The 285891-nt window shown below is 46.9% G+C and overlaps 6 protein-coding genes, 2 long non-coding RNA genes and 2 other non-coding genes across 13 annotated transcripts in view; 7 read left to right on the forward strand and 3 right to left on the reverse strand.

The window, feature by feature from the left end:
* Nucleotides 1-5766: 5766 nt before the first annotated feature.
* Nucleotides 5767-32796, forward strand: ABHD17C (abhydrolase domain containing 17C, depalmitoylase). Its single transcript, XM_053272937.1, has 3 exons — nt 5767-7347; nt 27340-27519; nt 31254-32796. Exons 1-3 carry the CDS (start codon nt 6830-6832, stop codon nt 31471-31473), a joined length of 918 nt encoding a protein of 305 aa, XP_053128912.1. The 5' UTR covers nt 5767-6829; the 3' UTR covers nt 31474-32796.
* Nucleotides 32797-40116: 7320 nt separating this feature from the next.
* Nucleotides 40117-205455, forward strand: CEMIP (cell migration inducing hyaluronidase 1). Of its 3 annotated transcripts, none has more exons than XM_053272858.1 (29): nt 40117-40303; nt 144675-144778; nt 147114-147266; nt 150557-150695; nt 152934-153170; nt 155314-155493; nt 157838-157908; nt 158707-158802; nt 160068-160186; nt 162920-163061; nt 164998-165189; nt 175217-175392; nt 176067-176276; nt 180964-181169; nt 181743-181812; nt 183905-184033; nt 185448-185533; nt 188555-188686; nt 191372-191407; nt 191517-191672; nt 192528-192708; nt 193270-193485; nt 194819-195030; nt 195660-195845; nt 197938-198142; nt 199712-199798; nt 200140-200297; nt 201890-201990; nt 203125-205455. In XM_053272858.1, the coding sequence occupies exons 1-29, from the start codon at nt 40239-40241 to the stop codon at nt 203250-203252; spliced, it is 4173 nt and encodes a 1390-aa protein (XP_053128833.1). In that variant the 5' UTR covers nt 40117-40238; the 3' UTR covers nt 203253-205455. The 3 variants fall into 3 exon arrangements, with proteins under 3 accessions (XP_053128833.1, XP_053128834.1, XP_053128835.1); XM_053272859.1 differs by lacking the exon at nt 40117-40303 and adding an exon at nt 51170-51447; XM_053272860.1 differs by lacking the exon at nt 40117-40303 and adding an exon at nt 133510-133598.
* LOC128335069 (cell surface hyaluronidase-like) lies at nt 51990-128542 on the forward strand. The gene is made up of 23 exons (XM_053272861.1): nt 51990-52194; nt 52358-52498; nt 53056-53614; nt 57576-57745; nt 59208-59396; nt 59687-59856; nt 61243-61452; nt 64742-64947; nt 68638-68707; nt 69165-69293; nt 70343-70428; nt 71381-71512; nt 71615-71650; nt 73972-74124; nt 78159-78336; nt 81925-82140; nt 91422-91630; nt 107811-107993; nt 113070-113295; nt 118023-118124; nt 119423-119583; nt 121741-121841; nt 128201-128542. Exons 1-23 carry the CDS (start codon nt 52164-52166, stop codon nt 128353-128355), a joined length of 3813 nt encoding a protein of 1270 aa, XP_053128836.1. The 5' UTR covers nt 51990-52163; the 3' UTR covers nt 128356-128542.
* On the reverse strand, nt 104261-104332 carry TRNAA-AGC (transfer RNA alanine (anticodon AGC)). The gene has a single exon. It is a non-coding gene; the product is annotated as a tRNA-Ala (tRNA).
* On the forward strand, nt 132031-132108 carry TRNAA-GGC (transfer RNA alanine (anticodon GGC)). The gene has a single exon. It is a non-coding gene; the product is annotated as a tRNA-Ala (tRNA).
* A 3539-nt stretch (nt 205456-208994) lies between the features above and the next one.
* On the reverse strand, nt 208995-217372 carry MESD (mesoderm development LRP chaperone). Its single transcript, XM_053272868.1, has 3 exons — nt 217077-217372; nt 212944-213176; nt 208995-210749 (listed from the first exon to the last, which is right to left on the reverse strand). Exons 1-3 carry the CDS (start codon nt 217308-217310, stop codon nt 210485-210487), a joined length of 732 nt encoding a protein of 243 aa, XP_053128843.1. The 5' UTR covers nt 217311-217372; the 3' UTR covers nt 208995-210484.
* A 1235-nt stretch (nt 217373-218607) lies between these two features.
* On the forward strand, nt 218608-221604 carry TLNRD1 (talin rod domain containing 1). Its single transcript, XM_053272865.1, has one exon. The coding sequence runs from the start codon at nt 219715-219717 to the stop codon at nt 220771-220773; it is 1059 nt and encodes a 352-aa protein (XP_053128840.1). The 5' UTR covers nt 218608-219714; the 3' UTR covers nt 220774-221604.
* A 15558-nt stretch (nt 221605-237162) lies between these two features.
* Nucleotides 237163-241039, forward strand: LOC128335077 (uncharacterized). Its single transcript, XR_008311500.1, has 2 exons — nt 237163-237707; nt 238069-241039. It is a non-coding gene; the product is annotated as an uncharacterized LOC128335077 (long non-coding RNA).
* An 18752-nt stretch (nt 241040-259791) lies between these two features.
* LOC128335075 (uncharacterized) overlaps nt 259792-285891 on the reverse strand; it is a 53007-nt gene continuing 26907 nt past the window's right edge. The window contains exon 3 of one of the 2 annotated variants that reach the window (XR_008311498.1): nt 259792-260336. This is a non-coding gene — a long non-coding RNA (uncharacterized LOC128335075). Of the gene's footprint in view, nt 260337-268746; nt 268850-285891 lie in introns of those variants that run through there. The other variant, XR_008311497.1, reaches the window with a different exon arrangement.
* Nucleotides 262052-271432, forward strand: CFAP161 (cilia and flagella associated protein 161). The gene is made up of 7 exons (XM_053272867.1): nt 262052-262290; nt 263592-263681; nt 264576-264814; nt 267480-267564; nt 268693-268851; nt 269686-269759; nt 270964-271432. The coding sequence occupies exons 1-7, from the start codon at nt 262201-262203 to the stop codon at nt 271163-271165; spliced, it is 939 nt and encodes a 312-aa protein (XP_053128842.1). The 5' UTR covers nt 262052-262200; the 3' UTR covers nt 271166-271432.

Here is a 285891-nt window from a genome sequence, read left to right on the forward strand (position 1 = left end):
TGCAAGCGCTGTCTGGGGAATGGGGCCACAGCTCAGTGTTAGAGCATCTACTTCGCCTGCAGAAGGGCCCAGGTTCAATCTCTGGCAGCATCTCCAGGTAGGGCTGGGAAAGAGCCCTGCCCGGAACCTGAGAGAGCCGTTGCCAGTCGGTGTAGACAATACTGAGCTAGAAAGACCAATGGTCTGATTCAGTAGAAGGCAGCTTCCTATGTTCCAGTATTTGGTTCAGAAAACTCTTTCGGTTATCCTGCCTGCCACACAGGCATGAGTAAATGTGATGGGGGAAATGAAAAAGGAAGTGGTCCAAAGCCCTCCTCTAGGCTTGTTGAATAAAAGGAAGCTTCCACCGGGGAAAAGAAAAGGACTCTGCCTTCCACCCATCCTTTGCTCCCTGCTTCCCTGACCTCTATTTCCCGTTTGCTCCAAATGCTGATGCTACCCGCGACGCATGAGCATCATAAAGGGATCGGTGTGATTGCACCTATCAAAACATGTTCGCCACGAGTGGCAACCCACCGTGCTTCAGCCTGCCAAAACTGGCTCAGAGGGGACAGATGTGTAATAAAACACAACTGACCTACTGACCAAGGCCCAGCCCAGGGCAGTCCTATTGACAATATTCTTGAGGGAAATCTGGGAAGCCTTCCTTTCTCTCCAAGTTACAGAACACGGATGAGTCATATCCTTGCGTTGTGACGTCGGGGCCCTTTCTTCCTACGGCCCTGTTTGTTTAGCTGACTAGGCCCGCCATGGATAGTGCGTCAGCTCATCCCTTCCTTTGTAAGCTGTGGTTTTTGTGCCCAGCTATAAATCCAGTTTCCAGGAGAACTGGGGAAGCCAACACCCTCGGCATTACGCAAGAGATCCCCTCGGTTTCCTGTCCGTTTGGAGGCCTCTATTGCTAATAACTAAATTATAGCCAAAAGCATCAATGCTCTCAGTGGAGACTTTTGCAACACAGAAGTCCCCCAAAGAGCCTTGTGGGGGGGAGGGGAGGTTGTTGGGTTTTTATAAATTTATTGAGAACTGGATTATGACAATGAATTTTTGTAAATAGGTTCAGGCTGCCAGGATGCAGCTGCCAGGTGATGCAATCCCCCGACACTTACAAAAGTTTCATGGCCGGCATTTTCATTAGTCCTCCTGCAGTGATCACTGATCTGCTGTTTGGTTTAAGGTAGGGCTGCTCAACTTCGGCCCTTCTGCAGTTGTTGGCCTACAATTCCCATAATCCCTGGCTAGTGACTGCCGTGGCTGGGGATTATGGGAGTTGTCTGAGTTGAACAGTGCTGGTTTAAGGCATTGTGTTCCATGGGGGGGGAGGGGGGAGAAGGGGAGTTCCATCTCAAAAATGGAATTGGGATTAGAGCCACAGCATGGGAAGGAAGGAGTCTGACCCTTTTGCCCATGCACCGATTCCAGGGGCAACTCTTGAACCATTTGTTTGGAGGAGGTGGCAAAAAACGTTATCAGGAGAGTAAAGATGTTGCTATACGAATACGACAAATATTTATATTCTGCTTTTCAACAAAAAGTTCCCAAAGCAGTTTACATAGATATAAATAAATGAATGAAATGGCTCCCTTCCAGAACCGAACTTTGCAAGCTTTGGAAGTGGTGGGGAGGAGGGGAGGTTACTATCAGCCTCTTCTTCTCTCCTCATGCTCCTTTCAGGCTTTGCAAGGAGGAGTGTGAGGAGAGAGACTCCTTGCAAAGTTTGCAAGGGTCAGAGCAGTCCAAAAGAGCTGCTTTGATGGCGGCAGAGAGGTGGTGGAGGGGTCTTGCCGCCCTGCTGCTGCCCCAATAATCCGCCACCTGAGGTGACTGTCTCACCTTGCCCCATGAAAGGACTGCCTCAAGGCAATACAGTTACCTCCTTAGGACAGTCTAAACCAAAAGCAATGTACTTCATTACTCTGCAGCCACCTATAGGATTTCTGCACTGAGGCCGCTGGCCTTCAAACTCACAATCAGCTGGATTTGATCTGCTGGTACAAGCCCCTCATATTTTCTCAGCAAATAAGCTGCTTGGTTTCATCAGCAACTCGAGGCTTATGTTAAGCCTCAGGGCTAAAAGCACTGATGGCCAGTATCTGTGCAGAAATACTTTCCGTCAATATTATTAAGCCGGCAGGTGCATTATCGATACAGTTTTGATTTGCCAGGTCTATCAGTGCTATGTTCTTAATGATGAGATAATTGCAAATCTGATTGTGGCCTACCTGATGTATATTTATCTCAAAGATACAGCAACGGCTCTCTGATAAACCCCAGCTGGCGCAAAGCAACAGAACTGCCTTTAATCTGCTCTGCATCTGTTTCCTCTTTCATTCACCGGGATGCATATGGTGTAGTGAGCTTCAATCTGCCATCTCTCTCCTGCCCGTCCCAACTGCACAGGTGCAGCTCTAACTGAACTGGGGGAGGGGCACTGGCTGCGGGAACAGCTCACTCCTCACTCTCCCCTCCCAACTCCCTGACTCACTAGCAAGCTGCTGGCTCCTGATCAGAGCTTGCGGAGTGTGTGATGATATTGGCATAGGAGTGAAAGGAAGGGAAGACTGAGAATTTCCAGTTTCTCACCACGTCCATATGGTTGTTCTGCAGCAAAGACCAAGGCAGGTTGGGAGAAGGCAGCGGCCAGGGGCCCCGGGGTCCATTGTCACTTCTTGTCCCAGAAAGTGGGTCTTGTAGTGGCAAGCATGAATTTTGCTAAGCAGGGACCACCCTGGTTTGCATTTGGATGGGAGAGTACATGTGAGCACTGTAAGATCATTCATTCATTCATTCGATTCCCTTCCAAAAATGGCTCAGGGCAGTTTACACAGAGAAAGAACAAATAAATAAGATGGTACTCTTGCTCTCGCTTTTCCAACCCACTCCATCCATCGCTTGTTGGTCCATCACTGTCACATGCATCTCACCTGGTCTCAAGTGGCCAAGTCCATGAAGCTGCTGCTGCTCGTCAGCACAACAGGCCAAGAGTTCTTCATGGCTTCTGCTGATGCTGCAGGATTTCCCTACTCTGGGGAGCAGCAAAACAACCCTCGCAGGCCAGATCTAGACCCTGGGCCTTGTTGTGCAGACCTGCTCTAGCCCAAGAGAGAGTGCTTCTTCTCCTAAGACAGTGCCTAGTTTGGTATGCATCTTGTCGGAAAACAGATGAAGAATCCTATTTTCCTACAACATTGCTGTTCACTTTGGGGCACATGTAATTGATACATGGCTTCCTGTTGTGAGTTTTGTTGATATACTGACTAAAGGTTTTTTAACCGAGCAATAGCCTATAGTGTGTATTTTGTAAATCACCTCAGACACATTTTTAGTTAGTGAAGAGATGAGATGCAAATACCAGAAAGGATTAATTTCAAAATTTCCTGCAAGAAGCTGCTTTAGATTGTGTATTGTGCCTTCCTGAATGTTTTAGTACTTATAATTATGAGTAATTACTTTGCAATTATTATCTCAAAGTCCTCCGTTGCCAGGGAGACCATTAGAATGGTATACAGCCTTCCTGATTATAGATGCACAGCCCTATGCAATAGAGACGTTTCCAAAGTTTACAGGTTTAGCTGTTAAAATTCATAACACTGAATTGTTTGGGGGTGTTGGTTGCTTTTTGACCATTTAATCTTTGTCAGTTGTGCTCAATGCAATTAGGTTTTAATTGTCCACCTACAATTAGGTGTATTTTTGAAAATTACTTATTATGTTTATTTATTTTCCATGGGGCTTTTCATCTCTTTTCATGTTTGTAAAATGAAGGTCTGTTGACCATTATGGAACGTGATTCTTTGTTTAGTATTTTATTTGAACGCTGCTTCTTTTAGTTAAACTTGTAAGCCACCATAGCCCCATTCTCGCCTTAGGTCCATTGTTTGCAAAAGGAGTGTGCAGTGTACACTGGTACAGATCTGTACACAGGTACAATTATTCACACATTATGTTGAACAAAGATACAACACGACACTTCCTTTCTGTATCCTGCGTTTGAGGGGGCCTGTACCCAGTTTTCCTTTTAAAATGAATGCAGGTAGTTCTTCACACAAAAACATGTACATGTGTACAGACATCTGTACAGTCATACAACATACAGTGGCACACCCAGGCAAACTAGGCACCCAGACTACCCGTGACCCCCTGCCCACAGGCTTGCGACGCTGTATTCGAACTGCGCAGGCGTACCGGAGGGTCAACAGTTCCCATTCCGCCCGCCACCACCGCGGGCAGGGGAGAGGCCTGCTTGCCTCACCCTGACCCCCCGGGGGTCTGTGGCTGGCATATCAGGTTGATGTACCATCCCAAGTATGGTTCTTTTCTGGGTCAGCGAGCCAAAGACTTCCCAGACGAGAAAAGTTTTTTTAAAAGCTTTTTTAATTTGCTCCATGGTAAGCAAAGGTTCTGGTCTGCTCACGCTCAAACTCCAGAACGCTTGCCCTGTGACGCGGCAGCGTATTTCTACAGCGAAGATATGAAATAACTTTAGATTCTCAAGGAAAGATGAGCTCAGTGTCAGTTTTCCAACAGGATAGAATAGCTTTCATATCCCCCTCCTCAACCGCCCCCACCCCACCTTCACAGTCAGTAGTCCTCCACTATCCATCTTAAGCGCATGCCCAAGCCTTATTATGCTTGTTCCCTACGTGCATGGCAGTTACAGCAAAGATAGATAACAGCACCTAATAAAATAATACTCCACAGCCCCGCCCCGCTCTTTGTGTGCTTGCATGCATGATCCTAAAAGCAAAAGGCGTTACTGTGCTTCAGGCTATACATCAGGGCCGGCGGCTGGCATATCGGGGTGGCTGGCACATGGGTGGCTGGCATGTCGGGGAGGAAGTCTCGTGGCGGGAGATGCTTGCAGCAGTGCCCCCCCCCCGCCTTGGAGGCCACGGGCCAGGTCCCCAAAGTCCGCGGGTTAGATTGCCTCTGACAACGTCTCTCAACAGGGCTCTCACAAGACCTTTGGCCTGGAAAGAAGGGCATCAAATATTTTACATACATAAATTATATTTCACACACACACACATACACTGTATTTGTACACACGTGTATATACATGCATAGGATTACACACACACAAACACACACACAATTTTATTCACACACATATTTTGTGCACACACACATTTTATTCACCTCTCAAGCTATTTCCATGTGCCTCTGCACATGTCTCTGTGGGGCCACCGTGTTTGCAAAAAGAGAGCGCTTTTAATATGGCGAGAAGGAAGGGAAGCGCTTGTCAAGAGGAAGCTCCAGGTGATGAGCTAACTACAGCCACTCCAGCACTGGGCAGGCGAGGGCAGAGCTAGAGAGCCAGCGCGACTCTCGCCTCACAGTGCACATGCGCACTGCGCGCCCTGAGGCGAGGGCAGCGACGGGGACACGCTCCCTGGCCTGATTACGTCAGCGCCGCCAAGAAGCCAGTGATTGGCCCGCTCTGCCAAGAAGCCGTGACGCCCACTCCTCCCGTCCATGCACCCGCCGCAGGGCCCGCGCGTGCGCGCTCAAGGCGGCGTCCTCAGTTTACACCTGCGCTGATCTAGGGCGGCGGGGGAGAGCGTGTCCGTTGAACTCTATGGTCAGGCAAGGAAGCAGGTGCTGTTGGCTATGTGACACCACCCGGACAGCCTTTTCTTCTCAATTCTTATTTTCCTTCCCTTCGCCCGTAGTGGAAATAATTGTCGCAGAGATAGGGGAAAAAAGGGAAGAAAGAAAGAAAATCACAGGTCTGTGAAGGGAACGGAAGTGGAGTCTAAAGTGGAAGGGCGGCCCTTAACCCGGAAGTGGTTCCTCGCGCGTCGTCGAGAGCCGTGCTGAGGCGGCGGGAGGGGGAGGCTGAAGCGGCGAGGAGGATGGCGCTGATGGCCGCCGCCGGCTGGATCAAGAGTCCCCGCAGCAGCGGCACCCTGGACTGAGCTCTGGCCCCGCGGGCCCTCGCTTCCCTCGCCATGGACCTGCTGAGCGCCGCCGCATTGGCTGAGAAGGACTGAGGGAGCCTGCCTGCCGGATAGGCTCGACCTCCTTTCCCTGAGAGAAGGAAAGGGAGCTCCGTGGGAGGCCCCCTGGGCTAGAGAGCGGGGTTAAAGGGAGCTTCCTGGGAGGCCCCCCCTTTGGTCCGGGCTGTGCGGGGAGGAGAGTGGGGCTGGGGAGGACGGGCCTCAGCCCTGCCTAGCTCAGCACGTCCAGGGGGAGCGGGGGAGGAGGGCTGGGGAGATCTTTAGGAGCAGGGAAGGAAGCTTTGGGGGGCGGGCACGGGGTGCAGAGGTGTAGTGGGTTGTGGGGCAGTAGGGGCCCGGGAGGTGCTGCCAGGCTAGAAGGAAGGCCCGGTGGGCGGTTTGCTTGGGGTCAGCGAGCCTTGGGCTCCAGGGAAGGGGCCTTTGCCTACCCACGTGGTCACGTTGGCCTGTACCATTAGGTCAGGGTTTCCCTGGTGCTGGTGGGGGGCTTCTGTTGAGGTCATGCAGGGTTTTTGACTCTGGATGGGATCATGGAAGCCTGAAGCTGAAGGGTGGGAGCGTCTTGCAGCGTGTCGGGTTGGGAGACAAAGCTCCTGTGGGTGCAGGCAGTTGTTGGGGGATAAAGCCCTGGTTTGGGTGAAGGGTGCTTCTTAAGGGCTAATAGCGAATGGGTTCTGGGAGACGCCTTGGGTTTTCCCTGTAGGTCAGGAGCTTGTTAGGTGTGGAGGTCCAGATTCTAGTCTGCAGTTGGTGACACGGGTGGTGCAGGCAGGTGGCCTAGCTTGAGGTGAAGCGTCTCATCCGGCGTTGGCTGTGAGTTGTTTTCCCCCCCATCTCTCCGTGGTGCGGTTTCCCGTCAAGTGTTTCTGATGCCAGAACAAGGCCCCAGAATGAACGGTTTCTCTCTGGGCGAGCTATGTTGGCTCTTCTGCTGCCCGCCTTGCCCCAGCCGCATAGCTGCCAAGCTGGCTTTTCTGCCCCCAGAGCCCACGTACACTGTGATGCAGCCGGAGCAGCAGGAAGGTGGAGCTGCCGCGGGGACGCCGACTGGGAGCTGCAGCTTGCACTTGACTGAGCGGGCAGACTGGCAGTATTCCCAGAGGGAGCTGGATGCGGTGGAAGTCTTCTTCTCGCGCACAGCCCGGGATAACCGTCTAGGATGCATGTTCGTACGCTGTGCTCCTTCCAGTCGGTATACACTACTTTTTTCCCATGGCAATGCTGTTGACCTGGGCCAGATGTGCAGCTTTTATATCGGCCTAGGCTCCCGCATCAACTGTAACGTCTTCTCTTACGACTACTCTGGTTATGGAGTGAGCACTGGTAAACCTTCTGAAAAGAACCTCTATGCGGACATTGATGCAGCTTGGCAGGCCCTCAGAACAAGGTAAATGGGGGTTGGATCAAGGTGCCTGTGAAAATGGTGGAGGGTGCTTCTAGTTGCACTTCTTGGACTGCTTGCTTAACATCCCTTCTCTCCCTTTCAGCAGGATGGAAGTAAACTGCACTGTCTTGATGTACTTGTGTTGCTCAGTCACTCTTTGTGGTGGTGCTGGTGGTTGCCACCCTGCCCTGGATGAGGAATGAGAGCCAATCTTGTGGTGGCAAGCATGAATTGTTGCCTTTGCTAAGCAGGATCAGTCTTGATTCGCATTGGGATGGGAAGACTACATGTGAGTGCTGTAAGATATTCCCCTTAAGGGATGAGGCCATAGTTCATTGGAAGAGCATCTGCATGCTTGCATGCAGAAGGTCCCAGGTTCACTCTGTGACATCTCCAGGTAGGGCTGGGACTCGGGACTCCTGCCTGAAAGCTTGGAGAGCTGCTGCCAGTCAGTGTAGACCAGAGCAGCACAAGTTCAGCTTTCCAGCTGTTTTTAGACTACTGCTCCCATCGTTCCCAGCCACAGTGGCCAATAGTCAAGGATTATGGCAGATGTCCAACATCTGCAGGAGGGCAAAGTAGTGCAGCTGTGGTGAAGACAATACTGAGCTAGGTGGACCAGTAGTGTGACTCGGGATTGCTTGCTATGATCTTGTGAATCTGGAAAATGGTTCACACATCTCTTGCAGGTCAAGAAGCTTGTGTACCTTGCACTGAAGCTCCTGTGCTGCATGGAAAACTCTTAAATCTGAGAGTGGCTGTGGAGTGTCAGGGCTGTCGTTGAAAGGAAGAAGACCAGAATCCTTCTAGATATGTGCAAGCCTTTAGCTTTGCCTAAAATGATGATGGGCGTTGTCAACAACATCTGGGAATCCCTGTTACAAAGAATGCTGTTTACTGTGGTAGCTTAAGAGTGGTGCTATTGCCTGGGATGAGTTGAAGTGCCAGTTGCCATGCCAGGACACCATCGCAACACATTATTATTTTGATTCAGTGTCGAGGCAGGTACCAGGCTTGGTGTATTAGACTCTACAGCGGGGCTGCACTGATTCTGGAATACAACCTCCATCATCTCCAGCGGTCAGGAATGATGTAACAACAGCTGAAGGGCCACCATTGTGCAGCTCTGCTCCACAGCATCCTTAATCTAAACTGTGGGTTGTTTTTTTAAAGAACCATTCCCTCTTGTGTTTCTTTCAGAGGAAGCTGCCATATACTGAGTCAGACCATAGGTCCATCTTGCTCAATATTGTCTACCCAGACTGGCAGCAGCTTCTCCAAGGTTGCAGGCAGGAATCTCTCTCAACCCTATCTTGGAGATGCTGCCAGGGAGGGAACTTGGGACCTTCTGCTCTTCCCAGAGCAGCTTCATCCCCTAAGGGGAATATCTTACAGTGCTCACACTTCTAGTCTCCCATTCATAAGCAACCAGGGTGGACCCTACTTAGCTAAGGGAACAAGTCATGCTTGCTACCACAAGACCAGCTCTTCTCTTGAGAGGTTCAAAGTTCAGCTACATTTTTTATTGAACAGAGCTAAAAAAAGAATTTTATTACTGAGTCAGTGTTTGCTTCTTGGGCTTTGCCTTCACTTGACAGCTAGCTGGTGATGTAACTTGACTTTGTACTCCCAAGAAACTCATCTGATATTTCCTTGGAGGCAGCTTGTGCTCCAGTGTCTGAATAGGAGCTTGTGCCAAGTACGTGCAGTCTTGAGTGCAAGTGATGGGAGATGGTTCAGGTTTGTGCTGACTAAAAAGGCCTGTTGGCTTTAAGGCTGGAGTGTTCCCTTGTAGTTTCTCAGTATAAAGAGCTTCCACTTTCAACTAGGAAACAATATATATAGCATTTTGTTGGCTTAATCTTATCCTCTGTGAGAAGAGTAGATGTTTTGGATTCTACTTTGTCTGCTTTTCTGAGAACCCAGTGTTTTTATCAGTGGGTTCTTGAGAACATAAGCCGACATGCAGTCTGATCTCCATTGTTGGGGTGCTTCTAGATCAGTCACTGCATATGGAAGTTAGGGGATAGTTATGACTAAGAATGTGGTCCTTCTCCGCTTATCCTGGTGAGAAGGCTGTCATTTTGAATGCAGACTTATTAATTTAAGTTTTTGCAATCTTGAGGCCTTGCTTGTAAAGAGGCTTTGGAGACAGTGTTCAGAATGCTGGTGGTGGTTCAGAATGTGGTCACTGCCCTGTCCACAAGAGTGTGTGGACTGTGTGCATTATACTTGGATTTGCCTTCATATACCTTCTCTGTAAGGAAAGGCTAAAGTGTTTAGGGCTCCTTAGTTTGATGGTGGTGGGGTTGCTAAGGAGAGGACTTAAGTGTATAAAACTATGCAGTGTGGATGAAAAGAAGTATGTCTCCCCCTCATAATACCAGAATTCCAGGTCATCCTATGAAATTGGCTGGAGCTTCAGGACAGACTGGAAGTACTTCTTAACACAATGCATGATTAATTGATGGAGTTTACTGTTGTGGGATATGGTGATGACCACTGCCTTTGGATAGCTTATTTAAAAGGGGATTCAACACATTCATGGCGAGGTCTGTCCCTGGCTATGTCATGATGGCTATCTGGGACCTGTGTGTTTCAGAGGCAAGTGTGCTTCTGAAAACCCGTAGCTTGCTGGGCGACAAGCAACATCAGAAGATTGCTGTTGTCTTCATGTCCTGATTGTGGGCTCATCAGTGGTATCTAGTTGCCACTGCGGGGAACAGAATGCCACTCTTGATGGACCTTCTGTTCTCTCCAACAGGGCTGCTCTTGTGGAGTGCAGGGCCTGCAGTAATCTCTCTAGTCTTTGGGGTAAAATCTGATTTAGGAACATAGGAAGCTGCCATATACTGAGTCAGACCATTGGTCTATCTAGCTCAGTATTGTCTTCACAGACTGGCAGTGGCTTCTCCAAGGGTTGCAGGCAGGACTGTCTCTCAGCCCTATCTTGGAGATGCCAGAGAGGGAACTTAAAATCTTCTGCTCTTCCCAGAGCGGCTCTATCCCCTGGGGGGAATATCTTACAGTGCTCACACTTCTAGTCTTCCATTCATTTGATCTTTGCTTTTATTTTAGGAATTAATGTTCTCCAATCTAGAAAGCTTCATTCTGCATATCCACTATAGCTGAATAATCAGTTATGTCAGTGTGAAATGTTATGCAGTGTCTAATCCTATGTTATACAGAATTGCTTATTCCATACAGGTTTTTTTTGGGGGGGGGGGGGTGATACCTGAGCCAGCTTAATCCATGTTAGGCAAGACCTTCATTGCAAATTAAAGTTCAGGTGGGAGAGGAGCAAGGATAAAAACTATACATTGTTACCGGGCAGCAAGTAGATGCGGGATTTGGGACTTGACCCCTGGGAAAGGGATATCTGGCCACTAGAAGGCTTGCTACACTGTTTAGTTTCAGTCTTCAGTCAACACCACCTTTACATTTTTCAAGCATGTTAGCTCCATGTTACCTATAACGCTGTTTATTTTAAAGGAAAGTGGTGATTCTTTGGCATCTGACGGAATGTCCTGTTGCAAACCAAATTCTGTGCTTCAGTAAACTAGGGTCCTTACCGTTGAAATTATCTGCCTTAGATCTTGTGATCCTTCTTGGCACTTACTTTGGGGATCTTGAGTGAATTGGATGGATCTGCCTTCAGGTCATTGGCCTCAAATCTCTGATCTGGTGGATTAAAATGTCTGCTTCCTGCTGTGTTTGCCAATTGCTTTCCAGACAGATGGATATTATACTCCATTTATGATTTATAATTCTAAAACTGTACAATTGCAGGTTGAGTTGTACAAATAGTGAAAAACGGTTTTAGCTGATGGACACCCCCCACCCCACCAACCATCCAACACTCTTAACTGATGTGGTTTTAAAGGCTTAATTTTATTTAGGTCACTTTATCTTATTTTGAAAAAGAATACTTATTCAAACATGAGTTTGAATAATATGTTCTGACTGTGTGAGGAATTGTTTGGTGTAGATTAATTTTAGAATAAAATTCCCTACACTACAAAATTGTTTGGTAATTTTATTGTATAATTTCATACAGCCTCTTAATGACTTTGTATAAAAGTTTAGAGCGGTTCAGCCTGACCTCGAGAAAATTAAATCGGGCTTCCGGCTAAAGTGTGCAGCTAACTACAATCTGCTTAGGATTCTTGCATTACATTCTTGAATGTACTTACATTCTTCAGGACATTCACAATTGCCTCTTTCTTACTATTGTAGAATACAAAATGGCTTATTTTCTGTTCCCTGAGATTGTGATGTTTAATAGCTTGATTAAACTCTGCGCCTGCTTTTCAGTGAGTGAAAATGATTTGGATAAAAATGTAAATACATCTCAGGCTGGTCTTATGTTCTTGGGCATAAATGATGGATAAACTTGAGCTTGTAGCTGATCTCCCTCACCCCCCACTTTAAGGTTATGCTAGAACACAATCTTAGGGAATTAGTAAGAAAAAATAACTTTTATATATTGCCCAAACAATACATTTCATGTGCTAGGCTAAGCTTACAGAAGTTCATTATGATTGTTTAGCAGTGAAATATATAATCATGTAATCTGGGTCTCCTAAGCATAATCATAATAAATATATATTAAGGGAGGGGAGAAGAGTGAAGGTAACTGCAACAAAAATAGAGGTCAGTCATTCACAGCTGATTTCTGAGGGAAAGAGACACATTGAATAAACGTGACTTTTCTTTTAATGGAACAGCTTCTAAGATCTTGTTTTTCCTTTTGAGGTGTATAATTTTATTTTGGTTTTTTGCCACCCAATTCAGAACAACTCAGGGCAGTTCACAATCAAACTCATAAACCTCGTATTTCCATGGGGAACATGTTCCATAACCTAAAGAGTGGCCCCTGAGAAGGCCCAACCCCAAGTCACTGCCCGATAAATTAGCAGTGGACATCTCCTGATAATCTTAGTGAGCAACAGGAATCTTCCCAGGTAAAGTATACTTAAGCTATGGGTTAGTGTGGGGGAGATGCCCAGGTGGAGCATAAATCTTTAGTTTTCATTTATCTTAGTATTCTTTGGGTAGCTTTTTGTTTCCATAGACCGTTTGAAGTGTTACTATGCTGCCATTATTTTCAGAGCAGGTTTGCAAGTACCCAAACAGTTGCAAGCAACCAAGCAGGGAAAAGTCAGTAAGAGTTGGTTCTTTTCATCCATTAAGCCGTCACTGTGCCACAGATTATTAATATAGGTATGTGTGGGCAGCTGGTCTAGTAAACCTGTCTAGACTTCTGTATGGGCGTGCTTCATATGAGTGCTGGTAGCCATTAACATGGTGAAGGCTTTGTGCAGACCGAAGTGGGAGTGGATGGGTGGACTTATTTATTTCACCACTTTATTGTCTAGCCTGCCTTTGACCAGTTTGCTAACTAAAATATCATGTGGAACATTGTCAAATGCATTGCTGAAATCAATCCACTATACTAAGTTGCTAGTCCAACTTTAAAAAAGAGAGATTAGTCTAGCAGGATTTATTCCTGCTAGAAAGTAAAGTTCTGCCATCAAGTCGGTGTCGACTCCTGGCGACTATAGAGCTCTGTGGTTTTCTTTGGTAGAATACAGGAGGGGTTTGCCATGGCCATCTCCTGTGCAGTGTGAGATGATGCCTTTCAGCATCATCCTATGAGCGCTACTATATAGAAGCTTCTACTAATTACTTCATTGATCTGAGCTGTCGGTGACTGACCAGGAGAGGGATCTTGGTGGACAGCTCGTTTTAAGTGTCGACTCAATGAGCGGCAGCTATGAAAAAGGCCAATTCCATTCTAGGGATCATTAGGAAGGGGATTAAAAATAAAACTGCTAATATCATTTTTCACACAAATGAAAAAAAAAATAGGGGGAACTCTGCTCTCCTATCCAAACTGGGTGTGGCCCTGTTTAGGGTCATGTGAACAAGCCTAGGTTCTGAGAGAACAAGTTTTTAGTACTCCTGGATGCAGTTAATCTAATCCTGAAAACTCTGACTCCTTTAAAGTCGATAGGTGTCTCCTGATCAGCTGCTTCTCAGTCTTGAACTTCAGTCCTGACCATTCGTGCTGGTTTTCTTAGGTTACCCACAGTTCCTCTCTTGGGAGAAGTCAAAGCCAAAACAGGAGTTTAGCAGTTGCAAGTGCTTAGCTTTTAAAGGAGTTTGAGCTTGAGGTCAGGAGCTCTGTTGCAAACCCTGCTTAGTGCAGTGCAGATACAGCATACCTTGGTGGGCAGTAAAATGCTGACCAGAGAGTTGGGCGAGCGGAGGCGGCATCCCAAGGCATGATCCCAGTTTGCCTAACTGTGGTTAAACAAATCAATCCGCCATTTTCACCGGAGGCATAGATGACCAGGCTCAAACTATCATACTTTGGACACATTATGCGAAGACCCAGCTCCCTTGAGAAGTCCATGATGCTGGGAAAAGTTGAAGGAAAGAGAAGAAGAGGACGACCAGCAGCAAGGTGGGTGGACTAGATTATGACAGCAATGAATGCACCGCTGAGAGACCTCAAAGGCCAAGTTGAAGACAGATCATCCTGGAGAGAATCTCTTTATGTGGTCGCTAAGAGTTGGCACTGATTTGACGGCACTTAATCAGTCAAACCTTGCCTAAAGTGAAACCCAGTAGAGTAGCACTTGCCACTGTCAACATGATTATACTATCAAAATCTCCAACAGAAAAACTTGTTTACATGGTAATTTAGTGGAAAGGCTAATCCCTATGGTCTTCTAATAACAGATTTGTGCTGTATCATGTTAAGCTTCCACATGCCAAGAGAGCACCAGCCGCAGCACTTGAAGTTGTATCACAAGAATGCAGCTGATGGCGGCTGTCGAATAACCGCTCTTCCAAATAGTCCTGGATGAAATGATGGTGCTTAGGATTGCGAAGACAAATAACTTTGCCGGGGAAACTGGGTGTCTGCTCTGAATGCGTCGTTGTGATCCTGATGTTGTTGTGCTGGAAGATCTCCATGTTATGTGTATTTCACATCTGACTTTGGTTTTAAATCCTACCCAGGAGTTAAATCTTTTTAGTGTCAAGAAGTTGTTAGTAACCAGGCTAGGGGGGAAATGTGCTCTGAAATATGTGTGTGTATTTTTAATGTCTCAGAATTGGGGTTCAGCTACTGTTACCAGTGTTCCTGTAGTAGGGATACTTGGATGCTGTTGACTGCAATTCCCATAATCCCCAGCCAAATGCCACTGCAGCTGAGGACGAAGGGATTTGTAGACAACATCATCTGGGAATCTTTGTTACCAGTGTCCCACTGGCTGTCACCCCGTCAACTCAAGCAATTGGCTTTCCATGACCATAGTATGGTGGTCAGACTGTATTCCTCTTCACACATAAGTGGCAGGAGGAAGGTTAGGATGCTCTTCCAGCTAGCCTGACTGTGGTCCAGCCGCACTATCTTGGTATTTGGAGCGATGCCGCTGGATTGAATTTATTGATAAATAGGGTAGGCTGTGCACATTGGCATAGCCAGCCCCATTTTCAGAAAGAGGCATGTCCCATGCAGCATGATATGATGCCACTACAGAGCTGTGCAAGTCCCACCCCTTTTAAAGGTGACTGTTTGCTTTTATAAATTAATTACTGTCATATTTACCCAAATAGAAGATGACTTTGAATTTAAGACAACCCCTATAAAGATAGAGGTAAAATACAGGTTATACCTGTATTTACCCAGAAGGATCAGGACTCTGAATTTAATACACACATCCACACCCCGATTTCTGACATCCATGAACTTGGCTGTGGGGTGGGATTGGATTTGGGTAAATACAGTAGTTTTCCTTGCAAGCTAGTCTTTCAAGTAGTTTTTCCCTCTCATGGAATGGACTGGTTCTGCCTTGTGAAGTGCTGGTTCCACAGGCTGGTCTTTAGGTATCTCTAGCTAGAAGATGCTTTTACAAGCTTATGGTGTGACTAGTTTATAGCTTTTTCCTTGTGAAGAGCCTGGAGTTACCTTTGTTTCCTCTTACTGCTTTGTGGAATGGATGGACACTTGCACTTCTGTCTCACACTTTCAAATTCCAATTTTTATGATGTCTAATCCAACATGTGCTTCCCAAAGAACTGCACTTTATGTACAATAGCACACGCGAAACTTGTAGCAACCGTATTGCTGCAAGCTGTAGGAGACTTGTGTACTGAGTGGTCTCATTCCTCAGACATTCAGGTTGCCTAGTTACAAGCTTCCGAAAGTCCAGCAGTTTGCTGGAGTGGATAACTTGGTGATCTCTGCATCCGGTTTCCAGTGCCTAAATAACCCTCAGCCCGTAATTTCAGATTGCCGCCAGATTGACTTGACAGCACTGTGTTTTTTGAGGACAGCTTGAACGGAGCCCAGTGTGGCTTAATACATTCTCCAGCTGTGAGTGGTGTAAATACCTCTGCTTGTCACAGGCTGTTGCCAACCACTTAAAGAAAGTGGAAGAACGTCAGAAATTTCTAGGAGAGGCCGTACTAATTGCACCCCTAAAGGCACATCTTTCTTGGCAGGTAGAGAGAGAGAGTAGGAATGGCCCTTTAATCTATAGGGGAGGCCTGCACAACAAGCCAAACGCAGACCATGACTGCTCCACCAGAGCGGCATTGGACCTCCTTGTTTTTCTTGCTTTGGGGGTCTGCTGGAACAGACAGGTTCCTAAGCCCCTGTATGAGGCTGGTAGGCAGTGTTTGGTGGAGTATGAGTTGTGGAAGTCTGTTAGAGCATATGTAAAACACTCTAATACTTGTAAGGCATCCCGAATCCCTTGTGCAAGACATACCCTGTTTAGACCACGTGCATGGTGGAAATCTAAATTTAACTGTGCAGGATGCCAGAGTAGTTCATCCTGGGCCCATTGGGAAGGGCAGGCTGGAAATCCAAATAAATAGGAAAATGAGACTGCGTTGTGCGGTTCAGGAGTCGGATTATCCAGACGGCTATTACACAAGCTTGGTTACTTGTATAGCAGCGACTTGGGGGTGATACTCTGCTCAGGAATGTTTATGTGATTGAGCACCATAAGAGTTAGTCACAGCAATTACTGCTGAGGGAACTTGTTTCCGTGAACAAGGAACTTGCATGCAGAAGTTCCGAGGTTCAATCCCTGGCATTTCCAGGTAGGGCTGGGAGAGACGCCTGCCTCAAACCTTGGAGAGCCTCTGCCATTCAGAGTGGACAGTACGGAGCTGCATGGACGGATGGCATGACTCGACAGAAGGCAGCTCCATGTGTCCATTCATGGCTCAGTGGTAGAGCACCTGCTTTGTATCCAGAAGGTCCCAGGTTCAATCCCTGGGGCATTACTCTCTCCCCCAGGCTGGGAAAGGCCCCTGCCTGAAACCTCAGAGAACCACTGCCAGTCATTGTAGACCAGGGATTCTCAACGTTGGGTCCCCAGATGTTATTGGACTTCAGCGCCCATCATCCCCAGTGGCCTTTGGCTGGGGATTATGGGAGTTGAAGTCCAATTACATCTGGGGACCCAATGTTGAGAATCCCTGGTGTAGACAATACTAAGCTCGATGGACCGATGGTACAAGGCAGCTTCCTATATTCTGAAGTTGATCCAAAGGTTTTATGTGTCAACAGTGGCTGGAGAATAACGCTATAACTGCAGTCGACTACCATAGGTGTGATATGTCACCCCCTGTCTACAGCTACACCAAGTGTACCTGGCTGTCAGCAGTGGTAGCTCACCTGTAGTGAACCTGCCACTATCTGTGGGACTGTTAGAACTTTCTGCAAGTATGTTTCACAACCAGTGAAAGGGTTTGCTGGGTGACCTTGTGGGGAGTCACTGTCCCTCAGCCTAAAACCCACTGCACAGTATTGCAAGGATAAAATGAACTGCTTGCTCTGAACTCCTTAGAGGTGTAGAATAAAACAAAATCTGAATGACAAAATTGTAGAGGCTTCCGAAGAGTTCCCTAAAGTCTCAAATTCCAAGTCCCTCAGGGCAAGGACCTCTTTAGCAGGCATTAGCAGGAGAGTGGCAACCTTTCAGAAGTGGAGTGCCCAGTCTTAATTGATTCACTCTAAGCTGTGTGCCAGTAATATATGTTAACGTACAAAGTCTCTCTCAACTATTGTTGTATATAAAGTAAATAGTGTTTTTAAAGTGCTTAATAAGCTAAATTTAAAATAAATTAAAATGCAGATCTCTCCAATTTAGTGTGACCCTGTGACATCCCCTGGTATGTTTCAGTTGTGTGACTTGTATCTTGTGGGAGTTCACCAAAATAAAATAAAAACTCAGTCTAAGCTTTGTTCCGGGACAAACAGAATTTCTGAGCAACTCCCACTGATGATGCCCATCCCTAAATATAGATGTGAAGAAATTCCAGTGTCCCTTTCTGGACATGGGGCAAAAGACAGCCTAGCACAGAAGAGTGGCTCCTGCTAAATTCAGTGGTGCAACCTCCTCTCAGGAGTCAGTGTGCGTGCCACTCAGAATCATTCCGTGTGCTGCGTGCCTACCCATGCATTAGTTTATAAAGTACTTTGTAGAGTTTCCTCTCATTGCTTTGTGAGATGAATGGATATTTGCAGTTCTAGTCTGTACCTGCAAATTCCAATTACAAGTTTTTCTGGAAGGTAATCCAACTCGAGCCCCTAATGGTGCAGCGGGGAAATAACTTGTCTAGCGAGCAAGAGGTTGCTGGTTTGAATCCCCGCTGGTACCTATATTGGGCAGCAGCAATATAGCAACATGCTGAAAGGCATCGTCTCGTACTGCGTGGGAGGAGGCAATGGTAAACCCTTCCTGTATTCTACCAAAGAAAACCACAGGGCTCTGTGGTCGCCAGGAGTTTACACCGACTTGATGGTGCAACTTTACCTTAAACTCAACTCGTACTGCTCAAAGAACTGTACGCTATACAGCGGTGATGCACGCTTTACAGTGGTGGTGTGACATTAGGGATAAAGACAGCCTTGCAAATAAGTTAGATGTTCACAGGATATTTTACTAGCCTGACCACACCCGCCTGTGCAAGTTACATTTGTGTTATAGACTGCTTGAAAGAGAGAAATTCCAGACTTCCTTCCAACTTGCAACAAGCCCTACCACTTCCTGGTCAGAGGCACTTCCTGTTCACCAGAGGCAACTGGCCATTGGCAAGCCAGAATAAGTATATTTATACAAACCCCAGATGGAGAAACCATTTAGAAAAAACGTTTTTCTTGTTCCTGAAAGCATGAATTCCGAAGAACAAGGAAGATGGCGGCCTTTGTTGTCCATTGCAGAAATGAGAGGAGAGCTGGTCTTGTGGTAGCAAGCATGACTTGTCGCCTTAGCTAAGCAGGGTCTGCCCTGGTTGCATCTGAATGGGAGACTTGATATGTGAGCACTGGAAGAGATTCCCCTCAGGGGATGGAGCCGCTCTGGGAAGAGCAGAAGGTTCCAAGTCCCCTCCCTGGCACCATCTCCAAGATAGGGCTGAGAGAGACTCCTGCCTTGGAGAATTTGCTGCCAGTCAGTGTAGACAATACTGAGCTAGGTGGTCCTATGGCTTGACTCAGTATATGGCAGTTTCCTATGTCCTCCAGAGATGGGCTTTGTATGGATTTTGTATGCCAGCCTAGTAAAAAGTATATAATGGAAGGTAACTCTGCTCTTCTGAATTATTGACATGTTTGGTCGATGAAGAGAGCCCTCTGTGGCCAGCAAACACTTCCTCCCTTCGATAAGTAAGCGTTTAGATTGCTAATGTTCCTTTGCTATGGAGCATTTTTAATTAATTGCAGCTAACCCGGTTAAAATAACTTTAGTGCTCCCTGTGTGGTTTTCCAAACACAACTTGTACACTAAAATGATAATTTGCTTGTATTTCTCTCCTTGCTGGGCCTCTGTAAATGGTGCGAGTTGACACTCAAGACCTATACACTGCAAAATTGACAGGAAGGGATGTGATTTTAAACCCAGTACCATTCTTGCAGAGAGAAGAGTTAACATCCAAGTGGGGTAGGGGCAGGAATGTGGACTTCTCCTGGAGCAGTCCTGCAAAAATGGATCCTCAGAATTTATACAGGAGTGGTTTTTTGTTTTTTTTTAATGTCTTCCCAGTGCATCATCCCAGTGGTCCTTACAACAACCCAATCATGTTGGCCACCATACACCTACAATTTAATTTTAAAAAATAAAATAAAACCCACCCATGCTTGGCCAGACTATGCGTTTAGTGTTGCATGCAGTTTGTCCCTTAGTCAGATCAGTGCAGTGTGAGAGACCAGTGGGTTGCCTGAGACCGAGCCTTAAGCGGCAGAGTTCCCAGTTCAGAGTTAGGAGCCTTAGGCAAGGTGCTTTGGTCTCGGCCTCAGTCCTCTGCCTACAATTATGGGGCTGATGGTGCCGATGGTGCCCTATCTTGTGTCACCTGTGGTGTTCTGGGACTAATAGTGTGATTTCCCCCCGCCCCATTGCTGGTCATGATCACTTGGGAAAGGGTTAAATACCCTCTGACTGTGGGCCATCTTTATGCCTCTCAAGACCAGTTGCAGGAGAGCAGCAGCAGGAGAGGGGGCATGCAAATACCTCTTGCCTGTGGGCTCCCCAGAGGCATCTGGTGGGCCACTGTGTGAATCAGGATGCTGGACTAGATGAGCCTTGGGCCTGATTCAGCAGGGCTCTTCTTAGATTCTTATGTACCCTTCCTCAGACATCACAGTCCCCGTTCTGATCTTCCCACCTCCACCCTCTGTTATTGTTCTGGCTTACAAAAAAACAAACATTCCAAACTACTACTAGGAATATTTATATACTGCTTTTTAACAAACGTTCTCAAAGTGGTTTACATAGAAAATAAAATAAGATGGTCCCCTGTCCCCAAAGGGTTCAAAATATAAAAAGAAACATAAGCTGGACACCAGCGATAACCACTAGAGGGATGCTGTGCTGAGGTTGGATAGAGACAGTTGTTCTCCCCCTGTTAAAGATAGGAGAATCAACATTTTAAAGGTGGCTCTTTGCTCAGCAGGGGTAAAACTGCATTTAAAATATGTAGCTTGGCCCTGACGTGGTAGGGCTTAGTAGCTGTCCTATGGGGGAGGAGAGCTGATTTTGTGGTGGCTGGCATGAAGTGTCCCCTTTGCTAAGCAGGGTCTGCCCTGTTTTGTATTTGAATGGGACACTACATGTGAACACTGCAAACTATTCCCTTTAGGGGATGGGGCTCTTCTGGAAGAAGCATCTGCATGCAGAAGGTTCCCAGTTCCCTCCCTGGCCTCTCCAGATAGGGCTGAGAGAGACTTGGAGAAGCCACTGCCAGCCAGAATAGAGAAAACTGAGCTAGACGGGCCACTGGTCTGCTTTGGTATCGGGCAGCTTCTTGTGCCCCTAGCCTGTCCATTGCTTTGCTTGCCTGTACTACTGTTCCTTCCCTGCCATTGCTGTGCCATGGTCAGCACCTCAGTTTCTCTCCTGGCTTTAAAGTACCAAAATTGGTGGGGTGCATTTTCCACACAAAGGGCAAGAGTTGGATGGTAAGGGAGTACGATGAGCAGGCCGAACTATCACATGGTTATTTCTCTGACCCTGAGTATCATCAAGAAGAAAAACCTCTGGCAATCTTTCCACTAGTCTCCCCATAGAGAAGAATCGATAGGCTTTTGGTGCCTCAGTAATCTCAGCTCAGCAGGTTACCTGCGGCACCCATGTGGATATTTTCTTTGAAACACACAAGTAAATATGTGTACTTGTATGCCCAAAGAACTCCTCCTCCTTGTACCTTTTTTAAAGCCCTGCCATTGTGGCAGTCAAGCCACTATGCTCTGCATTTCCGTCCTAAATAAGCAGCTGCTGTCGGTGTGTATGTTATGCTAACTACCATGAAGCAAATAGGTAGGCATTGAAAACAGTTCGCCGAATTCCGTCTCGAGGTGGCATTGCACAAGCATCCAGTTTGCAGACTTGTGGTTCCTGTCAGCTCTTGCTAGCTGGAATCGGCAGATTTATGCTGGGCTTTCGTTCCTTGTCTAGTCATAATTCTTTAGTGGGGAGAAAGTCACGGGTTCTTCCAGATTTCTCCCAGAGGAGGTTCTTCCACGTCTGTCCCAAGTCAGTTTGCAGTTGCCTTCTGGCCCAGAGCTGTAAATTTCTGCTGAGGCCACACACTTTTCTGTGTCTATGCCAGTGCTCTTCATGGTAAGGTCTGGGGGCCAGAGGTAGCCTCCACCAACCCTAAGGTCAGCCCTCTGACTAATTGCGTGTTGAGCTTGTGTGAAGCTTTAGCCAAAGCTGAATCCTCTGCACAGTCCCTCTGGCACCATGCAGAGGTGGTCATTCCCACCGTGCAGCACCGTGCTTTGCCCAGCGCCAGGAGTGGGCAGGGGAGGTCTGGCCTTGTGGTAGCAAGCATGGATTGTCCCCTTTGCTAAGCAGGGTCCACCCTGGTCCCCCTTTGAATGGGAGGCGACATGCGTGAGCACTGGAAGAGGCCTCCCTGGGAAGAGCACCTGCCTGCTTGCATGTGGAAGGTTCCTGGTCCCCTTCCTGGCATCTCCGAGATAGGGCTCAGAGAGACTCCTGCCTGCAACCTGGGAGAAGCCACTGCCAGTCTGTGGAGACAATACTGAACTAGATGGCCCAAGGGTCTGGCTCGGTAGAAGGCGGCTCCCTGTGGGAAAGGGGCCTCCTTTAAGGGAAACAGAGCTATCTTGGAAGGTGTGCACAGAGTGCTGGGTAGTGTAGTGCTTCCCAGTGTGTTTTCCATCGAACTCTTAAGAGAGGGCTCAGTTTCTTTTAAGGCCCTGCACTGAGATGAGCACAGTGCTGTGCGGAGGTCAGCATCATGAGAAATGACTCCCACATGGAAGGTTGTTTGCCAGAGTGATCCCTCCTTGAAAAATAGCAGAGGTCACTGGTCTGTGTCATTAACCAGCCCCCCTCCACAAAGTGTGTGGGTTGCTGCGGTGTCTCTTGGCAGCACTGTCCCCTCTAACAGGGATTCCCAGATTTTGTTGACTACAACTCCCAGCATCCCCAGCTGCAGTGGCCTGTGGCTAGGAATTCTGGGAGTTGTAGTGAACAACGTCTGGGAATCCCTGTTAGAGGGAACACTGCTTGGCAACTGCTTGGACTTCATGGTAGGGAGTAGGGATGTGCACAAACTGGTTCGACTTGGGGGGGCACCTTTAAGGGGCAGGGAGGGTGCAATTACCAGCCCCGCTGCTTTCCCCCCGCAGGCACTGTGCCCAAAACTGTTGCCATGGGGCTGCAGCATACCTCCCTGCAGCCTCGGTATGCATCCTACCAGAAGTGGCCAACATGTGCCGCAGCCCCACAGCAGTGGTTTTGGGCACAGCACTGGTGGGGGGTGGGGAGCGGCGGGGCCTGCAAGAGCACCCTCCCTGCCCCTTGAAGGCCCTCCTCTGCCTCCAGGGAGTATATGAACCTGTTTGTGCACATCCTTGGTAGGCAGTAGTCAAGAGGGCTCAACACTAGCACAGCCAAGGGAGAGATTTTCAGGCATATATGGGCCTGCATCTTCTCCCCCTGCCCCATAACAGGTTCACTACTAGCATAACTTAAGCTGCTAAACCGTTCTGACACTCCTGCTTGAGTGGGGCCAGCCAAGGTGAGACTTCTTAGCAATAGTTATAGCTAGTATTCTTCTGTATTGGTCACATGGATGCATAGAGATCTGGCTTTAGTACTTTAAAATTGTCCAATACTGCAACTCTGTATTCTACAAAATTACAAAATGAGTCTTTAGTACTACATAGATAGGACTGCATGCATTAAATGTTATAGATAATATATACACATACATCTAAGACAGCAGCAAGAAAATCTTAATAACACCAAGGTATTATAAACAGTGGAAATAAATATAAAACTATAAGATTTAAGACAGTGCCCCCTCTCCCGCAAAAGCCTTAAAATTAATTTCCATCAAGTCGTGCTTGCTCGTATAAAAAATAAGTGGGGCCTCCATCCTTTTCAAGAGAGTCACATTGTTGTTTACCATCTCATAGATGACTATGGCCATCAAAACCAAGTCTTCTGAAGCCACTTGCTCACCACTGATTTAGTTTTGTTCTAGGATGGTATAGATGAGTCATAAGTCTTTGCAAGATTTGCTCCCCTTCCAATAGAAAAGAGTTTTTAAGAAAATCTTAGTCAGAGCTGTACATTGGCTCTATTCAGTCCTTTTTCTTCACCCTTCCCAGTGCTTCTGCTGTGATGGCTCCTAGGAAGATGCTTGATTGTGGTTTGCTACTTGGGGCCGGTGGAGCTAAGCCAAAGCATCTGATTCTTCACTATGAAGAAAAGACATATTATGGCAACAGAAGGAATTTTTTTGCCTATCTGACCTCTCTGTTTATACTGTCTCAGGGACCAGTATGGGTCATCAAAAAATTCAAGCCACTTTCAGGCCTAATAAACATTCTGTTTCTGTGAACCCATGGAACAAGTCTGCTTTGAAAACATACAGTAAATTCAACCACTAACAATCCCAAGTCTAAATCTGGCCCACCGAGGAGAGCTGCCCAGTTCCCCTAGCCAAACCAGAGGCAAGAGGGCATTTCATAGGGTGTGGCTATAGAGCTAGCTCTGAGTTGGAGCCTGAGCCTACCACCCCCTTCTCAGTGGCCCTCCAGTTGTCGTCCAGGGTATATTGCGCAGAAATATTGCTTTCCAAGAGGAAAATGTGACTAAAGGCTATTCAGTGTTGAAATAAGCTGTTGCTATTTTGGAAGACTAGCATATAACTTCCAAAGTCTGTTGCCTCTTAAGCACAGTTGACCGCCTCGGCAAAACGCATGGGGATGTGGTTGGAGGCTTCAAACTGAATGGGATTGTGCTACTCCATGTGCACATCAAACTCCCGACAGAAGCACCCCTCAGTCTGGAGTCTGTAACTTCTGCAGGACCTGTGTGAAGGCAGGTTCTCAACCTTGGGTCCCCAGATGCTGCTGGGCAACACCCCCCATCATCTCCAGTCACAAAGGCCATTGTGCCTGGGAATGATGCGAGTTGTAGTCCAGCACCTGGGGACCCTATCTTAAGATGTGGGTAAACATCCAGGCCGAAATCGTAAGCAGACTTACTAGAAAGCAAGCCCAGTTGAACTTGTTTCCTTGGAAGCAGGAAATCAAACTTCCTTGGAAGCAAACCCCTCACTCTTTCTGGCTGCAGTAGAAGTGTGGTGCTTACATGCCCTTTTGTAGGCTGGCTTGCACAAGCTGCTAATTGGCACTGAGAAGCATTGCTTTTAAGAGAATGTGGAGAATTCTTGACGCAGAAGTTGTGCTCAGAGTGGCAGTGACTGAAGAGATGGGCATGCTTGCTTGAACCAGCTCTTTCCTACTGTTGAATCGTGCACCTAGCAGACCGGTGCCTAGCTTTTCAGAATGAAAGGAATGTGTTCAGATGTAGAAAAAGAATGTGGCACTGACCACTTTATTGCAGTGGGAGCCATAAAGTGAGCATCAGCCATGAGCCATCTTCCCTCATTGGAGCCGTGCTATATTTAAAATGGCTCAATGCTGGGGGACCCAGCTTTTGCCCCCCTCTGGTGGAACCATTCTGAAACGCTTGCCATCTTTCGCCGCCTTCAGCATGGTTTGGGGCTACTACTGTTTACTCTTCCTGTTTTTGTATCTTTCCACACTTTCTCCCCCCACTCTCTAAGCATGCTCTCCATCCTGTTGTTTTTGGGACTCTTCTGGGGAGATGATCTTTGCAGGAGCAACTCGGTTGCATACCCATAAATTTTAACCTAGACTTTCCTTGCAGTCACATGGTGTCCTGTTTTCTCGGAGACAAAAACGCTTTTGATTCAAGGCCGGTATTTTTAGGAGCGCCTCCATAACTTGCCTTGACAACTCAGCACACACAGCTAAGGCAGACCACCTGGGAACTGGCTGGGACAGTCTGCTTCAGGCAGATAGTTATACTGTGGATCCAATGTGTAGATTAAAGCAGTGCTTCAAACTTTCCTTGTTGGGCATTATAAAATATTTAGGAAGCCACCTTCCACACTGCCCCCACCCTGGTCCTGCATTATTAATATATATACTGGCAACCTGTTCTGCCACAGCTGTTGACAGTTGCTGCAGAGCACACAGAGCTTCACAAATATTGCCTTCATAACAACCTTATGAAATGGATGGTTGTCCCCATTATACAAGCAGGAAAACAGAGCCAGGAATAGTCGCTTGCCTGGAGCTACCCAGCAAGGAGCTCCAAACATTGCTTTGCAACCATAAGCATTAATAGAAGAGCTGAAATCTGTATTATTGAAAGTTGTAGGAAGCAACTGTGTGAGTATTAACCCCATGTACACATCTACATCTACTCACCTTAAGTGGCGCAGCGGGGAAATGCTTGACTAACAAGCAGAAGGTTGCCGGTTCGAATCCCCACTGGCACTATATCAGACAGCAGCGATATAGGAAGGTGCTGAAAGGCATCATGTTATACTGCGCAAGAGATGGCAATGGTAAACCCCTCCTGTATTCTACCAAACACAACCACAGGGCTCTGTGGGCGCCAGGAGTCGACACCAACTCGATGGCACACTCTACTACACATCTACTTAGCCACCAAATGGCACAGCAGGGAAATGACTTGACTAGTAAGCCAGAGGTTGCCGGTTTGAATCCCCGCTGGTATGTTTCCCAGACTATGGGAAACAGCTATATTGGGCAGTAGCGATATAGGAAGGTGCTGAAAGGCATCATCTCATACTGCACGGGAGGAGGCAATGGTAAGCTCCTCCTGTATTCTACCAAAGACAACCACAAGGCTATGTGTTCTCTAGGAGTTGACACCGACTCGACGGCACACTTTACCTTACACATCTACTTGCCAGATCTCTCCCCCCCCGCCCCCTTTTCATCTTACACTTCACAAGCTTGGCTCACTGTCAGTGTTTTCCTCCTACTTTTATGTTTTTATTGGGTGTTGGTTTGTTTTTACATTTATATCCCGCTCTTCCTCCAACGAGCCCAGAGCGGGGTACATGGTTATGTTTCTCCTCACAACAACCCTGTGAGGTAGGTTAGGCTAAGAGATACGTGACTGACCCAGAGTCATCCGATGAGCTTCATGGCTGAAAGGGGATTTGAACTTGGGTCATCCTAGTCCAACACTCTAACCACTACGCTGTGCTGGCTCTCTCTTGTTTTCCCACCATGTAGACTTCTCCTTTGCATGCCCAGCTTGTAGGCGTTGTGGACGGGATGGGGTCATAGCTCAGTGGCAGAGCATCTGCTTTTGCAGCTTCCTGTGTTCCCTCTGGATATTTCGCCTGTACGGCACACAGAGTAACGGGACCCAGAGTAAGGGACACAGATGCTGGGCAAATTTGCCTCTTAAAGACTGCCCAGGTTTTTCTGCATATGGTGGAAAAGATTCCAACTGCTATGGTGTTGGCTATGTGGAACCTCTACAGTTGGCTGAATTCCAAAAGCAGGGTGCTTATAACTGGCCCTGAATGTGTGTTTAGGAAGATGGGTGCATTTTTAAATCTGTTGGTGCAACAAAACAAGCTATGGTGGAGTTAACTGACTGAGGCCAAAATGGCAGAGGCCATGTCATCCTTTATCTTCTCATCCTTTTTATTTGCCTCAGACTTCCTATTTCCTTGTCCCAGGTAGGCCAGTAAGTTTTTACTTTTGAGCTCTTATGCAGAAGTGTTCAAAATAGGTGGAGACCAGAGCACTTAAGGATCTTCAGAATTAACAATTTAACTGCTGCCTTCAAAATTTTAATGTGTTTTTATTTATTGAGATTTTATCTGTTTTATGAATTTTAACTGTTTTATATTACATTTTAATTTGTATACCACCTGGAGATTTCTACAGCAGATGGTATAGAAGTACACAATAAATAAATAATAAAATGCACTGATAATTTGGCAATATTTTAACACATTTGAAGTTGTGTTTAGAGAATAAAACCTTCTGTATCTCTTCCTAAACTATCCTGAATATATTTCACAAGAGATGCTTTTATTCCCCCCCCCCCCCCCGTTGCCTTTCAGGTATGGGGTCAGTCCTGAGAACATCATTCTCTATGGGCAGAGTATTGGAACCGTTCCCACTGTGGACCTGGCGTCTCGGTATGAGTGTGCAGCTGTAATCCTTCATTCACCGTTGATGTCTGGGTTACGGGTAGCTTTCCCGGAAACTAGGAAAACATACTGCTTTGATGCTTTCCCAAGGTATGTGCAGAATTTGCTTGGAGGGAGGCAGTTTTCATTGATGGTGCTTAAATGGGATGTGTACCTCATTTAAAAACAAAACAAAACAAGAGGTCATGGTTATGTTTACTTAACCAAGAGTAGCTGGTAGCCTCAGGAGGGAGCTGTGTATCAGGCTGCTGTGTGAAACTTCCACCACTCTCTCCATTGGATATCTTTAACAATTACCCTGAAGTATACGTTTCAAAGGGGAGCATGCACAGCTCAGCAGGGCAATTCCAGGGATAACAGAATCAGGCATGTGGCCACTTATAATATAATAAACCTGAAAATTTGCATATGGCTACAATCATTGGGAAAGTGGTGATGTGCCTGATTCCGTTACCCTTGGAATTGCCCAATGGCAGAACACAGGCTTTGTACACAGAAGGGTTCTAGCGTCAGTTATGTGGATCTCCAATTAAAGGGGTGTCAAGATGCTAGAGTTCTTGGCCAGATGGACCAACACCACTGAACTCTGCAAGTCAGGTGTTCCCACAATAGAGTTTTTTATTTGCTGTTTTGTGCTATAGCTTTTTCAGTATTGTAGGACACGAGTCTACCTGCAGCTATCAAATATCTTTTAAATAATTGCCCTGTGCTGTTCAACATTTTCATAAATAACTTGGAGACGGCAGTACAGGGGATACTTATCAAACTGGTAGATGACAATGAAGCTGTCGGGGGAACAGACCTTAGAAAACAGGCTTAAGAGTGTGCCTGATCAGGGCAGGCTTGAACTCTGTACCAAAAGAAACCAACAAGATATGAAGGTCAGCAGAGGGAAAACTCCAATTCCTACATTTGCGTAAGAGAAGTCAAATGTACAAGTATTTATTTATTTTATTTATCATATTTTTATACTGCCTGATATGTACATCTCTAGGCGGTGTACAAGAATGTACAGCATGGGGAAGACCTGGCTTGGCAGTAAGGGACCTAGGTGTCATTGTGGACAACCAATTGGACATGAGCCAGCAATGTGACGAACTGCTAAAAAGGCTAATAGAATCTTAGGCTTCATTAACAAGTACAGAGTATTCTTCCACTGTATTCTGTACTGAACAGACCTCACTTGGAATACTGTGTCCAGTTCTAGGCCTCACATTTTAAGAAGAACATGGATAAACTGGAACAGGTTCCGAGGAGGGCAGCAGAGATGGCTGTAGCATAGTGTATCTCCACCTCTTCCCTTTGGTGGAAGAACATGATGAAGGAAAGGGTTGGTTACAAACTTGTTGTACTGACTTCTTGAAAAACGGTGTGATCAACACTGTAATCACAGTTTATAGCAGTGGTTGATTATTAGTTCCTGGGTTGGGTGCCTGAAATTAACTCCCTAGCAAGTATCCACTTGTGTATGAATACGCCAGTTATTGCCTGCAAAATATGCCAAGCTGTTTAGAAGAACTGTTATATTTTGCCAAATATAACAATTATATATCTTGCAAGATATGTAATTATTATATCTTGATCTTAGGAAAGGCACATTCCAACCATGGTTGCTATTAGCAAGTGCAAAAGCATTGTCTCAGGAGACTTCCTAGCCCAGGACTTGAAGCATCTGCTGATTCAGTGGAGCTTGTACCAGGCCTTGGAGTGCTTTGAGGATCAGAACTGTGGTTATGGAGAAAATGATAACTTACTATGCAGCTAAGCCATTCAGAGGCACATTTCTGGCAGGGTGAACTGGAGTTAATGTTGGGCTGTCACAATTCGGTGTCATTCTCTTTCTCCCCACCCTTTGCCCCCAGGCTCTTAAAAATTACAAATATTTACAGTATGACACACTTTTTTTCTTTTCTTTTTGAGCATCCAAATTATTCACAAGGTTTGGAACAGAGCTAGGATGAAGTGGGCCAAGTCAAATAGCAGGTGAAAAACACTGGAAGTGGGGATCGGCTTAACAGCAGAGGCAGTAGATCTCTTTCCCCCGTCCTGTCTGCATTCTAGAGAGCTGTTCTTTGCCGACAGTCTGAATTCACTTTGTATGTTAAACACCCTGATACTTGTGTGAATGCCTGCCTGCCTTGTAAAGGAGAAAATCATTCACTGCGGGTTACACCGAAATCTTGTTCTTGCTGGTGCCAGGTCTCCATCAGCATGTAGCCTCTGTAGATTTTTCTAGCTGCAGAGTGGTATGGTTAGGAATACCAAGTAAGGCTAATGTGTTCTTTGAATGCTGCCTTCCCTGAGCTAGCTGTGGGATGCCTTCCAGTGTCTTTGCAGGCTTCAGATCTTGTTTTGCTGAAATGCCGGACCAGAAACAAATGACACTAATTATGCAGATGCCCAATGGAGAGCCTTCCGCTCAGATCCCCAAAAGTGGGGACAGCAGTCTAGCTACTACGAATATATAAAAGGTCTCTGCATGCTTAACTTCATCTAACTGGAATGTCTCTTTTGGGTGTCCCCTAATGGAAGGCAGGTAGCTGGTAAAAATCAGCTACTTGGTCTTGGCTTGTATGTGGGAGATGGTAGCTGGGTTGCATAAGGGGGGGAGACCTCCAAAACAGCTTCTGGTGCTCTGTGCTCTGGGAAAGAAGTGGGCAGAGAGCCTTGAGTGTGTCCCACAGCTCCTATGGGAGTGAGTCAGTGCACAAAGCGACTACTCCTGGCGTTTCACCCTTGGCTCAATTCAAAGTATGGCCCTGTTTCAAAGATGACAACTAAGGACACAAATCCTCCTATATTGTGCTGCCTGAGAAGTCATGAAGTAATAATTTATTCTTCATCAAGGCAGACTTGGGGAGGGAGAGGGCCCAAGAGGCCCTTGCATGTCCCATAGCAACTGTCTAGGCTTGCTCAAGGAGATGTCTTGAAGTCTGACAAACATGAGTCTCTAATGACCTCCCCGTATTGATCGCAAGTCTATAGAATCGACCTCGGGCCACTTCTCAGGAAGAGCAGAGGTACTCTGCATACAAGACCCTTTGGACAGTGCTGACAGAAATATGAAAGAACATGAGGCCAGTTTAATTGCATTACACAGTTATTATCACTAATATTTATATATCAGTTTTCCATACACGAAAGAAGTTCAGAAAGTGTTTTACACAGAAAAAGAAACAAAATGACTCCCTGTCCCAAAGGGGCTCGCAGTCTAAAAAGAAACACCCGATGGGGAGACCACAGTCACTGGGAGGGACGCTATGCTGGGCTGAATAGGGACAGTTGTTCTCTCCTTGCTAAAAACAAAAGAGTTACCCTTTTAAAAGGTGCCTCTTTCCTTAGCTAGCAGGGGTGCACCACCACCTCCTTGTGCCTTTTGGAAGCGACTTGGGCAAACAGGCCAGTACCTCTCGGTTTCTTGCCTGCCTCTGCCTCTCATTACGATACACTAGCCAAATTTATCCCTGTGGCTTTTTAACCAGCTTGTAGGAACCATTATCGGGTTGACATGAATGCCCCAGAACCCCTGTGCTTTGCAGAGGCTTCTGGGGCATGTACCTGGGTTCATGCTTGGCTCCTGCAGGATTGCAGGTGAGCCTGTTGGGACTTTCTCTTGCACCCCCCACCCACACACCGGGTGTCTTGTTTCTTGCTGGGAAAGTAGTGGGTAGGAGAGAGAGCTCTCTTGCAGGAATCTGGCCTACTTTTGCCGATTATGCTACTGGGAAATCCCAGTGTTCTCTTAAAACCGTTTGAAGACGACTTATCTCTCCAATAAGAGCTACTCTGTAATGGCTTCTTGGTTTTCTCTCTTCCTCCTTCAGCATTGACAAGATTTCTAAAGTAACCTCTCCTGTCTTGGTGATTCACGGTACTGAAGACGAAGTGATAGATTTCTCCCACGGCCTGGCCATGTACGAGCGGTGTCCTCGGGCCGTGGAGCCCCTCTGGGTCGAGGGGGCCGGCCACAACGACATAGAGCTTTATGCACAGTACCTAGAGCGACTAAAACAGTTCATATCTCACGAACTCCCTAACTCCTGAAGAAACCTACTTGATCTCTTTTTTTTCTCTTTTTCTTTTTACCTCAGTTAACTGTGAATGGAAGAATTTACCTGTTTTTTGCACATGCATTAACTGGATTAGCTGTAATAGCTTTATACTATGAAGAAAATGCCCTCTTGTTAGGGTGGATCCAATCAAGTCTGTCTCTTTTTATATTGGGAAGCTATTCTAACGATCACTACTGTAATCCTTAATATTTTTTACCTGTATTACCCTAGAAGAGTGGAATTGCAGAGAGGGGAACTAGTTGATCATGAAGATACTAAATCTAGCGCATATATATATTTCCTTCCCCCTACTCCAATTGCTTATGTCCTATATATGTATTTTTTAATCTTCCCACACTCTGGAATGCAAGCAATCAGGGCTCCAGCTTCTTAAAACTGACTCACAGATTCCGTTTAAAACGTCCTCCATGTAAAATTTCTAGCTGTGCTATTGGCTATTGTAACTGGAAAGTTTGTGTGCTGTTTTCTCATTGTGGGCTTTTTTCTTTTACTTTTTTTACTTTACTTTTTTTTTTGTTTTGGGCTGCTTTACCTTCCAGAGTTAAACTAATGTAAACTTCCTGGGGGGGACACAATTTCTAAATGGGGCTAATTCATCTATTGACAAATGGAAATATTCTTAAAGGAACACTGACAATATGGAGAAATAATTCTTTTTACTCTGTTTGGTCTGGTGACCGTAAATAAAATTACAATTACAATACAATTCTTTTTACTTAAAAATAAATGTGTAAATTTACTAACCTTGTTGTTCAGATGTCTGAATGACCAACATTTACTTGTGTAAAGCTTTCCTTCTAGAGGTTTTTAAAAGATTGTATATAAATGAATTTACATTATGCATAACTCCTGATTAGTAGTTAAATTTTAAGTCTAATTAACAAATTCTGGTTTGTATATGATTGAATACATTTTGTTATAAGTTTTTATCCCTGCATTATTTTGCTATTAAAAGTTTTATAAGATTTCCAGGACAACTAAAAAAAGAGAGAGAGAAATTTACACATTTGTTTTTGATGAATTTAATGTAAAACTTTCATTGAAACGGATCCTTTTTTGTTTAGGGAAACGTTTTCATTCTTGGACACTGGAATCGCACAGAATATGCAAGACACATAAAAATTGTTATACCCTAAGAGGCCTGAGGGTTTTTTCTCAAACTGAACGGCCTTAAATGTACTGTAAGCCTCTGATTGTTGTAAAAATGGATCGCGATTGATTATGGTTTATGTATTTGTTGCCTGACTGCAACAACAGTGGTTGTAATGGAATAAAGGATGCATGGAATAGAGAATATTGGATTGGGGCCTCACTTTGTCCTATTGCTGGTTTGCGCCAAAGGTCATCAATCTGTATTGCTGTATATGCAATAACACTTTCATACCGGCATTAAAGGGGTGAGGAGACAGCCTTGCATTTGGGTGCTATAGCACTGCAACCTGGAGCTGTCTAGTGCAGTGTAGTGCTGCACATGGAACACAGCAGTCTTGTGTTCAAATCTCCCCTCCCCATTGGGGAAAGCGCATGGTTTGCATGCAGAATATCCTGTTGCAGACCTTGGCATCTCTAGTGCTTCCAGTTACCAGTGCTGGACTTCAGCTGGCAGCTCTGGACTTGATGACCCAATAGTCACCCTTGATAAAAGGCAGCTTCATTTGTTAAGCTCAGGTTGGATGAGTTGTCATTCTAGCCCAGTGGCTTGAAAGTGTGCATTTCCGGGAAATCCACATCAACTGGGTTGCCAAGGATCCCTTTTGTGCCTGCCGTGAAATCCTAGCACATTGCACAGGATGGCGGGTTGTCTTCCAGGCTGCCTATTCATTAGAGAGCTGGCCTTGTGGTAGCAAGCATGACTTGTCCCCTTAGCTAAGCAGGGTCTACCCTGGTTGCTTATGAATGGGAGACTAGAAGTGTGAGCACTGTAAGATATTGCCCTTAGGGGATGGAGCCGCTCTGGGAAGAGCAGAAGGTTCCAAGTTCCCTCCCTGGCAGCATCTCCAAGATAGGGCTGAGAGAGATTCCTGCCTGCAACCTTGGAGAAGCTGCTGCCCGTCTGTGAAGACAATACTGAGCTAGATACTCCAATGGTCTGACTCAGTATATGGCAGTTTCCTATGTTCCACTCTGTGCTGCAGGGAAGATGAGGACTGGTGAGCTCTCTTTCAGGGAAGCTTGTCTACCAATACTGATCATTGAATACGGCTATGCCTGATCTACCTCCCACAGGGCTATTGTGAGAAACAGAAGATCCTGCCACCCACCACCCTGATGCAAAAGGCTGGGACAGAATTTGCAGTGCACAGAAGCCTGCCTTGGTGCTTGAGTGGCACAACCTCACACTAGTGGTATTTGCAGCTCACAGCGGAATGTGTGCATTTTGGAGAACACATCCTGGTTCTTGTGGGGCAAGGGATGGAGTTCACTACTGCAAGGATGTATGCTCTTCTAAGACAGCAGAGTGAGCCAGACGTGTGGGTGGGGTCACAGCTCAGCCGTAGAACGTCTGCTCTGCCTGCAGATGGTCCCAAGTTCAATTCCTGGCAACATTTCCAGGTAGGGCTGGGAAAAATCCCTGCCTGCCACCTTGGAGAAGTAGTTGCTGCAGATCATTAGACAATACTGGGCCACATGGCCCAGAGGTCACGGGCAGTGTTTCTAACACATTGACACATAACTGCAATACTTGGAACGTAACCATGAAAATGTCCATTGTATTGGCTGGGCACTCTCTCTAGAGCATTTCTTTGAAACGCGAACCTGGGTACAGGCCCCTCGAGTGCAGGGTGTGGCTAGGAAGTGTGCTGCTGTATGTGTGTTGCACATGGCCCTATTCAGACATGTATGTACGATGAGTGTACACAGTTACAGGTTACACTGAACCTGGTTGCAGCAGTACACTTCCTATCCGTACCATGCATTGGAAGGCAACCTGTTGTTTCTTGCACTCAGTGGTTCTTGACGTGGGGTCTGCCAGATGTTGCTGAACTACAACTCCCGCATTGTGGGCTGGGGATGTTGGGAGTTGTAGTGCAGAAACACCAGACCCTATGGTCAGAGGTGCTCTTACCCTTGGACTTCGGGGTGAAGTCCAGGGCCACCACAGCCCCTCTTTAGCCTGTCCTGGGTGGTGCGGTCACCTGGTGGAGCATTGATTGATTGATTAAGTGCCGTCAAGTCGGTGTTGACTCTTAACGGCCACATAGAGAGAGTCTCTCCAGGATGATCTGTCTTCAACTTGGCCTTTAAGGCCTCTCAGTGGTGCATTAATTGCTGCCGCAATCGAGTCCATCCATCCACCTTGCTGTTGGTTGTCCTCTTCATCTCTTGCCTTCAACTTCCCCCAGCTTGGTGGACTGACTTCTCAAGGGAGCTGGTGGAACATCATTATTATTATTTTTATTTTATTTTACATATATCTCCCGCTCTTCCTCCAAGGAGCCCAGAGTGGTGTACTACATACTTGAGTTTCTCTTTCACAACAACCCTGTGAAGTAGGTTAGGCTGAGAGAGAAGTGACTGGCCCAGAGTCACCCGGCTAGTCTCATGGCTGAATGGGGATTTGAACTCAGGTCTCCCCGGTCCTAATCCAGCACTCTAACCACTACACCACGCTGGCTCTCTTAATTAATTATGCTTAATTGGGGGGGCGCGCGGTGGCTCCAAAATTCCCGAGGTGCACCCCTGCCTAGTTAAGAGCACCGCAACTCGAGCCTGCTCTTGATGCTGCTCCCCCCCGTTTCCAACCGAGGGGAGGACACACCTGGCCACTAATTGCCACCACCTGGCCGCCGCCGCGCCTCCTCACGCGACCCAGCCCGCTGGAGAGGCCAAAGCAAGCGGAGCGGAGCGCGCGCGCGCCCTTCGGAGCCGGTGCGCCCACAGCCCGGGCTGCGAAGAGGTGAGCGCGGCTTGTGCGTCCAAGGCGCGTGTTGACCTCGAAGCGTCTTCGGCCCGCCTCGAGGGCTCTCTGGGGAGGCTCAGGGCGGGACGGGCGGCGGCGGGGGAAGAAAGCAAATAAGAGCCCGAGAGGGTTGCTGAGGCGGCTCGTCTCTCTTCCCCTCTCTCCGGGGCGTCGTGCTGCTTGTGCCCGCGCTGAGGAGGAGCCCGAGCCCCCTGCCCTGCTCGGGTCCCTTCTATTTAAAAAATAAAAGAAAGCGCACGCACTTAAAGCCCCGCAGCCGCTCCAAGCGCGGCGCAGGGGAGGCTTTCTGGTTTGCTCTGCTGCAGCAGCAGCAGCAGCAGGAGCCCGACCCGGCGGGAATGAGGACGCCGCCGCCCCCGCCCTCTCCGGCTCGCTGCAAGATGCTGCGACCCGAGCCAGGTGAGGCGGGGCCGGTGGGAGGACGGACTCTAGGGTCGGGAAAGGGGGCGGCTACTGCCAGGCTCCGCCCTCGCGGCTACCTGCTGAGCCCAGGGGGCGGGAGGGGAGGGAAGAGTGGATTCCACCAGCTCTTCCTCGTCTCCTTGCGGGAGGGTCGCAGGCTAAGAGTGTGTGTGGCGTGCTTGCTTCCGTGCGGGGAAGCCCGAGGCGGTGCTCAGTGGGGCGGAGGAGAGCTGGCCTTGTGGCAGCAAGCATGGCTTGTCCCCTTTGCTAAGCAGAGTCCACCCTGGTTTGCATTTGAATGGGAGACTCCATGTGTGAGCCCTGGAAGATATACTCTCCTAGGGATGGGGCTGCTCTGGGGAGAGCAGCTGCAAGCTTCCAAGCAGAAGGTTCCAAGTTCCTTTTCTGACATCTCCAAGATAGGGCTGATAGAGACTCCTGCCTATAACCTTGGAAAAGCCGCTGCCAGTCTGTGAAGACAATACTGAGCTAGGCAGACCAATGATCTGATTCAGTATAAGGCAGCTTCCTATGTTCCTAAAGTGCCTGCATGCAAAGGTCCCTCCTAGCAGATCTTGGTGGGTGGGATAGCACTGGGGAGGAACTATGCTTCTCCCCCAAAAAGAGTTAAGCTGCTCATTCTACTGCAGTCATATTGATCTGCCCTCTTCCACAGCTGTTTTTTTTAAATTATTATTTAAAAGAAAGATTGAAAAGGGGCAAAGGTGTATTTACATCAGCACATGTAGTCTGATTGGGCCCCTGAGGTTTGAGCAATGCTCACATCAGTGTGAGATGCTTGGGCTAGAAAGGTGCGCAGGTGTGTGCCTAGGAGCCGACTCTCGGTCAAGACCACGGTGACGACTTCTGCCTGCTCTTTTTGCATTTGGAAAACTTGTTCCAATAACTGTGATTCAAGTCTAAGGGGAAATACTGCTAGCTGCCGTATATGGAGCAAAAAATAATGAAGCAACCATTTGAACACTGGAGTGGAGAGAGCTTGTCTGTCTGTTTCTTGCAGGCCTCCGTGGGCGTTTGTTCTCCCCGCTCCCTCCCTCTAAGCTGCTCCACGCAGTCCCAGCAGCCTCCAGCTTGTTGCCTGGAGCACTTTCAAGGTCACCCTCCCTCCGGCAAGGAAGAGGATCAGAGAGCTGGCAGGGGCGATGCCCTCTGCCTCACCTGAAGCATCCAGCCTGTCTCCGTGTGCCCCTCTCCGCGGCTCTGGCTGTTGCCAGCCTCCTGCTCCTCCTGCCAGCTTGCAATCCAGGTCCTGACATAACAATGTGTAAACGTTTGGTACAAATAATATTGGTACAGATACAATACAATACTGGTACAAATATTTGGTACAAATACGATACTGCATCTTGAAACAAAACACACGTGGAGCGACTCATAGGCACCCAGGATCTTCTCCTCCACCTGTGTGTGCCATGGCAGGAAATATGAAAGCTCATGTTGTGTTGCTAATAATTCCTTCATTTTCCAAGCCTCTTCTCCACCTGTATCTTACTCAAGCAAGGCCTGGGTGTTTGGTACACAGGGCTTGTAGCTTGCATCTCCTCCGGAATGGAGGCCGTGCGTTCACAATATATTGGCCAGAATTACCCCGAAGTCCTGGCAAGCTATCGGGGAGCACTTCACACACGATTCAGGTTTTTCATTGCGTGTTGAGTGTAGCGCGATTTATATCCAGGGGTTTAAAAAAATCCACTTTTTGCATTGGTTTTGGGGGGCAACTTTGAACTCGCAGCCAACTTGCAGTAAAGGCGCTTTTTGCATTGAGTTGCAATACAGGCACAATTTCCTAGATATGTCACTGCATGGGAACAACATCGCAACTCAGAGCTGAGCTGATGAAACAGCCCTTGGCCCTGATCCTACGCATGTTTTCCCTTGCACAGGAAAACAGGAAACTGCCTGTACTGAGTCAGAACATTTAGTCCATGAACCAGGCTCAGAAATGGTGGCCATTGGTACCATCCTAGGGGACAAATGCTCACTGTGATTTTTGGCCATGTCTCCCCAACAAGAGATGGAAAATAGGTGATAGCATGGTTCCATTGGCAGCTTTATCCCTATTCCTGGATGATTCGGGTAAAATGACCGTCATTTTTGCACAAAGGGTCAGGGTAACCATGGCCAAATTGTTGCACTTTCTCCATGGAGTAATCTTTGGAGGACATCCCTGCCCATTTTCGTTTTCGTTTTCATTTTCATCCCTCTGACGTGGATAAAATTTTACAGTAGTTTTTGTGTTTTTGAAACGTCTAAAGGATTTGGAAACACCCTTGCAATAAAAGCATGATAACACATGGGAAGATGGAAGTATTGCAACACGATAACCTATTTTCTCTCTTTCGGGGTTGTCAACAATCACAATGAACATTTCTTTCCTACCTGGAAATGCCAAGGACTGAACCTAGGACTGCATCTGTGCAAAAGATGTGCTGTATTACTGAGCTGTTATGAGTTATGTGGTGTCGGGCAAAGGCTCCGTGCAGACATAACAGAGAACCATGAAGGGCCTGTAAGGAATTGAGTTTTCATCTTTAGTTTGAAAAAACCACAGTTAAAACTCTCCATGGCAGGAGAGCTGGTCTTGTGGTAGCAATCATTACTTGTCCCCTTTGTTAAGCAGGGTCTGCCCTGATTTTCATTTGCATGAGAGACTACATGTGTGAGAACTGAAAGATATTCCCTTTAGAGCAGGCCTGCTCAGCTTCAGCCCCCCAGCTGTTTTTGAACTACAGCTCCCATAATCCCCAGACACAATGGCCAGTATCCAGGGATTATGGGAGTTGTAGGCCAACATCTGCAGGAGGGCCAAAGTTGAGCAGCCCTGCCTTAGAGGATGGGGCTGTTCTGGGAAAAGCACCTGCCTGTTTGCATGCAGTTGGTTCCAAGTTCCCTCTCTGGCATCTACAGATAGGGCTAAGAGAGACTCTTGTCTGCAGCCTGGGAGAAGCCACTGCCAGTCTGTGTAGACAATACTAAGCTAGATGAACCAATGGTCTGACTCAGTATATGGCAGCTTCCTATGTTCCTAAAACTAACCACAGTTCCCCGAATTTGAGTGAGACACAGAGCTAAGCTCCACACATTACGTTCAATGCACATATACTCTGGGGTTCAGTGTATGCACATACAGATCTGTGCACACAAACCATCATTCAAATTTTATATTTAACACATGTACACTTCCTTTTTCTATCCTGCATTTCCAAGGACCCATATCCAGTTTCACTTTTAAAATACACACAAACATATGCATGTGTCGAGACACCTGAGTGCCTGTACAACATAATGTCTGAATAGAGCTCTCGTGTTTAAAGCTAGACCAGGGGGACCTGAGTTCAAATCCTGATCAGTTGCAGGGCTTCCTACATTGGGCTAGTAGCACTGGTTGAGCTTACTTTGGGTTAGTCACCATCTCTTGGCCTAACCTACCATACAGGATGGTTGTTAGGATAAGAGAGGGGCTACTTACACCCCCTTGAACTCCTGGGAGGAAGGCTGAAAGAAACATGTAATTAAGGATCGAAACACAAGTTATGTAAAGCAATTGCATGCTTGTACCCCACCTAGACAGTAGCTGTGGTCTGATTCAGATCACGATAAGGGGAAGAGGGCTTTCAACGGTGACTCCAGGTGGGGAAGGGGAGCAAGCATCCTCTCAAAAATGGGTGTTTGCTCCCCCACCCAGCTGTCCCCATTTCTGTTTCAGAAATCTAACATGTGGGACACAACTTGCCCACCCAACAATGTATTTTGCCCCTTCTGTGCCCCCCCCATTTTTTTCATGGGGGAGCTTTAACCCTCCCCCCTCCATGATATCAGTTCCCTTTGCAGCTGCAATTTAGGGGAGAGAGAAAATGAAGCACACAATTGCCAAGCATATTTTTTATTGTATGTTTGTGGTTTGACCCTAATAAGAACAACAGTTAGGAGTACATTGTTCTTGAACCAGGGGGGGTGCTTACTATATTTATGACTGTTTCAGAAATTGGTCTGAATCCCAACACTTCTTTATGGGACAAGGATTACAAGGAGTTTTTTCGGAGGATTCTGCCAGAGGCCACCGAGTTTCATGAACTCATCCGCCCATGGAGAAATGACAGCCTTTTAAGCCGTGAGAGCCAGAAGCAACTGAAGACGGGGAATGAACCTGTATCCTGTGACTTGCTCAAGGAGTTCTCCGGATTTGTCCTGATGAGAGCTTTTGGGCCTCGCTTGGCCTCCAATATGGTCCAGATCCATCCCTGCGACCGGCCAGATGAGCCTCCCCGGGTCTATCTTCATGCACACGAGCTGTTGCATTCTGGCGTGAAACCGTGGTTCTTAAACTGGGTTCTTCAGCTTCTCAGGAACATTGGAGTGCCAGTGGATGTGAAGCCATCTCGGACGTCTTCATGGCAAAGGAACTGGACGCTCGAAACAAGGAAAGTGCTGCCGAAAACGGAGGCGCAACAAAACGGTAGGTTACAGAGAGGCTGCACATATTCAGAATGTCTCTTTTATAAGGCTGGATTGGCTATTACGACTACGAGTATTTATAGACCGCTTTTCAACAAAAGTCCCCAAAGTGGTTTACATAAAGAAATAAAAATAAATAGATAAGGATGGAGCCCTGCCCCCAAAGGGCTCACAATCTAAAAAGAAACATAAGATAAGACACCAGCAACAGCCCCTGGAGGAATGTTGTTCTGGGGATGGATAGGGCCATTTGCTCTCCCCCTGCTCAATACAGGAGCCAGTGTGGTGTAGTGGTTAGAGTGCTGGACTAGGACCGGGGAGACCCGAGTTCAAATCCCCATTCAGCCATGAAACTAGCTGGGTGACTCTGGGCCAGTCACTCTCTCTCAGCCTAACCTGCTTCACAGGGTTGTTGTTGTGAGGAGAAACCTAAGTATGTGGTACACCGCTCTGGGCTCCTTGGAGGAAGAGCAGGATATAAAATGTAAAATAAATAAATAAAGAGAAGCACCCACTTCAAAAAGGTTTCTCTTTGCTCAGTTAGCAGGGGTATAATTTCCCCATGGGGGACGGGAATTGGAAGTCACAGTCAGCATTCCTTGTAACAGGGATTCTCAGATGGTGCTGACTACAACTCCCATCATCCCTAGCCAAAGGCCATTTCAGCTGGGGATGATGGGAGTTGTAGTCAGCACCACTTGAGAATCCCTGTTGCAGGGAACACTATACCTTTTGAGGGCCGGGGCAAAACGTTACAAGTCGTAAGCAAGCACTCTAGATTCAGGAAACCCTTTCAATAACTTTGAAATGCTTTGAGACTACCATATTTCTGTAACAGAATTATTTCGAATTTAAGTATCGCTCTCAAAGCGTGGGCAAGCTACTTTAAGTACAGTATTTTGAGCTCTTGTACAAGACTGCCCGTATTTCCTTAGGAGCCTACAATAGTGCAACAGCTCAGAATCACTGGCGTTACTGTATGTGGGCCATTCTTAATATGCATGCATTCTTCTCCTCTCCTCTCCCTCTCCTCGAATCATCTCAGTATAAATTGACACTTATAGCACAGATCTTAGCATTGATGTGTTATTAATTCACTGTACGGGAAATAACCACATGGATGGGGTGTGTGTCTATCGCCCATGGGAAAAGCTCCAGTGAGATCAACAGAACTGCATTAGCTGCCAAGGATGTGGAAAGGGGACCCCTATTGGTAGAAATGAGACATCTCAGTTACTAATACAGTATAGAGACTATTAGCCGCATGTAAGGGAAGGTCAGACGCTGTACCTTTTACATATGAGATAGAACTGTAGTCTTCAGCCATTTCATACCCGGTAAATGGCCTCTTTTCACCCCAACCCTGAGAAGCAGGGCCCTCTTCTTTTCCGGTTTAACTGCATATGTTCATCTGATTCCCGCCTCTTTCAGATTTCTTCTCCTTTCTTCTTCTTCTCCTGTCTCTTTCTCTCTCTGCTCTCCTGCTTCTCTTAAAGACCCAAAAGCAAGACAATGCTGCTGTAATTGGCTGTTGGAGGAGGTATGATCCCCATATGGGCCTTGATCCTCCAACTGAGGATCAGTGGTGATGGAGAGGGAATTTTTGTTCAGTTTCTCTCTCTCGTTCATTTGTGCAAAGCTCCGTCAGATAAAATTCCTGCTTTGACCCAAGGATTCAGTTGACTTCCTTGCATCTGACGCTCCTAACTGCAGCCCCCCCTTCACTGGGAGCCCCCCCCCAGGAGGCCTCTGCTTGTGGGCTCCTTGTGGGCCCCCTGACCCTCCGGCCCCGGGGACATTTGTCCTCTCTTGTCCAATGGACCCTACACCTGTGGCTAGAGAGCCAAAACTGTGCATCTTTGATCGACACTGACTGGCAGCAGTTGTTCAACAGGGCTGTGCGCAGGAGGACGCTCTGCTCCCGATGAATCTGCAGCACCACCACACACCCCTGGTGTTGCCTGGAGCCACTACCTCCCAGGGAGGCCATCTCTGTGCAGTTCCCCACATTTCCTGTGCTAAGGGTGGCCTACTGGAACTCCATGGGGCCAGCTTATTATTATATAATCATCAATACAAGGTTAATTATTATTATCACTTGGAAGGAAGGAAGGAAGGAACTGGGATGGGGCTTTGGCTCAGTGGTAGAGCAACTGCTTTGCATGCCAAGGGCCCCAGGTTCAATCCCAGGCTGGCAGCATTTCCAGGTAGGGCTGGAAAATACTGAAGCCCTAGAGAGTTGCTGCCAGTCAGAAAAGACAGTCCTGAGCTGATGAACCAATGGTCTGACTCGGTAGAAGGCAGATTCCTATGCTCCCATGATCTTGCCGTTTTAGTGCAAATCAATGTTGATTCCGCAAGTCTCCAATGTTCCTAACGGGGGCATATTATTTTTACATGGGGAGTGGGGAGAAGAGAGGGAAGGGGGTCACTATTTGGTGCTCTGTTGCAGGCAGCAAAATGTCACGGGTGGCACTCAATCTACTTGCCTGTGATTGGTTTCAAGAGGGATTTGGAGACATCTTCTTGTCGTCCTGTGTGCCAGGATTTCTTTGGGCTCACCTGTGGAACAGTTGCTTGGTGCTGGGCCAAGAAATTAAATTAATAGCACAAGTTTATATTTTCCCCCCTCCAAAATAAGTCCCATGGAATTCACCCTCAGGCTGCTACGTGGGGCACAGTTGCTTGAGATAAAGTCCCTTTGAGTTCAGTGGGCTCTTTTGCAAGGAGAGGACTGGATTGCCAGGGCGGCCCTTTCATGGGGCATAGTGGGGCAGTCACCTCAAGTGGCAGATTATTGGGGCAGCACGATTCCCCCAGACAGCACTATCAGAGCAGCTCTTTGGGACTGACCCACCTGATCCTTGCAAACATTTCAAGGAGCGCCTGTCCTCACGCTCCTGGCAAAGCTTGCAAGAAGGACAAGGAGAGAAGAGGAGGCTGATGGCAACCTTCTTTCCTCCCTGCCCCCTCCACCACTTCCAGTGCTTGCAGTGGTCCGTTTTGAAAGGGGGTTGCCCCCCACTAGGGCCACAGTACCTTCGGCCACCCTGCGGATCGCACATCTAGAAGGGGGTAGGGGGGTACTAAATGAGGCTATTCACATGAGCATTCAAAAGTAGGCTAAGGGAGCCCATCCTGGTTTTGTGCACTCATGTGAACCACCGGAATCGGGCCTGATCCCAGCAGCTACACAGCAGCAAACTCGCCTAAGTACCCAGGTTAAATGCGGTTAAGGGAGCAAGTGTGTGGCTGGCACACTTGGAGGGGGGGGGTTTCCCCATCATGCACCACACACTTGTCTGGTGCATTATCGGAGCTCCGGGGGATGGCGTGACACACAGTGGCGCAGCTCAGCACCCCAACTCCCGGAGCTGCTGGGAGTGCAGACAGTTGGCGATCCACCCGCCCAGGGAAGAGAGCTTGGTTATCTGCAAGGAGGGTGAGTCAAACCCGCTCTCCCCACAGACCTCCCCGGAGCCCTTCTCACTGATCATGAGAAGAATTCCACTGCCAACAAGTGCCTGAGAACTTAGGGAGGTTCCTAATCTGCCTTAATGCTGTGAATGTCTTAGTCCTCCTGGATGCAAAGTGACTGATTCTTCCTTCCTCCATCTGGGCAGAAAGGAGGAAACGGGAAGCCAGTCAGAAGGGAGTGGACCAGAGAGGAAAGTGTTTCTAAGGAAGGTTTCACTCCTCTACTTCCTGTGTGAATTGTTCAGCTTTTGCAAGAGGAAGGTTTGTGAGGCGTTGCAGGGAGGAAATCGGGAGTTTGGTTTTCCATAGTGTTATGCAACTTGGGAGGGTTCTCGCGAAGAGACTCACTTGCTAGAAACCCTGCTGCTTGAATCATCTGTGAATTCTGAATATTTTGATTTATGGGCTGCTTTCTTGTAGGCATAAAACATGTTCAATACCAAACTTAGAACACAGAGTGTAAAGCATAAGACATAGGGACTAATCAGACTTAGTTGCAGAGGAGAGCTGGTCTTGCGGTAGCAAGTGTGAATCCCCCTTTGCTAAGCAGGGTCTGCCTTGGTTTGCATTTGGATGGGTGACTATATGTTAGCACTGCTATAAGATATTCCCCTTAGGGGATGGGGCCATAGATCAGTGGTAGAGCATCAGCTTTGCATGCAGATGGTCCCAGGTTCAGTCCCTGGCAGCATCTCCAGGTAGGGCTGGGAGAAGCTTCTGCTTGAAACCTTGGAGGTGTTGCTGCCAGTCAGTGTAGACAATACTGAACTAGATGGGCCAAGGGTCTGACTAAGGCAGCTTTCCGTGTTCCTATACTCTGAAACAGTAGATAAACTAATCCTTGATCACTGTAAAGTTAATTCAGAAGAACAGCAAAGAACTTATAACGGCCAATATTTGTCTGAATGGAGCTCGTGAACGCTTTATAGATTGTTTTACTGGGTATTTGTTAGTTAGACTCAACCTCATTATTTGCAGGCACAAATATTTTGCCTATCCGTGGTTCCTGGGTGGCTGGAAATGACCTCTGAGGTCATTTCATTTTGCTGAAAGAAAGACCATTTTGTGGCACTCAGTTAAAAATAAATAAATCCCTTCTATTTTTTGTGGAAAATCAGTGGAATTAGGGGTTTGGGGAGGGGCATTGCAGGACAGCTGGGGAGGATGGCATGGTGCCTTATTCTACTTGTTTCTGCCTTTTAATTGCATTTGTGTCTTCTTCTTTTCTAACCTCCAGGAACCTAGCCCCCCAATACCCATTGAGTTAAGGTTTTGTTATCTGTGGTTATAGCCGAGAATGGAACCCCCGTGGATAACGAGCGTTACCTGCACATAACAAAATAGGAACATAGGGACACATGAATACAGGAAACTGCCTTATACTGAATCAGACTGTTGGTCCATCTAGCTCAGTATTGTTGACACAGACTGACAGCGGCTTCTCTAGATTTCCAGGCAGAAATCTCTCTCAGCCCTATCTTGCAGATTCCGGAAGGGAGCAGGAACCTGGGACCTCAGATGCTCTTCCCAGAGCAGTCCCATCCCCTAAGTGGATGATCTTACAGTGCCCATGTCACATGCAGTCTCCCATTCATGCTTGTTTCCGTAAGACCAGCTCTCCTTCCAAACTCCTCCCTAAACTTGCAAGATGGGCATATGGTGAAACAAACCAGGTCTAAGACGGCAATCCTCTGTATTCTTGCTTGAGAGCAAACCCATAAGAACAGCCCTGCTGGATCAGGCCAAAGGCTTATCTAGTCCAGCATCCTGTTTCACAGAGTGGCCCACCAGACGCCACAACCAGGGGGGCATGCCCCCTCTCCCGCTGTTACTCCCCTGTGATTGGTATTCATCTGAGTCTGGAGGTAGCCTATAGCCATCAAGACTAGCAGCCTGCTGATAGACCCTGAAATCAGTGATATTTACTTCTGAGTAAAACCTCATGGCTTGAACCATCACAATTTCAAAGGCGCTAGAGGCATTCCCCCCAGATTTCAGGAAAGATGCATTTTTAAAAGCATCAACCTATATTCCTAGTTTCCATGTTTAAAACCACCATAAGATTCAGTATGGAAGTTGGCTGTGAAAGAATTCACTTTAATTAGCCAGCAAGCATAGATCAAGTTTGGTTATGAAGCCAGCTTGGGTGTTTCCCCCAAGAAGCTCTTCGGGGAGAAGACCAAAGCAATATCATCCCATGATGTTGGACGATGGGACGAGGAATTGGCTGACTTTGCATTAAGTGCCAGATCTTTTACAGGCCAAAAAATGCAGAGTGAGCTCATGAATTCTAACGTTTGGAAAGTCCCTTGGTCAGCTATAGGATGTGTGCCATTCTTGAAAATAGCTGCTGTCATGTTAACCTCCTCTCTAAAGTGCAGCTTTCTTCATTGTAGGGCCCCCGTCACCCAAAGTGCAGCCCCCTGACAAATTGTTTAGTGGGAGGCTTTGGCCAAAGGTGAATCCTCTGCACTCTCCCCCATGGAGACAATCGTTTCCACCATGCAGTGCTGTGCTTTGCCCAGCGCCAGAGGGCAGACTCCTTTAAGGGAAACAGAGCCCTCTTGAGTCCCTGAACCATCTTAGAAGGCATGCACAGAATCCTAAGAAGTCTAGTCCCTAACCCACAATTCTCTTTAGTCTGTCCTGGGTGGTGTTGTCGCTGCTGGCCCACACTGTACTGGGTGGCCGAGTGTGATTGTGACCTGTGCCGGGTGCTTTAGAGACAGAGGGGGAAGGGGGGCAAGAAATATGTGGGTTGGGACTATGTTAAGTTGCATGTTGAAATGTTTATGCGAAGGCATATTTGCATAAATATCCCTCTTTTGTATCCTTACATTCTTGTGAGTTCAGTTGCTGTTTGTGCCCTCAAGAACCCATGTGTTGAAAATACTGTGTTTGTCACGGTGTAAGGTTGGGGGATGATGCTTAACTTGTGGGGGGGGGCACACACCTCCAAAGGCCTTTAGGTCCAGGCTCCAAAATTATGTAGGTGCACCTCTGTATGAGTGTGCAGATATTTGTGTATGTGCGAATGGCTGCCCCCTCAAATGTATGGTAAGAACTTAAGAATAGCCCTGCTGGATCAGGCCCAAGGCCCATCTAGTCCAGCATCCTGTTTCGCACAGTGGCCCACCAGATGCCTCTGGGGAGCCCACAGGCAAGAGGTATGGGCATGCCCTCTCTCCTGCTGTTACTCCCCTGTAACTGGTACTCAGAGGCATCCTGCCTTGGAGGCTGGAGATGGCCTACAGCCCTCCAACTAGTAGCTGTTGATAGAGCTCTCCTCCATGAAGTTATCCAAGCCCCTCCTAAAGCCATCCAGGTTGTTGGCTGTCACCACATCTTGTGGTACAGCTAGGAAGCAGCGTTCCCTCTAAGAGGGATTCCCAGATGTGATTGACTACAACTCCCAGAATCCCCAGCTGCAATGGCTTTCGCTTGGGCATTGTGGGAGTGGGAGTCCACAACATCTGGGTATCCTTGTTAGAGGGGACACTGCTAGGACGTGTATTGGTTTTTGTATTCCATGTAGTGTGTGCATTACTGTACCTGTGTCCACTGTACACTCACTGTACAGGGAGGAGAGCTGATCTTGAGGTAGCAAGCATGAACGGTCCCTCTTACTAAGCAGGGCTCACCTTGGTTTGCATTGGGACCGATGACTCCTTGTGAGCACTGTCTGCTGCAGGCTGTTCCCCTTAGGGGCTGGGGCAAAAGAACAACATGTCTCTGCAGAAATTTCCATCACTTATGTCTCGTTACACTGCAGTCTTCCCATTGCCAAACCAAGTTGCATCTTCACTGGATGCCTTTTTTTTTCTTTTTTTCTTCAAAGAACAGGTTGCATAAACATTGGGAAGGGATGGTATGTCCTGTCTCGCTGCGGAGGGATAGTACATCCTGTCTGGTTGCTGAGGGTGCTAGCACTGGGAAAGGTACAGGAAAGAGTAACTCAGAATGATCAAGGTGGGGGGGTTGGTGCACCTCTGCTAGGAAAGGCAAGTGCATTTGATTGTGCAGTGCAATCCTTGGAATCCTGGGACAGGAATTCCCAGATGGTAGCTGACTACAACTCCTATCATCCCCAGCCAAAGGCTATTGAGCCTGGGGGTGATGGAAGTAGTAGTCCACAATATCTGGGCATCCTGGTCAATGACAGGGACTCCTGCTTGGAAGTAGGTCCTGCACTGTTCAATGGGGCTTACTCCCAAATAATCACACATAGGATTGCCCTGTAAGTGCATGATGGGAATTTATGATGTTAAGAATGGTGTGGAGCAGAACTTTAACCCTAACCTGCAGCCAACTTTAGACAACCTTAACCCAAACCTGCAGCATGGAACACACTTTTTAATTTTTTTAAATTAAAGTAGAGGCTAGAACTTAGATTACCACTTTAAGTGGCACAGTGGGGAAATGCTTGTCTAACAAGCAGAAGGTTGCCGGTTCGAATCCCTGCTGGTACTATATTGGGCAGCAGATATATAGGAAGATGCTGAAAGGCATAATCTCATACTGCACGGGAGGAGGCAATGGTAAACTCCTCTTGTGTTTTACCAAAAGAAAACCACAAGGCTCTGTGGGCGCCAGGAGTCGAAATCGACTTGATGGAACACTTTACCTTTAGAGCTTGGATTATTATTTTTGAATTCTGGTTTAAGCTGGTTTTTCATCCCATTGGTTTAGCTCCACTTGTGCTAAAGGACATCTATCACTCAAGGTGGGGGAAAGGGGTGCAGGAAAGGCTATATCATTGTGGTTTTTCTCCCACCACATTGCTAACCTTGGGTTATGAAAGCGCCAGAGTCAAAATAAGGGAACAAGTTTACGATATGGAGCGGCAAATTGATCAGGGCTCCATTCTGGTTGGTGTCTTTTTGGGCAATCAACTTTTGAGCTTTACCTCTGCCAACTATTTAAATCAGTTAACAGTCCCAAAGTACCACGGAGCCCTGACATTCTTGGACCTTCTCTCTTTGTGCTTCCAATAGCCCTCTTTTTTTGTTGTCCCTCTTTTTATAAAAACCCTGAAGAAAGCTTCTGTGGTGGTGGTGGTCCCAAGACCCAATTGAGGCACCAACCTGTCTGGGAGACCCTGACACACCAGCTGAAGGCCAATTGCATAGAGAGAGTGGTTACGGAAACACACTCTCTCTCTCTCTCTCTCTCTCTCTCTCTCTCTCTCTCTCTCTCTCTCTCTCTCTCTCTCTGAAGGCTAAAAATCGAGGTTGGCCAATGAAACTGGTCAGCAGAAGGCTACGGAGTTCAGGGCAGACCCCAAAAGTAGCTTTCCACATGATGCCTAGTTAAGTTTGTTGCCACAGGACATGGTGGCCACTGTTTAGGCATATTGAGAGCTGCAACTGAGGGACACCCTTGGTCCCTCTAGCTCAGTTGTGCCTAATCTGATGGCCACTGTGTGGCTGGCTCTCCAGGGATTTTTCTCAGCCCTACCTGGAGATGCTGGAAATGCCCGGGATTGAACCTGGAGCTTTCTCGGCGTGTAGCTATAATTGAGTGGATGGGTTCAAAGAACCCCGGGGGGCCCCAGCTCCACCCATCCCTATTTTCTTAATTATCTCCCTCACTCTGAGGGTCTGTTAGGGAGAAGGATGAGCATGCCCACCCCTTCCCTAGCTATGCCCCCTTCTGCATGCTAAAGGTAAAATGTGCCATCAAGTTGATTTTGACTCCTGGCGCCCACAGAGCCCTGTGGTTTTCTCTGGTAGAATACAGGAGGGGTTTACCATTGCCTCCTCCCGCGCACTATGAGAGGATGCCTTTCAGCATCTTCCTATATCGCTGCTGCCCGATAGAGGTGTTTCCCATAGTCTGGGGATTCAAACCAGCAACCTCTGGCTTGATAATCAAGTCATTTCCCTGTATGCCATTAGGTGCATGCTACTGTCTGTGTTATTGATTGACAGTGGCTCTCCAGGGTTTCAGGCACGAGGCTTTCTTAGTCAGACACTGAAAATAAGCTTTAAAAATAAATAAATGAATTTTTGCTGCTTCACTCAAGGGGAAATTGCATCTATAGGGTAGCCTGCTTGGATTCAGGACTACAGCAGAGGGAAAGGGTAAAGCCCCCCACCCCACTGCACTCCTGCTATGGTCCCCATCCAGACCTCCCCTGCAACTAATATTTAAAAGAAGCTAAGTGCGGCTCGGAGCCCCCTAATGGCACAGCGGAGAAGTGACTTGCCTGACTGGTATGTTTCCCCGACTATGGGAAACTCCTAGAAGGTGGTGAAAGGCATCATCTCAGACTTCGCGGGAGATGGCCATGGTCAACCCCTCCTGTATTCTGCCAAAGACAACCACAGGGCTCTGTGGGCGCCAGGAGTCGACACCGACTCCACGGCAGGATCTTTCCTTTCCTAAGTGCCACGCACAAGGGTCAAATAATGCATTTAATATAACATGTCGTTGGTCTTAAGTGTGTATACATGCTATAGGACTGGCGCCTGAGAGTTCAGCTGGAGCCTGAGTAACTGTGCATAGGGTTGCAGCCTTACAGCCCAGTTCCACGGCTGACTTCAGGCTGCGCACTTGCTTGCGAGTAAGCTCTGCCCGGCCCTCAGTGGGGCTTACTTTTGAGTAAGAATGCGTAGAATTGCGCGTCCCTATCCGTTCACTAGCAAAGGAAATGTGTGTGTGGGGGGGTTGCCCCCACAAGAGACCAAAGCCACACGGGCCCCGTTCCAAGTGCCCGTGGTTGCGGCGCACGTGTGAAAACCACACGCGCGTGCGTTGAAAGGTGTTTGCCCCTGGTTTCTCAGCCCACTCGCGGCCACACGCGTGAGGAAGCAGGCTCTCTCCCAGCGCTTCGCCTCCTTTCGGTGCGGCTTTGGGAATGCGCCCCAGGGCAGGGTCTGCTTCGGTTCTCCGAGCGCACGTGCGCTCAGACTCGCTCTGTCCCCTTCAGCCAGCAGCCCACCCCGTCGGGGGGCAGCGGCAGCAGCAAGACACCCACCCCCCTATCGTCGCCAAAGCGCCTTCCGACGCGCATCCTGGCCTGGACCACTTCGCTTCCCATTCTCGATGACTTTAGCCCAGGGGACACGGAGTGAGTAGGCGCGCTCCGGATGCCAAAGCGTTGCAGGAGGAATTTAGCAATCGCGCAGCGAGGGAGGGAAGGAAGCGGAGAGAGCGCGATCGGCGCGTGTTTGGGTCTTCCCCCCACCCTTCTTGTTTTCGGGGGTCGTTGCTCCCCCCCTTCTTTTCTTTTGCAATTCGGCGCCAGCAGCCGCGCGGTATGTCCAGAATGCGGGCGGGCCGCGTCACAGGCCGGGGAGGAGCCGAGCGCTCAGCTGGTGTAAACAGCGCGGCTCCGAGATCGCCTATAAATAGGGAGGCTGGTGGCCCGGCGAGAAAAAGCCGGGCACGGAGCGCTCCAAGGAGAGGTTTTGGCCTCAGCTTTTCCGAAGCCCTTGCAAAGACGGGGGAGAAAGCAAAGCAGCCCACGGCAAACATTGTTTATCCACCAAAACTGTGCCAGCCGCTTTCTCTTTGCGCTCCGGGGAAGGGGACCTTTAGGGGATCGCCAACAAGGGAACAAGCACAGCCCCTTTAAGTGGAGTGAAGGAGGGCACCTCACAGGAAAAGCGCCTTCTGGTTTAAGAGAATAAAAAACGTGCGCCTCTTTGGTCTAGACTCGGCTAGGTAAGCGCTATGTGTACAGCCCGGCTCGGAGCGAGGCGCCGCCGCCGCCGCCAGGAGGCGCTGTGTTGCTGGTGGGGATGGCGTGGACCGGGCTGGAGTCAGAGACGGCTGCGGGGAGCTGGGGAGGTTTCTTGTCCGCTGGGGTGTCGTTAACAAAAAGTAATAAAACGGGGAGACTGAAACTCCAAGCCCTGTGTGTGCGTGTGTGCAGAATCCGGCTGCTCCGGCCGCGTGTATCTGGGTGAAAACAGGAGATGTTCTCAAGTGTGCATGATGATGATGATTGATGAGCGCTCTTGCAGAGAGTCTTGGACGGCCACCCCAGGTAAGCCACAGGCTGCGTCGGGTCGCTTTGAGGCGCCGCCGCCGCAGCCGCCAGGTGTTCCTCGCCCAGCCTTCGCCAGCGACCCGCGGTGTGCAGGATCGGAAAGTCCGCTCCGCGCTCGTCCCTCCACGACCCCCAGGAATGCTGCCTCGACGGTCGCGTAAGAGAAGCGCGCTCGTCCTGCTCCTGTCGCTCCAGGTGGTCCCCTCGACAGCGGGGCCGCGGCGCGCGCCTGCCAAACGCCGCCTGCCCGCCAGCGGTCGCGGGGGCAAGGGTGGCTTGCTCGCAGCAGGCTGCCCGGGCGTCGCTGCTGCTGCTGCTGTAGCTCCTCTTAGGAGGCTGCAGGAGGTGGCTTCGGGTCGCCGCCGCTGCCCTTCTCTCCGCGTCCGGGATGCTCGGAGCGGCTCCGCGGCCGCAGTCAGGTGGGTACCCCTGCGCGCTCCCCTCTCCAGCCCCGCATCCCTCCACGGGCTCCTCGGGAGGTGAGCCCTGCTCTCTCCTCCACGGGGAGGCGGGCGGGCTTACCCCCTGGGAAGCTGTGCCTCTAGACAGGCTTGCCACAACCAACCTTTTGTCTCTTGGCAGGGGGCTGCCCGGATCCTCTCGCGCCTCTCCAGCCTTGGCGGCCGGGGCACAGCAGCAGCCGCGCCGCCGTCATCGGCCGAGGAACGGCCCTGCGCTTGGAGAGCTCCGCCACTTTCCACTCGCTGCTTATCCACGACGGAGGTAAGGAAGGGGTCGTGGCTGCTGCTTTCGGGTGGCGGTTTTGCCGCCGCTGCCACGCTTGATCACGCTGTAACCTCGGACTTACCCCCCTTTGTGGGGGGAGGTGAGGTTGTGAGGTCTCGGGTGCGTCCTAGGCTGGGGGTGCTCAGGCTTGGGTCTCTCCGTGTCTCCCTTTCCCCAGAGAGTTTCCAGGGAGATCTCCTTGACTTTGCCTACTAAGCCAGGGATTCCCAACCTTGGGCTGCCAGATGTTGTGGGACTACCACTCCCATCACCCCCAGCTACAGTGGCCAAAGGCTGGTGAAGATGGGGGTCCAACAACATCTGGGGGGCTAAGTTTGGGAATCCCTAGGCAGTGTTTGAATTAAGCAGCAGGGGATGAAGAGACCCTTAGCTACTGGGCAGCATCCAGAGGAAGTTATCATTATGGCTGAATCCCACTGAAATTAATTGGATTTGAGTTAGTCATCACTGTCTTCTTGGTGCATGGATTTTGGTGGCACTTAGAAAGCCACTTTCTATGTTCGGATTGTTGTATCTCTCTGCTTCTGCTCCAGGGGTCTTGGTCTTTGCGGATAATCCAGAGCATCCCATTACCGTAAGGGCCCGCAGCATCCTCCTGGAGAATGGTGGGGCTCTCCACGTGGGCTCTGCTCAGTGCCCTTACCGCTCCAAGGCCACCATTTCCCTGTACGGCAAAGCCACCGAAGGAGCCGACGTAGAAGGCTATGGCAAGAAATTCCTGGGTGTGGGCAGAGGCGGGATTCTGGAGCTGCATGGCAGGAGGCCTCGGTCATGGACACTTCTGGATAGGACTCTGTACCCAGGGGGTCTCCGGTATGGCCCATACTCCTCCAAAAAGCACTGGAGCAGCCGTGGCCTCAACATCCGGATCATCGATGCAGACACGGCCCAGGTGGTGGCGTCTGATCGCTTTGACACCCACCTCCTTGTCGATGAAAGCCAGAGAGTAAGGGCTTTTCTTGCCCGCCAGACCCCGGGCAAAGTGGTCGCCATCGCGGTGGGAGATTCTGCAGCCAAGAGCTTAACCCTGGAGACCCGCCTGTTTCTCAGCAACTTGCTGCATAGTGAATTCATCCTGCATCTGGGATACAGGTAATCTTTTTTTTTTTTTTTTAATAAAAGTCTAGGCTTTTTTTGCATGCATGTGCTTCTGCCAACGTAATAATACTTAGTGTTTTCATACTGCTTTTTGAGAGTTTGAAATACTTGAATGAATAAAATTGTTTGTAATCCTTACAACAACCCTGTGAGGCAGGGCTGTGCCATTTTGGCCTTCCAGCTGCTGTTGGACTACAAGTCCTATCCACCCCAGCCATAATGGCCAGTGGGGATGATGGGAGTTGTAGTCCAACAAGAGATTGTGCAGCTCGGCGGTAAGCTAAGCTAGTCTAATTATCCCCCATCTTGCAAATGAGGTTGAGAGGGAGTGACTTGCCTAGCAAGCTGAGATTTGAATCGGGAACATTCTGATCTTGTAACCATTACTGTAAAGGTAAAGTGTGCTGTCAAGCCGGTGTTGACTCCTGGCGCCCACAGAGCTCTGTGGTTTTCTTTGGTAGAATAAAGGAGGAGTTTACCATTGCCTCCTCCCACACAGTATGTGATGATGCCTTTACCTCCTTAACTTATAGGCTTATTAGATCAGAGATGGCTTTCTCCATTGCAGGAATATCTATGTATTATTAAGGATATTAGGGATCACGATGGCCTTCTTTGCAATATGTTGCTGACATGTATATTTCAGACAGTCACATTTTGTGTTGGGTACCAAACTGTAGCTGGTGTGTGCAGCACCAATTCAGTATCTTTGGTCAGAGTCTATTACTTTCCAGTTTGTAAGTTCCCTTGAAAAATCTTGAAATGTGGACTTAGGAAAAATAATAGAAGGTTTTTTTTGTTTGTTTTTAAAAAGTGTGACTTAAAGCAGAGGTTCTCAACCTTGGGTTGGGGTGTGCAGAACCGGTTCTCAGTCGAATCAGTCCACCGCAAACTGGGCTGGTTCAAGTGGTTTGATTGTGAACCGCTTCGAGCTGGTCTGTCGGTTCTCCAAGACAGTCAGTTAGACCAAACCGCTCTACACAGTGGCAGTTCAGTCCCAATTTGGACCGAACTGCCACAAATGGTCCGTGCACACCCCTAATTCTGGGTCCCTAGATGTTGTTGTATTACAATTCCCATCATCCTTAGCCACAATGGTCATCATTCAATGCTATTTATGTGTTGAACTTAAGGTGTTAATAACAGTACGTGCATATAGAACCGTGCCTATGTATACGGCACACAGATTATATGTGTATTAAATATAACATGTGAATAGGACTTGGGTCAACAGGCAGTTAAACTATTTGCCTTGATTTGCTGGCCCTTTAGAATTGTCTTTCCTCCTAGAGATGCTGAAGATTTTGGTTTGTTAAATCTAGATCAATGACCCCTTTGCTTGGTGTCTGTAGTGCTCACTAGGTTTAATGAAAAATATTTGGCCTCCTTTATACTCTTGGCTCTTGATCATTCATGCTTGAATTGCTAAGAAGGGTCTTTGGAGGGGTGACTACATGTGAGATGGGTGACTACATGTGAGTTTAAGATATTCCCCTTAGGGGATAGGGCCGTAACTCAGTGGAAGAGTATCCGCATGCTTGCATGCAGAAGGACCCAGGTTCACTCCCTGGAATCTCCAGGTAGGACTGGAAGAGACTTCTGCCTGTAACCTTGGAGAGCTGCTGCCAGTCAGTGTAGACAATTCTGAGCTAGACAGACCAAGCGCCTGACTCAGTAAACAGCAGCTTCCTATGTTCTATTAGCTCCAGGGATGAGGTTTTGGACTGTCGTAAGCAAGAGGCTCTAGCCGCAGTTCTCAAACATGGGTCCCCAGATGTCATTGGAGGACAACTCCCATCATCCCCAGCTACAGCATGGCAGAGGATGATGGAAGCTGTAGTCCAATGACATCTGAGGACCCACATTTGAGAGCTCCAGGGCAATAAAGATACCTAGTTCTAACAGCATTAATACTTCTACAGCAAGCTGTTTCAGGACCGTAAATCTGTGTTACTCGATACTAGAGCTTATATGTTCAAGACTCAGCATTTGCCCTCATCAGTGTAGCAGTAACTCCCAAACTGCGTGGCTGAAAACCAGTCAGGCCACCATGGACAGCTCCCAGGCTCTCTTCCGAACAGTTGTACCGCAGTCCATGCCAAGATTTTTATAGCAACTGGATACCATGCAGAGAGGCTTTTCACTTTCACATGCCTCAGAATTTTGTACCAAACCCGGATGACATCAAAGCTGAAACTCATACTTGCACTGCAGACAGGATGTAAAATATGATTGTGCAGCACTCCAACCAAGAGGCTTTCGGGGAAAAGTATTTCAAGACAGGAGAGCCTGTCGTGCGTTTTCATAATAATGGTGCAGTGAAATTATCTCTCAGTCCCTTACCATTTCCCCATTAAGTGTTTTGGGGCATAACCTTCTAGGAACTTTGTCTAGGTTAGCCTGACGGTGCTGAAAGATGCAATATTTAGGGCAGGAGGCATCTGCTGCTTGTTACACTGGCTGTGTTTCATGTATAAGACTGCAGAACTCCAGGCCAACAGGTTTCAGGCAAGAACGTCGTGTTTCCTTGGTGTTTGGGGGCTGGGTGCTTTTGTGCAGAATTGGAAGCACCCATCTGTCTGTCCAGCGTAGCAATGAGAGCAAGTCAGTTACGTTCTCTGATATGCTTCCCAGGTTGAAAGTGTGTAAATTGGCCATGTCTGTGAGTATTTTTCTTTTAAAACAGTAGCCATAAGCCAGAGGAGGGACCTGACTGGGACATAGGAAACACAGGAAGCTACCGAGTCAAACTGTTAGTTCATTTAGCTCAGTGTTGTCTACACACTGACTGGCAGCGTCTCTCCAAGGTTTCAGCCTTTCCCACTCCTACCTGGAGATGCTGCCAGGGATTGAACCTGGGGCCTTCTGCATGCAAAGCAGATGCTCTACCCGTGAGCTACAGCCCCATCTCCTAGATATTTGTAGAAACATAGGAAGCTGCCGTATACTGAGTCAGTTCATTGGTCCATCTAGCTCAGTTTTGTCCACACTGACTGGCAGCAGCTCTCCTAGATTTCTGGTGAGGGTTTCCCCCCACCCTGCCTGGAGATGCTGCCAGAGATTGAACCTGGGGCCTTCTGCATGCAAAGCAGGTGCTCCTCCACTGAGTGGGGGCCCCATCCCTCACGATGCATCCCTTTGCCCTGTGCCCCAGTCCTGATGAAATCCTCCCCTCCCAATGGCAGCTTCCATTCTGGGGGAAATAGTTTAGAACAGGAGTGACCAACCTGGGGCTCTTCCATTGTTGTTGGACTACAGTGCCCATCACCCTCTGTTGCAATTTGTGGCTGGGGGTTATGGGAGTTGTAGGGCAGGACTAGCTGGGGGAGCCTCTGGCTGACCACCCCAGCTTAGAATTTATTCACCCAGGCCTTTAATTGATGTGTATATCATCTGTCATTGTTTTAAACAGTTTTTAATGTTTTAGCGCTGTTCTTAATCTGTTTTACTGTAAACTGCCCAGAGATGTGAGTTTGGGGCGGTACACAAATATGCTAAATAAATAAATAAAACCAATAATAGAAGACAACAGGGGTCCATAGGAGAAGCACAGGTGTTCATGCCAAGTATGCATAGTTAGGCTTAATTGCAGTAGGTTGTGTCAAAGGCTTCACAGGAAAGTGGGGGCAGGAGACAAATGCCTGTCCTGGTGTAATGTTTCTAGCTCACCTTAAAGAAAAAAACCAGAACAGTTGTAATATATATACACAAACATGGTTCCTTTCTGCTTACGTACATTTGATGTTACTACGGAAAGTGAACGCTGTTGTCTCTGAAAAGAATCAGCAAAACCGGTATATATACCTGATTCCCCTGCCTTTCCAGGGTAGTTAACTTTGGCGGGGGGGGGGGATCAGCCTTTAAGCCCCAACATACAAGTGCAAATGCAGCCAAGAATGCTTGAACAGTTGGGTGTTACCTTTGGCATGACAGTCCTGTTTTTATCACCTTCCAGACAGCCCTGGGCTCTGGTTGGGATCCTTGGAGGAGATCCATCTTCCACCGCAGAAGATGCAAATTGGCCTCAAGGGAATGGAACAGTGAGGTTGGCAGTAGCAGCAAAAGACTTTCAGACCTATGAAGGCATTGGTTTTACAGTCACGGCATTCAGTGGATGGATCAAAGGTTAAAATCTTCTTCTAACCTTGACGACGATGAAGTATTCAGTTGTATTTGCCATGCAAGAGCACTTGGTTTATTGCGGGTCCAGCTCCCATGGTTTCACGTACCCACAGTTGGGTAATGGACACCTGACCTTGGTATTCATGGAAAAAAAAATCAGTTGGAAAAGGGTTAAACTTGCGTATCTGTGGCTTGGGGGTGGCCGGAAATGACCTTGGAGATCATTTCCAGACACCATTTTGAGCTGGGCTCTTTTTTAAAAAATGGAGGGACCAGCGGTTTTCAGCCAATTTTCAGTGAGTTTTTGCTCTTGGAGGTCTATCATCGGCCACCTCCAGCCTCCAAGGCAGGATGCCTCTGAGTACCAGTTGCAGGGGAGTAACAGCTGGAGAGATGGCTTGCCCTCAACTCCTGCCTGTAGGCTTCCAGCAGCATCTGGTGGTGGGCCACTGTGTGAAGCAGGATGCTGGACTAGAAGGACTTCCTTGGGCCTGAACCAGCAGGGCTTTTCTTATGAGGCAAGTTTTCTACTACTCAGCGGTGGCTCTTCCTGATATGTGGAGCTGTGTTCTGGCAAGTTAGACTTTTGGTCCATCTAGCTCAGGGCCGTCTACACTGATCTATAGCAGGATTTCAGACTGGGTTGGGGAGGGGAGGTCTTTCCCATCCTTACCTGGAGAGGCCAAGAATTAGAAACATAGGAAGCTGCCGTATACCGAGTCAGACCATTGGTCTATCTAGCTCAGTATTGTCTTCACAGACTGGCAGCGCCTTCTCCAAGGTTGCAGGCAGGAATCTCTCTCAGCCCTATCTTGGAGAAGCCAGGGAGGGAACTTGAAACCTCCTGCTCTTTCCAGAGCGGTTTCATCCCCTGAGGGGAATATCTTGCAGTGCTCACACATCAGGTCTCCCATTCATATGCAACCAGGGCAGACCCTGCTTAGCTATGGGGACAAGTCATGCTTGCTACCACAAGACCAGCTCTCCTCTCCCAATTGAACCTCTCTGCATGAAAATGACATGCTCTACCACGGCACTGGCCTGTGAAATATGCCATCCACTCATCAATTCAAGAGTGAAGCTCAATGCACACATGCTCATTTAATTCAGGGACAAGCATCCCTTAGCTTGCACTGTTACCATGATGATATAGTTCAACTGGGTTTTTGTAATGTGGCATCTCTCCTGGTTACTGTCCTATAGAATAGGGCTGCTCATACAACTGTCAGTTGGGTAGTACAAGTGTCCTCTCCAGCTTTGGGAGCTGTGCATGCTCCTGATTTTTGATGGTGTGCAAAAAACCCCAAAAAAACCCTAGGTAGGGAGTGTGGGCAGGGGTTTTGGCCATTGTGGCCATTAGGACTGATGGGTGTCCAACAACATATGGGGACCCAGGTTTGAGTAAGACAGTTTCTTGGCAGCTCTACAGCTCGCAAAGATGACGTGATTGACCTGTTTCTCCCAGGAGTGCCCCACCATGGCTTTAAGGTTGAAGTGTCCAAAGGCATCATCTTGGATTTGATGGACGAAGTGACTAGTTGGCTCCCTGGAGACCGGATTGTTATTGCAAGCACCGACTACTCCATGCACCAGGCTGAAGAGTTTAATCTGCTGCCTTGCCCTGAATGTCAGAGTAACCAGGTGAAGATCGATGGTATGACCAAACTTGCCTCTATAAAGTGTCTTCATAGAGACAATTAGACTGGTGTGTTTTTTTTAACCCACTGTATCTCAATTTCTCAGCCTTTTCAGTAGCAAGTACCCTCTAACTTGTGGGGAAAAACTATATATACTTACTGTGTTGCAACAAACCAAGATGGGAAGAGGTGGGAAACAGGGAAGGTGGTCAAGTAGATTTGACGTTTTGATGTTTGTTGATGTTTTGCAATGTTCTTATTGATAAGCAGTTAATGAGGGAGGGAATTCCATTCTGCCTTTGGTCAGGAAGCCCACTCTACCTTCACATGGGTGAAATTGTGGATGGCGTAGATATGAAAGCGGAGGTTGGTCTCCTGACTCGAAACATAGTTGTTCAAGGAGAGATGGAAGATGAGTGCTACGGGCCAAACCATTGCCAGTTTTTCAGCTATGACACGTTCGGAGGGCAGATTAAAGTAAGTACATTTCAGCGGTGATTGATGAAACCCAGTCCAAAGATTCCAGAATATGGATTCCTCAAGACCTACTCCAAAAGAGAATTTCAGCCAAGTGCATGCAATATTGCTTGTCTATCACTATAGTGATATATCAGACAATTATTTTTCTACCAGTTAGTTCTGGTTCTTCATTGTTGAAAGGCAAAAAAAGTCAGCTCCCCTTTTCTCTCAAACTCACTCACTCCATATCTCTCTCACTCGCACTCTCCACAACTACAGGTACTGCTGTACCCTGCCACTGAATTTGGTCAGCTCCAGCATTGGACAGAATTGCTTTGCTTTTTCCTTCCTCGAGTGAGAAGGAAAATTCTCTAAAATGGTTCCAGTTTCATAGAACAGTCAGTAAGGATTATGAGGCACAAGATTCAATGTTGCAATATTGATGCTTCCAGATCCCAGTTAACCGCTAGAATAAAATAGAACAAGGTACGAATACGACAAATATTTATATACTGCTTTTCAACAAAAGCTCCCAAAGCGTTTTACATCAATATAAATAAATAAATAAAATAATGTGGCTCCCCTGTCCCCAAATGGCTCACAATCTAAAAAAGAAACATAAGATAGACACCAGCAGCAGCCACTGGAGGGATCCTGTGCTGGGGATGGATAAGGCCAGTTGCTCAACCCCTGCTCAGTAAAGAGAACCACCACTTTACAAAGGTGCCTCTTGGCTCAGTTGGCAGGAGACTGAGGCAGAGTAGAAGTTGAGTAGCGTGCCTCTTCTGTTGTGCATTAGGTTGCTTAACAGAGTTCGGATGGAAACAGGATGTTTGTGGTAAGGTTCCTAAATGGCCGTTCCGTCTCATGCAAGGTGCCAGTGCCCTGGACAGTCATTGTGGCTGGGGATGATGGGAATTGTAGTCCAGTAACTCAAGACTAACGTATGGTTGGGTCAGGCTGCGTTCTACTCATTCACATGGGACTATTCTAACCTGCGGCAATTGGTACTTGTAGCCGTTGCTAGCACAGCCGCTTTGCCCTCTATGGCTGCACTGATGCTATAACCTGGATCTCTTTGCGGTCCCATGTAATGCTGCTATTTCGTATTGGTGCAGCAGCCCCGTGCCTTACCCCGTGCCCTGTTTTGCTGGTGCAGCAGCCTGCAGGATGAGGCCATCAATGCAGTTTAGACTATCTGCTCTGTGTGGCACTAGCCAGATAGGCATTCCTCACCAGACATCCATCTGTCATAAGCTACCGTTGCGTAAGAGGCTTCTGAGCAAAGTTATTTGCATGATGGAAACCGTGTTTGTCTGGATATTATTTATGTTGCTATTCCCCCCACCCAACCCAGCCTTTCTGCTGCCAATTCTTCCCTTGGACATCTGTTTTTCTCAATAGATTCAAAAGAATTTTACCTCCGTCCATCTGGCGGGTGTAGAGCTGAAAAACATGGGCCAGCAGATCTTGGGGAGTTATCCCGTGCACTTCCACCTGACTGGAGATGTGGATGAGAGAGGAGGCTACGACCCGCCATCTTACCTGGACAATCTGGCCATCCATCACTGCTTCTCGCGGTGCGTTGCCATCCATGGAGCTCATGGCCTTTTGGTAGGCAATTTTATTTCATAGCGATACTAAGGTGTTCTTATTTATAAAGTGGCTACTCTTTTCTAGATCGTATAGATGAAACAGGAAATTGTAAGCCGTGCTAATTGGAGCCTGCTTTCTATGAACATCGAAGAGCATTGCAACAGGTCCAAGTTTCATGACAAAGGGCTCAGGTAGAAAAGTCACTGTAGGCTGGTAGAACTTTGGCCTTACAGCAGTTGTTGGACTACAACTCCCATAATTCCCAACCCTGGTGACCAGTAGTCAGGGATTGTGGGAGTTTTAGTCCCAAAATCTGCAGGAGGGCTGAAGTTGTGCAGCCTTGCTGTAGGCACATGAGTTCTAAAGGGATGGAGGCAGCCATTTTGTTTCAAGATGGCCAATTGGTATAAAAGCGAACCCTTCAGGCTCTCCTAAGTGAGGGCTGCACAACTTCAGCCCTCCATGGACTACAATTCCTGTCATTCCCAGCCACAGTGGCCAATAGTCAGGGATGTTGGGAGTTGTAGTCCAGCATCTGCAGGAGAACCAAAGTTCAGCAGCCTTGTCCTACCTAGACTTTCCCCCAGTGTACCATAAGTTTGGCTTGTACTGGACTGTAAGCTCATGAGTTCTAAAGGGCTGGTGCTTATAATTTGAGTAGCCTCCATCTTGTTTCAAGATGGTGGATTGCAATAAAAATATCCCTTTTAGGTTTTGTATTGTATTGTATCATCTGTATTGGCCTGTAAATACAGAAGTTATTAGGGATATGCGCACGCACACACACACATCTCTGAAGTAGGCTAAAATGACTCAAAATATGTCACTGAGTGTCTTGCAACTCTCAGGGACATTTTTTAGAAGGCATAGACAGCTGCAGAGGGACCGTGAAAAACTGCCTTTCCCCCTCCATGTGTGCACAGAAACATTATCTGTGTGCAGCTTAGTTTGGATGTCGGCCAGTATTTATATACCACATTTAAATATATTGCATGTGAACTAATTAAATAGGTCCATTTTGTGCATAAACTGGCTTCCCCCCCTCAAGGGGTGTACTCCAGATAAAATGAAGCACCAAAGTCCTACTGACTTGCATTTCTAAAGAATGTAGCATCATACGAAAACTGTGCATATGCTTTGCAGTATGTGTGCCTTCCTTATGTGGAGAAAGTGGAAGGTTAGAACTCAGAGGCCTAAACAAGAATAATTGTCGGGCTGATTATCTCAGAGTTCACATTCCTGCTTCACATATTTGATTGAAAGGTCTTGGAAAGGGAAAGTGACCCAGGATAAAGCATTGCTCTAGGGGAGAGACTTTGTCTATCTACAGCCCTCCTGGGCTTTTAAATCCGAGATGATCTGGGATGCTTCCAAATACCAGATTTATATATAGCTCAGCAATACAAAGAGTGACCTTGGTGCTCTCTCACAATCTGCATTGATGACTATTCCGCGGTCTTCAATCATGTGTAACTTTGGCACCCAACCCACCATACAACATGAGGCTGAAACAATCTGGCCTGAATACTTTTGGAATGTATCATCCAGACCCTTTGCCAGAAGTAATCTCTGTGAACGTGGGGAGTCTTAACGGTACATGGTAGGAGGGAATATGAGTCTGTGCACAGCAAAACTCTTAACACAGCTCTAACATGTTTAAAGCTTCACGTTAAATCTAACATTGAGAAATAAATGCCAAATGCTTGTTGGTTCTTCAGTGGGATTGAGAGAGGTGTTGTGGGTTGAGCATTTGACTTTGATCTGGGAGAACAGGGTTCGACTCCCACTTCAGCCTGATGGTCTACTTAATCCAGTTGCCATATTTCAGCCTCACCAACACAGGGGTGTTGTGGGGATAATGTGGGTTGATTCCATGTACATCACCCTGAAATCCTTAGATGCAAAGGAAGATACAGATGTGATTGTTAGATTCCAGTCTGGTTACTTTCATAGGAAGCTGCCTTCTGTTGAGTCAGAGCACTGATCCATCTAGCTCAATATTGTCTACTCGGGTTGACAGTGGCTCTCCAGGGTTTCAGACAGGAGTTTCCCCCAGCCATATCTGGACATGCCTGGGATTGAACCTGGGGCCTGCTGCATGCTAAGCAGATACTCTCTCACTGCGCTACAGCCCCATCCCCATAAGCTACGTAGGCAGCTGTCTTATACATTGGCGTGGCTCTGAAAACAGTGGTACACCAGCTGGTAACCAACAGGTTTCTGCTGCAATGTGCTCTATGCAGGACTGCCTTTGTACGTGGTTCGGAAACTTCAGTTAGTCCAAAATACGGCAGCCAGATTGGAATTGGGGATATCCTGGAGAGACCACATTATGCCTGTTCTTAACCACTTGCACTGGCTGCCAATGTGTTTCTGGGCAAAGTACAAAGTGCTGGTTATTACCTTCTAAAAGCCCTGAATGGCTTAAGATCTGGTCATCTGAGAAGAGTGCCTTTCTCTACAAGATCCTCACTTCTCATCAGGAGGGGTCTGTCTTTGGATGCTACCTGTTCATCTGGTGACAACCTGGGATCAGGCCTTCTCAGCTGCCACCCCTAGGTTGTGGAATACACTCCCCATGGACATGAGATGATTGCTCTGCTAACTGGGCAAAGAGGCTCCTTTTGAACATGGTGATTCTCTTTATTTAGCAGGGGGAGAGTAACTGGCTCTATCCACCCCCAGCACAGTCCCTCCAGTGACGGTTGCTGGTGTCTATCCATTGTTTCTTTTTAGATTGTGAGCCCTTTGGGGACAGGGAGCCATCTTATTTGTTTGTTATTTCTCTATGTTTCTCTGGAAACTTTTGTTGAAAAGCGGTATATAAATATTTGTTGTTTTTGTTGATTCCTTGGAGGCCTTTAAGAGAGCCTGAAAGACCCATCCTTTTAGCCTGGCTTTTAATGGTATCTAGTTTTAGTTTTGATTTTAATCTGGTAATGGTTCTTTTAAATTTTGTTTTATTATGTGTATTTGATTTTAATGTAAACCACCCTGAGCCACTTTAGGAGGGGCGGTATATAAATCGAATACATAAATTTAAAAAATAATAAAATTGGTCCATCTAGTTCAGTATTGTCTATACTGAGTTTTTCCCGATCAACCTAGAGATGCTGGGGATTGAACCTGGGGCTTTTTGTATGCAAAGCAGATGATGGCTGAGCTGCAGTCCAAGTTCTGAATAAAAGCTGAGCATTTAGGGAGGGGCCCTGGGACATTTCTGAGGGCCCAAAGTCCCAACTGCAGCCCTCAAATGAAGAAGAATTTAACCATCACCCCATTTTTCTCCCATGTGTGATTCATTCAGGTCAAAGACACTGTTGGTTATGACACTCTGGGACATTGCTTTTTCCTTGAAGATGGAAATGAACAGCGGAACACATTTTATCACAATCTGGGTCTTCTTACCAAGGCGGGGACCATCTTGCCAACGGACCGCAATGAAGCGATGTGTCTCGCCATGCGAAATAACGTATATGGGAATTATGTTCCTGTGCCCAGCATGGATTGTATGTAAGTATAACTCTACGAGACCAGGTCATGGATTCTCAACCTTGAGTCCCCAGATGTTGCACCACAATTCTCAACAGTAGTCCAACAACATCTGGGCACCCAAGGTAGTGAACATCTGGGCTAGGGAGCTGAACCAGAACTGATGTGTGTATCTGTGGGGTGGGGGTGTTTTGGGTTAATCCATTCCTTGATCCAGGCCAGCTTTTGAATGGGGCTTTAGTTACTTATATTTCTGTCCTGGAGTAGAGGCGGGGCTACAAATAAAGCAGCCAGTGGCAACAGCACTGAAAAGCAGTCTGTATTTGTCTCTCTGTACATAATATCTTTTTCATTAAACTGTTAATATTCCTGATTCAACTCCACGGCCTTCCCTTGGATTCTACACAGGGTAATCGAAGCAAGTTTTCTAATTGTATTTTTATCCTGCGTTTCAGCCACAAAGGCAACTCACTGCACGTAAAAACACATTAAAATGGGACACCCAAAATGCTATTCAGGTTCTAAGCAGGACTGGAGCCCCATGTAGATTTTACATTAAATGTGCGTGTGGATGCTTGCACACATGTACATGGCTGTGTGTGAATGACTATACATGTGTTCATTTTCAAAGCAAACCTGGGCACAGGCCTCTCAGATTCATATAGGAAGTGTACTACTGCACATGTGTTGAACATACTACCCGAATAAGGCTTATGCTCAACATGCGTACAAGCAGTGTATAGTTAATGCTTGTGCAGATCTGTGTGTAATACAATTATTCATATATTATGTCCAACACACGTAAGATAATACACCTCCTAACTGTACCCTGAATTTGTGGAGGTGTGCACCCAGGATTTGCTTTTAAAACAAATTAATATACAGTCATTCACACACAAACACATACATGTGTACAGACACCTGTGCACACATACAATGTAATGCCCAAATAAGGCTACAACAGGTGAATAACTGTACATGCATATATTATGCATAGGTGGTATATGTGTCAAATGAAACATATACATAGGGCTCATACTGTTGATTCCAGCAAGAGAAAGGAGAAAAATTGTACCACTGTATGCACATGCAGTGTGATGTTTGAGAAGATCTAGGTCATCCATCGCTTGCATCTATCTTAACAGGTTCATCTTGTGGCGTAGTCCCCTTGTGGGAGCTGGTCTTGTGGGAGCAAGCATGCATTATCCCCTTTGCTAAGCGGGGCCCACCCTGGTTGCATACATGTGAGCACTGTAAAATATTCCCCTTAGGGGATGGGGCCGCTCTGGGAAGAGCATCTAGGTACCAGGCTCCCTCCCTGCCAGCATCTCCAGATAAGGCTGAGAGAGACTCCTGCCTGCCACCTTGGAGAAGCCGCTGCCAGTCTGTGAAGACAATACTGAGCTAGATGGACCAAGGATCTGACTTGGTAGAAGGCAGCTTCCTGTGTTCCTATGCTGATGTGTTCTTAGCCTCCAAAGATTGGGGAGGAAGCACAGTCCAGTGGCACAGCATCACTTTGCATGCTGAAGGTCCCCAGTTCAATCCCGGGACACTTGTCAGTTGCAAGATTTTGCAAAGCAGAGCTGTAAACACCTCTGCCGAAGCACTTGCATCAGAAACATAGGAAGCTGCCTTATGCCAAGTCAGACCATTGGCCCATCTAGCTCGGTAGTGTCTACACAGACTGGCAGCGGCTTCTCCAAGGTGGCAGGCAGGAGTCTCTCCCAGCCCTGTCTGGAGATGCTGCCAGGGAGGGAACTTGGAACATTCTGCAGGCAGATGCTCTTCCCAGAGCACCTCCATCCCCTAAGGGGAATCTCTTACAGTGCTCAGACATGTATTCGAATGCAAACCACAGTGGACCCTGCTTAGCAAAGGGGACAATTCATGCCTGCTCCCTCAAGACTAGCTCTCCTTCTCTGCTACCAGGCAGGGTATAAGGCAGCTTCCTATGCCAAGAGCCCTACCCTGCCTTGGAATGCAAGCATACCTGAGGCCTCTAGAGCATCTCTTTGCTTTCTTTGGCTCCAGCGTCCCCCTTGAAAAGTAGTTGGAAGTGTTTTCCACCAAGCTGGTCGATTCTTGCTACTGTCTGCATCTCTTTGGCTGTACCTCCAGGCATGCTTATTTGTTTTGTTTCCTTTGTCTTGCTCTGCCCTGAATCCTCCCTGGGCGGCTTTGACTGTATCTTGCCTGGTTGCCTCTACCTCAGAGGTGACCCTAGCATGAGCTGATATGTCTGCTTTACCTCAGGGCCAAACTGTACATTGCATTGAGACCGCCATTAAAGGAAGGCCTTGAGGAAGTAAACAAGAAGTAAACCTCCTTGTTTACAATCAAAAACTGTGTTCTACCCGGGTTTGGGAGCTGTGTATTCTCCAAATTTTCGGTTGTGTGGAAGCAAGGTAGGAGGGAAACCTGGGTAGTTTTTCTTCCTCCCTTGCTTCCACACAATCACTGCTATCCAGGTTTTCCTCCTACCTTGCTTCCACTCAACTGAAAATTGGGAGCACACACAGATCCTAAGTCTGGGTAGAAGGCCTCAGGAAATGCCTCTTTTGTTGTTGTTAATAAAAAGCAGCCAGGGTTCATAATCCAGATTGGGACCACCTCATGTGGGGGTGTTTAATGCTCCACCCTGCACTGTTCCCCCCCTGTCAAAAATTGCTCCCGAACATCTGCTTATCCCCAAAGTGGGTCTTTCCAGCAAACTGGGGGAGAGCTTTCAGTGGGAAAATGGCTCAGAGGGATTGTCTTAATTTCTATTCCCTCACTCCTAATCTGGAGATTTTTTGACAAAAGAGGCCTTTCAGGTTTCCAAGACCACCTTTTGTGCTTGACTTAATGGTTGACATATTTAGGCAAATCACTCAAAGTATCCCCATCGAAACTGAAAAGACAAGAAATTCTTCACTTGTCCTTTTAATTTCACTGGGGATAAATTAAGAATTTCTTAACTTGTCTTTTCAGTTTTGATGGGGATACTTTGAGTGCATTTTCCTCAGTATTCCTCAGGCACTGTAATGTATATCCTGGCACTCATATTTTGGGTTTTGTAATGGTGGCAGAGGGAACCCAGAGTACTCAATGAGCCAGGAATCGGATTTCATGGGGGCCTGTACAAGAGAACTCACATTTTGCCCCCTGTCAGTAAATGCGTAGGGCAGGGGTTCTCAAACTTGGGACCCCAGATGTTGTTGGATTACAACCCCCATCATCCCCAACCTTCTTGTGCCTGGGGATGATGGGAGTTGTAGTCCAGCAGCATCTAGGGACCCAAGTTTGAGAACCCCTGGGGTAAGGGAAACCATTTGAATGTTCTTCCTTATGCCAGCACTGCTTGGATTTCCCCTGGCCTTGTTCTGCTACTGTGTCTCATGAACTAGCCCATCCAATTAGGCTCCAAGATTTGAAGTGCTGGACAGCAGGATTCAGTTTCTGAGAACTTTGCATTTTGGATGGCCCAGCTCTCATGCTTATGGTTTCTTCTCGTAATTTACAGCATGTGCTGTGCAAGGCACCGTGAAACATCTGACATCACACAGGGCATTTAATTTCTCTCAAAGGATTTATTTATTGCATTGAGTGGGATTTTTAAACTTCACAGCAGTATTGTGGCTAACCTCCAGCAGTGCAATGCTCTGAACATTTTTACTACTTCCTGCATAGTGAGTTTAAAATAAATCCAGAATTTATCTCCTTTTTCAGGGCTGTCAGCTCCTTCTGGATTGCGAACCCAAACAATCATCTGATACAGAACTCAGCTGCTGGTGCTCAGGTAACCCTGATCTTGAATGGTGTGGCCCATTTTTGAAAGGAAGCCTCTTGAGGGGTTGCATCTGTATTAAAATCTTAAATGGTTTTTAATTTTTAAGCTGGTTGCGCTGTCCTGTTTCCCCTTGGGGAACAGGATACGTATGTCCAGATGTGTGTTACAGTTTGTATGTGGTGGTGGTGGTAGTGGTGTGTGTGTGTTTATAAAAGTTACCTTATGAATTTGAATTCTGCCATGTTTTTAAATTAGATTTGCATTTTTATATTCTAGCTTAGTATCTTAATTGTGTGATTTTTATAGTCTTGTTTTAACTTTTGTGTGAACCGCCTTGAGATTGTTTTAATGAAAGGTGGCATAGAAATTCAACAATCAATCAATATAAATAAAATATTTACTTCAGCAAGCAGAATGTGGCATAAACAGGATCTGAGAATTCTTCTGCCTCATCTACTTTTTTCAGGACGTTGGAATATGGTACATTTTTCACCGGGTTCCTACTGGGCATTCTGAGGGAGAATATCCAGCCGGGCAGTCTGAACTGACTCCTTTGGGGACATTTTACAACAACCGAGTTCATTCCAACTTTAAGGTACGTGGACACTTTCTATAAGGAGAGGAGAGCTGGCCTTGTGGTAGCAAGCATGACTTGTCCCCATAGCTAAGCAGGGTCTGCCCTGGTTGCATATGAAAGGGAAACTACAAGTGTGAGCACTGTAAGATATTCCCCTCAGGGAATGGGGCCACTCTGGGAAGAGCATCTAGGCTCCAAGTTCCCTCCCAGGCAGCATCTCCAAGATAGGGCTGAGAGAGACTCCTGCCTGCAACTTTGGAGAAGCCGCTGCCAGTCTGTGTAGACAATACTGGGCTAGATGGACCAATGGTCTGACTTGGTAAAAGGCATCTTCTTGTGTTCCTAAGCCACCATAGTTCCTAAGCAGAGTCAGATCATTGGTCTACCTAGCTCAGTGTTATCTACACTGAGTGGCAGCGACTTCTCCAAGGTTACAGGCAGGAGTCTCTCTCAGCCCTACCAGAAGATGCCAGGGAGGGAACCTGGGATTTTCTGCATGCAAGCAGGCAGGTGCTCCTCCACTGAGCTACAGCCCCATCTCCTAAGGGGAAGATCTTACAGTGCTCACCCATCCAAATGCAAACCATGGTGGACTCTGCTTAGCAAGGGTGACAGTTCATGCTCACTACCACAAGACCAGCTCTTATAGCTCCGTATTGTACTGGGTCAGATCATTGGTCCATGTAGCTGAACATTTTCTCTTTTAATTGGCCATAGTCTTTCTCAGCATCTGCTACCATCTTTCTAACAGAATATGTCAAGGATTGAACCTGGTGTCTCAGGATCCTCTAATGAAAAGCATGTGCTCTACCATTGTGCTAACCCATCCCATTGCGGGGTGAGGGGGCATTCCCACATGTGCATAGCTATTGCTGATTCAGGGTGACAAAAACCCTACTGGAAACCACCTAGTATGCCCACTGTTTGCAGTGCCAATGACTGTTCGTGCTTTCTAAACTTTTCCCTTGAAAGGACTTCAGGTCTTTACCAATTACGGTGTAGTTTGCCTGTTTGAAAATAATTGAACTCATATGGTGGATCTATTTTTACAAGATATATTTTTCCAGGCTGGCTTATTTATTGGGAAAGGAGTCAAGACGACGAAAGCCAGTGCTGAAAATCCTCGAGAATATCTGACAGTGGATAATGCCAGGTGTGTAAACAGAATGTCACCAGGCCTTTTGCAGTGTGTTTAGTTTAAGTTGATCACTTTAGGGGCTTTCCAGGCTGTTCAGTGCTTCTGCCGACATGTTTTGAAGCATGGGGAGGTATGAAAGTCTGTTTAACTCAATCTGATGGGTGGTGTGTGTGTGTGCGCACGTGCGTGTGTGTGCGTGTGAACATACACAGAGGGATAGCTTGTCAGTTGCAAAGGTCCATTGGGTGTGCAACGTGTGTCTGGGTTTGGGGATACATTGCATAACCCCATGGGCTCCTGATGAGGGTCAAACTACCCATGTTGAGGGCAAAGAGTAGGACTATTCTCACGGTCCTCAATAGGGTAGGAGATTATTATTATTATTTTACATTTATATCCCGCTCTTCCTCCAAGGAGCCCAGAGTATTGTGGCTGGGGATAATGGGAGTTGTAGCTCAGCAACAGCTGGCGTGTCAAGGTTGCCTACCCCTGGTGCAAAGGAACCCGGTAGTTAGTGTGTGTGTGTGTGTGTGTGTGTGTGTGTGTGTGTGTGTGTGTGTGAACCTGTCCAGGGTTTGGAGCATTTTAGGAACCACAGACCAGATTTGGGGATCGGGGAAGGAAGAGGAGTGGGAGAGCTGAGTTGCAGAGAGGGATTCCTGGGACATCTTCCAGGACTATAAACCATCTCCATTCCTTACGGCGGACAGTCCAGAGGTTTCTACTGTACTCTTCCAGGCTTGCTATATTTATCCATGCAGTACAACGTGCAGTAACATAAACCAAGCTCACATTTTTGAATGCCTTCCAGCCTGCATGGACGTGGCCCAAAATACAAATGCTGGGCCTTCGTTTCAGCTTGGTATTTTTGGGAGCATGGTTAGCTTTGATTGATGGGGCCCCCTGTCTCGAAGTCTGTTTTCTCTTCTGCTGGGGTCGCAGTTTTTAACTTGGTTCTTTGCTCCAGGTTCCGCCCACACCAGGATGCTGACCCCGAGAAGCCACGGGTTCCTGCTGTCATTGATGGCCTCGTTGCTTTTAAAAATAATGACCATGGAGCCTGGGCCAGAGGAGGTGACATTGTCTTCCGCAATTGCGGGTAGGTGACCAAAGAAACAGCCATTTCTTTCTGCTGGCTTCTGTCCCATGCATTTCTCACAATTTATACTCTTCTTGTGTGTGTCTGTTTCTTTCTTCCTAGTTTCGCGGACAATGGGATTGGGCTAACTCTAGCTAGGTAAGTTGTCCTTTCCCCAGTAGAACCTATTTTGCAGGAAACTTTGCAGTGAACTAGTCTCCTGCTAGCTTACCTTTTTCCTCCTGAGCCGCACAAAGACAAACCTACAGGGCTTTTATTCTGCTTCAGGGTGAAGATTAGTTTTTCTTCTCTGTGTTCTCAAGAAAGAGAGAATAGCCACAGAAGAGTCTCAGAGTAAGGCAATGCTTGTGAAGTAGACAGTGCTGAGCATATGATATATGATGTAAACAGTGCTGAGCTAGAGAGACCAGTGTAGAGATGATAAAGCAGCTTCCTATATTGTTACACTCCTCCATCTAGGCTAGTGTTCTTTTTCAGCAAAGGCCAATCAGATAGAGATGTGCACAAAATGAATTTTTCAATTCATTTTGAATTCTGAAAATTCATTTTGAATTCAAATCTGGTTTGAAAATTCAATTTGAATTCAAATCGATTTGACTCTGTTTTGGCACATGTTAAAACCAATCAGAGGGCCCTAATGGTTTTTAAAAGCTGCCATATGGCTCTCGAATCAAATTAAAATTGATTTGAGCTGAATTTTGAAAATTCGATTAGAATTTGTATTGAATTGCCATTTTAAGGGGTGATTCGATTTAGATCACCCAGATTCGAGTCGAATCCATCTGAATCTGAATTAATTTGCACATCCCTACAACCAGATGCTTCTAGAAGCTCTCGGGATGGTCACCCAGTGTTTTCATCCCAACATTTGGCATTAAGCGGTAACCCCATTTTCCTGGTTGTATGTCTGCCGCAGCTGCTTGCAGCCACAGTGGGCACACTCGGGGGGGGGGGATTCCAAAAATGCACCGCACACTAACACAGTACATTACTGGGGCTCTGGGGGTGGGGTGCCGTGCGGTGGTGCTTCCCTTCGCCCGACCCCTGGAGAGCCCGAGTAAGCCGCAGCTGGGTGCCGGAGCACTGGAGGAAAGCTGCTGCACATCTGGGAGTGCAATCAGCCCACCCAGGAAGAAGATGTCAATCATCTGTGGGGAGGTAAGCACTTTCAGGCTTCCTTCCCACAAAACAGGGTATCCCTTCCCACTTGATCGTGGGAAGAGCTTCAATGACTGTCCCAGTATAATTCACAACATCAAGCCATTAAAATCTCCAGAGTGGCTTTGAATAGTGACTTGGGGATTGGTGCTGCTTCCTGGATGATGGGAATTGTCATCCGACAGCATCCAGGGATTTCCAGGCTAATCCTGAACGTTAGGCCATACTATAGTAAAATAAACTTTCTAAAATATAAAGCCCCAATTTGTTCCCTGCAAAGGGTTAGATTCTCAGCCAGGGACATCCGGGATCCAAGTTGGAGAACTGTTGATTTATAGTCCCCAGACATCCAGGACTGTTAAGCCATTGTGGCAGGGGATGATGGGAGTTGTTGTCTAACAACATTTGGGGATCCACACTGGAGAACCCCTGCCATAAAGAAACATAAGCATTGGATGAAGAAATGCTGCTTCTGTCCTTGAACCGGTTGGTGCTGGGGGTGCCCAGTCACTCTAGCCTTAATGGTTGCTGCCTTGGAGTGTTTGAATTGGCTCCCTCTGCTGCTTGTGTGACCTTTTAAAAGTTTTTTTACATTTGTGATTTTGCTGTACAGATTGATTAACTGTTCCAAATATGGTGGTGTAGAAAAGCAAAAGAGGAGCCTTCATTTGGTAATAAAATAGGCTTGCCAACTCTGACTGAAGCTGTTCTTTGTGATTTCCCTCCCCCACACCCCTTTGTCTTATTGACAGTATCAAGGCATTAAAATCTCCAGGGTTGCTTTTAATAGTTCCTTGGAGATTGTTGCTGTTTCCTGGAGACTCCAGGCCAACCCTATAATACAATAAACTTTCTAAAATATTAAGCCTAAGTGCCTTTCCACAAAGGGTTAGGTGTCTCAGCCCCTTGATGGATTTTGGTTGCCCATTTTTCTGAAATATCTGATAGGGTCAAATTCAGAGAAGAGACTTTCAACTGTCAGAACAGCTGTGAACTGCACCACATATTTATTAGGAATGTGCAACAAACTTGACATTCTATTTGAATTCGAATCAATTCAACTCAAAACTGCATGCACAGAATGGGATTCATTTGAATCGATTTGAATATGGGTGAATTTGAATCAAAATCACATCAAATTCGAGCAAATTCGATTCAAGTTCAGGTGAATTTGAATCATTTCGAATGAAGCCCATTCTGTACAAGCAGCTTTGAGTCAATTTGAATCAAATTCGAATTGATTCGGTTGAATTTTTTGCACATCCCTAATATTTATGGGCTGATTTCTTCTTCTTCTTCAGTGATGGAACCTTCCCCATAGACGAAGGCTGCAGCTTAGAAGTGACTCATTCTATTTTTGTTGGGGAAAGCAGCAACGTCGGTTCCCGGGGAGGACAAAACCGCTACTGGGGAAGGGGAGCCAACGGAGAATATCGAACGCTGCCCCGAAACAAGTAAGACCTCTCATGGATTATGGCGTCCCTTTGAAATGACTATGGGGCAAAATACAGTAGGATTAGAGCTCCTGGAAACAAGACAGCATCTTTAAGGTTACCATTCTAAACATGCTTAAGCCAGGTTAATACACAATGCAGAACCTAAGGTTCCTCTAGGGACATTGGAAGCTGTCTTCTACCGAGTCAGACCATAGGTCCATCTAGCTTAGTATTGTCTACCCAGACTGGCAGTGGCTTCTCCAAGGTTGCAGGCAGGAATCTCTCTCTCTCAGCTCTATCTTGGAGATGCCAGGGAGGGAACTTGAGTCTTTCTGCAAACAAGCATTCTCTTCCCAGAGCAGCCCTTTTCCTTAAGGATGCAGCATCTCTAAGATAGGGCTGAGAGAGACTCCTGCCTGCCACCTTGGAGAAGCCGCTGCCAGTCTGTGTAGAAAATACTGAGCGAGATGGACCAAGGGTCTGACTCGGTAGGAGGCAGCTTCCTATGTTCCTCCTTCTAAAAGGCCAAAGAAATTCAATGCATTCCATGGCCATCTGGAGGGAACCAGGGCTTTTCAGTGGGCATTCCCTGTCATTCATTTTAGTTACTCATTTAGTAACGCTTGCATGACAAAGGTTCTAGGTTCCCTCCCTGGCAGCATAGGGGTCTATCTCCAGATAGGAGTGAGAGAGACTCCTGCCTGCAACCTTGGAGAAGCAGCTGCCAGTCTGTGTAGACAATACTGAGCTAGATGGACCGAGGATCTGACTCAGTATATGACAGTTTCCTATGCTCCTAGAGTTGGACAAGACCTCAGAGGTCTTCCAGTACAATGGCCTGCTCAGTGCAGGAATCTGCCACCTAATGCGCATGTGTGCCAGAGGGCCAGATGCACCACCGCATGAGGCAGACTGTTCCACTGTCAAACAGCTCTTACAGTGAGGAAATGCTTCCTCATATCCAGCCTGAGTCTGCTTCCTTGTAATTGCAAGCCTTGGTTCTAGTGCTGCTCTCAGGAGGCTGTGTGACAGCCTTTCAGAGCCAGCTTGGTGTAGTGGTTAGAGTGTTGGCCTAGGACTGGGGAGACCCAGGTTCAAATCCCTGCTCAGGCATGAAACTCACTGGGTAACTGTGGGCCAGTCACTTTTCTCTTGGCCTAGCCTACCTCGCAGGGTTCTTGTGAGGATAAACATAACAGCACACACCACTCTGAGCTCCTTGGAGGAAGAGTGGGATATCAATGTTTAAATCAGGCCTGCTCGACTAACTCCCCCCCTCAGCTCTTTTTTTGGACTACAACTCCCATAATCCCCAGCCACAGTGGCCAACAGCCAGGGATTATGGGAGTTGTAGGCCAACATCTGCAGGAGGGCCGAAGTTGAGCAGCCCTGGTTTAAATAAATAAAAGTAAAGATTTGAAGATGGCGAACATATCTAACTTTTAATTGCAGTGGGGCCGCTCATGAGTAATTTAGTCTGGCTGTTGGCCATTGCTGAGAGAGAAAATGCTAATAGCAATGTAGAAGGTTCATCCAACACTGTATAGTGAAAGGAAGGAAGCATGATAAATATACTGTTTAAAAAGGAATTTGAGAAATCTATAAGCTGTCCAGCCTAAACGGAATCATAAGCCTAAACAAAATTGTTCTCCTAACTCCCCGCAAAGACAGATACAGAAAACACAGCCAGCGGTAGTGGGGGGTGGGGTGTGTGTGGGATTTTAAGTTCAGACACCCGGCATTAATAATGGTCAAGTGAAATCCAACTGAGAGGGGGAGAATGTTTCTAAGTCGACTGATGAAGACCTGAGACGGAATTGTCATGCCGAAAGACAGATCGCCACGCAAGAACTTTTTACAATAGAATGAGGGGATCAAGGGGAGTTGATGTGGCTTCAGGCCAGAAATCAGAGCGGTGGAAAGGTGGGGAAATGCCAAGAGTGAAGAAGAGGAGAAGATGTCCAAAGTGTGTGTGTGTGTGTGTGTGTGTGTACATTAACAGAGTTAGAACAGGGAAGCATGGTAAAAGAAATCAGATTTATTACAGAAAGGAGAATAATGTTAAAACAGCAGCAGCAGTTAAAGTACATAGCTGGAGCATGCATTAGGCCAGGATTGCACAACTGCGGTCCTCAAGCTGCTGTTGGACTACAGCCCCCATCATCCATGACTATTGGCCCCTTTGGCAGGGGGTGATGGGGGTTGTAGACCAGCAGTAGCCGGAGGGCCAAATTTGCGCAGCCCTGCAATCTGCCTTTCTCTGTGTGTGTGTGTTTTAAAAGCAAGACCCTTTCCCCAGTGCCAATGACATTGGTTTGCATATAGACAGTTCAATATATATTGCTCAGCCACTTCTGGAATGCATGAGTGGGGGGAAAGTGATGATTGTTGCATAGTATAGGGCCTTCTCCAATGCTGCCCCGAGGCTTTGGAAAACACTTCCTGCTGAAATAAGAGCCTCCCCATCTCTTACAACTTTTAAAAGGGCAGTCAAGATGCATTTGTTCACCCAGGCTTTTAATTAGATACTGTTTTAATTGTGTTTTAATTATGTGTTATTAGTTTTAACTTTTTAAATGTTAATTGTTGAAATGTTTCAACCTTTTATTGGTAGTTTTTATTTTCTTGTAAACCGCCCAGAGAACGTGCATTTGGGGCGGTATAAAAATGTGTTAAATAAATAAATAATATGCCGTCACAATAGAGGCCATGTCCTTTAGCAGAGTGTCCAAACCACTAAAGCACTGTTTGCTCATTTATCCCCCACTTTTTTTGGGGGGGGGGGATGGGACTGTACACACTGGCCATGCCCTCGAAGGCAGGGCACAGGCTGGCCATGCTCCCCGATTTCCATGTGTTGGACACTAGTGTGAAAAGGCTGTGTGCATGTAGAGCACCTTCATGCTAATGATAGGGGGCGTGGTTAGTGTGTGCCCTCCCATTGGGGAGCATGACCAGTGAACAGGGTCCCGTCTGCCCCCCGCCCCCAATAGTCCTGTTCAGGCGTTCACCGGATGCCGCTGTACATGCTTATATGGCTGCAAAGGGGTCAGAAGTCCAGCCCCCAGACCATCACTCAACCGCCCGACTCCACGCTTATCGCTGCATTTGCCTGTTGAGAGGCACCCTAACCTCCCGATAATGGAAACAGGCATGGTCATGGTTACAGCCCTCATCTCTTCAGATGAAGGCTGCGCTAAGAAGAGCGAGGTCAGGAGGAGGATGAGTGACAGGCTGGGGGTGGGACTTCTGACTCGCTCACAGCCACGTAAGTGTGTACAGTGGCGTTCAGTGAAAGCCTGAACAGGTCTAATGCCTCCTCTGAAAGAAATGAAGGGCCCATAACTCTGGATGTGATCTGCTTCAAAGGATTCTTGTGAGGAACATAAGAAGCTGCCATATACCGAGTAGAGACCCTTGGTCCATCTAGCTCAGTATTGTCTACACAGACTGGCAGCATTTTCTCCAAGATTGCAGGCAGGAAGGGTCATGTCATGCTTGCTATCACAAGACCAGCTAAATGGATAGCTCCATTTACCATGTTCTGACCCCGCTTGGTGGATTGATAAAACTTGATAAAAGATTGGTTCAATAGAATTTTGGGACATGCTGAATATGGATAAGATCTCATCGCAGATTAAAACAAACGTATTTATTCATTTATTTATTGTTCAGTTTTTAGACTGACTTTTATATTAACCGCCAAACTAAGGATGACTTGTTATCATGATGGATTCTACCGATAAAAGCTAAAATAACAAACTAGACCAGACCGCTTAGAATTCACTTTCATTGATTAAAATAAATCTAAAAAAATCTCATATGTATGCAAAACATTGTGACGTACATCTCCTGGGGTAGAGGACAGCTGTTCTTGTTCAATAACTCTGTTCGTTTGTATTGTAAACATTCCAAAATAAAAAGTAAATAAATAAAATGTGATAAAATAAAATTGACACAACCTCTTTGTGGCCTCTTGGCGAGTGCTGCAGATGACATTTTACTTCGCCTTCCCCACAGAAGATTTACACTTAGTTTTCCTTCTTCTGCAGGACTTTTCCAATCCGTGGCTTCCAGATATATGATGGGCCTGTTCGGCTGACGAGATGCACTTTCAGAAAGTTTGCTCCCACTGCTGACAGGCATTCAAGTGCTATTGGCTTCTTCATGAAGAATGCGTGGCAGATCAGTCCTCAGAACAACGTGTCGCTGGTCAGAATGGAGAGAAGTGTAAGTGAGGAAGAATAAGAGGGTTTGGGATTTTCCTTGACCCTGCAAGTGTGTGTGTGTGTGGGAGGGTAGGAGTGGGCTGGCTCCGACATCATATGGAACCAGTTAAATTTTGGGGATAGGGTCACAGCTCTGTGCTAGAGCATTCACTTTGCATGCAGAAGATCTCAGGATCCTGCTTTGCATGCAGGATCTCCAGATAGGGTTGGGAAAGGCTCCTGACTGAAATCTCCGAGAGCTGCTGCCAGTCTTAGAAGACAATACTAAGCTAGATGCCCCTAACTGAGCAAAGAAGCACCTTTTAAAAGTGATGATTCTCTTTATTGAGCAGGGGGAGAGGAACTGGCCCTATCCACCCCCAGCACAGCATCTCTCCAGTGGCTGTTGCTGGTGTTTGTGTTACATTTCTTTTTTAGATTGTGAGCTCTTTGGGGACAGTGAGAAGCGCCCCAATATGTAAGGGGTGATTTTTCCCCTCATGTGGTAGATCTTCAAACAAGCAACTTCCTCTGTCAAAACCAAGATGTGGTCATATGGGAGCACTCAACCACCCTAACTAGTAAACATTTGGATTAGCCCTGACTTGGAAATAAAAACCCTGGTGGTGGATTAATTGTCCAAACTAAGAAGCTGGCTTCCTGCATATGGAACTGGTTTTGCAATTGGTTTAACTGGTGTCCAGCTTCTGAAGTAAAGTGTTCTGGATCAACCCGTCTTCCCAAGTTTTCAAGCTGTGGTGCGTTAACTTCCATTCACAGGACCAGGGCCAGGGTGTCCAGAACCTCAGAGGTATACTCGTGAGTCAAATGGGCCATAACCCAAAATTTGGCTTAAAAAAAGCCAAATCTGGCAACAGAGACCAGGGCATCATTTCCAAAAGCGAATTGTGTTGACTACGATATGTAGCACATTGCCATGTGAATCAGACCCCGTAGTCTCTCGTCCACTACATAATTGGCCATCTTGACCGCATGGATTTTAACTGGGGCTGCTCTTGTCCATAGGTGACCATTTTGGCATGGCAGGTACAAAAGAAGCTGAACCTTAGTGAAAGGAGGTGGGGCATTGTGAGAGTCCCCTCAGACCTGGGCACACTTCTGAAATCTGCTTGGATTGTCAAGGAAGGCTGTAGAGTTTAAACCTTAGGAAACGTTGGCCAAAGTTTGGCTTTCTCTGGAACTCCAGGGCTTGACTGACTCACCGTAATAGCATGTTGAATGGTCAGCTCCATCTCACTGACTATAGGGTCAGTGTTTTTATAGCAAGAATAAGTGGCTACCCCTCCATTACTTGTATCCTTGTGGCGAAGAGAATCCTTTTTCTTTTGGCCTCGTGCCCCAGTGATTCACACTTCACTATTTATTACTGGTATAAACATTGCCTATAAGTTCAGGCAGAGGGTGTGGGAAGGTTCTGTTATGTGTTCTCCCATGAGCACACTGGAGCTGAGCTGCCACCATGCTGAGCAAGCAAGAATGTAAGTGGATGTAAATCACAAGGACCCTTCTTGAATATTGTAACCTAGGGCATGACAGATCCCAGGGGCCAGGAAGCCATGACGCCTAGGAATTTAAATGTGGCACTTAGACTGGGATATTCAGAGGCAGAGGTGGATCTTAGGAATACAGGAAGCAGCCTTGTACCTTTGGTGCATCTTGCTCAGTATTGTCTACTCTGACTGGCAGCAGCTCTCCAAGGCAAGAGTCTCTCCCAGCCCTATGTTGAGATGACACCTGAAATCATTTCTGGCCACCCCACCCAGGAACCGCGGATAGGTGGATTTTGCCTATTTTTAAAACCGTGAATAAACAAACTGGGTCTCTTAGACCCAACTGCAGATACATGAGACCGTGGATAACAAGGGCTACTTGTACAAGCAGCCGTGGGTACTGTCTGCTTTTGTCAGTGCTGCCATGACTGGATTTACCCATTCCCACAGAGACGCCCGGAGTAGCTTTCAAGGTGGGGCACTGGCTACACCTTTTGCTTTGACACCTTGGTGCTTTGCCACGCCAGAGCTGTCGAAGCATGCTTGTTAGAGAAACACAGCGCCCTACCACTCAAAACTTAATTTTCCGCCCTCTCTCCCCCCTTTTTAAAGCTCCTCTCTTGATTAACTTTACACCCAATATCCTCTGGGTATATAATTTTTGTTTTACAGCTCTCTTTATAGCCAGTTTGGAGCAAATATGTATGGCAAATTGCAGGGAGGGGATAAAAACTATTGCTCAGTTGCATGATTGCATAGTTGCTTGGACTAATTAGCCAGTTGAATTAGGAGGTGAAATAGCTGAACCAGTCGGGCCTTGCTGCCCGCTGGAAATGAAATGAGGCTGAACAGAAGGGTGAAACATGTTCCATACAACTCTGTGTTTTTCAAGGATTTGCTGACACGTGCTCTCTCTCTCTCTCTCTCTCTCTCTCTCTCTCTCTCTCTCTCTCTCTCTCTATATATATATATATATATATACACACACACACACAATTATACACACACCCACACACCCTTAAATGGTGTGTAATGATAAATACTTTGTTTATTACATTTATATTCCTCCTTTCCTTCAGGGAGATCCAAGGGGTATGCTTGTACATGGGATTCCCAAGGACTCTCCCTTGCAGGCTCAGACCTGCCTCATCTCAGCAACGTGATTTGAGCCTTCAACTATTCCTTGGGTCTCATAATGCTTATAATAATGCCTAGGTAGCACTTTCACGACAGGTACTTCCAGAATGTCATTAACCAAACAGAGGCAACCAGGTCATTAATAGTCATTAGGTGACCCACAAGACGTTATCAAGGACAGCCTCGGAGTGGAGGCCTGTTCAGAACCCTGAAATAATCAACCCTGCTAACTTGGCAAAGAGGCACCTTTTAAGTGGTGATTCTCTTTTATTTAGCAGGGGGAGAGTAACTGGCCCTATCCACCCCCAGCACAGGACCTCCAGTGACTGTTGCTGGTGCCTATCTTATGTTTCTTTTTAGATTTGGGGACAGGGTGGTTTACACAGAGAAATAATAAATAAATAAGATGGATATTTTATTTATTTATTTATTATTTCTCTGTGTAAACCACCCTGAGCCATTTTTGGAAGAGCGGTATACAAATCGAATAAATCATCATCATCATCATCATCATCATCATCATCATCATCATCATCTGTGAATGGTTAATGTACCAAGCCAGTGTGATGTGGTGGGTGGCTGCTATGTTGGACTTCAGCCAAGGGTGACCTAGGTTCAGATATCCACACAACCAACAAGTACATTTGGACAGCTTTGGGGCAAGTCACACGTTTTCCTATTCTCTCTCTCCACACCATGCATAATTTTATGCACCTCTATCATGTCTCCCATCAGAGAGCTGTCTTTTCTCTAGACTAAAAAGCTCCAGACCTCATAAGGAAGATGCCCTGGGCCCTGATCAATTTGGTGGCCCTCTGCTGCATTTTTACCAGTAATATAATATCTTTTTTGAGATATGGTGGCCAGAACGGTACACAGTGTCCAAATGTGGCCACACTTTAGATTTCTACATTGCTGCAATCACGATAGCTGTGTTTATTTTCTTGTTGCTTTCTCTACAGGTTGGACTCAAGGTGTTCTTTGGCATGCCAGGCCAGTGGTTTGGAGACCATGATAATGATGGCGACAAAGTCTCCATTTTCCATGACCTGGATGGCTCAGTGACAGGATATCCAGGCACCTTTGTGGGGAGAGCAGACAACTATCTCATTCGCCACCCCGGCTGCCTCATTGTCCCCCGGTGGAATGGAATGATATGCTCTGGAAAATATGCACAGGTAACATTGAGCAATGGTTGCGTGTGGAGCCGAGCATCACACTTTCAGTGGGTTGGTGCGAGAAACAGTAATGATACTGAGCATTGAGTCAAGCTGTTGCTGTAAGTGGCCCTCCATCACCCCTGACTATTGGCTACGGTGACTGGGGATGATGGGATTTGTAGTTTGTACAAGAGCTTAGGGGGCGAAGTTGTGCAATCCTGCTGTAAGCAGTGCTTTGGTCCACCTGCCCCGTTCCCCTCACCACCTCATCTGTGGCGGCTGGGTACACAGGATAAGGCCTTCTCTGTAGTTGTGCTTAAATTTTCAAATCCCTTTCTTGTGTCAACTCTCTTGGCTGGCTCACAGCTTTAAATTTAAGACTCTGTTTCAGAGGGTATTTGAGAACCTGTAAAATACATAGGCAATTGAGGGAGCACTTAACTTTACCTTTGGTCGGATCAATCTGCTGAACTTCTTAAATTTTTACTTTCTGATGAGGATGTTTCAATTTTTAACTCGGTAGCTAAATTTTGCTATATTGCTTTTAAGACGTTTCGCCTTATAAATCTGTTTCGCCTTTTGCATGTATGGATTGTTTGATCTAGGACCGTAAATAAAACTTGTCTTGACTTGACTTGACTTGTTTCCCCATTTAAATTCTGTTTTATTTCTGTCTCTTCATATTACTATTGTACATATGAATCTGCCTTTCATTGAGTCAGACCATTGGTGTGTCTGACAGTTTTGTTTATGCTAACTGGCAGTGTCTCTCAGTAATAGCCCTCTTCATACATTATGCTGTGCATGCATACAGGTGTCTGTACACATGTATGCGCTTTTATGTGAATGATTCACTTTAAAAGTGAACATGCATACAGGCACCCTTGATTGTAGGGTACAGATAGGGAGTGTAGTGTGGCATGTGGGTTAAACCTAATATGAATAACTGTACTTGCATGCATACACAGATTGTATGTGCATTGAACATAATATGTGGATAGGAGTTTTGTATCTTGCTCGGTGTCTTCTCTGCTGTATCTCGCTCGGTGTTGTCTCCACTGATTGACAGGGTTTCAGGGTTTTCAGAGGTTTCAGGGTTTTTCACGGTTCTCCCCTGCCCTACCTGGAGATGTTAGGAATTGAACCTGGGACCTTCTGCAAAGCATTTGCTCAACCACTGTGCTATGGTCCCTCCTAATATATGAAGCTGCCTTTTACTGAGTCAGACCATTGGTTCTTCTTGTTAAGTATCATCTACTCTGACTGGCAGTGGTTCCAAAGTTCCAGTTCCTGGGTCTTTCCCAGCTCTGGAGATGCTAGGAATTGAACTTGGGGCCTTCTGTATGCAAAGCATGTGGGCTACAGTCTCTTCCCAGTTGTTAGGTTGCCTTGGGCATCCTTGTGGATGGAAAGGTAGGGTACAACTATATAAAATGTTCTGTGGGATTGGCCCTATGTTTAAAACCCCAGTGTGATCAGCTGGTGCATGGAAGCTGCAAGGACGGAGGGCATGCACCTTTCCTTTGTAGGTGAACAGCTGCTGCCAACAGGAACCAGTCTTGCATGAGTGGAAAGCCATTCTGGCATGGGAGCTGGCCATGCAGTAGTGCGCATGTGAATTGTTCCATTTATTTATTTAAAATATTTATGCCTCGCCCCTCCAGCGCACTACTGCTCAAGACGGCTTACAACACAGAATAACAAAAAATAAATAAATTTTTTTTAAACCAGGCTAAAATCACAATTAAAATGACAATTTTTTTAAAAAAATGAAATTAAGTTATCAATAAAAGCTAAACTTATACCTACTGGGTATAAGCAGTGAATAAAATATTTTAAAGCCTCTTTTCAAAGATGTGCTTTTAGTTGTTTTTTAAAAGCATTTTGTTCAGTAAGATTTGCCTTGGTTTGTATTTGGATAGGTGACGACATGTGAGTGCTGCAAGATATTCCCCTTAGGGGATGGGGCCAAGCTCAGTGGAAGAGCACCTGCGTGCTTGCATGCAGAAGGTCCCAGGTTCAGTCCAGATAGGGCTGGGAGAAGCTTCTGCCTGAACCCTCGGAGAACCGCTCCAGTCAGTGAAGACAATACTGAGCGAGATGGACCAATGGTCTGACCCAGCTGAGAAGAAGGCAGCTCCCTGTGTTCTTATCAGTGTGGATGTATGTGGGGCAGATCTAACAATCTGGTGCTACAAGTAGATAGTTCATCACTGTAAGCCAGGAGCACTCTTTTTGTCCGTTTGAATTCCCTTTCTATGCTCCACATATTTAGTCACTTTTGCCACCCTGGAAAGGTTCCTTGCTTGAGACTAGGCAAGAACAAGCAGTCATTTTCTCTAGCTCCGTCCCTCTTTAGCAGACTTTCCTGCCCAATCAGCAGCTGGCAGATTCATTCAGTTCAGCATTTGCCTGGTCTAGTGGAATATATAAGGACCTGAAATTAGTATAGCAGGGATATTTGCTTTGGCACAATAGAGCACACGTTTTCAGTTTTTCAAAATGCCATCACTTTCGGGACCTGAAAGCAGCATCCGGCTTGTCAGATCTTTTTAGACAAACCGGTGTTGTGTGCACGCTGGAGAGCATTTGGGTCCTGAAAGGCATACAAGGGCTAATCCAATCATGGCGGGCCATGAAACCCCTGGGCCCTTTGATCTTGGAAACTCCATGACCAAATGTGCTTTCCTTTCCCCTCCTGTTTTGATTCCAGGAGACAAGACCCCATATTCATCAGTGGTGCCACCAGGTGAAACTGCCATGTAGTTGATGTGTGCTGTGATCGTTTTATGCTAAGCTTGAATTGGGTCCAAATTCGTTTATTGGGGGGAAGGGGGGGCAGAATATCTGTGAACCAAGAGCCATCTTTTCCTCACTTAAGATGCATCTTTTCCTCACTTAAATTTTCCTCATTGAAATGCTGTGATGTAGTGTAGAGCTGCACAATTCCAGCCCTCCAGCTGTTGTTGGACTACACGTCCCATCATTGCCAGCCACAGTGGCCAGTAGTCAGGGATGATGGGAGTTGTAGTCCAACAACACAGCCCTGATATAGTGACTCCCACACGGTGCGTTCCTTCCAGGGGGGTTCTCAAAAGTTCCAGGGGGTTCTTATCAGGGACGTGCTTTTCCTCCACCTTCGATACATTGCTAGATACACGATGCAGGTTGTCCACCACCATCCAACCCAGATCGAGCCTAGTGGACAATGACTTCCCCCTCCTCCTCCTGCTCCCTTGATTTTTGCTGACACTTGACTATTTCTCGGGAGTATGCACAGGGCTTGGATGCTCTTCCCACCCAGCTGTCGCCTTCTGGGTGCGCATCCAAGATTTCACTGACTATGCTGGTTTTAGAGGTACAGAGAGAATCTCCAGGTTGTACGTGAATGGCACAGGAGCAGGGCTAGAGAAAAAGGTGGCACCTTTTTTGAGTCTAGGGATGGGGAACTTCCTTTGGCATTGGTTACCTTAATTTGCACCCAGCATGCAGCCAGCTTGGCTTTGATGGGATTCCATCTGCATGGAATCTTCACCGGCATTGCAATGCAAGATGGGACCGGGCCGTAGCTCAGTGGTGGAGCATCTGTCTTGCAAGCAGAAAGTTCTAGGTTCAATCCCCAGTATTTCCAGGAGCTTTTACAGGCAGGGTTTCTAGCCCAAATCTCCTCCGGAAAAGAGTGTGTGCGTTCACACACTGAAGTCCCTTCGAGATCCTTGGATGCACTCCACACACAAATTGGGCTTTGTCTTCCGAATTCTAGCTTATCTCGATGTATTTCTGGGTTTTTAAAATGTTGGTTTTAAGCTACTTTTTCTGAAAATGCCGGAGCAAATAGGGAGAGACACTGATGTAGAATCATTAACATAAGAGGGAAACCCTTTTTAGGAATGCAGATACAGGCTTTAGAAGTCTCTCCCCCACCCCCCTTGGCTAGAAGGAAAACACTGAGGCATGCGATGTGAACCTGCACCAAAAAAGCCCTCCGAGAACAGAAGGGAAGGGCTGCTTCCCACAGTGCTGCGAGTGTGATTCGAAGTGGCTTCACTCAACATTTACCCCGCAGCATGAAGGCAGGTGCGAATAACTCCCAGGCAGGGCTAGGAAAGAACACTGCTGAAACCTTGGAGAGCCCTTGCCAATCAGTGCAGACAATACTGAGCTTACATGTGCCAATGATTTGGCTCTGTATGAGGCAGCTTCCTTTTTGTGGGGAGGAGAGCTGGTCTTGTGGTCATCATGAGCACGAATGGTCCCCTTTGCTAAGCAGGGCTCATCTAAGCAGGGTTCATTTCCTCATCTTGCATTTGGAAGGGTGACTACATGTGAGCGCTGCAAGAAATTCCCTTTAGGGGATGGGGCCCATAGCTCAGTGGTAGAGCATACAGCGAGTCCCAGGCTAAATTTAATGGCAGGAGAGAGGGCACGCCCTCAACTGTGGCTTCCAGCGGCATCTGGTGGGCCACTGTGTGAAACAGGATGCTGGTCTAGATGGGCCATGGGCCTGATCCAGCAGGGCTGTTCTTATGTTCTTATGTTCTTAAATCCTTGGCATCTCCAGGTAGGGCTGGGAGAGGCTCCTGCCTGCAACCTTGGAGAAGCCGCTGCCAGTCAGTGTGGACAGTACTTAGCTAGATGGACCACTGGTTCTGACTGGGTCTAAGGCAGCTTTGTATGTTGAGATACGATGGTTTGGTCGTTCCAGTCGAGGTACTAAAAATGAACCCGCTGACTTTAAAGTGGCTGCTAGAAATAAGCAGCGTGCTGGAAAGTGGAAAACGGTCTTGATTATAATCCTTTGCATCTTGCATGCGTTGGCTGCAGTTAGAAATGAAGTCACTCTGGAAATATTTCTAAGTAACTGCAGAGCTCCTACTTCTGTTTCTCTTTCCCCTTTTTGCTTTGCTCCTTGTAACACTTATTGCATTGTTATCAAAGGAGCAGTAATTACTAGACTCTCCTTCGCTTAAGTTTAAGTATTTCTCTTAACAGCAACTATGATTTAAAACAGGCTTATTTGTTAACTTATTTTGGAGACCCATTCCTGTCTTGTCTTGTCACGATTACCGCTGTTGTAGGATGGTTGTTTTCTTAATCACGTCGGGGTTATAGGCTTTGGACAGCTGCCGAACAAGTAGAAATTCACCAAGTAAAGCTTTTCTGGTTGCATCTCTCTCCAGGAAAAGCTGCACCATTGAATTTCCACTTGTCACGTGGCAATTTCCAGAACTGGAACATTACCAAAACTGGCAGCCTGACGTGAAGCCTGGAGGGATGTTATTTTATTTAGAATATACCACTTTTCTACCACAACAAAACTTTAAAAATACCACTTTTCAACAGCAGCAACACAGATATTTAAAAGTAATTCATGTTGTGAAAAGAATGATGAAGTGCTTCCCTCTCCAGAAGGGCTCACAATTTAAAAAGACACATGAGAGATACACCAGCAACATCCACTGGAGGGATGTTGTGCTGGGGATGGATAGGGCCAGATGCTCTCCCCCTGCTAGATATAAGAGTGCCACCGCTTTAAAAGGCGCCTCTTTTAGCAGTTAGTGTAAATTGTAGGGCTATTCTCACAATTATTATTAGGGTCAGAGAAGCCTGCTACCTTTATTTGGGTTCTGTGTGCACTCACAATATTTGATTGTGTATTGGATAAAAGCAAGTTCGGAGGTGGGGAGTTTGCTCATCTGTCAAACCCCAGCTGGGTAGGACAAGCACATCCTATCCAAATTCTGGCCCCAGCTTCGGAACGAGAAAAGAGGAAAAACCCTTTCTGAAAAGGTGCAGAAGAGGGGCAACCAAGATGATCAGGGGCCTAGAGCACCGTCCTTATGAGGCAAGGCTACAACACCTGAGGCTATTTAGTTTAGCCTCACCGGCTGCCACTGTGTCCTACGAGGTTTGCAAGCAGTGCACCCTCCTAATTTTCAGTTGTGTTGGAGCAAACAGCCAGGTAGGCGGAGGGAGAGGGGATTGTGTAGGAGACAGGAGCTGGGTAGGACAATGCCATCCTACCCAGCTTTCATATCCAGCATTTGACCAAGATAGGAGGAGAAGCTGTCTTGCCCAGCTCCTGTCTCCCATACAATCACTTCTCCCTCCCTCCCTTCTCCTATCTAGTTGTTTGCTCCCACACAACTGGAAACTGGGAGCATGTTCAGATTCCAAACCTTGCCCTGCCCAGTTTTCGGTTGTGTGAACAGCCACACTATCAGACATCTGGCGCGAGCATAGCTCCCGAACGAGGGCAGGAGTCTGCTCATGAGGGCAGCCGTAGTGGGATGTGTATTTATATACTGCTTTTCAAACAGCAGAGTTTTCAGTCGCAAAAGAAATACAAAAACCATTCACCCTGACCCAAAGGGGCTGATGATCTAAAAAGAAACCCACCAGCAACAGCCACTGGAGGGGTGGTGTGCTGGGATGACGAGGGACAGTTGCTCCCTCCTTGCTAAATGTAAGAGAACAGCTGCTTTAAGAAGTGCCTCTTTGCCCAGTCAGCAGGGGCGACTTTGACCCAGAGCTACTTGCAGGAAATGGGCAATTCTACAAAGAATCAAAGGTAAAGCGTGCCGTCGAGTTGGTGTCGACTCCTGGCGCCCACAGAGCCCGGTGGTTGTCTTTGGTAGAATACAGGAGGGGTTGACCATTGCCTCCCCCCACACAGTATGAGATACCAGCGGGGATTCGAACCAGCAATCTCATGCTTGCTAAGCAAGTCATTTCCCGCTGCGCCATTAGGTGGCTTAGGCAGGCTCAGATGAGGCAGTCTCCATACTTGCTCTTTTAGAAAGAGCGGCTCCTCTCTTCCTTCCCTCCTGCCTGCTGCCGGGCTCTGGTTTAATGCCATAGAAGTGTTTTGAGTGCATTTTCACATGGAAGGTCTGTCCAACTTCGTTTCTAAGGCATTTGACTTGTTTGAAACTGAAGGATGCCATCTGCGGGAGCTCCAGCCTCCCCTCTTGGAAGCAACTTGAAAGAAATGGAAACCAGCTTCTACATGCCCTAATCTAAATATTTATTTATTAAGATATTTATTTTGAAGTTGTTGTGGCTTACATTTGAACTAAGCTGATGGTTTAAAAAAAAAAAAATCTTCCAGGGAACGTGCCAGTTCTGTACAGTGTTTTACCATGCTGATGACTTCACCAGAGCTTTTATGTTAGCAGTTAGGAGTGTATCTGACCGCTTTCTAGTTCTGCACATGAAGGGAAGGGAGAAAATTCCACGCAGTCCAGCTGAGAGGGGGGAATAATGTTGTGTTTATTTCTAATTTAAAACGCAACGTTCATTTTTATTGTGTTGGTTTTCGGGGGAAGACTTTTTTTCTTTCATTCAATGCAGGGCTCCTTCCATTGAACTTAGGTGGGTGTATGTGATCATCCACCCCTTTGTATCCTCACAACAATCCTCTGAGATAGGTTAGGCGGAAAGATAGTGAGGCTCTTCGCACGCGCAGCAGGAACTGGGCTAAGGGGGCCCAGCCCAGTTTCTTCTGTGTGTGAGAACTGCTAGAATTCACGGGGCTCCTGGCAGCATCGTGGCCGTGGGCCCTCTCAAGTAGCCTGCCGCTTAAGTGAGGTTTTGGGCATGAGTGCACCCCAAAATCGGGCTTCGTGATCATGTGTCTGCGGACACACTTGAGGTGTGGGGTTCCCAGTAATGCACCACACATGCACAGTGGCACTTCCCTGCACCCGATCCTTGCGTTGCCCGAGCGAGGCGTGGCAAGGCGGCGCGGGTAGCCAATCTGCCCACCCAGCAGTGGGTGAGTGCTTGTCTGCGGGGAGGGTCAGGCAAACCTGCCCTCCCTGCAGACAGCCGAGAAGCTCTTCTCATCAAGCGTGAGAAGAGCTTCAGTCACTGGCTTGCCCAGGGAGTGAGAGCCACCATGGGACCGTGGTTGAAATGTTGGACTGGGCCTGGGGGAGACTCCAGTTGGAATTCTCGTTCAGCCATGAAACTCACTGGGTGACTCTGGGCTAGTAACTTCTCTCCCTGCCTAATTTGCCTCACGGGTGTTGTGAGGATAAATGTAACCGTGTACACTGCTCTGGGCTACCTTACATGCACGAGCAGGCCCCGCTCATAGTTTCTCTCCTCCCTTTCCTCACCCCATGTGCAAAATGAAAATGGGGAACTAGTGCAAACCATGGTTTGTTGTTCAGGTCTGGAAACCATGGTTTGAGCCTTAGAAATGCTTAGGAAGCTGTCCTATACTAAGTCAGATCCATCCAGTTCAGTGTGGTCTACTCAACACCATGGCTGCTCAGCTTCGGCCTGTCAGCTTTTTATGGACTACAACTCCCATCATCCCTAGCCACAGTGGCCAATAGTTGGGGATTATGAGAGTTAGAGGCCAACGTCTGCAGGAGGGCCAAAGCTGAGCAGCCCTGGTCTACACTGCCTGACAGTGACTGTCCAAAGTTTCCGGCAGGATTATCTCCCAGCACGATCTGGAAATGCCCGGAGTTGAACCTGAGGCCTTCTGCATGAAAAGCAGATGTTGGACCACTGAGCTATGGCCCCATCCTTGTTTGATACTGTAGACCAGTGCTTCCCAACCAGGGTTCCTCCAGATGTTGCTGAACTACAACTCCCAGCATCCCCAGCTACAATAAATTGTAGTTCAGTTGTAGTTCAGCAACATCTGGCAGAACCCTGGTTGGGAACCACTGTTGTAGACTGTATGCTAATTGAGCTTTGAAGAAACCTCAGTTACCTGTCATTTGGATAACATGGGAAACTGTGGTGTGTGCATTCCTGGTGGTTGTGCATGGAGGAGGGAGAAGCAGGTGGAGCCTGCAAACTCCAGTCTCACATCTGCTCTTCCAAAGAACACTAAACCTTGGCTTAAAGTTCTGTCTGAACCAGCTCATTGTTTTGTGCTTGAATGGACGACTGCGCTCTGGCTAATTCCACAGGGACCCATTCTCCTCCCCCCCCCTCCGCCGCCTTGGTGCTTTACAGGTGTCACATTGCTTCTTCCCCTCCACCCCACCATCTCCTCTCTTGTTCAAATGGAGAATGGCAAGCCTATCTTATGATTCTTCCCCGCCGAGTGACTCCATTGGGCACTCATAGCATTTTGCAGGGCTCTTTTCTATTTGTGTCTCTCTGTGCTATTTAAGTTGGAAGTGGATCGCTGGCTTCGACTCTGGATGCTCTGAGCTCTTTGCTGGCAAAAGTATTTTGCAGGGTAGGCTGCTGCTGATCAAATTCATATGTGAAGGCTGAACTTGGTTACCCCTTTTCTCCCCCACACCCTGACCTCCTCGTTTTCTCTCTAGTTCTATATTCAAGCCAGGCGTCCCGAGAATCTGACCTTATCGATTGCCAGAGCAACATACCATTCCCACCCTCTGAGGCTACAGGGGGTGAACCGAGGGGTACCGTACCAACAGTACCAGCCGGTGGTGATGCTGGAGCAAGCCTATATTGTCCAATGGGATGGCAGAGCACCAGAAGATGTCCTCCTCTATCCAGTAAACTTCAACAGGTACAGATGGAGAGTTCCTGGAGAGACGGGTTCTGTGTTGTACATGCTGGGGGTGTTCGGCTATAATGATGTTGCAGCTTCCTGCAGGCACTCATAAGTTCATAGGAAGCTGCCTCATACTGAGTCAGACCGTTGGCTGGTCTAGCTCAGTACTGTCTACTCTGATTGGCAGCAGCTCTTCAATCTTTCAGGCAGGGAGTCTTTCCTAGTCCTAGCTGAAGATGTCGGAGATTGAACCTGAGACCTTCTGTGTGCAAAGCAGATGCTCTGCCACTAAATTGCAGCTCCATCCCTTTTGGTCTGATCCAAGAGGGCTCTTCTTTTTTATTTTAATGGCTGAAATCCCCCATTTACTCCAGCTGCTTTTCTCCCCTTGGGGGGAAAAGGGCTATGGAACATAAGCAGCTGTCTTCTACTGAGTTCGACCATGGGTCCATCTAGCTCAGTATCGTCTACCCTGAATTCCTGCAGTTTCTCCAAGGTTTCAGATAGGAGTCTTTCCCAGCCCTACAGATGCCGCCAGGGACTGAACGTAGGACCTTCTGCATGCAAAGCAGACGCTCTGCCACTGAACTGCGACCCCATTAAATACATAAGTTCTCCAACTTCTGAAAAGGTTGACCTGCTTGAATCTTCTAAGAACTGGCATTAACAAAAGATCCCAAAAAGGCCTCTGTTCTCACATTTGCTGCCATCTCTCTGATGTGCAAAGTTGTTTCTCCTTCCATTTTTAATTTTTTTTTTAAAGTTCAAGTTACATCTGGCATCCTGGCCCTTAGATCAAATCCAACAGATCCCTGGCGAATTCTTTCTAATTACTTTACACTAGCAGCTTCACTCCCGACTTATTTTCCATCTCTCTGTGTAAAGGGCAGCAGTGATTAGGAGTGTCCGTGCAGAGTTAAATCTCCCCTCCCTGCCCCCAGTAGTCTAAACACTGCAACTGCAATTTAATTCTTTGGTTATGTAAAGCTCAAAAAACACTGAGATTTTCTCTGCTGAAATAATTCTGAACTGACACACAGTTATCTGGGCTCTGCTCCATCCCAGATTCCATGGTTTTTCCTTCCATTCTGTTTTCTCTTACATAAAGATGGGTAGACACCTAGTTGTTGTTTGTTTTTCGCCTGAAGGTTGTTCTGCATTGTATAGATTATCTCTGCTTTCTCCTTGAGATATTCAAGCCCTGGTTTCCTTTGCACACAACTCCTTCTCCTCAAATGGATTCTCAGCTGTGAACAGTCCAGTGGGGTTGAATGCTGGTCTTGTGATAGACAGCATGAATTGTCCCCTTTGCTAAGCAGGATCTGCCCTGGTTTGCATTTGAATGGGAGACTACATGTGAGCAGTGGAAGATATTCCCCTTAGGGGATGGGGCTGCTCTGGGAAGAGCACCTGCCTGCTTGTATGCAGAAGGTTCCAAGTTCCCTCTCTGGCACCTCCAAGATAGGGCTGAGACAGACTCCTGCCTGCAACCTTGGAGAAGCTGCTGCCAGTCTGTGTTGACAATCCTGAGCTAGATGGACCAATAGTCTGACTCGGTATAAGGCAGCTTCCTATGAAGCTTTCACGAGTTGCAATATTGAGCAAGAGTTAACTGGTGTAAAAAAAAAGAACTTGGGAATCTTGAAAGCTCTGGGGGAAGAGGAGGAGGAGGAGGAAAATACGTGACTACATGGGAGCACTGAAAGGCGATAGGGGAGGGGGCCGAAGCTCAGTGGAAGAGTGCTTGCATGCAGAAGGTCCCAGGTTCAGTCCTTGGTATCTGCTGGTAGGACTGGCAAAGCCTGAAACCTGGGAAAGCCGCTGCCAGCCAGTGTAGACAACACTGAGCTAGGTGGTTCAAGGTTCTGAGCTAGGTGGTTCAATCAGTTCAAGGTTTATTAAGGTGGACCAATGGTCTGAACTGGTAGAAAGCAGCTTCTTATGAACATAGAGACATAGGAAGCTGCCATATACGGAGTCAGTCCATAGGTCCATCTAGCTCAGTATTGTGCACATACTGGCAGCAGTTTCTCCAAGGTTGCAGGCAGGAGTCTTTCTCAGCCCTATCTTGGAGATGCCAGAGAGGGAACTTTGAACTTAGATGCTCTTTCCAGAGCGACTCCATCCCCTAAGGCAAGCCTGTTGTCTTCATGTCCTGCTTATAGAATTTCCAGAGACGACAGGTTGAACATAAGAACAGCCCTGCTGGATCAGGCCCAAGGCCCATCTAGTCCAACATCCTATTTCACACACAGTGGCCCACCACATGCCACTGGAAGCCACAGGCAGTTGTTGAGGGCATGCCTTCTTTCCTGCTGTTACTCCCCTGCTACTGGTAAGAGGCATCCTGTTTTTGAGGCTGGAGGTGGCCTTTAGCCCTCTAACTAGTAGCCGTTGATAGACCTCTCCTCCATGAAGTTATCCAAACCACTCTTAAAGCCATCCAGGTTGTTGGCTGTCACCACATCTTTTGGCAGAGAATTCCACAAGAGGATTATGCGTTGTGTGAAAAAGTACTTCCGCTTGTTGGTCCTAGATCTCCTGGCAAGCAATTTCATGGGATGACCCCTGGTTCTAGTGTTATGAGAGAGGAAGAAGAATTTATCTCTATCCACTTTCTCCACACCATGCATGATTTTATAGACCTCTATCATGTCTCCCCGCAGTTGTCTTTTTTTCTAAACTAAATAGCCCCAGGTTTTGTAGCCCTGCTCATAAGAAAGGTGCTCTAGGCCCCTGATCATCTTGGTTGCCCTCTTCTGCACCTTTTCCAGTTCTACAATGTCCTTTTTGAGATGTGGTGACCAGAATTGGACGCAGTACTCCAGGTGTGGCCGCACCATAGTTTTGTATAAGGGCATTATAATATTAGCCGTTTTGTTTTCAATCCCATTCCTAATGGTTGAAAAAAAGGTGCTGTTGTGTAAAATGGACCCATGGTCTGATGCTTGTACTGCTAAGACCCTACTTAGGAAGCTGCCATATATGGAGTCAAACCCTTGGTCCATCTAGCTCACTATTGTCCACACAGACTGGCAGCGATTTCTCCGGGGTCACAGGCAGGAGTCTCTCTCAGCCCTGTCTTGGAAATGCCAAGGAGGGAACTTGGAACTTTCTGCATGCAGATGCTCTTCTCAGAGCAGCCCCACCCCTAAGGGGAATATCTTACAGTGCTTACATAGTCTCCCATTCAAATGCAAACCAGGGTGAACCCTGCTTAGGAAAGGCGACAATTCATGCCTGCTACGACAAGACCAGCTCTCCAGATCTCAAAGCAGCTTCTTGTAATTATAAATTATGAATACAATATAAATATAATTGTAAGAATCTGCCCAAAGATAAATGGCCATCCCATAAAAAATGAGTGACCCATTATTTTGCTCTAAATGGCACATTACTGTTACCTTTGGACCAAGTAGAGATAATGAATCACAGATGCCAAACAGAACTAGATAAGCAAGGATTGCCGGTGTCTGCCCTCGGCCCCTCATTTAATTGAAAGGCGGAGGGAACTGTACAAACACGGCTGATAATTAACCCCGATACGCCATCACTTTAGAGACTGGGAAGAATGTACAAAATGCACATTGTGCAAAACCAGGAAATGTGATTGGCATGTTTAATAGCAGCCTTCTGGTCTTACTAAGCACAGCTTGATAGAATCATTAAGCAATTTTTACCCCAGTGGACTGAGATAGCGAGGGATGCTGGGGTTTCAGAGGGGCAGCCTTCGTGTTTCTGGAATAAATATTCAACATTGGCTAAGAAAAGGTCATAAGGGATAAGAAGAATTTGACACTGGGATTTAGTCTGTTCCTGGGGTCATCTGTAATGCAGACACTGAAAACTCCTCCACTATAGCTACAAATGCTAAGAATCCATCAAAGAAGTAGGAAAAGGGACTGAACAGGATGGGATGGACTAGGGGGTAAGTTTTCATAGCTGATACCAAGATGTCCTCATCAGGATGATGTGGGTACTTCCATTTTGCAACGATTCACAGAAAGTTGCTAGTCTTCAAGAGCGAAATATGTTTTCCAGTGGACAGGGAGTCTAGTGCATTAATGCCTGCCTTCTTTAGCAAGCCAGAGGTTGCCGGTTCGAATCCCCGCTGGTATGTTTCCCAGACTATGGGAAACACTGATATCGGGCAGTAGTGATATAGGAAGGTGCTGAAAGGCATCATCTCATACTGCACTGGAGGAGGCAATGGTAAACCCTTCCTGTATTCTGCCAAAGACAACCACAGGGCTCTGTGGTCGCTAGGAGTCGAGACCGACTCGACGGCACACTTTACCTTTAGTTTCCTCTTTTGCTTCTTTGTGGTGGGAGGAGAGTTCACTGAGCATGAATTGTCCCCTTTTCTAAGCAGGGTTTGTCTTGGTTTGCATTTGGATGGGAGACTATGTGTGAGTGCTGTAAGATATTCTCCTTAGGGGATGGGGCAGTAGTTCAGTGGAAGACATCTGCTTGCATGCAGAAGGTCCCAGGTTCACTCTTTGGCAGCATCTCTAGGTAGGGCTGGGAGAGACTCCTGCCTGAAATCTTGGAGAGTTGCTGCCAGTCAGTGCAGGCAATATTGAGCTAGATGGGCCAAGTGTCTGACTCAAGATGGCAGCTCCATCTGTATATCCAGTTCATTATGGGGTGGCTCATAGCTCGGCAGCAGAGCACCTGCTTTGCCTCTGCCAGTCAGTGTAGACACTGAGCTCGATGGACCAGTGGTGTGATTTCCTACAAGGTGGCTTCCTAAGCGGGCAGACACAAGATAATTTAAACAGAGCAAGCCAGCCTATAAAAATGTGTCATTCATTAAAATGGTGGAACTTCTTCCAAGCCATGTCACTCGGGACCATTCAGATGAAAATAGATTTGTCTTGCTCACCTGACCAAAAAACAATGAGGCTGATGAAAGACTGACATACAGTATCTCTGTAACCCTTTGTGCAACTCAAAATTCCTTGACGCTTTTCCACTGGAAAAGGGGGACAGAGAGGACCGTTGGCAGAAGAACAGATGGGACTTCTTAATTGCATGGAATAAAGTTGGCCTCCTGGATAACTGATTGAAATCCTCTGGAGCCTTTTCTTGGCCAGCCTGAGCGGAAGGCTCTCCAAGTCCAGAGACAGGAGAATTTTGTACAATGGGCCCCTTCTCTTTGCCGGCCAGCACGCCCCGTATCTCCATCCTCTGAAAGCCCAGCCTGCATTCTCTTTTGCTCCTCTTGCATGCCAGCTTCACGTAGGGCCTGAAACTGCCTGCTAAAACAGGTTGTCCTTGGCCTCAGCTGAATGCTTGTTTTGCAGGGCTCACAGTAGACATTAAGCTTGTTGAGAGCAGCCTGTTGAAAGGGAAGAGTGCGGGGGAGGCAAGGTGCAGCTGGGCAAAAACACCGGCAAGACGCAGACCGAGGTGAGCGCTGGGCTCAGCAAGCTCAGACGTGCACGGCGAGGCCTTTTGTCTGCTCGCTTGGAAAGCCAGCAGGGTTTGAGTGTGGCAAAACGGTTGCTTTGGTGTGCCCTCCGTTGACGGCTGAAATGCGCTCGGCGTTCATGTCAAGAGCCCCGATCAAGCGGTGGCATTGTACTTTGTGGTCTCGGAGGTCGTGTTAATTAGGCTTCAGCATTCAGGAAAAGTAATGAGCGTGGGCCGAGCGCAAGATGGCAGCTCCATATATCCAGTTCGTTATGGGGTGGCTCCTAGCTCAGTGACTGAGCACCTGCTTTGCATGTAGAAGGTCCCAGTTTCAGTCCCAGGCGTCTCCAGGTAGGGCTGGGAAAGACCCTCCCTAGAAATCTTGGAGAAGCCGCTGCCAGTCAGTGTAGGCAATACTGAGCTGGATGGACCAAAGCACTTTCTCAAGCAGGCAGCGTCTGATGTTCCTAGGGCACCATGGCAGTGTGTGGAGATGGAACCCTTAAGCCAGATCCTCCATGCTTGAGAGATGGGCAGAGCTGTAAATGGATTTTGCGCCTCACCCAGCATGGAGGCTGGGTTCTGCGTGCAAACTGAGATCCAAACAAGAAGCGACCTCTCCCTGGAAAAGTCGGCCCCACTGCCTCTCATTCTGAACAGAAGGCGGGAGCCATGAGGGCTTCTCCCGGTGTCTGCCTCTCTTGATTCCTATCTAAACCTTCATACTTTTGTCTGCCGTGGGATTGGCAGCTAAGGTAAGCCCGATAAGTTCGCAGACAGTTTCTCTATCTTGAACCAACAATAGCAACATTAACCAGAGCCCCATGCAAGGAGCTTATCTCTGCTGGTTCGTTGCAAGTCAATTAAGATTAGAATTAATAGAGCAGAACAAAAGGCCAAAAGAAGACAGAAATGGACTGTTCAGCCCAAGACCATGGGCCGTATGAAAGGCTGGAATGCTTGACATAAGACTGGAAGGAATGCAGATATTAACATGCTGGTCCTGGATTCATTGGCTTTGCGAGGCAGAACATTTAGGCAAGGGGTTCTCAAACTTGGGTCTTCAGAGGTGGTTGGACTACAACTCCCATCATCCCCAGCCATGATGACCTTTGGCCACCGAAACTTCAGGAAGCCATATGTATGGTCAGTAAGACCATATGTTCTTATACTTATGTATTAACACTCTTACATTCTTATACAGCATGTAGTTAATCTATTGAATTCTCTGCCACAGGATGTGGTGATGGCCACTAGTTTGGATGGATTTAAAAGGGGCTTAGACGGGTGTAGCTAGGGAAGAGGGGGCCCGTGTCCACCCCTCTCCGTGGAGTGAGGGAGATAATTAAGAAAATAGGGAGGGGTGGAACTGGGGGGCCCCTCAGGAGCTGGGGGCCTGGGTTCTTTGAACCCATCTGCTCAATTATAGCTACACCCCTGGGCTTAGACAAATTCACGGAGCAACAGGTCTATCAATGGCTACTAGTCTGGCAGCTATAGGCCACCTCCAGGCTCAGAGGCAAGATGCCTCTAAATCCAAGTTGCAGTGGAGCAACAGCAGGAGAGAGGGCATGCCCTCACCTCCTCTGCCTCCTCTTCCTGCTACTACTAATGTTTATATATTGCTTCTCAACAAAAACAATTGCAAAGTGGTTTACAGAGCAAGATAAACAACTAAATAAGAATGGTCCCCTGTCCCCAAAGGGCTCACAATCTAAACAAAAACATAAGGTAGATACCAACAACAGCCCGTGGAAGGATGCTGTGCTGGGGCTGGAGAGGGCCAGTTGCTCTCCCCCTGCGAAATATAAGAGAATCACCACTTTGAAAGGTGGCTCTTGCCTGTGGCTTCTCAGAGGCATCTCATGGGGACCACTGTGTGAAACAGATTGCTGGACTGGTTGGGCCGGGAGCCTGACCAGACAGGGCTGTTCTTATGTTCTTAAGACAGATCTTTGCACATTTGTTGGTTGGTTGGATTTATATCCCACTCTTTATGGCAGCCTGAGAGAGGCTAACAGCATTAAAAAAACAACACAATAATTCTTGTGTGTGAGGCAGCTGGGGTGGTTGGTACCATCTGGGAGGTGAGTGTGCATTGTCATTCTTGACCCCTAGCGACGGAAAGTAAGTGGTAGCATTGCAAGACTTCCAGCTTTCTGTGTGTTTTCATGCTTTTATTGGCCTGATGGTTGGCCCTGCAGTGGCCAAACGTGTGATGGTGTCTTAAAAGCTTTTAAAAGCTCCAAGAACACAAAAACGACTGTCACGTTTTATCAGATGTTGTTGGAGGGATGGAAATGAAAATGAGCAGGAATGTCCTCCACAGTTTATTCCTAGAAGAGAGTGCAACCATCTGTTCATTGTCACCCTAATCCTGACCCTAAACCTTGGTTCTGTGCACAAATTACTGCAATTTCACCCTAATTTTGGGGAGGGGGGGAGGGATGAAGAAGGGTTGATAGCATCATTTCAGTTACAGCTTTCTGTGTGTGATCGCCTATTTTCCATCTCTAGGTGGGGTAAAAGGATTATGGGAGTTGTAGTCCAGCAACGTCTAGAGGTTGGGTAACCTCTGCACTACACCATCTCTTGCAGTGGATGGAGGAACATCCCCAGACCCGAACATCTAGTTTTGCCTGCAAGCCTCTGTTCACTGGCCACTGTTGATGGCACCCTCCTCTTAAGTGTTGTTCTCTGTGGCTTGCTAAGCTGTTAATCGCACTTACGATTAAATTCTTTGCTGGTGATGCACCCAGGAGTGGGGACCACAGTAATAAGGCGAGGCTTGAGCAAGCCTGTCAGAGACATGCCCGACTTATAGAATGTGTTCCCTCCCCTCCTGCCCCGTCCCCTGGCTTGGGAGGGAGCTGCTCTGAGTTTGGTGTTCTTGGGAGAGGCGTGAATGAAGAGGCAGATGAAAAGAGCCCTTGGTGAGCCCATGAGCCATTAGCAGCTGAAATGGTGTTGCGCAGCTTGCAATTAGGGTTCCAATTAGTGTTGCAGCCAAACATTGTGAAGGGCGTTCTACTTACATGGCCCCCAAAGAATAAGAAGGCTGCTCTTGTTAGCCTACTTTCCAGTAGGCTTATGAGATCACCCGGCCTTCTGTGTGTGTGTCCAGAGGTGCACTGAGATAATTTTGGAGCCTGGACCTAAAGGCTTTTGGAGGCCCCCCCTTCCTCTTGCAAATTAAGCATCATCATGCTCTGCTGGACAACCACACCGCCCAGGCATTTGGATGGGTGACTACATGTGAGCTCTGCAGGGGATGGGGCCATGACTCAGTGGAAGAGCATCTGTTTTGCATGCAGAAGGTCCCAGCCTCCCTCCTTGGCATCTCCAGGTAGAGCTGCAGAAGATTCCTGCCCAGAAACTTTGGAGAACTACTGCCAGTCAATAGACACTACTGATGGACCAATGGTCTGACTTGGTAGCTTCCTATGTCCCCACTTCTTAACATTTCTCCATAAAACCAGTCAGTTTGCCAGTTGCTCAAGAAAGCCACAAACACATTTCTCCCAGGTGTGTGTGTGTTCACTCTTAAGTTAGGGATACCAGAACTCCAAATGTCAACAGTGCAATTTTTTAATTTTTTAATTTTTTTTTTTTTTGCTGCAAAAACAGCCTTTAGGCGTGTTTCATCAGCCATTCCAAGAGGATGTAAACAGATCTAAATCAATTCATTAAAAAAAAATCTGAAGCACACTGTGTGGATTGTTGAGTGACAGTGAGGCAGGCAGAAAAGCTGTTTAGTTGATTGTCTTGCCACCAGAAACTTCTAAAATTCCATCAAAGCTTTTGGAGATGATTAGTACTTCACACTACATGGTAACTTTGCAACAGTTGCTGTTGAGTCCTGCGTCTTCAAAGGCCAGAGTTGGACTGGAAAGTGGAGAGGCAAATACCTTTTTGGGAATAAAAAGCTATAAAATAGCCCCTTCTTGCAGTAGGAACTGAACTGCATTACTAGAACAGTTAACTAGAAATATTTTATCACCACAACTTGGTTTTTTAAAAACTTACCTTTATTTCATTTCATTGGAGGCACCCTGAGTTTAACCAAATAGAGATTCTGTCAATCAATCAATCAGCTTTATTATGGTCAAAGACCAGCATAGGTAAATACATACAACTATCAGTGAATATAAAAATATCTAAGAAGTATAAAATACTTAAAATAAGCTATAAGAGATGCTAAAGGGTAAAAGCTGGATAGCTAAAAAATAAGGGAAGACAACTGATAAGACTAATAAATCTGATAAAACAACTAAATGATACAAACAATTTAGTGCAAACTATATTAAAAATTGGTCGATAAGGAGATACCACTCTAACGGGCTGACTAGTAAAAAGGAGATAAAATATAGTTAAATATGAGTACATATCTAACTATAAGTTAAAAACAACTAATATAGTAAAAGTATTTTAAAACAACATGTTAGAATAAATTGGTCAGTAGTTAAACCCTAAACCAGGCTTCCCAAACCTGCAGCCCAACAGATGTGGCCAAACTACAATTCCCATCACCCACAGCTACAACTTATTGTGGCTGGGATGATGGGAATTGTAGTTCAGCAACATCTGGAGGGTCGTGGGTTGGGGAAGCCTGCCCTAAGCCATGGGCTATGGGGCTGGCAGTCAGGTTCAGACGACTCTTGCATGCTGCCACACAGAACCTAGCAACATTGTATGTGAAGGTTTGCTTTTCATCTGAGAGCAGCATCCTACTTGTAGACTCAGAGATTCTGCCAGATATATGTGGTTGCTTCTAACAAGATTTGCTACCTTTGTTTATGTACCTGCTACATCTTTAATAGCAGTTGTGGACATAGCCCTTCAAAAACCAGTCACGGGGCGTGACCCTGGGCATGCAAATGACCCATGCACATGCGCAGCAGCCTCCAAAATGGCCAACACATGCTCAGAGAGGCCCCTACACTCAGAGAAGTTCAAAACAGAGTGGGGGGGGCTGGTGGGGGGGAGGGGGAACCACCGGAGGACCCCCCCTGCGGCCACAGCACCTGCCGAGGCCATGGAAGCCCTCAGTGGGGTAAGTCCACCTCCTACCCCAAATTAATATCCCTAGCACCCTAAACCAGGCGTGAACTGGCCCAGGGGTTTCATCTCGACATCGAACCGAACTGGGCCCAGTTCAGCTTGAGGTTGAGCCCTAGAACTGGGCCAAATCTCTAACCTCTACCCCCTTAGAGATGGAAAATAGGCGATAGCATTGTTGCACTTAGAGCTTTCTCTGTGTTATCACCTCTTATTTATCCCTACCATCAAATGATTTGGGTAAAATTGCAAAGAGCAAAGGGTCAGGGTCAGGGTAACAATGAACAAATTGTACTCTCTCCATGGAGTAATCTTTGGAGGACATTCCTGCCAGATTTCATTTCCATTCCTCTCACAACACTGATGAAATCTTATAGAATGTTTGTGTTGTAAAACCTTTTAAAGGCTTTTTAAAACACCAGTGCAAAGGAGGCAAGCACAGACCCAATGGTCAGGACAATGAAAGCATGAGCACAATTGAAAGCTGGCAGTCTAGCAATGCTATCACCTCTTTTCCATCTCTAGGGGTGTAGACCTGGTCAAGATCACAATGAGCATCTGTCCCCCCAGATGTGACTGACCACAGCTCCCAGAATCCTCAAGCAAAAGCCACTGCAGCTGGGGATTCTAGGAGTTGTAGTCAACAACATCTGGGAATCCTTGTTCGAGGGGACACCACTGACCACCCCAGCTGGCTCATGTACTAACAGACAATTTTTGCAGGTGAAGTTTAGCAGGAACTTTCCCAGACAGCAGGGTTTCTGTGAGGCTTTACTGTGAGTTCAAAGTTGCCCCCTAAAATCGATGCAAAAAGTCGATTTTTCAAACTCCAGATAGAAATCTTGCTTCATTCTATCACATGATGAAAAACCCAAATTGTGTGTGAAGTGCTCCCTGATAGCTCGCACGGCCTTTGGGGTACATTTGGCCGACATGTGATCTCCTCCCATTCCAGAGGAGATACGAACTAAAAGCCAGGCGTGAAAAAATCCCAGGCAGGGCTGTAGCTATAATTGAGCAGATGGATTCAAAGAACCCGGGGGCCCCAGCTCCTGAGGGCCCCCCCAGCTCAACCCCTCTCTATTTTCTTCATTATCTTCTTCACATCAAGGGGCCACTGGGGAGAGGGGTGAACTGGTCCCCCTCTGCCCTATCTACGCCCCTGCCCCCAGGCGAGGCTTTTTCCATTTAAGCTTGCGTCAGTTGGGTTTCTCTGCAAGGTATAGGAACAGGAACAGGACAGGAATAAAAAGGAGACAGCCTTGCTACATAAGCAGTCTTCACTCTGGCGAAGTATCTGCCAAAGACTCTACCAAAATCCATAGTAACAGAGCTCTGCATTTTCCCTCACAAGCTCTGTAGAGCCTCATCATACAGCCGAGCTCCAAGCTCTTGACTGCCCAGATTCTGAAACAAGAGCAAACTCCTATGTATTTGGAAATGTGATGAGCCCAGAAGCAGAAGTTGGACAGTGTTAGTAAGAGAGGAAACTGCAAGCCAGTCCTTCATGATCTGTCCAGTTGCTGGGTTTCCCATCATGCTGCTTGGTAGATCAACAAACCCATCATATTTTACAAGGGAGAAAGAAGAAGGACATGCTGTTCTAGACTTTGGGAGCCAAAGTCAGATTCACAGACCTTCCCTTCTTAGCCTAACTGTGCTCTCTAGATTTTTGAGAAACCTCACTTGCAGATTCCGGCCCTGAAAAAAATGCCCACAAAAGCCTGCTTTTGTGACCTATTTAGGATGACACGATTTCATGGCATTCTTCAGTTTTGCAATAAGTAAATAAGTAAATAAATAAATACATAAAAAATCACAGGGCTTTTTTCTTTTGGTTTCTTTTGTTAACTAGGAACACTTCGTTCCCTAAAGATGGAGCTACTGTAACATTGTCTAGGCCAGGGGAGTTTGGCAGTATCTTTGCAGCATTACAGCATTTAAAGCTTGTAACTTGTAATGCTTTGACATTTAATGGTGACATCTCGAGGAAACGCCAAACGCCAAATAAAAATAGAATCTGTACAAGGAAGACGAGTGGAACACAGGAAGCTGCCCTCTACTGAGTCGGAGCATAAGTCCATCTAGCTCAGTATTGCCTACTCTGACTGGTAGCATCTCTCCAGGGCTTCAGGCAGGATTTTTCTTCTTCTTCTTCTCAACCCTACCTGGAGATGCTGCCAGGGATTGAACCTGGGACCTTCTGCATGCTAAGCAGATGCTCTTCCACTGACCTACAGCCCCATCTCCCTGTATAGTGGGGTATAAAAGAGCAGCTGAATGAAGAGACGTTCAGCACTTCCCATTACCAATTCCTACAGCAGGCTGTAGGCAGAGGAAGATTCAGCGGGAGTGTCTTTCCCCCTTATTATCTGGGAACATCTGCACACAGCTGGATTCTGGCAGCGCATACAGCTGTTGAAAGCAAAACAGCCTTGGCAGGAAAAAAGTGGCAGCTTTAATATAGGCAACTTTCAACTTTCAGGAGAGGTTTGAAAGTTTACAACTGTTTCTAGACGCTTTTAGAAAGGGATTAAACAAATCCATGGAGCGTAGGGCTGTCAGTGACTACTAGCCTGAATAGCTGTGTGTATTTATATCAGGATACACAGGAAGGAGTCGTTTCTTTTTTGTCCCCACTGGTGTTTCACGGATACCCCGCGCTGACCACTGCATAACCCAGTAGCCAGCGAGGGCTTTTCTGATTATGTTGTTCTGAAGTTCCTTTTTCTCTTGGCCTAGTCATTTGGGGCCTTGGAACACTTGATTGTTGTATGTCGCCTGCCATTTCACAGGCTAATTCGTTTGTCTACCAAAGATAATCGCCCATGGCATTGTTGTCTCCTATCCAGTATCTTTTGTGTGTTGTTGTTTAGAAGTCCGTCCCAGTGGGGATCCTGTAGACCAGAGTGTGTCTGCTCTCTGTTTCCCTCCCAAATGTCAGTGCCAGGGTAAGGGCTAGACGGTGGTTTTTCTCGTTTCCCTTTATAAGCGAGGGTAAAAATGCTGGTTGGGAACAATAAGGGGTGTGCCCATTAAGCTGAGTAGAACAAAGAATGTTTTTTTTTTTTTTTTAAGTCTACATTGATGAATTGGTCTTGATGCTTTTGAACCCTGGTCAGACACCCCCACCTTGTAGAGTAAATCCAAACTGGTGGGTGTGGGTGTTAAACACAGCCAAGGTTCAACAGAAGGGCAGGATAGCATCTTATCTTCCTATGAGGCCAAGGACTTATTTATATGGTACTCTTCCCTTGCTGCCTTTACTGGTTCTGAGTTCCGGGTCCAGCAACATCTGAAGAGGACACATGGGGTTGCGTCCAGCTGCTCTCCCCAAGCGACAACTCTTCGTGCAGGTGGTAGCCGGAGGAAGTGAGCCCTTTCTCACGATTGCAGAGAGCGGGGAGGAAAACCTTAAAATGCTTACCTCCCTGCAGATGATCTTGCTGGGCGGGGAGATTGCCTGCCCAGGCGATTGCTGGCTTCTGCTGGCAGCGGGGAGGTTTGGGGGACCGGGAAGCTCCCGGAGCTCCTATAACATACCATGCAGTGCACAGTGCATTATGGGGATCCTTCTGACGCTGGCTGGGAGCCCTGGCAGATGATCGGGGAAATGAGGTTTATTTATTTGTTTATTATTATTTATTCGATTTCTATACCGCCCTTCAAAAAAATGGCTCAGGGCGGTTTATACAGAGAAATAACCAATGAATAAGATGGATCCCTGTCCCCAAAGGGCTCACAATCTAAACAGAAACATCAGATAGATACCAGCAACAGTCACTGGAGGAACTGTGCTGGGGACGGATAGGGCCAGTTGCTCTCCCCCTGCTAAATAAAGAGAATCACCATGTTAAAAGGTGCCTCTTTGCCTAGTTAGCAGGGGGGTAGCCATTATAAATAAAACCTCAATAAGGTGGTTTCCCTGTCCCCAAAGGGCTCATAGTCTAAAAGGAAACATAAAATAGATTCCAGCAACAGCCACTGGAGGAGTGCTGTGCTGGGGACGGAGAGGGCCAGTTGCTCTCCCCCTGCTCAATAAAGAGAATCACCACGTTAAAAGGTGCCTCTTTGCCCAGTTAGCAGGGGTTAGGGGGGTGCTTGTTCCCTTAACCTCATCTTGAAGGCAGGCTGCAGAGGTGGGTTTGCTGCTGGGCTTCCAGAGGGAGCCAAGCGGCACCCAGCGGTTTTCACACACGTGAAACTGGACTGGGCTTCCTTAGCTCAGTTCTGCCTGCGTGTGAGAATAGCCTCAGATGCTGGCTTTTCATCACTATCCTGGCATGGTGGTGCACAACAAACTCACTCTTTGGCTCTTCTAAGCAGTAATCAGCAATCACTGGAGTTCTTCTGCAGCAGTCTTGGGGCAAGCAAAGACCTGACCCCAAAGCCCAAAGACAAGGAGCTTTGGCCTTTGGCGGATGTTGTGCCAGTCCATTAATAAGCAGCAACAGATGGGAATCTACTGTAACGCGTGAGGGAAAGAGGTGGCAGTTCTAAGGCGTGTTGACATTTCTCCTCTCAAAGATAGATTCATCAGCTGGAGACCTTGGTCGACATCCAGCGCAAGGAACCCTGTGCGGAATGAGCACCGTTGTGCTGGCACAAGAGGATAGCTTGGCTGCTCTAAGATTGTGCAAGCGTGCTCTTGTGCTATAACGCCCTTGTGCCAAAGTTCCCATTAAAATAAATGAGATGTGCCACAGTTGCATTTAAAAAACTAGTCTGGAATGCAAGCTCCTGACAGGCATAGGAAGCTGCCTTATACCGAATCAGACCTTTGGTCCGTCTAGCTCAGTTTTGTCTACATTACGATGATGAACATTTATATACTGCTTTTCAACAAAAGTTCCCAAAGCAGTTTACGACGATTCTTAGCCCTAAATGAAGATGTTGCCAGAAATTGAACCTGGGACCTTCTGCATGCAAAGCAGATGCTCTTCCACTGAGCAACGGCCCCAGTGAAGGAAGCAGCATTTGAGATAAGAAGCACATTAGGAGTGAGAATTGTGCCCAAAAGAAAGGTGCGCATGGCTGGACAGGTTATACATCTCAATCTGACACGGATATGACAAATATTTATATACTGCTTTTCAATAAAAGTTCCCAAAGCGGTTTACATAGATAATCAATAAAGAAAGATGGACCCCTGACCCCAAAGAGCTTGCAATCTAAAAAAGAAACATAAAATAGGCAACAGCCACTGGGGGGATGCTGAGCTGGGGATGGAGTAATAATAAAGTAACTCGCTGGATAATGGAGCATGGATTTTCCTGAAACGATTTGAAATATTTCCCTTTTGGGGTGGAGAATTAACACAAGCTGATGTTTGCCATAAAAGATTGTGTTTCTTTAAAAACAACAACAACACAGCCTTCTACCTTCAGGCAACCTTTCCCACATACAAAGTTGCCTTAGACCGAAGCAGACCCTTGGTCCATCAGGCTCAGTATTGTCTACACTGACTGGCAGCAGCTCTCCAAAGTTTCAGAGAGGCATCTTTCTCAGCCCTACCTGGAGACGCTGCCAGGAAGTAAACCAGGGGACCTTCTGCATGCAAAGCAGATGCATGCTTGCTACCCCAAGACCAGCTGCTAGTCGCCTCTAGCGAATGCAACAGTTTTTATTGCTGACGTTTAGTGTTCGTCCACGAGTGGTATGCTGCTCTCGATGATAGCTGCTGTCCTTTTTCTACACCGAATGTCCTTTTTTTCACCAACAGGGGAGACTGGCTACATGTGGCCCTCTGCTACCCAAGGGGAACAGTTTTCTCTGTGGTGGGGGACATCTACCAGCGGCAAACGGGGAGAGCTCACCATGTGGAACGCTACACGGCAGTCTCTTCCCAGCACACCGTGTGGAACAGGCCTGACGAACGCCTCTTTTATTTTGACAGTGCATCGGGGTGAGTGATACTATCCCTCTGGCCCCTTCCCTTTGCCCATATTGGAGCCATCTTGCTTTGCCAAGTGAAGAAAGTGAAGAGTACCATGCATTAAATCTGATATGGTATGCAATTTCCCCCCACCATCAAACTTTTCAGTCAATAATAATAATAATATCTGTTTTGACCACCCTCTACCAACACCACTTTCTGTTTTTCACTTTGGTTTTAATAGCCTTTTCTTTGGTGTGTTGGATGTCTTTGGGGCAAGTTCAAATACAGGAGGACCTTGATATTCATGGGGGTTCTGTTTCACAGTAAAACCGCAGATACAGAAACCATGCATGTTGACACATTAGGGCAATGGGAGATTGGGGGTTAGGTTCCTGGTTGGGGAAAAGTTTAGAAAACATTGGATTTCAGGGGGGGAGATGTGGGGAGAAACTGCCTGCCATCATAGCTGCTCCCCCTGAGTGTCTTTGTGCCCTCAAATGCCTCCAAATAGGCCAAAAATTGTCAGGTTTTTTATGTTTAAAGAAAGTGGAGCCGTTTTGAGGCTCCATAATGGTGGTCAGAAATGACCACAGCCACCCACAACCTGTGGATATGCAAGGAGTGTGTCCCCCCCCTTTCCCCCCATGTATGCTGAGGTCAGGTGTTTTTTACCCGACCATGGATATGTGAATCCACGGATAACGAATCCGCAGATATCGAGGTCCTCCTGTATAATTTAAATGTCCATTTATATACAGCACCTTTGCCCTTTTGTCTATGTTGATATACATTTTATTTAATTTTGGGAGCTCAGTGGAACTAACAAAAGAGAGATGCGATGCAAAATTACTGCAAAATAATACTAGGATCCATTACGGTAATCATGTCCTGAAGGCCTTTTCCAAGAACTAACATGTCAGCAGAAGCCATATTAGTGATGAAACCACTATGGACGGAGATGATGCTGCAGCTCAGTGGTACAGTCCAAAAGACCCCCTGCCTTGACCCACTTGCTAAATTTCAGTAGGCAGGGAGGTTGTTGGTAGGGGTGTGCACAGACCGGTTGTGGTGGTTCGGCCCAAATTTGGATCGAATTTGGTCCCCGAACAGATTTTATCAAATCCACCAGCTGGGTTCACGAGCGAACCAGTTCTGCACATCCTAGTAGTTGGAGCAGGCTCTCCGATGCTGAATGGAGTTTATGAGGGAAGGTTACACAGGCAGCTGTCTTATACCGAGTCAGACCATTGGTCCATCTTCCTTGGGATTGTCTACACTGACCGGCAGTGGCTGTCCAAGGTTTCAGGCAGGAGTCGTTCCCAGCAGATACCAGGGATTAAATCTCAGACTTTCTGAATGCAAAACAGATGCATGCTGCTTCAAGCTACCTCTTAACATAGGCAATTGCCTTATACAGAATCAGATTCTTGGTCTGTGTCACTCAGTATTATCAACTCTGACTGGCAGCAGCTCTCTAGGGCTTCAGATGCCTATTTCTGAGCCATGGGTGGAGATGCCAGCAGGGCATTTTTAAAAAATACCCAAAACATGCAGTTCCAACAACAACAAAGTGCAGTTCTAACAGAACATTAGTGAAGTTCAACAATTCAAGTCGTGCAAGAGCTGTATTGTGTTAGATGATGTAAAAATTAATGAAAAACCATGAGAAAAATCAAGCAAGTAGTCCAGGCGCCTCTAGAACCCAGACCCTGATCAAATGACCCCATTCCTCCTCCCCCTGCCAAAGACTCTTTCCGCAGACTCCACTGCTGCTCTCTACAGTGTCTTTACCAATGAATATAATCCTCTTCTGCAATTGTGCTGTCAAATCCCCAGTACTGAGGATTTCCTCCCACTCTGCAGACTTCTAAATGTCATAGAATGTGGCTTCGGCAAAGAAATATGTGTGCACAGGCAAGGGACATGCACAGATGTGTGCTGTGGTAATGCAGGTTAGGTGTGTGAAATGAATTACACTTCCATACCAATGTGCAGTTCTGAATCTTCACCCATTGTCAGAGATTGAACCTGGGATCTTCTGCATGCAAAGCAGATGCTCTTCTTCTAAATTACTGCATGAATTCTTTCTCTAAAGTGGTCCATTTATTATTCCCACTGAAAAGCTTCATGCAAAGCAGATGCTCTTCCACTGAATTCTTCCCCCAGAGTGGTCCATTTACTATTTCCTTTAATAAAAGCGATGTAGTTTTTTTAATGTAAAGCAATGCAGCTATGGGGTTTGGAGGCTAAACCTTCTCCCTGCCCTTGGTGATCAAAACCATTACAAATCTAGGTTTTTTCCTGTTTGTTTTGGGTACTTTCTGGCAACACTTTTGTGGCCTCTCTTGGTCACCCTGAAGTGTGACTTAACGTTTATAGATTGATATTAGCTTGATGCAAGTGGAAATGATGATGTTGAACATTTCAGGGCAAGCAAGTCTACAACATCTTTGGGTTGGCAAATACTTTCCTAATATGTACACATGTGCCACAGATATTGTTGTTATGTCCCCAAGCTCAGTTATGAACTTTGGTCCTTCTGCAGTACAGATAATTTTTAAAAACACCCGTAACTAATAACAGTAACAATTACACATGTTTACCCATCATAAAAAACCACATGCTTCTCATTATTTCTTTTTTTAAAAGAAAGAAAGCAAATTGCAGAGAAGGAGACAGCAAAATCCTCAGCTAGAATATGTGGGGGTTTTGGGGGGGGAGGGGGGTATGTACACTGTGTACCAAAACACGTTTTCTGCATTGCCTAACCCTGACTATCAAAGCTGTATTCGATCTATAAATGTCAGTTTCAGGGCTGAGAATAGAATCCAGTTCTATTTTTAGACATCCTATGTGGCTCGTAGGACCTTGGAACGTATATTACAGAATGCAATGGATGATCTGGTACCTTGCAATGGGAATTGGGAAATACTTTTGTTTTTGATTCGTTCTTCTTTGGAGAATCGTACATAATGTTACCCCATATTATGTAAATAGATTGCTTACCAGTCTTCTGTTTACCATGGATGTCACGTCGTAGCTGTTCAGCACATGGATGTAATGGATTTCTGGCTCTGACCTGAATGGAATTCCAAGGGTCAGAGACTATACTGTCGAGCAAATGCCTGTTCCGTTTTTTGGCCCAACAGAGCAGGGATGATCTTTGTAGCATGTGTTTCATGATGAGAAAGGAGCCTCTTTTTCCTGATGTAACACAGTGGGCCCATTCTCACGACCGGAAACTGGGTAGGAGCAGCATCCAGCCACGATCCCCAACTCATGTGTGCCCCCCCAGACCAGTTGTGTATTGGAAAAAACCGAGGTAGGAGGACAGGAAAGTGGTTGTGTCCTAGTCATGGTCTGGATTGGGATGGCATGACCCACTGAAATAATTTGCCCAGCATTTTCTCTAGAGTGGCGGAAAAGCACGTCCTGTATCATCCTACCCAGATCGTGGTTGTACGCAATCACTTTCATCCTTCTTCTACCTTCAGGCGCAGAAGCCTGAAATCGGCCCCTCGGCCTCATTTGGAGGAAGGCGGGGCCGAAGAAGGGAGTCTTTTGCCTGCCCTCTCTCCGACTCTGTCCCTCCCTAGTCCTCCTACAGTCAGTGAGTCAGTGGCAGCCGCAGTGGTGAGTGCTTGTTGAGTGCCTTTCTGTAAGCGGCAGCATGCCTGTGGCCAGTACGCCTGCCCAAGCCAGCTTCCGACCCCAGAGCACCATTCCTTTCCCATTGCTCTCCCATTGGGAGAGCTCTCACCTCTGTCCTGCTCCGCTGCAGTTTGGCGGCAGCTTTGAAAGTCTGTTGGGGTCGGGGGAGACAAGCCCTGCCCCTAGGTGGCCATGGCCCTGCCCCCTCGGAGTCCCTGTCCCGTTTGCAGCCAATGCAATGTTGGCAACCCTACGTGACTGGTTCTTGGGAGCATGCATGGATCTGGGGTCCTGGCTGGACGCTCCTCCCACCCAGCTTTTAGTTGTGAGAAGGAGCCTTAGGGGCATCGAGGCAGAACGACAGATTAGAAATTCCCAGGTTCTAATTTTGCTCTCTGCCATGAACTCCCCAGGTGGCCTTGGTTAAGCGCCAGTCTTCTAGCCTCTGCTTCACCTGCAGGGTGGGGCAGAGAACTTCGTGGCCGGTGAAGTTCATGGCAGTTGTTCATGGCGACCGCTGTTATCAGCCAAACAAGCCAGCAAGGTAGTCACTTGCCCAGAGTCTTGCAGTAAGCTTCATAGCTGGGCAGGGATTTTAACTCAGGTCTTCCCAGTCCAGGCCTGTGTCCGCTAAAACTTACTGGGAAGCTTTACATAACATGAATATTTTTATTTTTATTTTTATTTACTAACCACAAATGACTTCAGCTGTCACGAATATGATGGCAGGATCCTGGAGTATACCGCTACTGAGTACAGGTGGGGGGAGTCATCTTTTGGAATGTTCCTCCACATAAAAAACAAAACAAAAACCCACTCCTTGCATATAGTCATCCAGCACACCAGGTTTAGCAGAGCTGTCTCCCTGGTGCACTGGTTTACTACATGCAGGGAGCCTTATGGGGGTGGAGCATTCAAATTGGGTTTTCCCTTGAAAGCGGAAAGTGGTATAGTCTAGAATTCTGCAGCCTCACACTATGTGAGTCATAGAATGGTTAGCAGAGTAAGAGTTAGCAGAGTTAGCTCATACAAACTTGAGGACTAGGAACTTGTGCGCTTATTTGCAAGGTTGGTGTATAGAATTATTTAGTATCTCTACTTGTCAACAAGCTAGTTTAACTTTCTAGCTTCAGAGCTGGTAGTAAGGGATGCATGGTAAAATTCACCCTGCCAAATAGAAATTCTGGCCCAACTGGAGGCATCCTTTATGTTGTCAAAGATTCCCTTGGCGGCTCGTTGCAGGTATCATCAATTGCAGAATTTGTTACAATTTTCTATTCTCTTGCCAGTTTGTGTGAAACTGATGAATATTAGCGTTGCATATACTGAAAATGTTTCCCTTCCATATTTTGTCTGACTGCTCTTTGTTTGGCTATTCGTCTTTGTTTGGCTATTGGTTATTCACACATTCACTCATCTTGGGTGTTTTTGTCTTTTTCTTCATGCTGCTAGGTACCTATTTCTCCGTCTTCAAGCACATGAAGTCCGGAAGGGACACAGCTACTGCTCTCAACGTGGCTGCGAACGCATTAAAATCACTGCCTCGATGCCCTCTGGGCTTTCCTGGAGTTGCACTCCGAACCCATTTGGGGGGAAGGACATCCAGAGGAAAGGGTCTTCACGGCCCTCAGGGACTCGGCGGCTAGCAGTATCTTGCAGTCAGTGTGGCGCCCCTCAGGTACGGGATGGATTTCTCCATTATTGGGTTAATGCCGGGCTTCTCAAAATTTGTCCCCAGTTGTTGTTGGACTACAACTCCCATCATCTCCAGCACCAGGGCCTTTGGCCTGTAAAACCCTGTGTTAACCAGAACAAGCACCCTGAATCTTAAGGTAGGGTATGGGTTTTTAAAGGCGAGGGAAACAAAAGGTGCCTCAGGGCTATTCACTGGGCTTGTTCTCAGGACAGAATCAGGGTAGGAGAAAGTGCCCATGATCGGGGGTCATGTATTCGCAAAGTTCAAGGGAGGAGGAGGAGGAGAGAGTGATGGTGTGGGAGGCTGGAGCTGGGTCAGATGGATTGTCGTCCAACCTTGATGCAATTCTGGGGACAGAATGAGGGTTGGTTGTTCCAGTCCTACCCAGCTCCCGGCTCCCGCTCGATTCCTCTTCTCTCCTCCTACCTTGCTCTTTGCAAACAAACGGCCACCGATCAGGAGTGCACACAGCTCTCCTACCCCAGCTGTGATAATGAGAACAGCCCAGTTGACTCTCATGGTGCCTTCAAAAGAGGCACCTTTTAAAAAGTGGCGCTTCTCTTTATTTAGAAGGGGGCGAGCAACTGGCTTTGTCCATCCCCAGCACAGCATCCCTCTAGTGGCTTGTTGCTGGTATCTGTCTTACCAGGGGTGTAGCTATAATTGAGTGAGTGGATTCAAAGAACCTGGGTCCCCAGCTCATGTGGGGCCCCCAGCTCCCAATTTTCTTCATTATCTCCTTCACTCTGAGGGGCCACCAGGGAGAGAGGTGAGCACGGGCCCCCTCTCCCTTTGTTACACCTTTGTGTCCTCTGTTTCTTTTTTAGATTGTGAGCTCTTTGGGGACAGGGAGCCATTTTATCTGTTTATTTATATCTACATAAACTACTTTGGGAACTTTTGTTGAATAGCAGTATACAAATATCCCTTGTATTCCTATTCCGGGCTTAGCACCCTCAAACTCATTTTCATCCTGTGAGTCCTCTGCATTTCCCCCAGGGGCAGATTGGGGTTCATGACACAGCAGGGGTGGACCTTCTAAGCACATCCGCCCAGGGGCAGAGCATCAGAGCACACTCTTAGAGATGCTGTACAGTGTTCCTGCATTTTATCACCCCTGAACAGGACCAGGAGCTCATGCACACGTGTGCACAATTTATTTTTGCTGTCCCCGGGCAGCAAATCCTGACAGCTCCATTTCACCCAGCGGAGTTGTCAAATGCATCCTAAATATATAAGCTGTGGAAAATACCTTACTCGCAAGCTGTTAGCAAATGTTATTAAAATTCCTTTGGATACTTAGCTCTCTTTTTTTTCCCCATTAGCGGCAGGCAATTAATGATGCCTCTGATCCAAGAATGCAGGATAGTTAACCTCGTGCTAAGCCGGGCAAGGTCCCATTTATCACTACCAAACCAAGCACAGAAGTAGCTGCATTCTTTTTTTCTTTTTCTTTCCCAAGTCACTCACAAAAATGACCTGTCCTCAGGGTGGTAATTGCAGAATGTCAGTCCTGAATGGATTGAGGCTGCAGATATATTTAGCCACGATATCGTCCAGCTTAGTGTGAATGTTGATGGTTTCGCTGGCTGCCTCTTTTCCTTAATCTCGAAGAATGTTGGTGTTTTTTGTCTGAATGGTAGCATCCTTAATTGCTGTGTCAGACTGGAGATTATACAGAGTCCAATCAAACAATCAATTTCACTCCAAATTGTCCATCTCAGTGGGCTGCACTTTTCAGATTTATTGGACTGAGCTCTCTTTTAACTGGAGACAATATGGACCACAACAAAATGTTGCACTCTCTCTCCCTAGTGTGCATGTGTTACCTGAAAAAATTAGGCACATTTCTCCCTCAGAAGCAAGAGGGATTTGTGACTGTATTGAGGGAGTATACTTCAAGCTGAGAAATTTCCCACTCTTTTTGTTCAAGTCTTCCTTCCCCTCTCTTTGCCACTGAGTTCTATTAGCTCCGCCCATCAGATTGGATGTTTAGTGCCCTTTGAGTCAACGAACATTCTGCTCCATTGAGTTACACTGGAGGAGTTTGGGGGTATTTTTGTCTGCATAGATTTTTTCCCTTCAGTTTTTTGTGACACCAACATATCTGTGGGTTACCCCAAGTCTGCTGGTGTCTCCTCCTTGCTCGCAGATGCTTTGGTTATGTGCCCATGAGGATAATAACATTTCCAGCTCTTTCAGAAATAGTCATAAGATGCTGGGGATTGAATCTGGGGCCTCCTTGGGGGAAACGCTGCACTCCGCGCCTGCCATAAGCTTCCCAAATTGCCATTGCACCAAATTGCTACTCTTAAGGCCTCTGTTCAAGGCTATAACACTGACTTCATCCTTGAGAACTTAATTGCCATGTTGGTTCAAATTAAAGGGCCAGCCAGATACTCAGGGTAGTCCGCGGGAGAGGAGCCACACACACTGGTCTGCTTCATATGTTCTGCAGCTCCCATGCAAGTGTGAGCGCAGCACCCAGAGCTGCTGGTGAACTTGCAACCTGACTGAGATTTTATAGTTTATTTGGTTTAAAATATTGATACCCTGCAGGACACTACTGCCCGGGGCAGCTCACAATATGAACAGATGAAGCTGCCTTATACAGAGTCAGACCAAGCTAGATCTCATACCACCCATGGCTTTAGAAAGAAGCCATATAAACATAGTCGGGCCATTGGTCTGTCTAGCTCAGTATTGCCCACACTGACTAGCAGCAGCAACTGACGCTGGGATCTCAATCAATCATCTTTATTACAGTGAAAAACCGGCATAAAATGCAGGGGGCGATTACACAGTACAAAACATAATGCATAGCGATACATTAAAAGGCCTAAGGAAACATTAAAGTAAAGTAAAGTTGTGCTGTCGAATCGGCGTTGACTCCTGGTGACCACAGATGTGCCATGTGGTTGTCTTTGGTGGAATATAGGAGGGGTTGACCATTGCCACCTCCCACACAATTTGAGATGATGCCTTTCAGCATCTGCCTATATCGCTGCTGCCCGATATAGGCCTTTCCCATAGTCTGGGAAACATACCAGCTGGGATTCGAACCAGCGGGGATTCGGACCAGCCCCCTCTTGCTCCCTAGGCAAGTTACTTCTCTGCTGAAATATTAGGTGGCTTAAGGAAACATTAAAAAGCATATAAACGATAGATTATTGTTTCATATAGTCAATCAATCAATCAATCTCTTTATTTCGGTCAACGACCAACATGAAATTAAAACAAATGTAAAAGAGAGGACAATCAAACTTCTGTTGGAAACAATTCATATGCAACCAGGGCGGACCCTGCTTAGCTGAGGGGACAAGTCATGCTTGTCCCCTCACAAGACCAGCTCTCCTCTCAGCTAGATGGACCAATGGTCTGACTCCATACAAGGCAGTTTCCTATGTTCCTCCAGCATCCACGAATGAGGTGCTAGCTTAGAACACTAGTACTCCCTTGCCAGCTGTTGGCCCCTGATAGACTCCTTTTCCATTAAACTCAGGTATTTGATCCAGAGGCTCAAGGTACTGGGTGTTATTTTGATTTATCTCATCCTCGTTTAAAGCCAACAGTGCCTTTAGACATGACAGCATCGCTCTCAGATGAAGTCAACATGGCTCCCTCCCTCCCAGTCTTTTGGAGGAGACTGGGAATCTCCCCTTCTTCTTCAGACCTCTGGCCACTGAGTAACTCTCCCCTGGTTTTCCTTTGAGTTGGTTGCAACCGAGTCTTGCTAATTCTGAGTGTGTTTCATGATCATAAGGATCGTGAAATCTTATGATTCTTTTACTAGTTTGTTGTTTTTTAAACCATTGTCCACTGCCCTGGGGTCCCAGGATGAAGAGGTATAGGAACAGGAGCGTATCCACCATTGTACGAACAGGTTCAAAGAACCTGGGCCGCCAATGAAAAGGGCCGCCGAAGCCTGCAGGAGCCCAGTGCGAACTCCCCGCTCACACGCCGGGGCTGCCGAGAGCCCGAGTGAACTCTCTGTTATTTCAGGACGTGCTGGCTACCCAATAGGACGTTTCCCCCTTTCTCTCCCTCCTGAAATGACAAGCTGAGAACTTGCTTGGGCTCTCAGCAGCCCAGGCCACACCCCTTTGCGTGTGATGTCATGCGCAAAGGGTATGTGGCCTGGGCTGCCGAGAGCCCAATCAAGCTCTCAGCTTGTCATTTCAGGCAATGCCGGCTGGCTGATAGGACATTTTACCCTTTCTCTCCTCCAGGGAGAGAAAGGGGAACACGTCCTATTGGGTAGCCAGCACTGCCTGAAATAACAGAGAGTTTGCTCGGGCTCTCGGCAGCCCTGGCAGGAGGGAGGAGTTTGCTCTGGGCTCCTCTGGAGCCCCCTGTGTACATGACATCACATGCCCCCCACATCACATTCCCCCTATGCACAAGACATCACATGCATGGTGCGTAACTGGAGGGAGCCACCGAGCGGGGCTGGACCCTTGCCGCCGTTCGGCTGGCTCCACGGCTGTATAGAAATATAAATAATAAAGAGTAATAAACATCATAAGCACAGCTCTGCTGGATCAGGCCCAAGAAGGCCCATCTAGTCCAGCAGCCTGTTTCATACAGTGGCCCACCAGATGCCCCAAGAAGGCCACAGGCAGGGGATGAGGGCCCTCTCTTTTGCTGTTGCTCCCCTGAAGTTGGTTATTGGTATCCTGAGGCAATGAAATCCTCTTTGTTTTTCACAGGTTGCTGTCACGAGCACACCTTCCGTTCGATATGTCCAGATCCAGATCCAGTCTGCCAGGAGGACAGATGTGGAGAACTACTCAAGGCTGGCTTTCATTAAGGTATGCCCTGTTATCGAACCTTGGTCAGGCTTGTGAATGTCAACATTCGCCAGATTTTGGACACTCGCTTCAGTGGGGAGGATTGCTGACCTTGCGATAGCTGGCATGGACTGTCCCCTTTGTGAAGCAGGGCCCACCTTGGTTTGCATTTGGATGGGAGACTGCATGTGAGTGCTGTAAGATATTCCCCTTAGGGTATGTGGCCATAGCTCAGTGGAAGAGCAAGAAGGTCCCGGGTTCAGCCCCTGTCAGCATTTCCAGGTAGGGCTGGGAAAAAGTCTTGTCTGAAACCTTGGAGAGCTGCTGCCAGTCTGTGTAGATAATACTGAGCTAGGTGGACCAAGGGTCTGACTCGGTAGAAGGCAGTTTCTTGTGTTCCTATATGGAATACACTGGGCAGTATCCAGACCTTTTGTGCACAATGGCAGGAACACAGCACTGTCTGAGGCAGGCAGCAACTAGGAAGAGGGCCTTTTCGGTGGTGGCACCCCACACATGGAATAGCCTCCCCAGTGAGGCTCACCTACATAAGAACAGCCCTGCTGGATCAGGCCCAAGGCGGCCCATCTAGTCCAGCATCCTGCTTCACACAGTGGCCCATCAGATGCCTCTGGGAAGCCCACAGGCAAGAGCTGAGGACATGTCTCCGTCTTACTGTTGCTCCTCCACACATGATATCTAGAGGAATCATGCCTCTTAAGCTGGAGGTGGCCTATAGCCCTCAGACCAGTGGCCCTGATGCCATCATTATGTTCTTCTAGACACAGATGAAGACTTCTTAAAATATTCTCCCAGGCTTTTTAAACTTTTAAAAGTTTTAAAAGTTTTTAAAGTTTTAATGTTCAATGTTCAAGTTCAATGCACTGATGTTTTGACTTGCTTTAATTGGATGTTGTTTATTGGCTTTCTCTTGTGACTCACCCAGAGCATACATTTGTTTAGGGTGGCTCCATAAATAAGGTTGTTATCATTTATCGTCGTTGTTATCATCCTCAGCTACAACAAAATTGCAGCTGCGGATGATGGTTGTTTGAGTCGAACAGCAATTGGAGAGCCTCAGGTTTGCCCCCATCCGTAGCTTATTTTATATAGAATATAAAATAAAATTTTATAGAAAAATAAATAAAACAAAATAAATTGCCTAGGAGAACTTATGCCGCGATAGATTTATTAGTCTTTCAAGATGTCAGAGGCCTTGCTGACGTTTTTGTGGTTGCAGACTGCAAACAAATCAAAGTGGTATCTGCATATTTGCCTACAGGTCGCCTGCAGCTAATCCTAACCTTTTCTGCGTGCAGGTCAACGATGAAGTCTTCTTTTTCCACAGCTGGGGAATATTCTTCCTGGTTCTGGATGCCTGCTCCGGTGAAGTCGTGAGCAGGCGGCACTTTGATACAGCCGGTGCCGGAAAGGTTGCCAGCGCAGTCACCAGCTATGTTGAAACATCTGTAAAAGAGAGGTGAGCCCTGCGCAGCTGGCCAAGGCCAGATAGCAACATGTGGGCGACCGGCAGAGTTGAGAAAGTGACCTACTTTTTGCAAGGAAAACTTATGCCTGGAAGAAACTGGCAAAGTCTGGGGGGTGGGAACAAAGCTCTAAGCTGTGGTTCTAGTGGAAGAGTGCCCAGGCCCGTAGTAGCCACCCAAAAAGATTGGGGGGGGCACCCAAAAAGGTAGGGGAGCAGCTTATCTGGACCCCAACAATCCTAAGTTCAAGCAACATTCCATTTAAAAATTAATTGTTTGTAAAAGATGTGGGGTGGGGGGAAGCAGCCGCCCAACCCCTAGGTATGGGTCTAAGACTGCCTGGGTCACAGAAAATGGAAAGCTGGCAGCAGCTTAGAAGCTAACAGCTTCTTTTCCACCAATCGGTAGATAAGACTTTTTTTGTGGTGGTGTTTTTTCCCCTACAACCTCCACAGCCCTGTTCCTTTTGCCAACTGCCCAAGTCTAGAATCATAGCAATTTCCTGGCACCTAATGACTTGCTTTTCCATTTCTGAAATTTGTCCTATTTTATTTTTGCCAGGTCCCCCCCCCCCCCCCGCCGCACTCCCACCCCTGCCAGCCCCATTCCACCCTTTTTGGATGGATCCAGAGGCATTGCCAGACTTTCCAATAGAGTTCCCCTCACTGCTTTTTCTTTTGAACAAGTCAGTGACTGGACTTGCCTCTCTGCACGCTGAGCATTTGGACTTGGAAGTGTTTGGGCCCTGGGGCTGGATGCTCTCCGCTTGCATCTGTTCCACATTCCTTGTGGTTTTTCATGTCGCCACATAAACATGGAACAGAGATTTATAGACAAAAGTTTTCGCTGCTGGCAAAAGCAGGTCAAATAACCTGAAAACAGATTTGGTGTCCAAAGTGTTCCAAATTCAGTTCACGGCCACAGGCCTGACTGCTCAGTGGCAACCACATCTGTATATGCATATCTGTAACCAATGCATTTTTTCCCATTGTTCCACCATTTTTAAAAAGGTGCTGTACAACATTTATATAAGCACTTTTATTAATAGGTGTTAAAAATGGTGGTTAGCACTTTGCAGATGAGGAGCAGAGTGGTGATGATTAAGTTGCAAGCTATTGTTGAGTTAATGGGAGAGTGGGATTTGGCTTCTCCCAGGTTCCATCCCAGCAGAGTATTTCTGCTCACACCCTAATTCTCTGGAGCATTTTTTTTTTTTTGGTTATATTTTGCCTGTCTTCCAAGGAGTTGGCTAGGAAAGCTGGTCTGGTGGTAGCAAGTGTGAATTTGCTAAGCAGGGTCTGCCCAAGCAGGACCCTTTGCTAAGCAGGGTCTGCCCTGGCTTGCATTTGAATGGAAGACTCCATGTGTGAGCACTGTGAGATATTCCCCTTAGGGGATGGGGCTGCTCTTGGAAGAGCATCTGCATGTTTGCATGCAGAAGGTTCCAAGTTCCCTCCCTGGCAGCATCTCCAAGAGAGGGCTGAGAGAGACGCCTGCCTGCAACCTTGGAGAAGCCGCTGCCAGTCTGTGTAGACAATACTGAGCTAGAAGGACCGATGGTCTGTCTCGGTATATGGCAGCTTCTTATGTTCCTATCCCTACAGCAACCCAGTGAGGTGGATCAGGCTGGGATGCATTGACTTATCAGGACACCCTTGCAGCTTAAGGGATGGCATTTGCCAAACTGGATACTGCCTCACAGAGTTGTTGTGAGGAACCGTGCACACTGCTCTACTATTTATTTATTTATTTATTTATACAACAAAATTTTATACTTTTCACTTTTCAACAAAAGTTTCTGCATGCAAGCCTGCAGATGCTCTTCCACTGAGCTAAAGCCCCCATCCCTTAAGGAGAATATCTTCCAGTACTCACATGTAGTTTCCCATCCAAATGCAAACCAAGGTGGACCCTGCTTAGCAAAGGGGCAATTCATGCTTGCTACCACAAGACCAGCTCTGAATGAATGTGCATTTCCTGAATGAATGTGCATTTAATGCTGAGTTCTGAGGGTCTTAAAATGGAATGAGTATAAGCACATCTCTAATAATTTTATTGCATGGACCATTAAGACTCCAGGAGAGACACAGGGGGGCACAGTTTTCCCTATTGTGCTATACTAGCTGTTCAGTTTTTGTTTCTTCTTCCAGATCAATTGTCCTTGTGTGCTCTAGAGATACCACAGAAGCCTTCAAGATGTCAATATTTACAAGGTTAGGTTCGGCAAAGCCTGTTGTCTTCCTCACAAAAGGTGACTATATGAATTAGGTAGTTTTATGTGGCAAAATATGACCTTGTATGGATTTTGTGAATTACATGTAGGCTTTCTTTCTCTGATTTTTGTGGGGGGTGGGGTGAGGTGGCAGGGGTGGAAATGTTCCAGTGCTCTCTGTCTTTTATTGCCTGTGAGCAAATTTAGTACGTTTGCAAGCACGGTAGAGTTTTGCAGATGACCTAGAGAGCTGGTCTTGTGGTAGCAAGCATGACTTGTCCCCTTAGCTAATCGGGGTCCGCCCTAGTTCCATATGAAAGGGAGACTAGAAGTGTGAGCATTGTAAGATATTCCCCTCGGGGGATGGAGCCGCTCTGGGAAGAGCAGAAGGTTCCAAGTCCCCTCCCTGGAAACATCTCCAAGATAGGGCTGAGAGAGATTCCTGCCTGCAACCTTAGACAGACCAATGGTCTGACTCAGTATATGGCATCTTCCTGTGTTCCCATTTGCTTCACCAGCCCCTATTATTCTTTCTGGAAGCATGACCCATGAGGAATTCTGGAGTCATAAGAACAATCCAGCTGGATCAGGCCCAAGGCCTATCTAGTCCAGCATCCTGTTTCACACAGTGGCCCACCAGATGCCTCCGGGAAGCTCACAGTCAAGAAGTGAGGCCATGCCCTCTCTCCTGCTGTTGCTCTCCTGCAACTGGTACATAGGAACATAGGAAGCTGCCATATACTGAGTCAGACCATTGGTCTAGAGGCATCGTGCCTCTGAGGCTAGAGGTGATCCACAGCCGCCAGACTAGCAACCATTGATAGATCTGTCTTCCATGAATTTGTTTATAAGAACATAATTTTGTCTATAAGAACATGGGTTCTTCTAGAAGATTCCCTAATAGAATCCGCTAAGGGGAATATCTTACAGCACTCACATATAGTCACCCATCCAAATGCTAATCAGGGCAGAGCGTGCTTAGCAAAGGGGACAATTGATGCTCGCTACCGCAAGGCCAGCTCTCATCCGCTTCATAATCTTCAATGTGTGCTGCGCTTCTTTCATTTAAAAAAAAACCCAAAAAACTCTAATGGGAAATTCTGCACTTTGGAAACTATACTATGTAATGGAAGAGTTTGAAAGCCCAAAGGCACCTGAGCGTTTCTGGTCCAGAACTGAAACTCATTCAGTGGCAACCATTCCCAAAGGGTTTGGCTCAGGGTAAAAAACAAAAATTCTTCCACTTCTTTGCTTCCCAAAGCTAGGAAGAGACATTCCTACCGGCCATATGCAGGTTTTTGTTTAGCTGTAACCATGACCTGTTTTGGGTAGCGGCTCCTTTCCAGACCCAAGAGTAACAGATAATTTTAGCGAGTTCTGTCTGGACAGCATTGGCCAACTGTCGGGCCATTGGCCAGGAAGGCTGCCAAACTGGCTCCGCTGAAGTAATTACTCCCATGTCTGTTGCCACACTGGAGCCACTTCGCTAGTTTCCAGCTCTAAACGAAGAGAAGAATCATCTCGCTGCTTCACGTCAAGAACACTCTAGTGAAGTTCCCTGGAGCAGAAATTGCGCCTGTTCTGTGTAGGGCTCCAAATATGTTAAAGTAAAGTGTGCCGTCAAGTCGATTTCGACTCCTGGCACCCACAGAGCCCTGTAGTTGTCTTTGGTAGAATACAGGAGGGGTTGACCATTGCCTCCTCCCGCGCAGCATGAGATGATGCCTTTCAGCATCTTCCTATATCACTGCTGCCCAATACAGTACCAGTGAAGATTCAAACCAGCAACCTTCTGCTTGTTAGTCAAGCATTTCCCTGCTGCACCACTCAAGGTGGACCTCGAATATGTTAGGACCCAGAATATAGTGAATCAAGGGAAGGGGCCCCAGATTTAATCCAGCCGAGTGCTTATTTTAACTGCTTGTTTTACTTGGGTTTGTGTTTATTGTTAATTACCTTGCATTCTCAAGATAGAGCTGGATAGCATTTAAAATAATACAATAAATCAGGGCTTCTCAACCTGGGCTCCCCATATTATCACTGCTAACTGAGCAAAGAGGTACCTTTTTAAAAGTGGTGATTCTCTTGTATTTAGCAGGGGGAGAGCAATTAGCCCTATCCAGCCCCAGCACAGCATCCCTCCAATGGCTGTTGCTGATGTCTCCCTTGTGTGTCTTGTTAGACCGTGAGCCCTGTGGGGACATGGGACTAACTTATTTATGTATTTTTCTGGGTAAACTGCTCTAAGAACTTATGGCTGAAGAGCAGTATATTATTATTAGTAGTGGTAGCAGTAGCAATAGCAGTAGTAGTAGAAGAAGAAGTTGGACTACAATTCCCATCATCCCCAGCCACAGTGGCTGGGGGTGATGGGAATTGTAGTCCACCAACATCTGGGAACTCAAGGATTGGAACCCCTGCAATAAGCTTGCCTGGCTGCGTCTGTTCCTGCTCTGTCACTCTACAATGGGTACCTTCTAACCTCCTAAGAAGCCGTTTTGGAGTGATTAAATTTGAGAAGCTGAGCTGTATATAAATGGGGCTCTTAAGAAGTTGAAGTCCTGTAGCCGGAAATTGCCTGGGCTTTCAGGGAAACAAACTCAAGACTAATCCCTTCATTCTGTAGGAATCTTTGCTTTGTTTTTCCCTTTGCCCCATTTTTTTTTTTTTTTTTTTTGGTCCCATTTTCAGAATCCAGCATTGGCCTCCTGGGACAGGAAATCTGCATCCCAGCCAGTCTGGTAGAAAATTCTTCTTAAATGGCGTTTGTGCAAACATCATTGCCACATGCCTAGCGTACATACTGTGGCTTGATTTCTTTATAGTAACTTGCCTGGGAAGCCAGTAGGAGCCCAGCCAAATTTCACTCTTTTGCAGACTGTAATTCTCTTTTTGTTGATAAGAAAAAACCAGCCAGCCAATCGTCTGTGATTCAACTTAGCGACTTCTCAAGAAGAGGTCAACAGTGGACTTGGATTTATTTCCAGTTGCAGATGATTAGCAGCATTATTTTGTACAGGCAGTGTGTGAGCTTTGGCCAGAAAAAGCTGACGTTATCAAAAAGAGAAGTTACTGAAATTCTGTCTGAATTGTACAGCTTGAGAACCCAGCCAAAGGCCCAGTCCAAGGAACTCAGGCTCCAAAAAGATAATTTTATTGTTGGCTTCCATTGATGACTGAATTATTAAGTCTTGAATTTCTGCCCTTGTTGGTTGAGTTGTCTCGTCACAGAGGGGAAATAAAAGGGTGGAGGCACCACCAAAGGAAGGTGGTGGGACTTAATGGAAGTCCCAGAATTGTTGGGGAACAAGTTAGAATGGGGATGAAATGGCATTTTTTCTTATCATCAGCAATTAGAGGGCCTTCGGATGCCTCACTGTTGTCTTTTAGAGGCCCAACAAACCTCAGATTAAAATCTTTTATCAAGGGCATATTCACAGCAGGGCAATTCCAAGGGTAACGGAATCAGGCACATTATCACTTTTTCACCTTGTCACAAACGGCAAGACTACCCCTGCCAACTGGGCAAAGGGCACCTTTTTAACATGGTGGTTCTCTTTTTATTTAGCCCTATCCACCCCCAACACAGTACCTCCAGTGACTGTTGATGGTGTCTACCATGTCTACCATGTTTCTTCTTAGATTGTGTGCTCTTTGGGGACAGGGATCCATCTTCCTTCCTTCCTTCCTTGATGTAAACCGCTTTGGAACCTTTTGTTGAAAAGCAGTATATAAATATTTGTTGTTGTTGTTGTTTGTCCTGTGCAGTGGTCTCTTTTAGTGGTGAAAATATGTCATTACTAGATGGGGGGGAGAATTTGGCAACAACGGCCTGTTTGAACCTAGGTTTAATGCGGGCTACATGATTGTGTGAACCCATGACGCAGCAGGAATCTCAGATTCATCTTGGATCATAGACCACCTTGATGAGGGTTCACACAATCATGCTAATGTTGGTAACCTGTACTGAACCAATATTCGAATGATTGTGTGGACCTGGCCAACTGCTGCAGAAGGGTCTTTGTCTTCTTGAGAATCTACAGAGCTCTGGGAAGCAAAGGGCACTGATAGCTGATTAGGTGATTTTCTTCAGTAATGGATAAATTCTTCGACATGATGTCGCCAAAGCCCATGCGGCTCACAATTGGCTGAAGTGAGAAATCTGGATGGGGTGTCCCCATGTGGCCTGCTTCTTCATGCTTGTCCAAAGAAGGAAGGCTTTCTTTAACACCCTCTCCAAAATCCTAGTCAAATTCCTCCCTGGATCATCACAGTTGGACTAATTAAAATCCATTGCTCCCCCACCAGTCCAGTGTGTGTGGTATTTGCCCTCATGCTGTTTAATTACATTTACCCAAGACTGTTGAAAAGAGCTGTTGAATTCCACCTGGGAGGAGGCAGGAGCAAGAAGTGGGGGAGAAGTCTTTTGCTGCATAATCACTAGGCAGTTTTTGTGATTGCTGGAGACTGTATGTGCAGTGGGGGATCAGGGGATCATGCCAGGGGGCGGGGTCCCGTCTCCAATTGGCATGCCTCAATCTGCTGTTCACATGAGTGGCCTAATGGATAAGGCATCTGACTGTGGATCAAAACATTGCAGGTTCATAGGAACATAGGAAGCTGCCTTCTACTGAGTGAGACCATTGGTCCATCTAGCTCAGTATTGTCTCTACACAGACTGCAAGTGGCTTCTCCAAGGTTACAGCAGGAATCTCTCTCAGCCCTATCTTGGAGAAGCCAGGGAGCAAACTTGGAACCTAGATGCTCTTCCCAGAGCAGCTCCATCCCTTAAGGGGAATATCTTGCAGTGCTCACCCATGTAGTCTCCCATTCATATGCAACCAGGGCAGGCTCTGTTTAGTAATTCATGCTTGCTGCCACAAGACCAGCTCTCCTTGAGTCCTACCATGTTCATGAAGCCCATTGTGAAGAAGCTGGGAATCAAAGCTCAGCTCCCTCATTTTAAGGGAGTATGGCCGGTCGTCACAGTGAGCATAAATTGTCCACTTTGCTAAGCAGGCTCTGCCTTGGTTTGCATTTGGATGGGTGACTACATGTGTGAGCATTGTCTGCGGTAAGGTATTCTCTTGTAGTGGGTGGGATCTTAGCTCAGTGATAGAACATCTGCTTTGCATGCAGAAGGTCCCAGGTTCAATCCATGGCATCTTCAGGTAGGGCTGGGAGAGACTCCTGCCTGAAACCTTGGAGGAGCCGCTGCCAGTCAGTGTAACAATACTGCATTAAATGGACCAATGGTCTGGCTCGGTAAAAGGCAGCTTCCTATGTTTCTGTATGTGCCCAGCAGCCTACACATTTACTACTACTACTTTGAATTTATACATTGCTTTTCAACAAGAGTTCTCAAAGTGGTTTACATAGAAAAATAATAAATAAGATGGTTCCTTGTCCCAAAACTGCTAACAATCTAAAAAAGAAACAGATGGTGGATGCCAGTAACAGCCACTGGAGGGATGCTGTGCTGGGTTTGGATAGTGCCAGTTGTTCTCCCGCTGCTAAATATAAGAGAATCATCACCACTTTGGAAGGTGCCCCTTTGCTCAGTTAGATGGGGTGCTAGCAGGGATATTTAGACTCTATTTGAACCATTTAATTGCTTAGATTGCACAAACCGAATCTAGGCACATTGGAGTCTACTTGAGTAGACACTTGTATGAATGTAAACCATTGATTGAGTAAGTGCTGTCAAGTCGGTGTTGACTCTTAGCGACCACATAGAGAGATTCTTTCCAGGATGATCTGTCTTCAACTTGGCCTTGAAGGTCTCTCAGTGGTGCATTCATTGCTGTCATCATTGAGTCCATCCACTTTGCTGCTGGTTGTCCTCTTCTTCTCTTTCCTTCAGTGTTTCCCAGCATTATGGACTTCTCAAGGGAGCTGGGTTTTCACATCATGTGTCCATGAACATGCTGCTGCTGCCCCAATAATCTGCCACCTGAGGCAACCACTTCACCTTGCCTCATGAAAGAGCCGCCCCTGTGTTAAACTCAGATGTACAATCTTCTTGGTGCTTGGGTCACAAACCCTTCTATCTGGGGCTGCTCAGAAATCAGACCGACCAGCTGAGCAGCACTAAGAAAGGCGGGTAATAATGCTGCTAAGCAATGCCCAGCATTTGGCAAAGTGTTTTTGTATTTTTTTTTTAAGTGTGTGGGTGAATTTATGATGACGACCGTATGATCACAACTGTTAATAATAACTTCTGAGTTCATACATGGATTGTTATCTGAAAATTACTCATTTGTGCCACTATTCCCAAAGAACTGTGACTACGACCTAGAAGGAATTTGGAATTTTGCAAAAAAAGATCATGATTATCAAGGGTTGTTTGCCTGACCATTTGACCATAATTATGTCGATTTCTTTCTTCTTTTCCTCAGGCAGCTTTGCTATGCTTGGATATAAAGGAAGCCCCAGGCCTTCTTGGGTTAAAATCCACAGCCGAGCTGCTGATGAGAAATCTGCTTTTCTCCAATATTATGTGCCGCTGATGTTGAGACAATACAGATGTTCAGCTAAGGTGACAGACTTTTAGAAGGGCACAGCTCCACAGAGCCAAGGAAACCTGCACAACGGAACTGCTGAATCGTTGGTAGACCTTCAGTGACACTGCATAACACTGCCGTTTTTTTGCTTTGTTTTGTTTTTATATTGTATCGGGACATGCATTTTTTAAAAAAAGCCTTATTTTATAACTAATAAATATATTCTGTTCTGACAAAGTGGGGGGAAAGCGTTGTTCTTCAGACTCTGGACTGTGTGTCTCATTTCTAAAGAGAGAGTTACTGGGATTTAAACCTTGCTGGCCACCACATCTCTGACTTGACAGCTCTGTTTTTTGAACTGGAAACGTGGAGGTGAGTTGCAGTTAACCAACTGAGAGAGAAATGCACTCTGCATATATACAGAGGCACTCTTTTTGTGATCGTTCTCATGTATTCCAGGGTTGATCCCTTGCATGGAAATCTAGTTCTCAGGGTTGGCAGTGCTGAATTCTTTTCCCATTTCTTTTTACCAGTCTGCTTTTTTTTTTTTTAATGTCATCCCCTCTGATATCTGTTACCCAAAGCAATTGCTGCACAAAACTATTCCTGACCCAAATAAAGCTATGTAAATGAAGGGGATTGGGGTAAAAATTACAAGCATCAAATGTGATCTTCATCTAAATGTAAACATCAAATGCGTTTATTAACTACTAATTGTATATTAACTATTAAAGTATTTTCCCATATGAATTATCATGGGTATACTAATAGTATGATAAAGCATAAAACATAAGCATAAAATCTAGCTCATTGGTATATATATTGCAGGTGTATAATTCTAAAGATCTCATAGTATTTAGTATATTGTCATATTTACGAATTGTCCTGACTATACAATGAATCCTTTGTGCTTTTAAAGTTTCCAATATGAGTCGGACGCGTTTAGAGCAGCAATCTTCCTCAGTGATGTTTTTCTGAATAACCTTTCATTTGCACAGGGCATAAGGATGCAGACCCACTTCTTCCTCTTGGGCAAATAAATAAATTACAGATACTTCATGTTGGTAACAGTACAGCCTTTTACTCATGTCTCTTCATATGGAAGCTAACCCCTACTGCCTGCCCAATAGAACACCTATGGTCATTCGTGTGGGGAAATACTCTGTGGGTTACTATTTCTTTGGATCACACCACTTATTTTTACATATTGACAACCGATTAATAGTTGATGTTTGTAATCAAACTGCTGCTTCATGGTATAAGGCCGGACAAGGGCTGAGGTTATAAGGACCCAGGATCAAGCCCAGGCACAAATTAAACCGTGACCAGGTGGCTGGTCAAAATCTATAGCCCAAATGTCCCTTTTGGGATGTCCTATGAAAATAGAAGTATTGGTCAAAATGCTAAGGCAATCTGCACAATCGAAAACTGGGTAGGAGAAGCATCCTACCCAGCTTCAGAAGCTGTGTGCGCTCCTGATTTTTGACCGTATGCAAGCAAACAAATTGGTGGGAGGAGGAGGAGTGATACTCTGCGAGAAAGGAGCTGGGTGGGGCTCCTGGGAGGAGAGCTGGACTTGTGGTAGCAAGCTTAAATCGTCTGCTTGCCTAAGCAGGGTCCGCCCCGGTTGGTTGGTTGGTTTATTTTATCTTACTTATATACCGCCCTTCCAAAAATGGCTCAGGGCAGTTTGCATCTGAATGGGAGACTACATGTGTGGGCACTGTAAGATATTCCCCTTAGGGGATGGGGCTGCTCTGGGAAGAGCATCTGCATGCAGAAGGTTCCACGTTCCCTCCCTGGCCTCTCCAGACAGGGCTGGGAGAGACTCCTGGCTATAACCTTGGAGAAGCCGCTGCCAGTCTGGGTAGACAATATTGAGCTAGATGGACCTACGGTCTGATTCTGAAGAAGGCAGCTTCCTATTTTCCTGGGTAGGATGGCTTTCCCTCCTACCTCATCCAAATGCAGGGTACAAGTACTGGGTAGGGCAGCACTGTCCTACCCAGTGTCCTACCCAGCTCCTCTCTCGCAGACTATCACTCCTCCTTCTGCCTTGGTCTTTCCTAGCACATGATTGAAAATCTGGAGCACACACAGCTCCCAAAACTGGGCAGGATGCTTGTCCTAGCCATTTAAAGATTGTGTGAATTGCCGTTGTGTTTGTTACTGAGTACGATCCTGCTCTTTGTGTCTCTCCTTCATTTGCAAATCGGTCTAAAGTGGCAATTTAGCAAGGAGGTTTGGTAACATCCTGTGTCAACTAAGGTGGAGAAATTGCTTCACCCTTGATTTGCTGTCAGTAATTTAGTAAGTTGATGTTTACGTTAATGATTACTAAATTAGTAAGTTAATGATGTCTACATTGTGATGTCACTCCTCAGAAGCCTTTGTGTTTTAATAGATTCTGAAACCAAGTGAAGACCCATCTACTTATATAGATGGGTAATCTTCCAGATATTTTCTTTCCAATGAAACATCTCCAACATGCAATAGAGAGTTGTCTGTTTTATCTATTTTTATCTAATTTTATCTATTCTTCCACGTCATTTCAGTTGAGGATTTGCAGGAAGGCCAGCATAAGGTAAATTATCCAGTTCTGGACTTAAGTTCTTTAATTGGGGAACTTCCATATGGAATTACTGTTCCTACCAGTTTCCTTTTGGAGCGGGGGGTTGTAGAAGTTGCCCAATGGTGCAGCGGGAAATGACTTGACTAGCAAGCCAGAGGTTGCTGGTTCGAATCCCCTCTGGTATGTTTCCCAGACTATGGGAAACACCTATATCAGGCAGCAGCGATATAGGAAGGTGCTGAAAGGCATCATCTCATACTACGCGGGAGGAGGCAATGCTAAACCCCTCCTGTATTCTACCAAAGACAACCACAGGGCTATGTGGGCGCCAGGAGTCGGCACTGACTCAATGGCACACTTTGCCTAGAAGTTGCCTGGTTATTCCAGGGGGTTCTCAAACTTGGGTCCCCAGATGTTGTCAGACTACAGCTCCCATAATCCCCAGCCACAATGGACTCTAAAGCAGTGATTTCCCCTTTTCACACAGAATAACTGCCCCCAATGATTTCCCTTTGCCATCCTCCCACACAAAAGTGCATCTAAAACAGGAGTTGGCAAACAGCCAACAATTGTGGCTGGGATGCTGGGAATTGTCCCTTGATAATTGTGGCTGGAGATGATGGGCGTTGTAGTTCAACAACAACTGGAGGGCTGAGTTTGCCCACCCCTGATCTAGAACACACCCCAAACTCCCCTGTAGCTTTGCATAACAGCTGGTACCACTTTCCTTCCCAGGTAGGCCTTTCTGGCCCTGCTACTATTCTCTGCAAGTGCCGAACTGGTCCGAGCAAAGAGAGTCCTTGGGCGAAACTAACCTTGATTTTATTCTGCTGTGCCTTGGATCAGTTTTCTGTTTTTTCTGGCTGTTTGGATTTTGTATACTGTTGTGCTTATCTCCTGTTGTCCTTTTATTAGGCTGATATTTTGGTTTGCGGTATTTTGTCTTGTTTATTGAAGGCTATTTACTGTGAGCTGCTTTGGGTGATCTTTGACCAGAAAAGCAAGATAGATATGTTTAAAATAAGAGGAAAAGGTAGAATGGATTATATTAGTACAGTAGTGGTGGACAAGTTGTTTCTCAGCAAAGATTGTCGATCAGTCGCAGTCTTCTCGTGTAAGATCCCCAGTAGCTTCTGAGGAACTCTCAGGGAGTGGGAATGGGACCATAGCTCAGTGGCAGAGCATCTGCTTGGCATGCAGAAGGTCCCAGGTTCAATCCCTGGCATCTCCAGGTAGGGCTGGGAAAGATTTCTCAGGATCCACAGAGAGCTGCTGCCATTCAGAAGGCTCGTTCACACAATCCCAATCTGGGTAGGAGGACCACTCGGCCAGGGTCGAAGAGCTGGACGCACTCCTGATTGGCTGTTGTGAGAATTCCAGAGATCAAGGGAGGAGGAGGAGGAAGAGGGGAGAATGATTGTGTGGGAGGCTGGGAGCTGGGTAGGACAGGTGTGCCCTTGCAAGATCTTTCCCAGCATTTTTCTGAGGGTGGACAAAATGCCACCCTACCCTGACTGGTATAGTATAGACAGTACTGGGCTAGATGGATCAGTGGTCTGACTCGGTAGAAGATGGCTCAATCTCTTCAGTCTTAGGGGTCCCCAGAATCCGGTTGGTCTGATGCTACAGTCTTCTCCTCTGATGTGCCGTAGGGAAATGCTGTGTATGTTCTTGGCCAAGGAGAGCTAGTCTTGTGGTAGCAAGCATGACTTGTACCCATAGCTAAGCAGGGTCTGCCCTGCTTGCATATGAAAGGGAGAGTTGATGTGTGAGCACTGCAAGATATTCCCCTCAGGGGATGAAGTTGCTCTGGGAAGAGCAGAAGGTTTCAAGTTCCCTCCCTGGTTTCTCCAAGATAGGGCTGAGAGAGATTCCTGCCTGCAACCTTGGAGAAGCCGCTGCCAGTCTGTGAAGACAATACTGAGCTAGATAGACCAATAGTCTGACTCAGTATATGGCAGTTTCCTATGTTCCTAAGTTTGCCTTTGGCAACAAAGAAGCTTGCACTCCCTGTGAATGGAATGTCCACCCTACAACATGCTCCCGAATCTTCCATAGGGCTTCCTCGGCAGACAGATTTGCCTGGGAAGGTTTGCTGGCAGGAAAAAGCAAACTTGAAATTCTGTGCCTGGTTTAGGGCCTGGAAGTCTTTGCAAAATTGTACCCTGTGCACAGATAAAGCTACCGTGGTAGGTCTGTGTTGTGTATTCTGCGGCTTGTTTTTGAACAAAAGAGAACATCTTGCATTCACCCTTCTTGAGGGAGTAAATATTTTCCTCGGCATAATTATACAGAGGGATTCTTCGCGTAAAGTGAAACCTTAGTTGCTGCTGAGGCTACCTCTGTGCCTCGCTGCTTTGTTGAGTTGCAGAATTGCTGATCACTCTGCGAAAGTAGCCGAGCGTAAGGTTTCTTCCACTCATTTGTCCTCTGACTAGAAGCCTTGGAGGCCAAGACAGATTCTGGGCCTTTGAGGTTAAGCGAAATGTTTTGACTCCCCAGTGAACAAGTTTCCCTCTCTCATTTGTTGGCTGTCGTGCTGGCCGACTGACATAATGCCACTGACTCACTATCAAACCACATGGAGCCTTGATGCTAATGCGACTCAAAAGTGTGTCAAATAAAACAGGGCCTCTTGAGAACAGAAGGACACCTGAGCCAACCAGGAGGAAAACAGATTGAGGTACAGAAGAAGAGCCGGGAGTGATTTGCTAGCAGCAGGTAGGAGAATTGTCTTCCTATATTGTGAACTCTGGTTCTGCAGAGAGCGTTGAAATGGTCCTTTGGCACGGTAATGCAGCACGGATGATGTTGGGCTACAACTCCCATCATCCCCAGCCACAGTGTCATTTGTGGATGATGGGAGTTGTAGTCCAACAACATCTGGGGACCCAGGCTTGAGAACCTCTGAAAAAGGGTATTTTGACCTAGTTTTAACGGCCATGGTTCCCCCCAAAGAATCCTGGCTATTGTAGTTGGGCAGAGATGCTGAGAACTCACTGTTAGCAATTCCTACTAACTCCCTGAGAACTACACTTTCCAGAGTTCCATGGGAAGCTGACTGTTAGACCAGTTTAGGTCTGTATTGTGTGTAGTGCGTGCCTGCCCATAATGAAACAAGAGAGTTTGAGAAGGGCCAGATAAGGGTGTCCTGGGAAGCTACGATGGAGATCAGAGCATATAGTGGGATATGAATGCAATATTCAGTTTAATATATTTCGAAGCATTTGATAATAATTAGCATTTGTAGAGCACTTTCAGTGGCTCAAAGCATTTTGCATACATGATTTTGTTGCAATCCTTACAACCATCCTGTAAAGTAAGTTAGAATGATCTCCGTATTGCAGATGAAGGGACTAAGGCTAAGAGAATGGGGTTTGCCTAAGGCAGGGTTGCACCATTTTGGCCCTCCAGCTGTTGTTGGACTACAGTTCCCATCACCCACAGGCAATAGTTAGGGATGATGGGAGTTGTAGTCCAACAAGAGCTGGAGGGGCAAAGTTGGGCAGCCCCAATCTAAGACCATCTATTGAGTTCATGGAGGAGGTGAGATTTGAACACTGGACTTTCAAAATCTTAGCCACTATGCTAACACCAGTTCCGTAACCAGGGGAATACATTACCCGAAGGATCTCCCCTGGATGTCAGCACAGGGGTATTGCATTGACTAAACCAGGGGTTCTCAAACTTGGGTCCCCAGATGTTGTTGGACTACAACTCCTATCATCCCCAGCCACAACGGCCTTTGCCTGAGGATGATTGGAGCTGTACCCAACAACATTCGGGGACCCAAGTCTGAGAAACTCAACTGCATTTTTCATTCTGAAACTGTTATCTCTAAGACATCTACAAGCAAGAGACGGGTGGAGGAGAACTTGGTTGCTTTTCTGTTGTTGGACTACAACTCCTATCATCCCCCAAGGCCATTGTGGCTGGGGATGATGGGAGCTGTAGTCCAACAATATCTAGAGACCCAACATTTGAGAACATTTGTCTTAACACCTTTACTGTGTTAAGGGTAAGAAAGAGGCTACCTTTATCTTTCATTGGCATGGAGATTAAACACACTACAGATATAGTCAGGTTAAAAAGAGTCTGAAATCCTTAAAACTCTTTGGGAACCTGTACGGTTTCAACCTGCTGTGTGAAATTAGACTTAATGCCAATACTGCATTCTGTATCTCAGTTAATGTACCAAGCAGTCAGTGCTGCATTCATCTCTGTAGAGGCCTAATCTCTAAATAGTGGCTGAAAACCAGCTCAAACTACACGCAATGATGAAATTCTTTGACTGGAATCCCCCGTGTAATTTTCTTGTTGAGTGAGGCTAGTTTCAACAAAGAAATGGCTAAGCCCAAAATTGAGGGGGAAATGGCCCCAATTAGGGTTGCCAACTCTTGAAGTGGCTGCTGTCGCAGCAGTTGCTTTAACAGTCCTTTGATCGGCAGCAATTTGTAGGTCACCCTGCTTAGCTCCATGCCTTGAAATGCTTCACCTGCTGATTTCTGCCGAAATTCCCTCTGTTGAAAGGACAAAGGTAGCGTCAATTCCACAGAACCAGAGAACACAAATGTGGATAAATGCAATACAGGTCGTAGAATTCACCTGAACTTGGTACAAAATTTGAGTTGCGTTGCAGAATGATTCTTTCTTTTAGAACACAGTCCAGCCAAATTTTCTCTTATGTGGTTTGTGGACTGGGGTTAGGCTTGCCAGATTGGCTAGGATGATCCCACCCACCCCACCCCCGCTAGCCAGTTTCAGAAGCCTAACTCACTTTAGAGCAGGGGTGGGCAAACTCGGCCCTCCAGCTGTTATTGAACTACAACTCCCATTATCCCCAGCCATAGTTGTTCAACAACAGCTTGAGGGCTGGGTTCACCCACCCCTGATCTAGACTGTGAGCTAAAAGAGAGAAATATTCTGGATCAAGAGAATAGGGACATATTAACGGGCGGTCCTTTCATGAGGCATGGTGAGGCAGTTGCTTCAGGTGGCAGATTATTGGGGTGGCACGTTGCCTTCACTGCCACAGTGGGAACAATCTTTGGGGACTGATCTGGCCATTGCAAGCTTTATAAGGAGCACCTCTTCTCACACTCCTTGCAAAATTTACAAGAAGCTCAAAGAGAGAAAGGAAGGCTGCTAGTAACCTTCCTTCCTCTCTGCCCCCTTCACAGCATGCATGGGTCTATTTTAAAAGGAGTGTGGGGCAAGGCTGCATATAGCACCCTGTCTCAGGCACTGCCATACTTTGGGCCACCCTGTCTATTAATCATTTTCAAATTTGTGCCACCTTAATCTGGGGATTTATCCTGCTTTTTTTTTCATTTTGGGAAGAGGCAAAGAACCGGGGGACATAGAAATCATGCCTGCCTGTTAACTACAGTGAAATCCTGCCCAGTCTTTCCCTGGTTTGTGAAATTTCACCAAACCTCCCTTCATATTATTGAGGACTAGAAAGCTGCTGTGAAGAAATAAAACGGCACTTCTTGGGATGCTAAATTTTGCACTCGATAACAAATGTTGCAGTGTGTTAGAATACCCACAACCGTGTATGTATGTGTATCTCTCCCTCCCCTCCCCACACACAGACTTATGGGAGAGAGCAAGACCTGGAAACTAATCAGCAGGGGCATTGTTTGGGGCCTGAGCCCACAGCCTTCCTTTTGATAATTACACTCAATCATACCCCCATCCTAAGAATAATTATGTGTGTTTTAAAGCCTCTAATATTATAATACAGCACCTGTGAAGGTGGGTGCAGCAGCGAGAGCTAGGTAAGGCCAGAAGGTCTCTCCTGTGCTCTGTGCAGGGTCTCCACTTCTGCACGTCCTTTTGGAAGAGGTCATGGAGGAGGAAGGTGGCTGATGGTATTTGAGGCTCTCAGGCATTATTTGGGGTCCCGTGTCCTATGGGGCACTCCCTAATTACGCCCCTGCCAAGAAGCTCTGCACTTCTTGGGATGCTAAAAACACAGGCCCCCCAAGAAATTTCTTCTGCAACAAATACATTGCAGGAACCCTTGCTTTTCTTCAGCATGAAGATGAATCCTACTGTGCTGGAAGCATAACATTGTGCAAAACTGACTTCAGTTAAAGCACTTGGTGTTAAATGTAGACCAAACTGTTATGGCACATAGTTTGCAGTTTCTCTTCCCGTATCTGAGATATGGCCTTTTCTTTGCAAGATGATAATGTCCTGAATTCCACCCCGAAAAACTCAAGGCACCAAAACAAAACAAAAAAAATGAACAAAAAAAAACCCGGTCTGGCAAATTAGAAGCCAAAGAAACAATAAGTTTTGACCTTCTGGAAAATTACATGCTCACCAAATCCTCTCTGAAAGAGGGGGAGGCGAGGTGCTGAGGTGAGCCTCTCGTAAACAAGGACGGGACCACAGAGGCACAAAGGAAAACAATCTCCACCCTGCTGCATAAAGGCAAGCAGTCACAGGCACAGTGAGTGGAAAGAGGTTTCAGCCGCTAGCCTGCTGGCCAGTGGAAAGGCAACCTTTCGAAGACTTGGCAAAGGAGCGTTTGCCACTGGGCTCTCGGGAAGATTGCAGGTACTTTCAGACTGTTGCCAAAGAAGTCGTGCTTTGTGATCCTCTGGGGTGGGTTAGAATAACGAGGTTTCCCTTTCACCCCCATGCGTCCTAATTCCTTCTTAGAGACTGGTGAGAACCCATTGGGTGGGTGCCAGAGTTGCTTGCTGGGGTGCAGAATGCAATGGGTGAGATGAAATTAAGAGCCGGAAGCGACTTCCAAGGCTGGGCATCTTTTGTGAAATCCCGACATCAGCATCTGTCACGATCTGCTGGTAAAAATAAGTGGATCATGCAAGCGCGCGGTAGATTGCAGAATAGTAGCTGAATGGTGTCGGCAGCATTCCCACCCCGCAAGATTTAAGGCTGCAGTACAGATGGAGGAGAGCTGGTCTTGCAGTAGGCAGCATGAACTGTCCCCCTTTGCTAAGCAGGGTCCTTCCTGGTTTGCATTTGGATGGGCTACTACATGGGAGCACAAGATAAGATATTCTAAGAGAGTAAGATATTCCCCCTTGGGGATGGAGCCATTGCTCAGAGGTAGATCATCTGTTTTTCATACAGAAGGTCCCAGGTTCACTCCAGTGAGACTTGCTTCTGAGTCAACATGCATAGGATTGTGCGGTGTAAGAATTCCAGAGCGACTGAATGACCGTCCAGTTTCAGGTTGCATTTCATACTTGTGGGGACTGTGTTTCATTGTGAGGAAATGGTTTAAAATTCTTGCTTGGATGCAGGGAAATTCTTAGCTTGGTTAGCAAAATAGTTCATGAGGCTGCAAAACAGATAAGGTGATATTTAAAACTGGAATGACACTTAGCAAGTGTATGCAAGGTGTAGATGTATGCAAGCTTTTAATTTATACAGAACTCTATGTAGAAGGTATGCTTCTAATCCTTAAGGGTACAAAAAGGCGTGCGTGTTATATGATCAGGGAGCTGGAGTTTCCATGCTGCTTTCCCTAATCAGCAGGATAAATTATGCAAAAGAAGCAGCTGTATGCAAATATGCTTGATTTTAATAATATATACAGATTGAAGAATCCAGCTGTTCATGACTTAAAAGTTTGATCCCTCCTGGAATATCTTCCAGTGGGAGGAGAGCTGGTTTTGCGGTAGCAAGTATGAGTTGTCCCCTTTGCTAAGCAGGGCCCACCCTGGTTTGCATTTGAATGGGAAACTACAAGTGAGCTCTATAAGATATTCCCCTTAAGGGATGGGGCCGCTCTGGGAAGAGCATCTGCATGCAGAAGGTCCCAGATTCCCTCCCTGGCGGCATCTCCAAAACAGGGCTGAGAGATTCCTGCCTGCAACCTTGGAGAATCTGCTGCCAGTCTGTGTAGAAAATACTGAGCGAGATGGACCAATGGTCTGTCTCAGTATATGGCAGCTTCTGATGTTTCTATACACAGACCTGGTTTTTAGTCTTGGAAGAATCGGCCAGTGGGGCTGTGTGAGTTTTAGATACTTAGAACCCCCTAATCTGTTCTTCAGGTCTCCTGTCTTGAGCTGTAAGGAGTCAAATAGAGGCCTCTCTTTGCAGTAATTTATATCAGGAGATTGACACCTGCAGTCAGCAGCTGGTGAAGCCCCTAACGACTTCCTGTATCTACTTTTAGCATTGTCTGCTAATATTTATTCTCTGGAAATATCCCAACAGCTGGGAATCTTTTCAAAGCAAGCTCCTTGCCAGAACCAGCGATGTAAATCCCACTCACCATTGCCAAACGGCTTTTTAATGGCTCAGTTTTCTTGCCCATGTGCAATTTTCAGCTGGAATTGGAGCAACGTTTGAGATTATTCACTCTACTTGCTGCCTGATAAGCGTGTTGCTCAGAGTGGCCTAGGTGGGCAGAAATTCAACTGGTGCAGCTTTCCGCATCACACCATTTCTGTGGTGGAACAGGTTACACCTGCTGGATTTTTATCTGTTAAGCAGTTTAAATCGCAGATCTCATGTCCATTATTCTTATGTAAAGGTTGAAACTTTATCGGACAGTGTATTCTCATGGTAAAAATAGCCGTATAAAGGTGCACTTCAAATGTTGCAGTGCAGATGTGTTTGTCTACCTCTCTCTCTCTCTCTCTCTCTCTCTCTCTCTCTCGTATGACTTTGACTCGCCCAGAAACATCAATATACGCAGTCATTAGATGACAGGAATGATTACCTCACCCTAGATCTTAATTATTGCCTTGGCTGTTCAAGTTAAGAGAGAGTGCAATTGCATTTGTTTTATTACTACATGACTCCAGATATTTATGCTTAGGAAAATTGTCAAATAGCAGCAGGAGATACTCTGATATCCTCCTTGGCTTCAGGAGTTGATGGGATAAATTCTCCTTCTTTCCATTTGAAACAATATACCTTTTTTGGGTGGTGGTTTCCAAAATCAAATATGTGTGGATGTCTTTGACGTAGGACTATCATTCAGTTGAAGAAACTGTAGACAGTTAATTGCTTGATAGAATCTGCATACATTTGCATGTGGGAAGAAATGAGTTCTGAAGCAGGAAGCATTAATTCTTTGTGTTTATGCAGGTGCCACCTAATGGCACAGCAGGGAAATGACTTGACTAGCAAGCCAGAGGTTGTCGGTTCGAATCTGCGCTGGCATGTTTCCGAGACTATGGGAAACACCTCTATCGGGCAGCAGCGATACAGGAAGATGCTTGGAGGCATCATCTCGTACTGCGCAGGAGATGGCATGTATACTACCAAAGACAACCATATGGCTCTGTGGTTGCCAGGAGTTGACACTGACTCAATGGCACACTTTACAGAGGACCTCACCTTAGAGAAGATGCTTTCCCTCTTGCTATCTTAAGAGAGGCATTTCCTAGAGAAAAGGGGAAATGGTTCCTTTAGCATGGTGCTTGCTACTTTCTGTTTTTATAAGTACTGTATTAAAAGCAAGATCAGGTCCAAGTTTCAAGGGGTTGTTGGCAAACTTCTATCTGTAGCAGGGCTGCTCAACTTCAGCCCTCCTGTAGCTGTTGGCCTCCAACTCCCTTAATCCCTGGCTATTGGCCACTGTGGCTGGGGATTATGGGAGTTGTAATCCAAAAACAGCTGGGTGTCCAAAGTTGAGCAGGCCTGGTCCATGGGCTCTCTCCTATCTGGGGGTCAGAGTTCCCGGGGCTCTCCTTATGGTGGGGAAACACCCCCAGATGATGATGGACTGCAGCTCCTATCATCCCCAGCCACAATGGGGGGCAATGGGAGTTGTAGTCCAACAATGTCTGGGGACCTAGGGATGGAAACCCTTGCCTTGAGAGATGATAATGGAGTGGTTGTCTTGGCCAAGAGTGAGAGAAACTTTGTGCTCTGCTGCCACTGTACGAAGGCTGTGGGTGCAGAGGTGGTCTTGGTGAATGGCGGGTAGACCTAGGCAGATGCTAATCCATTATATTATGGTAAAAACCTTCCTAGCCCTGAGATGGGAAATTGAGCCCTCTAGATCCCTTCAACCTTTTTGGAAGGTGTGCACAGAGTGCTAGGAAGTGTAGCCCTTCTCAGTGCTTTCCCTCTAGAGCTCCTAAGAGAGGGCTCCGTCTCTCTTTAGGGCCCTCCCAGCACTGAGAAAAGTGCAGTTTTGTGTGGAGGCCAGCCTAGTGGGCAATGGCTCCCACCTTGAAGGTTGGTGTTTTTTTTAACCAAAGTGGCCCCCGCTTGAAAAATAGTGAAGACTACTGAGCTAGAGACAGGGCAAGCCAGCTTGTCCTAGCTCCTTTTAGCTAACAGACTAGGAATGTGCAAAGAATTCAACTGAAATGATTCAAATTTGCATCGATTCAACTCGAAACTACTTGTACAGAATGGGATTCATTCGAATCGATTCAAATTTGGTCAAATTCGGATTGAATTCAAGTCGAATTTGAGCGATTATGTTTTGAGTTCAGGTGAATTGGAATCGATTCAAACGAATCCCATTCTGTGCAAGCAGTTTTGGGTCAAATAATTTCAAATCAATCTGGATTTGAATCAATTTGGTGGATTTTCTGCACATCCCTATACAGTTCCCTGAGCTGGACTGTAACACAGAACTGTAGTTTGTTCTTAAAGTGAAAGTGGAAACGTTCACTTTTCTACACTTGCATGCAAGAGAGAGAAGGGCGTGAGAGTTTAGCTTAGCGTTAAGCCACGTTATGGTTTTGTGTCTGAACTGGAACATTTTGCCTGTATGCAATGACAGTATTTCAAGCTGAACACACTAGGTTAAAAAAATAAAAATTGGCCAGTGTAATTGTTAATGGTGGCTGCTGCTGTGCTTTAGGGTAATTTCGTTAAAGCCTAGTTATAACATCCTTGGCTTACAAAATGTCAACACTATTAAACTATCAGCCATGCTGCTGGGGCTGGCTTCCAACACAATCCTGTTAAACTATTGGCATTATAATTGGCCCAAAATATAAAACCGCACACAGTAGCTTCCTACCAGGTTTTTCTTGTGTGTTGCGCTGTTTCTGATTTTGTAGGATCATTTCATCACTTCTGTGTCTTCTAAGGTCTCCACCATCTCTCTGGGGCCCTCATGCCCTGTTGTACTGTTTCATCTCTCTTGGGAAGGAGAGCTGGTCTTGCAGTAGTGAACATGAATGGCCCCCTTTGCTAAGCAGGGTCCACCCTGGTTTGCATTGGGATGGGAGACTACATGTGAACACTCTCGGCTGTAAGATATGCCCCTTAGGGGGCAGGGTTGTAGATCAGTAACATTTTTTTTAATGCAGAAGGTCCCAGCTTTAATCCCTGGCACTTAGGAGCATGGGAAGCTGCCATATATTGAGTCAGACCATTGGTCTATCTAGCTCAGTATTGTCTACACAGACTGGCAGTGGCTTCTCCAAGGTTGAAGGCAGGAGTCTCTCTCACCGTTATCCTGGAGATGCCAGGGAGGGAACTGGGGACCTTTTTGCTCTTCCCAGAGCAGCTCCATCCCCTAAGGGGAAGTTCTTCCAATGCTCACACATCCAGCCTCCCATTCAAATGCAACCAGGGTGGACCCTGCTTAGCTAAGGGGACAAGTCATGCTTGCTACCACAAGTCCAGCAATCCTCTCCACTTCCAGCTAGGGGTAGGAAAGACCCCTGCCTGAAACCTTGGAAAGCCGCTGCCAGTCAGTGTAGACAATACTGGGCTACAGTAGATGGACCAATGGTCTGAGTCATTATAAGGCAGCTTTCTTACGTATACCAAAAAGGTGCAAATTTTGAATGGCGTTGTGCAACACTTGAAGAAGAAGAGAGAGAAAAGGACTCGAATGGATCAATTCCAACAGTGCTCATTTTGAGGGAGGGCAAGAATTTGTAGATTTCATTGTCGTCTTGTGTTTCTAGATTGATGTGGCTTTATTCTAATATTGTTTGCCACCTTGAGACATGGTTTCAATGTATTTGTTTTTATTTTATTGTTACATGTAATGCTTTTCATTAAAAATAAATAAATCCCAAGGTGGTTCACAGGCATTCAAAACAACATAAGACTCTAAAAATTACACAATAAAAATATTAAAACGGAATATAAAAATGCAAATCTAATTATGAGTTTTAAAAACATACACAATCTAACAAAACAAAACAAAGCAGCAGCAACAAAAAAACAATACTTCTCTAAAAGCTCGGGTAAAAAGCCACATTTTCACTTGCTTTCTAAAAAATGTGATGGAGCCTGAGCAGTGGATGCCCACCACGAGAGCATCTGATAAGGTAGCAGAGAAATCCCTAGGGTTAAAAATAGATTTGTGAGTAAATTCTAGACAGGGGTGCACCTGAGGTGAGCTGTCAAATGTTCTCCTGCCCCACAGCCCTGGTGGGGCCAGCCTCCTTTCAAAACAGACCCTGTCAAGCTCTCTAAGTGGCACGTGGAACAAAAGGGAGGAAGGTTGCCAGTGGCCTCCTCTTGTGCTTCTTGCAAGGAGTGCAGGAAGAAAGGCTCCTTGCAAAGCCTGCAAGGGTCAGATTGGTCCTGAAGAGCTGTTCCAGTGATGGCAGTGGGGTGCATTTTACTGATCTGTTAGCATCCCATAATCTGCCACCAGAGGCAACCGTCTTACCTTGCCTCCTGAAAGGGCCGCCCCGGATTCTTGAGTTCAAGGAGAGCTGGTCCTGTAGTAGCAAGCATGACTTGTCCCCGTAGCTAAGCAGGGTCCGCCCTGGTTGCAGATGAATGGGAGACTAGAAGTGTGAGCACTGGAAGATAACCCCCTTAGGGGATGGAGCCGCTCTGGGATGAACATCAAGGTTCCAAGTTCCCTCCCTGGCTTCTCCAAGATAGGGCTGAGAGAGACTCCTGCCTGCAACCTTGGAGAAGCCGCTGCCAGTCTGTGAAGACAATACTGAGCTAGATACACCAATGGTCTGACTCAGTATATGGCAGCTTCCTATGTTCTTATGTTCCGGGGTCTGCCCTGGTTTGCATTTGAATGGGAGACTAGAAGTGTGAGCACTGGAAGATATTCCCCTTAGGGGATGGAGCTGCTCTGGGAAGAGCAGAAAATTCTGAGTTCCCTCCCAGGCAGCATCTCCAAGATAGGGCTGAGAGAGATTCCTGCCTGCAACCTTGGAGAAGCTGCTGCCAGTCTGTGCAGACAATACTGTGCTCTATGGACCAATGGTCTGACTCAGAAGGCAGCTTCCTGTTTTCCTATCTGTGTGGAACTTGTTCGTTTGTGTTGAATTGTCTTTGTCATTATATAACCAATAAAACACGACACCCACAAAAAGTGAACGGCTTGGTCTTGTGCCTTTATTGTACTCTCATGTGCTGTTGGTTAAGTTGACCTACTAATGGTTTCTTAAATCCCTGCTTACAGGATTGGAAATGGTCAAGTGCTTTTGCTTGTTGTGCCTGAGTGTGTGGTTTAGAGTATGCCTATGTTTAAAGCTGACACCAGTTTGTAAAATTTGAACCTTGGTGTAAAGTTTGTCACATTTTTCTTTCTGTGAATATTCAGCTGTGCTGAGCCCTCTTGGTTATGTGTTTAGGCCACATTCCGCAGGAGTGTCCTGATACATGTGGGGATTCCTTTCCTTTCTGCATATATGTGTATAATCCCAAGTGATCTTATGTTAAACCCACACAAAAGGTGGCGTGAGCATGTTTGGTGTGACAGTTTTGCTGAGTCAGAGGGATAAATCAAGATGCGCTTAATCATAAAACCAAGTTAAATCTTGCACATTGCTATTTTTGCATAAAATATTCCTCTCTAAATGCAGAACAGTTTTTCACAGTTTCCCCTGCTGCCTCCATCCACAGGTCTTCAGAAGACAAGACATATCAAGGAGCGGTTTCACACCCAAAGATGTCCCGAGTCATCGGCTTTATTTTGCTGATATTTATGCTGCCAGTCAGAGAGATGGGTAAGTTCTTTGACAAGTCCATTTTCTGATTCAGAGCTATGCAGCATGCGCCCTCCTGCAGATACTGGAGAACAACTCCCATCATCCCTGACTATTGTCCACTTGCTGGGGATGATGGGAGTTGTAGTGCTTCAACATCTGGAGGGTCAAAGTTATGCAGACCTTGTTTAACTGAATGGAGATTCAGTTAGAGGGCTGCTTAACTTTGGCCCTCCAGCTGTTCGTAAATAAATAAATGTCCGCAGTGTCTTATTCCTTTATTTAAAAGACGTTTGTCTCCCCTTACCTCTGAGGCAACTCGAAATGGAAAGTATCAAAAGCATAATAAAGCACTGAGCAATAAATACTGCTGATCTACAATCAGCTAGTAAGCAGAATGCAGCAAGCTTGATTAATATTGCACGCTGTTAAATGCCTTGCGGGGTGGGGGGAAGCAAAAGACATTTAACCTGACACCTAAATGTTAATTGGCCTGGTGTTGCAAATTGTTCTGGGGAAAGGACTTCTACAGCTGGGGTGCTACCAAAGAGAAAGTTCTGTCCCAGAGCAGGGTCTTCAGACAAAATTGGGCAGGTTCAATGTTAACCTCTGAGGGTACCTGCTGCAGGTACCTTGACGAAGCTAAGCAGGCCTGGGTCTGGTCAGTATGGGTAACCCCCTGGATGCCACCTTGAGTTCCATGCTGGAAGAAAGGTGAGAGATGAATAAAATAAAATAAAAACCCACCTCTATTCTAAATATATTCTTGGCCTCAGCTCTCCCCCCCCCCGCAAAATGGGGATAATAAGCCTGATTTAGCTTATTGCAGCATTGCAAGGACCTCCATAAGATAATGTATGTTGTGAAACACTCTTTGCAAGCACTTTAAAATGTATCTGAAATATTCATATCTTGCCTTTCTGCCAGTGTTGACAAACCACTTACAAAGCTTTAAAAAAAGAACTCAAAATAAAAGCTTGCACAAGTGACTAGTGCAATGTTGTTGCACAAGTGCAGCCTTAGGAAGTCAGCCAAAGACAAGCAAATTTTTTTTAAAAAAATGCTATTTACTACTATTCTATCATTCTTGTGCCTTCGTTCTGCCTTTCCTTTTAATCATCATAACTAAAACATTCAGGTGTTATTTTCAGCTTCTCTGTAATAGTGCCCTAATATTTTTTCCCTTTTTTCGCCATTTGACTTTGCAAAACAGAGCTGCTCCTTAAAATTCCAGATGTCAGCAATGCAGCTCTCTCGACTACCATTAGATCTACCCATTTGCTTGGGAGTGGGGGATTAACAAAGAAGTGAAACATTAACGTTTATGGAGGCTTGCTCCCTGTACGATAAGGGGTGTACAGAGAGGAAGGATGGAATGGGATATCAGTGCAAAAAGATGAGGACATTCACAGCTAGGTCTGAAATTTCATCTATGATGGAAGCAAATCAGAGGTGCAGAGATGCATCCCGTCTCTGTGTAGTTCACAATTGGTTCTTTGATTTGCTTCCTAAGCAAAACCGGCCGGCCATCAGCCATCTGCGGTGGGGGGAAATTACCTATCTAGTGCTTGAATTATTTGCCTCTACTGTCTCTGTTATAGGCTATTTAAATTGTCCCTTCTGTTCACACATCTGCACATCTCTCCTTGTAGAAGCCAAGGCAGGGATTCTCTAAAGTATTTTTATAGCCCTGTCATCTCAGTCTAGAAGAGGCATGTAATCTTTTAATTCATTCTCTTGGGCAGGCTAGCAGGCCTGCTAGCTCAGCATTCGGCCTTCCAAATCTGGGCAGTCAAATGCCATTGGGGATTTGTAAACCCCTTTGTAAATTGCTATGGAAACTTTTTAAAAAGTGGTATATAAATAGTACTGGCAGCAGTAAGCTTTGGAACTTGCTCTGTGTTGAGATACAAGGCTCAAGATCATTAAGAAGGCCTTGAAAACATATATTTTCCAGCAGGCTTTTAGCTGAAGTTGTTAATTGTTTTAAAGGTATTAAATAGTTTTGTTTATATCATTTTGTTGTAAACTTTCACTGTAAGAGCCATTGAGCAGTGGTATATAAATGAAAATAAATAAAAGTACTTAATACTACAAATATTTATATCCCGCTTGTCAGCAAAGAAAGATTCACAAAGCAGTTTGCCTAGAAACATAAATAAGATGCATCGCTTGTGCCCAAAAGGGTCTCAATCTTTACAGAAAAGGAAAGAAAGAAACGAACACAAGATAGACACCAGCAACTAGGAAAACTCTACTGGGTTTAGATAGGGACAGTATACTTGTATAGTATAGCTGTAGAGATTGCATCCGAGACGGGTCCACGTTATTAACCTCTTTCTTCATGTCCTATCAGCAGGAGCAGTCTCATCCTGTCCTGATTCGGATCCGGAGCTGGAAATCTGGAACCCAGGTCACGACAAAGAGAATTGGGTGACCATCGGCCAAGGCCAAAAGCTCCTCTTGTCTTCCTCTGCAACTGTCCATTCCATCCTCATCACAGATGGAGGTAACTTAAGCTGATGGAAGGCTGGTCGCTTGGCAAACAGGTCTCTCCAGTAGACCCTCTTGGAGCTAAGCTACGCATTACGTGCTGCTGCTCTGGGTCGGTACTGCAGTGTGGGCAGTGTGTTAAAGCTCCCTCCCACTAGGTTGTGGTCCCATTCCAAATTTCCCCGCCTGTGGCTGGAGCCACCTAATGTTGCAGCGGGGAAATGACTTGACTAGCAAGCCAGAGGTTGCCGGTTCGAATCCTCGCTGGTGTGTTTCCCAGACCATGGGAAACAGCTATATCGGGCAGCAGCGATATAGGAAGATGCTGAAAGGCATCATCTCATAATGTGCAGGAGGAGGCAATGGTCAACCCCTCCTGTATTCTACCAAAGACAACCACAGGGCTCTGTGGTCACCAGGAGTTGACACTGACTCGACAACACACTTTACTTTACCTTTACATTGTAGGCTATTATTTAGCCAATGGAAACCAAGTGTAATCTCATCCACATGTTAAATTCAGCGTTCATATGATGAGTGTACAGTGTACAAAGGTGCGGTTATTCACATATTATGTTGAACACAGGCACAGCAGTACACTGCCTATCTGAACCATGCATTTGAGGGGCCTTTACGTGGGTTCACTTTTAAAATGAACACAAGGACAGTCATTCACACAAGCATATGTATAAGTGTACAGACATCTGTACACTTGTACAGCATAACATCTGAATGGGGCTTATGTCAGGGCCAATTATGTATTTAATGTGGTTTGCCCTTTGGAAGCTAGAGAAGTATCTGAAGTATATTTGCATACATTGCCCTAAAATCCTACTTGTTTGGCCTGGCCTTTCAAGGTTTTTAAATTGTTTTTAAAAGTATTTTATTTAGTTTTAAATGGTTTTTAATTGTTTTTTAATTGTTTTTAGCACCGTGTCTTAAATGGTGTGTTTTTTAATGTCTTTTTAAATTTGTTGTACAATGCCCAGAGCCTTTGGATGAGGCAGTTTATAAAAGTAATAAATAAAAATAAATAAATAATACATTGTGGTCCCAGGTTCAATTTTGGGCAGGTTGAGTTAAAAGGAAAAAGAGATTAAGCTGCCTCCTGCTGAGTCAGACCCTTGGTCCATCTAGCTCAGTGCTGTCTACTCTGACTGGCAGCAGCTCTCCAGCTTGCTTTCCAGATTAGACCCTACAATGGGGTAACCACGAATCTCTGAAGTGTGCTTCCACACTTCCTGCGTTGTGACACCACAGTCCCTGCGGTGACTACAGGAGGCTATTCATTTTTCCAATGCCTTGTTTCGAATTTAATTGCTGCCATATAGTGCTATGACGTCGTATATCCGGCGTAAAAAAGTTGCTTTCCCCCCAGGTTGTTAGTTTTTGTGAGACTGCTCCTGCTGTTTATGTTTCAAAAGCGATTTGCTTGAACGGAAGCATTTTGCTGCATTTTTGCTGTTGAGCGGCTAACCTGGAAAGCTCCCAAGGGTTCTGACAGCAGTCTTTCCCAGTCTTTGGAGATCTTGCCAAGGATTGAACCTGGGACCTGGTGCATGCAGAGACCTCACAAGGTCTTGCAGACAGCACTGGGCTGGAGTGCCTAATGGTCTGATTTTGCATAAGACAGCTTTATATGCTGCTACAAATTAGTTTATACAACTAGCAGGATGATCCAGTGATAAATCTTTTCCTTGACCGTACCATTTCATTGTGGTCTGGCTCTCCTCTATGGGAGGATTGCTGGTCTTGTGGTAGCAAGCATGAATTGTCCCCTTTGCTAAGCAGGGTCTACTCTGGTTTGCATTTAGATGGGAGACTACATGTGTGAGCACTGTAAGATATTCCCCTTAAGGGATGGGACCGCTCTTTCTAGCATGCAGAAAGTCCCAGATTCCCTCCCTTGGCAGCATCTCCAAGGCAGGGCTGAAAGTGACTCCTGCCTGCAACTCTGCAAAAGCCATTGCCAGTTTGTGCAGACAATATTAAACTAGATGGACTAATGGTCTGACCCGGTAGAAGACAGCTTCCTATGTTCCTGTGTTCAAATGTCGCTACCCTCTAACACGTAGAAATGTAAGATGCAGGAGCGGCATCAGGATCCGGCATTCCTGAGCAGTTGCTGAGGGGCCAGAGCCCTCAAAATTACCCTGCTACTTGAACTACCCTGCCAAGTGAACAAAAGAAGCACCTTTTTGAAGTGGTGATTCTCTTTATTGAGCAGGAGGAGAGCAACTGGCCCTATCCAACCCCAGCACAGCGTCCCTCCAGTGGCTGTTGCTGGTGTATGTCTTAAGTTTCTTTTTAGATTGTGAGCCCTTTCAGGGACAGGGAACCATTTTATGTATTGATTTATATCTACGCACACCACTTTGAAAACGTTTGTTGAAAGTAGTATATAAATATTCGTCGTAATCATTGTAAAAGGACCCACTGATACCACCTCCTGTGCCCGTCAGCTTCAGATGGTGGAAGCCTACGGGTTCTTATCTGTGCCCACCCAGATAGGAAGGGGTCCCTGGCAGGCGGTTTGCTGAGGGTCCCCTGAGACCTGAAGCCACACCAGGGGGAAAGTTAAGTGACCCTTTTGCTGAGTTAAGTACTGGCTAAAGCCAACTTTATTGGGTCTCAGGGTGGGTGCTATGGATGAGATATCAGCTCTGCAGTGTGCTTAGCTCGCTCGTTCCCCTAGCTGAGAATCTGCCAGAGCAGATCAACATGTTTGTTTGATGACTATTGCGCTGCAGTTTCCGTTTTCAACGCCCTCCTAATCATTCGCTGTGTGCATAATGACAAGACAGGGCAAGGGCATGGGGGTGGTTATAAAAAGACACGCAGGTGCTGTGCTGGTGGCTGCTGAATGACAGCAAACTTTATCCATATGGGATTCTGCTCTGCAAGCACATTTCTGCAGGGCACGTGCTCTCTAGTTCACGTTGTCGGAGAGGGATAGTATTGTCTGTCTAACAGCAGAGGATTGGACACTTTGGCTATTTGATATGTGAGAACAGCAGTATGCACCGGACCTGTTCTAATAATTCAGCTGTTTATTGCTTGCAACTTATTGGAATGGTCTAGTGCATAAAAATGTAGATTGATTTGTTGTTTTTTTAAGTGGCCAAGCACAACTTTTCTTAGACTGCCTCGAGTGGGCTTTTTGCGATTAAGAACACACACAATGTTTATGAGTACATTGTGCCTGCCTGTTTCACAGTGTCATGATGTTGCATTGCCCAAAAGGATGCCTTTAACTTGGATTATGTGGTAAAGTTTTAAACCAAATAAAACCCCTTTTTCTTCTAGGAAAGCTAGTGATCAAAGACAACACAGGCCCCATTGTTTTGCGCACTCGGCATATTCTGATCAAAAATGATGGAGAGCTCCACATCGGGAGTGAGAGCTGCCCTTTCCGAAGCAACCTGACAATCATCTTGTATGGCCGGTATGTAATTAAGCAGCCTTCATCCTGTAATTATGGGGATTAGTCCTGCAAGGCCTCTGTTTTATAGCTGCTTCCCTCATAAACGGCTTGGGTCCAGGGTACTTATGCGAGTGTCATGAACCCTGTTGCCTATTAAGATCATCTGGAGAGATCCGGTTACGGTTGCTGCCGGCTCGTTTGGTGGTGACTTGGGACAGGGCCTTCTCTGTGGCTGCCCCAGGGCTCTGGAATTCACTCCCTGTTGAAATAAGAGCATCCCCTTCTCTGCTTGCTTTTAAGAAGACCCTCAAGACATGTCTGTTTTCCCAGTCTTTTAACTAAAAATTGAAAATTTTGATTTGTTCTTAATCTGCTGAGGTTGTTTTTATTTTTTTGTGAATTTTAACTGTTTATACTGTTCTACATTTGCCATGTTTTAACCTTATACACCGCCTAGAGATGTCTATATCAGGCGGTATAGAAATACGATAAACAAATGAACAAAAAGTAATCTTATGTAGATTTAACTAAGAGTTTATTGAGAAACAATCGATCAATTTATTACAGCCATAGGCCATACAGAGAACATACAAAGATTAAAACAAGATTAAAAACACAATATGCCAACAGTAATATAATACATAATAATCAGGACAAAACAATAACTCCTATGAATTAGACCTTAAACAAGATCTTAGTCTAATAGTGACATAAGAAATTTCACCGCCACCTTAGTAACCTCATTATTTTGATCCTCAAGACAGAAATTCAAATAAAAGGAGTCAGCTCTTCCTGGACGTTGTTCCATTTTCTCCTTCTCCTTCCCCTCCCTTTTCCTTTCTGACTCCACCCGCCACACACACTCTCTACATGATCACCAGTGGGACAAGCATCTCAGCAACAAAATAGAAAAGATCACTAGATGGCATACAACAGCCAAATTAAAAAAGAAAAAGACATTTTAATACTAGCCCAGGCTGTGGTAAATAAGTTTGGCAGAGAAAGAACTACAGTGCCATTAACACAAAGATGGCATCTTTGTGGGACACTTGTATTCTGAAGTGTGTCTGGTAGTGCTCTGCAGTTGTGTCAGTCCAACAGACATGTTGGACTGGATATGCCCTCTTTTGGTCATTGCCAATATGAGTTCAGACACAACAGTAGGGAGCCTTGAAAGTTGGACCCTGAAACTGAGCTCACCACTGTCATGTCTGAACTCTGAGTGCCAACATTTCTGTCCGACCCAAGTTAAATGGCCCAAGCGCTGCTTCTCAGCTGAGAGGCGATATGCAGGCTATTTAACTGGGGTCCGACAGGAATGTTGGGAACCATATTCCCAACCCGATGATGTTGGGAGACCATGTGGGCCCTCCCAAAAATTTCCCTGTCAGGTTGGATCAGATCTGACACTTCTTAGGCTGCCCAGGTTTAGTGTCTGGAACTGGTAGGGCAAAGAAAGCACTCCAGTGCTAAAGACATATAAATATATGATTTATTTCAAACAATGTTTCCAAAGACAAGGATGCATAGAAAGAACGGTCATTGAAGTGTATTATACCAATAGAAGATACACCGAACTCTATCCAAAAAATAGTCTTGTGGACTAGAGTCTTCTTCATTAGATATATGATGTATTAATGTATGTCTATATCTAGGGAGAGAGATTGAATTGAATACGATAGCTGACACCCAGGATAACTTACTCAATAGTATGACTCAGGAATTACACTAAAGTACTACAACAACAATAACAAATATTTATATACCACTTTTCAACAAAAGTTCCCAAAGTGGTTTACATAGAGATATAATAAATAAATAAATAAGATGGCTCCTTGACCTTAAAGGGCTCACAATCTAAAAAGAAACATAAGACAGACACCAGCAACAGCCACTGGAGGGATGCTGTGCTGGGGGTGGAGTTAGACCAGTTGCTCTATCTAATTTCAGTAGGACTACTCGGGAATAATTTAGTCTGGATGTCAGCCAGTGTGACTTGCTCCTGAGTCAACATGCATAGGACTGTAAGAATTGCGCTGCAAACATATAAAGTTCTCAGATAGATCTCTCTGGTGGTTGTTTCTGAGTGAAAAATAATTCCACAGTGTTAACATACTGCATTTTTGAGGTTGTCTGTAAAGAATTTAACTGCAAATCACGATGTTTCTTTCAGTCAACTGCATAGATGGTTCTGGTGACCATTTCCCCTTTCTGGGTATCTAGCCAAATTATCCTATCTGCATCCCTTTAACTTTATAGTTCTGATGATGGCAGCCAACCAGACAGCTACTTTGGGCGGAAGTATATTGGGGTTATCGACAACGGAACTCTTGAGGTCCATGGAGAAAAAAAGCTGTCCTGGACTTTCCTGAACAAGACCTTGAATCCGGGCGGCTTGCAAGAAGGTGGCTACTACTTTGAACGAAGCTGGGGCCATCGTGGGGTTATTGTCCATGTCATTGACCCCAAAACCGGATCAGTTGTCCATTCTGATAGGTGAGTTCAGATTTCTCATTCTGTTAACACTTGAGTCAACACAGACATGCTTTATCTAGGTGAATTTCATCTACCTGATGAAGTTCCTACATGTAAGAAATCCATTTGAATCCTTTTTGCAGGTTATTCTGTAGGCTGATCTTATATGTGTAGGATTCACTGTATGCAGGTTCAACAGGGAAGGGCACGAAAGCTCCTAAACTCTCTCCTATTATGGAGTGAGAGTGGCTCCGTGGTAGAGCATCTGCTTTGTATGCAAAAGGTGCCAGGTTCGATTCCTGACTTCTCCAGTTAGTACTAGGAAGGATGCCTGCCTGAGATCTCTTCATGGGGAGGAGAACTGGTCTTGTGGTAGCGAGCATGAATTGTCGCTTTTGCTAAGCAGGGTCTGCCTTGGATTGAATTTGAATGGGAGACTGCATGTGAGCGCTGTAAGATACTCCCCTTAAGGGATGGGGCCGCTCTGGGAAGAGCATCTGCATGCTTCCCTAGCCTGGGTTTGGCTGCACATGAGAACAGCCTCAATATACACATAATTTCCCAACAGTTTGCAATTCTGGAAGCGTGACTAAAGCTAGTCTGAATTGACTGCCATTTGCTTTGCTGGTTGCAGTGTGTGTTTGTTTGTGTGTGTGTGTGTTGAGTTTTTAAATTGTTTTTATTGTATTGCTGATTCTTATGAATATGCCGAATATTTATATACCGCTTTTCAAAAAAAGGTTCCCAGAGCGATTTACATAGATATAAATAAACTGATTCATTTACTGATCCTTGTCATAAGCTGTTCTTGGAGCTCAGTGGGGCTTAGTTTAAGCAGGCTATCAAAGAAATCATGCACTTGTTAAATTGTGACCATCTCTGTGTGGGGCGAATGTGCTCATAGGTCGCTCCGGTGCGACGTTGCAGAGAGGCATAGCGTACCAAAAGACACATTTATTTTTCCAGTGTATGGAGAACTGGGAGCTTTTTCTGAAACCGCTGATATCAGCAGGGGAGGTCCAAGGAATTTTGCTGCCCGAAGCAATGACGCCGCCTCTGTCTGCAGGCGGATGTTCAGCATCCTCAGACCATGCTGCGCTGAAGCAGTCGTGGTGAGGCACACAAGCCTTTTCAGATCGTGCTGCCATGACAGGCCATACTGGCAGGGGCATGCTTAGTTCAAGTTGGGGCTGGAGCGGGGAGAAGAGGTGGACCTCCATGAGCTGAGGAGGCGGAAATGAAGAGTGTGCTCCTGCGGGACAAGGAAAAGCAGCAGCATTGGGTGGCAGGGTGGTACCCAAGGTGGCAGAGGCCCATCAATTCCCCCCTGTGCCCTTCTCCTTAGTGCACTTGAGGCCTCTGCCTCCCCCTGCCTCATGGAAGGGCCGCCCCTGGGTCCCAGCTAAGTTTTTAGATATGGAATTCTTCAGAAAAGCATATCCCGTCGTCTTATTCTTTTATTCCCAGTTGCAGGGGCGGCCCAAGGAATGGTAGTGCCTGAGACGAGGCCCCAAATACTGCCTTGCCTCACTGCTACTGCTGCTATGAATATTTACACACCACTTTCCAGCAAAGTTCCTAAAGCGGTTTACATAGAGAAATAATAAATCAATAAGGCAGCTCCTCGTCCCCAAAGGGTCCACAAGCTGAAAAGAATAGTAAGATAGACACCAGCAGCAGCTACTTGAGTGATGCTGTGCTGGGGTTGGATAGGGCCAGTTGCTCTCCCCCTGCTCAATAAAGAGAATCCCCACTTTAAAAAGGTGCCTCTTTGCTCAGTTAGCAGGGGTAATTTTCTGGTCGGCGACGGTAATAATACAGATGATGATGATGGCCTTGCCTCATCATGCCCCTGCTGGGAGCCAGCCCACTTTTGAAACCAACCTCTGTAAGCTTTGAAAGTAGCAGGGAGGGAAGTGGCCAGCAGCAGCATCCGCATCTCTCCTCATGCGTCTTGCAAGCTTTTCAGGGAGTGTGAGGAGCGGCACTCCTTGCAAAGGCTGGATCAGTCCTCGTGGCAGTGGGGATTTGCCACCCTGCTGGTGCCCCAATAATCTGCCACCTGAGGGCACCGCTTCACCTTGCCTCATAGAAGGGCCTGTTATGGCTGCAGATTCGGACCACTGTATGCTCCTGCTATTATGTTCCCATTAATTTTCTTTAGGTTCGACACCTACAAACTCAAAGGAGAAAGCATCCGCCTGGTCCGCTACCTGAATGCAGTTGACGACGGCATGATCTTGTCGGTTGCGGTGAACGACGAAGGATCCAAAAACTTGGATGACTCAGCCAGGAAAGCCATGACCAAACTGGGCAGCAAGCATTTCCTCCACCTTGGTTTTAGGTAGGAGCTCGCTCTGCCAGCGCAGCCGACACAGAGGCCCTATTGTATCCCCGTGTCTAAATAATTCCACCTTTTTCCCCCCTCCCCAGCAGCACAAATGTCTCCCACACTGAAAAGCTTTCCACTTGCTATGCAGAGTTTTCGGCACCTAATTAGGTCGCTGGAGAGGCATCCAGGCACTTTGCTGGGTGTGTTTTATTAGGAGTCTTGGACATCAGAGATGGAGCCCAGAGTGGGTCTTAAAATGGCAGCTTGGAGGGTAACCCTCTGTGTCATTCCCGGCTCTTGCCAAAGGGGAGAACGACAGGGTCGAGCCACATCGGGAAGGATGTTTCTTTGCATTAATAGGCCATAGCAGTCACATGATACTCACAGAAAGCTTTGCTTTCCAACTTTCAGAGAGTGGTGCTCTGAACCTCTAGGAGATTCTGCTCCCTGCTGGCTATAAACCAACTGTATCTATTTTTATGCCTTTTAAAGAAAAAACTGCATTTTTATTTTGTCTGATTCACGATTTTGAACAATGATTTTGTCTGATTCACGTTGATTTTAACCGATGGGCATGCATTTAAGAAAGGGAACCTCCCTTGCATCCTGAGTAATTCCTCCCACCAGCCCTACCTACTTTTCCTCCCCATTTTTCTTTTTACACGGAGATCATTGCTTTCCAAATGCCTTGGCCATGTGGCATCCAGCATGCATTTCCAGAACAGGCACCTGGCTCACTGGCAGAACACTTAGGCAGCTGCCTGAATTAGCTGCCACTGGGTTTGTTGCATGGGGTCATTGGTAAGGATTTCCACCCCTTGAGTAGATTTTTAAAAACTAGGATTTTTGAGGAAAACTGGCCATTGCAATTATTTGCATTTTAGTACAGTCCCATATATGAACTTGCTGTTCTGTTCTGTTGCCGTTGCTGACTTCCAGACTGAATTACTCCTGAGTAGTACAAGTGTTGAACATAAAATGTGAATAGGCCTCTTGTCTTTGGAAAAAGTCTTGTATCCTAACTGGCATTCTTCTCTTAATAGTGTTGGTTGGCAAAATGATCACTGAGTATCCAATGCTGCTCCTCGTGGTCCGTGAAAATCTTAGCCAGTGCCTTCAAGGAGAACTAAGATGACCGGCTTTTTTCATTTTGGCAGAATTCCCGCTTTTAAAATAACTGTATAACTGGCCAGAAGGGCATAAATCTGGGGATAAATCTGGGGAATGAATGATCTATTGCATTGTTTGTCCTCAGCTGATAGGGAAATCTGTATAAAACAAAACCCAAACATGTTGCATTTGTGGAAACTGTGTACTCTGCTCTGTATGCAGAAAGTTTGAGCACTCTTTATTCGTTATATTTTACTTTTTACATTTATGTGTACATGTGGTTTTAATGAGCTGTCTGACCTATCTAGCAACAGCTGAACAAGTTGTCTAGGACCAAAGATTGTTCAGTCCCTATTGTTTGTACCTTTTCAGTTCAATTTCTGCCCCTTGGCTAATGTTCTTAGTAACCTCCATAGCTTTCTGTCAGGTACCAATCTTGGAACACCAACAGCCAAAGCAAAGTGCTTGTATTAGTCGCCTGGGACTGATTTCAAGCCTGTAAACCTAATTCTTCCACGTTCAGAGTTCCAACAGACTTGGCAAATACAAACTTCCCTGAGCCTCCCTCTTTTTTATTTCTAAAAAAACTATTTTAACAGCTAATCAATAAAATACAATCCTCTGTAAATTTCCACTAATATACTTTTTTTTATAAAAGGATTTCATTATATCCCTCGCCAAAACTGGATTCTCTTAAAGGCCATAGAGGAGAAGGCCAAATATTTTTCAGTTTCTCAGAAGTTATTTCTACCTCGTTTTTATTCTGTCATGTACTGTTTCTTTATGAGTCTAACCTTGAAACAACTTCAGAGGAGTCCTATTGACTTTAACAAGCTTTCTCCTTTGAAGATTTTGTACCTTTTTGATAATTCACATTTGATGCCAGCAAGGCATTTTACAAGCCTGAATTCTTTCTTAAAAGGAATCTCCATTTGTTATGTTCTGAGATGAAGAAATAAGTGCATTAGAATAGGAAAAATATTTTTTTTTTAATATCATTTATCTTTAGCCGGGGTGCAGCGGGGTGGGGATTTGATGCAAAGCCCACTGCTCTGGACTCTTGGGGAAAGAGTGGAATATAAATGTAATCAATAAAGATAGCATTCACTTTGTATAAGTTGGAGGATCTCGTAAATCAGTCTGGTTGAAAGACTGTGAAATGCAAGAACAAAACGAACCATATTCTAAGAAGGCAGGTGTTTCCTGCAAAACAATACAGTTTGACTTCTTCTTTTTGCCTTCTCAGACATCCATGGAGTTTTATAACGGTAAAAGGGACCCCTTCCACTTCTGTTGAAGACCACATCGAATACCAAGGTAATTACAAGGAAACGGCAGCTTGCAAATGAAGGTCCAGATTAGAGGCAGACTACACAGTATGTTAAACACATTGTTTGAGCCTGTGTGTGTATATTTAATCTTTTTGCAAGCTTTACAGAGCTTGCAAGGGTCAAACCAGGATGGACCCTGCTTAGCAAAACCACTTAGCAATTTCATTCCTTACATTTGTCCAGGGGATGCTGCATTATGAATGCTGATAAAATGCAACCAAAGAGATTCCTTGATGGGAGAAGTCTAGGTTCCCTGCAGAAACCCAAGTGACAACCCGTGTTGCCAGTATCAGGGATCCATAGATGATGTTGGCTACTGCAATGGCCTTTGGCTGGGGATGATGGGAGTTGTAGTCAGCAATGTCTGGGAATCCCTATTACAGGGATCACTGGAGACAAAGGCATGTTGTGCAGAAATATGGCTGCAATGGCCCTCCATGTGCCCTTATCATGGACTGCAGGTTAAGGAGGTCTTGGGGCTTGCAGGGGGACTTTAGGACCCATTCTACAGTGAAAACTTGAGAAGTGGAAACAACGAATCCTCCCTCCATTTTGTTTCCCGTACTGCTGATTTTGCAGATTCTCCCTCCCCACAGGGGAGCAAACTTCCCTTAATGACTGTGGGGAATCACGCCAAACTCTAGCACTTCAGTTTGAAATGTTGCAGGTACTTCCCAAATCTTCCCTAAATCTCCCAGAGGAACAAAAATGTGGAATTGTTGACAGCCTCTCAATTACATTATCAAGTTGTACAGTTGCTAATAAATTGTACTTCTTTTTGTAGGACACAGAGGCTCAGCGGTGGCCAAAGTGTTCAAACTGTTCCAAGCAGAGAACGGAGAGCACTTTAATGTGTCCTCCACCAGTGAGTGGATTCAAGGTGAGATATATAGATATATAGATATTTTTTCTTCTTAGCTAGTTTGCAAAGCGATAAAACGTGCAGGCAGCCAGTGTGGCTTGAAAACATTTTCTCCTTTATTGTATAAATCGCCATTGTTCCAGAGCATTAATAGCTATGTTGGCCCCACAGACGGTGTGGAAATTATATCTTCCATCGAACCAAGTAAATGTTTCAAAAATATAGCAAGTGTTCTAACTGTGGCTCTCCTTTGTCGTGCATGGGAGTTCAGAGCAAGAATAAAACATAGTTTTTTTAAAAGCCTCTTGCTGGTTTAGAGGTGATGCATTCAAAATACAGGATAAGTTACAACATACAGTTCAGTTGAACTTTCAGTCATGATCCCTATCTGGTTCCACTGCCATTGTCATCTCCTGTTTCTCAGCCTGTAAGGCAAGGGTTACCAACATTGGGTCACCAGATATTGTTGGACTACAACTCCCTCAATCCCCCATTGTGGCTGGGAATGATGGGAATTGTAGTCCAACAACATCAAGGTATCCAAGTTTGAGAACCCCTGTTGTGGGTGACCAGTTAGTCCAATAACTATGTAATTTCAATTAGGAACATCATTTGAGTTAGGAACATAGGGAGTTGCCTTCTGCTGAGTCAGACCATTGCTCCATCTAGCTCAGCATTGTCTACACAGGCTGGAAGCAGCTTTTCCAAGTTTGCAGGCAGGAGTCTCTCTCAGCCCTATCTGGAGATGCCAGGGAGGGAACTTCGAACCTTCTGCCTGCAAGCATGCAAGTGCTCTTCCTAGAGCGGCCCCATCCCCTAAGGGGAATATCTTCCAGTGCTCATAGGTAGTCACCCATTCAAATGCAAACCAGGGCAGCCCTGCTTAGCAAAGGGGACACTTCATGCTTGCAACCACAAGACCAGCTCTCCTCCCCCAGCTCAGTATTTATCCAAAGTGCCTTTAGCAAGACGCTCATGGCAACACAGTGTGATGTTGACTTAAAAGTGCTTAAGTCTGGTTCAGTTTTGCCCACAGTTTTGTTACACTGTCTTCATACTGTATATCCAATCTGTGCAGCTTTTAATAGTTCCGTCCTCTCCCCGGCTCGGTGCATTTCACAGCCTCTCCAAATAGCTGCTGACAGAGCCAGAGTGAGAGCCAGGGAGTGGGTTGTTCCTGAAGGGAGCCTTTGGAAGCAACTCCCGCGGAGCACATTTTTGCCGCGTTGGTTAAGGCTGCTCTGTCCAAAATGACCTCTCCTCGTCTCAACTGCCTTTTTCAGACGTTGAATGGACTGAGTGGTTTGAGAAGCCTGAGAAGGCCAAGGCCAAGGACGGAGAGAGACTTTCAGACCTCAGAGCTGCTCATCCAGAAATCTGTAATCAGCCCATTGATATCCAGGTATGATAGGCAGGATGCCTGACCCTCTCTGTCCCACCCCCATCTGCTCCTTTCCCCTCTTTCCTCCCTCCCTGTTGAATACGAATACAAATTAAAGCCATTTCTTGGACTACCAGCTCTTGATGGACTGCTGTTTACTTACTATACTGCATAGACTGGCATGATGGAGAGATTTACCGGGCCAGCTGGAGGCTTTTCAGCCAACTAGAAGCAGATAAGACAGAGAAACTTTTTTTTCCATTCAAGGACAAATTCTGCAACTCCCTTTTCACTTTAGAGCAGTTCGTGCACTCACTGACAATCCCCTTCTCACGATGGAAGAGAGGGTGCATATGACCCATACTACCAGATCCATAATATGATGATGCCACAGCCCCAGTGGTAGAGAATCTGCTTTGTACACAGAAGGTCTCAGGTTCAGTCCCTGGCAGCATCTCCAGGATGCTAGGGAGGCAGCCCTTTTAGATCGGTGAAGCCGAATTATCTGCAATGGCCCCTCCAAACATCCCAGAAAAGCTCCGGGGCATACTTGAAGCCTCAGAGTTGTTTTTCTAAAGCTGCTGGAAATAGAGGATTTGGTTAAACAGGACATACTTCAGGCTAAGCCAGAATTCGCAGCCTCCATTTGGTGAAAATCAAAGTCCTGTCTGTCCTGGTCCCTGATAGCCTGCAGGGTGGTTGGGTTAAATCCAGCAAATATGTGGACTGGCACATTCTAATCAAGATTGGATTCGGGGGGAAAGCCCTGTCTGTACAACCTCCAGGTAGGACTGGGAAAGACCTCTGCCGGGAAAGCTGGAGATCTGCTGCCAGTCAGTGTAGACATTAGTGAGCTAGATGGACCAAAGGGCTGATGGGGTGGGATAAGAAACAAAATTCAATCACAGGCCAGATTTATTAATATTCCCATGTTGCAGATGTGGAGGGCTTGGGTTGAAAGATCAAGATTTGCCCAAAGCTTCCTGGAAGTTTTTCACACAGGGCTTTTAAAACTCTTGAACTCGCATCTCCTCCAGAATAGAGGGAGCACGTTCATATATTGGACAGATTTACCCCAAAGTCCTTGCGAGTTATCAGGGAGCAACTCACACACAATTCAGGTTTTTCACTGTGCGTTAGAATGTAGCCTGATTTATATCCGGAGTAAACAAATCCACTATATGCATCTTTTTTGGGGACAGCTTTGAGTTCGCAGTAAAGCCTTCTGAGTGTAAAAGTTCCTGGTGAGTTTATGACTCAAATGGGTTTTGAACTTGGGTTTTCTCAATTTAAATATTTAGGCTCTAATCTTCAACACAGTAGTTAGAGTGTTGGACAAGGACCGTGGAGATCTGAGTTCATATTTCCATTCAGCTCTAGGAACATAGGAAGCTGCCATATACTGAGTCAGACTATTGGCCCATCTAGCTCAGTACACAGACTGGCAGCAGCTTCTCCAAGGTTGGAGGCAGCCCTATCTCCCAGCCCTGTCTTGAAGATGACAGGTAGGGAACTTGGAACCTTCCGCATGCAAGCATGCAGATGCTCTTTCCAGAGCCGCCCCATCCCCTAAGGGGAAGATCTTAAGAGTGCTCACACATGGAGTCTCCCATTCATATGCAAACCCTGCTTTAACATAGGGGACAATTCATGTTATGAAATTCACTGGGTGACTTTGGGCCAGTCGCACATCTCTCAGGCTAACCTACCTCACAAGGTTACAGTGGGGATAAACATAATCTCCTTGGAGGAAGAGTGGGATATAAATGTTTTTTAAAAAATAAAAAAATAAACAAACATATTAAGAGTGTTGTGCTAGTGCAAGGCTGTTGCACTATTCATTTCCAGACTAGTGTGCTGCTGGCACAAACAGATTTGCACATGTGAAACAAGGTGAACAACTGTGGCACGCCACATGTGCTTTGCACCTAACCTTTGCACGATCGCGTAAATACCCATAATGCAGCATAGCTATCTGATCTTCCACAACTTGAATGCTGGTTCCTGCACAATGAACAGTCAGGATGTCAGCCATGGACTAGAGACTGTAGTTCCTATTGAACTCAGAGAGCTGCATTTCTGAGTAAACATGTTTAGGATTGCAGTGTTAGTCACTAGCTCTACATCAGTGGTTATCAAGAGAGAGGTCTGAAAACGTGGACTCATTCCTGGTGAATCAGCGTTCGCTTTTTAAAGTGTGATTTTAACCTCAAATAAGTAAGCATGAACTGGGAAGCCAAACAGATTCTCCAAATAAACTAACCCCAAAATATAGCTTTGATATAGACCTTGGTGGAGCGTAAGCCGAAAGGCATTTAAATAATCATGTACCAACTTATTTGAATGTAAGGTAAAGTGTGCCGTTAAGTCAGCATTAACTCCTGGCGCCCACAGAGCCCTGTGGTTTTCTTTGGTAGAATACAGGAGGGGTTGACCATAGCCTCCTCCCATGCAGTATGAGATGATGCCTTTCAGCACCTTCCTACATCGCCGCTGCCCAATATAGTTCCAGCGGGGATTCGAACTGGCAACCTTCTGCTTGTTAGTCAAGCATTTCCCCGCAGCGCCACTTAAGGTGACATTTGAATGTACCCAAATAGTGTACTTCTGATGACTTGCAGTATGTGAGTATATCATTTCATATGAGGGTGAAACACCTGTATACTTCACCTTGTAGGTGATACTGTAGGTGATATATGAATGTTTTGAATCCACTTGACTGCTCCCTGATTTGCCTTCCTCTTCACCTCCTAGGCAGTCACGCTTGATGGAGCCACACTGACAACGGAGGTTTTCTACAAAAGTGGGCATGATTATAGGTTCTTCTGCCGGGGCCCGGAACAGACCAGCAGAGGCTGCCATAACTACAGAGTGCGCTTCTTATGTGGCAAACCTGGTATGTGATTCACTTCGGAAACCAGGGGCACCGTATGATTGAGAGAAGAGAATCTATTCTGGAAATGCTTCTACTGACCTATTTATTGTAAAGGAAGCAGACTTTGACCTCAGACAAAATACGGAGGAACTCAGAGTTATAAATACCCCAGGAATGGAAGCGGGTGTGTGGTTCCCCCCTCCCATGAGCCTGACATGTTTTTAATTCTGCAGTGTTTCACATTTAAAGCCCTTCTATTTACGCTGATCAGCTTCTAATCCTCAGCACTCCCCTGTCCCATTTACTAGCCCTCCCACAGGCTCAGCCTCCTGTCTGCACCTCCTGAATATCTAACTGATTTTTAATAAGTGTCCTCTTTAGTTCCACTTCACGCAAACACGTTTACATGTGGCAGTTCGTGTGAGTCTTACTACTATTGCAGTAAGCTTGATCTACGCACACAGCGGAAGGTGATAGAATGGACTAGAATGGATGATAGAATGGATTCTGATGGAGAATCAATATAGGAGCATAGGAAGCTGCCTTATCCTGAGTCAGACTCTTGGTCCATCTAGCTCAGTATTGTCTACACTGACTGGCAGCAGCTCTCCAAGGTTTCAGGCAGGAGTCTCTCCCAGTCCTACCTGGAGATGCTGCCAGGGATTGAACCGGGGACCTTCTGCATGCAAAGCAGATGCTCTGTCACTGATCTATGACCCATGAGCATATTAATGCTTTCCTACATTAAAAACAAAAATACTTCCAGGCAAGTAGAATACTAGCATATGAAGGAGAAGGTTGAGTTAGAATCATTCCCCCTGCTGTGCTTGTTCTCTCATTGTGTGAGGGTTTTTCGTGGTGAAGTATTCCAAGATGGGATCTCTCACCTGCAGTCTGGAAGTGGTACCATCCATTTTCCTCCTAAGATTCTACCACCTCCTTCTCAAGGCCGGCCCTGCTATGCCACGGAGTGTAGTCAGTCACCTCAGGTGGCAAATGGGTGGCATTTGGAACCACCACCAGTCCTACACTGAAGTATTTGATATGAGTTTTCTCCCCTTCCTCAAAGATGTTCAGGAAGTGGATTTCTTCTGGGCACTTTCCAAGATTAGACCCTGCAACGGGGTCACGTCGCATCTCAGAAGTGTGCTTCCACACTTCCTGCGTTGTGACACTGCAGTCCCTATGCGGACAGCAGGGTGCCGTTCACATTTCCAATGCCTTGTTTCGAATTCAATTGCAGCAATATAAAGCTAGGACATCGTATATCCGGTGTAAAATAGTTGCTGTTTTTTCGGGTTGTTAGTTTCTGTGAAACTGTTCCCCCTGCTGCGAATTTCGAATTCAAGTTTTGAATGCGACTTGCCTGAATGGAGCTATTTTGCTCCTGTTGAGCAGCTAGTCTGGAAAGTGCCTTGGTGAATCTTTCATCCCACCGGTGTTGGATAAGCCACACTCTTCCAGGAAGAACGGATTTCCTTTTGAAGTCCTTCACTTAAGCAAACTGGTGATTGCGTGCCGTTCTTTAATCTGTGTTTTGGGAGACAAAAGGTGGACATTTTGTTGATTATCACAAAAAACCATCATTATGTTGAGGACGGCTCCCGCAGGGTCTGTAAATAACAGCTCCGTGTGACCATAAGTGCCGGGACTCGGAGGGTGTGGTTCAGCAAAGGCACGGAGAGCTGCATTTAAACTTAGTTAAGGGCTTAGTGGAAAAACACACTTGCCAGTCAATAATGAATGGGGCCTATTTTGTTTTGTTTGTTGAATGTCACCAACCAAAAAACCAGGCTGGGCAAGATGGTTGGAAGAGCTGTCTCATGCTTCCTTTGGGCCACTCAGCTGCCGCCGTTTGTGGATACGAAACATGTCCTGCTGTGCTAAGTGACCCATTTGTGGGGAGAAGCATGTTAAATGCCCTTTTGTCATCCCTTCCCCTCCCCCTCCTTCCCAGTGAGCCCTAAGCTTACAGTAATGGTGGACACCAATGTGAACAGCACCATCTTGAGACTGGCGGATGATGCACGCTCATGGAAAGCTGGAGAAAGGATCGTTGTGGCCAGTACGGATTATTCCATGTACCAAGCTGAAGAATTCCAGATCTTGCCATGCAGAGCCTGTGGACCCCATGAAATCAAAGTGGCAGGTAGGGGCTCCATTTCGGAAGTCATGCTTTTGAGGTCAGGGTTGTTGGGCTGGTGGGAAAGAGAGCGCAGGCTGCAAGGGCTGGCCCGAGGCAGTGCAGCCACTCTCTTGTCCCATACTCCAGCTGGGGGCCAACCCTCTTTCAGAACCAGCCCTTGCAAGCTTTGAAAGTAGCAAGGTGGGAGGAGGAGGAGGGGAAGGTTGCCAGTGACCGCTCTTCGTGCTTCTTGCAAGCTTTGCAAGGCATGTGAGGAGATGATGGCAGCCTTCTCTCCATGCCCCCTGCGAAGCTTGCAAGGGATCAGTCCCGAAGAGCGGCTCCAATGGCAGCATCAGGGAACACCTTGCCACCTTGCTGGCCTCCCAAGAAGCCACTGCCTCACTTGGCCTCAAAAAGAGGCCACCTCTGACAGGTTGCCCCTCAAACAGAGGCCTTTCCCAGCCAGGGGAAGATTAAACCTGAAGCATGCTGCATACAAAGTGCTTGCTCCACTCCTGAGCTATGGAGGCTCTTGATGAACACAGGAAGCTGCCTCCTTCTGAATCAGACCTTGCTCCATCTAGCTCAGTGTTGTCTACACTGGCGAGTGATGGCTCCCTGGGTTTCAGAGTGGTCGAGATCTGCAAAGCTGGTCTCTCTCTGCCCTGTCTTGAAGAGGCCAGGGAGGGAACTTGGGACCTTCTGCATGCAAGCAGGCAGGTGCTCTTCTCAGACCAGCCCCAGTCCCTAAGGGGAAACTTCTTACAGGGCTCACACATGTAATCTTCCATTCAAATGCAAGCCAGGGTGGACCCTGCTTAGCAGTGGGCACAATTCATGCTTGTTACAAGGCCAGCTCTCCACCCAGGAGACATTCCTGTGTTTCCTATGAGTTGTTTGTAGGGCTTCTGGGATAGCTCTGCACATTTCAGGCTCTGTGGTAGAGGCAATATCTCTGTTATGAGCCATTTGAACAGTGCCTGCCATGCAAAACCCCTTTCTGGAAAATGCACTGTAGAGCTAGAGATCAATTAGACACAACGGCATGCCCCATTTCTCTCTGATGTAGCCTACTCCGAAGGAACTGCAATTTGTCTCATTGTTAAATGGGCCGAGAGGAGGGTAGTTCTTAGCGCCAAACAAAATATTATTCCGGCTTCAAATGCATCATCGTCTCATGACTAAAGATGGCAGGCAAGTGAATGTATCTGCAGATCCAGTGGTGTTCTTTTCTCGCCCCCCCCCCCTCACCCCCACAACCGACACTTGAACGATTGGAAAAACCACATCAGTTGAGTGTGACAGAAATGACATCATGTGGACAATCTTGGGAGGTAGTCAATGAAAATAAAACTGCAAATGAACACATTTCTTTAGTTTCAGATGCATCTTAAATCCCAGCAACTGTAATGGGGACTTGCGGTGGGGGAAGGATTCAGCATCCTCCTCCCCACAGTCGCTTCTCCCCTGTAAACTATACCTTCCCACTATCTTCTACGTATTTTGCAAATAGAGACACTGGGTTTTGAAAACTCAAGTGGGCAGGTAATGTCTGTTTTCAGCCTCAGTTGCTTATTGAGGAGAAATAGATGGACAGTTCCTCCTGCCTGATATATCTCATGTGCAATGGAAGAACTCTCAAATATATTCTCTGGAATGTTTTATACAGACTACAGAGCAAAAAACATTGCTCAGGGATAGGCATACCTAATCCTGTCATAGTTCAAGAACTTTGAAGGTGATCATACAGGAAGTTTCCTTTTTCACTTTTCTTTACTAATTGGTTGTTACTCAGCTATGGATAGGGGCAGGCTGCCAGTTTTTTTTCTTTTTCTCCCCACTCCTCCCCACCAAGGCTTCTAAGCACTGTGACAGGCAGAAAGTCAACAGGCAAAGGTTTTGCTCATTATTCTTTTCCATCTTGTGCCGTATCTGTTAAATTTATCCCTGCCACACTACTGTTAAATACAAAGGAGCCTGGACCAAAAAATGATTTTAAAAAAACCCTACAATAACTCATAAAAATGAGTCATTTTAGAAATAGCAATGACATTCAGAGGGGCTAGTGTTTGTGCTAGAAGTGCAATTAGATGAATGTAACAGCACAATTTTGCAGAGAGGTTTTAGGGTTTTGTTTTGGAAAACAAATTGCACGATTTAACTTTGCTTTACTCTCTTTTCTCTGCCTTTTACCAAAAAGCCCCCCTAAATTACAAAAAAGGCTATTTTATCATCCCTTAACACCATGTGGCTAAAAAGGTTTAAGCTGCCTTCACTCTGGTTTTATAACCTCTCCTGCAACCAAGCAAAAGTCTAATAATAATCAGTGTCTTAATCTTTTAGCAGTATTTTCGTATACTTTCATTTGGCTGAATGCGTCAAGCTATTTTTGATGCTTCCTGCTAACGAATTATACTTGCTTTATAAACAAAACTTCAGAGAAACAGATGGGAGTTAGGCAAGGACAAACATTCACTGGAAGTTGGGCGCAGCTGAATAAAAATCACGTATTCAGCAAATTTAGGAAATTAAGATTAAAAACCCCTGAATATTATACAGGTGAAACTCGGAAAATTAGAATATCGTGCAAAAGTCTATTAATTTCAGTAATGCAAATTAAAAGGTGAAATTGATATATGAGACAGACGCATTGCATGCAAAGCGAGATGAGTCAAACCTTAATTTGTTATAATTGTGATGATCATGGCGCACAGCTCATGAAAACCCCAAATCCACAATCTCAGAAAATTAGAATATTACATGGAACCAAGAAGACAAGGATTGAAGAATAGAACAATATCAGACCTCTGAAAAGTATAAGCATGCATATGTATTCAGTACTTGGTTTGGGCCCCTTTTGCAGCAATTACTGCCTCAATGCGGCGTGGCATGGATGCTATCAGCCTGTGGCACTGATGAGGTATTATGGAAGACCAGGATGCTTCATTAGCGGCCTTCAGCAATTCTGCATTGTTTGTTCTCATGTCTCTCATCCTTCTCTTGGCAATGCCCCATAGATTCTCTATGGGGTCAGGTCAGGGGAGTTTGCTGGCCAATCAAGCACAGTACACTGTATACTTTTCAGAGGTCCGATATTGTTCTATTCTTCAATCCTTGTCTTCTTGGTTCCATGTAATATTCTAATTTTCTGAGATTGTGGATTTGGGGTTTTCATGAGCTGTACGCCATGATCATCACAATTATAACAAATTAAGGCTTGACTTATCTCGCTTTGCATGCAATGCGTCTGTCTCATATATCAGTTTCACCTTTTAATTTGCATTACTGAAATTAATGGACTTTTGCACGATATTCTAATTTTCTGAGTTTCACCTGTAGCTAAAGACTAGACTCATGGCCATGCCACTACAGGAGATCCAGTTGGCGGGGATAAGAGACAGGGCCTTTTCGGTTGTGCCCCCTCTCCACCCTTGGAATGCCCTCCCGGAAGAGCCTTGCCACATTCAGTGTTTTCAAGAAGCAACTAGAGACACATCATTTTAGAGAAGCTTTTTAATATCTTACCCACTGCTTATATCTAGTAGTAATGTAAGCCGCTCCGAGCAGTAGTGCCCTGGAGGGGCGGAGATATAAAGATTATAAATAAATAATATAAACCTTCCATAGACCCTGGTGTTCTCTCAGCTGGGCCATGTCTTTCTGAGAAGTATATCCAAGTCAAGGTGGAAACCCACACTTTCCCCCAGAGGTGCACCTAGGTAATTTTGTAGCCTGGACCTAAAAGCTTTTGGACGGCACGGACACACACACACACACACACACACTATTTTTAACACATTGTTAACATGACCACACCACCCAGGACAGACTAAAAAGGATTTGGGGGCCCCCAGGGAGTGTGTGGAGGCCCTGGATTTCGACCCACAAGTCCAGGGGTAAGAGTGCCTCTGCCTTTCCCCCTGAAACCTTTTGGTCTGACTCCCATAGATTCCAATGCATATATGCATTTCCATGGATTATGAGTAGGGTTGCTCATGAATTCCTGGGCTGATGAATGTTCCCTTCCCACCCACCATTCACACAATATGCTTCTAAGCACTTTGTACAGCTGATCTGCATGCAGAAACCAATATGTATTACATGCACTGCATTGGGCTGAAGGAGTGCAAAAGACATCTCCTTGCTTCAGAGAACACCAGGTTCTATGGATGGTTGCCCTCACACTGCCGTGACCTTTTGCATAGGTTTTCCCATGGGTTATGAGTGGGGTTACTCATGAATAGGCTTGCCGTCAGCAGTACAAAGTTTCTCAACTTTCCCATTGCTGCCTGCTGGGTATTCTTTTTGTGTTGTTTGTGGGTTTGGGTTTCGAGCCTAGAATCTAGAAAATGCTTTCTTTTTCTCTGGGACTGGACACAAACTCCCTGATGCTTTACATCTGGACTTTACCAGGCAGGAGACCCACAGAGGAAAAACCGGCAAAGGGTTAGAGAAAGCCAGGAAGGGTGGAACAGGCCAAGACAGAAGATCAAACACACACATGCAACCCCCCCCCCAAAAAAATCAAACCACCCATCAGTCTTATCTATAGTTATATAACTGAATGTGAAGCCCTTTCCAATCCTGATAAAGTGCACAAAGGATTCGAAATGATGCAAGACCCTTTCAATGTACCAGATAAAAACATAAATAAAGTGGTGGGTATAATAGTTCAGCCCAGTCTACCCTTGAATAGACAGTTGATTACAGTTTATCTGTACGTGTATCTTGAACCTAACTGGCCTGTGAATGCGAATTATCAGCAAAGTTCTGTGAAAGTTCATGTTCAGTCCATGGGAATCCTGAGAAGTACAGGAGAGTGGGAGGTTTCTCAAAGCAGGCATAGAGTTGGTTTCCCAGGGAGTCTTCAAGACTGCTCTTTAGGATGGAATAATGCTATTTTGTGCTTTTAGGGCTGAGTGTATCTCAAAGGCCCATGTGGCAAAACAGACAACAAGTAGTCGTTAACCACAGTAAGTGATAAGAGGTGGTTTTTCTAGGCCAAATGGGTGATACCATTGACTGTACATGTAGTGTAGCGCAAATAAACTTGTGAGGTCTACTTTCGTTCCCTTTCGGGGTACGGAAGTGTACGGAACTGATCTGCAAGTATTCATTTGGGGATAGGGCCGTAGCTCAGTTGTAGAGCATCTGCTTTGCTTGCAGAAGGACCCAGGTTCAATATTTGGCAGCTTTTACAGGTAGGGCTGGGAAAGAATCCTGCCTGAAAACTTGAAGAGCCATTGCCAGTCAGTGTGGACAAGACTGAGCTAGAGGGACCAATGGCCTGACTCAGTAGATGGCAGCTTCCTCTGTGCCAGTGTGCTGGTGTCCCAAGAACTGCTAGTCCACATTCAACTTACCTTCTAGCAAAAGCCTTGCTGGGCTTGCAATGCACATTGCCTTCGCTGTACGCTTGTTTTACTGTTCTTTAGGGTGAGATGTCCTTGCCTCCACATGAACTCTCTGAAATGTGCATTTGGCAGCTTGCTTTCACATCTGCCGCTCAGATATACCCCATGGGCTAGTTGCACATCAAGCGCATGTCATGTAAACTGGCAGCATGTCCTGCCTGCATGTTGCCCAACACAGAGCAGAAGCATAGCCATCATGCTTTCTCGTGTTTCTTCTAGTGTATTGGCTTTCTTTAAAATGCTTCCACCCAACCTTTCTCCGTTCTTGAGGAGGCCTGCCGACATTGATTAAAAACCTATCAGGAGGAGCTCGATATTCACAGGGGTTCCATTCCTGGCTGCAACCGTGAATGAGGAAACCGTGAATATCGAGTCATTGGGGCTATGGGGTTGCAGGGGTTAGGTTCCTGGTTGCTGGGGAAATTATAGAAAATGGTCGCAAATCGGCCAAATCTTTTTTGGGGGGATATGTAGGGGAAGCTCCCTACCATGTTTTGCTGGCCCCCTGAGTTGTGTTGTGCCCCGAAAATTACCTAAATTTTGTTTTGCTGTTGTTAACCGCCCAGAGACGGAAGTTTGGGGTGGTGTACAGATTTGATAAATAAATAGATAAATAATTAAACAAATAAAATTCACACACCCCATTTTAAAAAAAACTGGAGCCATTTTGAGGCTCTGAAACACAAAATGGTGGCTGGAAATGACCTCTCTGGTAATTTCTGGCCACCCCTGGCTCATGGTTTTGCGAAGTTGGCATCCCCCCCCATCCCCCGTGTATGCCAAGGTCAGCTGCCAGGTCTAGATCAAATGAGCTATAGTCACAGAAGTTGGGCAGATTCAGCCAAACGTTAAGGAGAAACTTCTTAACAGCAAGGCGGATTTGTCAGCGGAGTCAATTCCTAGGACAGGGCTGCTGCACCATTTCGGTCAGCCTGCAGATGTTGTCCCTGACTATTTGCCACAGTGGCTGCAGATTTTGGGAATTGCAGTCCAGAAAGCGCTGGAGGGCTGAAGCTGTGCAGCCCAGAGCATTTCCAGACAAGGCTTTTAGCTCGCTTCTCCTCTGGAATGGAGGCGGGGTGTGTTCACATAACGGCCAGATTTACCCCAAAGTCCCTGTGACTTATTGTGGAGCACTCCAGACATAGTTTGGGTATTTCATTGCACATTAGAACTGTGGTTCTCCTTCTGGGTTCCTCCAGATGTTGCTGAACTCCAACTCCCAGAAGCCCCAGCCACAATAAATCATAGCCGGGGATGATGGGAGTTGTAGTTTGGCAACATCTGGAGGAACCCAGGTTGGGAACCACTGTGCAGCCCAGTTTATGTCCGGAGTTTTTAAAAATCCACTTTTTGCGTCAGTTTTGTGGGGCAATTTCAGACTTGCAGTAATGTCCTGCAGTAAACCCGCCTGCTGTCTAGAAATGCTCCTGGCCCCTCACTTAGGGGTGTGTTGTGGCTCTTCTTTGCTGGAGGTCTTCGAGCAAAGGCAGCCTTCTTTTGGGAAACGGTAGCTCTGGATTTCCCATATCAAACAGCAGGTTAAGCCTAGGTGGTCTGTCTGTCGGCTCCCTGCAGCAATATGATCCTTCTCTGTTCGGAATCCTTGATTCTGAGAGCAACATCTGAATGCGGTGATTTTATGGCATTAAGGATAGAGAACCATGATGAAAAGAGTTTGTTGGGTGTTAGTAGGAGCAATAGGGGTGTTAGGGGCAGAGTAGCGAATAGGAGGCTATGGGGGAGAGGGATGGTGCTGAATATGAGACCCCGAGGTGTCTGGAGAGGAAGCACAAGTCACCCAATGCTTCCTGCCTGACCACTCCCTTTGAACATCCAAAGCCGCTCTGAGATTGTCTGCTGTTTTGACCATGTGTATTTTTAGATTCCCCACTGATGGTTTATTTTAAAATCTATTGATTGCATCACCTCTCAAGAAGAAACCACTCGTGCTTGCAGTATTTATTTTGACACAGAGCCCCCAAGGCACCACTTTTAAGCTAATGGATGCGGTGTACATGGTATTGACACGTTCGGAGGTGAGCAGGGAAAACATCCTCCAACCCCGAGGCCATTTCCTTATCTCAAACCATGCCAAGTCAGCAAAGGCCTCAGAGGAAAACAAGCACCCAGCGGGATATATATAGAGGAGCCTCTTCGTGCATATTTCACATTCTTGTTGACATTTAGCATTCTTAGCACGTATGGGCAGGTATTAAATAGAACCCAGAACGTGCAAACCTGACGTTTTGTTTTTCCAAAGACCTGGCACGTGGGCGTATAGCAAACTGAGAGATGCCGCAGAGCTCTTGTTCACTAACGTGATGCTCTTATGGTTGTTGGGGCATCGTCCCAGGATCTTAAGGTATGCTGCCTCTGCATTTGGAGGCTCCATATAGCTGTCATTAGTGCAAGTCAGAAGGAGGGCAACCAGATCTCTGGGACCAGAGTCCTGCAGGCACATTCGTCGGGGCTGGGCATTTTGTGCCACTCTAGTGTGATGGAAAACCCAGGGTGGAGCTGTGGCTGTGCCAACAGGAGCAGGGCCCAGCCTCTGCCTGAGTGGTCTCCCCAAGAAAGTGCTCCTATCAAAGAGATTTACTGCCCATGATTCCTGTGGGTCCAAGTAAATGCTTCCCATGGAGGCAGTGAAGGGGTGGAGGCAAAATCTGGATGGGTGTTCTGCAAGAGGATCGCGGGTGCTGCAACGTGTCTTTCATATGCAGGGCCCAGAGGGCTGCATTGCAGCCTCCACATGCCACCTTGGCAGAATGAAAAGCGTCAGGGATGGGGCCGTGGCTCAGGCCCCAGGTTCAATCCCTGGCAGCGTCTCCAGGGAGGGCTGGGAAGGACTCCTGCCCGAAACCCCAGAGAACTACTGCGAATCAGTGTAGGCAATACTGAGCTAGGGGGACCAGTGGCCTGAAACATTATCAGTATAATTGGTTCAGCTTTCCATGTCGGGAACAGAGCCATAACTCAATGGAAGAGCATCTGCTTTGCACGCAGAAGGAATATCCAGGTAGTTCTAGGGGAAACTCCTGCCTGAAACCTTGGGAGGCTGCTGCCAGTCAGTGTAGGCAATCCTGAGGTGGATGGATGTAGGGTCTGACTCAAGAAAGCAGCTCCATATGTCCAATTCGTTCCTGGAACCATGATTGCTCAATGAGAAAGCATCTGCTTTGCTTGTGGAAGGTCCCAGGTTCACTCCTTGGCAGCACCTCTGTTAGGCCTGGGAGGGACTCCTGCCTTGAAACCTTGGAGGACTGCTGCCTGTCAGTGTAGACAGTACTGGCCTAGATGGACCAAGGGTCTGACTCAGTAGACGGCAGCTTCCTAGGTTCCTAAGCACTCTGCTACTTTTTAATAAGCAGCCATTCTCCTACAGAGAATCCGAACGAGCAGCCCTCCTCTCATAGACATTCCTGAGCTTTTGGCATTTGTTTCCAATTATGCTCTTCTTGTATGCCTTTCCGGAAATGAAATACATGCAAGTGTAGCTCTTTCTTCTCCTTTTTTTAAAAAAATGCCCTTTAACACAGAGTGTTTATGTAATGAGTGTATTACTTATTTTTATTGGGCCCATTTAGAATGCCGGCCGTAAGACAATCCCTTTCCCACCCCTGCAAAACTGCTGAATCGGAGAACCAGTGTGCCGTGTCGGTCTGAGACGCCCCCCTCCTTTTCTGGCTCAAGTGTTTTGCAGGTGGGGAAGAAGCAGGAAGGCTCCCCGCTACTGGCTGGGCAAAGAGGGGCCTTTCAAAAGTGGGGGCTCTCATTTTTAGCAGGGGGAGAGCAAGCCACTGCCCCTATTCAGCACTAGTCTCCCCAGTAGCTGTTGCATAGGAAGCTACCTTTATGCTGAGTCAGAACGTTGGTGCATCTTGGTCAGTATTGTCTACACTGACTGGCAGCAGCTCCGCAGGGTTTTAGGAGTCTTTCCCAGCCCTACCGGCAGATGCTTCCAGGGATCGGACCTGGGACTTCCTGCATGCAAAGCAGGTGCTCTGCCAATGAGTTAGGGCTGCCAACTGTCCCTCATTACATGGGGTGTCCCTCATTTCAGGGAAAATAAGACCACATGGCTCTGGGGCCACTAGGAGTCGACACCGACTCGACGGCACAACTTTACCTTTACCACAAGACCAGTTCTCCTTACCCTTAGTTACTCCATGCTTCGTTACTCAGGATGTCAGCCAGCGTTTTCAAGATCCGTTATCCCTAGCTGCTCTTTTGTTCACACACGAGTGTTGCATTCTACATCTTGCCTTTCTTCCGTTTTGGAAATCAAGGCAGTATCCACGTGATCTCCCATCCGGGTGTTGAGCAGACCCATCCCTGCCTGTTTTCATGAATGCAGAGGTGGCACCTTTGGACCCACGGCCCAGGTTTGAAACAATGTCCAGCCTGGTGCTCTGTAAACTGCAGGCAAACTTCACCCCCCTACATTAAAATCCTGAAACTCCATGGTGTGCATGGAGGTATTTGAAGGAAGAGCTGAACAGCCAGATCTGAAATCTTCCAAACGAAGCAAGGCATGGTCTTTAAACAAACAAACAAACAAAGTGGACTCATAAAAGTTTCAGTAAATAATTGTATGTTTAACAAGCTTGATCTCGTTTTTGTCAACTTAGGAAAAGCAAGCTACCTTCACATGGGAGAGGAAATTGATGGGGTTGACATGCGGGCTGAAGTGGGCATGTTGAGTCACAACATTCTGGTGATGGGAGAGATGGAGAAAGGATGCTATGAATACAGCAAGGACCTGTGCTCCTTTTTTGATTTCGACACCTTTGGCGGACATATCAAGGTATCGGTGGTTCGGTTCAGTTCTGTTTATTTAAGGTCGCTGACTAGAAAAATATATACATACAGCTCAAACAGTAAACTAATCCAGGTATTTGCAAACCTAATAAAATCTATCTATACAGACACACTCTTGCTTCGAATTCTTATGGCAGCAAGGCAAAACTTAGCAACTGCATAAGAAATTTTGTCATCGCTATTGGATAAAAGATAGCTAACACAGAATTCATCCGGGCGGCCAGGGTAATTTGCTAGGAAGGGCACCGTTAATACATAGCGAGTATCCCTGTAGAAACGACAGTATAATAACACATGGGATAATGTCTCGAAAGCTCCTGATTTGAGCTCAGGACAAAACTGCTCCACATAAGGGACTTTTAAAATCCTGCCTGCAAGCACAGCAGAAGGTAAAACCTCTAAGTGTGCTAGGTGGTTATTCCCCATTTGCGATTTCTTTATTGTTTTCTTTAAGAAAACAATCTTGCAGTGCTCACACTTCTAGTCTCCCATTCATATGCAAGCAGGGTGGACCCTGCTTAGCTAAGGGGACAAGTCAGGCTTGCTACCACAGGACCAGCTCTCCTCTTTTTTTAAAAAAAGTGGACTATGCACAGACTTGGCAGCAAGTCTCTGGATTTCCCTTCTGCGACTTGACTTGGTGTCTCTGTTGTTCTCCAGATTGGTCTTGGGTTTAAAGCTGTCCATATGGAAGGGATGGAGCTGAAGCACATGGGACAACAGACCCTGGGGCACTACCCGATTCATTTCCACATGGCCGGAGATGTGGACGAGAAGGGAGGCTACCGGCCGGCTTCCTACGTGAAAGACGTCTCCATCCACCATGCCTTTTCTCGTTGCGTCACCATCCATGGCTCCAACGGCTTGCTGGTAAGAAATCTGAGCTCATAGGAAAGACAGGAAGCTGCCTTGCACCGTGTAGCCGATGCTCTGCCCCTGAACTATGCCCCCATCCCCAGAAAATCCTGTTTTTGTTCTTTTTGCACAGAAATTGCAGTGCAACTTCAGGATTTGGCATAGTTCCCCAGTCTTCATGCAGGTGTGCAACTATGTTGCGTCTTAGTCTGGCTGTCGGCCTTTGTGTGTTAGGACTGGGCAGTTGCTTTGGGATTTGAAGCCACACGGAGAGTAGCAAATCGGCGCAGTGAAGAATCCAATTCACACACACATACCACAAAGGAAGGATAGCCAGAGGCCTGTTTGTCGAGTGGTGGGAAGCCCCCTAATGATGGAATCGTAAATGCATCCTCTCTGGCCCGCTGCACAGCTGCTGATTAGCAAGGGCTAGTCCAAAACCTCAGCACTAATTCTAATTTTAAGCCCTGATTTTTCATTCATCGATTTTCATGGTAAGCTGCCAATGCAAACACCCAAAGCATGACTTTGCTGTGGGTCAGATGGGTGGATTTGTTCAGAGGATGTTTGGAAAGCTTCCCATTTTGCCTTTTTCCAAAGAGAGGATTGTGCTTAGATCAAGAATATTCGTGTACGGAGTCCTGCTGTTAGTCTTTTTTTCTCCAGCCAAAAGCAAAATACGACCAGGCTGATGAGTGAGAAAATCAGTGGCTGATATCCTGACTAACACTGCATTATTGCACGTGCATTTCACTAGTGCACGGCTGATGTGCTAACTAGTTGTGCAAAACCTAAAGCTTGTGCCCCCGCACACACTCACACACACACTTACACACACTTGAATGTCACAATTATGAGACAGGCTACTCCAGTCACTAGCTTACATCCAGACTAAGTTACTCATGAGCAGTCTCTTTTAAATCAATGGGACAAGTGTACTTATCCATTTAATTTCAGCGGGAGTGCTCTGTCTATCAGGTGGAGTAGGCTGAGCTTCGGCACATAGCTGTATCATATGGATTCTTAAAACTGACTTCAGGGTTGGATCTCCGGGCTGGTTCATGCTCCTGCTGGAAACTGTGTATAGTAGGCTCAAGTGTGCCACCTGTTGGGAAGTCTCTCTGGTAAGAGATACCCTTCTATTACAGCAGAGGGCACAGAGGCAAAACACAGCAGAGTCTGACTAGGCATGTGTGTATGCTGAGAGTAAAATAAACTTGGAGCCAGTTCATCGTTTCCAATCAATATAAGGAGTCTTTATTGGTGAACTCCATTCTCGATAGGAAAGTGGAGAGATAGGATCTCTAATCTTTATAGCTAGCTGGATGCAGAGGGATGGTTTCTGCATCTCTGCACACATGGTGCAGGGAGAGAGGAGCGTGGGTGTTGCAAGGCAGAAGAAAAGGGGAAAGGAAGAGGCCCGGCAGGAAGGAAGGAAGTCCCTGAGAGTAGCAATCTACATTTCAAAGGGATAGTGTCAGAGCAGTAGAGAATGGATGACCAATGTCTTGACCCCTCTAACTCACTAGTCTGTCCTCCTCTGTCACTGAGGCATGAGTCAGCGCAGAGTCCTTCACTTCCAACACCACCTGATATACATCCATACGTGTGGACAAGGCTCCACAAATTTAGGCTTGGGTTGCTAGCCAGCTATTATTTATGGTCGCCACCAAACCCCCTCTCTTTCCTCAGATAATTTTCTGGCACACAGACAGGCCTTAGGAGAGAAACAGGTCTGCTCTCATTTGCACTGGGAGATGGTGAGGGTAGGAAACAGTGGTGGCCCTCTCCCCCTGCTCGGAAAGGATTCCAGCTGTTTCTGACCTTCTCAGAAATGGCAGAGACTTCTGGGGAGGAGAACTGGGTGGGCTGCTCTCCAGAGGGCTGGGGCCACTCGCCGTTGGCAAGCTGGCAAGTGGATTTGTAGACGCCTGTGTATGTGTGCCCACTTTCTGCAATCTTTCCTCCATGTTTGAATATGTGCTGTAAGAAATGGGCAAATGCATGCATGATTCTGCCCTGGTTAATATCTGACAACATGGGAGAAGGAAAGCAATGTCGTCCTAATGTTCTGCCAGGTGGAGAGAATCACCAGTTTGGTGAATGTGTGAGCCGGTCCTTAAAAGGTTTCAGGCAGGAGTCCTTCCCTTCTGCATAGAAGCAGATGTTGTATCACTGAGCTATGGCTCCATCCCCTAGGAAGCTGCTGTCTACTGAGTCAGACCTTTGGTCCAGCTAGCTCAGTATTGTCTACACTGACTAGTGTAGTAAATATAAACAGGATTCGTGGAGTAGATATAAACAGGATTGAGCTGCCCGTCATTTTCACCGGTTAAAATGACTGAGATGTCGCTTTCCTCATAATGAGTCCCCCGTATTCTGCTTTCCTCATTACTTTTGCCAGTAAGCCTCTCGCAACCCTGCTGAACCCATAACATTAAATTCTGGCATGATTTACATCAAGGGAGGCTGATGTTAATTGCGGAGTGTGTGTGTCATGCCAGAAACGATTGGTGTGCTATATATATTCTGCAATAGAATCTGTCACCAGGGATAAAAGTAAATGGAGCTTGCTAAACCGATCCGTGCCAGCTTGCGGTAACATTTGCATCTGGTGTTAGTGATTCAGTTGTAATTCACGGCTATTGCTTTACTTTAAAGAGACAACACTCTTTCAAAACTGCCCCTAAATCTAGGCACTGAGCATTTATAAACCCAGTGACTGAAAGCCATGTCCTTTTCTAGACGCACACTATAGGAAGCACTTTTTGGAGCAGAGAAAGCGTATGTTCCCAGCCAAGCTATTTGTTTTATTTATGCATTTTAATATATGTTTATACCGCCCCATCTAGGCAGTTTACAATAAATAAAAAACACCAATCGAAATAACAATCACTGGATTTAAAATAAACATTCAAATGTAACATCATTATGAGCCCCACCACCTATTGAGATCATTTGGGGAGGTCCGTCTGTAGATTCCACCCGCTCGTTTGGGGGCTACTCGGGGATGGATCTTCTCAATGGCCGCTCCGAGACTTTGGAATGCGCCCCTTGCCAAAATAAAGCCTCCCCGTCTTTGAAGCTTTTTAAAGGGACTGCTAAGACACATCTGTTCATCCAAACTTTTAATTAGATGTATAGAAACCTATCATTGTTTTAAATTATTTTAATGTTTTTAACATTGTTTTCATTTTTGTTTGACTCTAAACTGCCCAGAGACCTGAGTTTGGGGCAGTATATAAATTTGCTGAATAAATAAAAATGTTTAAAACCAGCTAAAACAATTTTAAAACCCTGGAAAGCCAGACTAAAAAGATGGATTTAAAAGGATTTCTTGAATGCTGGTAATGTTGCTGCATCTTGGACTTCTGAGGGAAGCTAGACTTTCTGGTCCTCTTTTTATGGTCATGGGTGTTTTTTAGGTGAAGTATAGCTCGTTATAGGCTCTTTTCAGAGGGCATTATGTGAAAGGCTTTCGCACAAATTTCAAGTGCAAGTTTTCTCAGCCTCCGTGCACACCTTCAGGCTTCCATCTTCCTTCCCAATGGGAATTCGTGCTCTGTTCAGATTCAGAGCAGGGTCCTTGCACAATTTCTGTAGTGCCACCTGCTGGCCAGCTGTTGCTTCCTGTGAAGAATCGATGACAACTTTTCTGATGGACAGGGGAAAGAACTGGTTCTTAGGAAGCAGGAGCTGGATGGCAGGTGGCACTGAAAAAATTGTGATGGAAGCCTGTGCAAGTGTGTGGAGTGTGAGAAAACTCATGCTTGGAACTTGTGTGCACAACATAGCACAACACTTTTGCCATCTGGAAGGACTCATTATCATGTGAGGGGAAGGACAACCCAGCCTCTGCCATCAGTCAGAGGAACAAGGTCAACTGGGAGAAGATTGCACCCTCTGCCTCCCAGGAAGAAACCATACCAAGATCAGCATGGCCCCAGCTATTGGCCAGAGAAAGAGTAACTGTGGGGAGCTTACTTTGCCCCTCTTCTGCCAGAAGGTTCTCTGATTCAACTCAGTTTCCTTGGGACTGCAGGGAATATTCTGTCCTCTGCCACTGGTCAGAGGAGCAAGGGCATTGAGTAGATGTTTCCATCATTTTAGTGGTTTGTAAGCTTCCTTAGACATCATTTGGCAGAAGGGCAGCGTGCGAATCTTTAGCATAAATAATGTCGTGAATGAAGGGCCCTCTGTACATGCTCAGGGGCACTTTGCCATGGGAGAAATTATTTTGCCTTTCCCCTGAAATGAACAGAATGCCCATATGCACTGGCTTTTTCCACCGGTGGAACTGCCCTCATACGCCACCCATGGACAAACATCTCTGGGGAGAGGGAATGTTAAGCTTGTGCAGTAGATATGTCCTGAGTTTTGCAAAGCTTGTTTGATGAGAGGCAAGAACAGAACAAAAGAAATATTTGCACATTAAGTTTAACAGCAGCACATACCACCTTCTCTTGAAACAAAGACCTCTAAACATAACGTGGCCCAAGCTGCAGTGTAGACGAACCAATGGTGCCATCTTTCCTTTCATGTGTGCTTTTATCTTGTTAGAAATTTCTCCCTGGTTTGTTTTAAAGCTGAACATCATTAACGCTCCAGGCAGTTAACAAAGGGATCTAGATAAAGGTTATCCTGGCATTTGGGGAAGCCAGACATATCTGTCTCCCCCTTTTTTTTGGTCATGTCCTCACAGGTCAAGGATGTTGTTGGCTACGATACTTTGGGACACTGTTTCTTTACTGAAGATGGGCCTGAAGTCCGCAATACCTTCGATCACTGCCTTGGACTGGTGGTGAAGCCCAGTACGTTGCTTCCGTCGGACCGGGATACGAGAATGTGCAAGACTATTACAGAAGGAGCATACCAAGGATACGTCCCCAAACCGAGGCAGGACTGCAAGTGAGTGGGGAAACAAACTTGCATACTAACCTTGTCTTTAAGAAGCAATTTTGCTCGATGTAGGCAGGTGCTTAAATTCAACTATTGGAACTTAAAAGTGCTATGTTAGAATTGAAGATTCAGGCAGGTTTTTCACCGCATCTGGTAAGGCTTACAGTTCCATGATAAGCCGAAAGAAACCATCAGATCTATAGTCGCGCCACCAACCCCTCGCAAACCTAGGGTGTGTTTCTGCTTTTTCACCCTCTTGCACAAGCGAACGGTGATCGCACCATAAAACATAAATTAACACCTAGCGGCTTCACAGCCAGCATGGAATTTCAATAGGAATTCGTCATGGAGAAAGGCTCCCGAAGGCTTTCACGATAGGGCTGATTTTGCGCCATTTGTAGTCAAGAGTGACAGCTGGGAAATGGAAAGGGAGAAAGCGAGGCTCCCCAGCTGCACAAAGGTGGCTGCTTATTTGCTGAGTTATCTGACCTGGCATTGCTCTATTAAATGGCATTCCTGCCTTCTTTGCAAGCCCCCTTTGGGGATCCTTTCCATGTTGGTCTTTTCTTATCAACCCCACAGCGCCGTGTCCACCTTCTGGCTGGCCAACCCCCACAACAACCTGATCAACTGCTCCGCTGCGGGATCCGAAGTGAGTACAGAGCCCTTTTTCCTGGGGGAATTTCCCAGCAGCCAGAATAACTAGATCGACTTTGCTTTGTCTGCTTCTCTTGGTCCCTGCTGGAACGGAAAGCTGTTTTTAGCACGTGGGCTGTTCTGAAAAAGCAAAAGTAACCATTCGTCCCCATTTGCCCTGGAAACTGAACCTCCTACTTGACTTTAGCCCGCCTGGCTTCCAGCCGTTTGTTTAATTCAGCCAGTGTTTCTCAAACTCTGGTTGCTTTAGACCAGGCCTGCTCAACTTAGGCCCCCCAGCTGTTTTTGGACTACAACTCCCATAATTCTCAGCCACAGCAGCCAATAGCCAGGAATTATGGGAATTGTAGGCCAACATCTGCAGGAGGGCCGAAGTTGAGCAGGCCTGCTTTAGATTCACTGGGCACTGCATGCTGCTCTTATCACCTGAAAGGGGTCACTTTTCGGTCCGAAATACATAGATTGCAAGATGGGTGTGTGTGTGTCTCTGTGTTGTTGTTTCTATATATAAACAGCAGCCGCATGGGGCCCTGGTGCGAATTAGGACCAAAAGGGAGCTTCCGTCCTTTGCTCTGGCCATGCCCCCACTCCTCATGGTGGATATCTGTCCCAGAAGGTAGCTCAGTCGCAGAGCACCTGCTTGCATGCAGAAGGTCCTGGGTTCAATCCCTGGCATCTCCAAGTGGGACTGGAAAGAATCCCTGCCCATCAGCGCAGACAGTCCTGACGCTACCCGGGCCAATGGTTGGACTCAGTGGTGAGAGCACCTCTTTGGCCTGCAGAAGGTTCGATCCCTGGCAGCATCTCCAGGTAGGGCTGGGAGAGACTCCTGCCTGAAACCTTGGAGAGCTGCTGCCGGGCAGTGTCGACAATCCTGAACTAGATGGACCAAGGGTCTGACTCAGCATAAGGCAGCTTCTGATGTAGGGAATGGGGCTGTAGCTCCAGGTTAGAGCTTCTGCTTTACATGTAGAAAGTCCCAGGTTCAGTCCTTGCTAGCATCTCCAGGCAGGGCTGAGTAAGACCCACCTTAAACTCTGGGGAGCCACTGCCAATCAGAACAGACCAGGGCTGCCCAACTTGGGCCCTCCAGCGGTTGTTGGCCTCCAGCTCTCATCTTGCTCAGCCACAGAGGCCAATAAGGGATGATGGGAGTTGTGGCCCAACCTCTTCCGCAGGGCTGGAGCTGTGCAGCCCTGTTACAGGCAAGACTTAACTAAAGGGACCACTAGTCCGACTCGGTATGAGGCAGCTTCCTAGGTGGAATGTTCCCACGGGCACCAGTGGCAGCTGCCTTCCAGATGCCAATAACTTCAGCTCCGCCCTGATTTGCATTTGAATGGGAGATGACCTGTGAGCTCTCTAAGATATTCCCCTTAAGGGATGGGGCCGCTCTGGGAAGAGCATCTGCACGCAGAAAGTCCAGGATTCCCTCCCTGGCGGCATCTCCAGGACAGGGCTGAGAGTGATTCCTGCCTGCGACGCTGGAGAAGCCGCTGCCACTCTGAGTAGACAATACTGAGCTAGATGGACCAAGGGTCTGACTTGGTATAAAGCAGTTTCCTGTGGACAAGGGTGGGTGAGGGGCACCCCAGCTGGGACTGGGATCCTAATTGGAGGTGCATTTAGCATTAAGGTGAATGTAGTCACTGCCCTACAGAGGCAGAGAGGAGAGGTGGTCTTGTGGTAGCAAGCATGACCTGTCCCCATAGCTGAGCAGGGTCTGCCCTGGTTGCATACGAATGGGAGACTTGATGTGTAAGCACTGCAATGGGAGACTTGGTGTGTAAGCAGCTCCATCCCCTTAGGGGATGGAGCTGCTCTGGGAAGAGCATCTAGGTTCCAAGTTTGCTCCCTGGCTTCTCCAAGATAGGGCTGAGAGAGATTCAGGCCTGCAACCTTGGAGAAGCCACTGCCAGTCTGTGTAGACAATACTGAGCAAGATGGACCAATGGTCTCACTCAGTAGAAGGCAGTTTCCTATGTTCCTATGTTCCCTACCCCACAAGCAAGTATATCCTTTTCACGACTTCTGCCCCACATATCAGAGGCCAAGTGACAGCTGAAGTCGTGTGTTCTCTCTTTCAGGAAACTGGGTTCTGGTTTGTTTTGCATCACGTACCAACAGGACTCTCAGCAGGAATGTATCCTCCTGGCTATTCTGAACACATTCCAATGGGAACGTTCTATAACAATCGGGCGCATTCCAACTATCGAGTGAGTTGACGTGCCATGGAAATGATCTTCATACTTTTAAAAACTCTATTTTCCCTCTTCCAATTCTGAACTCTGAAAGCCATTATTGGCCCAAGTTTCTGCTTCCATAAAATCAACAGCGGAGCATTTTCCAACTGCAAGTGCATTAATTTCTTTTGCTAGATCTTGCTTTAGGGTCCAAAAAACATTTCTTGGAGAATGATAGATAATGGGGCTTTTGGGGGGGGGGTTGCATCTGGTTTTTTGTACCACTTTGTGCTAGGCGGGGCTTTTTAAAGGAAAATTCAGAACTGTACGATGGCTTGTGAGTGTAATTTGTGCACTTCACATGAGCTATTACAACACACATCTGTGCATGCCCCTTTGTGCTCACAGACTTTGCTGCCCTGAGTCACATTCCATGACACTGATAAGCCTACACAGAGTGGGAGAAAACCCTCAGAACTGGGAATCTGACAGCACTACTGCAGAAAGAGTGTTTATATCCATACCCATAGAAGAAGACACCATGAGTGAAATCTGTGGGACGTGACTTTGGCAGGGGGAGGAGAAATGGGTGCACTTGATCAAGGGCTGGGTTCTACAGGAGCCTGGACGATTCACTTCACTTTTCTTATTGCTATCAGGCACTTTTTACATCATCTAACAGAATACAAGTTTTGCATAATTTGAAATTTTTGAACTGCACAGATGTTCTTTTGGAACTGCACATTTTGTGTCTAGTTGCACATTTAAAAAGCCCCCCCCTCACACACACACACACACGCACGCACACACACACACACACCACCACCACCACCGGAGGGATGCTGTGCTGGGTCTGGAGGCCAGTTGCTCTCCCCCTGCTAAAGATGAGAGAATTGCCTCTCGAAAAGATGCCTCTTTGCCCAGAAAGCAGGAGTGAGCTACTATTATTAATTCCACACCAAGTTTAAGAGGGGAGATATGTAAGCTCTTTTCCCCATCACCTGAGAGATTCTTCCTCCACTTTTTATTTTAAAGTGAACTTTTGAGGCTGTTGGATGTGTCTGCATGTATCCACCCCTCAGATCCTCCGCTCTGCTCTCTGATGTTTCCCAAGCAGTCAGAAAGGCATGGCCACCAAGCCCGTTGCCAGGATGGGCAAAACCCAGCCCTTTGCTATTGCAGCCAGGTGGTGGTTCTGCTTAGAATAGATTGTCTGTTTTAAGAGAACATCTGAGGCACTAAATTAGGGAGAACAAAGCAATGGCACAGCCTTCCTTCTGCCAAGTAATGTGTCAGATCCTTTTGCTGCTGTAAATCAAGTCAGATTCCATGGGTTTTTATATCATCCTCAGATTTGGTCTGTGCAGATTTTGTAAAAGTAAACAGAGCTTTAAAAGGTGGTTTGCTTCCTCCCCCCCCCCCCCCCGCCCCATTCCCTTCTTACCAGGCTGGGATGATAATTGATAATGGAGTCAAAACAACACCGGCCTCCGCCAAAGACAAAAGGCCCATCCTGACTTTGATTGCTGGAAGGTAAGCTGGCTTCTGTGGGTTTTATTGGGGGTGAGTATGTGTGTTCTCTATAGCTCGGGCTAAGAGATGGACGCAGTTGCTGCTCAGGTCTGTGGGGACTTCCTAAACTGTGTAACTTTCCCCTTTTTGCTTTATCTGGAAGTGGAAGCCCCAACACTGCCCCCAGCGGCACAATGCAGGATCATAGGTTCACTCCACTCTGAGAACGTGAGCCAGCTGGGGTGGCCCGTACCATCTGGGGGAAGGAATGCTCATTCTGATGCTTGACAAGGTCTGCACTCCTAGAGATGGAAGAGAGCTGATAGCAGTGTAGGGCTTTCCGCTTTCAGTGTGGTCTCATGCTTTTACTGTCCGGACCAGTGGCCCAACTGGCAATGGTGCTTTAAAACGGTTTTAAAAACATAAGAACTACTGTCAGATGTGATCGATGTTGTCAGAGGAATGGAAACAAAAAATTGGCAGGAATGTTCTCCAAACATTCCGTGGAAAGAGGACGGCCGTTTGTTCATTGTTGCCCGAACGCTGACCCCAAAGCTCCCCTCTATGCAAAAAGGCTGCCATTTTCCCTAACTGGGGCTGGGAATAAAGCTGGGGTGGAGGAAACTGTAAGGGCAACAAGGCGATCACCTCTTTTTAAAATAGTGGGGTAGATGTTGCCACAAATCACTATAAGCATTCACCCCGAGATGGGATGATGACCAACATTTGAGGGCCTGGCTCACGGACTAAGTTATCTCACTATCCCCCAATACATCGATTTCAAGCTTCACATTTTAAAACACTTCGTTGGGCAGCAGGGGTGGGGGATGGAGACACAAAACTAGGGGGGGGAACAGGAGGCAGCATTCATTCAGCATCCTGGAAACTTCAGCTTTCATGCAAAGAGGAATAAACAAGGTTCTAGCCCTGGCTGAAGCAAAGGCCACCTTGAAATTGGGCAGGCATGGCTTAAGAGTACAGTGTTCCCTGTAACAGGGATTCTCAGGTGCAGTGTTCCCCCTAAGGCGTGCAAACGTGCACACGCTCACACTTTATGTCCACTCAGTTAATTTTAAATCCCGCTCAGGTTGAATCGGGAGGGCCCAGTTCTGAATGCATGTGTGCACACACTGCCTTGAGACTGCCGCCCAGAACAAAACTCATTCCGCACACAGATGAAAAAAAAATGAGAGAGAACACTGCTCAGGTGTCGCTGACTACAACTCCCATCATCCCCAGCTGCAGTGGCCTTTGTCTGTGGATGATGGGTGATGCCAACAACATATTATTATCTGAGTTACCTGGGAGAGCGCTGCCTTCTGCAGGGTCCTCACCACACATTCAGGGCATCGAGAGAGGTCCGTCTCTGGATGCCACCGGCTCATCTGGGGGCGACTCGGGCGTGGGCCCGCTCTGTAGCCGCTCCTGGGCTGTGGAATGCGCTCCTTATAGGCATTCGTGGTTTAACATCTTTGTCTGCCTTCAAAAGAGCCCTTAAGACACATTGTTTTCAGCCAGGCTTTTAGTAATCGTTGGAAGTTTTATATTGTTGTTTGGGCAGTTTGTTTCGTTTTGTCTTTATTGTATTTACTTTTGTGAGTCGCCTAGAGCCTTTGGGGTCAGGCAGTATATAAATCAATAAAATAAATTAATAAAACATTGGGAATCCCTGTTACAGGAACACTGAGCGAGCGCTCTTCATGTTTCCCTTGATGGTTGCCCTTTTTCTTATATTTATTTATGTGTTACGTTTAAATCCCATTTTAAGCATATATAGAGCTCTGCTTCACACACTTTAAATTTATATCATCTCCCATTAATTTAGGCCTCCTAATGACACAGTGGGAAAGCAACCTGCCTAGAGAGCAGGAGGCTGTTGGTTCGAATCCCCACTGGTGTGTTTCCCAGAATACGGGGAACCCCTATATGGGGCAGCAGCAAAATAGGAAGGTGCTGAAAGGCATCATCTCATACTGCGTGGGAGAAGGCAATGGTAAACTCCTCCTGTATTCTACCAAGAAAACCACAGGGCTCTGTGGTTGCCAGGAGTCAACACCGACTTGACGGCACAACCTTTCCTTTTCCTTTCCTATTATTTTAAATTCTGATCTCATTTGTTCTGCGCCATTTCCAGTGGAGAGGATTGCTTGGGACCAGTTCTAGATCTGCACCCACACGGCCATCGCTTCCATCAAATAATCCCCCCCACCCAACTCTCTGTTTATTACCAATGCCCATTCATCAGGACTGTGATCTCAGCAAGACTGACGTTGCCAAAGGAAGGCTCATTTTTGGAGCCTTTCAGGCCCCTCTGCCTGGCTGAGCTTGATCTGATGGTTTATTAAGTGAAAGAAAACACGTGGCTGAATCTCTGTCAGCGATCTGAGCGGATGTCCTCCGCCTGCCTTGGAGTGATGAATTTTAACGTGGTGTCATTATCCATACATGATGCAAGTCTGATGTTCCTCTGTCAAGTTTGTCCAAGCTGTATTGTGCTTGACAGAGGGCGATCCCTTAGGGGACCGATGGGGGAAACTGACACTTGGGGAGAGAGGAGAGTTGACAGCCCAACTCCCCGGTCGGTTGTTCTAATGGACGACAACCCTTGGTTGTGTTCACCAGAGTGGCAGCTGATAGGCAGCAGCTGTGCAAAAAGCTTTCCTTACAGTTTCCTCCCCACCCCTTTTGCTTTGACTGCTCAGAATAAAAGGGTAGTATTTCATGTCATTATGACTAAGCATTTGCAAGCTAATAAATCTTGCATTTAATATCTTGTAGAGGAACCGCAAAAGCAACTGTCTTGGGTTACCTTCAGGAAGTCTTTGAGTGCTTGAGAGGAAAGTCTCCACCACCACCACCCTGCCCGCCTCACAGTTATTCTGTGGAACTCAATGTCACAAGATACTGCAAAGTTTTGTTTTTAAAGCAAATACAGCAATAAAATATTGCAAAAATTCCTCTTTGGGATGAAACTGACTAGAGCTGAAGCGGTTGGCAAGTTGGTCCTGTTGCTGAGCACCTTTTCTCCTTTTGCCGTTGCAGATACAGCCCGCATAAAGACGCCGACCCTTTGAAGCCCAGAGAACCTGCCCTAATCCAGCGCTTCATTGCTTACAAGAACCAAGACCACGGGGCCTGGCTGAGGGGAGGAGATGTGTGGCTGGAGAACTGCCAGTGAGTGTTGCCTCAGTTCAACTCTCCTGGTTGATCTCGGTGCTTGCTGGCAAGCAGGGCTGCGGCCGGGAACATTTGTATGGCTCTGCATCTTTCATCTGGCCGAGATTAACATAAAAATGAGAAAGCGGGAAGGAAGGAAGGATGGGCCTTGTTTTTTTAGAAACAGAGCCTAGCTTGCCCAAAGGCAGCACAAGGCCTGCTGGAGAGTGTGTGTTTGTGTGTGTGTATGTGTGTGAAGACGCGGATTGTGAGACAATAAGCAGCAGCAGGAGCAGCAAATAAACCTCTTCTGCTTGTGCCTGGAAGAAAATATAAGCAGCTGGGCTCCCAGTTCTGTTTTATGTGGTAGCACGTTGCTGCCAAGAATTCCATTGCCAAGGAAGGAGATCGGAGGCCGTGCCGTCTGGGAAAGGCTGTGTAAATACTGGTCAGTTACCATGTCCGGCGAAAGCAGGGGATGGTTTGCTTTTTCCGCTTCTCTGCAGGGCAGGAGGGTCAGAGACGAGAGCCTGGAGACCCTGCCCGTCCCCCGCCCCCCATGGCTGTGAGAGAGGGCAACTGCTGCAGCTTCTCCCGCCCCACTTCTCTAGTGCTTGTGCTCAGCGCCCAGCGCCCCCAGCTGCCTGCAGAGCCAAGCACCAGTCCTTATCCCAAAAGTGGGCACAGGCGCCAGGAGAGGCTTGAAGTGGGAGAAGCTGCCACAGCTAAGCTGCTGTGATGCTATGAAGGAGAGAGACAGACAGGGGTTCTGCTCACTGGGCAAAGAGCCACCTTTTTAATGTGGTGGTCCTCTTTATTGAGCAGGGGGAGAGCAGCTGGCCCTATCCAGCCCCACCACAGCATCCCTCCAGTGGCTGTTGCTGGTCTCTCTCTTATGTTTCTTTTTAGACAGTGAGCCCTTTGGGGACATGCTTCTTCTTCTTCTTCTTCTTCTTCTTCTTCTTCTTCTTATTATTATTATTATTATTATTATTTCCCTGTGTAAACCGCTTTGGAAACTTTTGTTGATAAGAGGTATAGAAATATTGGCTGCGGTTGGGTTCTAGATTTGGTGGGGCTGTGGTTCAGTGATTAAAGCATCTGCTCTGCATGCAGAAGGTCCCAGGCCTGATCCCTGGCAGGCAGCATCTCCGGGTCGGGCTGGGAAAGAACTCTGCCAATCAGTGAGGACAGTACTGAGCTCCGCAGACCAAGGGTTTGACGCAGCGGAAAGCAGCTATATAGGTTTATCAGAAGCCTCCCCAGCTCCGTGGTAGAGCATCTGCTTTGCATGCAGAAGGTCCCAGGTTCAATCCCTGGCAGGCAGCATCTCCAGGTAGGGCTGGGAAAGGCACCTGCCTGAAACCCTGAAGAGCTGCTGACAGTCAGTGTAGACGATATCGAACTAGTTGGGCCAAGGGTTTAAGGCAGTTTCCTGTGTTCCAGAAACACCATGCATCTCGACAGTGTGAGATTAATAAATTCCTAACCACTGTGTACATCTGCCATTCTAAATAAGGAGGGAAGGAAGGAGAGAAATACCCAGCATTGCCAGGCACACGTGATCTTGCTTCTTCCCCATTGTTCCCTCCCCTGCTGCCCCCGCCTGCATAACTGAATGTTTCCAAGAAACTCTAATATCATGGGCCTTTCGGCAGAGCACAGAAGTATTTTCCATGTTGTTATGTTTTTGGCAGTGTGTTTCTCTCGCCAGCAAAGTTCAGCTGAGCCTCCTGCGCTCATAACCCAGCATTTTAATAGCTGTAGGGATCCAGCCATTTTAATATTTGTTACTGTAATAGATTATGCCAGGACCGTGTATGCTAATATGAATTGCAACACACGGATAATAGACAATTTTGGGAACTGCAGGAATACCCTATAGGCTGAAAAGAGGCCATGTAACCCGCCTGCCCCCTTGTGGCCTAATAGCTCCACTGCGTCTGCTTGCTAATTGAACAAAGAGGTAGGTACCTTTTTCAAAGTGGTGATTAGGAACATAGGAGGAAGCTGCCATATACTGAGTCAGATCATTGGTCTATCTAGCGCAGTATTGTCTTCACAGACTGGCAGTGGCTTCTCCAAGGTTGCAGGCAGGAATCTCTCTCAGCCCTATCTTGGAGAAGCCAGGGAGGGAAACCACATTTAAAATCACCACTAAAAAAAAAAGTTCCAAAAAGCTAAAAACTGAGAGCTATAACTATAAACTACAAGAATCGCTACTTTATGCAAGAACATAGGAAGCTACCGTCTTCCAAGTCAAGAGTTCATCTAGTTCAGTGTTTGGGAGATGCTGCCAGAATTTGGACTTGGGACCGGGTGCTCTGCCCCTGATCTATAGCCCTATCCCCACGTGTAACATGCATGTATGAACCAGGCTTCAGTCTCCTCAGTCCTGCAAAAATAGGGGTTGTGACTATGCACACTCTAATCTGAACTGGGCATTCTCCTGTATGCACAGCACAGCAGAAGCTGCTTGTGTACACCAGCACTCACAAAGCACTCCAGGCACAGAGCAGGTGTGTTCAGTGTCATTGCACACCATGAAGCAAGGACGTGGCATTATATCTGTACCAGAGACGAGAAAGTCAATCGCAAGGAAATGCGGTAACTGAATTAGGAGAGTGCCCTGACACAGACTTGAATCCAAGACCCCGTCAGGCTAGTGTTCCAGACTCATCTGTGTTCCTCTGTCCTTCGCAGGTTTGCTGACAACGGCGTTGGGCTCACCTTGGCAAGGTAAGGGCTCTGGCCTCCCACTTTCCATTCCATGCAGCTTTACTTACGAGTCGCCCAAGCGGGATTTGGCCCAAGCCGCTGTGTGAGTGTGCATTTTGATCTCTCCTAGTGGTGGGACCTTCCCACACGACGACGGCTCAAAGCAAGAAATCAAGAACAGCCTCTTTGTCGGTGAAAGCGGCAATACAGGAACGGAAACCATGGACAACAATGTCTGGGGCCCTGGAGGCATGGACCACAGTGGGCGGACTCTTCCCCTTCGCCAGTACGTTTCAACTAGTCCGTGGGTCTTCAGTCTGTCTGGACGTGCATAGGATCATTGGAAACGGCCTCATACCACTGGTCCATCTAGCTCAATATTGTTGATACTGACTGGCAGCAGCTCTCCAAGGTTCAGGCTGGAGTCTCTCCCAGCCCTACGTCGAGATGCTGCCAAGGAGTGAACCTGGGACCTTTTGCATGCAAAGCAGAAGGGATCTTAGGAGCGTTCCAGGACAACACCCTGCTCCATGCAGGAAACTGCTGTATCTTCCCTGACAGACAGCCATCCAGCCTCGGCTTAAAAGCTCCAGCAAAGGCGAGCCTATGTGGCAGGCTGTTCCGCTGTCAAACAATTCTTACAGTTAAGAAATTCGTTCTAATGTCTAGCCTGAATCTGCCTCCTCTCAGGTTCTTCAACATGAGTTCTAGTCCTGCCCTCAGGAGCGACAGTGAATGAGTCTGCTCTCTCTTCTACTGGAGAGCTGGTCTTGTGGTAGCAAGCATGACTTGTCCCCTTAGCTAAGCAGGGTCTCCACTGGTGGCATATGGATGGGAGACTAGAAGTCTGAGCACTGGAAGATATTCCCCTCAGGGGATGGAGCCGCTCTGGGAAGAGCATCTAGGTTCCAAGTTCCCTCCCTGGCAGCATCTCCAAGATAGGCCTGAGAGAGATTCCTGCCTGCAACCTTGGAGAAGCTGCTGCCAGTCTGTGAAGACAATACTGAGCTAGATAGACCAATGGTCTGACTTAGTATATGGCAGCTTCCTATGTTTCTATAGCCTTTCAGATAGTGCATTCATACTTCTAGTAACTCACTGTCTCTCATTTCTCTCCCTCTCTCTTCAAAACATGCTTCAGGGATTTCCCCATCAGAGGGATTCAGTTTTACGACGGGCCAATCAACATCCAGAACTGCACCTTCCGGAAATTTGTGGCGCTGGATGGGCGCCACACCAGTGCCCTGGCGTTTCGGCTCAACAACGCTTGGCAGAGCTGCCCCAACAACAACGTCACCAACATCATTTTTGAAGACGTCCCGGTGGGTTTGCCTTCCTGGTGCTAGAATTCTGTGTGAGAAAAGTGAAACTCGGTTTGGAGACGCTTTTCCGCTTGTGCAAGCCCAAGAAGAATAATGGGAAATGTTATGCTACCTGTGCATTAAGCTCTCTGCTATAAAGTTGTGCCGTCAAATCGGTGTTGACTCCCGGTGCCCACAGAAAACCTGTGGTTGTCTTTGGTAGAATATGGGAGAGGTTGACCATTGCCATCTCCCATGCAGTATGAGACGATGCCTTTCAGCATCTTCCTATCTCGCTGCTGCCCGATAGAGGTGTTTCCCATTGTCTGGGAAACATACCAGCGGGGGATTCGAATTGGCAACCTCTTGCTCCCTAGGCAAGTTACTTTCCCGCTGTGCCATTAGGTGGTGTGCAAACTCTTGTGAAGTGCCGTGTAAACACTTGTGAAGGCATTTGCAGAACAGCGTGAACGCCGACTACCCTTTTTGCTCATCGTTGTTTGGATCTTGGGCCGATTAGATAGTCTACCCAATTGCTACAAAGTCCTAATATGTTGGTGCCCCCTTTTGCCTTCTGTTTAGATCACCTCTAGAGTGTTCTTTGGAGAACCAGGGCCCTGGTTCAATGGGCTGGATATGGATGGGGACAAAACCTCCGTTTTCCATGACGTTGATGGTTCTGTCTCGGAATATCCGGGGTCATACCTGATAAAGGAAGACAATTGGCTGATTAAGCATCCAGACTGCATTGATGTACCAGATTGGAGGGGCTCAATCTGCAGCGGACGCTACGCACAGGTAAAATTAGTAAACGATACAGAGTTGGAGCCTGTTTGGTTCAAAAATCTTTTTGTTCGAGTCCCAGTCAGCTGCAAGTGTCAGAAGTACAAAAATCTTTTGACTAGGAACATCAGAAAGGAGTTACTGGGTCTTCTCCAGCCTAATAGAGAGCCAGCGTGGTGTAGTGGTTAGAGTGCTGGACTAGGACCGGGGAGACCCGAGTTCAAATCCCCATTCAACCATGAGACTTGCTGGGTGACTTTGGGCCAGTTACCTCTCTCTCAGCCTAGCCTACTTCACAGGGTTGTTGTGAAAGAGAAACTCAAGTATGTAGTACACTGCTCTGGGCTCCTTGGAGGAAGAGCGGGATATAAATGTAATGATAATGATAATACCAGTCAATAACACCTGTCTGACTGTGTAAACAAGAAATAATAATATCTCCTATGAGTCCAAAGGGGGGAGAGTCTCAATGAGAAGGAGTTTGTCTTGTCCTCTCTGAGCTACCAGCTGCACCTTTACTTGAAGTGGTGTAGTGGTTAGAGTGTTGGACTAGGACTGGGGAAACCCAAGTTCAAATTCCCGTCCCGTCATAAAACTCACTGGGTGACTCTGGGCCAGTCATTTATCTCTCAGCCTAACCTACCTCGCAAGGTTGTTGTGAGGACCAACATACAACACTCTGGGCTCCTTGTGTGAACAGGAGGATATAAATGTAAGTCAATCAATAAAACTGAAGACTCTTTCGTGGCTAGCTCTATAAACAGCCTTTCATATATGCTGGCGTGGCCTCTCCCATCTGCCTCCAGAGGTCAAAAAGGCCTTCAGTCTCCCTGGAAGCAAACTCCTATCACTCCCAGCTACAGTGGCTTTGTAGTCCAACCACATTTGGGGACCCAATTTTGAGAACTCCTGGGGTAAAGGGTTAATAACCTCCTGGGCCAGAAACCCAGTTCAAACCGCACACCCCGAAACCATATTTTGAGACAGATTGAGGTCATTCACACAATCAAAAACTGTGTTCTACCCAGGTTTGGGAGCTATGTGTGCTCCCAATTTCTGGTTGTGTGAAAGCAAAGTAAGAGGAAAACCTGGGTAGAAGTGATTGTGTGGAAGCAAGGGAGGAGGAAAATCTGGGTAGCTTTCCCTTTTGCTTTGCTTCTACACAACCAAAAACTGGGAGCACACACAGCTCCCAAACCCAGGTAGAACAAAGTTTTTGACTGTGTGAATGGCCTCGTTATGTTGGGAACGCCAAATGTTGAAGTCCCCATGTCGGATCTAGTTGGATGCTTGGCGATTGTGTCACATTTTCCAGCAAGCTGTGATGCTTTTATTTCTTTGGCTCCAGGTGTACATCCAAGCCTACAAGTCAGCCAACCTGAACATGAAAATCATCAAGAATGACTACTACACGCACCCTCTGTACCTGGAGGGGGCCTTTAGCAAAAGCACTCACTACCAGCAGTATCAGCCAGTGATAACCCTTCAGAAAGGCTACACCATCCATTGGGATAAGACGGCTCCCGAGGAACTGACTGTCTGGCTTATTAATTTCAACAAGTGAGTGGAGGACTTGTTTTTGTTTGTTTTTTTAAAGCCACATTCTGACCCAGTAATGTAGCTGTGAGTTGGTTCAAAAGGGATGTTGTTGTAATGGCCACACATTCTTCCACATCTGAAATCATCATTCCAGGAAACCGGACATGACCCTTTGCCATCTCCTTGCCTAAACATGTTACATCTCTCTGGGCTGCACAATTTTGGCCCTCCGGAGGATGTTGGACTACAACTCCCATAATCCCTGACTATTGAGCAGTGTGGCTGGGGATGGTGGGAGCTGTAGTCCAGAAACCGCTTGAGGGCTAAGGTTGCGGGCTAAGGTTGTGCAGCCCTGCTCTAGACTAATGTAAGCAATTACGAGTTAAATATTTGGGGTGCTGAGTGGGCCAAATGGATTTCTTATTAAGAGAAATCGGTGACCCACCATCAGGCAGGGGTTCTATGTGGAGGATTTTTGAATGTCGAAATCACTTGCAGGTCATTCTGTCTCACCATCCAAGCTCGCAGCCAGCTAGGAAAGAATTACATTTTATGTTAAAGAAAGGGATTTGATTTGGCTGATGGCATGCTCTCGAAAAGTCATAGTCGTGTGTTGTAATGTTTTTGTTTTTGTTTTGCTTTTAACTTAGGAATGACTGGATCCACGTTGGGTTTTGTTACCCTAAAGGGACGACATTTTCCATTGTCTCCGACATCCATGATCGCCTTTTGAAGAAAACCACCAAAACAGGGGTGTTCTATCCGGTTAATCAGATGGACCGACTTGAGCATCGATATCCTACAAAGGGACATTACTATTGGGATGAAGATGCCGGGTAAGGAAAGAGCCCAGTAGCATAACATACTCTGGACCAGGGAAATGCTCTGGACAGAAAAGAGGTGTTTTTTTAAAAAAAAATAGTAGGCATGTTTATACCTTGCCTACACAACCTTGGAAGTTAAATGCCAAGCACATGGTTTTTCTTTTGATCCTTTCTCAACTCGTCCCACCATTACAGAAACTCTCTCTCTCTTTGGTCTCCATGCCTTGCTGTAGAGTAGGGATGTGCACAAAGATTTTCGGCAGGGGTAATACTTTAAGGGCGGTGGAGGGTGTACTCACCCCTCCTGCCGCATTTCCCCCACCGGCGCTCTGTTATCTGAAGGCCTCCGAAACGTTTCGGTGCTGGGGGGGGGGTGGATCGGCGTTTCGGCGCCGGCAGGGGTAGTACTTTACTGTACTTTAGTACTACCTGTGTCACGGGCATTCGCTACTTCTGGCCACTTCCCGCCAATGCAGGGAAAGGGGCGGCAGGGAGGAACGCTGCCGCCCCGCGGGGCTTAAAAATAACAGCGCCGACGGGGGAAATGTGGCGGGAGGGGTGAGTACACCCTCCCCCGCCCTTAAAGTACTACCCCCGCCGAAACACCCCCTCCCCCAGTGCCGAAACGTTTCGGGCAGATGCCTGCTGTAGAGAAGCTTTGAACACTGGTTGCTGGAGAGAAGAATTTTAAAGCTGCAAACGGGACTCCATACAAGTATTTTCTGGATCCTAGAAGGATGCTGTTAATCAAAAATAATTGTATAAATTATGTGCAAGACGCTCCAGCTGCCACCTTCTTCAGTATAACATAACATTTATACACACACACACACACACACACACACACACACACACAAAATATTAGAGCAACTGACGAAGGCAGAAGCTGAAATGTGTTGCACATTATATTTCTGTTTGTTAAACAGCACACGCGCACGAGAGAGAATGAATTAGTTTGCTGTGCAGCCCTAAAGATGGCGAGTGCATCATTCATTTCTTGCTTTATAGGTTCCCTACACTGCAGTTCTGCTTCTGCTATCAAAAATAGCAAAGAAAAATGTCATTTTGTTGATTCTACATCTAGATGCTCTTTTATTCTGTGTTGCTAAAAAAAACCCCAGGATGATTATTTCTAAAGTTAATTATATCACATAATGTTATGTCCCTGCTAACTGAGCAAAGAAGCACCTCTTTAAATTAGTAGTTCTCTTATATTTAGCAGGGGGAGAGCAACTGGCCCTATCCACCCCGGCACAGCATCCCTCCAGGAGCTGTTGCTGGTGTCTCTCTTATGTTTCTTTTTAGATTTTGAGCCCTTTGGGGACAGGCGACCATCTTATTTATGTAATATTTATTTTTCTATGTAAACCGCTTTGAGAACTTGGGTTGAAGAGCGGTATATAAATAATTCTTCTTCTTCTAAAGTGCTATGCAGCTATACACTATTTTATAAAGAATTAATTATCTGCCCCAAGGAGCTCACAGTGTAAAAACAATGGTGCTGGGCAGGATCCAGAACACCCTAAGCAAGGCTTATGCGTGTCTACTCTTGAGCACTTGATGATGAGCTTCTAGACATGTACACTGAATAAAATAAGGCACCGGACTTGTGCTTCCAATCCAAACAGGGCCTCCTTCCAAACTTTGGGCCCCTGGATGTTGTTGGACTACAACTCCCATCATACCCAGCCACTGTGGTCCAGACAATATGGTCCAGGTTGGGCACCCCTGGTCTAAAAGCCTCTCCTCTAGACAGTGAATGGAACTCGGGAGCTGAAGCCCAAGCCAGAGAAGGGAGATCAGTCAAGAAACCCCACCCGCAGAGCCATTCCCAAATAGAATCCCGGGTCTCAGCTTCAGTCCAGAAGCTGCAAATGAGAATCGGGCTGGCACACCCAAGCCCTTGAAGATAGACAGGGGTATACGGATATAATTCTTCCCCTTTAAGAGTCCCCGGGGCGTGGTCTGGAATGAGAGTTGCTTGTGTCAGTGAAGAATGGCTGGATCGCTGCCATTGCCAAGAGAATTCTACTCCATTCTGGGTCTGGAAGCGGCGATGGCACCATCCCAAGATGCTCACGGGAGTTCCGTCTGCTTTCTGCAGGTTGTTGTTCCTCAAGCTGAAAGCCCAGCATGAGAAGGAAGCCTTTGCCTTCTGCTCTGTCAGCGGCTGCGAGCGAATCCGGATCAAAGCCACCATCCCCAAGAAATCGGCTGTCAGCGACTGCCAAGCCAAAGCCTATCCGAAATATGCAGAGAAACCCTCGGTGGACGTGCCGATGCCGAAAAAGCTGCCCGCCGCACACCTGGTAAAGTGGCAAGCTGGCAGTTGCCATTTCCTTCATGGGAGGAGAGCTGGTCTTGTGGGAGGAAGCATGAAATGTCCCCTTTGCTATGCAGCATCCCCCCTGGTTTGCATTTGAATGGGAGACATGTGTGAGCGCTGTGAGATCTTCCCCTCAGGGGATGGAGCCGCTCTGGGAAGAGCAGAAGGTTCCAAGTTCCCTCCCTGGCAGCATCTCCAAGAAAGGGCTGAGAGAGATTCCTGCCTGCAACCTTGGAGAGGCCGCTGCCAGTCTATGAAGACAATACTGAGCTCGATCGACCGATGGTCTGACTTGGTAGAAAGCAGTTTCCTATATTCCTGTGATTGACTTTGTTTCCAGTGAAGCCCAGGGTTTCAGCAATTCACAACAGTTCATTCGCTGAGCCAACAGTTTGGCTCTTGTGAAAACCAAAGACCGAGAGAGTTGGGCCGGGAGAGCTGGGCTTCTCTGTGCAGTTCCGGGCAATCTGTGTGGCCTTCTTGGAAGTACTGGCAGAAGAGAGAATCACGATACAAAGTATGATAGGGTGTCCTCTGTTCTTAGTGTAGGAAAGCATTAATATGCCCATGGGCCATTGCTCAGTGGCAGAGCATCTGCTTTGCACGCAGAAGGTCCCGGGTTCAATCCCTGGCAGCATCTCCAGGTAGGGCTGGGAGAGACTCCTGCCTGAAACCTTGGAGAGCTGCTGCCAGTCAGTGCAGGTAATCCTGAGCTAGAAGGACCACCAGGCTGCGGTATAAGGCAGGAATTCCCTGTGCCCACATTGTCTGTTTCCCAGAAAGGCCATGCTGGCCTGGGAAAGTGCAGCGGTGTGTGCCCCTTCCAAATGGCCCCATTTCTGATGCTACCTTTATGGCCATGGAAGGGGCTATTCCAAGATCATGCCAGAAAGGGCCCTGAAACGCTAACAGTTGTATTGTAGGGCGAGTGGACTAGAGCAGCATAAGGCTGGGGGACAGTGGCAGTCCCCATCAGTTTTCAGTGTGGCTCCCTGACTTAATTGTCTGATGGGCCTGTCTGAAGCTTCTCCCAGCACGGAGAAAAGCAGTGTGAAATGGCTCTCCCATAACGGCCCATAGCAGCCCTGCTGGATCAGGCCAAAGGCCCATCTAGTCCAGCATCCCGTTTCAGACAGTGGCCCACCAGATGCCTCTGAGAAGCCCACAGGCAAGAAGTGAGGACATGCCCTCTCTCTTGCTGTTGCTCCCCTGCAACTGGAATTTAGAGGCATCTTGCCTCTGAGGCTGGAGGTAGCCTATAGCCCCCCGTCTAGTAGCCATCGATAGACTTGTCCTCAGTGAATTTGTCTAAGCCCCTTTTAGCTTGGGGGCTGCATAACTAGTTAGCATCAAGAACATTTAAGGGTGGTTTTTTTGCAAAAGTGACCCCCGCTTGAAAAATTGTGCGGATCGCTAGACTAGAGCCACTAAGGCATGAATGTAATGTCCAAAAACAGTCTTTGTACGTGTTTCCTTTTTAATAAAAGGATTTCAGTAGCTTGGCTTTGTGGGGACAGTGCAAATATCAACCCTGTTTTCTCTTTTTAAATAGGACAAAAAGGACCATTTTGTAGAGCTTAAGGTGGAAAGTATCAAGAAAAGATTCTTCCATCTCAAAGATGACTTTGTGTATATCTCAGTAAGTGTTTCCTGTGTTAAAAGTAAACATTGACAAAATATTTTTATCACACTGTTTTGTGGTGTGTGTGTTTTTAAGTGTGTGTGTGTGTGTGTGTAAAAGGTAGAATTTGAATAATGTTCCCTGTTCTGCTTTTCTTAGTCATGGACACCCAAAGGCAATTATCTCCAGTGAAAATATTGGGAGTTCTAAAAAAATATATAATTTTAAATGTTTGAAACAAATTGTCAGTATTATTAAAGGAACAATCCATCCCTGCAAATCCAGAGTTATGAACTTTCTATTGAGTGTTCTTTTCTGGGTCTCCCTGATATATAGAAACTTGCCTTTTCCTCATCCAGGTTGATGGCAAAAAGTTCTCTCTTTCTGAAGATGGTATCCAAGTAGTTGTGATTGATGGGCATCAAGGAAAAGTTGCCGATCAGATCAGTTTCAGAAACTCTATTCTACAGGGAATCCCAGCACAGATAAACAACTACATCAGCAACATTCGCGACAAGTAAGTTCAGGCGAAATTAGAGCACTCAAGAATCCTAGAAAGAGTATCTTTGTAGCCCAGGAAACATTATACGGGGCAACATTTTGAAAATCCTGTCAAGTTACATCAGGATGCAAGAATCACTTGCCTTGATGTGAAGGCAGAGAGCTGACCTGTTTGCCTGGATGCAGTCTGGTCCCCTACATGCAGGAAGTGTTTCCTCTTATGGAAAGGAGTCCTCAAGTTTGAGTCTCCAGAAGCTGTTGGACTATAACTCCTTATTATCTCACAATGACCTTCAGCCTTGACAAACCCTGCCTTGCAGCATCCTTGCACCCTAAACTGAATTGACCCTGGTGCACAGCATGCTGAATGCATGCCTACAACTTTGTCAGTTGTTTAGTAGGCCAGAAGAGAGGTCAGTAGGAACCTAGGAAGCAGCTTTCTACTGAGTCAGACCACTGGTCCATCTAGCTCATTATTGTCCGCACTGACTGGCAGCAGCTCACCAAGGTTACAGGCAGGGATCTCTCCCAGCCCTACCCGGAGATGCTGCCAGGGAATGTGGAATCCAGCCCCCCACTTTCCTCTCCTTCCTTCCTACCAGATTGTCAGTGCTGACAGAGCATACCATCTGTTGGCTACTGTACATGCAGGTCCCAGTAAATGCTTGCACAAATTCAGCACCTTAGAAGGGAAGGGAGAAATCTCTACAGCCAGGAAATGGGATGACACCAAACCTTTTCCAGACTAACTTAACTACAGAAACCTTTGTTTGGAGCAGACTTCCACCTGGAGAGATAAGTGGCTGACAGACTATGGGATGCGATGTAGACTCTGCTGCCTTTATGGGCTGGTCTGTATATTCCTTTTGCCACAGAGCAAACATTGCCACTGTGAATTGGAAACTGCTGTGAGCTCTTGGAAGGGCAGAAGTGACTGTAAATAAAAGCATCTCTCTCTCCCACCTGCAAAGCTGCAGGCCATATTGTGAAGCAGGACTCGCTGTGTCAACAAGGGTTTTCCTGCACGAGTGCCTGCACCCCCATCAATCTATGTTAATGGGGGGGGGAGGAATGGGAAATGCACTCCATGATGGCCCCAATTCACACAATGAGCTCTGCTGCATGGGATGAGATGGATGCATGGGATGAGATGGAGGGGGTACCGACAGGTTTTTCAAGCCAAGTATATTTTGTTTTTTCTTACAAAATGTGGACTGTTACAGTGTTCCCTGTAACAGAGAGTCCCAGATGTTGGGACAACTCCCAGCATCCTCAGCTGCAATGGGCATTGGCTGGGGATTATGGGAACTGTAGTAACCTCTGGGAACCCTTGGTAGCAGGGACATGGTTTTCCACACTATACTCTCTCCCTTCCTCCCCCACAACACTGCACTTGGTGGAACCCAAAGCTAGGCACTTCAAAAACCTTATTTTAAATGATCTGATTAAATATGTTTAAGCAACAGAATGAATTTTGCATGACTCACCCCCTAAAGCAGGCTTACCTTTAAGTCATTAGAATAAGACAAAGCAACTCCACTGTTTTAAAATGTGTATATTGGACTCAATTAACTGAGAAATCTGCTGTTGACAAATGTCTCTTTGCAGTTCCATAGTGGTGATGACATCTAAAGGCAGGTACATTTCAAAGGGGCCGTGGACCAAAGTCCTGGAGAGGCTTGGAGCAGAAAAGGGTTTTAAACTGAAAGGTAAATAACTGACAAGGATTTCGGGAGTCAAGTCATATTTCATTTTTTTAAAGTATATTTCCTGCTGTAGCTTCTCTTTCCCCCAAACCATAGAGATGTTCTTGGATAAAAGAAGTGCTATACTATTACATAGGGTGCAAATGGCGTATTTTAATGTTCTTCACTTAACAAAAGACACTCTGTGTATAGAAAACCCATGGGCCAGGCAGAAGGCTAAGCTACAGTATAATCCTATAGGAACATAGGAAGCTGCCTTCTACTGAGTCAGACCTTTGGTCCATCTAGCTCAGTATTGTCTAGCCAGATTGGCAGCAGCTTCTCCAAGGCTGCAGGCAGGAGTCTCTCTCAGCCATATCTGGAGATGCTGCCAGGGAGGGAACTTGGAACCTTCTGCAAGCAAGCAAGCACGTGCTCTTCCCAGAGCAGCTTCATCTCCCACCTGTATGAAGCAGTCTAGTTTTTCCTGGACTATACTATGTGCTGTTTCTGCACACAGTTGTGTTTAAACCAACAGTTCTAAGGTGTGCTCAAATTTGGCTTTCTTCTGTTTGTGCAGCATAGTACTGAGGTCTACATACTATTTCTAGATTCGGGTCACCATTTTTATTATAAGAGCGGTGGCTGCTTTTTTTCTTTTTCTTTCTATTTGCTCAACCGGCAAACATTGAGAGCCTTGGCTACCTTACTGTTCAGCAGCCCATAACTCTAGCCTTATTCACACATTCTATTCAGCACTTGCACAATCTGTGTACACAGGTACAGATATTCACATGTGATGCTGAACACAGGTAGTTATTCACGCACACGAGTGTACAGGCATCTGAAAGCAGGTACAAAATCATGTCTGGATAGGGCTCCTGTCGCTGGGCATATAATTATTGCTTAAATAAGACAAAGGCATTTAGATGCTTAACTTTTATAAATAGAATTTTATGTTCCAAGACAGAATCAGTGGTATAAAGGTGACTTTGTCCTTTTATTCTTTGAGACTAACGTGGCTCGGAGTGGGCACAAATCCTTTTTCCATGTTTAATTCTACTGAGCTTTTAAAAAGTGCCGGAGATTAACATATCACTGTAATTAGAAAGCACAACTAAGCCACAGCTCTCCTCATATGTCTTTGTCGCTTTTCAGATAAAATGGCATTTGTGGGATTCAAGGGCAGCTTCCGGCCGTTCTGGGTAACACTGGCCACCGATGATGAAGCTGTGAAGATCTTCCAAGCACTGCCTGTTCCTGTGGTGAAGAAAATGAAATTGTGAGGAAGTGGCCTGCGTCGTCTTCCTGCTCATCTTCACCAGCAGCAGCACTGGGACAGCACCAAGCCAATGGCTCCCCTAAGAGGATGTATATTTTGTTGATGTACATAAAAGAACCTTGTTGTCAAGGAGGTGAGGGGCCACACCAGACATTCCTTGGGCTGTTTAGGTCCCACTTATGGATTTGCATCTCGGGCACCGCTCCGCTGTCCTCATTCACAACCATGGTTCAGGTATGGAACCACATCGTGGTGTTGGCTTCCCTGAAGCCTGGTGGCCTCCGTGTTCCTGTCGAGCGATGTCTGTCCAAAGGGTGTCTCAGGTAGTGAACCCAAATTCTAAAGGGCACGTACAAAGGGCTATTTCTTCAGCTACAACCTTCAGGTAATCACAAGAGGCCACATTCCACTTTGAATGTCCAAGCAGCTACTCAGGAAAAGGTGCCAGTGCAGAGACTGGTTAAGTCAGTATGAAAGTGTAAGCGAAAGTCAATGGACGGAATTGCTCATTGCCCCATGTCAAAATTTTGTCAGTTGCTGATGTTTCCCCACAACCTTCCTATATTGCGTATTGGGAAATACTTCTTCACATAGCACATAAATGATTTATGGAATTCTCTGCCATGGGATGTGGTGATGGCCACCAGCTTGGATGGTTTTAAGTGGGGCTCGGACAGGTCCATCAATGGCTACGAGACTTGAGGCTACAGACCATCTCTAGGCTCAGAAGTGGGATGCCTCTGAGTAACAGTTGCCCACTGATCGTGGGTGTCCCAGGGGCATCAGGTGGGCCACTGTGGGAAACAGGATGCTGGCCTAGATCGGTGCTTGGGCCTGCTCCAGCAGAGGTGTGTTTATGTGCGTGCTGACCCAGGTGAACAAAACATTTACATTTCATAACTGAGGCACAGTGAGATCCCATCCCTATTTTTCAGCTTATATACCCATGATAAGCAGAACGGCAGTTAACACTGCTGCCCCTGGAAGTTATTTATGTTGCAACAGAAGCCTGGGCATCCTATGGCAGCTCAAAAATTTAACAGATTTATTGTGGCAACAGTTTTACTACGACTACAGCCAATACATACTGCTTTTACACAGTGGTTGACACAGAAAAAATAAAGTAGAGGCAAAGCTTATGGTACAATAAATCTATTAATCGTTAGCAGTTGCTGCTTAATGTCAGCATGGATTCAGGTTTCCCCTGCCCCTCAGATGATGTCATTTCCTATGCAAGTGGTTTGTGAAGACCTAACAACAATCAAGTTATCAAAGTCTGCCCTGTGGGCAAGTGGTAGTTATTAAGCAGTTACTAACAAACATGAAAGGAGGGCTTTACTCTTAAGCCTTGAGATTAACTTCTGGCTGCAACTAAAGCTCAAACGGGATCCACAAAGTAAGATCCTAAGAAAAGAAAATCTATATCAAGGAGACGATCCTGCTCAGTACATCTTCTAGAAGGGTCTCTTGACACTCTTGGAAGCACAACAGAAATCCGAGTACAATATCACTGGAAATGTACATACAGGAGGTCAGCTTGCCACAGTGTGCTTGGTATACCTACTTGGGATAGAAAATCTCACCACTGGTCATTCACCAGGAAAGTTGTAAAAAAGAGGACTTAAGAAGAATGCCAGCAGCTTTCAGAGATATGCACACCTTTTTGTAATTAAGAGTGACTGACTGATGTACAGATGTTTTAATAGTAACTGACCATTCACAATCTGTGAATCATCACTTTTGTAAGGTTGTATTGTAGCAAACTGTTCTCCTTAAGCCTACACGCAACTGTCAGCATCACGTGAGCTTCTGTTTTTGTGCATACGTCGGTTCAGATCTTTTAACCGAAATAGCTGGTCCTTTTTCGGAAGTAGGTGTATAGTGTTTTGTATATTTTCTAAAGTTCCTGATGACAGAGATATATTTTCTATTTATTTATTGCAAAGGCACTAAGGAGATTAAATCTGGAGGGATGAGATGTTACTTGGTTTAGCACGGAGTGAGATGGTAAAGAACTTGGAAATAGGTCTCTACAGATTATCTGCTTTGCACTTGAAAATGCCTAATGGTTGCAGAAGGTGGTATTCTTAGCAGCCTTTTTAAAATGTCGACAAACTCTTGGAATATCACTTCCAAATCTTTTTGTTTACAACTTGATATTTGTTTGAAGTACACCACACTTATTGGAATAAATTTTCAATGCAGTTTTTCAACTTTGTGATTACTTTCTTTTATATAGGGATAAACTGGCAGGAGAGCTTTCAAGCGCCACTCCTAGAGCTGGCCTTGTGGTAGCAAGCATGAGTTTTCCTGTAAACAGAGTCTGCCCTGGTTTGTATTTGGATGGGAGACTACATATGAGGGCTGTAAAGTATTCCCCCTTAGAGGATGGGGCCAGAGCTCAGTAGAAGAGCATCTGCCTGCTTACATGCAGAAGGTCCCAGGTTCTATCCCAGCAGCATCTCTTGGTAGGCCTGTAACCTTGGATAGTCGCTGCCAGCCAGTGTAGACAATACTGAGTTAGATGGATTAATGGTCTGGCTCAGATGGCAGCTTCGAATGCCCCAATCTTCATCTATGTTCCACACGAGACAAGTTGTGGATTTCTCAAGTCAAGATTATTATGCTGAGACAGCTGCTCCAACATGCATAAACCAAACCTATTACATTTTGCCAACATCTTCACCTGGGAAAACCTGTGCACAGGGTTGCATGTGAGTTGCAGCACGAGTGCTCTTTTACCAGCAATTGCCAGTGTGAGCAGCCTACGTTACCTACATCCATGCAGTAGCCCTCAGATAATGAAGCACATTCAGGAGCTCATCATACACCAAGGTATCTGGCTGACTACATGGGTCCAGCATGAAAGGTCTCGTTACAGACTTGGAAAGAGGGATCTATTGGGAGAAGGGATCATTTGTACACAGCAGACCAGAAGCACAGACAAGCCTGAAGCTTGGCCGCATGTGATCTGAAGTCCTTGGAAGCACTGTTCTCTATAACAGTGATTCCCAGACGATGTTGACTACAACTCCCATAATCCCCAGCCAAAGGCCCCTGCAGCTAAGGATGCTGGGAGTTGTAGTCAACAACATCTGGGAATCCCTGTTACAGGGAACACTGCTGGGGAGGGCTCTGCCCTATCCATTGTCATTCTGCCATTGCTCATTTGTACAGGTTAATTCAGTCAAAATGTCAACTGAATTAACCTGCGCCCCTTTGAGGAGCACAGAGGCAGGGCTTCTGAGGGTCTGCAGCCTGGAGACCTAAACAAATCCACATCTGAAAAAACCTGGCAAGCTAGTAAAAAACAACAACCCTGCAAAGTAGCCATCTCGATTACAGAGTGGAGAACACAAAGAAATTTCTGAAAATCCAAACAATTCAGCAACAGAAAAATACAAAACCAAGAAGAGAGGAGTCCTGCAAGTAACTGTTGACATATTTTGCGTTTTACTCAGCTACGCTTTAGTGACTTACCACTGATGCCATTTCAAGGTGAGCATTGCCAAGAAAATCTTCTCTGTTCATGAAAACAGAATCCAGCAAGCGCAAAGCTGCTTCCCTGAAAGTGCAAGGCAGCAAAATAAAAGGGCAAGCAGAAATGTGGGGAGTCCTCCTAACAGGAGAAGGGCTCAAAAGGAGGAGATGGGACAGGAAACAGAACGAATCTGTTGCAACCTGTAATGCAGGAGTTCTCAAAGGAGCGGGGGTGGAGGGGGGGGAATATGCACAGCTTTAAGAGACATCTTTGCAATAAGTTTGGATCTCTTTTTAAACTAGGCTATTTTTAACAGAAATTTACTGCTGAAACTTAGATTAGAGAAAACATTTTTATCCACCTGGACAGCAGCTGTCCTGCAGTGATTTATTTATGCTGGCCCCATTAATTTTTCCTCTCCCCAGAGTTGCACCACCATTTGGAGGAGCTGTCCTCCAAGTCTCACCTGTCATTCAAAGATGCTGCTGGGAAGAACACTCTTACCTTTGTGTCTCAGCGGCAGCACTGAGAGTGGATGTCACTGGCTGAACTCCAGCTACAAAGATAAGAGGAGGATCAGGTTCACCATCAAATTATGGTGTCCTTGAACTGGCTGTACAGTTTAACAATTACTTTCACCCAGCTGAGCAAAAATGCAGCTTCACGCTAATTTGCCCTCTGCTCCTGCTTATGCATTTTTACAGAGCAGCTTATGTTGAAAACAAAAAAAACCCAAAACAATACACTATGAACAATTAAAACAATTTAAGGCAACACTTAAAGAACAGTTAGAACAGGAAAACACATAAAAACAGTCAAAGCCAGACGGACATAAGCAAAAAAAACCCAATCATAAATAAGCTACCCATCAACGAGTCATTGGGATCGCCCAATCCCAAATGGCTTTGAAAGCATATGAAACATATACTGATGTTTCTTGGCAATCTGTGCTGGGAATTTAATGCTATCCAAAGAGAAGCGAGATTGGTTTTGTTTTAAAGCAACTAATGGGGTTTGTACAGTTCTCCAATCTACCTGTTTTAGGATCCCATAAAACTGGAGTTCCCAACCTGGAGACCTGGGACCCCCCCGGATGACCCCAAACTGCAAACCGGAGCTACTTAATTTTTGCTGTCATATGGATCTTTCTCCTTCTCCCTTTGACTGCTTTCTTCCCTTCCCTCTCCATGTTTTCCTTCTGCCTAGGAAAAATCCTAAAACAAAGTAAGAGAGATGTTACTAGTATGATTCACCTCTGGGTGCCAGGGTCCTAACTCAACAGTTAGTTATAAGTTTATTCTGCCACTGACCAGCAAACTAACTCAACAGTGCAAACTAGTATATGGAACCGACTCTGCAAACAAGGGTTTAAAACTGTATGACAGCAAGACGTTTTCAAGTGTGTCAGGCCACAAACCTACAAGCCCTCATAACTGCTGCTGAGCTGCCTACAAATGGTTGCCTTTGTGTTCTTAGAAAGCGAGTGGGGAGAAGGACACCAACTAGCTGGTCAAAGCATTCCTATCTGGTCCCCGGAAGAAAGAGTTCCTCACCACGGGTTACCAGCTTGCAATTTATCACATGTACACTGCAAACACAAAGCAGGGGTGTTGCACAGATAGCACCTCGAGAGTGCCACTTCTTGCCCGTGACAAGTTTTAAGTTCCTCTGAAAAACAAATCACACCTTGCATTTTCCAGCACCAGCTTTTCCTCTCTATTCTTGCAGAGTAGGTAGAACTTAGGAGAGCCCTTTCAAAACAGAAATCTCAAGATCAAGTCAAAAAGGAAAATGGAAACCAAAGAGGATAACTTCAAAATCCAAGGATAAACATTACAGTGATTTATATATCTAAACATAACCAACCTTCGCACATTAAGAGCTCAAGGTAGGAGACAGCTTTTATAAAATGGTATTCATATCATACAGAAGCGCAGAATATATGTAAGATTCATCCTAATTAGAAGCAAGTCATCCTTTCATTTAAGACAAGGGTTCTCAAACTGGATCCCCAGGTGGTGTTGGACTACAACTCCCATCAGTCCCAGCCACAATGGTCTTGGGCTGTTGAGAATCCCGACTTAAGAGTTTGTGAAACTTTGAGAATGTTTTTGTGAAGTCTTGGAAGGAAGAGAAGAAAGAATACTCACCATTTGCAGCTGGCACACAAAAAAACCACCACCAAGTGGCTACTCTGAACTTATCAGAGATATCATCATAAGTCACAAGGGAAAGATTTGACTCTACATTTCAAAAACCAAACCATTCTGGAAAATGTACACATTTATTAACATTCTGGAGGGAGTGTTCATGTTGACAGCAAAATTTCCCTGATTCAATATGTATTTTAGGGGGGGAAACACCATTGTAGCCTCAAATGAGGACATTCCAAATAGCTGAGGCATATTTTGGCACCATAAAATTCAAAACCATAGCTCACGGAACAATCAAATGGCATTATCAATACTGTGGCCACCCATTTCAAAAGGGACTTTAGCAAGCCTTTCTGGTAAACTTCCTACAGGGAATAATCACAGCCGCTAAGCTATGCACTCATACAGATACATTAGAATAGAATAAACCCTCAGTTTATACTCACTGCAACCCTGGAACACCTTCATCCTGCTTCCAAAATGTTTCAGGGCCCCTGCACGCTTCACTGTTCTTCATATGTCTCTTTTACTCTACTTAAATCAAGGGGATTAGGCAAGCGTAACGGGATAACTGAACTGCTCAATTAACAAAGGAAAAAATCTAACAATTCAATGGGGAGTGTGTGAATCCACTCGCTTTGGAGCGGGTAGCACTTAGGCATTCACATTTTAAAGAATTAAAACAGCATCTATACATTCTACTGCTTTTGTCTCTCAAATTGTGCTTCCAGGAATCTGTCCCAGCGTTAGCAGTTCACATGATTGACACCAGGGCAGGAGAAGCCTCCTACCCTCCTCCGGGAGCTGGCTGCATCCCCGTCTGCCAATCGTCTGTCAGTTTAAAATGGGACCAGAGGCAAAGAGCTTGCTCATGAGCTAAGGCCCAGGGGCTGGGCAGGAGGGTTTCCCTGCCTACCTCTTTCTGAAGCTAGGGATGGAATCTGGGCAGGGCGTGCCTGCCTTACCTGGCTGGGGCTTAGCTCACGATCAAGCTCGCTACTTCTGACTTGGGTTTTAACTGACAGATGATCGGCCAACGGGAGCAAGCGCAGCTCCCAAATCAGCACACTAATGTCCATAGTGTGAACTGCCCTAGTAACATTTGAGAGCTCTTAAGGTGTGTTACTTATTCAGCAAATGGACATACTGGGAAGAGAGCCAAGATTGACCACTCCTGCCCTGGAATAGATTCCATTTCTCTTCTGTCAACTGTGAACCATTTATATTGCTGATTGGCTCCTCCATAACAGACAGTAACAATACTCCCAATGGAAAAGGCTCTCCGGGCTCCCTCATCCGCTGAGCAAAGTTCATAATACTAAGGTTTATTTAATACCAAAGTTAAACAGGTGCCTGTTTTAGGCTTAAAAACCAGCTGGATGAAAAGTAAACAAGCCACAACTTTAACAAAGGCAATCTGTGGATATTAACCATTAACTTTGCCGTTACTACATAAAACTCTCTCATTAATAAGTAAACTGGCCCCTTGATCATCGCAACTTTCAGCCCCAAAGGCCGCCTCATTCTCCCTTCTTCCTAAATGCTCTCCCACCACCCCTGGCCGACCCTTCATTGACAGTGTTCAGTCCAATTAGCTTCTCATCATAGATCTTCTTTCGGTTTGGCCGCACGGTTGTCCTCTTTGCGTTGTCCAGATTTCTTGTCTGTGTCTTTTTTCTTTTGGGGTTTTTCTGGCTTGGTTCTGTTTTTAACTTTGTCACTTCCCTTGGCTCCTTTGCCAGGGTATACCTGACCCTCCAAAGTGACATCTGCGCACCTCTCTTGATTTACCAGGAAATCTTTGATCTCCCACGCGTAGCCTCCATCTCGCAGCATAAAGATGGCACGATTTGAACCGACAATAAACCTAGATGTTAAAAGGGCAGTCAGTGAGTGCCAGACCTCTGAAGCATAAAAACTTGACAGGTGTGGTGCAGAGCTGGGAGAGATAACCCAAAGCATTCAGTGGCACATCGGCATTTTAAAGAAGGAGGTGTGCTGGCTTCAGAACTCACTGCAGCATGAAGAACAGTTTCTCTTCGACAGGCTTTATTACTCACTTCGGAAAATACGACCACAGCAGTTTACTGCCTTGCGAAAATTCAGTCTGCTATATCCAAGTTATTTTAAAACACAGAGAGAAAAATGGAAAGACACAGGCTCTTTTTTGCCTGAGGAGACGGGTTGTGACTATGGCAACACTCAATGTATTTTAAGAACCACACAGAAGAGCAAAGCGATCGGGCTGATAAATGCTGGAGTATTATTTGACAGCATACGATTCAACATTAAAAATCAGATTCTAGTGAAATGGTTATCCAGCCCTTATATGATCAAGCGATAATATTAAAATTGACATATTAACATATCTCCAAACTGCATGGGAGCAGTCCTGTATTACGCTCTTGAGAAATTTTCTTTGGATCTAGGAGTCAGCCCAAAAGTTTAGAAGCCAGCCAATGGCAAAATTACCACTTAGCGATGGACATTGCGGTGTGTGTGTGTGTGTGTGTGTGTGTGTGAAGGTAAATGGGCTTCTCTTTATTCCTTTTATAAGTAACATTCTTAGAACAGTCCCAGGGCTGCCTGGGACAAATAAAGATTGTATTAAACAACCCTGCCTCTGAATATCCTAGCCTAGGGGCCAAGTTAAGTTCCTAGGTGCCACGGCTCCCTGCAGCCTGGGATTTGACAAGTCCTCCTCTGATATGTTGAAGCAGTTCCAGGCCAAACTTGACTAAGTGACCAGAATTCAACTATGGGCATGCACAACAGCCGGCCCAACAGCCTTATTTCCGCATACTAAATCTGTGAAGTGCATAGATCCAGCTCAGAAGAGGTTTCTGGATGAGTGGACACCAACATGGCAAAAACCCCTCTTCTGTTGCCTACAAAATCTGTGCAGCTGCATAGAATCTAATCAAGATGGAGTAGTGGGGGAAGCAGCAAATACTTACCCCACAGGTATACAGAGACTGCTATACAAACACCAACAATACAAGGTTTGACACATCGCAGGTGCCAGGGAGCCTTGGCATCTAGAAATTTAACCATGGCACCTGGACTAGGATATTCAGAGGCAGAGTTGTTTCATACAACCTTTCTTTGTCCCAAGCACCACCTGTCTCTGTTCTATTGCTTGTAAAAGGAATCAAGAGGGGCCCATTTACCATCCTTCTCTGCAGTGCCCATCCCTGGTAATTTTGTCAAGTGTCCACGGTTTGGCTCCTAAATTCTTGCGCAGGCTCCTAGAGCCAAAGAAAGTTTGTCAAGGCCAGCAGCAAGAAATTGCTGGTGGCATCCAGTTGAAGATTGCTGACATGGCTGCAGGATAGAAAGAGCAACAGGCCCCTGGTTTCAAAGCCCCCTGCACAACAACCCATCTTCCGCCTGGAACTTATTCTCAGGTAAGTGCACATAGGGCTGTGGCCACAGGGCATGTGGGATGCACCTCTTCTGGTTTCATGCTTGAAATGGAGCACATGCAACCTAGTTACTGGACCTGGCTGAGAAAATGGTATCTTCTAAACGAGTGACTCTTACATTTAGCAGGGGGAGAGCACCTGGCCCTATCCAACCCCAGCACAGCATCCCTTCAGTGGTAGTTGCTAGTGTCTATCTTGTGTTTCTTTTTAGACTGTGTTTGGGGACAGGGGACCATTTTGTTTTTTCTTCTATGTAATCTGCTTTGAGAACTTCTGCTGAAAAGCAGAATATACATATTTGTAGTTGTGGTAGAAACAGAAGTGGCTAGTGAGTGCCGCTTGGCGGGCGGAGGGCAGTGAAGGTGGGAAAATATCACTTTAAATGGTGGCAGCTTAGCTGGTTCTCAGCATGCTCTGTGGGGTGGAGGCACATTCTGGAGGGAGGATGCCCCACCCCTGCTGCTCAATATGTCCCCATTCTCACCACACCCTACCCCTCAGCAGAACTCACTGGCCACTACTGAGTAGAAGCCTGTGACTCCACCTGAAGTCCGACATTTCTAAGCAGCTGGTCTATATTCAATGCAGGTGAAACCAGGCAATGGGCCCAGCCCAACGCCAGAAAGAACTGCCTACCTTTGAACATCATAGTTGGCATTGAAAAGACTCCCCTGCCACAGATTTGTAATGGTCTCCGTCTCTTTCTCAGTGGGCTCTCCCGACACCGTGACAAACATCATCAGCGTCTTCCCTTTCTTAGTCATTTTCAAAATACTCTCTGGCTTGCCTGGGTCAATCTTCGAAAAGTCTACTGGTGCCGATGGACGCTTGTGCTCTGGAAGGTCCCCTTCTTCTATATCGTCATCTTTCTGTGGTGGACAATAGGAACACAAGAACCCTTCAGAACGCTTTGAAATGAGACAGCAGCTTTAGCAAGCAAAATGTATTTCTTCATTTTAAAAACTGGCCTTGGAAGAGAGTATACACTGCTTGCTCACGACTTGTGTTTTGGGCAGTATACAAATATGGCAAATAAATAAAGCATGGGTATAATGACTTTTCCTTTGTCCCAAAATTGGGGTGTGGGGTGTGAGCCTCAGCCAGCTTCCTATGTACCTCTGTAAACCTCTTCAAAACATATCTTTTCTGCAATGCCTATAACTAAGTTCAATCATATGTGACTGAAATAATCACATAGACCTTCTGTTTACACCTGCTTTGATTCCCGTCTCCCTTCCTCTGTTGTCTCTCTTCAGTCAATAATGCAAGCCCTTTGGGGCAGGGACTTGTAATCATAACTATATGCATGGGTGGCACTAACTCCTCCTCTTTAGGTACAATCCCAGAGATAGCAAACTGAGTGTGCAATGAATGTCTCAAGTTTCCCAGGAATCTAAAGTTATTTTACTATTCACTATCCCATTTCTCTTCTGTGAGCCTTAAAAGATCAGTTAGAACGTCTAATGTGTTTTTCAGATGGAGTGCTGTTCTATTCACTTTATACGGCTGAATACTACAACACAAGAGTTTCAGAAACAGAAATCTGATTTTCAGGTTTGCACCCAGTAAAACCCAATGGCTGCCACATACTTAGGTGTCAGACACCCACAACCTGTGTTCCCTGTAATGGGATTCCCTGATACTGCTGACTACAACTCCCATAATCCCCAGCTAAAGGCCACTGCAGCCGAGGATGCCAGGAGTTGTAGTCAACATCTTGGAATTCCTGTCACAGGGAATCCTGAAACCTACAAGCCAACTGAGCATTACTTTAAGTCATTTGGTTATGATTTACAGAATTATTACAAAGCACAAGGACAGGTCCCAAGGGACTTACAGACTAAAATTCAAAGGAGCAGAGGCAGCACAGGAAGGGGTAGAAATGGAGGCAGGGGTGAACAAGAGAAGAACATGCATTTTAGGAGGACTAGCGGGGTTGTGGCTGTTTCTTTTTTGACCCAAGCTCAGGAGCGGACCGAATAAGGGGTGGAGACTTCCTTGCCTCTGCACCCCAAAATAAGCCCAAGGAAAGGCTTGTAAACCTCTGTTCCTTATTGAAGCTGCTCATGCATCTGTGTGGGATAACCTCCTAAAGGGTAGCTGTAATACAGCAAACACAAGAGTTCTGCGGCACTTAAAGGCCATGTTCATCATTGCATGCACTGTTCCAAGGCGTGCATGTGCGCTCACACATTTTTTGATGTCTGCTCAGTTAATTTTAGATCCCGCCCAGGTGGAATCAGGAAGGCCCAACTCTGAATATGTGTGCACACACACTGCCTTGATACTACCACCCAGAACAAAACCCTCTAATTTTTTCCATCTGTGTGCGGACTGAGAACACTGATTGCATGGCTCACGGGGACCCCACTGGCAGCCCAACTTGCCCTTCCCCCCTCTCACCCCCTCCCTGCCGACTGGGCACGTGCCCTCCCCTGCACCTGCTGCCACGTCTTCTGAATGGCGGCAGCCCACAGGAGTGGTGTGGCGGCGAAGATCGGAAGGTGCCTGGTACCTTCAGCACACACACACCCCTTCCCCCACTCACTGCTGGGATGCCACTGGCCCAAGCACAGGCCCACAGCTAAAAGTGGGGTGGAGCATGCGTGTGCTGGCACCAAATAATCAGTACAGACCGCTACCGCATGAGCTAAAAAAAAAAAAAAAAGATTACTATACCCTAAGTTTTTTCAGGCTATATTCCAATTGAGAATACTACTTGATGCATCAGAGGAAGTAGATGCCAGTCCACAAAAGCTTATGCTGCAGTAAAATTGTTAAATCTATGTATTTTTCACATTTTTTTCTCATCTCCACAGACATTAACCATTGTAGAAACTGGTGAGGGAAGAGAGACAAACAGAAGGAACAGTGTCAAGTAAGAGTAGAGAGTGTAGGACACTCCCCAATCAAGGGCAGAGACAACCAAATTAGCACAATATGCAGCGCTCTAGATGTTGCTGAACTACAATTCCCATCACCCCCAGCTACAATAAATTGTGGTGATTGGAATTGGGGGTGATTGGAGTTGTAGTTCAACATCTGGAGAGCTGCATGTTGCCTATCTCTGCTATATAGCCTGTGCTGATAAAATATGGCCCCTGTCTTTACATATCAGTTTGTTAATCTCTGAAGGTGCTGCCAGATTTTTCCAAGTGGTGTCTTGCAAGGAACTGGGAACCAACTTCAGCCTCATCCTTCAGGGCCTTGCATTATCTGGAACCTGTAGCTGTGCTACTAGGCCCTGCTAACTGGGCACAGAGGTATGTTTTTAGGTGGCCTCCCCTTGTATTTAACAGGGAGAAAGCAATTGTCCCTGTCTAACCCCAGAACATCTCTACCAATAGCTGTTGCTGGTGTCTCTTGTGTTTTCTTTTAGATTAGGAGCCCTTTTGGAACAAGGAGCCATCTTCTCAATCCTTTTTGCTACACAAACCGCTTTGAAACAGTTGCTGTTAAAAAGCAGAATATAAACCCCTGCTAACTTGGCAAAGAGGCACTTTTTAACATGGCGATTCTCTTTTATTTAGCAGGGGGCGGGTAGCTGGCCCTATCCACCTCAGCACAGTACCTCCAGTGACTGTTGTTGGCAACTATCTTATGTTTCTTTTTAGATTGTGAGCCCTTTGGGGACAGGGATCCATCTTATTTGTTTGTTATTTCTCTGTGTAAACCGCTCTGAGCCATTTTTGGAAGGGCAGTATAGAAACTGACAGACTGACTGACTGACTGAATAAATAAATAAATAAATAAATGTGTATCCCTGCTAACTGGGCAAAAAGGTGCATTTAATGTCTCATGGTAGAGGGAACATAACTGTCCCTACTCATGATACCTCTTAGGTTGCAAGTCCCTTTGGGACAGGGAACAATCTGCAGACACTCTTGAGAGCATGGTGTGGGATCCCATCTGCTAACTGGGCACAGAGGCCATTAGTGTTTAAGGTGGCTTTCTGATGTTTATCAAGGGGAGAGCAACTGTTCCTATTCAGTCTCTCTCTTCCAGTCGCTATTGCTGGCATCTTCCTTGAGCCGCACTGGGGCAGGGAACTACTTTCTCATTCATTCTGCTATATAAAAACGCTTAGATAACTTCTCACTACTACTACACTGCTTTTCAGCAGAAGTCCTCAAAGCAGATCACACAGAAAAATAAAGTAAATATATACAATGGATCCCTGTCCCCAAAGGACTCACAATCTAAAAAGAAACATAAGATAGCCACTAGCAACAGTCGCCAGAGGGATGCTGTGCTGGGGCTAGCAAGGGCCAGTTGCTCTCCCCCTGCTAAACAGAAGAAAACCACCACTTTAAAAGGCACCTCTTTACTCAGTCAGCAGGGGATTTCTTTGTTTGGGAAGCTGGCTACAAACACGTTTTTATAACTACTACTCTGCACTGGCAAAGGGAAGCACACTCTACACATCATGCTCAGAGGCCTATTTCTCTCCTGACTTGGATTGTCCTTTTCATAGGAACATCGGAAGCTGCCATATACCGAGTCAGGCCCTGGGTCCATCTAACTCAGTATTGCCTGCACAGGCTGGCAGCAGCTTCTCCAAGGGTTGCAGGCAAGAGTCTCTCTCTCTCTCTCTCAGCCCTGTCTTGGAATTGCTGCCAGGGAGAAGAAACTTGGAACCTTCTGCTCTTCCCGTGACCAGCGGTCATGGAGATGGGCCTTCGGGGGCGGGGAGGGAGCTGGACGGAGAGAGAAGAGGAAGGAGGCTGCACTGGTCGGGCGGGAGAAGAAGCCCCGCTTTCCCCCTCTACCTCCCACTGCTCCAGCAGCCGCGCCATGTCGGCGTCGTTGTAGTCCCGAATGTCCTTTTTCTTCTTGGCCGGCTTCGGCTCCTCAGCCCCGAGGGCGGCCGCGAGCGCGCACAGCAGCACCAAGAGCCAACACAGCCAGCGGCTCCTCCAACCGCACCGGGCGCCCGCCATCTTGTCCGGGCAGCGGACCGGAAAGAGGACCCTCCTCGGCGCGGCGGGGCCGCCGTACAACATGCGCGCAGGCGCGGAGCGCGCTAGGCGGGGAGAAAAAAATTACAGGAAACCGGGGAAGGAGGGCGCGGTAACCAGAGATTTCAATCTTCTCAAACAGGAGAAGGAAGCTTGGGACGGACCCGCCAGTCCTCATAGGCCCAGTCCATGCTCGCAGCAGAAGGGGAGGGCTTAGCTGTTAGAACGGACTGTACCACTTCAGACTGGGGGGGGGCGCATTTGAGAGAGGGAGAGCTCCCTGCTGCAACTAAGACCTCACCATTGGTGGCAATTATAGCCCGCTGCAGGGAACTCCCCACATTACTCTTTCCCGCTTCAGGGGTCAGGGCCGGATTCTGACATGCTGGGACCCTCAGCTCTGTCAAGCTTAAGAGGCCCCTCCCATGGCATTACCAAAATAACAACCACCACCACCAGAATGATAAGAAGAAATAATAACGCTTTATTTGTATTTGGCAAAAATGCAGTGAAACGCTAATAAGCTAACAATATCTTGCGACAAGCCTATTTGCATTAGAAAGGCCTTGGAATGAAGCTGCATTGTGCAAAGCTTGGAATTTAGTTTGGCGTTTCGTTTTGTTTCTTGCATTCCGAGCTGCAGCTTCCTTAGCTTGTCCCTAAATCCGGCACGGTCAGGGGGGCAGGGACAGTGCCAGTGCCGTCGCCTCCTCTTTCCCGGGAGGAGCCCTCAGCCAGCAGCTGGTGTGGAGCAGCAGCATCGCGCCGCGGGGAGGGCAGGATTTAAACAGAAGGGCGGTCACACCCCGCCCCAAAGCCTGCGACAGGCTTACAGCGAGGTTACAGTGGAGGCAGGCAAAGGGGGAGGAAGGAGGGAGCGCAGGAGGCGTGGGGGGGGGGGAGGAAGGAAGAAAGAGCCAGGCGCCCGCCCCTCCCAACCATGCAGCAGCCTGGCTGGACAGCCGGCAGAGCCGCCGCCGCCGCCTAAGAGTTTGGCTGTTATTCTTTAATTAAAAAAAAGGGGGGGGGGAGCCTGGGGAAGTGGCAAGAAGGGATCCTTGGCGAAGGCGCGAGGGGAGGAAAAAGGGCAGGGAGGAACCCGGAGCAGCCGCCGCCGCCGCGAGCGCCTTGCCTTCCTCTCCGCCCCACTGAAGTTGGTGAGCCAGCCTGCGAAGAAGCGGGGGGAGAAAGCCCGCCCGCCCGCTTGCCTGCCGCCCCCCCCCCCGAGGAAGATGGCAGCGGCGGCCGGGGGCCGGCCGGCCTTGGGGAGCCCCCGCCGCGAAGGCAGCCCGCTGGAGCCGCTCCCCCGCCGGTCCGCGCCGACTGCCTGAAGTTCCTGCGCGCCCGCCTCGGATGCGCCCACGCCCTGGAGGAGGCCGCCGCCGCCCCTGGAGATGCAGCCCGGAGCCGCCGGGGAAGCCAGCTGGGCTGCGTGAGCGAGGAAGCCACCCAGCCGCAACCCGCAGCAGCGCCTTCCCGGCTTTGCCGTCGGGCTCGGGGGGCAGCAGCAGGACGCCGCCGCCGCCGCCGCGCCCTCCTTTGCGCGCCGGAGGCAGAAGCCGCAGCAGCGCGCGAAGAGCAGCCTGGGGCCGCCCGCCGTCCCCGGCCCGCGCCGAGAGCCCCCCTTCCTGCCGGCCCCTCCTCCTCCTCTCGAGTCCCGCCCGCCCGCCGCGGCCGCCAGCTGCCCTAGCCGGGCCACACCCTCCGCTGTTCTTCCTGATCGCGCCGGGGAGGGAGATGCCCGGCTGCCTTCTCCTGCCTAGCGTGCAGAGGCGCCGATGGCGTGGGCTCGCCGCCGCTTGCCGGGCCGCCGCGGGCACCCCTCGGGTTGGGGACGGTAACGAGGATCCTCGCTGGCTGCCCCCGACGCGTTTCTAGCAGCCTGGCCTCGGAGCCAATCCTCGCCAACGGGGAACTTTTCGGTTTGGCGTTTGTCGGCTGCTTCTTTTGGATGCCAGCCTAGCCTGGGTTCCCAGCGCCTCTGCAAACGACGAGCCGTCCACGCTGCGAAGAGCAAGGCCACCTCTGCTCGCCGCCCCCCCCACCTTAAAAACAACCCCCAGCCCCAAGAGAATTGATCATGCCGTGCAGGGATCGGGGGTTCGAGGGTCCCAAGAGGCAGCAGCTGCTCCAGCAGCACCCAGGGGCCCCTGACTTCTCCTGAAAGAAGCTGGCACCGGTTCACTGTGAAAGGGGAGGGGCGCCCAGGGCCACAGCCCTCCCTGACTTCGGATTTGGGCCCCTTTCCACCTGCTCCCCTCTCTCCCTCCAGCACCCAAAGACTTTATTTTTTTATTTGTGGAGTTTAATGGAATGATGGTGCGGAAAAGGCAGAGAGATCCTGCCGGGCTCAGCGGGGACTCCTCGGGAGGTGGCGGCGGCAGCAGGGGTGGCGGCGGCGGCGGCAGCAGCGGGGTCCCAAGAGGCATGCGAGTGCCCCTCCGGCACAATGGCTAGCGGCGGCTCTGGCAAGTCGACCAGCGAGGCAGCCACCCCCAGCGGCACCACCGTGCAGCGCAAGAAGCTCGTCTCCGTCTGTGACCACTGCAAGATCAAGATGCAGCTGGTGGCAGATTTGCTCCTGCTGTCCAGCGACAGCCGGCCGGTCAACACCGAGAGCCTGTCCGTCTTCGGGGAGTCCTTCGAAAAGTGCAGGGACACCATCATAGCTAGGACCAAAGGCCTGTCCATCTTGACCCATGATGTCCAGAGCCAGCTGAACATGGGACGCTTTGCCGAGGTGGGGGACATCCTGGTGGAGATGGGGGAGCTGGTGGTCTCCCTGACGGAGTGCTCTGCCCACGCGGCCTACTTGGCTGCAGTGGAGACCCCGGGGGCTCAGCCTGCCACGCCCGGCTTGGTGGACCGCTACAAGGTGACCCGCTGTAAGCACGAGGTGGAACACGGGTGTGGGATCCTGAAGACCACCCCGTTGGCCGACATGAGCCCTCAGCTCCTGCTGGAGGTCTCCCAGAACATGTCCAAGAACTTGAAATTCCTGACGGACACCTGCGTCCTGGCTAGTGAGAAATCCAAGGATAAATTCGCCAAGGAGCAGTTCAAGCTCAGCGTCAAGTGCATGAGCACCAGCGCCTCTGCCCTATTGGCATGCGTCAAGGAAGTCAAGACTTCACCCAGCGAGCTGACGCGCAACCGGTGCGTCCTGTTCAGTGGCCCCTTGGTGCAGTCTGTCTGTGCCCTGGTGGGCTTTGCCATTGAGCCTCAGTTTTTGGGCAAAGCCGCTACCATCAACCCCGAGGGCAAAGCTGTGCAGACCGCCATTTTGGGAGGGGCCATGAGCGTTGTCTCTGCGTGTGTGCTCCTTACCCAATGCCTCAGGGATATAGCCCATCACCCCGACAGTAGTTCCAAAATGACTGAATACAGGGAAAGGTTGAGGAACTCGGCTTGCGCCGTCTCGGATGGCTGCAACCTGTTATCTCAGGCACTAAGAGAGAGGTCTTCGCCGCGGACTCTACCGCCATTGAACTCCAATTCTGTGAATTAATCTTTTCAATTTAGATACCACGGTCACTGCTAACAGAACACATGCTAGGCCACCCTCTCCTGACTCTTGTTTTGTGTATACCAAAGAATTCATGTAGATGAGCCCAACTTGATTATAATTTTTCTCCCTTTTGGCATGGTGAGTCAGCGAAGCTCCATCCTTTAAACTGTTTAGAAATAATCAATATTGAATGGTTGATCTTTGTAGTGGGGAGAGAGCAAGATTCCTTAAAAAACATCAAAGTTGATTCACATATGTATCTTCATTATTTAGTTTCGGCCTACGAGCAAGCAAGTGGTTACAGAAACAGTTTAAAGTTTTATAAGATGGGGAGGCAGGAGAACTTTTTTTAAAAGGAAAAAAAAAAGCTTTAACCGCGCTGGGTGCGGTTTTGAGGTTCTTTTTTTTTTTTTTTTTGGTGGGGGCTTTTTTGTTTGTTTGTCTTCCAGGATTTCCCTTCCAAATTTTACTGTTCAGTTATGCAGGAAGAAGAAAAAAGTTACCTCAGTTTTCATACAGTCTGAAAGAAGCAAAACTTTAACGATGGATGTAGCTACCTTTTTTTCTTTCTCGTTTGTTTTGTATGATTACTTTTTGAATCAAGTGTTAGGTTAGAAGTGGATTTGCTGTGTGGAGTGGAAAAGGAGTGGAGACTGGATGTGATTTTCAGACTGGGGGGAAAAGCTACTGTGAGTGTGTTAAATGGAAAACAAAAATTACACTATAACAAGAAAGTGATTTGGGTTTCTTTTCCCCAGTATAAAAAAAAAAACAAAATCTTGCATGTACTGGAGTATTTATTTCATCTATTAAAATGTTACGTTTCTCAGATGCCTTTCTGTGGGTCTCTTAATACTTAAATAACAACACAGCTGGTTTTTACTGTCTATTTTGTTCCCCAGGGAATGGGTGGTACAGATCAAGCTATAGTTTAGGCTGAGCAGAGCATTTTGTGAACGTCGATTATCTGTTTTTGTTTTAAAAAGCACTTTCCTTCTGGTCTCCATTTCTACCCACATTCCTCAACACCCTCTTCAGCTCAGATTTGTTTGTCTCTTTTAAAAGTGAATTATGCAAATGTATGGTTTTAGAAGAGTATTTCTAAATGAATAGGATCTGGTTCTAAATGTTTGGGACAGGGCTTTATTTATTCTGAAATTTTCCTATTTCTCTTCTGCTAGGGAACTCAAAATTGGCTAACAGCACAGAGATACAAAATAATCAAGACCGTATCAAATAACATGATGATGTTATAGACTCGGGAACAGCAACAGATTATTGTTATAGCTTTCTTCAAAGAGTCAGGTATCCAGCACCAGGTGCTGGAAGGCACATGGTTATATGGCCATAGGGGACTCCGTGGGACTAACCCATTTCTTCTAAGCATTAATAGGTTGACCTTCACGTTGTACTTTCTATGAAAGAAAGTCTGGTTCGCTTGACATTCTCAGCCTGTAGAAAGATAGTCTAGTAGAGTGCATTTTGCGACCTGGTTGACACCTTGATATAGCTTACCACTATTCTCTTCTTATGATGTTGACAGTGAAATTGTTGAAATTCTGTAGGCTTGCTTGTTTTTAGCATGGTGTCTGGATAGTGTTGCTTAAAGCATCTTTGCATCTGTCTGCCTCTTCCAGTTGAGCCTTATCACCCAGTCCACATCTGTTGGGTTAGTCTAGGCCGGGGCACAGGCAGGAGGTAGAGCAGGATTAATTGGTACATCTCTGGGTGATCTGTAGCTGATTGGCAACCTAGCCAACAGTTGCTGTCCGACTTGTTGGTGTTTGCCCAGGTAATAATGGAGGAGTAATTTAAGAGAACAGAAGACCTAAGGGCAGGCAAGGTTTCATGAAGGAGATCTCAAATACCCCGCTCTAGATCTTATGTAAACTGCTTTGAGAATCCCTTGTTGAAAAGCTGTATATACATAGTTGTAGTCGTCGTATTCACACATTATGTTCAACACTTGTACAGTCTGTGTACAGTGTACACAGGTACAGATTGTACACATGTACAGTTGTTCATAAGTTATGTTGACCGTATGCACAGCAGTACGCTCACATGCAGATGTGGGTCATTCACACAAAAGCACATACCTATGTAGTGACTGGGCTTGGCTGCCCGTAAGAATCGCCCGAATCCCAGCAGATCCCAGTGGTGCTTTGGCGCCAAACCCTGCACCAAAGCCTGGCTCTTAGCTGAGATTAAGGGCGCCAATGTGCCCTTATCCCCCATGTGGGATACCCAGAGGCCAAGATAACGAGTCCCAGCCTCGGAGCGATCCACCCTACTCTGTGCTGCATAGAGCAGCAGGGACTGTGTGAAAGCGGAGAGACTGATCATCTGGGGAGAAGGCAAGGTTTGTGAAGCCATCCAAATTGGTACAAATGTTGGACATAACGTGTGAATCGGGCTCCAGTCTGACCTCCTCGCTCCCTCTCCACCCCTTCTGTGTCATATTCTGGCTTCTCCAAAGATCATGGTAGAAAAGCAAATATTAGCTGTTGGTGCTGAAGCGAAGGGTTAGGGAAGTCATGTATGCTTTGTTCTCTTAGCTAGAGACTTTTCATTTCTAGCTCAAAGCATTATGCTGCCTAGGTGAAGGTATGTTTTGCTGTCTCCACCGCTGCATTTTGTTGAATGCAGGGCAGGGGGCAACTTATTGATGCAATTAGTCAAGATCCGGCCTTTCTACCTAATAATATAGGCCTCCATGGTGGCTTGCAATAAAGTTAAACACAATTGTATTTCCTCCTTGAGGGCTTTCTGGCAGCAGTCTCTTTACTCCTGACAACAGAATGAAGCAAAGGAAAGGGGTGAATTCAGTGTACAAGACCTCTGTGTGCCTGAGGCAGGGCACCAAATGTGCCCCCTCCCGCCCCCTGAACAACGTCCTCCCCCATCTTTTCCTTTGTTTTTTAATGTGGGCTGCAGGGTGGCATCTTCCACCTCACTAGTGCCCCAATAATCGGATGCCTGAGGTGACCGCCTCGCCTCATGGAAGAGCTGCCCTTAGCTGAACTGGAAATGTTATGGGTGATAGACATACTTTCCCCCAATCTTTTGACAACAGGAACAGGAGGGAAACTTCTCTCCTCTCTCTCCCCAAAGGGTTTCCCACTTGCACCCACTTTCCCCTGTTCTAAAGCAACGAATGGACAATCCCCATTCGCTTATCTATAAATGCTGGCCCAGAAGTTGGGAGGATAAGAGAAGTAATTCAGTGGTCCTCCCGAATAGCCCAGGGCCCTTGGATTTCTCTCTCCTGCCTCCTGGATTGGACTTGCCCAATCTTGAGAAAGATATTAAATAGCTAGCTAATTCCCTGTCTTGTTCAGTGGTGAGAAGGGATCTGATTAAGCAATGGTCCCCACAGGGTTGTTCAGCCTTCCATTACTAATTCATTGTGGCCCAAATTTATCAGGCCTACTTCCAGATATAAAAAGGCAAATATCTATTTGGAAGGGCAATGCTAAAAATTGACTTCTGCTGTCGAACTGTAACCTTTATGAAAGATTAAGATGATAGCCTTTAAAGGCACCCACTAAAGTTATGACCCCATAAAGATTTCTTCTTGTTCACCTGCCCACTGATGCAAGCAGGTGGCAATTTATTTAACCCTGTTAAGTCATTTAGTGGCCTTAAAAACTAGAACAGTTTCAGTAAAAAATCTGTGCTTTACAAAAGAGATACCCTATTTATGCAAATAGAAGGCGACTCTGAATATAAGGTGATGCCTTAAAAGATAGAGGCTAAATACAGGTTATACCTGTATCTACTCAAAAGAAAGAGGAACCTGAATCGAAGATGACTCCCCATATTTAATAGGAAAGTACTGGGTAAAAAACCTCGTCTTAGATTCTGGTAAATACAGTAATGCTCATCTGAAGATAGTTCACACTTGCCATAGGTGAACAGCAAGTTGCTATCTACTTAGGGTGTGCACAGAACTACTTTGGGTGGTTCGAACTCAAACTGCCCATACTGTGAGCCGGTTCAGTTCTGCACTAGAACCGAGTCAAACCGGTTCAGTCTGGTTCTAATTTCATTTCATTTGAACCTCCTTCATTTGGAGGTTCTAATTTCATTTGAGGTTCTAATTTCATTTGCCCTGGGGCAACCCTAGAAAAGGCCCGGTTTGGGGTCACCACCAAAGGAGCTGGTGCTAACCACAACCAGAGCTCCCTGAATGATTGGGATCTGAATCTGAACCATCTTAAGACTTGCAAGGTTGCCTAGGCTGAAGAATGACAACTGGTTCACAATCAAGTTGGGTGGAATGAATTCCAGCCCAGCTATCGGCCATACCAAGATCTGAACCCAGCTCTTCCTGTTTTGAGCCTTATTGCTACGGCATCATGCTTAGGGTGTATTTGCAAAGAACACGGGGCTGTCACTGAAAATGGCAGCCCTGTGCCATTGGTGTCTCCCCCCCCCCCAGTGCCTGGAAAAAAATAAAATGTTGAGCTGAACTTGCCCTGTTTCTTGATGTCATTATGATGTGTGTTTCTCTGCGAGTAGCAGGAAGTAATATGGAGAGGAACTTTTATTTGTTTTTACATTTATATCTTGCGCTTCCTCCAAGGAGCCCAGAGTGGTCTACATCAGGGATTCTCAACGCTGGGTCCCCAGATGTTATTGGACTTCAACTCCCATAATTCTAAGCCAAAGGCCACTGGGCCTGGGGATTATGGGAGCTGAAGTCCAATAACATCTGGGGACCCAACGTTGAGAATCCCTGGTCTACATGGTTATGTTAATCCTCACAACCACCCTCTGAGGTAGGTTAGGCTGAGGGAGAAGTGACTGTCCCGGAGTCACCCAGTGAGTTTTGTGGTTGAATGGGGATTTGCATCCGGGTCTCCCCGGACCTAGTCCAACACGAACCACTCCACTAGGTTGGCTTTATGATGTCAGGGCACAGAGTAAGTTTATCTAGACCAGCTCTACACTGCTTCGCCCCTCCAGCTTTGTTGGACTACAGTTCCCATCATTCCCAGCCACAGTGGTCAGGGATGATGGGACTTGTAGTCCCTCGTCTGCAGGAAGACCGAAAGCGTGCAGTCCTGATCTAGACATTAGGAATAGGGGAGTGGTACAGGGCTGCCGTTCCATAATATGCCTTCTCGCTGACACTCTCCAGTGCCTCTTGGATTTGGGGTTTGGCAGGGCTGCTCTCTGACTAGCGCTGACAAAGAGGATGTGAAGTCTGACTCGCTCACGACATGGGCTGCAAGTGCAGCACTCTATGCTGTGAAGTGATATTTGCCATACGGTATGCTATGGGAGACTATATTTAGGCATGGAGTCAGCTCTGGCACTGGAGCCTTTGCTTTGAATTTCCTAGCGGCTTGTCAAGTTGCCAGCTCTTTGGAATTTTCTGCAATTTCCTTTTTATGTTAGCCGTGGCTGTAGGATCTGCTTTTGTTCCCCCTGCCCTGCCCCGCTCTCGAGCACTGGGATTTTATGCAAATGCCACTTGTTTAGCAGTTCTGCTGGCTATCTGATTAGGTGCAAAAAAAAAAAAAAGTTTTAGAAACTAAAGGTGACTCTAGGTAAAAAATAATAATAAAACTTGTTAGGTGCCTCTAGTCAGGCCTGCTCAACCTAGCCCCCCCCCCCCCCGCTGTTTTGGAACTACAACTCCCATAATCCCCAGCCACAGTGGACAATAGCCAGGGATTATGGGAGTTGTAGGCCAACATCTGCAGGAGGGCCAAAGCTGAGCAGCCCTGCTCTAGTCTATGTACACTGCATAGGATACCAATTTGAGATGGAAGGAGGGTGAGATAAGACCTATCTGCATAAACAGATCCAAAGCCCGGTTTAAGTGAACAAACCATTTGAAAGCACAGTTTTCACTGAGGTGGTAAACCTGGGTCTGGGTGGGGTGAGGTGGGGCTCACAGCATGCTTTTCCATTCCCCACCCCCCAAAAAAAATCCCAGTTCTGCACATAGAAAATTAGCCTGTCTGCAGATAGCTCAGCTGGAACCCTGGCATGCTCGTCTTCTATGTGCAAGGAATTCAATCAAGTGTGTTTCCATCTGCCCTCCAAAATGGTACATTCCAGACAAGAGTCTACCACCGGTGAGGTCTACCCCCTGTTGAATTTGGTCAGTTTAAATGAGAATTTCTCAGTGGTACATCTCCCCCCCCCCTATACTGAAATTGGATATTTTAGATTTCTAAAAAGCTCATTTACTCCATGAGTGAGGCCAGCAAATGTTGGCGATCAGCACCATCTCGGGATGAATGCTTACCGTGATTTTTAGCAATATCTACCACCCTAGAGGTGGAAAGTGGGGGATAGAATTGTTGCACTTACAGCTTTCTATATTTTATCACATGTTCTCTATCCCTAGCCCCAAATGGTTAGGGTAAAATTGCAGGCAGTTTTGCACAGAGCAAAGGGTCAGGGTCAGCGTTCCCGCTAACAGGGATTCCCATATGTTGTTGACTACAATTCCCAGCATCCCCAGCTGCAATGGCCTTTGGCTGGGGATTCTGGGAGTTGTTGTCAACAACATCTGGGAATTCCTGTTAGAGGGAACACTGGTCAGGGTCAGGATTAGGGTAAGGTAAAATGTGCTGTCGAGTCTGTGTCGACTCCTGGCAACAACAGAGCCCTGTGGATGTCTTTGGTAGAATACAGGAGGGGTTGACCATTGCCTCCTCCCGCGCAGTATGAGATGATGCCTTTCAGCATCTTCATATACCACTGCTGCCTGACATGGGTGTTTCCCATAGTCTGGGAAACATAGCAGCAGGGATTTGAACCAGCAACCTTCTGCTTGTTGGTCAAGCATTTCCCCGCTGTGCCACTTCCTATGAGCACTACCACCTAGGACTCTCCCAAGCTCTTTCTCTTCCCTTGTTACTTCAACGAACAATTCAGCTCCCTTGTTTTGTGGTGATGTCAATCTGAACCCACCCTGCGGAAGCATCTGCCTGGATTTCCCCCGTATCTACCAGGAAAGTGGGGAAAGCAAACCACTAATGAAAATCACCACAATTGTATTTTGCAATTCAATTAAATGCAAGGATATGATATTTTTATTTTTAAATGAGAACAGAAAAAGAAAGAGAGCCTGACCTCTCTGTGCTTTGTGCTGTTGTCTTGGCTACGCTAAACAGAAATTGAACGTTTAACTTTTCACTTCTTGGTTCAGTGATGCAAATGAGCCTAGCTAACAAAGGGGAATTAACAGATTGAGGAAAAGTTAGGTTTTAATTTCTGATTGAGCTGAAGAAATGAACTCTGCATTCTAGATGCTTCCTTGTCTTTTGGTATAGCTGGCTGAAATGCAAATTCCAGTTATGAAACTTAGTGTGTATAGTGGTTTTTCAGGAGCTAAAGTGGAAGGCCACAATCGACTTGGATGGTTGGATGGATGCTTAAAGTCATCCAAGCCAGCTTGGATTTGTTTAAGCAGGGCTTAAACAAATTCATGGGAGATACGTCTATCAGTGGCTACCAATCCTGTTGGCTATAGGCTACCTCCATATTCAGAGGCAGGATGCCTCCAAATACCAGTTGCAGGGTAGCAATGGCAGGAGAGGGGATATGCTTTCATCTCCTGGTAGTGTGGCTTCCTCAGGTATCTGGTGGGCCACTGTTGGAAACAGGGCAGGAACACAGGAAGCTACCTTATGAGTCAGACCATTGGTCCATCTAGCTCAGTGATGTCTACACTGACTGGCAGCGGCTCTCCAAGGTTTCAGGCAAGAGTCTTTCCTGGAGAGGCCAGGGAGTGATCCTGGGACCTTCTGCTCTTCCACTGAGCTGCATCTCCATCCCCTAAGGGGAATATTCTACGGCACTAACATGCCATCTCCCATCCAAATGCAAACCAAGGCAGACCCTGCTTAGCAAATGTTTAGCAGCAATTCATGTTTGCTGCCACAACACCAGCTCTCCCCTAATGCTGGAGCAGATAGGTTTGGGGCCTGATTCCACAAGGCTCTTCTTACATTCTTGTCCCAGTCTATGGGCATTTTAGTACACGCCAGGACACAAGATTTGTAAAATCTCTTTTTAAAAAGAGAGAGCATAATACATGGGCATTTGGGGAGAGAGCTCTCATAGGTGAGGGAGACAGACCCAATCTATGATGGTGCAAGTCAACTGAGCTTGTGCACATCATTGTGGTTTTGTGCAATGAAGCCAATCAAGACTGACAGTGCAATCTTAAGCGTGTTTACTCAGATGCAAGTCCCACTGTGCTCAGTGGGGTTACTCCCAGCTGTGCATAGGGTTGCCATTTAAGTATGTATAACTGGCTGCTATAGGCTTGAAACTTCAGAGGAAGGTGGCTTGTGGTTTTTGTATCAAGTCCCAGAGACACTGATTCAGTGCACCTTATAACAAGGGCTGTCTTTGTTTTGTAGCTGCACAGGACAGAAAAGCGGAATGAGTGAGCGTCTGAGTTTTCATTATAAAGGACAATTAATCCCTAAGGCTGGAAGTGTGTGTAAGCACTGCCTAGTGAATCCTCGGAAGCTAGGGGCCAGGGGGACATAAGAACAGCCCTGTTGGGTTAGGCCAAGGGCCCATCTAGTCCAGAGTCCTGCTTCACATAGTGGCCAGCCAAATATATCAGGGAAGCCCCCAAGTGGGGGAAATAGAGCAACCACCCCCCTCCTGTTGGTGTTTCCTAGCACCTGGTGTTCAGGGGCATGCCAGTTCTGATCCTGATGGAAGGATACAGATATCCAGGCTCGGGTTAGCAGCCACAGAGAGAAATTCACAGCCACAGAAATTCACAGAAATTCAGCCACAGAAATTCACCCTCCATGAATTTGTCTAATCCCCTTGTAAAGCCATCTAGACTGGAGGCCATCACCACACCCTGCAGCCGTGAATTCCGTCGCTCACTTGGTGAAGACCTGGTATAAAGAGGTCCTTCCTTTTGTCTGTCCTGAATCTCCCAGCATTTCGCATCAACAGATGGCCACGAGTTCTAATATTATGAGAGAGGGAGAAAAAACTAGCACTAACCAAAACAGTATCTTGGTCCATGATTGACTGTTTCCCCTGTCCTGCTGGAGCAGTTATGAGACAGGCTACTCCAGTCTCCGGCTTACATCCTGAGTACTCCCACTGAAACCTATAGGACAAGTTTACTTGCCCCATTAATTTCAACGGGAGTAGTCAGTGCTAATTTTCTGAAGCCCTTCAGCCAGGCTGAAGGGAGGGGTACGCTGAACTTCAGCACGTAGCCAGCCGATCAGGAGCAAAGGTCCTCCCCTTTCCCCAATGGATATATCAGTAAGGACATGTTGGCTTCAAACCAACAGGTGAAGCCCGTTTGTTCTCAGGTGGAGAAGAAATAACGTGTCTGCAGGGTGGGGAGACAGGAGGGCTCCGAGTTACACCCCCCCCCCCGGAAACCTTCAAGTACCCCTGGGAGAACTAGAACACACACACACGTTGGGAACCCCTGTTTTAGTGCATGAGCTTTCATGAGTCATAACCCACTTGCTTTCACCTAGCATCTCAGGAAGCATCACTTGGCATCTCCACCTAGCATGGAGAGAAGAGCTGGTCTTGTGGTAGCAAGCCTGACTTGTCCCCTTAGCTAAGCAGGGTCCACCCTGGTTGCATATGAATGGGAGACACTGTGTGAGCACTGTGAGATATTCCTCCACTCAGGGGATGGAGCCGCTCTGGGAAGAGTAGAAGGTTCCAAGATCCCTCCTTGGCAGCATCTCCAAGATAGGGCTGAAAGGGACTCCTGCCTACAACTTTGGAGAAGCCACTGCCAGTCTGTGAAGACAATACTGAGCTGGATGGATCTATGGTCTGACTCAGTATATGGCAGCTTCCTATGTTGAAGTGTGTTATAACCCATGAAAGCTCATGCATTCAAATATTAGTTAGCTTAAGGTTCTGCCTTTAAAAGAAAAAAGAAAAAGAAGAACTTTGTTAGCCTGCAAGCAATTTCTTGGGAGTCCAGCTGCCCACTTTCTGCATTGATGCTTGTTGTTTTGTCTAAATCTGGTTCTTGCCGGCTTGTGAAAGCTGAAGCCATAATCCATGAACTGGATTCGCTGTTACATTGGTTCCACATGCTGTCCTTGGGAGGAGACATCGGCTGGCTTAATATTCCTAGCACAGTCAGTCAGGCCGGGAACAGCACTCATGTGCAGCGAGTGGCTGATCATCCTTGACTGAACTATTGTGTTGAGAATCAAAGCTAGTTCCCCGAGGAGTTATGCCAGGTCCCGCCACTTCCCTTGACTAATCAGCGTTGGTTGGCAACTCATTACTCAACTGCCACCTGGAGTTGGTGCCATGTAATGTGTGAAATTGCCTTTTTTCTTTTTTTGGAGGCGGTCTTTATTAGGGAGAAGAGCTGGCCTTGCGGTAGCGAGCATGAATTGTCCCCTTTGCTAAGCAGAGTCCCACTTGGGTTTGCATTTAGATGGGTGGCTACATGTGAGCACTGTAAGATATTTCCCTTGGGGGTGGTCCCATAGCTCAATGGAAGAGCATCTGCATGCAGAGGGTCCCAGGTTCCCTCCTTGACATCTCCAGGTTGAGACCCCTGGGAGAGAGACCCCTGCCTGAAACCTTGGAGAAGCTGCTGCCAATCAGTGTAAGCAATACTGAGCTAGATAGACCAGTGGTCTGGCTTGCTAGAAGGCAACTTCCTCTGGCAATGGAAGACAGCAATGACTCTCTCTCTCATTTATTGGAGACGGGTCCCTAGCTTAGAGGTAGAGCATCGGCTTTGCATGCAAAAGCTCCCAGATTCCCTCCTTGGCATCTCCAGGCAGGGCTGAGAGAGACTGCAGTTAGTCCAGAATGTGACGGCCAGGTTGGTCTCTAGGCCGTCTAAGAGAGACCATACCACTCCTGTGTTGAAAGAACTACACTGGCTGCCGATAAGTTTCTGGGCAAAATACAAGGTGCTGGTTATTACCTATAAAGCCCTAAACAGCTTAGGCCCTCGATATTTAAGAGAATGTCTTCTTCACCATGAAGCCCATCGCTTGTTAAGATCATCTGGAGAGGTTCGTCTGTGGTTGCCAGCAACCCGTTTGGCGGCTACTGGGGAACAGGCCTTCTCCATTGCAGCCCCTAGACTTTGGAATGTGCTCCCTGTTGAGATAAGAGCCTCCCCATCTCTGGCCATTTTTAAAAAGGCACCGAAAACATATTTATTCACCCAGGCTTTTAATTAGATTTATAGTTTTAATACTTTTAATGTTGGGCTTTAAATGGTCTTAATGTTTAATATTTAAATGATTTTAAACAGAAATATGAGAGAGAGAGAGAGAGAGAGAGAGAGAGCGCATGAGAGAGAGAGAGAGACTAATTCTAGGCAGTAACCAGCAGCAAAGGCAAGCACTTTTCTCTCCATCCTCCTCACTGACCATCTTTCCCTCTGACCATCCCATACCCTCTGCCTGTGTTTCTCATACTCCCAGAGCTAGAGGTAGTACATGTTGAGAAACTATCTTGTAGACTGGTAGAAACTGTCTCAGTGGCCTCGGTCTCCAACAAAGAAAATGTTGCCCAAAGCATCCCAACTCCTGTGCTAAGAAAAGCTAAGTTTGCAACCTGTATACATATGACCTCAAATCAAATCAAAAACACATACAACAATTAAAATAATTTTTTTTAAAAAAACAATTTCAACCAGATTTAAAAGTAAAACTAGATATCATTAAAAGCCAGGCTAAAGAGATGGGTCTTTTAAGACTCTCTTGAAGGCCCCCAAGGAAGATAATCTTCTCATGTCCACGGGGAGAGCGTTCCACAACCTAGGGGCGACAAAGGAGAAGGCCCGATCCCAGGGCACCACCAGATGAACCAGTGGCACCTGAAGATGGACCCCTCCTGATGATCTTAATGAGCAGAGGGGCTCTTGTAGAGAAAGGCACTCTCTCAGGTAACCCAGACCTAACCTATTCAGAGCGTTAAAGGTAATAACCAGCACTTTCTACTTTGCCCGGAAACATATCAGCAGCTTCAGAACAGGCATTATATGGTCTCTCCAGGATACCCCGAGCCACCTAATGGTGCAGCGGGGAAATGACTTGATTAGCAATCCCCGCTGAAACACCTATATTGGGCAGCAACGATATAGGAAGATGCTGAAAGGCATCGTCTCCTACTGCGCGGGAGATGGCAATGGTAAACCCCTCCTGTATTCTACCAAAGACAACCACAGGATCCACAAGATCCACACTCTTGTGTTTGCGAAGATCAAGGTAAGAGGAGGGGAGAGTGATTGTCTGGGAGCAGCCAAAACACCACAAAAAGCCCTACTAGTATGAGGAGCCAGCATGGTGAAAGGAGCCAGCATGGTGTAGTGGCTAGAGTGCTGGACTAGGACCAGGAAGACCCGAGTTCAAATCCCCATTCAGCCATGCGCTGCCCGGATTGCCCAAATTTTACTCTGGATCTGATCACATGGGAGGGCAGAGAAGAAGGGGAACGTATACAAATCTAGCAAATAAATAAATACATAGAATGTAAATTAGTTGCCCCATAATTTGCATACTATTTGCATACATAATTTGCATACTTCCCAAACCCGGATTTGGGAAGTTGGAGAGATTGTCCTCTCTTTCCTCCAGGTTGTTATCCTGGGTGGGTGGCAAGAAACTGTTGTTTGTTCCCTTGTGGCGCAGGGTGGGCAGTGAGGGTGGCCCTCACTGAACCCTCATTTACCTTCTGCACCCAGACTTCAGAATAGGGCCTGTCTTTTCATAGTGAGGCAGCTAGCGCTCTCTCGCTCTCTCGTCCCACAGCCACCTCCTTGGAGTCTGCGAGGTCCATACAGATCCTCCTCTTAGGGATCATAATCCGCTCCCTTGCTTCCTCCTCATTCACCCCCACACCCCCTCTTTGGACATCCAGGATGAGAAGAGGTCCCCTTTTCGTCCCAGTTCCCAGTGGGTCTCCCAGGGTGGATAGCCCTTCTTCGTGAAATCTGGAAAGTGGGAAAGAAATGGTGGCGAGGAAGAACTAGCAAGAATGACCCCATCTTTCTCCCCCCGCCCCCACCTTTTCCTTCCGTGACTATATGCAGCTCCCTGGAGGTGCATTTGAATCAAATCTGGTCTGCCACCTGATTGAGTTTGACACCCTTGGTGTACATATTTGTGTGGGCACAGCCAGCCAAATGGTGTGTGGGGATAAGCCGCTCTCTGGAGCTATCCGTCCAGGACTTCCCCCCACTTTTTCCCCCCACCCAGGCGGTGGCTTGGAACAGCCTGTGAATTCCAGTTTCTGTGCACTCTGGCCTGGAAAGCGAAGCAGAGCCACAGCACAATTTGCAAGTTAGGCCTCAGTACAGCTGCTGTGAAAATCGCCCGTCTCTTCAGAGCTGGCAAACGCCTGAAGTTTGTGGGTTGGGGAATTTCTGCGGTTGTCAAGACAGGTCTGTGTGGCCTGAACCTTCTCGAAGCGAAGGTGGCTTCTGCCGAAAGTGGGTAGTGAATTCAAAAGGGAAAGTGCACGTGAGTTTCCAGGAACGACGCAGCTATTCTAAAATTAGACATGTTTTAAGAATATTTTCATTAGCACAAGGACATCTCTTTGCTGGCTTTTCACCCTTCTCTGAACTGCTGAAAGTACGGGCATTGGATCCAGATACTTCTGTTTCCTCACAAACTGAAAGGTAAACTGGTCTAGCTCTTCGAAAGCAGGGACTGTATTTAGTATATGAGCCATGTGGGGTGGTTGGTAACCTCTGGGGGGACGAACGCTCATTGTGGTTTTTGACAAGGGCTACACCCCTAGAGATGGAAAAGAGGTGATAGCACTGCCAGACTGCCAGCTTTCGGTGTGTTACCATGCTTTTACTGTCCCGACCACTGGGCCTGGAGTGGCCAAATCGGCAACTGTGTTTTTAAAACTTTCAAAAACAGAAAAACCACTATAAAATGTTATTGAAGTTGTCAGAGGAATGAAAATTGGCAGGAATGTCCTTCAAAGACTACTCCGTGCAAAGAGTACAATTTGTTCATTGTTACCCTAACCTGACCCTAACCCTTTTCTCTGTGCAAAAATGACTGCAGTTTTACCATAATTGTTTGGGGTAGGGAATAAAAAGGGTTGATATGCAAAAAGCTATAAGTGCAACAATGCAATTGCCTGCTTTCTATCTGTGGGGGTGCCCCGGGGAGGGGAGAGGCATGCGGGTAAGCATTGCCAAAAATTTCTATGAGCATTCGTTCTCCGAGATGGTACCGGTGGCAATAATTTTTGAGCCTGGTAAAGGGTCGCACGTGAAATTTACAGACACAGTTTTGAATTTCAGACACCGGTGAAGCTGCTATGGTCAGGGCATTTATGTGCCAACGTCCTGACAGAATGCAGCAACAGTGCTGGCCGCAGAATTGTATTTTCAGAAAAATATCTGTTTTTCTTCTAAAAAGCAAGTAGCTAGCCCTTATGGCTGTCCAGGCATGTTAGAAAGTAGTCTGGTTCACACAACCATCACGATCAGGGTAGGAGGTGAGGAACCCAGATGTGCACGATCATCGGAACCCATGCGAATCCCTCCCGCCCTGGTTGCTCCAAGCAGGACTACCCAGCTTTCATAACTAGCTTTTTACTGAGGATGAAGGAGGGGAGATCGCTCCTGTCTTTGATTTTCCAGCCGTGTGAACCTTTGCACCTCTTCATGCCCTCCCCTGAATGGAAGCCATAGAGAGCTCTGACTACAGGGGCTGCCAACAAGGGACATGCTAGCCAACAAAGCACACTCTATGGTTCTGAGGTGGGAGCAGCTTTGGCAAGGTTGGTTCTGCTTCCTGCTTCTTTGTGGCCAGTGGGAGGGCAACCGTTGATGCCATGAGTCTGCTGGCAGTACAAAGCATGCTGGGAAGGCACACGGAGCTTTGGAGGCCTTTCCATGGAGGGGTGGGGCTTGCAGCTGCCAATTTCTACAATGGACTCAGCAGCTGTCTTGACTGTCTGTTTCCTGGGTCTGCAGACCCAAACAGAGGTGCTGCTCGTGTGGTATTGATAGGGGACTAGGAGCTCTTCTGCCCTCCAACCCACCCCCACGTGGTTGTGTGAATAGCCTTATGTGTGTGCAGTACCTGGTGAGATTTCAGAAGCCCAGGGGTGTGACGGAATTCAGACTTCCAATAGTGGGAGAGGGGGACAGAGCATCTTTCTACTTTCCATGGCAAGGAGAACTAGAATAAAGTATTCAAAACAATAAAGAATTGCACTGTATGTCCTGTAAAATAAGCCATGCATTGTGCCGCAGGAGTCGTAAATGTGACCGGCATGAAGTAATGTACAGATAAATAGCAGTCTTTATTTTTTTTCCTGTCCAGCAATGAAACCTTTCCAAGTTGCTGACTGAGAACCCAGCAAGAGCGTATGTTTAGTTTAAGGAAGGATTGGGTGTGTCCAAAGGGAAGCCCCCCCCCCCGTCTGTTTCTCCGCGAGGAGTAATATAATACGTCAGATGCTATAGGGCTTTGTTTTTCTCTTTGATCAGGAGTGAGTTCTCCATGCCGGAGGCTAGTTATGGCTCTCCATTGTGGTGGTTACTCATACAAGCTAGCAGGAGTTCATGTCAGCAGGAATACCCAGAGTGTTTCGACAGGAAATGGTTGTGTGGATGCACATTTATGGATGTTCTTTTCACAATTTCCATGACAGGGAAGGTAAAGATGGCTGGGTTTCCAATGAGATAAGTCAAATGGCAAACATGTACAAAGACTGATTTGCGATAGGGCTGTGCAGAATGTGCACATAAGGCATTTGGTTAGTTTATTCAAAAAAATTTGTTTCATCCCTCCAAATGTCTTGGGTGTTTTTGGTTAAGCAGAAACCGCCAACTTGTGTTATCATGCTTTGAGTGTCCTGACCATTGGGCCCGTAGTGACCAAATTAGCAGAGGTATTTTAAAAGCTTTTAAAAGTTTAAAAATGCAAAAACTACCATAAAATTTCATTAATATCAGAGCAATGAAAATTGGCAAGAATATCCTCCAAATTTGGTGGAGGGAGTAAAATAATTTGTTCATTGTTACCCTGACATAGGAAACTGCCATATACTGGGTCAGACCATTGGTTCATCTAGCTCAGTATCGTCTACACAGACTGGCAGCGGCTTCTCCAAGGTTGCAGGCAGGAATCTCTCTCAGCCCTTTCTTGGAGAAGCCAGGAAAGGAACTTGAAACCTTCTGCTCTTCCCAGAGTGGCTCCATCCCTTAAGGGGAATATCTTCCAGTGCTCATACTTCTAGTCTCCCATTCATATGCAACCAGGGAAGACCCTGCTTAGCTTAGGGGACAGGTCATGCTTGCTACCACAAGACCAGCTCTCCTCAATTTGACCCTTTAGGTAAAGTGTGCCGGCAAGTCAGTGTCAACTCCTGGCACTCACAGAGCCCTGTGGTTGCCTTTGGTAGAATACAGGAGGCGTTTACCATTGCCTCCTCCCACACAGTGTGAGATGATGCCTTTCAGCATCTTCCTATATGCCACTGCCCAATATAGGTGATTCCCATAGTCTGGGAAACAGATTCGAACCGGCAACCTCTTGCTTGATAATCAAGTCATTTCCCCACTGCGCCATTAGATGGTTTTACTCTGTGCAAAAATGACTGCAATTTTACCCTGATCATTCGAGGGCAGGGACAAAGAAAGGGTGATAACACAGAGAAAGTTGTAAGTGCAACAACGCTATTGCCTGTTTTCCATCATTGGAGAGGTCCATGCTGCCAGTAATCATTATGAGCATTTGTCCGCTGATGTGGTACCGAAGGTGAAAATTCATGGGTCTACTTTTCAGATCCAAAGAACGGAGAATGCCGGAGAGGAAGTTACAGGTAGACTTAAACCTCTTTCCTTTGAGGTGATTGCTCCCTTCCAGACCCTGTCTGCTGATGCCAGTTTTGCACAGACAGTTAAACTCCATCAAAGGACATGTTGCAAATTACAAGTTAGTACGGTGTGTATGTTTTATGCCATTATATCTGATGTAATGTGAGATTTCCTCTGTGAGCTTGACACAAGCTGGCCTTGTGAAGAGCGCGCTTGGCTGGCAGTTTTTCACAGCTCGCAGCAGTCTCTCCTTCAGTTTAAAAAAAGAAAACTATATTAAAAAACCCCAAAGTGGCTGTTAAACAACAGATCCCCCATAGACCTTGGTGAAATTAAAATTGATTTGGAAGGTCAAGAGTGCGTGCACTTTCTGTAAATGGGAGAAACAGTACACAGCCAAGAAGGATGCCATGTCCTTAGATGACTCCAGAATGAAGGACTTTCACTTTCGGCATACTGGGGATTTCATGCAATGTGTGTCCTTGCAGGTGCATTCATTTCAGTGCTGGAAAGACTGTCAGATTGGGAAGTGGGGGTGTTTCCATGTGAATGCTGGCAGCCCAGACACAACGCAGAATGGCTTAGAAGTGTCCCATCTGCTTTTCTGACCCCTCCTAACAGCGCCTGATCCAAAGTTCAAAGTCGGCTTGTTTTAAGAAAAAGGAAACAGCAAAGTGACTTTTTCTTCTTCATCCTCCTGGATCTCATTGGACTGGATTTGCAGCGGGTGTGAGCACATGCAGAATGCTAATATTTGGTATCCAGGTGCTTGTTTGTTTGTTTTTAAACCTGCAACCCAGGATTAACTCTTTTATTGCCTTGATTTTCATTTTAGAAAAAACACTCCTGTATAACTCATATTCCCTGGGTAACCCGTTTCTTTGCCAAAGCACTAGGACATCAAAAAGAATTTCTTTGTACTCAACAAGATTTGGTGTATCTGTGAATGTTCGGACAGTTTATAGTGGAGATATTCATTAAAAGACTTTTATTTGAGAGACCCTTTTCAAAACAAATACATACAATTTAATCCTTGTCATTTACATAGCAGAACTTGACAAATCCCAGGTGCCAGGGAATCATGGTGCCTAGAAATTTAACCGTGGCTGCTAGACTAGGATATTCAGAGGTAGAGTTCTGGAATAAAATCTTTATTTTCCCCAGGCAGCCCTGTTTCTGTTCTATGTTACTTGCTGAAAGGCTGTCTGCCAGTGCCTGCTGAGGCCTGGTTGTCATGCACACAGAACAGGGCCTTCTCTGTGACTGCCTCCAGACTATGGAACTCCCTGCTGGAGGAGACTCATCTTGTGCTCTCCCCTCCCATCATCCTGGAAGCAGTTGAAGACCATCCTATTTATTCAGGCTTTTGAGCAGGGAGTTTTTGCACTGATTGTTTGTTTGTTTGTTCTGTTAGTGGCTGATGTTTTTAATTAAGCTTTTACTGTTGTTTTCAGTGGATTTTAGTGATATTTATATTTTGTACATTGCCCTGGAATCACTGACTGAGGGTGGTTTAGAAATGCAAAAAAATGCATAATAAACACAAGTTTTTTTTTAAAAAAAATAACCTGCATGGCCAAATGCAAATCAGAGTTGCTTCAAATTCAGAGTTGCTTCAGGAAAGGAGAGCTGGTCTTGTGGAAGCAAGCATGACTTGTCCCCTTAGCTAAGCAGGGTCTGCCCTGGTTACATATGAATGGGAGAATAGAAGTCTGAGCACTCTAAGAGATTCTCCTTAGGGGATAATGGGGCTGCTCTGGGAAGAGCAGAAGGTTCCAAGTTCCCTCCCTGGCAGCATCTCCAAGATAGGGCTGAGAGAGATTCCTGCCTGCAACCTTGGAGGAGCTGCTGCCAGTCTGTGTAGACCATACTGAGCTAGATAGACCAATGGTCTGACTCAGTATACGGCAGCTTCCTATGTTCCTAAATCAGGGACTGGGACACAAAACTAAAACTGTGCCACGGAGCAGCGCAAAGACCAGGGCTGCACAACTCCCACCCTTCCAGCTGTTGTCGGACTATGACTCTCATTGGCCAATGGTGAGGGATGATGGGAGTTGTAGTCCAACAACTGGAAGGCTGAAGTTGTGCTGGCCAAAGCCAGCCAATTAATACTCACAGGTGAAGAACACGACCATTGACAGAAACACAAGGACAGATGCTGCAGATTATTTTACTTGCAATCATTAACCTGTTGGGCGTCAGGAACCTTTGATGATCTACTGCAAACAGGCCTGAGATCTGCCAGAAGATTCCAGCTGACCTTCTGCTCACCTTGTGCGATCCTAGCTCTCAACATCTAGCAAAGCTGCTAGAGCAGAGGGTCCAACCTGGGTTCCTCCAGATGTTTCTGAACGACAACTCCCACCAACCCCAGCTACAATTTATTGAGGCTGGGGGTGATAGGAGTTGTAGTTCAGCAACATCTGGAGGACCACAGGGTGGGAACCCCTATACTAGAGAACGTGGTTGAATTATTAAGGGCACAGTCGCCCTGGAAATTCTTCTCCACAAATCTGCTGGAAGATGCATAATCATCGTACCTAGCAAAGTGCTTTATATGAATGATCTTCTTGTAATCCTTACAACAGAGTTCTCAGACTTGGATTCCCAGATGTTGTTGGCCTACAACTCCCATTATCCCCAGCCACAGAGGCCATGATAGATGCATGATGGGAGTTGTAGTCCAACAACATCTGGGATCCCATGGTTGAGAACCCTTCACCAAGGGAGTTCATGGCAGATTCCAACCAGCGATGCCCTAAGTCATAGCTCAGGCACTTAACCCAGGCCTTGACAAATCTCCTTCGGATCTAGCAGCCAGCCCATAAATGTAGGAGCTGGACAATGGACACTTGACAAAATTACCAGACTTAGTGGCGGACATTGTGGAGCGGAGGGTAAATGTCTTTATCCTCCTTACAAATAACCAGGGGTGTAACTATAATTGAGCAGGTGGGCTCAAAGAACCTGGGTCCCCCCAGCTCCACCCCTCCCTATTTTCTTCATTATCTCCCTCACTCCGAGGGGTCACCGGGAGAGGGGTGAACACGGGCCCCATCTCCCCTAGCCCCTACAAATAATATACTTGGAACAGAAACAGGACTGCCAGGGACAAATACAGGTTTTATTAAATAACTCTGCCTCTGAATATTCTAGTCAAGGCACCATGGTTAAATTTCTGGGTGCTGTGGGTGCCTGGCACCTGGGATCTGTCAAGCCCTGTCCATGAGTGCACAGAATTTCTCGCCTTTCTATGCTTCTTAATTTTAAAAAATTGTAATTTTAAATTTAGTTTTAACTGAGGCTTTCTTTTAGTTAATTCCTATTAACTTTATGAGTTTTATATTGGTTTTATAGTGTATCCGTTTTATTGATTTTGTGAGCTGCCCTGAGCAGTAATATGCTGGAGGGGTGGGTATAAATAAGTAAAATAAAATAAAATTTCTTCTAACGCAACCACCTTGCACATACCTTTTTGTAAACACTGTACTTTCTGTTGATATGTCTTCTCTCTCTCTCTCTCCCTCCCTCTCCTCTCATTTTAAGCCCCTCTGATTTATCACTCAGTCTGCTTTTTCATTACAAATCCCCATGCAATTTAATTCTCTGCTGAAAATCAGGCTGGTGTTCTAGTTAAATCCAGGGTCTCCCGGTGACAAATGGGTGTCCTCCTCATCCATTCTTGGTTATGCCAAAAAACCCTGCTAGTTAACAACAGGAAACCAATCGCTTGTGCTATCGGGAGACGTTTCCTTCAGGGTGGTGGTGGGGAGTCTGAATTATGGTTGCAAGCAAGCCTCCACTCATTTCCTGTTAAAGGAGGAGAGCCTGTTCCCGTACTCCCTCCAAGGTCTGGGTTTCCATCCCTTCTGTGATGCGATGTCTTCTACATATGTCGTGGGGGGTGGGAACCTTCCTCCTCACACACTCTTTCTCATTTGATATCCTGTCTTTTAAAAGCTCCGTGACATCTTGCGACTGTAAATTCTGTAAATTATGCATTGTGTATAGCTGTGGTAGGAGCAGGCTCGGACAGGCCCACAGGGCAACGGGGCATACAATGGTCTGCTTGAAAAGTACGAAGAGACTTTTTACACCCGGAGCTTTCTCAGACAGCAGGCTTTACCGCAGTTTGAAGTTGCCCCAAAAACCCCACGCAAAAAGTAGATTTTTGTTTACCCCGGATATAAGTCGGGCTACACTCTAACGCACAATGCAAAACCCGAATTGGGTGTGACGTGCTCCCCAATAGCTCACAGGGACTTTGGGGTAAATCTGGCCAATATGTGAATGCACCCCCTCCATTCCGGAAGAGATGCGAGCTAAAAGCCGGATGTGAAAAACCTCCCGGCTGAAATAAGGTTTTAAATAATGCTTCAGCCCCCTAAGAATTTACACCACCTCGATCGAGTTATCCGTTAAGTCGCACGCTGGCTTGACACCCTGCTTTATTAAATAAAAATACCGCCTGGCCTTATTCAGGACACCTGGCCAAGCATCTTAAGTCCTTTAAGCTGATTGAGGATTCTAGTCAGAATCCTTCTGTGGCGTTCTCGGCGAGAATGTAAGCATAACTAGGGCAGGGTTGCCTCAAATTAGAGCAAGGTCAGCACTTAACTGGAAAAGTTCAGAGCATCCCATGATACGATAGGACTAGAAATAATTAGCCAGGCTGATTCCAGTAAGATGTGATTTGCTGCCGCTAAGCTCCTAAGGTCCAATTAAATGCAATCACGTTACATTAATTCTCTTGGGCAGTCACCCATATAAGTTTGGAGACAGACTTTTCCCTCCCAGCAAGGGGTGAAGAGCTGGTCTTGTAGTAGCACACATGAATTGTCCCTGTTGCTAAGCAGGGTTGCCTTGGTTGGCATTTGAATGGGTGGCTGCATGTGATCAAGGTCTGCTGTAAGAGACTCCCCTTAGGGGATGGGGCGGTAAGCACACTGGAAGAGCATCTGCTTTGCAGGCAGAAGATTCCAGGTTCACTCCTGGCATCTCCAGGACGCCTTCCAGATTAAACCCTACAACAGTGTCACTACAGATCTGCAAAGTATGCCTCCGTACTTCCTGTGTTGTGACACCGCAGTCCCTGCACTGAGAGCAAGGTGCCGTTCACATTTCCGAGGCCACCTTTCGGATTTTTATCTTTGCATTTTAGTGCTACAACATTGTGTGTGCGTTGCAAAAAAAAAAAAAGTAGCTGTATTTTCCCGTTGTGGGAGTTTGAAGATTCTGGGGACCGTTTTCAATACGATCCTGCCAAGCTGAAGCACTTTACCCTTGTTGTAGGGTTTAATCTGGAAAGTGCCCAGGTAGGGTTGGGAAAGACTCCTGCCTGAAACCTCGGAGAACCGCTGCCAGCCAGTGTAAACAATACTGAGCTAGATGGACCAAGGGTCTGACTCAGTAGAAGGCAGCTCCCTATGTTCCTATGAAAGAGGGATTGCTGCTCATACTGTGTGGAAATAAAAAAGGAAAGATTGTGCTGTCGAGTCAGTGTTGACTCCTGGTGATCACAGAGCCATGTGGTTTTCTTGGTAGAATACAGGAACATTTGGAGTACTGCGTACAGTTCTGGTCACCATACCTCAAAAAGGACATGAAAGAACGGGAGAAGATGCAGAAGAGGGCAACCAAGATGATCAGGGGTCGAGAGCCCCTTCCTTATCAGGCAAGGCCACAATGCCTGGGATTTTTTTTGGTTTAGAAAGAAGATGATTGAGGGGCAACATGACAGAGGTTGTGAAGCGTTGACACAGGGACTGTGGCTGGTCGGTTCCCTTTTTGGGCTTCAGAGCCCCGGTGGGCGACAGCTATATAGCCGGTTCCGGTCCTTCTGAAACCTTCACAGATGAACCTTTGGTTGACTGTCCCCATGGGAGCCAGCGTGGTGTAGTGGTTAGAGTGCTGGACTAGGACAAGTTCAAATCCCCATTCAGCCATGAAACTAGCTGGGTGACTCTGGGCCAGTCACTTCTCTCTCAGCCTAACCTACTTCACAGGGTTGTTGTGAAAGAGAAACTCAAGTATGTAGTACACCGCTCTGGGCTCCTTGGAGGAAGAGTGGGATATAAATGTAATAATAATAATAATAAATAATAATAAGTGGAAAATCAGACATCACCAAGACCTGGCAATGGCTTAAGAATGGCAACTTGAAGAAAGAAACAGAGGGTTTAATACTGGCTGCACAAGAACAGGCACTAAGAACAAATGCAATAAGAGCAAAAGTAGAAAAATCAACAACAAACAGCAAGTGCCGCCTTTGTAAAGAAGCAGATGAAACAGTGGACCACCTAATCAGCTGTTGTAAAAAGATCACACAGACTGACTACAAACAAAGGCATGACAAGGTAGCAGGGATGATACACGGGAACATCTGCAAAAAATACAAGCTACCTGTAGCCAAAAATTGGTGGGACCATAAGATTGAAAAAGTTGAAGAAAATGAAGATGTAAAAATATTATGGGACTTCCGACTACAAACAGACAAACATCTGCCACACAATACACCAGATATAACTGTAGTTGAGAAGAAAGAAAAACAAGTTAAAATAATTGACATAGCAATACCAGGGGATAGCAGAATAGAAGAAAAAGAAACAGAAAAAAACACCAAATACAAAGGAGCTGGCAACCCTATAACCTGGGAGTAACCCCCCCCCCCACACACTGCACAGTGGGTCTTACTTCCGAGTAAGCATGCAGATGCCTATTGTAAGAAACCCTTACCCTGCATTTATGTTTGAGCAAAACCTCCCACAAAAGCATGTTTGAAAATTTCCCAAGTGAAAACCGTGGTGAAAGAAAGAAAGAAAAGCTTCCGAAGAACCAGGCCGAGAATCTCCCCACCCACACACTTCGAGACCACAAATGACTGCCACAGATGTCGTGACAAAGGGCTACTACAAATGCCTTCAAACTAGTCACTTGGGTGGACGTTTCTGCGAGGTGGCTTTAAACTGCTGAACTCATTTCATGAAACCCTGATTTCCCTCTCCCTGTGTGTGCAACACATTCTTCCCATCTCTCCCAATGGCAGAGGATTTCATTCACCAAACCCTGCCAAGACGCCCTCCGTAAACAACAGCTTGAACGCCTCATTCATAAAGACCGAAATAGCTTTGCGTTGCATCACAACAAAGCTAGCACGAAGCCTGAATGCTCGGGAGGATGGATGGCCTTTAGACAAGTTGACATTTTGCTCACAAACTCTTCAGAGAGGCAGCAGACATCTCTCCCTCCTGCAAATGAATGCGGGCATTTTCCCGAATTCGTTCCCAATCCTGCAAGGATTCAGCAGAATTAGGTCAGGGAAAGAAGCACTGCTTTTAAAAAGCTGGGTTTCAAAACATCAGCCATGCATTTCATTAGCTCAAGCCAACTTCAGATCTGATTTTTTTTAACCAAACAGACGGTGGAACTAGTACGAAGAAAAGATTCCCACCCTTCCCTTCTTCTAAACCTTGGACAAGATTGCCGTTGCAGAAGAGACACACCCAGCTTGTTATTGTCGAGTTCAAATGTTTAAGAGGTGGGCGCTTTCTATATTTTCCCGTAGCCTTTCACCCTTCTTTTGATGACAACATACTCATGTGACATCAACTTGGCTGGCACGGCCGTTATATGAAGACGTGCTCTATAAATAATTTCCACTATTAAACAGAAAGAGGGGGAAGAAGATTTTTTGTTTTAAAGTTGCTGCTAACCCACCCAGAGAAGTCAGCAATTTGTTATCTGTGTAACCAGAGAGATCTCAAAACTTTAGGAAATATTAACAGCACTGTTGTTTTGCTTTAAAAACTTTTTATATATGCAGTTCATCTTTCTGAGGTCTAGTGCTAACTTGGGCTCCCTGCTAACTTGGCAAAGAGGCACCTTTTAACGTGGTGATTCTCTTTATTGAGCAGGGGGAGAGTAACTGGCCCTATCCACCCCCAGCACAGCATCCCTCCAGTGACTGTTGCTGGTGTCTGTCTTGCATTTCTTTTCAGATTGTGAACCCTTTGGGGACAGGGAGCCATCTTATCTTATTTATTATTTCTCTGTATAAACCTCACTGAGCCATTTTTGGAAGGGCAGTATAGAAATCAAATTATAATTATTAATTTATTATTATTATTATTATTATTATTATTATTATTAATTATTAAATTAATAGTGACAGGTTGGGTTAACACATGCAAATCATATAAAAAAAGATTCAACTTGAATCTGGCCATTTTTAAAGGTCCGGAATGTGGCTTGCTATTTTAGCGAACTTGCCACAATATGTCTTAGGCAAGAAAGGGAGTTTGCACACAACTGTGCAAGCCTACACATATACACACCACAGCAAAGTGCCAGCATGGTGTAGTGGTTAGAGTGCTGGACTAGGACTGGAGAGACCCGAGTTCAAATCCCCATTCAGCCATGATACTTGCTGGGTGACTCTGGGCCAGTCACTTTTCTCTCAGCCTAACCTACTTCACAGGGTTGTTGTGAGGACAAACTAAAGTATGTAGTACACTGCTCTGGGCTCCTTGGAGGAAGAGCGGGACAGAAATGTTAAAAAAAAAAAAAACTTACACACACCACACCACAATGTAGAGTTCTTCCAAATGGCAATAAACTGCATGTTGAGAAGAGTTTCCAAGTTCCAGGTGAGACCTTTCTCCGCATCCAGACACTCCAGCAGCTCTCACAGGCAGATCAGACAACATCAGGTACCTAGCGCGATTCCCACAGCGCCACCTGCTGGCCAGCTCTTAGGGACATGGGAAGCTGCCTTATATGGAGTCAGCGCATTGGTCCATCTATCTCAGTACTGCTTACACTGACTGGCAGTGGCTCTGTAAGGTTTCAGGCAGGAGTCTCTCCCAGCTCTAGCTGGGATTGAACTGGGGCCCTTCTGCATGCAAAGCAGGTGCTCTTCCACTGAGCTATGGCTCCACCTGCTAAGGGGAAAACCTTACAGCACTCACATGTAGTCACCCATCCAAAGGCAAAGCAAAGTGGGCCCTACATTGCAAAGGGGACCATTCATGCTCACTACCACAAGACCAGCAATATTCCCCTTAGGGGATGGAGAAGAGCATCTAGGTTCCAAGTTCCCTCCCTGGCATCTCCAGGATAGGGCTGAGAGAGACTCCTGCCTGCAACCTTGGAGAAGCCGCTGCCAGTCTGTGAAGACAATACTGAGCTAGATAGACCAATGGTCTGACTCAGTATATGGCAGCTTCCTATGTCCCTATGTACCACAAGACCAGCAATCCTCCTCCTTGTGTCCTGAGATTAATTCACCACTTTTCAATACTGCTTTTCTGGTGAATGGGGAAAAGGGTGAGTTAATCTCAGAAAGAAGGAGCGGGTCAGCAGGTGGAGCTGCGGATATTGCGTGAGGTCCTTGGCTAGACTAGCTAATAGTCGGACTCAGTATAAGGCAGCTTTGTCTATTCAGTTCTCCACAAAAGACAGGAGGACAGTGCTTTGTCGAGACAGGAAAGATGGACTTTCACTAAACATAGGGGACAGAAACCAGTTCTATGTGGAGGCTAACTTCAAACTATCATCAGGCACCAGAAATTTAAAGAACAAAAAATAAAACACCATTCTGTGAGTTCAGTCAAACTCCAGACCTGTGAGAGAGGAAAGTGGATGGGTGGAAATAGGAAACGTTAGAGGCAGGAAAATGGTGGGGATTGATGAATAGCAGGGAGGGGGAGAACGCTTCAGAAAGACCAGCTTCCATTCCCAAGGCGTCCTTAAAATGTCTCTGTATTTTACGGCCAATTAACTTACAATCTTCCCTCGCCAACGGCGGTTTCCCCAATCGCGATTTTGAGTATCTGCAATTGGGAAATTATGACAGGCCTTGCCAACCGTGACCCAAATTTCTGCTGTTTGGAGAGATTTTATTGCAAATGGGGGGGGTGATTTTGGAGGGTTCGGGGTGATTTATGGGGGTCCTCCCTCATTCCTCTTGCTGACCAATAGTGGTTTAAAGGGATTCTGGGTAATTTTTTGGTGATTTTTTTCCTTTATTTTCCCAGTCTTTTTGCTACCGAAATTCCCCAACCCCCTGTATCCAATGCTTTTCAATTGCTCGCCAACCGCAAATCCACCAACCGCGAGGTTTTCACGGAATGGAACCCTCGCAGTTGGCAAAGGATGATGGTATTTTAAAAATGCATATAGCATCCTAAGCAGTAATCTAGATTTGTTTCACTTAAATGTGTACCTTTCTATAGTCCTATTCATACATTATGTTCAGCGCATGTCCAACCTGTGTACCAGGACTTAAAAAAAATTAAAATACAGAAGTACATAATGGTATGTGAGCGTAATTGTGCATGTGGCATGTGCCGCTACAATAGATACCTGGGCATTTTCCCAGGTAAAAGTTCTGGATAGGATGGCGCTTTTGGAGCCTGCATCCCCCTCCCACATGATCACTTCCACCTACTTAGGATTTTTTATACCCAAAATCAGAGCATGTGTAGCTCCCCAAGCTCCCCCAGTCTACCACTGGGAGAACTGCCTTGTAGGGTTTGTGAACTGTAGGTCGAGACAGTATTTATTGAATGCATTTTTATACCGCCCCATTTTTTTTAAAAAAAGTCTCTGGGCGGTCCACAATCTAAAAACCATTAAAGCATTAACATGGATTAAAACAATCTAAAATACAAATAAAAGCTCCAAAACCCACAGCTTTTAAAATTATATCGGGAGTGCCCACAGCTCCTGAACTAGGGTAAGCGGCTTCTCCTCCCCTCTTCTTGATTGTGAGAACAAGCCTCCTGTCATTCATAGTATTGCACAATGGCTTTCAGAACTCAGAGTCAAAGATCTCCCTACGGTATCCACAGTAAGTGCCTCAGCTGTAAATCCTGTGGCTACTATTACAATTGCAAAATTGCCTGTGACTTCCTCTGAACTTGCAAGGTGCTTTTCCCACCCCATGAAACACCGGATGAACGCCAGAGGATTGGCCAATGTCTATATTCATACAGGACCTCTGAGTAGGCTTCCTGTGAGGTTTGCTGGATCCGTGAACAATGTTGTCAGCGAGAAACAAAAGGACTCATGTAATAATGAGGATTTGGCAAGACCAAATATTTCAGCCTTTCAACCTTCCTGGAAGAGGGGGAATTGGATTTTTCAAAGGAGGGCGGCTGTTACCAAATCACAGAGGAGAGAGGACAATCTTGTTTCAGTTGCTTTGCTAAGATCAGGAAGGAGCCGACTCAAAAGTTTGCTTTGCTCAGCTCAGGAAGAAGTGATTCAGTGATTCTGAATGTTTGACATGCAGAATCATAGGAACATAGGAAGCTGCCATATACTGAGTCGGACCACTGGTCCATCTAGCTCAGTATTGTCTCCACAGACTGGCAGCGGCTTCTCCAAGGTTGCAAGCAGGAGTCTCTCTCAGCCCGATCTTGGAGATGCTGCCAGGGAGGGAACTTGGAACCCAGATACTCTTCCCAAACTTGGAGCCTCCAGATGTTGCTGAACTACAACTCCCATCAGTCCCAGCTACAATTTATTTATCCTGAGGGGAATATCTCACTGTGCTCACACATAGTCTCCCATTCAAATGCAAGCCAGGGTGGAGCCTGCTTAGCAAAGAGGACAATTCATGCTTGCTGCCACAAGACCAGCTCTCCTCCCTTTCTATGACCACTCCAAACATAGAAGAATGGTCCTGTGTGTTGCGCATAGCGGATGCTGATGCTGTCATCCTTCTGTTATCACCAGGGTCCTCAAACGTGGGCCCCCAGACAGACGACGACTTCCATTATCCGCAGTCACAATGGCCAGGGCCATTTTGCTGTCATTGCTGGGTTGTTCTATGCTTTATCTTTCTAAGGCACACCTTGAGCATTTCCCCAGAAAAAGCCAGAGTGTTGATGTTTTAACAAATAAATAAGAGCCCATGGTCATAATCCACCAAAACCCTCTCTTGTGCCACACCCGTTGAAATGCAAGAGAGTTCTTCTAGACATAGGTACATATACAGAGCTGCCTTCTACCGAGTCAGACCCTTGGTCCATCTAGCTCAGTACTGCCTACATTGACTGGCAGCGGCTCTCCGAGGTTTCAGGCAGGAGTCTTTCCCAGCCCTACCTGGAGATGCTGCCTGTCAGGGATTGAACCTGGGACCACCTGCATGCAAAGCAGATGCTCTGCCACTGAGCTACAGCCCCATCCCTGAATGTATGTTCAGGAGAGGTGCCTGGCAGCTTCCAGTATACTGCTGAAAAATCATATATTGGGGTCTTTCCAAACCCGTTGGCAACGATCCATATTTATGCCACAGTTTACGGAGTGCTAAGTTCTTCTTAGGGTAATATAAAAAGTTCAGTGACTTCGACCCATTTTTTTCTGAGGGGGCTGGGTGTCATAAATGACCCACAACCTTAGAGACAGGGGCCCATCGGCTCTGATGGCCGGCTGCAGAAAAGAGAGCCACAAGGCGGTACCCGCCCCTTGCCGGCAGCAGAGATGACATCATAGCCCGGGAATGTGCACAGGGCCCAAAAAAAGTGTCCTGCTGGTTCCTATTAGCTTCTCCAGGCAGACACTTCCTCTGTGGGTGGAGTTACGAGTTACCCACTGGAAAATAAACAGCCAGCCGGGCCAAGGGTTCACTGTGGCAGGAAAGGGTCTTGCGAGGAGAAGGTGGCGCAAAGGGCTCTTCCAGGCAGCCTTACAAAAACTTGGCAGGTTTGCCTCTGATCTCGCTCCCTCTTCGTGTTTCCTCTGCGCTAGAGGAGTGCGCATTTTGCAGAACAGAGCGGCGAGGCTTTTCCTGGACTCCACCACTTTGGGTTGCACGGGGGGGGGGGAGAGGGTTGCAGGTTTCAGTGCTCCCCTATTTGTGGGCTGCGGGGGGGGAACCCTTCATGCAGGAGGATGTTACATGGGAACACTGGATTCCGATTACTTTATTACTATCAATGGCTTGATATTGGGGGGGAAATATGCAGGGGAAAAACAACTCCAGTTAAGACCTTCAGCCAGAGTTGGCAATCCTGTGTAGGGGACGGGTGCAATAGACACAGAAGAACCATGTTCCATTCCTCACAGAGAAAGCATGACAGTAGCCTAATCTCAAGACTCTAAAGCAAAGGTGGCCCACGGGAGGCTCTCTGGCTGTTTTGGACTACAACTCCCATCACCCACTGCCACACTTTATTGCGGCAGGGGGTGATGGAAGCTGTAGTCCAGCCGCAGCTGGAAAGCTTCCAGCTGGCCACCCAAGTTCTAAAGAGAAGAACGAGGGCCATCATATGAACCCAGAATGGCATATAAGGTGCTTTCCAGAACGGAATCTAAGAGTGACAATAGTGGTTTCACTGCTCTCAGAACATCCAATTTTCTGCACTGGGGCAAGAGGTGGGATAGGGGTGGGGGACTCCCTAAACTCCTAGCCCTGCAGGTTTTCCAGAGTTGGTGCAGCTTGAACGAACGAGGGGAATCCAGATATCCTATGGGCCACTGGAAATCTTGCTGCAGTTGATGGCAACTTCAGTGGAAATGGCTGGGATTTTCAGAACAGGGGAAAACAATGCAAGGGAAAAGGACCAGATTCCCCTCCCCATGAGGTGTGGTCCCAAATCCAGACTCTCCTTCCCTGAAGCTGCTATTTCTAAGCAACAAAACAAGCCCTGGACAAACAACTGCATTTTTAACTGATCACCTAGTTTGACCCTAAAATGAGATCTTCTGGAGAGTCGAACTGAAGATGACCTCTAGTTCCAGTGCATAAAGCAAATGTGTGCTTCGGCTATCAGAGGCTTGGGAAACAAGCCCTCCTTTAGTCAGCAACCTGGGCTGCAGACTTGATGGCCGCAGCCTTTCCGTGCCCTTCAGAATGGGTGGCGCTGTGCAGATGTCTTTGTCAAAAGCCCAAAATAGTTTCTCCACAAAATGACGAGGGAGGACAAGGATAATTCAGCCAAAGCTGAACAAGGGGGTCTGATCTGGCTCGCATGGACGAATTGCGTAATGACAAGAGGTCTGTTGACCAGAGGCATTTTTTGCCCGTTTTAGCTGGGGTGGAGCCCGCTTCCTCCACAGACACGCAGCAGGCCTGCTGTCTGCTCCGTATCCTGCCTTCACCAACCATGCTCGGATCCTACCTAAAAGCCTCTCCTGCACACCCACCAAAGTACAAAGTTCAGCATGTTTAGTGGAGTACTGAATGAATGAATGAATGAATGAATATTTAATTGTGGTCATGGACCAGCTATAAGCAGATAAGTCACAGGCATACGAAGAAGTAAACAGAGCAAAACCAACGTCAGTTCATCAAACACCAACATACGACATCAGGAAAGTTGAGTTCAGAGCTGGGCAATATAGATGCAAATGCCCAGATACAGCCCTAATCTACTTTCTTGTGTGTTTGAATCTTTGTGTTTGGATTTTTCTCAATGTGGGAAGTAATTTGGAGCACGATACAAGCCCTGTTCAGAGGGAGATCTACCACTGGGCGACCGTGTGCACAGAACACGGGCCACCCAGTAGGGCCAGGGCAGAGGGAGCTGGGTGCTGCCTGCTTCTGCAGCCTGCTTCCTTCCTTCCCTCCCTGCTTCCCTTCCTCTGTAGCTGCCTGTCTGCCCGCCTCCCTCCCTCCCTCCTGTGGCCCCTGCTCGGCCAGACTCACCACTACCAGCACCAGGCAGTGACGTGATTAGGCCGTGCGGCGGTGAGTCCATAGCTGAGTGGGGGCTTCAGAGGGAGGCAGGCAGGCGTGTGTCGGCTAGCAGTGGCCGTGGGAGCTGTCAAAAACTCTAGCCCTGCACCAAAGCCAAACCGGCCATCTCACTATGCTAGTGGCTCTATTTGTACTTTCAAGAGTCAGACAGATCTCTCCAGGCAGGGAGCTCCAGAGTCTGGGTGCAGCGACAGAAGGTTATTCACATGTTATCTTCAGTGCAACTGCAAGCGGTGTACAATATATGCACGCATCGTGATCCCCACATCCCATTCAATGCACCTTCAGTGTGAATACAGCGAATATTTATAGACTGCTTTTCAACCCAAGTTCCCAAAGCGGTTGACATAGATATAAATAAATAAGTACACTTCCTGTAGCCCGACACACACGTTATGTTCAATGCATGTACCATCTGTGTACAGTGCACATACATAGTTATTCACACGTTATGCTGAACACACGCATCGCAGTATGCTCCCTCCTGTACCTTGTGTTTCAGGGGGCCTGGACCCAGGTTCCCTTTTAAAATGAACGCTGGTGCAGTCATTCACACAAACACATACACGTCTGTACAGACACCTGGATGCACGTTCAATGTAATGCCTGAAAAATCCCCTATCATGCATCCCCACCAGCTGAACCAATGATGCCACACACATGATTGGGTCAGACCCTCATCTGAAGACACAATTCTACCATCGTCACTTTTAGTTTGGCCGTCAGCGATCAGAAATTGGGGACCATGGGCATGGCCACCAATGGACAAGGCAGGGGGGAGAATAAATGACCCCAAGTCACCACGGCTCTCCTTGCCCCTCTCCCACGGCACTCCTTCTTGTACCCAGCTAGCGAACGAAGCACTCACTGCTGGGAGAGAATACACGGCTCAGTGGTGAGCGCTTTGTTCGCTAGCTGGGTGTTTGCTTGCGTCCCCTCCCACTGGTGCTGGCCACGCCCTCTGTATCAGCATCTGTCTGTCACCAGTGCAACAGGCATGGCTGGCATGGATGTGCGGCTGCCCCTGAACCACCGACAAGCTGCTATGCGTCTGGGGGAAACATAGCTCTTTTAAAAACAAAGTTTAAAGGGGCAACATTTTCCTACAGAGTCAAATCTGACGAAACGAAAAGCTGCTTGTCGATTATACCAGACTGGTCCAGACTCGGCACAACCTTTTAGAACATGCATTTGTACCTTGTACCAAAACCCCTCTTAATGCTTACATTATGTTGGGCGTAATTCTGATCTGTCACAATCCAGGGGGGAAATACTTCGGAACGATACGGATCACCTCTCGTTGCATCATTAAAAGAAAGCCATTCTTTGAGATTAATATTAACGAAACCCATGTTAACCACCACCCCCTTCCTTCTGCAACACCCCCCCCCCCGTCCCACAAACAGAAAGCTTAACTGCTACAAATCTCTTTGCGTTTAATCGCAAGCAGGCTGAAATAATTGCTTCCACATGCTCATTGAGACTGCTGGGGAAAAGAAAGGAGGAGGAAAGAACAAGAAAAGAAAACCTGCAGAACAAAAGCAAGCAGATGCCTTCAGGAAGTGAACGGCTCCCTCTGTTCTAATATTAGAAACAGGCAGCAGCCAGGCTGAATGCGGTGCTCTCCTCCCCTGTCCCCAAACAAGCTAAAAGGAACCAGAAAGCAAAAACCCCCAAGTGATGCAGAGAGGGTTTCTCACAAAGCCGTTTAAATTGGGGCGGCACGATTGAAAGAAACAGTGGTAGCTGGTGCAACTAACCCTTCCACTGCGGATGAGAATATTGCACACCCTCGCTTGAGTGAGGCAGTGGGCTGGTGCCTCCTAAGAGCCAGGTCAACCCCTTTGCTTCCTTCCTGGCCAGGAACTGGGCTACTGGGCGAGACCATGTTTGCAGGGTGGGGTGGGTCGTCTCCCCTTCAAATTTCAGCCACCCTGGTACTGAGGCCCTGTCTCTCCTGCCCAAACTTTCCTCCCACAAAGACAGGAGATGAAAACTAGCCAGGAAGCCAGGACCAGAGCCAGGCTGGCGGCGGCCCGTGTGTGGCCGCCGCTGTGGCCCCCTGCCCCTGCCCTCCACGTCTGACATCAGAGGCGCCCGCTAGCCATGCCCCTGCGTCTTCTGTCAGATGTGGGGGCGTGGTCTCCCTTCCAAATGGGGCCACGTCACCCCGTTTGGAAAGGATATCGGCCCACGCTGCTTTGAGCAGCGCAGGGAGAGCCGTTCCAGCCATGCTGCCAATGCAGCGTGGGCCAATCTCTCACCGGGGCCGCTCGGCCGTGTGTGGGAGATCGGTCAGCCCTGCTGCATTGGCAGCGGGATCAAGAGTGGCTCTCCCTACCTTTAAGGCCGGGAGAGTCACTCTGGCTGCACCGCCAAGGCAACGCGGACCGATTTTGGCTCCAAACGGGGCTGCGTGGCCCCCGTTTGGGACCGAAATAAAGCCCCCGCGTCTTGACATCAGATGTGGGGGGCGTGTCTGGGGCAGCACTCGCGGCCCCCTGATTGGGGGTGGCCTGGGTTCTTTGAACCCGTTCGCCCAATGTGTCAATGGAGCCGGTGCTCTCTGCCGCCCAGAAAGCCCCGCGGCGGGGAATCGCCTCCGCCACTCACCTGGCCGCTGGCGGGGGCTCGCCTCCATGGGAGCCAGGTGAATGGCGCCAGCGATGCCCCGCCACGGGGGCTGCTGGGCGGCACGGAGCACCGGCTCCGTTGACACTTAAAGATGCCGCCTGCCGCCCCCCCCCCCCGGAGGCACGTTCACGAGCCACGCCTGTTTCAGGCTGCAATCCTAGGCATGCTTACATGGGAGTAAGCTTCACTGGCTACACCATGGAACAAATTTCTGAAAAAACATGCCTAGGATGGCGCTATAAGGCAGTTTCCAGCTCCCGTGTTGCTGCAAGATACCTGGGGGCCTGTAAAATGGTCCCTGCAGGCCGAATCCAGCCCCCGGGCCTTATGTTGTGCAGGCCAGCCCTCTAAGGGGAATATCTCACAGCGCTCACATGTAGTCACCCATCCAAACACAAACCAAGGCAGATACTGCTTAGCCAAGGGGTCGATCCATGCTCACTACCGCAAGACCAGCTCTCCCCGCCAAAGTCACAGGAGGCAGAAGGAGTTCTCCAAGGAACTGGCATTCTGATCACTAGAACATTTACAACGTTATGCAAGCCACTGACCTCAGAAAAGCATTGAAAAGGAGACAATCATAGCAGCAGGTGGGAAGGATCAGATAACCTTGGTTTGTGTCCACAGACATTTTCTGCAGCCTTCCTCTTTTCAGCAGAGAGGCTCCTGCGGCAAACACTCTCCCTGAACTCAAAAGCATGCTAAATTATTCACACCCAGCCTTAGCGCTTATTATTGTTTCATGCAAACAAGGGACATCAAAGGCAAGGGGGAAGATATCACCGCTATAATACAGACCCTTTTGCTTAAGACCACGGAAAGATTCCTCCTGTGGTCCAAGCACAGGACAGAACTGCAAAGTGGGCAGGAAGAATTAAACCACCGCAGCTGGCAAAGATGGGCACACAGGGATGGATTTGGGGCACACGTCAGCTGCCTGGGGCATTGGGTGCGGTGGGGGGCATTTCTTCTAGAAGTCATAGAAAAAGCTTCGATGGGATTAGAGGAACCCAATTGCATTGCATGTGCCTATACATGGCGTGGATCGATACAGATTTGCAGTTCCACCCATGCAAGGAGAGCTGGTCTTGTGGTAGCAAGCATGACTTGTCCCCTTAGCTAAGCAGGGTCCACCCTGGTTGCATATGAAAGGGAGACCAGAAGTGTGAGCACTGCAAGATATTCCCCTCTTAGGGGATGGAGCTGCTCTGGGAAGCGTAGAAAGTTCCAAGTTCCTTCCCTGTCATCTCCAAGATGTGGCTGAGAGAGATTCCTGCCTGCAACCTTGGAGAAGCCGCTGCCAGTCTGTGAAGACAATACTGAGCTAGATAGACCAATGGTCTGACTCAGGATATGGCAGCCTCCTATGTTCCTAAAGGCAGTGACTCAAATAGCAGGGACAGATCACGCATGGCGAATCGTGCAGCCAGTCCTCTGTAAAGGAAAGGAAAGGTTTGCCATCGAGTCGGTGTTGACTCCTGGCGACCACAGAGCCGTGTGGTTTTCTTGGTAGAATACAGGAGGGGTTGACCATTGCCTCCTCCCGCGCACTATGAGATGATGCCTTTCAGCACCTTCCTATATCGCTGCTGCCCGATAGAGGAGTTTCCTATACACAAATGCTCCACCCACCGGTCACCCAGGCAAACATGGATTTTGGAGCACACATCTACCAACAAGGTGGGTCATCCTTCCCTTATTCTTCTCTTAGGAACAGAGGACACTGCCTTCTACCGAGTCAGACCCTTACTCCATCCAGCTCAGTACCATCTACACAGAACGGCAGCAGCTTCGCCAAGGTTGCAGGCAGGAGTCTCTCTCAGCCCTATCTTGGAGATGCTGCCAGGGAGGGAACTTGGAACCTTCTGCATGCAAATGCTCTTCCTAGAGTGGCTCCATCCCCTAAGGGGAAGATCTTCCAGTGCTCACACACGTAGTCTCCCATTCATACGCAAACCAGGGTGGACCCTGCTTAGCAAAGGGGAGACTTCATGCTGGCTACCACAAGGCCAGCTCTTCTAACCTCTGCTAATCTCTTTAAAAAGAAGGGAAGTGACCTAAGAAAACAGGAATGAGTGATGAGAACACAGAAGTGGGGGTGGCAGTGGGGACGCTCTGGCCAGATTTGGCTTTTTTAAAGCCAAATTTTGGGTTACGGCCCATTTGACTCACAAGTAGGTTCTGGCAACAGCGCCGGGGAGTCAGAGGCAGTTCCCCAGTTGCCGTGGCCCGTGTGCAAAGTTGATCTTCCCAGCTGTGAACTCTGAGCATGACTGCATCTAGGAGGTCTGGGCAGGCTGGGTGTGTCTTTCCCCAACATTATGAATAGGTGGAAGAGTCAAAAAATCCCCTGGATGGGGGACATCCTGCTACAGAGGAAATGGATGGCCAAAGACACATTTAGCTGACACTCTTCCATGGGGAGGCAACAAACACCAGCATTTGAGATTAAAAATAGAATTGACCCCCTGCCAGCTCGGCATATAGGGGAATGAATTTCTCAGATCCATTGTATCATGGGAGTTCAGGAACCAAGGCACAGATTCTTCAGCATTTACTCACTCTTTCCTTAAAATCGGGGGTGGGAACCAGCAGGGCGAAAGGTTCATAGTATACGCGTAGCTGCTTCATGCTGAGTCAGGCCACTGGTCCATCTAGCTTAGTATTGTCTACACAGACTGGCAGCAGCTTCTCCAAGGTTGCAGGCAGGAGTCTCTCCCAGCCCTACCTGGAGATGCTGCCAGGGACTGAACCTGAAACCTTCTAGATGCAGATGCTCTACCATTGAGCCATGGCCCCATCCCCTAAGAGGAATATCTTACAGTGCTCACACGTAGTCTCCCATTCAAATGCAAGCCAGGGTGGAGCCTGCTTAGCAAAAGGGACAATTCATGCTGGCTACCACAAGACCAGCTCTCCTCCCATTTGGTTGACAATACAGACTGGTCTTCTGGGAGAATAACCACATGAGGTTCAAGCTCAGTAGGATTAAGTAACTACCTCTGGCTTCTTGTCATAAAAGAAGGTAAAGTGTGCCGTCAAGTTGATTTCGACTCCTGGCACCCAAACCTCCCAAATTATTGCACCTAAGTAGAGTGTGTGGCTGCTGGGGTGGGCATAGATATGGGGTGTGGTTTTTAGGGCTATGGGAGCTGTCATAGAGAACACCTGCACTTCTGAATTTGCAACGACACCATTGGTCCCGATGCAGTCAGGACATACTTGATGCATCGAGCTGACCAGTGTGTTGGGTTGATGCAATCCCGGGCACGATTCAATCATTAGTGGAATCGGGTCGATTCTGATCCTGATAGCAAGTGCTGTGCTTTGCCCTAGCAAATTATTTTGTTGCAAAGATGAACAGAGGATCAGGAGGGCAATAAAGCATAACCACGTTGGCCAAAAGCCAACTGGGCTGCCACATGATTTGAGGGATGACCTTTCCTTTCATGAGAACGCCCCACTTATCTCCAGCTGCCGGACATTTTCAAGGTTTCATTTGCTTTCGCCGCCCCAGTTCGTATTGTTTCACGCCGAGTCTGCAAGCAATCTATCCTCCTCCGTGCCTTGCTCTGATCTATTCCTAGACAAGAGTGACCTTGGGAGTCGAAAGGGATGGAGAAAGATTAACACGTGCCGAGACCCGAGAGGTGATCATTGCCAGGTTTTTCAAGAGATGCCATGTACCTGAGATGTCGGATAGCCTGCCAGAAGGTCACCCAAATCTAAACTCTTTGTGAAAGAGGAAATAAGGAGATACGATCTGTTGTGGTTCTGCATCCAGAGTGCATTGATCTGCCGCTTTCAGGGCAATAAATAACTTCATTGTATCTTAGCTTCTGCATGGGTCCATTAACTTAAGTAATAAAATAAAAGGCATGGATGGGGCAGTTTTGAGACCCTGAACCTCTAAAAGGAATTTGCTCCTGTTGCGACCCTCTGGATGAAGTGCCATACCTGCACGGCTGTTCAGAGCAGGGGTCCACAAATGTTCATTTGGCTCACTAGCCAGCTCTTATTTGTGGTCACCCCGATCTCTTTTCTTCCTCTATGTTCCCTTGAGTTCTCCATCATGTGCAGAGGGCTTGAGAAAGAAACAGGGGCGTGTGGATCTTTTATTTTATTTTATTTATTTTTACATTTATATCCCACTCTTCCTCCGAGGAGCCCCGGATGGTGTACATGGTTATGTTTATCCTCACCACAACCCTGTAAGGTAGGTTAGGCTGAGACATAAATGACCAACCCAGTCGCCTAGTGAGCTTGATGGCTGAACAGGGATTTGAACTCGGGTCTCTCTGGTCCAAATCCAACACTCTAACCCAAGGCTTCGCAACTTCAACTCTCCTGCAGATGTTAGGACTACAACTCCCACCATACCTGAGTACTGGACCCGGAGGCTGGGGATGATGGGAGTTGTAGTCCCAAAACAGACTGAAGACTGTTGCTCCTCTGACCACCACACCATGCTGGCTTTCTCATTTCTGCTGGGATGTGCAGACAGGGAGAAAGTGTGGGAGTCTCTTCTACTACCCAGTGGGGACTCTGGCTGTCTCTTAACCATCTCAAGCGGCTGCCACAAGGAAGGCTATTGAGATCATGGGAGGAAGGGATGATCAGAGTTGCAGTCTGGTGACCCAAGGCTGGGAACCCCTGTACTAGTGGGCCAATTCGTCACGGACCATAATAGGGTGTCAAGCATAAATCTGAAATTAATTTAACTATGTAGAACTGAATAGACAAGAAGCATGTCGATTCCGGGGATAAACAGGCTGCAGCAGTAGAGTTTGCAGGCTGCAGGGAACGCCGGGGCCAAGTCCTCCCTCCAGAAGTAATGAATACCAACCGAGCCTGTTCCTTGTGACTGAGAAATGATTTAATCAGAACAACTTGTCTTGGAGGATTTTAGTGAGATGCATGCAGCTAAAACAGAATATCTGCAAACACTTTGAGAAAAAACCAACCAGGTTACGTAAAACCACAGATTTTTTGTTTTTGTTTTTAAGTAGATATTTACCAAAACAAAAACCCAACACCCACTCAAACTCAGTCCCTTTGTGACTCTGGATAACTTCACCAGCTGATTCTAAATGGTCCAAATTCTACATCATTTGTGTTGCTTCCCAAGAAAGCTGGAACTGGAAATTCCAATGATCTTCAGGAAAAATGGGTGTTTATTCATCGTCTTATGTAAGCCACAGAGGAGGAGGAGGAGGAGTTAGGGTTCTGGCTTCAAGACCAACATATGTGTAGCATAATAAACAAACCCCCAAAAGAGGTTGACCAGAACATGCCACAAGATGGTGCTGTTGAACTAAAGTTCTCATAGACTCGCTCAACTATCTCAACTCTTCAATGGTCCGAAATAAGATGCAGCAGCAGTCTTGAATTTAGAGGATGCTCTTCAGTATTTGACTGAGGAAAAGCAGCATGTATATTTTAAGTCAAATGAACAAGGAATTTATAGTATAACACAGGAAATAAACAAGCCAAACGAGCAAGCCATTTTTGCAAGGACCGGGTCCCTCTCCTGCCAAAGCAAGCATGAACTTCATACTATTTCCCTGCAAGCCTAGTACAGACTTATATGTAGAGGTTATGCATGTTTCGATCAGGGCTGCACGGCTTTGTCCCTCCAGCTGTTGTTGGACTACGACTCCCATCATCCCCATGTTGTTGGACTACGACTCCCATCATCCCCAGTCACAGTGGCCAATCATCAGGTATGATGGGGAGTCCACTGGCAGAACCTGCCAAATGGCGGGGCCTGTGTCCTACACTGCTGACGGATCCGCCAGTGAAGCCCCATGCACGTGACGTCATGCGCATGTGGGCATGCCCGGGCTCCAGAGTGCTCTGAGCAAGCTCTCCCGAGCTCATTCCCAGCCAGTGTTTATTTCCCTTCCTTTCCCTCCAGCAAGGGAAATAAATGCATCCAGGCCAGCAAACGCTGCCTGCAAATGAGACCGGGAGGACTGGCTCTCTGGCGATTGGGCCACGCCCCCTTTGGGCATGACGTCACACACCACAGGGGCTTTGGCGGCCCTTTTCATTGGCGGCCTGGGTTCTTTGAACCCTGCCGCTCAGTGGTGGCTCCGCCCCTGTGGGAGTCACAGTGCATTATCTACAGGAGGGTCAAAGTTGTGCAACCCTGGTTTAGATATGAGTGCAGGGAGAGCAGAAAATATTTTTGGAGGAGGCATCCTTGGTGGAGGTGGATCTTCACAGAGGTCCCCTTCCTTTCTAGCTTTATCTTGCTGCCTCTTTTTCTGTCCCTTCAGCTTCCTAGGACCCACCCTTCTGTGCTGCGGCTCACATTAAATTTTCAAAGGGGCAGCTGGCGACATCAGTGTGCTGCAGCAAGAACAAGAAAGGTCTGGTGGCACTTTAAAGACTAACACACTTATTGCCGTATAAGTGGCAAGCGGGCCATGGTCCACAGAAGTCTATGCTATAATAAGCTGTTTTCATTTTGAAGCCGCCACAACATTCTTGTCGTTTCACTTGACACTGGAAAAACGGAAGGCAGGTGGCTCTGTTGGGACATCGCGGGGCGAGGCGGTGGGAGCTAAAAGTGAGAGCAATTAGGACCAACCAAAATGACACAAACCACAAGCTTTTGACTTCTACAGAACTCTTCATCAGGCTGAATAGGGAGGGAGGGAGAGAAAGAAGGAGAGAAAGAAAGAGAGAGAGAGAGAGAAAGTGTGTGTGTGTGTGTGTGTGTGTGTGTGTGAGAGTGAGAGAGAGAGAGAGAGAGAGAGAGAGAGAGAGAGAGAGAGAGAGAGAGAGAGAGAGAGAGAGAGAGAGAGAAGGAAGGAGCAATGTGAGCCTGTGGATAGCAATGGTCAATTTTCAATCTTTGTAAGGAAATTTCCTCTCCTTTAAGGCACTTACATACTGTATACGAAAGTCAAATCAAATCCTTTATTACTGTCACAGACCCGTACAATAAAACAATGTACTGTAGATGCAAAATATATGCCCATCTCTGGCTGTTCCCAGTGCTGCCCTATAGCTAAAGGGATGCAGAACAACTCCCCCTTTCTCCCTCGTCCATTCTATTCCATCCTCATTGGCTAACAAGTCTCCTCCGCCAACCAATCCCCGGGCACACACTGTAGCCACGGCAACCTGCAAACCCAAACACAGCTCAGCTGTCTGGCCAAGAGGGTGGACCGCTCTGGGCTGGGAGGGGGGCACTGCTTGACCCGTCCGCCGCCCCCCACCTCTTCCACCGTGAGTGAGGCCAGCCCGCTGGCCCTGCCTCGAAGCCAAGATGTTCAACGTGAGGACTAGCACGAGTGGCAGGCACTACAGCCCCGGAGTGCTGGTAGGCAACTGGAACGAAGACGTCTATCTCGAAGAGGTAACTCTTGGTCTCACTTAATGCCATTTCTTCCCTATACTGGAATTACTGGGGCGGTGGGGGGGGGGGGGCACCAATAATGGTGCAGTGGGGAAGCAACTTGCCTAGGGAGCAAGAGGATGCCAGTTTGAATCCCCGCTGGTAGGTTCCCCAGAAACGCCGCTATCAGGCAGCCGCGATTTAGGAAGACACCAAAAGGCATCATCATCTCATACTGCGCGGGAGGAGGCCATGGTCAACCCCTCCTGTATTCTGCCAAAGAAAGCCACAGGGCTCTGTGGGCGCCGGGAGTCAAGACTGACTCGCCGGCACAACTTTACTTTAGGGAGTATTTATTCAGGGGCGCACAGCACAAATGCCCCAGTGGGCTAGAGCCAGCCACAACTTGGTGTGTGTGGGCCCCGAGGTCAATTTTAAGCGCTTTAATTATGTTAAAATTAATAATAATAATAATAATTCGATTTCTATACCGCCCTTCCAAAAATGGCTCAGGGCGGTTTACAAAGAGAAATAACAAATAAGATGGCTCCCTGTCCCCAAAGGGCTCACATTCTAAAAAGAAACATAAGACACACACCAGCAACAGTCACTGGAGATACTGTGCTGGGGGTGGAGAGGGCCAGTTACTCTCTTCCTGCTAAATAAAGAGAATCACCATGTTCAAAGGTACCTCTTTGCCAAGTTAGCAGGGGTAATGCCTATCTAGGTTGGGAAGGATGTTTCTTTTGTTGTTGTTGCTACTGAAACTGCTCACACATGTAACCTCCCATTCAGATTCAAACCAGGGTGGTCCCAGCTTAGCAAAGGAGACAAGTCATGCTTGCTACCAACTGACCAGAAGAGGGAGCCTCTGCCGCTCTGGGGCACCCTCTTCCTGTGCTTGCCTGATGCTGCTGCTGGCGCCACCGTCCCACTCCATCCATCACCTCAGCGGCTGCTCACGTAGCAGCAAGGGGTTCGCTTCCTCATTGGCCCATCTCTGCCACGTGCATCTCATCCCTTCTCAAGCGGCCAGCTGCATTTGAACTGCTCTGCTTGTCAGTAAGACAAGCCGAGAGCTCTTCATGGCTCCTGCTGTTGCTGCAGGATAGACCTACCTGGGGGCCAGCAAAAAAAAGTCCCTGCGGGCCAGATTGGGTCTCCTGGTCTTATGTTGTGCAGGCCTGGTCTATATAGATGTTCAAAAGGGGTACGCTGAATACATGTGTCTGTGGGCGAGATACTGTTCGGAGTGAGAGCAAGCAGCAATAAAAAGTGGGTATGCACTGAGTAAAAGAAAAAATAATTTCTTTTTAAAACAGGATTTCCTGAAAGACTTTATATACAAGAGAGAAAGAGGAGAGCTTCTCATCCAGAGATCCAAAAAGTTTAAGGATCATTTTTACAAGACGGTATCCAGTGGTTATTTCTTTCACTGATATTTTGCTTTTCTTCTATCATTGGGGTTCCCAGGCAATTTGCCCTCCAGATATTGACCAGATTCAGACCTGCTCAGATTTAGCAAGGTTGCTGCATCATCCTCTGGGATCTTATTAACCTTTGCTAATTCTGAATCACAGTCCCAGATATTATTTATTACATTTATCTCTCACTTGTCCTCTAAGGAGCTTAGAGCAGCCCACCTGGTTCTTTCTCCCCCTCCTATTTATCCTCACAACAACCCTGCGAGGTCAGGATGAGAGACAGTCAGCGCTCAAGGGACAGCCAGTGAGCTTTATGGCTGAGTGGGGATTTGAACCCAAGTCTCTCCTCTCCTCGTACGACAGCCACACTGAGCCTGCCGGGTGAAACAAAATTGGGAAGAACAGCAAACGCCATGGGGGACAGGACTGAAAAAGGCAAAATGGTCCTGAAAATAGGGAGGGGTGTTTCTCAGCAGTATGCAGGTAATCGAAATATCAGGAGACCATCAAAACAGGGGGCTTCAGTCTAGATGCTGCTGCTTTTGTTGGGCCCGTCAAGTTAAGCTTGTACACACACACACACACACACACACACACACCCTCGGTATTGACCTGAATCCAAGACTAGGGTTTTTCCGAGTTCTTAGATGTTAGGAATTGGTGGGTTGTCTTAAATTCAGAGTCCTGTTCATTTCAAGTAAATACAGATATAACCTGTATTTATTTTTAATCAGAGTTGTCTTCTATTCGGGTAAATACAGTAGGATGTGGAGAAATTTCAGCATTTCTCAAGGCGGCTTGGCAATATAAAAACTAGGTATTTAAAAGGGGACGATGGAAAAGAACATCAAAACTGTGCTATAAGCATCCTCTCGAAAACAGGAGCCGCTCTCCGTTGCCAAAGATGGATTTGTTCACTTCGGAGACACCGTGATGCTGGTGAACCCAGAGAGCAACCAAGCCCGTATGGAGAATCCCCTCTGCGTGCACGGGAAGCTGGCCCTGGCTGTTAACGCGGACGAACTATCAGCACATATAACCGATAAACTGCCATCCCCCTGTGGAGTGACGGCGATCACATGCACGGCCCCCATCGCCCGGAACGCATTTCGGATCTTAAGGTTCGAGACATTGATTGTGGCATGAAAGCAAGTACATCTTCTCTCTCTCTCTCTCTCTCTCTCTCTCTCTCGTTTTAAGGACAAATCTACTGACTCCAAAATGAGGACCGAAATATTTATGTGGAATCAAAGAAAGGGCTGTAGGCACCATGTGATCCGATGTAAGCACTTCTAAGTCTCACTAGCTCATGTCCAGACTAATACTGCACAATTATAATCAAATGACCAAGTTTATTTTGGTCCACTCAGCCACATAAATCATGAGCCAGGTAGGGATGTGCACGAAATTGTGATTTGATCACTGATCCGGGCACCTTTAAAAGGGAGGACAGCAGGCGCGCCACCCAGCACCCCTCATGCGCCAGAGGGGGATGATCCTGACCATGCAGTTGTCCTGTGCACATGCGTGGAGGCCATGTGCATGCCTCCACCGCCGCACAAGGAATGTTGGGGGGTTCGCCGCTGTGGTGAGCAGCAGAGAAGCAGGTATGGGCCTGCTCTCCTCCCTTTTAAAGGTGCCCGGGCTGTGCTTCGAATCAGTGATCGAATCACGATTCGTGCACATTCCTCGAACCAGGCCTACACATTTTGGCCATTGGTAGCATTTTAGGATGCAAGTGCTCATAGTGATCCCTGGCAACGTCTATCCCGCTAGAGACAGAAAATATGTGATAGAATCGTTGCACGTACAGCTTCCTTGGTGTTATCATCCATTCCTTATCTCTATCCCCAAGCCATTAGGGTAAAATTGCAGTCATTTTTGCACAGAGGAAAGAGTCAGGGAAACAATAAACCAGTTCTCGTACTCCCTCCACGGAATAACCTTTGGAGGCCATTCCCACCAATTTTCCTTTCTCTTCCTCTGACAATATCACTGACATTTTATAGTAGAGAGTGAGTGTGTGTATTTGTGTGTGCATGTTTGAAACTTTTAAAAGCTTTTAAATTGAAGATTTAGCCAATGTAGGCCCAAATGGTCAGGACAATAAAAGCATGAGAGTACACTGAAAGCTGAAAGTATTGCAATGCTATCGCCTTTCCCCCATCTCTAGGGGTGCACACCTTGTCAAAAATCACAATGAGCATTCCTCCCCCCACCCCGCCCCCAAGATGATACTGATGACCCCAGCTGGTTCATGGACTAACACAACCTTCGTGCACGTGTGCCTCTTTGTTCGCTGAACTAGAGCAGCGTTACTCTGGATCCCAGCCACTCATTTCAATGGGGAGAAATTTAAGCGTGTATTTAACACTTCCACGGAAATCAACTGGCCTTAGATGGCTTTCATGATAACATCTCTCCTTGCTGTCCCAGTCGCACAGCTTTTACCCCACTGTATCATTTGCTGTCAGATGAGATATGACAAACTCTATGAATGTCTCAAAGTCACACCACCAGCTTCATGCCCAAGTAGGGATTTGAAGTGGCGCAGTGGGGAAATGCTCGACTAACAAGCAGAAGCTTGCCAGTTCGAATCCCCACTGGTACTATATCAGGCAGCAGCGATACAGGAAGATGCTGAAAGGTGTCATCTCATACTGTGTGGGAGATGGCAAAGGTAAACCCCTCCTGTATTCTACCTGAGACAACCACAGGGCTCTGTGGGCGCCAGGAGTCAAAATCGACTCAACAGCACCCTTTACCTTTACTCCCACTCCTGGGGATGCGATTCCTCCAGCATCGGCTCTCTGCACCTATTTATCCTACTGACCACTAGGGGTTTTGAGAGTAGAAATAGCGAGTAAGGGAACTCCTCTTGATTCCGCTCTGGGTCTTTGCTCTGAGCCCACCTGACTGGTAGACGATGGATATTCCCAGGCTACTTGCCTGCCTGCCTCCTCCTCCTCCTCTTCCCCAGCATCATGAGGTCGTTCACTGCAGGGACACAGGCTTTCTGTCCTAGCATGTAATTTCCCTAATAAACCTGTTTAAGGTTTTAAAAGCACCAGTCTCCAGGTACTCTTAATGAGCTGCTCTCTCCTCACACGTGTATCCTCTGCTGCATAAAACTCCCCCCTCCAACAAGCCCAACAGTCTAACCATGGCGTTACTCTGACTCTCAGTGAGGGTCTCTATATAAGTTCCACTCAGAGGGTAACACTAAGGTGGCAAGAGATAAAGATGTTCCTGGGGAACGATCCTATGTGGTCTGGAACATGGAGTGGGGGAGAGGGCAAGATGAGAGTTGCTGCCATGCCCCCCAGGAATTTGGGGTTTCACCCAGATTTTAAGCATCTCACCCAGATTGCTTAGCTCACCCAGATTCATCTGGATTTCAGCTTTCATTTAAAAAGAAAAAGAAAAGAAAAAGCTAAGCTCCAGCCCTTGTAGAAGCGGCATTATGGAGCAAAACATGCAGAAATTATTTTCAAGCCAATTTTCATAATATGCATATTAGGCACCCAGATTTTGAAAGTCAGGATATGGCAACCCTAGGCAAGATTATATTTGTCTCCATTATTCCCCATTTGTTACCTTTGCCCTTCCTTTCTGTCCCCCACCTTGCTGTCTCCTTGGTTAAAAACACACATATTGCAAGCTCCTTGGGGCAGGGACTTCTTCCCTCCCTCTTGTTCTCTGTATTTTTCTCTTACTCCAAAAACTGCCATGCGTATTGATAAACAGTGCCTCTTCCATTAACACTATGACTTTTGTCTCTTAAAGCACTGAAGGAGAGGCGATGGGAGAACCGATCCGGTTTGGGCAGAATTTCGGCCTTGGGTGTACAGGAGGGTTCCCAGATCAGATGGTAAGAGAACAGACACAACAGGAGTCCTCTTGCACATTATATGCAGCACATGCACAAGCTGTATACAACGCCCAGATGTACAGATCTCTGCGGACATATGGTTATTCACACATTCTGTTCAACTCATGTTCAGCAGTACGATTCCTGTCCGTACCCAGCCTCTGACGGGGCCTTTACCCAGGTTTGCTTTTTAAAATATGTACATGTGTACAGAGACTGGTACACACATACAGCTTGTGTGTGTACATATGTGAACCACAGCAAGTTTAATTAGCCATCAACATGTGCCATTTGGAAGAACTACTGCTAATTGTCTGCACGCTATATCTAGTACAACCAACGTTATTTTGCATTTATATCCCGCTCTTCCTCAAAAGGTGCCCAGAGTGGTGTGTACATGGCTATTTTTTATCCTCGCAACAAACCTGTGAGGTAGGCTAGGCTGAGAGTTAAGTGACTGGCCCAGAGTCACTCAGTGAGTTCCATGGCTGCGTGGGGATTTGAACTCGGGTCTCCCCGGTCCTAGTCCAGCAGTCTAACCACTACACCACACAACTGGGTAGGGCGAGAGCTCCCTACCCTGATTCCATCCTCAGCCTCAGAACAAGGTGGGAGGGAAAGCCCGCCTTCCCAGCAAGCTCCCTGCCTTCAATCTTGCTTTGCTCTAACACACCGTCAAGTGCACGCAGCTCTAAGAATGTGCAGGCAGCAGGCAACATGCAAGAAGTGAGACAAACCAATTCTCTATCTCCACACTTCAAAAACTGCAAATTTTCATTTCCCACACACAGCTTTTTTGATGACTGTAACTTTGTGCAAGATTCCTGCTTTTGGCAAAGGCTGGGACGTCTGGCTCTGTGTTTCTAAAAGAGACTATATACCTCGTCTCATTTCCTCCATTTAAGCAGAATCTTTCATGGTCAAGCATTCAAGCCAGATTAGTCTCGAGAGTAAACTGAACAAATACAGAATCTGATAATCCAGATTACCGTGTGCTGGAAAACTGAAAGCTGAACCCGGTTTTCTAACCACACCGGTATTTGTTTTGCGGGTTCCTTCGATTCTGTCAATCTGCAGTGCTATTCATCTAATTCCCAGACAAATCACTCCTGCATGTTTCCATTCCAGCTATTTCTAGCGAGCGACCACAAGACATTTATGAACATGGCTAAGAAATCCTCTCTCCAGTCTACATTTCTGACAGACGAACTTTCCTACCTGTGCTCTTGGCAAGCCATCTTTCTGGATCCCCAATTTCGCCTGGAATATGAAGGTTTCCCAGTTCCTGTAAGAAACCATATGGGTTATATTTTTTTTAAGTTTAAATTTGATGACTTTCAAATTGAGTCATCTCCCCTGCTCCATTTGCCTTCATGGGTTTGAGGAAGCCTGTTTTGCTTCTTCCATTCCTCGGTCTTTGTGTTCTCTGCCATTATCAGTGGCATTTCTATCCTATCCTTCCTCCAAGACAGCGTTCCCAGCCGTCCCGTATTATACAGGAAGTCCCGTATCTGAGGCAAAAATCTCTTGTCCCGAACGGGATGCTGTTTTCCCCATATTATTGGCAGGGCCTGGGGGTCTCCCTCATCCTTCAATGCATTTGTAGTGAGCCCTTTGAAGTCTGGGTGAAGTCCATACTAAAATGTAAAAGAAACACCAAAGTTCACAAAAGAAGCCCCAGTTGCTCTGCAAACTTGCATGAGCAATGGCCTGGTTCTATTTACATCTTGCAAGTTGCTAATTGTTTACTTATCAAATGTAAATAGACCTACTATTTACTAACCTATAACGCTAACCTATTCACCTGCTTCTGGAAGATAAAAAAGTCTTTCAGTGAGGCTTTCAATGGAGAAGGTATGGGGGATGTAGTGTGTGTGTGTGTGTGTGTGTGTGTGTGTGTGTGTGTGTGTGTGTGTAAACCTGGGGGATTCTCTCAATTTTCCACCAGACACTTGCTCTATGTCTGTGTGGGGTGGTCTGTGTGAACAAGAAGCTTTGTGAAATCATGGGGCTTGTTTTGTTGTTTTTATTTATTTATTTGTGTGTTTGTTTGCTTGTTTGATTTATATACAAATGTTGGCTTTTAACCTTGTCCCTATCTCATTTTCTCTCTTCCTCCAGGCAAACACGAAGATTCTTATTAGCCACAGCCATACAAACAATCAGTTAGCTGTTCCCAGGACATTCTGGACAAGGTAAGCGAACTCTGCCGCTGGAGAGGACATCCATGCTATAAATGTGCATTGGCTTTATACCAGTTCTAACCACGGCATCGTTCCCCCAAAGAATCTTGGGAATTGTAGTCTAATGAGTGTCCTGAGAGCTCTCTGTTAGAAATCTGTAGCCCTCCCTGCCTCACACAGCTACAGTTCCCAGGGCTGTTCTGGGAGCGCATTCCAAAGATGGGAGCCACTACTGAGAAGGCCCTGTCCCCGGTCTCCCGGTTAGAGAGTCTATATGGCTAGCCAAATGTGGGGGAGAGGCGAAAGCCAAGAGGCTTATATGAAGTTGCCTTTTCCTTAAGTCAGACCACTGGTCATAGGAACATAGGGAGCTGCCATATACTGAGTCAGACCATTGGTCCATCTAGCTCAGTATCTTCTGCACCAGGGCTGTTCAACTTCGGCCCTCCTGCAGATGTTGGCCTACAACTCCCATAATCCCTGGCCACTGTAGCTGGGGATTATGGGAGTTGTAGTCCAAAAACAGCTGGGGGGCCTAAGTTGAGCAGGCCTGGTCTACACAGATTGGCAGCAGCTTCTCCAAGGTTGCAGGCGGGAATCTCTCTCAGCCCTATCTTGGAGATGCTGCCAGGGAGGGAACAGGAAAACTTCTGCTTTTCCCAGAGCGGCTTCATCCCCTGAGGGGAATATCTTGCAGTGCTCACACATCAAGTCTCCCATTCATATGCAACCAGGGCGGACCTTGCTTAGCAAAGGGGAAAAGTCATGCTTGCTACCACATGACTAGCTCTCCTCTCATAAACTCCATCTAGCCCAGAGCAGCAAAACTGGCAGAGACTCCATAGCCACAAGGCAGAGAGATCTCTCATCATCTGCTTGCTGACCTTTTTAACTGGAGACGCTAGGGTTTGAATCTGGAACCTTCTGCGTGCAAAGCATATGCTCTGCCACTGAGCTATGGCCCTTCCGCACACCCTACAGAACAGGGGTCTCAAACTAGTGACTAGCTGGGTCCCTTCAGCTGTTGTTCCACTACAACACCCATCATCCCCAGTCCTGATGGAGACAGGGCTGTCACTCTGACAGGGGTCAGAGAGGATGGGAATTTGTGGCCAGGATTTGCAGGGGTGCTAGAGGTCAAGACCCCCGCGGTAGGACACAGATGGCAGGGAGGATAAGATTTTAGATAGAGATTTGTGGCTCTTTTCTTTCAAAGGACATACTTTGGAAAGGAATACGAAGTCAACTGCCACACCTATCTGAATTCCCATAAAGCAGAGGAAGAAAAGAATTATTGGCTAATCGCTACTGGAAATGCCAGTGATATTTCAACCTCAATGCTGGATAGACCTCAGCCTCCTTCAGAAGACACCAGAGAGCACAACCGTGAAGTTCTTCAGACAGTTAACTGTCCGTGATTCTTTTTCAAAAAGCGTTCTGTTTTGCTAGTGGGCTTGCAAAAAACCAAGATGTGAACACGGCAGCCAGAGCACAGAGGGAACTTTCATGCGCCATTCAAGCGTAACGCAAACGCCAGGATAATTTGAACAGCGATTTCAAAATGGCTGTTTATAATTTAAATGGCAACGTAACATTATTCCATCTTCTGTTTAAATATATATATACCAACTGTGAAATATAGTATCAGTAAAACCAAACTTGAAGCAACTTCTTCATCCGTCTAACCACTTGGATCTAACTGTTTTTCATTCTGTCCACTAGGTGGCACCATTTTTTAAAAGAAAGGTTATTATAAGTAATAATGCAAATGATGAATTCAATCAGTGGAGGATCAAACTAGATATTTTTTAAATAGCAGCTATGGGGCATGGGGGAAGGGGAGATATATTTGGATCAGACTTTGGCATGGGGGAGGGCTGGTTTAACCCTTTGTCCTTGGGCTGATTCGCTGACGTAAACCTCTCCTTCCACCAAAGCTTCTCTTAGCTAAAAAGAGGGAAATTTAACAGGCACAATCTGTGCCTCTTTGCAGCTAATTGCAACTTTGGTGGCGAATTTGGAATGGGAGCAGAGCACAGGAGAAAGAACTGTGCTCTGACTCCTCAATCAGATCCAAATCCCCACCAACACCTTCAGCTGCCTTTTCAAACAAATTTTGGGAATCACCGAACTCCCACAAAGCACGTCTCTGGTATCCTAGTTTGGCGCTCAGTTTAAGGGTGGAACTACACGTTATAGCAGCCAATATGTTTTTCCTGAACCCACGAAGCTGCCTTCCACCGAGTCAGACCACGGCTCCCTCTTGCCCAGTACTGCCAACTCTTCTGTGTTTCAGGCAGGAAACCCTCTCCCAGTCAAACCGGGAGATATCAGGGATTGAACCTGGGATCTTAATGCTTCAGAGCAGATACTCTAAGACTGAGCTACGAATGCTCCTAATGAACACAGGCAGCTTCCTCCTGCTGAGTCACGTCACTGGTCCATCTAGCTCAGCACTGCCAACTCTGACTGGCAGCAGCTCTCCAGAGTTTTTTCGAACAGAGAGATTTCCCAGCCCACCCAGGAGGTGGCAGGAAATGACCTGAGATCTTTTGCATGTGAAGGAGACGTTCTACTACTGAGTCACAGCACTTCCCCATAGAAGTTCACGCCATCCACCCCACCACTGAGGCTTCTCACATCCTATTGTCAGTTCAAGGCTGGGGATGGGGTTGCAGTGCAGTGGTAGAGCATCTGCTTGGCATGCAGGAGGCCCCAGGTTCAATCCCTGGCAGCATCTCCAGGTAAGGCTGAGAAAAATTCCTGGCTGAAACCTTGGAGAAGCTGCTGCCAGTCAGAGTAGACAAAACTGAGCTAGATGGGCCAAAGCTCTGACTCAGTAGGCAGCAGCTTTCTATGTTCCCTAAGGCTTCTATGGTGAGTACATGGAAAGCATTTGATTTTCAGTCATGCAGCTAAAAGGGGAATATATGCACAAAAACGCCCGCTGCATGTTTGCATATATATCGTGGGCGGCTTGCCTTCTGACTTGTGTCAAGGCATGACACGGAGCACAGCCGAGTGGAGCCAGACCACCCAAATCAGGGTAGGTGGTGTATCTGGTTCTCTGCAGGACTGGCTGTCCAGCCATATCCAACTGAGACGGCTCCTCGGCCAGAAACCCGGCTCTCGTATTCCGAAACATAAAACGACACTGAGCAAATGTTCAGCTTAACATTGTGTCACCACTGGCTAGAAGATGCTGTCATGGGTTCTGAGAAGCCCAGACATTGGTGGGGGGTGGGCAGCACATGAGGGTCTGTGGACCTCCCGCCCTCCCTCCCTCCTCCTGCTAGTGATGCCAAGGCTCTGGTTGATCACTGCTTTAATCAGTCAAACTCTATTCGGTCAGGTAACCAGCCCCGAGAATGTGGGGGGAAAGCCTGGGAAGATTCTCCAATGTTCCTCCTTAAGTGGAAACCTGAAATTCACTTTCAATGTCACCCAAGAAATTTCACTTCCAGAAGCCCTTAAACACTTGTGGAGCCCTTAAACCTATGAGCCCTTAAGCACAAGATTTCATCTCTCAAAAGTGTCGTCAGTTGACCATTTGAGTCAGACATAAGGACATAAGAACAGCCCTGCTGGATCAGGCCCAAGCACAGAGCCCTGTGGTTTTCTTTGGTAGAATGCAGGAGGGGTTGACCATTGCCTCCACCCATGCAGTATGAGATAATGCCTTTCAGCATCTAACTATATCGCTGCTGCCCGATAGAAGTGTTTCCCATTGTCTGGGAAACACACCAGCTGGGATTCGAACCGGAAACCTCATGCTTGCTAGGCAAGTCATTTCCCTACTGCGCCATTAGGTGGCCCTATGTTTAATAAATAATAATAATAATAATAATAATAATAATAATAATAATAATAATCGTATTTAGTCAATCTGTCACAAACCCCTCTCCCCACCCCCAACACTCACAGCTGCAAATCACTCAAAAGAGCAAACAATAAGGAACACAGCTGTCAAATGGCCCTTCCTTGCGGAAGAACAGCAAGACAAGTTGCCAAGTAGCGCCCTCTACTGACTCTTGGCATTCCACAAATCCACCCAGCAAATATTAAAACACAGGCACACACACACGAAAGTACGATTTTTGGAGAAAGACGATTTATCGGCAATGGCCCCTCCACATATTGCGGGGAAGCGTCGGGGCTTACCAGAATCCTCGTCTAAATACAATTTTAAAAGCCGCCGAAAAGAGAGGATTTCTTTTACCCTGGACATAATTTGGGCACAGCTAGAATGTGCAGCCCTAATTCGGGGGGAACCAGAATTGTGTGTGACCTGGTCCCCGAGAGCCAGCGGCGACTTCGGGGTAAATCCGGCTGATATGTGAACTCGCACCCTCCATGCCAGAGGAGATGCGAGCTAAAAGCCGTGTGTGTAAAAGTCCCTGCTATATACAGGAGAATCACCACTTCAAATCACCTGTCTTTGCTCAGTCAGCAGGATCCTCCAAAGAGGAGATTGAGCCTGATGCCAGAGTGCGCATGGACACCCCCCCGCAGGTTCCCCTGCCCGCGGGGGACACCCACACCACTCTAAACCCCCCCCCAAGTTCAAAAAGCACTTTAAGGACAGACTGCCCACAAGAGTTTTTCAAGAGGGAAAGAGCACCGACGCGCATGTGCTGTATTTCCACCGCCCCGCGCCTCCCGCATCGTCATGCCCCCAGACTTTCTTGTGTACCAAGAGCTGAACTTCTCCGGGCCGGTCTTATTTTCAAAGGGCTGGAGGCAAGGGCAGAATTGCGTCTCCAGGTGTCACTGATTCTAAACAGCACAGAAGCCCACGGCTCCAGCACAGCCTTAGCATAAACACGTCAAAGGACCCTCACAAACTCCTGCTTTCTATGAAATCAAATTACAAGCGTAGGGGGGACTGGGCATTTGCACCGCATACGGCCGTGCGGGCCAATGTGCTCAACCTTCCCCTGCAAGCAATTTTTTCCCCCCCTGAACAAAGCAGTCATTCATCACACGCACACACAGACTCCCCCCAACCTCCCCCCCCCACAAAAAACCACCCAACTCCACCAGGCAAAGTTGATTTATGCCGAACATTAGCCCTCTTATACAACCCGACTGTAAGCTGTTTAGTTTCCAGAGCTACACATTATATAAGGCCCCAGTTGGACTAAAAGCGCTTTTTGTTCGTGGCGTGTAAGCAACAACGTGATTCAGATTTTTTGCAATCAAACAAGGCCCCTTGTATAAATAGGATGCTAATTCAAAATGAGTGGGCTGCATAAAGGCTCGTTGCACAATAAACTAACACCTTTTTAAACTGAAAGAAAGAAAGCTGCTTCAAGACACACTCGTATGATTTACACATTGGGCACGCCTGACTTTTCTTTTTATTACATGAGAAAACCACCAATGCTTTATTTTTCCGGTAGAGCCCCCAACAGCAGGCCTGGGTGTGCATGAACCGCTGCAATTGTGCCTGAAACACAGCAGAACTCACCGGCCTGGTCTGGAGGCAGGGAGGGTGGGACAGAGGAGGACTGAAACGAACAGAAGAAAGTCAGGGAATGTGCGGGAGGAGCCAGTCTCCACAAATCACAACGGCACCACCTCCGTGCCTACAAAACGTAGGAAAATGTGGCAGCTCCACGCAGCTCCCAGGGAAATGCAAGGTCCAGGGTCACCGCTGATAGGGACATCGCTCCTGTGAAGATCTGAGCTGTCACCTTCCAGGTAAGTGATCGATTTCCTATTTGGCTTGTCGGAGATTGTTTCACTGCCGTCGTCTGGACAAATATGCTATTCTTCAGCATCCGAACGGCATGGGTTTGTGAGCGAGGAACAGATCAAAGCCAAAAGAGAATGCTCGGGAAACCAAATTGCACGTTTTCCAAACACATTGGCCATACTTGGTTCATTCGTTTGAAGGTGCCACAGGACTCTTATTGATTTTATAGCAATCTCCAGTAACCCTTCTGGAGTTTGCGTTTCTGTCTGGTTTGTGTGATACAGCTCTATTGATTCCCATTCTCCTTCACTAGGAAGTAGGAATATAAGTTCTCGCAACCAGCTAGCTGCCTGGATTCTTTTTTATTTGCTTGAGTTCCCCCAACCCCAGGCTTGGATCAACTTCAGTGTTAGGTGACAGCAAAGCTGAAAATGTGTTTCAATGAGTTAATGTATGAAAATGCAAGCTCCTTTTCCATCTTTAACACTGTAGTTTAAAAGTACTCTAACGCCAAATGGTCTCTGTTATATAAAACAATAGGTAATTTTAAAAGAGAGATCGATCTGGTTTTCAGCACCACACTGAGTTAACACAAAGGACAAGCATATTCACTGCCTCAAGGAGGTGCAGTCCACACTTGTGTGTACAAACCTCACCTGATTTCTCATTACTCAGCATGTGAATGTGTGAACAACCTACACTGGAAAAGAGCTCTGGTTGTGCCAGAATGATTTCCCCCCCAGTTGTGTGTGATATGTAACAGCGCATTCACACATGCGACCCATCTTCTACCTGTGATGAACAAGGTGTGTGATAAATGTAAATTATCATTCACACGATAATCCAGATACACAGGATGGCCACGGCAAAAGTCAGCACACGGTGGCTTTCTATCTGCAGCAAGGTGATAGCATATATCTCCTGGATGCACACAGGATTTGGCATTTTGAGTACAGAGAAACTTTGCTTTCCCGGACGAATGCGGGGAAAGGTCAGTCTGGATTAGGCGATTGTCTGGAAAATGGAGGCAAAAGGCATGAGGCCTTGATCTCAAAAGTTGATTAAAAAAAAAAAGTGTTGCTTGTTCACAAGACAAGCAGCTTTGGGGACATGGAAGACGTTTGTACCCTACCAGACAAAACACTCTTTGGGATCTGGAAAGTGAGTCTTCTGCACAAGGTCACAGAGCACATGCCCAGGACAGCAGCCGAGGACAGGAGGAGGAAGCAAAATGGCCAAACGTTCTGTTCCGTGAGCACTGCCCAGAAAATCTGGAACACTGCAGCCTGGAAAATGGAAGTTACTCTGTGTTTCAGAACGTCCTCTAGGGCAGGGATTCCCACAATGGCCCTGTGTCGTTGTGGCTGGGGATGATGGGAGTTGTCGTCTCACAACCTCTGGGGAAGCAAGGCCGGGGAACCCCTGGACTACTAGGGCAACCGGTAGACCCATTTCCTCAAAGGCAGCTGCGCCATTTCGAAGTTTAATCCAAGTCTTGCTTTTCTCCACCTCCACCCGCCATACTGGGTGGACCTTCAGCTGATCATCATAGTTCAGCCCTGCTAGCCATGTCCCTCTGTGCTGACCTCCACCCAGTCCTGCACTCTTCTCAGCTCTGAAGAGCTCTAGGAGGAAGGCGCTGGGGAGGGCTACACTTCCCACCATTCTGTGCATGCCTTCCAAGATGGCGCCGGGGCTCAAGTGGGCTCCGTTTCCCTTAAAAGGAGCCCCCCACCCCAACGAGCTGGGCAGCACCGTGAAAACGGTCTCCTCCGCATGGCCCCAGGGGGACTGCGTAAAAGTATTCTACTTTGGCCGAAGCGTCGCACAGGCCCAAGAAACCGTTCATCCGGGGGCTACACTTAGAGTTGATGCCCATGAAAAGCACTGTTTTAAATGGTGGCTCTCTGACCTGTCTCAAGGGGACAGTGCCTCTCCCAATTCAGCCTAGGATAGCATCCCTTCTGTGACTGGGGCTGGTGTCTCCCTTATGCTTTTAAGATCTTGTGAGCCCCTCTGGCACCGGGAGCCATCCTGTCATGTATATTTTGTTAGACAGGACTTGCAGAACACCTTTGTTGAAATATATATGAATGTTCTAAACAATGATAAAAGAGAGAGAGAATAATATGAATACGAACACGTCGAATATTTACATAGATATAAATAGAAATGGCTCCTTGTCCACAAAAGGCTCACCATCTAAAAAAGAAATATAAGAGAGACACCAGCAATAGCCACTGGAGGGATGCTGTGCTGGGGACGGAGAGGGCCAGTCGCCCCCCGCTAAATAAAGATAATCGCCACTTTTAAAAGGTGCCTCTTTGCTCAGTTAGCAGGGGGCAGTAAATTGGTGAAATTTAGCTCATTCAAGTCATAAGAGCATAAGAACAGCCCTGCTGGATCAGGCCCAAGAAGGCCCATCCAGTCCAGCATCCTGTTTCGCACAGTGGCCCACCAGATGCCGCTGGAAGCCTACAGGCAGGAGTTGAGGGCATGCCCTCTCTCCTGCTGATACTCCTCTACAACTGGTACTCCGAGGCATCCTGCCTCTGAGGCTGGAGGTGGCCTATAGCTCCCCGACTAGTAGCCATTGATAGACCTCTCCTCCATGACGTTACCCAAACCGCTCTTAAGGCCATCCAGGTTGTTGGCTGTCACCACATCTCGTGGCAGAGAATTCCACAAGTTGATTATGCGTTGTGTGAAAAAATACTTCCTTTTGCCGGTCCCAAATTTCCTGGCCATCAATTTCATGGGATGACCCCTGGTTCTAGTGTTATGTGAGAGGGAGAAGAATTTCTCTCTATCCACTTTCTCCACTCGATGCATGATTTTATAGACCTCTATCATGTCTCCCTTCAGTCATCTGTTTTCTAAAGTAAAAAGCAATTAGTCAATAGCAATTGGGTAGGTGGCAGAGGAAATCCAGTGTAGGTAAATGAGGTAATGCAAGTTTGGAGGAAGACGGAGAACTTCATATATACACTCATAGGTTCTATTTCTAAATTAACCACTCATGGAAAAAAAAGGTCTTAGGCGTTACTGTGCAGTACTCAGTGGAAACTTCGGCTCAGAAACACAGCAGTGGTCAGAGAAAGCAAAACAAAACATTAAGACTGTATTAGAAACCAGACTGGGAAGAATAGGGTACATTATAACACAGCTAAATAGCTGCATCGTAAGCATTTAGTTTAAAGAAACACGTTCTATTCCAGTATACTGAGCAAAAAATAAATAAAATCAAGGATGGAGATGCTAAGTGAGCAGTAAAGAAAGGGAAACATAAGAATATAGAGCACTTATAAAATTGGGGGAAGGGTCCTGACTGTTATTCATGGCTAAGTCCCAGTGAAATGAATGGGATTGAACTTAGTTCTTACTAACTTCACTTAATCATGACTAACTTAGTTTGGACCTTAGGAACACAGAAAGCTGCCATATACTGAGTCAGACCATAGCTCCATCTAGCTCAGTATTGTCTACACAGACTGGCAGCGGCTTCTCCAAGGTTGCAGGCAGGAATCTCTCTCAGCCCTATCTTGGAGATGCTGCCAGGGAGGGAAATGGGAACCTTCTGCCCTTCCCAGAGTGGCTCCATCCCCTTGTACACTTGTTGGGCAAATGTTGAACATAATGTGTGAATGGGCCTTTTGCTAACTATAAAACCATTCAGAGAGAGCATCCATCTCTCTCTAGACCAGGCCTGCTCAACTTAGGCCCCCCAGCTGGTTTTTTTTGGACTACAAGTCTCATAATCCCCAGCCACAGTGGCCAATAGCCAGGGATTATGGGAATTGTGGGCCAACAGCTGCAGAAGGGCTGAAGTTGAGCAGCCCTGCTCTAGATGGTAAGACCGCGAAACTAAGCTATGAACAAAGGCAGAACTGCTTACTCTGGACTGGCAGAGAGACAGAGAGACAGAGAGAGAGAGAGAGAGAGAGAGAGAGAGAGAGAGAGAGAGAGCCCTGCTTCTGGGCAACCCTAAGTCCAGGAGATGAATTCTTAAAGGTTATGAATGTGGAAAGACCATTGCTAGGTGAGAAGATTTGGGGCTTTAGCTAATTTCTGCTCCGGTGGCCACACAGTAGGGATTTGGCTTGCCAATGCTTTCCAGTGGCTGTTCCTGCCACAAAACAAGTACCAACATAGCAAGTACCCCAGAGAAAAGATACTACCTAGCAGAGGGACTTGCAGTGACCGCGATTATTGGGCTCTACCTAAGACTGGACTATGTCTCTGCATAGTTGCCCCAGTAGGAGCCTGCAGGAGCCTTTGTGTTTCTGGGGTGCTTTCCAGATTAGACCCTGCAACGGGTACACGACATATCTGCGAAGTGTGCTTCCGCACTTCCTGTGTTGTGACACTGCAGTCCCTATGCTGTCAGCAGGGTGCTGTTTGCATTTTGGATGCCTTGTTTCGGATTTAATCCCTGCAATTTATTGCCATAAAGTTATATATCTGGCGTAAAAAAGTCGCTGTATTTTCCAGTTGTTAGAATTCACGAGACTGCTCCCCCTGCTGGTAGCTTTGCGCAACAACCTGTATTTACAGTTTGAATGTGATTTGCCCGAACCGAAGCATTTTGCCACTGTTGAGCAGGTAATCTGGAAAGTGCCTAAGAAGTTTTTTCACACTCGGTTTTTAGTTTGCTTCTTCTCCAGAAAGGTGGTGTGCATTCACATACCTGCCAAATTTACTCTGAAGTCCCTGCAAGCTATCAGGGAGCATTTCACACACAATTTGAGTTTTTCATCCCACATTAGAGTGCAGCTTGATTTATATCTGGAGTTTAGAAAAATTTACTTTTTGCGTTGGGTTTTTGGAGCAACTTTGAACTCACAGTAAAGCCTTGCAGAAAACCTGCAGTAAAGCGTGCTGTCTGGGAAAGCTCCAGGGCTTAGACAGGTCCCGCCCATGAGGGCACTCACTGAATTGCTCTACAGGGGAAAGCATCCATATTTATCCGAATAGAAGACGACTCTCAGTTTAAGAAGACCTCCTTCTAAAACACAGGTCATATTTTATTTACTTTAAAGGAAGAGGACTATGAATGAAGACAACCCTGATTTCCAGCATCAAGGAACTTGGTGGAAAAACCTAGTCTTGGATTCAGCTAAATAATATAAGGACAGCTATGAATCTGGCATATAGAGCCATTAATTTGTTGGAAAGTTGCTACCCTAATGACGGCAGATTCCAGGTGGAAACACGGCCCCGTGTTCTGCATTCAGCCAACCTCCTTGGTTGGGATTCACCCAACTCCTTAGTTACTGTAAGAGATACATTCTCTCTATAAATAGCGACCAGATTTGCAAGCCTTGCATTGTTTAGTCTGAGCCTAAAAGAAGAGGATGGGAAATCCATCTGCAGAGGGTATGGCCTGCAGAGGGTGTGGTTGGAAGCAGCGTTGTTTTCTGCTGGACAAACTGTACTTCCATAGCCCAGCCATTCAGTAGCTGGAAGGTGTCATAAGGCATCTTGGCTAAGCCAGATCGTGAAAGCAGAAGAGGAAAAAATGAATTGAGTTTTATATAACGGAGAAAATGTACCTAGTGTTTTCTGCAAACGCCTAAAGCCACGTGAGAAGTTTAATCGTTTCCAAAGCAAAGTTTCAGCGGGTGGGTGGGATCTTTCAAAGTCCCTTCTTTTGAAATATTGGAGCTGGATTGTTTGGATGTTTTCCAGAACTCAGCATGGATACTGGCACCTGAAGCACCTACCTACCTACCTACCTACCTAACTACCTACCTACCTAAATGAATAAGACACCTTTCTCCCACTTTGGGCTGCCCCTGGTCTCACCCCCATCTGAGGTACTGCTGGTAGGCATGAGATTAAAGATCTCTCCAGATTACACACTGTTCAACAGTAAAAGGCTTCGGCTTGTCAGGGTGCTTTCCAGCCTAGCTGCTCAACAGCAGCAAAGTCCCTCTGTTCAAGCAAGTCACATTGAAAACATAAGCAGCAGGGGGAGCAGTCTCGCAGCAACTAACAACCCCCAAACCCGGCAACTTCCTTATGCCGGATATACAACATCCTAGCTCTATATCACAGCAATTACATTAGAGGCGAGGCATTGGCAATGTGAACGGCCCCCTGCTGTCCGCGTAGGGACTGTGGTGTCAGAACGCAGGAAGTGTGGAAGCACACTTCCGAGATCCGATGTGACCCTGTTGCAGGGTCCAATCTGGAAAGCGCCCGGGATAGTTTTGTAAATGTAAATAGCTTGTGAGCAGCTCTCCAACCACGGGAAAATACAGCTATTTATTTGTGACAGACTTGCAGCATTGTAGGACTAAAATGCAAGGACGAAATCCATTAAAAAGGCACTGGAAATATGGACGGCACCTTGCTGACAGTGCAGGGGCTGTGATGTCGAAACACACAGGCAGCACAGAAGCATACTTAAGGGACAATAGTGACACTGTTGTCGCGTGCAATCTGGAAAGCACCCAGTAGTGGCACAGAGATTGCAGAGCTCTTCTGGCTGTGAGAGATCTGTCTGGCCTTTTCTTTTCATGTCACTCTTAAGGGGTCCATTCAACATATACTGGGGTTGGGGCCAGAACTCAATGGTGGAGCATCTGCAGAAAGACTCAGGTTCAGTCCCTGGCAGCAGCATCTCCAGGTTGGGCTGGGAAAGACTCCTGCCTGAAACCTTGGAGAGTTGCTGCCAGTCAGAGTAGACGATACGGAGCTAGACGGACTGACTCCGTACGAGGCCGCTTCCTATGTACATTTGTTCAGAAGCAACATCCAGCAACGTGCTCCCGGACATTATAATGTTTGCCTCCGCTGACGGCTGCTCATCATCTCCTTGTGGTTCTGCGTTTTTATCAAAATCTGCTGATGTCCTTCTCCTTGTTTTTATGCATACCATGAGCCACTTTGAAAAGTGGACCAAGAGGCAGGAGACAAATATTTTAAATGCCCCGCAATGTACCAATTTCAGACAGCGATACAGTCTCCGGGAAGGAGGACGGAGGCAGGAAAAACAGCACCCCCTCTCTGGAAACTGCTGCCAGACGCAATGGCTTCATGTCACTTCACAATTAGGCCGGCCCTGGTACTTGCTGGATAAGGTTCCCAGCTTACTCAATACAAAAGAACACAAAGTTGCTCAATAAAATACATTCCAGATGTTGAGTAGGGAGATCGTGGCCTTATTGTTCATTGAGAAAGAAACATCTGGCCCAGAATGTGGACGGCCACTCTTGCTCCTAGCGTGAGGAGGGCCAGAACAATCCAACACCCTCGTGGGAGATCCAACCCTATTACTGTGTTGCAGAGCACTGGTATTGTCTGGCGATTAAGGGACTCACATGCATGGCATGTGTGCGCTGGGACAGGATGAGGTCATTGATGGGGGGGTGCTGAGGAACAGATGAGCTCCCTGAAAGATCCCCTCAAGTAGCAGATTGTCAGTAGGACTTCCCTGTTGCAGAGGACTGAGGAGATGAGGCTATAACTCAGTGGAAGAGCATCTGCTTTGCACGCAGAAGGTCCCAGGTTCAATCCCTGGCAGCATCTCCAGGCAGGCCTGGGAGAGACTCCTGCCTGAAACCTTGGAGAGCTGCTGCCAGTCAGTGAGGACAATATTGAGCTAGATGGACCAAGAGTCTGACTCAGTAGACAGCAGCTTCCTAAGGGATGGAGCCATAACTCAGTGATGGAGCATTTGCCTTTCATGCAGAAGGTCCCAGGTTCAATCCCTGGCTGGCATAGCCAGGTAGGGCTGGGAAAGTTCAAGAGCCTGGAGGGGGTATTTCTTTACTCCCGCTGCAGAGGTAGTGTACAGGTAAGGGAGAGCACTGCTAATTAACATTTGTCTGGAGACATGGAGTTAAAGTTCTAAGTAGTTTATTTAGGAAATCCATCAGGGAAATAGATTAAGGCCTACATGCCTTGCTGCTAGCTACATACAGGAAGTGGGGAAAGGGAGAAGAAGGAAGTCTCTCTCTCTCCAGGTGAGAGGATGACACCTGAGAATATCAGTCTAACAAAGTGGAAGTAGAGCAGAGAAAATGTAGTCAGAGCAGGAACGCCCTTACTGGCTGTCTCTACCCCGTAATGCCCTTAGTGGTCAATAGGGTTGCTGGTGCTAAGAGCCAATGCCCTCAGAAGCTGCATCTCCAACAGGGAAAGCTTCCTGCCTGAAACCTCAGAGAGATGCTGCCAGCCAGTGTAGACAATACCAAGCTAGATGAACCAATGGCCTGACTCCGTCAAAGGCAGCTTCCTATGTTTCTATGAGAATTAATGCCACATTAGACCTAGAAGCAGTGACCTTCAGTGGGTTCTGAGACTGACGGATAAAAGTGGTTTCAGACGGGGAAAAGCAGCACAGGTGAAGGCGGCGGGGGGGGAGGGGACATCGATCACTTGCAAAAGCCTCCATCTGGAAGCGTTCAAGAGGTAAGAGCTCTTGCTAAAGGAGGAGAAACTGCAAAGCACATGATTTAAAACAGCTGAGAAAATCTCCAGCAAGCTCCCAACAACTAAACACATTAGGGGCTCTAGAATGTTTGCATCCTTTTCTACATCACGGGCCCACAAGTGAAATTTGGGGGTTGGGTGATGCCCACTTCTTCTCCCAAGCGGAGTCCTGCTGTGTTTGCCACACAGAAGTTAATTCACCAAATGAGCAACCCCCTTCCGGTCCCAGCCACCCCCCAACCCGCCAATGCGTCTAACACAGAGTTCGATGAAAGCCGTTTTCACTCCGATTAAAACGGCCACAGTGTGTTGGATTTCTCTCCCCGCCCGCCCGGAAAAAAGCATAATAAACGAAACATTTCATTTCAACCTTGAGCAAGGCGTTTTAGGTGTTACATCTGCAGCGAACCATGCAATTGCATAAACACAGGAACAAACAGTTAACCAACCACGAGCAGGCCACGGATGCTACATTCTCTAAACAGCTCAACACATTTTCCATGTGTGTGTAGAAAAAGAAAACAGCTTGGAAGAGTTGCACAGCCTCGGCTGCAGAGACCAAGACTGCCGGTGAAAGTCCAAAGGGAAGATCGAGGTATTCCATTTCTGTTTGTGGTACAAGAAAGCGGTTACAACCACCTCGGTGGCAGATTTGGTGAAATAACAACATCTTCTTTCCTCGGAAGGGCTGACTCCCTACCAAGCGGAGCGGTAGACTGGAAGCCAAGAGGAACCATCCAGCCTAAAGCAGAAATGTTGGCTGCTGAAGAAAAATGTTAATATTGAGAAGTTACTCAGTGTGCCTGGGAGTCACACCTGAAATATGCTCAAACTCCAGATGTATGGAGCATTAAATATTCACATTTAAAGTGGAGGGGAGACAACTCTTAACCACTGCAAAGTGATTAGCAACGTTCCTCCTCTTAATCAAGTCACGGTTATGAAATGGAAGGATGTTTTTTCGCGACTTGAGAATGGTAAGTGATTCTAATTCATCTCTATATAAGCTCTTTCATGGGGCATCGTAGGGGCTATGATTCCCCCAGTACGTTAACTGAAGAGTAAACTCAATTAAAACCAGTGGTTTTGAGTCTAGAGTAGTGATTTTAGAGCCAGGGAAATTTTCAGAATGAAAACTTTGTTCTTCAAAAGGGTGATGGCATTTGCTTCAAAAGCGTTGGTGATCCCTAAAAAAACAAAAAAACACCACTGGGATTTTAAATATGCATTCGGGGACAATCTTATTCAGCAGAATAAAAGCATACTTGAGATTGCAGGATGCCACACGGGCTTAAGGACTTCAGTTTAAAAGAGATGCAATGACTGAAGCTGCAAGCTTCACAGTGATTCACAAGAGCTGGTCTTGTAGTAGCAAGCATGAATTGCCCTCTTTGCTAAGCAGGGTCGGCCTTGATTTGCATTTGGATCTGAGAGTACATATGAGTGCTGTCAGATATTCCCCTTAGGGGACAAGGCCGTAGCTCAGTGGTTGAATGTCTGCCTTGCATGCAAAAGGTCCCAGGTTCACTCCCTGGCATCTCCAGGAAGTTTTACAGATGGGGCTTTTGAAGCCCTTTAACTCGCATCTCCTCTGGAATGGAGGGGGCACGTTCACATATCAGCCAGATTTACCCCGAAGTCCCTGCGAGTTATCGGGGAGTGGTTCACACACAATTCGGGTTTTTCACTGCACGTTAGAGTAAATCGGGCTACGCTCTTAACACATGATGAAAAACCCAAATTGTGTGTGAAGTGCTGCCCAATACCTCGCAGGACTTTGGGGTAAGTTTGGCTGATATGTGGACGCACACCCTCCATTCCGGAGGAGAAATTGAACTAAAAGCCGGGTGTGAAAATCTTCCTGGCCTTCAAAGGAAGTTTCCTTACAGTTGCTGTGGATTTCCTCATGCTCATCAAAAGGTGATGCACAAAACTATATTTCTAAGTATATCCTTCATATTCGTTGTGAAGAAGATGATAACATTTCTCACTCTGTCTCAGGACAGA

This window comes from Hemicordylus capensis, chromosome 10 (genome assembly GCF_027244095.1).
Source record: "Hemicordylus capensis ecotype Gifberg chromosome 10, rHemCap1.1.pri, whole genome shotgun sequence".
In the NCBI taxonomy this organism is placed as follows: domain Eukaryota; kingdom Metazoa; phylum Chordata; class Lepidosauria; order Squamata; family Cordylidae; genus Hemicordylus; species Hemicordylus capensis.

Excerpts from the sequence above, each read along its gene's own strand:
- ABHD17C (XM_053272937.1), top strand. The coding sequence starts at position 6,830 with ATGCCAGAACAAGGCCCCAGAATGAACGGTTTCTCTCTGGGCGAGCTA. Across the intron at positions 7,348-27,339 it reads TGGCAGGCCCTCAGAACAAG|GTATGGGGTCAGTCCTGAGA; the intron begins GTAAATGGGGGT and ends GTTGCCTTTCAG. Across the intron at positions 27,520-31,253 it reads TGCTTTGATGCTTTCCCAAG|CATTGACAAGATTTCTAAAG; the intron begins GTATGTGCAGAA and ends TTCCTCCTTCAG.
- CEMIP (XM_053272858.1), top strand. The coding sequence starts at position 40,239 with ATGGCAAAGGAACTGGACGCTCGAAACAAGGAAAGTGCTGCCGAAAAC. Across the intron at positions 184,034-185,447 it reads GGGCGCATTCCAACTATCGA|GCTGGGATGATAATTGATAA; the intron begins GTGAGTTGACGT and ends CCTTCTTACCAG. Across the intron at positions 192,709-193,269 it reads TCATTTTTGAAGACGTCCCG|ATCACCTCTAGAGTGTTCTT; the intron begins GTGGGTTTGCCT and ends CCTTCTGTTTAG.
- LOC128335069 (XM_053272861.1), top strand. The coding sequence starts at position 52,164 with ATGCTCGGAGCGGCTCCGCGGCCGCAGTCAG. Across the intron at positions 82,141-91,421 it reads GCTCTGGAAAATATGCACAG|TTCTATATTCAAGCCAGGCG; the intron begins GTAACATTGAGC and ends TTTTCTCTCTAG. Across the intron at positions 121,842-128,200 it reads TGTTGTCTTCCTCACAAAAG|GCAGCTTTGCTATGCTTGGA; the intron begins GTGACTATATGA and ends TCTTTTCCTCAG.
- MESD (XM_053272868.1), bottom strand. The coding sequence starts at position 217,310 with ATGTTGTACGGCGGCCCCGCCGCGCCGAGGAGGGTCCTCTTTCCGGTC. Across the intron at positions 213,177-217,076 it reads GGCTGCTGGAGCAGTGGGAG|AAAGATGACGATATAGAAGA; the intron begins GTAGAGGGGGAA and ends TGTCCACCACAG. Across the intron at positions 210,750-212,943 it reads GCCAACTATGATGTTCAAAG|GTTTATTGTCGGTTCAAATC; the intron begins GTAGGCAGTTCT and ends TTTAACATCTAG.
- TLNRD1 (XM_053272865.1), top strand. The coding sequence starts at position 219,715 with ATGGCTAGCGGCGGCTCTGGCAAGTCGACCAGCGAGGCAGCCACCCCC.
- CFAP161 (XM_053272867.1), top strand. The coding sequence starts at position 262,201 with ATGTTCAACGTGAGGACTAGCACGAGTGGCAGGCACTACAGCCCCGGA. Across the intron at positions 264,815-267,479 it reads AACGCATTTCGGATCTTAAG|CACTGAAGGAGAGGCGATGG; the intron begins GTTCGAGACATT and ends TGTCTCTTAAAG. Across the intron at positions 268,852-269,685 it reads ATGAAGGTTTCCCAGTTCCT|GCAAACACGAAGATTCTTAT; the intron begins GTAAGAAACCAT and ends CTCTTCCTCCAG.